Source organism: Chanodichthys erythropterus, chromosome 13 (genome assembly GCF_024489055.1).
Source record: "Chanodichthys erythropterus isolate Z2021 chromosome 13, ASM2448905v1, whole genome shotgun sequence".
NCBI classification, from domain to species: Eukaryota; Metazoa; Chordata; class Actinopteri; order Cypriniformes; family Xenocyprididae; genus Chanodichthys; species Chanodichthys erythropterus.
The window spans coordinates 26,874,101-27,162,458 of record NC_090233.1 but is presented as its reverse complement, the minus strand read 5'-3'; the positions used below and the strand labels follow the sequence as shown (position 1 = coordinate 27,162,458).

The 288,358-nt window shown below is 37.5% G+C and overlaps 3 protein-coding genes and 1 long non-coding RNA gene across 9 annotated transcripts in view; 1 reads left to right on the top strand and 3 right to left on the bottom strand.

Moving 5' to 3' along the window:
• The window catches only part of si:dkeyp-72a4.1 (uncharacterized protein LOC100148058 homolog), a 47,196-nt gene extending 25,221 nt beyond the window's left edge, over positions 1-21,975 (bottom strand). Inside the window, 2 exon segments of the mRNA XM_067408203.1 lie at positions 4,869-4,990; positions 21,891-21,975. Coding sequence (XP_067264304.1) covers positions 4,869-4,990; positions 21,891-21,975 — 207 coding nt within the window.
• A 9,328-nt stretch (positions 21,976-31,303) lies between these two features.
• On the bottom strand, positions 31,304-47,829 carry zgc:63972 (protein CutA homolog). Of its 3 annotated transcripts, XM_067408039.1 has the most exons (7): positions 47,581-47,829; positions 44,977-45,021; positions 44,451-44,599; positions 38,609-38,668; positions 38,314-38,359; positions 38,065-38,114; positions 31,304-31,677 (listed from the first exon to the last, which is right to left on the bottom strand). In XM_067408039.1, the coding sequence occupies exons 1-7, from the start codon at positions 47,674-47,676 to the stop codon at positions 31,575-31,577; spliced, it is 549 nt and encodes a 182-aa protein (XP_067264140.1). In that variant the 5' UTR covers positions 47,677-47,829; the 3' UTR covers positions 31,304-31,574. The 3 variants fall into 3 exon arrangements, with proteins under 3 accessions (XP_067264140.1, XP_067264142.1, XP_067264141.1); XM_067408041.1 differs by lacking the exon at positions 38,609-38,668; XM_067408040.1 differs by lacking the exon at positions 44,977-45,021.
• Positions 47,830-133,815: 85,986 nt separating this feature from the next.
• Positions 133,816-258,761, bottom strand: fibcd1b (fibrinogen C domain containing 1b). 3 transcript variants are annotated; one of them, XM_067408013.1, is made up of 8 exons: positions 258,661-258,732; positions 233,679-233,768; positions 222,484-222,963; positions 215,437-215,596; positions 212,488-212,624; positions 194,931-195,027; positions 144,844-145,023; positions 133,816-134,499 (listed from the first exon to the last, which is right to left on the bottom strand). In XM_067408013.1, the coding sequence occupies exons 1-8, from the start codon at positions 258,730-258,732 to the stop codon at positions 134,231-134,233; spliced, it is 1,485 nt and encodes a 494-aa protein (XP_067264114.1). In that variant the 3' UTR covers positions 133,816-134,230. The 3 variants fall into 3 exon arrangements, with proteins under 3 accessions (XP_067264114.1, XP_067264115.1, XP_067264116.1); XM_067408014.1 differs by having other exon boundaries at positions 233,685-233,768; XM_067408015.1 differs by lacking the exon at positions 233,679-233,768 and having other exon boundaries at positions 258,661-258,761.
• On the top strand, positions 185,481-187,335 carry LOC137034819 (uncharacterized). 2 transcript variants are annotated; one of them, XR_010896988.1, is made up of 3 exons: positions 185,481-185,595; positions 185,708-185,859; positions 186,189-187,335. It is a non-coding gene; the product is annotated as an uncharacterized lncRNA (long non-coding RNA). The 2 variants fall into 2 exon arrangements; XR_010896989.1 differs by having other exon boundaries at positions 185,482-185,573.
• Positions 258,762-288,358: the final 29,597 nt, after the last annotated feature.

The following is a 288,358-nucleotide window of genomic DNA, read 5'->3' as shown; positions in this document are numbered from 1 at the left end:
TGGCCCTTGGTAATATTTTATATATATATATATATATATATATATATAGATAGATATAGATATATATATATATATATATATATATATATATATATATATATATATATATATATATATATATATATATAAACATGGAATTAGTTTCCATTGTTATGCTGATGATAATCCAGCATTAGCGTCAGTTCTGGCAGGTCACGTCAGTCAAGCTTGCATCAGCAGACTCCCAGGTGACTCGCGTCAACCTATAGGAATACGACGCCTATCACATCCCCAGCTCCTACTCTCTTCAGTCAGGACTGGCCTTATGATTCCCCTAAATCAGACTCATTCTTAAAAAATATGTGTACATGTTAAATTATTGACATTAATGATATCTGCATATGTTGGTTCTGTTCTGTTTACCCTAGGGGAGTTATGGCTGCTCTCCCTGCTCTTATCCATGCTAGGCTACATGGATGTGCAGGGAGTTCTTGCCCAGAACAGAACCATACCACCAATACAAACTTTATGCATTATCAATCATATTTGACAATAGTGGTCCTGACAGAACTTGGTTATATACACTCACCGGCCACTTTACTAGGTACATTAACTGCTTGTTAATGCAACTATCTAATCAGCCAATCATATGACAGCAATGACAGCATGTCAAGACAATTTGCTGAAGTTCAAACTGCATATCAGAATGGTTAAGAAAGGTGATTTAATAACTTTGAACGTGACATGATTGCTGGTGCCAGATGGGCTGGTCTGAGTATTTAAGAAACTGCTGATCTACTGGGATTTTTACGCACAACCATCTCTAGGGTTTACAGAGAATAGTCTGAAAAAGAGAAAATATCCAGTGAGCGGCAGTTCTGTGGGCAAAAAATGCCTTGTCAGTTGTCAGAGGAGAATGCCCAGACTGGTTCAAGCAGATAGAAAGGCAATTTAAATAATCACTTGTTGCAACTGAGGTATGCAGATAAGCATCTCTGAATGCACAACACATCAAACCTTGAACCAGTTGGGCTACAGGAGCAGAAGGCCACACCGTGTGGCACTCATGTCAGCTAAGAACAAGAAACTAAGGCTACAATTTGCACAGGCTAAACAAAATTGGACAACAGAAGATTGGGAAAACATTGCCTGATCCACCCTGGCTTGTATCAATTGTTCAGGCTGGTGGTGGTGCTGTGATGGTGTGGGGCATATATCTTGGCACACTTTGGGCCCAAAGTACCAAAGTCTAGTGCTACAACCTACCTGATTATTGTTGCTGACCATGTCCATCCTTTTATGACCACAGTGTGCAGCTGAAAAATCTGCAGCAACTACATCATGCTATCATGTCAATATGGACCAAAATCTGTAATGCACTACTAGGTGGTTGTCCTGCATCCTCAATAAACAAGCTCCAGTTAGTCCAAAATGCAGCTGCTTCTTATCAGGTCAAGAAATATGATCATATAACCCCAATTTTATCATCTCTACACTGATTACCTATTATGTTCTGTATCGATTACAAAGTATTGCTGTCCCTAAATGGTTTAGCTCCTGTGTATTTAACCAATCTTCCATCACGCTCTTTAAGGTCACAAAACTCTGGACTTTTGGTAGTACCTAGGGGATTACAAAGTCCACTAAAGGAGGTAGTGCATTTTCACTTTAAAGGTGCCCTAGAATCAGAATTTGAATTTTCCTCGGCATAATTGAATAACAAGAGTTCAGTACATGGAAAAGACATACATTGAGTTTCAAACCCCATTGTTTCCTCCTTCTTATGTAAATCTCATTTGTTTAAAAGACTTCCAGAAAACACTCGGATCTCAACATAACACCGACTGTTACGTAACAGCCGGGATCATTAATATGTATGACCCCAATATTTGGATAATTCCAGCCCATTCGACGCATTAGACAAGGAAAGGCAGTATTAACGGCTGGATCTGTGCACAGACAAGGTAAGCAAGCAAGAACAACAGCGAAAAATGGCAGATGGAGCAATAATAACTGACATGATCCATGATAGCATGATATTTTTAGTGATATTTGTAAATTGTCTTTCTAAATGTTTCATTAGCATGTTGCTAATATACTGTTAAATGTGGTTAAAGTTACCATCGTTTCTTACTGTATTTACGTAGACAAGAGCTGTCGCTATTTTCATTTTTAAACACTTGCAGTCTGTAAAATGCATAAACACAACTTCATTCTTTATAAATCTCTCCAACAGTGTAGCATTAGCCGTTAGCCACAGAGCATAGCCTCAAACTAACACAGAATCAAACGTAACCATCTAAGTAAATACTTTACTCACATAATTCGAAGCATGCATGCAGCATGCATGACGAACATCTTGTAAAGATCCATTTGAGGGTTATATTAGCTGTGTGAACTGTGTTTATGTGATGTATATATAGTCAAGAGCTCGTGTGGCAGAGGAAGCGCATCTCTTAAAGGGGCCGTGCTGAAAAAAATCAGTGCATAGTTAATGATGCCCCAAAATAGGCAGTTAAAAAAATTTATTTAAAAAAATCTATGGGGTATTTTGAGCTGAAACTACACAGACACATTCAGGGGACACCTAGGACTTATATTACATCTTGTAAAAAAACAATCTAGGGCACCTTTAAGCTCCTATACTCTGGAATAGCCTTCCTGATAATATTTGGGGCTCAGACACTCTCTCCCAGTTTAAATCTAGATTAAAGACACATCTCTTTAGACAAGCATTCACATAATGCATCCCATTTGCTTTTCTGTTTCTACTTCAGGACGCCAACTAAAGATTGCGCCAGCTCCAGTTTGGATCAAGCCTCTTACAATGATTTCAGATGACCCAACACCTGTGAAGAGATGATGCCAACCCCTGCGAGGACTTCAGATGATGCCAACTCCATACAAAACTGCCAAATCATTATGATCACAAAATGTAATTGCTTTGACATGCTCATTGTTTTTGCTTAAATGAATTCGTGACGATAGCAATTTTCAAGTATTTGTGGAAAAAGACAACATTGTTTATTACTTTGATCAAACTTTATAATTTGTTAATGTTGCTTCACTTTATGTAAACTTTTTTTGTTTAATTTGATTATCATCTGTTTAAATATTGGGTAATATGTATAGTAATAAAAAATAATGAGAGCTCTAAGCAAGTGTATGGTAGCTGAGGGTCTCATAAAGCAAGTCCTCAGTAGTAACATCTAGGAATCTTTCCACAAAAATGCTGCTACTACTACTAAAAAACTGTAAACATAAAAAAATCTTACAAGTACAGCAAGTAAACAAATTGCTCAGAGCATTAAAGATCTGGCATTGCCAGAAGAAAATCTGTCTCTTGATCCTCCTTCAGCAGAGAATCATTCACCACTGCTCTGTCAGGCCACTAATAGATGACTGGAGATTTATTACAGTGCTGCCCTCTGGCTGATAACAGAGGCTTCGACATACAGCGTGAGCTATGGGGGAACGGAAAATTCTTTATCGACCACGGGGCACAGCATATATTCTTTGCAAGTGTGGGCCATATATTGATTGTCCCTGTGAAACGCTGCGTGTCTTGGCTGCCATGGCGAAAAGTGAGCTCAGGGAGCCTGCTGATGTACCGCACTCCTGCACGTGTCATGATGACAAACTACACACAGCTAAAACGCTATTCGCTCTCATGTGCTTGTACTCATTCAGTCTCACACAACCAGCAGGTAATACTTCCCCCTTCTGCTTCTTACTTTCTTTTTTTCTCACTCTGTATTTTGTTTTACTTTTAGTATTTTGCAAAAATGCAAAATAAAAGAATTTTGAGAATTTATGAATTTTAAGCATCCGTTACTCCATCTTCAGTGTCACATGATCCTTTAGAAAGCATTCTAATATGCTGTATTCTAATAGTCTTGTCAACATTTTGGAAATTGTTTTTGTGTTCATTGAGATATTGTTTAAAATGTTACTTTTCAAAGGGGGTGTACTCATTTACGCTGAGCCCTGTAGGTAGGTCTAAATTGGTGTTATATCAATGTTATATATATTGTCATATCGTCCAGCCCTAAAACTTGTATAGTTATAGTTTGACCCAGTTATGCAGAATATAAGATGGTAAATATTTAATTGATGAGTTGTCAGTGAAATCCATGTTTCTCTGCCTGGAGTCCATTTGATTCTGTGAATTGCAGCATTCTATTAGCTTCTTTTTTCTGTAGCTTTCAGCAGTCTGTAAAAATATACGTCAGATTTTGTATCAGAGCTATTTGTAGAGTCAATCGCAAAGCTCTTTCTCGTTTTGGATGTGTTTTTTGTGGCATTCACACTGAAAACCAGTGCTGCCGTCTTTTTACCACTCAATGGGCGTAACCACAGTCATAACGGCCGACGGTGACATCACACGCATACCCTCTATATACAGGTAGTGTATATATAAAGATATATTAATACAATAAATATATTTGTTATATATACAGATTTTTTTCAACTTTGCAGCAGTTATTGTAAGCATTTAATTCATAAAACTCACCCTTTCACTGGAAAAAATATATATAGTCATTCTTTTCTTCATTAAGTGCAGATAAGTACAAATCTATTTTAGTCAAGAAACTATATTAACTAAACTTTGAATGTGATTCACATGACCTGTGTCTATACAGGCATACCAAAGCTACTCTGTGAAGTTTTATTGCAAAATATTTAACAGATGCAAATGTGGTTTCAGTGATCCAATGGCAAAATGTTTTAAACCCTGTTTCCACCTGTATTTAGCACTGTCCACTTCATCAGATTACCTGTAATGTATGTAAATTCCATAATTCCAAGGAAATTCCATAATTCTAACAATTGTAAGGGCATATGTAAAAAATGAGAAAAAGCCCTCTCTGTGTTTGTGAGTATAATACCTCCTCCTTGTCCAGCAGCAGCATTTGATAGTCGGTGACCACACAGAATTTGGGGTTCCACACAGCATGTTCAGCACACGGGTGACCATATGACATCCAGTGGCCTGGAGGACCCCTCATATCTGACAGAAAGAAGGAAGACCAGAAAAACGGAATGATAAAGATAAAAAAGCACCTGGAAAATCAGAAGAGACATGTGTGGTGAAGGAATTTATGCGATTCCTTTTTTGATTCATGTATTTACAGATTGACCTGTGCCTTTTAGTTAACTCCTCTGCTATTTACAAAGGTCAAACTACATTCTGAAAGATCTGCAAAGCAAACAGCTCCTGAACCTGTAGCAGACACGTTTTCCAAATGCAACAAGAGCACCCAGAACACATTTATATGGTAATGAGCCCCCTGCTCGTCATCTCTTCTGAAAACAAGATAACCAAATATTTCACCAAGTGAGCAAGAAATATTGGCATGTTAATTTAAGTTTGATACAGAGAATGTAAGTAAAGTGAATTACCACACTGTCATAGTGTTTCTTTTTTGCATACATCTCATATGGAGACAATGACGTGCCGCATGGAACCTTAACAATCTCATCTTGTCTCAGAACATTGAACAAGCCTGCTGGACTCTGTTCTCATTCACATTCACAGTGAACCTCCATTTCTCAAGTTGAATGGAGGTAAAAGGCCTTTTACAGCCAAATAATTAATGAGTTGAAGTTTAGCTGTTACACTTGCTGTGCTTTACGATTGGAAACTAGCTGTTACACTTGCTGTGCTTTACGATTGGAAACTGTCCATGGGTGCTCTCACAGCTCAGTAGCTCTAAAACATTACAGATTAATGTATTGTTAAATACTATTTTAATCAGTGTGTGTAGCAGTGAATTAATATGAGATGTTTTATCTTTCATTTTCTGCTCCAATCTTGAAAAGGTCAAAACACACTATGTAGCCAATAACACCAACTTTTACACACAAACAAATGGACAAAAAATGACACATTAAACCCTCAAATGGCTCAATGGGAGCAGCTTCCATTCAGTGTTGAGCACAGGTTCAGGGCTCAGGAAGTAAAAGTAACATGACTTATGCGTGAGGTAATATCTCAGAGAATAGAGAAATCTTTAATATCTAACATTAATAAGACATACACTACCATTTAAAAGTTTGGGGTTGGTAAATTTTTTTTTTATTCTCACCAAAGCTGCATTTATTTAATCAAAAATTAAATTTTTTACAATTTAACTGGTTTCAATTTATATATTTTAAAACGTAATTTATTCGTGTGATGGCAATGCTGATTTTTCAGCATCATTACTCCTGTCTTTAGTGTATTGTTGTCAAAAGTACCGTCTTTGGAAGTACAAATACAAAAATGTAAAAAATGTGACGCTTTGAGCGCTGTTGTCACCAAGTGCTTACCCCTTTCAAAACGCTTTCAAATTCAAACATTTCCATGTCCTTTCAAACGCTCCCGTGCGTTGCTCATTGTAGCCAATCACAGACATGTTGAGCATGTGAACACAATGGCCAATCAGAGATGTTTTTGAATTCACTCAACAGTGCTCAAAGCGTCACATTTCTAAAATTTCAGTACCGACTTGGTATCAAAGTCTATACTTTTGACAACACTACTTTAGGGCCCTATTTTAATGATCTAAGTGCATGGTCTGAAATGCATGGTGCAGGTGCACTTGTCCAAATCCACTTTTGCTAGATTAACAATAGAAAAAAAATGGTCGGCGTCCAAAAGGGTTGTGTCTAGTCTCTTAATGAATCATTTAAAAGCCAGGTGCGCTTGCAGCATGGCGGATTGCTATTTACATGGCGGAATATACTGTAGACACTTTTATTGTATGTGCATTGTGCACCCGCCTATTGGTGCATATTTCTAACACACCCTTTAAATAAGAAAAAAAATAAAAATTACTGTGCCATTGACTTTATACCAGTGTTAATTTTGGTTGATGAATAATTTTCACTCAAAGAACCTATTCAACCTTATTCTGATGAAAATAGCCCCAATCTCTGTGTTCTTGATGTATGAAGATGCAGGTGGCCAGAAACACACAATTCATGGGGTTTGGAGAGCACAATAATCAATTTCCCCAACACTAAAGTGTAATTTTCTAGCATTTCTTTGTTAATTGCAATACTATTTGAAGGAAAAAGAAATGAGAACCCTGTCCAGAAAATTCAAAGATGCAGTAAGAAAGAGAGAGATTAGAGAACACAGAAATTGAATTCAGAAATCCATGTCTGTCAATGAAAGACATCACATGATCTTTTGACTTGATTTCATTATAGTTCAGTGGAAACATGCAACACAAAGATAAATCTCGCTTTAGATTAATTTGACGACATCCAACTCTTGCACATGCAATCATACAGAACAGTTCAAGTACAAGGCCAGGGCATCCTGTAATCTTATGACAAAAAAGAGAAGTCTTATCTTTTAATTCAATGTGATTGTGCAGATGCAATTAGCATTGCAGCTGCACTTTGAATGCCGGACACTGTGCACAATCAACGCTTGCTAGATAATGAGCATTACACTTAATAACCCCCTCAAAGGGACACACACACAAACACACACAGCTCAGAGATTTGAACATTTAAGACAACCATTACAAGTCTATCATGCACACAAACCCACACACAATGCTTTAGAAAAGGAGCATATGGCTAGTTACAAATTGCTAGAAGCAGTGACTTTTCTCCCAAGATAGATTTGAAGTGGCCAATCTGTTCTCCTCAAAGTACCTACAAGAAAAACAAACCACTATCTGGAAACAAGACTGCCATATTTTGTGCCAAAAGCACCTGACAACTACTTTCATATAACTTTACTTTATATAGACTACAAGAACCAAATTGGAACCTTATAAGTGACTGAATTTATGCGCTCTAGATAGGCAGCAGTGCAATGCATTCTTGGACTGCCAAAACTGTAGACAACTACAGACAAGCAAATACATTATTAAATTAAACTAAATATTATCTGGACATTTCTTTGTATTCAATTGACACATTTTTTTACCCACCATTAGAGTAATATCAGATGTACACCTTTTAAAAAAATGTATTCACTCATTCACTCACTCTATGTTTTATTGTCTCACTCACTCAGTTTTCTTTTATTGTCTAGCTAGCAATAAAAAAAGCACATTCTGCGCTTAGCCAAAAATAAAATAAATAAAATAAAATAATACTAAAGATGCATGGGAGTGTAAAAGTAAATTTGGAAAATTTATAATAAACTGTTAAATATATTTAACTTATATTTTAAATAAACTAACAACCAACTATTCCAAAAAAGCAAGCAAGCACCACCGGGATTCAATAATGAATAAATAAATAAATAACCTATATATATAACGTTGTCTATGTAGGCAGATGGAACATGGCTAATGTTTCCAAAGAAATAAGCAAAATCAGCAAAAAGTTATGTCTATAGATTAATAAAAAAGACAGCATTTCAGCTCCTGTAACCCCTCAGTATATCAGGTCCTTGATTTTTGACAGGATGTTGTTGCTCAAACTGAGCAGTGACCCGGTGCACAAGGTGTGCGAATAAACATGATATGCTGCTCCATTCCTTCTCCTGTCAAGAAATTAGTGCCTGGTCTTATTTTCAGTTACTTTAAAGTGTCATTTAATGGCTTACGGCTTCACACTATTATAGGGAAGGCAATTGGTCTCTTTATCTTAGCAGCCAGTTTTCTGCTTCTCTAAATAAGCACTTCAAAATGACCACTGCTGTGATTTTATCAAATCATTTATAGCGGCGCTGTTAGAAGCCATTAATAAATTTAGAATTATTGCCTTTTCCTTTTAATCTGCTAAATCCATTTGCGATGTGGTCACATCAAAAAGGAGATTACTTTATGCCACTGCCAAAGTGAAGCTCTTATCAGAGCAATAACATGCACACAAGGGAGGGGAGGAGAAAGGGAGCGAAACACACAAATGACACAAGAGACAGACAGAAAGAAAAAAAAATAATTATTTCAAGTCTCTCTTCCTCATTGGCTGTAACTTGCCAGTCTCTGTGGTCCAACAGTAAGGTTTTAATTCCCCTTCATCAAAACCAAATAAGAAATGTATTCCTTTTAACTCATATTATATATATGGATATCATTTAGAATTATTATTAATTTTATTAAAGGTGTCCATTACAATGATGCACTTTTAAATTAAAAACAATCTGTGGGAGAAAAACAGACTCACTAAGTAGATTCCTCTCCATTTAATAAGGCACCTGAGCTTATTTGCATTTGAATACTTCTGAGAACATACACAGAGAAAGTTTCCCTGAGAAAGATCTAACTGCTACTGAATTCATACAGTAAATTAAATCCATTTGGTACTTTTACCAAAGCACTATTTTTATAGAATCTCAACAAGCATAACCATCCACAAGACAATACATGTCTCATTCACACACTTACACACACAAAGTTTACACAAATATATATTTTTCATTTAATAAAAAAGATACTGAAGTTTATGTTTAACAAAGAAAACAAACATTTTTCCTGTACTACCCCCTTGGGAAATGCACCCAATAACTCTCACACACTACCAGTTCAGCACCATGCATCAGTTATCCTACTAATAAAATACTTATGCTACCGGGAAAAAAAAAAAAAAAAAAAAAAGATCATTAAGAAAAGTAGAAAAGTGCATTCAAAGAGACTAGCACTGGAACTTTTGTATTGCAGGCTGCACTTGGACAAACACAAGTAATTGCCAATTTACCTCAAAGAGAACAAGAAAAAAAAGGAAAAAAAAGAGTGAAAACCTGTAAAATCCAACAAGCCTGTCAAACATTGTTTCCTCAGAATCAAACCCAGAATTGCTTGTGCTCTGAAACATCAGGCAAATATACTGTAAGACTGTTTGAGCATGAAAAAGGTCTGCAAAGCCACAAAGCAAAAAGTCACTTCAAAGGGAGTCATTCAGATCAATAAGCAGTTTCTGTGCAACGGGTTTGATCACCAATAATGATAAGCCTAATACTCACAATAAAAATAGGTCATATAGATCATAACACAATCTCAGAGGTAAGAAGCAGATTATCCTTCACCTGAAATGTTTCTTTTTTCATCCTGAAATGCGAGGCAAATGTTGGATCACAATAATTAGAGGTTTCTACAAATCCCTTCACTCGATTGGGATGTTCTCTTTTATTCTGGACGGCAAGGGCAGTGACTGTAAGATCGAGCGTATTTTGTTGCATTAAATTTATACAGACTTCATCAGGCTCCGAAAATTTTTCAAAAATAACACAAAGAATGGCCTTCTCAGCTGCCATAGTTGCAATTCTTGCGTCATCAGAACAGGGTGTTCAATGCACCATTGTTTCCATTTAAAAAACATTTTGCAACGTTTTGTCGGGGCTGAACGCAGCCCTGGTTAAGTTGTGTCAGCAATCTCACAGTTATGGTAAGGGGCGTAACACTTCCGAAACACGCTGGAAGAAGTTGACTATTCATAACACACTGATCCAGATGACCAATCAGAGCAGACTTTTCAGAAGTAGGGGCTTCATAGAGAGTGAGACCGGCACTAAACAGAGCATCACTGACAGACTTGGAAGAGAGGTACTGCTACAATGTAAAATATGTGGAAAATAAGGTGTTTTTTGAACATCCAGCCATGAAAACCTATTTTAGTAGACCCCAAAAACAAAATTAAGACTTTGAAAAAGGGCATAATATGTCCCCTTTAAGACTGCTATGTTTTTCTTAATATGTCTTGATGTAATGCAGATTATATCAATTATGTGTCTGATTCAGTCTGAACTGTTATTCAGTCTTCAACAAACAAAAAATACACCAAATCAGAACAGAAACACTGTTGTTATGCCAACTCAGAGATTTAATGAGAATTCTATGAAGCAGCTGAAGAATTAGTGTTTGTGATTGTAGGAGAGCATAATTAGATCTGGTACAGACAATGTGAATAAATATGATCCTTCCTTCATTAGGTTAAGAATGAATAGAACAAACAAATCAAGTTTGTATTTGCCTGCAAATGTTCCTTAACCTAATAACAAAACCAAGTCTGATAACACAGTGTAGGGGATTGAACAACAACCCTAAGCTCTAAATCATGTGTTACTGCATGAAAGACAGGAAATCCTTAGAAAAAAAACACACACACACTGAATTAAAACACCATCCTTTTCTATACACAGACATACAGACAAACAGAGAGGCAAAGCACTGATTACTCAGAAACTAAAGGACAAAACGTGTCCTTTAGTTTCTATTCAAGAGAGATTATCACTAGAAATATTCTTAACACAAATGTTCATTTGATTTTTTTTTTTTTTAATCAAAATTATGAAAATGAACATCACTCACACCAAAACTGCATATCCAGTAAGTCCTACAGCAGCCTATATGGACTCTTTCCATTTTACTACAGTGCAAGTTAACCTTGTGCACAAGAGAGCCATAGATTAAACACTTCATTATATGACTGTATGTAACCAATTACTAAACAAAAGCTTGGAAAGAAATCTATGATGAAATTTTTCTAAGTAGGTCAGAGAGTAATACAGCAGCTGATCTGTTTTGTCTCTCACTCTCTCTTCCTCCAGCTGCTCAGGTCTGCATGTGTTCTGCTCTACTGTATTTCAGGCTCCAAAGATCAGGGATATTTGTCTACAGAACGTGCGTGGACCAAAATTTCATGTGTGCATACAGTCCCACTGTACAATGTCCATTATTACTGATATTCATAATGCATGTTTCCTTAAGAAGACATCAGCTCGCTGTCTCTCATTCATACTTTCAGATGCTTCACATGCATATATTTCCCAGTTATTATTTTTTTTAACATCATAGGTTTTTCTGCTGTCCAATCAATCAGTAGAGGAACTAATCTAATGTTTCTTGCTTATTCTATGTCAGCGCAAACACCACCACTTAAACTACATCCTGTTAAACTACAGTAAAAACCACCAAAATGAAATTCCCTATAAAATATGGTGATAATATTTTATGTATTACAAGATGGCATATTGGTGCTTGTATATTTTACAACATATACTGTATAATTCATATAATTTAAAATATGTAATATATCATAATATATAATAAAATGTACTGATAACAGCCATTATAAAAGGTGCTAAAATAACAAGCCAAATGATGAATCATTGAATCATGACGTTCATTGTTAGCGGCCAGTACAAAAACAGGGCCAATACTCATACAGACTGTGAAGAGGGCCATAAACACAAACACAAAACACATCAGGGTAACACACAAACTAAAATAATGCAATAAACATTCACTAAATAATAGAAAACGTAACACAAAACACCTGATGAACATTACTGACAAAAAAAGAATAAACGACAAAACTACTTTTGCAGGGACTTCAGGAAATGTCCTTTTACTGTTTTTCACCGTAAATTATATGATATTAGTTTTTACTTGCAAAAACAAAAACAAATTTGACAGAAGTTTACAGTAAAATTATATATGTAATCCCTTTACAGTTTTTCCATTGTAAACAATAGGGTAACTTACAGTTAACCAATTAACAGGTTTTTACTATACCATGTTTTTTTCTATAAAAATTAAACATTTTTACAGTGAATATTCAGCAGTCAGCATTATATATTTGAATACAACGATGAAAACACACACCTGTTGAAAATCTGCAGCCACAACATTGAGAAGAAACTGTGTCTTGCATCAATACAAAATTATTTTGTTGCATCAACAAAAATAAGCCTGTAAAGATAAGCCAGTTCCATGAAACAATAGTCCGCTACAGACAAGACGAGGTGAGCCAGCAAAGAAGGAGAAAAAAAGAGGAGAAAATCAGACTGAATGTGCGCTCAGAGGTGATTACCTGAGAGGAAATCGCCGAACGTGTTCTCTTGCCTGCTCATTGCCAGTTTCTGTAGTTAGTCCTTCAGAGCGTGAGCAGCATATGCAAAGAGTGTGTGAGAGAACATGCCGTTACCATGTGTACGAGAGCATGCGTGCGTTTGTGCTCTGTGCTTTCTGAAGACTATTTACAGTCAGCTGAGGCAGACTTTTGCTCACTGGTAATTTCAATTTCACAAATTCTCTTGGTCTCTCTGCCTTTTTGTTTTATAGAAAAGCAGTCAAGCACTGGTCAACACAAATTACGTTCATCACTTGTATATTTCGCATTACAGATCTCAGGTGGCAGCGAGCGTTGAAAGTAAAATTAATTGCATAGAGAAAATGGAGGATGTTTTTCCATAAATCCATCTATTCTTTACATGAATCTGTTAGAGGCTTGCTGTGTTTGAGAGTGTATCTGAACCTTTCAGTCCTTAAAAAAAAAAAAAAAAAAAGAGTGCAAAGCAACCTCACAGGACAAAAAGAAGAAGAGCAGGCACATTATGAAAGATACAGAGTGAATCTGTGAGAATCCTGGCCAAGCAATTGTGAGACATGGAAATATTAGCGCGTGTGTATTTGAAACTGCTAGCCCACGTTCATTAAATCTGTCCCTGAGATCCGTGCAAGCTATACAATCTCTGCCTCTAGAGAATCGCCATTGGTCTCCTCTTTTAGCCAATCAGTCGCACAGACATTTTTTCTGTGTGTGCGCTCATCTCAGCACTGATGCTCATTCTTCAGATATAAACTAACAAGCATGCACAGCCTCTCACAAACACACATCTATAGTCCAAGATTTAACATTCTGCTATACAAAACCAAATATGCGATTTTTCACAATTAAAAATCACAACATGCTTATGCCAAGACAGCTACAATGCCAACAATAAATTGCACCCATGGGATCCTGTGCTTCTTTTGGGTGTTGACCTTTTTCCCCAATTGCAGCTTACCCACGGTTAGCATGGCAAAATAAAAATTAAATAGTACTTTTGTTGTGTATTCCAGTTCTGCACACCAAATCAAGTTGTAATTTTTAATACAAATGAAGTCTAAGGTGCAATATCAAAAGAAATTGACGGGAAAAAAAATAATTTAAATTGATTAAAAAAAAAAAAAAAAAAAAAGGTAAAATTGTGCACAAACACATACTACCTTCATTGCAGTGTAATGATATTTCTGATATTTTACTTTAATTTAGTTTCTTTAATATTTCTTCAAAATAAAAAAATAAATAAAAAACTTTTTTGTCTTACCCTGTCTAACATTTCAGCTGTGCTGCCATTCTGGAATACAGAAGAATAGGATACAGGAGAAGGCAGTTCAACACTCTTATTTCTAAGTGTAATCTGCTAGAAGGCCAAAAGTTACATAGTGTAATGGTTGAAATTGTGGTCACCAATTAATTTGTTTTAAAGGATTAGTTCACTTTCAAATAAAATTTTAAAACCTACATAAAATAAAACATACAGCGTAAACTTTTTGAAGAGTACGAAAGTGCAGTTTTGGCAGAACCACTTTGTTTCATTTGTTTATATAAAGCATATACATCTACATTTTTTTCTAAAATGACCAATCATTTAGCTAGATTAGACCCTTATTCCTCATCTGGTATTGTTTAAAGCCCTTTGAAGCTGCACTGAAACTGTAATTTTGACCTTCAACTGTTTGGAGGCCACTGAAGTCCACTATAGGGAGAATAATCCTGGAATGTTTTCATCAAAAACCTTAATTTATTTTTGACTGAAGAAAGAAGGACATGAACATCTTGGATGACATGGGGGTGAGTAAATTATCAGGAAATTTTTATTTGAAAGTGAACTAATCCTTTAAGTTTTTCCCATCTGTATTGTTCTCTAAAAATATGCCTGTTTTTATTTTAGACTGCATTGACAATTTAGTGAAAGCCATTTACCTTAATTATACAAATTCTAACACAAAGCCTAAATAAAATCACAATTATAGCTTAACATTAAAATTGCTTTTGTTCTCTGATGTACTTGAATTGAGGCCAAAATTACACAATAGTTCTGGCTAACAATAATGACATGACAGGTGTGATGATGACTATATTTATCAACTATGGCAGTTAATACCATATAATTGTTCTTTTCAAAAAACCTCCCTAGCCTTTCTATTTATCAAGTCACAATAAAAACAAAACATCTGACTAAACCTACACAACCCAAACGGCAAACATCTGCATTATTCAAGCAGCGCGCAACAATGGTCAGTATTTGTGCAGCAGCTCTGAAGAAAAATTAAACATTCTATGTGGCTTCAATCTATTGGAAATGTCAGTTTATGTCTGCTAAAAGTGAAAGACATGCATGATATTTGAAAGAAATGTGCGTTCCTGCCTCACTCATTTCACAGTGAACTAACAACATGACAAGATCGATTCCTCATGACTTTCATGGCATCCTACTCCTCTCTCTATTTCTTTCTTTCTCATACCGCTCACTCTCTTGCCTGCTTTGATTATCCAAGATTTAAATTAAGATGCTGTCCCTTTAGTGTGACCATGATGTTTAAGACATACAGCAGCTGCTACGGTCTGTGTATAAATGAGCACAAGTGCGCTTGCCTCTACTTTGTCTTTGCAGAGTGTGTGACAACCGTGGCACACTGCATTGATCAAGACTTCTTCTCTGACAGCTCTGCGAAATAAGAAGGAGAATGTGTGTAGCTCCCCATCACCATAGGTTATATGTGAGGATCAAAGCAGACGGGATATTACTCTTCCATTGATAGCTGTGCTCAAGTGTTATAAACATCTCAGAGAGACACATCTCACTTTACTATAGTAACAAATAATAAATGGTGACATGAGAAATGGAAAGAATGATGCTCTATTCCCAGAGAGTGCATGAACTGATCAAATGTACACATTGAATACAATGTATGTTGCTTTGGATAAAAGCGTATGCCAAATGCAGCAATGGAAATATATATGTACATGAATACAAATGCTGTCACAATTTTTGGAGACGTTTCAAAGATTTGTTAAGATTTGGTGGCTTAAAGGTCTAAGTACAGGATTAGTTCTGAAGCCAGGTTACGCAATATGGCAAGTTCAAAGTGAAAGAGACGTGATGGTAAATAAAGCAAGAGGAGCAGTTCAACCAAATAAATGAAAAATACTATCATTTTCTAACCCCCTACATCAGTATAAGGTAAAGTGTAATAATTTGCTTGTGTATCAAACAAATTGGGTGTGCACCCTATGGCTCCATTTAGTAAAGTTGTGAAGAAACGGAAGGAAGGACAGATTTATTCCATCTTGTAATGCAGTGTGTCAAACAGATATAAAAAATGTGAAGTGCTGGGGGTAATCCAGGACCAGAGCACCACTGTATATCTGAGTATACTGAATTACAGAGTATATCCATCAAAATAAATAAATTCAATAAAAAGAAGAAAGAAAAGAAACAGGCGCCAAATTATTTTTAAAGTGCCACATATAGGAATAAACGTGATTATTTGTTTTATTTTTTTACATTTAAAGGTGCCCTAGAATTAAAAGTTGAATTTATCTTGGCATAGTCAAATAACAAGAGTTCAGTACATGGAAATGACATACAGTACAGTGAGTCTCAAACACCATTGTTTCCTCCTTATATAAATATCATTTGTTTAAAAGACCTCAGATGAACAGGCAATCTCAACATAACACCTACTGTTACGTAACAGTCGGGGTGTACGCCCCCAATATTTGCATATGCCAGCCCATGTTCAAGCATTAGACAAGGGCAGAACGTCTGGATCTGTGCACAGCTGAATCATCAGACTAGGTAAGCAAGCAAGAACAATAGCGAAAAAAGGCAGATGAAGCGATAATAACTGACATGATCCATGATATCATGGTATTTTTAGTGATATTTGTAAATTGTCTTTCTAAATGTTTCGTTAGCATGTTGCTAATGTACTGTTAAATGTGGTTAAAGTTACCATCGTTTCTTACTGTATTCACGGAGACAAGACTGTCGTTATTTTCATTTTTTAAACACTTGCAGTCTGTATAATTCATAAACACAACTTCATTCTTTATAAATCTCTCCAACAGTGTAGCATTAGCAGTTAGCCACGAAGCACAATCAAACTCATTCAGAATCAATGTAGACATCCAAATAAATACCATACTTACGCGATTAGACATGCTGCATGACGAACACTTTGTAAAGAACAATTTTGAGGGTTATATTAGCTGTGTGAACTTTGTTTATGCTGTTAAAGGCAAGCGTGAGCTCCGTGGGCAGGGAGCGTGAGCATTTAAAGGGGCCGCAGCCTAAAACGGCTCATATTTAAGGATGCCCCAAAATAGGCAGTTAAAAAAATGTATAAAAAAAAAAATCTATGGGGTATTTTGAGCTGAAACTTCACAGACACATTCAAGGGACACCTTTAACTTATATTACATCTTTTAAAAAGATGTTCTACGGCACCTTTAATTTCTGTCATCCTGCCATGTGTTTTCATCTATCTTGTGAATGTCCTGGGAACTGAGGTTCACTTAAAGTGGGAACTGAATGCCTTTTCCAACTTGAGAACTACATCCAGTCACAAAGAACTGTTCTTCACACAGAATCTGAACAGAGTCATGGTCACGGATCATAATTATATCAGCAACACTTGGGGTGTAGTTTGGCCTCCTCCAGCATCCTATAAATGTTGTCATATGTCTTGCACACATCCATTCTATTTTTCTTAATTAGTAATATCTGATAGTAATAAATTTGGTGAAAGGCATCTCTTCACATGCAAAATATAGGCAGTGTTGAATTTTTAACTCCTGTTTTATTTTTAACTCTTTCCATTGTTTCTCATCATGTAGACAACAGGTTAAGTATATTAAATACGTAATATAGTGCATATATTTAGCAAAATGTTCCTCTCTATAGTTATTTTTCTAGCTGATTAACAAGTTTATTGACATTGAATGGCTTTTCTGAGGTAAAAGTAGCATTACGTGATGCTCCTATGCAGTTGGCGCAGTGAACGCAGTGCAGCACTTCAATATTTACATCCGAATGCCGACTCTGTATTAGCTGACTCCTGCATCAGCATCACACTCATGCGATGTGCTGCTCATGATGTTGTTTTGTTTTTGCACACAAAAAGTATTCTCGTCGCTTCATAACATTAAGGTTGAACCACTGTAGTCACATGGACTATTTTAATGATGTTTTTACTACTTCTTTGGACCTTGAATGTGATCATTTTGTTGCTATCAATGGGAGATAAAATACCTTTCGGATTTCATCAAAAATATCTTAATTTGTGTTCTGAAGATGAACAAAGGTCTTGCGGGTTTAGAACGACATGCAATTAATGACAGAAATGTAATTTTTTGGTAAACTAACCCTGTAAAAACTGTGAAAACTGACTAAGGGCACGTTCACACAGAACACATTTTTGCTTTGAAAAACGCAAGGTCTCGAGACGCGCTTTTTAAAAGTTGAACTTATTTTAACTTGAGCTCTGTGTTTTTAGAATGCCGTGTCATGACGCGAATGCAATGGTCATACACATCCGTCTAGCACCTTTACATAGAAAAACTATGGAAAAGTAGCGCATTGGAATGAAAAAACGCATTCTGTGTGAACCTGCCCCTAGCCCCTTAGACTATTTTGCATATACAGTATAAAGGTGCAAGATCAGGTTGGAATTTGAGTGTGCTATCAAATTTGCATTACATTTTTCACATGCGTACTACATATTCTATATTGTATCTTATTAATTCAAAATCAACATACATGAATGAAGTCAATGCATCTAAGATGTTGCTGAGTGTCAAATAACCTGTAAGTTACAGCTGTTATGGATTGCAGCTTGAAGTCATTGCCCTTTACTGTGATGAAGGTATGCAATCATCAAGGTGTATGCACTTACATAGAGCTTTAATTCACATCCTGACAACTTAATGAGTAAATGTGCTGTAGTGTTTGCTGTAGTGTTGTCAGAACAGCAAATGTTTGCATGCATACGTGGGAATAGATGTCTGATAGAAGGAACGGTTATTTATTATGCAATTACGAGCGCACACACAAACACACACTTTTCCAGGACACAAGTTCAACAGCACGATTATGAATTATGGATCAATAATACTTCAGATACATGCACACCGAAGCAAGCAAACACACACACACGTCCTTGAACAACAAGACTCTAGTAATCAACTGGAGTAATAATCACCCATGTGTGTCTAATATCTCAGTTGCTACACATTTGATTGATGATCCTACGTTTAAACATCGATGTCCTCTTCCAAATGACATAAGTGAAAGTTACAAATTTGATTATAAATCATGGTTCAAAGTACACAGCTAATCTCTAATACTTAATTCAATTTACATGTTTGCAGCAAGTGGCCGGTAAAGCCTGACTGGCTGCGTGAGGGACATCTCCAATTCTTTCTTTCTTTTCTTTCTTTTTCTTTCTTTCTTTATTTATGTCCCCTAAAGGGAATTGATTTTACAGCAAGACCAGCACACAGAAAAGATTATTTAAAATACATAAAAAATTACAGTTAAAAAATTACAAAAAAAAAAAAAAAAAACAACAAGACAACAACAGGCCCAAACAACTACCTACTTCCACCTACTCCCCACATGGTTGAATTTAACAGACAAATAGATGTAGGAATAAATGAATGTTTGTACCTGTTTCTCCTAACAGAGGGAAATCTTAACTGAGATCCTGAGGGTAAAAACTGAAACTCAGAATAGGGAGTATGGGAAAATAGAGAGGATGGGAATATTTACACACCCAAAATCTTATTTTATCTGGTTATAGTAACCATGGTGATTTCGGTTAGGATCTAATTTTAAAACAAGTAACTTCTCAGATCTTAAAGCGATAGTTTAATTTACTGTACATAAAAGATATTTTTAAGAAATGTTTTATGTCCATACAATGGAAGTCAATGGTAATTTCACCAATATTCTTCAAATCTTTTGTTCTACAGAAGATAGAAAGAAAAGACACAAGGGTGAGCAAATGATGAAAGTATTTCCATTTTTTGGTGAACTATTCCTTTAACTTAAGACTTAAAAAATTGGATGTTTTGTAATATGGCCATACATAGACAATAATCCCTCATCTGCGGTCAGGTTTAATCTGAGCTTACAATATGAGCGCTCAGTAATAGTGAAGAATCTCTTCCTGTTGCAGAAAGAAAGGATGCCTGCTTTGGAATTACAACCCCTGTCTTTAATCTTTGGAGGCAGTGACATTTAACCAGAAGTGGAATTCATGAGCATGTTCACCTGAGCGAAGAACGGAATGATAGGATATTTATGATGGGTCATTTAGTTTAAAGAGAAGGGAAGGCTGCTTTAGGGAAGAACCTGAAGAGGCCCGGGGGGAGCATGAGAGCTCAATTCACACCCACTGACATTTTCCAGAGGACAAATCAATTAGCAGGGTATTAAAGAGAGGCCGTGTGTGACTGAGTCCCCAGGCTCTTAAACTGTAACTGAGACTGCACAAGCACGCACACACACACACACACACACACACACACACACCACAACAACAACAACAACACAAACAGACACTCTCTAGATAGAGCATACACAATCAAACACAAACACACACACATCACAACAACAACATGAACAGACACACTCTAGATGGAGCATGCACAAGAAAAACACAAATAAAACACATCCTGGCACAGCACACACATATGCTCACTTTCATGTGCTGCCGTTTGAAAAAACCAATGGGATCTAGTAAAGCAGGACTGGGTAATGAAGGATTACTAATGATTTGAAGTCTGAATAGTTGATGCATACGGAATAACATAAAAGAAAGAAAGAGCATGGAATTCTTCAAAATAATATTGTCTACCAGCCACATTCACAAAGAACTAGATTGGTATGGTCAAAATTAAAATAAATGTAAAATAAAACACTAAAGGCCAAAATTGATTAAAATCAGTTAAAATAGTTTTAAATGCTAAAAGTGGCATCACAACATTATAATGTACATTGCTGCACTTCGCTTGCTGTCGTGCATTACATCATTCAAAAAACATGGTGCTCAAGTTAACAGTTCATTTCAACGGCCTGCATCTTCTGCTTTTAAATGAAAAAATAGGTGTGACTATTTTAATACATGATGGCATCTACCACAAGAATTCGCCACAACAACAAAATCATGTTAATTACAGAATTTACTGTGCAAATATAATAATTTCTCATAAATGTCTATTTTCATGGTATCAATCAAACCTATAGAGTAGGGTCGCTAATTAAAACATAAATCTTCTGATAACTTTTTTTAAGCACAACGTGTAAATCATGAGCCGGTGTTACTACACAATCACATGACTTTTTTGTCATTGTGATCATTCACAGCAGATGACTGTGTGTCAGAGTGCCTGTCTGGATGGGAAATACCCACCAATTGTAAATAACATAGAGCTGAAAGAGGAAAGATCTCTCTGTGAATGGAGAAAAAAAAGGAATAGGTCCATGTATACTCACTGTACAAGATACAAAGAAAAAAAACACACAAACAACTCAGCTGCAACAACTATGAATATTTTTCTCCAACCCAACAGCCTCATTCTGAAGTGGAAGTATTTTGACATGGCTCAGTATTAATCAAAACAACTAGCAAGTTACTTTCCTACAAGGACTTACTGGGCAGATGTTTTCTCTGGCTTATATAAAAAAATTCCTCTGAGATAAATCTTCAGAATTCTTTGAACTACGATTCTTAGATGATCTTGATGGCAGATTTGCACAAAAAGCACATCAACAAGTAGAACCGTGCCTCAATTAATACGGCTGCTTAAAATACAATAAATGACTGTGTTACCATGGCAGAGTTTCATCCAGATCCAAGCTCATTTCTCTAATGTAGAAGACAGCTATTTTATCTGACTGAGGTTTGTCATGAAACACACACTCACCTAACTTGCCTGTTTCAGTGTAGATTCCCTTTGTGCATTTTTTAATCAAATCATTTTTTAATCAATCAACCCCCCCCCCCAAAAAAGTACAAGTATGTGATAAAATTGTGTACTGCTTAGCAAAAGTATTGCAGATTTTCTCCTCTTGTTCTCACTGTATGCACTGCCTCACCACCCCTCTTATGGGACAGTCCTACCTGAGACTTGAACCCATCCATGATGTTGGCTGTGAGATGAATAGAATAAAGGGCTCTCCATTGTGTTTCTTCTCCTTTGTGTCATTGTGGTTGGTAATCTGAACCAATAAGCGCGAGGATAATCTACTGAGAGAGGCGTGCATCCCTCTATCTGCTACTGTCCGACGCTCCAAGTCCTCTCAGCTGCAGCGTGTGTGTGCTTCAGAAAGAGAGAGAAAGAGGGAGGGAGAGAGAAGGTGGGGGGAAGAGTGGAAGAGAGAAAACAATTCATGCAGGCTGATCGGATTTGTAATTTCATCTGAGATCATGATGCACATCAATGTTAAATGACAAAACTTGTATCGTCTGAAGCAGCAGATTTTCATTTTTAGTCTGATCTAACATCCACAAAATGTTTTCAAGAAATAATGCTTTAGCTGTTCAGCAGAATCAATGGAACTGTGAATGTACATTTGACACAGTTGTTAAGAGTGACTAATACACACATGCACTTATATTTTGAGATGTTAGTCATATGGTATGTTGGTTACGTTATACGAACTATGTCATTTCCTATTTGTTTACCATTTTAATTAAAATATTAAGAATTAAATAGGGATGTTATGAGGGACACTATAATAATTTAAAATAAATGTAATTAATACATTGAACAACCGCAATTAGTACATGCAGATAACTTAAAATGTCTATGTTTTTTATTTTAATTGCTGATACATCGGGGTAGATTAACAACAATCATATTAATTTTAACCGTTTAGGTGTTGGCTACAGTGTACAAAGATATAAGTAATGCAACCAAAGATATAATTAATGCAACCATATATCAAAATATGAGACATAGCGTCGAAACGGTGAATTTAAAACGTGTTACTTCTAAATTACAACATTTAACAAAATTACCGTTTTTTTCTTGTTTATCCAGTGAGGTGTGTATGTGTGTTCCAGTGACTGTAGTTATTAGCGGAGTATTGAGAAAACTGAATAAACTTAATTCTAAGGACTTTATGAAAAAACGTGAGATATGCCACCGGCAGGAGCTTCACATTTTAATCGCAGGTAAGTGAGCAACTGTTTATATGTGGGCAGTTTGAAATGAACGAGAATTTTACCTGATTACAAGCATGTTACAAGGCACTGAAGGCAGGAACGTTTAAAGAAGCGCGTGGAGTTAGCTTCCTCTTTAGCTCCGCCCCAAACCACTGCGTGAAATGATTGATAGTCACCGCCTCCAATGACATCAAGGGGAATCGTTGCCGCATGAATCTCCCGGGACCCTGCAATTCTTTTTTTTTTCCCTCAGAAATTTGTTGTAGTGAATTTCTCTGAAACCACAGGTGTATGGAAGTAAATTAATGCCAAATGTTGTTGAAATAAAATGCTTGTTGAATTGCACTAATTGAAAAAAAATATGCATTACATTAGCTGTGCTTGCATTTAGACGCATTGTATTTGTAATATTGCTGCGTTCACACCGAACGCGTCTGGGGCGTCTGATTTACATGTTAAGTCAATCTAAACGCGCGTCTAGTTGTCCTGCGGCGCGAATCAAGCGTCTAGCGCAACGCGAATCGGCCGTTGACGTGTGAATGGCGTGGCGCGAATTGAGCGTTCACACTCCTGACGCGTCTGACGCGCGAATTGAGGGTCTGACGCCCGAGTTGAAAAATCTGAACTTTGGTGAAAATTCACGGCGCGTTAACCAATCAGGGACGTGATCAGCGGTGGAGACTAGAACAAAGATAATAGTCGCTGTTTGTGGCCACCCTGAGCTCTATGATGTGCCATCATATTTTTATCGAGAAAGGAATAAAAAGGACCTTGCCCTGAAGAGGATAAGCGAAGAAATCGGACGATCTGGTTAGTTGTAAAACGCTTTGCATGATTTAAGCCGTTGATACTAGCCCAGCTGCTAGCTAGCAAAAGCCGCCCGGCATAACCGAGTTAAATTGCCGCTTCTGGTTTCTGACAATGATGTTTATTCAGAGGATCTGTGCAGAAAGAGATGGAAGCCCCTCCACACTTTTTTTAGACGAGCGAATAGAGCGAATTTGATGTGCGTCTGAAGCGTCTGACTTCAAATTGTTCAAGCGTCCAACTAGACGCATCTGACACGAATTTGACACCCCAGATGCATTCGGTGTGAACGCAGCATTAGGCTTGCATTTTTATGGGCTGAAATTCAACATGGTCATATATTTAAGCTGTGAATATTTAAATTAAAAATATTTCACACACACTTTCACTTCCAAAATATTCATTCTATAAAGCCTATAAAATTCAACTAGCAATATTCAGTCCATTTTATTTTGCTTTACAAATTCGCTTCCACAAATTCAGTGGTTCAAATTCGGCAGAAAATTCAACATTTCACATCCGGGAACTGCAGGAAAAGCAGTAGAGTGCCGATGCATGATCTCCATCTGCTGTTAGTCTTCTTCACCAGTAGGTGCCGCTAGCGGCTGTTTAAGACCAGAGCAACGGCTAGTAAATCAACATTCATTCATAAAAACGGATTTACAGAAATAGAGTAAGCGGTAAGTGAATTGAGTAATGATTATTAGGGCCAGTATAAATGCAGAAAAGCTGATAAAGACACACAAGCTACATTTATGTATCTTTACGGTTAACTTACTTTCCCTGTGTAGGCTACAACTTTTTCTCCAATGAACGAGATTATAAGGTTATTGCCCGATGCTGGTGTACAGATCAAACGTTAAATCTGAGGTAGACATATATTTCTTTCTGTTGTTTAGTTTCCTTATCTTTATATCACAGTGCTGTGTCATAATACTAGGGTTTCCCTCATACATCATAGGATTCCCCTGCCGTCAGGACATATAAAACCCTTAACACAGCTTAATGGACTCGTACAGAGATATAAAAGACCAAACACGAACCTCATTTGTGAAGTAAGTTATACTATATAGGCTCCAAGAAAGCAGATACTGGTGTAAAGTTTGTTTTTGACTCTGAAAGTTTGATATTCACAAATTTAGGGACTGTCTCTAAAATTACGACATCCTGTATTCACGATTCTACCTTCAATAACATTTAAAGAGAATGACTTACAGTCACAAAACCAACTGTAAAGTGATCATCTAGGTGTCAGGTATGATGCAAACCTTTTAGATTTTTTGATGTTTATTAAAATGAAAGGTAACACTTCACATTAACTAGTTAATATGAACTAACAATGAAATGCACTTCTACAGCACTTATTAATCTTTTTTAATGTTAATTCCAGCATTTACTAATACATTATTAAAATCGAGAGTTGCATTAGTTAATGCACTGTGAACTAACATGAACAATGAACTGCTGTATTTTTATTAACATTAACAAAGATTACCAAATACAGAAACAAATGTAGTGCTCATTGATAATTCATGTTAGTTAATACATTATAAACCTTATTGTAAAGTGTTTCCAAATAAAGTGTCAAGTAATATGTAAATATTGCTATGTATTTCACGACTGTATGGGATCATACAAAAAAAAAAAGCCATAATTTAAATCTCAATAGCATGTGACGAGAATGATTTACAGTCACACAACCAACTCTAACGTGTTCATCTAGGTTTCAGGTCTAACAGTGATACACCCTACTCTCTCTCTCACACACACACACACACACACTTTCAAACACACACAACTCAAAGAACATACACATATACTTTTTTTTTTTTTTTTTTTTTTTTTACACATTCATCACACAATTAGTTCTACTTATTTTTTCTGCTCATATAAAAGCTTTGGCAACACAATGTAAAAATTGTATAAGCAGGATAATATATGATCAGGTAAAATAAAAAATGAACAAAGTAGAACGAAATGTGTGATGAACGTCAAAAAAAAGAAGAGAGAAATAGTATATATGCATGTACTTTGAGTGAGGTGTGTTTGATTATGTATATGTGCATGAGTGTCTACAAGAGTTTGGTAGAAGGTAGAAACGTGAATACCGAATGTCGTAACTTTAGAGACAATGCGAATATCCAATGTTCAACGTCAAAAACTAACTTTATGCCAGTATCTGCTTTTTTGGAGCCTATATAGTATAACGTACTTCACAAATGAGGTGCGAGTTTGATCTTTTATATCACTGTACGAGTCCATTAAGCTGTGTTAAAGGAACACTCCACTTTTTTTGAAAATAGGCTCATTTTCCAACTCCCCTAGAGTTGAACAGTTGAGTTTTACCGTTTTCGAATCCATTCAGCCGATCTCCGGTTCTGGCGGTAGCACTTTTAGCATAGCTTAGCATAGTTCATTGAATCTGATTAGACTGTTAGCATCGCGCTTAAAAATGACCAAAGAGTTTTGATATTTTTCCTATTTAAAACTTGACTCTTCTGTAGTTAAATCGTGTACTAAGACCGACAGAAAATAAAAAGTTGTGATTTTCTAGGCTGATATGGCTAGGAACTATACTCTCATTCAGGCGAAATAATCAAGGAACTTTGCTGCCGTTCCATGGCTGCAGCAGTGCAATGATATTAAGCAGCGCCTGTGAGCCCCTGCTTGCACAGGGAACGTGCCTTGCAACCATGGAGACGTTTGTGAGAGACGCTGCGTAATATCATTGCACTGCTGCAGCCATGGAACGGCAGCAAAGTTCCTTGATTATTACGCCTGAATGAGAGTATAGTTCCTAACCATATCAGCCTAGAAAATCGCAACTTTTCATTTTTTGTCGGTCTTAGTACACGATTTAACTACAGAAGAGTCAAGTTTTAAATAGGAAAAATATCAAAACTCTTTGGTCATTTTTAAGCGCGATGCTAACGGTCTAATCAGATTCAATGAACTATGCTAAGCTATGCTAAAAGTGGTACCGCCAGAACCGGAGATCGGCTGAATGGATTCGAAAACGGTAAAACTCAACTGTTTAACTCTAGGGGAGTTGGAAAATGAGCCTATTTTCAAAAAAAGTGGAGTGTTCCTTTAAGGGTTTTATATGTCCTGACGGCAGGGGAATCCTATGATGTATGAGGGAAACCCGAGTATTACAACACAGTGCACAATATAAAGTTAAGGAAACTAAACAACAGAAAGAAATATATGTCTATTTCAGATTTAACGTTTGATCTGTACACCAGCATCGGGCAATAACCTTATAATCTCGTTCACTGTAGAGAAAGTTGTAGCCTACACAGGGAAAGTAACCGTAAAGACACTGAATTAAACATAAATGCAGCTTGTGTGTCTTTATCAGCTTTTCTGCATTTATACTGGCCCTGATATTACACATTCACTTACTGCTTGCTCTATTTCTGTAAATCCGTTTTTATGAATGAATGACCCGTTTCTAATGGTCTTCGTAAACAGCCGCTAGCGGCACCTGCTGGTGAAGAAGACTAACAGCAGATGGAGATCATGCATCGGCACTCTACTGCTTTTCCTGCAGTTCCCTGATGTGAAATGTTGAATTTTCTGCCGAATTTGAACCACTGAATTTGTAAAGTGAAATAAAATGGACTGAAATTGCTAGTCGAATTTTATAGGTTGTATTTTTAAACAGAATGAATATTTTGGAAGTGAAATCTGAAAGGTGAATATACATTATTGAATTTTTAATAATGAAAATGTGTGTGAAATATTTTTAATTGAAATATCCACAGCTTAAATATACGACCATGTTGAATTTCAGCCCATAAAAATGCAAGCTTTAAAAATACAATGCATCTAAATGCAACATGCCAACAACAGGATCCAGATTGAATGATAATGTTGCTTTTGGCATTATGTCTTGCGTTTATCCTAAGTATGACAATATCAGTCAGTACTGAGATATTTTGCCACTATTTTTAGGATGTGAGTGCCACATGAAAATATATTTAGATATGTGATACAAAGTCCATTGTGAAAAACTGTCCGTTGTACACTCTAAAAAAATGCTGGGTCAAAAACAACCCACCCACATGGAAAAAACACTATAGTAATTTATATAGTAAATACTAGTGTTTTTGAACCATACTATAGTAAATTGTATGCTGTATATATTATATATATATATATATATATATATAGTATTTACAACACTTTGTTAATGAATGCTACAGCATACTGTAGTATTAACTATATTGAACTGATGAACTGTAAATACTGTAGTATACTTTAGTTTTTACTACAGTAAACTGTAGTGTAATGTAGTGTAATATACCCTTTGTAGAAAACTTAGTACAGTATTGGGTAAAGTAATTTGTTTATATTACTACAGTTGTTATATTACCACAGCAACTATAGAATTACCATAACACATTTATTCAAGTACTTTACTATAGTATGGTTCAATTACTATAGTATTATTTTATGTGGGCAAGTTGGGTTGAAAATAGACAATCCAAGCAGTTGAGTTTAAATGTTTGCCCAACCTTCTGGGTAGTTTTATTTAGCTCAACTATTGTTAAAAATAACTGTATTTCTCGCTTAAAATTAATCCAAAACATGTTGGAAATCATTTATTAGTATGTTTAATAAATGAACATGTATTAATAAGTTTAATGAATAAAAATTAAACAGCATGTTCAGTTGCTTATGTTCAGCTTTTGATTATTATTGTTGCCCGTGTCTGATTTTTAATTCCCAATCTATTTTGGGTTCATTTTAAGCCAGCCATATAGTAATTTTCAAACAATAGTTGGTTTAAATAAAACTGCTGGGTTAAAACATTTTCAACCCAACTTGGATTGTTTTTAACTCAGCATTTTTTAGTGTCCAAATAACTGTTCTTAATTTAATGGGTTATTATCCATGATCACAAAAGGTTTTCATGCTTCATTTTGCTGTTGCATGGAAATGAATGCATTGAACAAGAACTAATCACTGGCGCTGGATTACTGTCTACAGGCCTCGGTGGCGATGTTGACAGAGATGGTGATGGCAAGCACAGTGCCCGGCCTGGTCCTTTTCCATTCGTTCCCTGTTCATCAATACAACTGTTGGGAACATCCTGTCCAATTTTCCTTTGAGAAACCGGCCTCTAAACAAGCAGCTTGCCACTTGGATTGTCATTTGGAGTCATCAGTCATTATTAGTCTCTGCAGATTCTCCCTTCTGTTTTAACAATCTGCATATTCTTTTATGCGAAAGCTTCTTCTTGTTTCCACTTCCTAAACCTAAACCAACAGAGCCACAGGAACATTCATGTACATAAGGTATAGAATAATGTAAACACTTTTTAAAGAGTTTCAGTGTTTCTTAGACTTTCATTTGAGTTAAATCAGAAAATAGGTTTAAGGCTGATTAGTTTTACAGCAAGTGTTACACTGCTGAAGTAATAAATCAGTGTCTTCCACCTCAGAGCAAATATATTTATATCTGGCAGAGCTTTGTATTCAAAGTAGTGTTTTCATAGCCATCCTTTTTCCCTGCACAATCTGCTTCTTATTCACATGTTTATAGAACACCCTCAATGATTGAATCATTTTACTGCTTACACTGCTGGTAAATAATGAAGTTAAATTAGATTATCTACAAGATATTTATGCAATGCCCTTCTGCTGAGACATATAACTGAGCCTCACATTTCAGATGGATCAACATTAGCATCCGGGGGACTGTGTGTTTGGTAAGTACTAAAAGATGGTAATGTTGATTCTAAAGGCATGTACGTATAAAAAAGGAGTGGCCTTGTATACTGTAGGAACTCTCTGTCAGCATATGTTTGAGCATAGGTGCTGTAAATGATGTTGTCTTTGATAAATGGTTTGACAAATAATATATATAACAAGATAATAATATAAATAATATAATAATATAAAATTAACACGCCTTTGCAGGTTACTAGGTTGGTTAGATGAGTAGTCAGATTAGTGACTTCATTATGACTGGATCTCAGCAAATCCCAACACACAATAGCACTTCCTCACATCTGCACTTCTATTGTGTTGCCAACAGTGTGAACATAAACCCATTCAACAAAACAAAATTTCCTATTCAGCTACACACAGTGAAAATTTGACCACGTTCCCTTGTGAGGGAACAGAAAGACTCAGATCTGCTCTTGACTGCTAAACCAACTGGACAAAATATTATTTTGTGTAGATTAAAAAAAATGTCTCTGTTAAACAAAGACCAGACAATTAAATTGGGCCTTTTTAGAAGCTCTTTTAATATTTAACTGGTTAACTTAAGTCAGGTGCGTAGGGGAATATACTTAAACACTTAAACCTTACAGACATTCTTAATGTTGTGACTTTTGTGATTTTTGTTTAGTTGAGTGTGAAAAGCCTAAAAGCACCACTGGGAGCTAAACACAAGGACAAAACATTCTAACTTACCTTTTTAAATTGATTTTTAGCATGCTGTGATAAAGCGCAAAATGCATTTGGGAATCAATAATTACATTACTGTACATTGATGTACACATACTGCAAATCAATGAGCAACATGAACAAACTTAAAAGGTGCAATATGTAATATTTTTGCAGTAAAATATCCAAAAACCACTAGGCTAGTGTTATATATTTTGTTCACTTGTGTACTTACAATATCCTAACTGTTTCCAACTATTTGTAAATTGTGAGAAAATTGCAATTTTAACCAAGGCTCCGGGACATGTGAGGAGTCGCCTGTCAGTTGCGTCATACTCGCGTTACCCTCGGTTTCCGGTTTTATTTTGTAGAAACCATGGAATCACCAAAGACGCTTTAATATACACGTTTTAATAGACAAGGGAACAACTGTTTTGATATATTTATAGACAAAAAACTAATTGTTGTTATATAGCTCAACATGATTAGTCTTCTTTCTCCATAATACATTTTAAAATTAAATGCATGCCATTTATCAACACAAGCCATCCAGCATTTAATATATTCTAATATCGATCTAGCTTACTGCAGTGTGCAACAAGTGTCTCACAGCAGCCGCTGAGCGAATGCACGTTATAACATAATTTTCAACACACTCAAATGTATCTAATATGATAAACAGAGCTGTGTTACCTCATACTCAATACCGGAAAAGCGGAAGCGGTGCCGGCGACTGTGTCATAATAAAAGTTCCGCTGCTTGTGAGGCGTGTGTTGCGCAATCGCTCCAGCGGCCTCATTCAGCTCCCACAACACTCGATCCTGCTCTGCTTCATACTACAGTAACGTTAATAACCGCATCCATGAATATTTGTTCCCGAGTCCAAATTCCTATTCTTTTGCACCGTCCGTTGAAGTGGAGACCACATGTCCCAAGATTCCACTCTCAAACTTGGCGTCATCAAGCTATGCCTTTGTTTTGAATAGGCCTCTAGCGACCTCTAGCAGACAGAATTATTACATACTGCACCTTTAATGTGTCATTGGTTGTAGCATATTTAACAATGTTAATAAGGCATGTAGTCAAAGTCAAAGTTGAAAAGAACACATTAATTTATTTTGTCATTAAATAATAATAAAAAAAACTTAAATTCTGCCCCACCACATTCCATTAGAAAGTTGTATAAATGGCCATATTTTAACAAATTCATTCATATTAACATATAAGATATAAGTTATACTCTTTATAATAAAGTCATTTACATAAAAAAATGGTCAATAAATATATACACTTGTAAAGAGGCTCTTCAGTATTAGATAAATTTATATTATGCAGCAATGTCTCAGGTCTGTTATGCATGAAAACCTTTAAAATGTCAAAAATTGTTTTTTCAAAAGTTGTTCTTCATTGGATTGCAGACAGTGATGTATCAAATATCAGTGACTGCATCTTCCATCCACTTCATGTAGTGCTGGCTTCCATCATCAATAGGAAAACTGATGATTTCTGGAATGTCATATGGATGCACAGCTCTGGGGGAACACACATGAGTACCAATTGAAATAACAGGTTTGAAAATAACAAGGAAATAAAAAGCATTAACATTAAAACAAGGAAACAGCTATGCTTATCTGTAATGTACTACCATTCAAAAGTTTGGGGTCAGTAAGATTTTCTAATGAAATGACTTTCATACAGCAAGGATTAAATTGACCAAAAAAGAAAAGACATGTATAATGTTACAAAAGATTTAGCATCTTGAGCATCAAATCAGCATATTAGAATGATTTTTGAAGGATCTTGTGACACTAAAGACTAGAGTAATGACTGCTGAAAATTCAGCTTGCCATCACAGGGATAAGTTACATCTTTAAATAGACTAAATTAAAATAGACAACAGTCTGTGGCAAGCAGGACGAGGCCGATGGCCCTGAGAACTGGGTAATGCGTGGCGCGAGTGTTAATGAGTATCAGCTGAACACCGTTCTCGAATTTCTCAAGGAGGAGCTCCAGGAGCATAGAAGTAAGAGCGATGACAGTGAAGGACAAGAGAGGACAAGGCCTGGACTTTATGCTATGTTTTGCTTATGTGCTTTTATTTTTGTTTTGTGTTTGTTTATTTTATTATTATTAATGTGTGCTTAAAATTGACCGGTTCCCGCCTCCTTCTTCGCAGTCACAATATATACTTCCGGTAAGATGGTGGCATAAAAAGTCGTAAAGTTCTCGGCTCCGGGCATTTCCCTTGATTGAATTACTTCATTGGTGTCATTTTTGACTTTATTAGCACAACATGCCAAGAGCTAATGCTAAAAAGCCAGTCGACATCACCAAGGATGCCGGTGGTTCTATGCAAGGTGCGGACGGGGCCAGGGTTATGATATTAGGAGAACTCCTTGGAGGTATAAGATCTGAAGTAGCAGTGCTTAGAGCAGAGATTCTCGCAGAACTCAAGTCATCTATCTCAGCTGTGAAAACTTCATTGTTGGAACAAAAACAAAAGGATGTGGGAGAATCTCGTGGATGGTTGTGTTACTACACTTGAATCTATGTGCTTGACACCATTGTAAGACAATGAAAATCTGAGGGCCAAACTTGATGACCTGGAGAACCGCTCCAGGGGAAACAACATTAGAGTGATCGGCATACCTGAACATTCTGAGGGTACACGTTCCACAACATTTATTGAAGCTCTGTTGCTCAAAGTCTTCGGGAAGGAGAGTTTGACCCAAAGAGCCGGAGGTTGAGCGAACAAAGAGAGGCTGCAACTTTAAACTGAATATAACTGAATATAACTTACTATTTACCTCACATAAAGAAAAAAGGTTGTTAAAAACGCACATTTTATGAATTTGGGGACAAAGCCATAAATTTCTCATCAGTCAAATAACTTGAAAATGATCACTTGCATCAGAGCCCCCTCAAGCTCTCTGTTGTATTCTTTACATGATATTAACAATAGCCCTGATTAGATTTTTTCTTCTTCTTTATATACTTCAGAGTATCCTATTGATCCAGCAATTGTAGATTACTTTTTTACAAAAGTGAATTTACCAACTGTAAATGTCAACCTTAGCTCTGACCTCGGTAAACCCATAATGCAAGCATAAACCATAAATCTGCTTCTATAATTCAATTTATGTAAATTGTTAGGCTGCATAGATTAGGTCAGCAGGAACTGGGAACACTTCCCATAACACATGATGTACTCGCATAAGAAGACTAATATTAGCGTCTACGCTAATATTAGTCTCTCTGTTTATCCTGAGGTTTACTGCAGTTTGCCAGATCCAAGCCGTACCCAGATGAGATGAAGGACCTGCATCTAGACATGATGATAATGCAGCCCTGACGTTTCAACTAATCTATCCCCTGCAAAGGCCCATGTCCCTTTCCTTTTCCTATGTATAGATAAAACATTATCAAAATTATTCCAGTTCGCATAGATCCGCGTACACAACTAATTTTTCTGTATTATGCGGACTAGAAAAGTAATTTGGCAAATATCACTTTTTTAAAAAGACTAAGGTTCTGCGCACATACACACTCAAACACGCAAACCTATAGACTAAACACATAAATGAACAGCAAGAATGCATTAAAGGTATTCGGTTTTCAGTAGGAAAGGTGTCATTTAAGCGGCCCCTATAAAGTAATAATTAACAATTTTTACAACGGAAGTGATTCAATCAAAAAACAACTTTAGCTCAATAAGAATTATCCTATTGTCACTGAGAAGCTGCTTTGAAACAATATGAATTGTGAAAAGCGTTATATAAATGAAGATGACTTGACTTGACAAGCAGAAGTAACAGATGCCATTACAACAATGCAGAGCAGTAAAGCCCAAGAGCCAGACAGTTTCCCTATGGAATATTACAAGTTCTCAACTTTACTGGGTTAACTTCTTGTGACACTCACACAAGCTTCAATTTCACTTCAAACAAAAGATTAAAAAGGATCCTACCCTTTGTGAGTCTTACAGGGCAATTTCACTTTTGAATGTTTGCAGACTACTCTACTGTAGAGGAACTCATATATAATAACAACAGGTCTGCCAAGTCTAAAAACTCACTGCCTGGTGTTCTGACAACAATCTGAAACTCGACTCCTCAAAAACAAAAGAGTTGGTGAAAGATTTTAGGAGGGAGAGGGTGGAACCTGACCCTCTTTACATCGACAGAGTAGAGTAGAAATAACTCAACACTTTTTTTTTTCATTTTAAAGATTTATTTTTGGCGTTTTTGCCTTTATTATGATAGGACAATGATTAGACAGGAAGCAAAGTGGGTCGCCCAAAGCACATTGGCGCTACATGTTGGCGCGCTGCCCATGATGCCATCGCCGCCGACCTCTTTAACACTCTTAAACAATCTGGCTTTTCAGATGACTTCATTTCTTAGATTAGGTTGTTATATGCTTCCCCAGTAGCTTCCGTGTTCACAAATTATACATATTCTAAGAATTGTGCAACTGGATTCCTGACTTCCTGAGCAACAGACCACAAGCTGTCAAAGTCAGCACACAGACCTCTCAGCCCATCACCCTGAGCACTGGTACACCATAAAAAGCTGTGTACTGTTAAACACCAAAGCAACAGCACTGTGAAGTTTGCATACGACACCATAGTTGTGGGGCCAACTCATATAGCCTGGTGTTACTACAATAATCTCTCATTGAATGTCAAGGAGAATGTTCCCCGACCCGCCAAAAGACTGTGACCATAACCCCAATTATCACTTCATTTTTAATAGCGCACTACTCAACTAAGAGTTACAGTACCAACCATGATGTAACAATAACATAACTCTACTTCATCATTTACATTTAATCATTTAGCAGACGCTTTTATTCAAAGTGACTTACAAATGAGAACAATGGAAGCAATCAGACCAACAAGAGGGCAACAGTATACAAATGCTGTAAGTAACATTTTTCAGTTAGTCAGTTAGGGGAAAAAAGAAAAACAAATAGAATAGAATAGAATAGAACAGAATAGAATAGAATCAGAGCCCCCTCAAGCTCTCTGTTGTATTCTTTACATGATATTAACAATAGCCCTGATTCGTTTTTTTCTTCTTCTTTATATACTTCTTTATATAGCATCTTTAGACGCTTTTTGAAAACGGCTAAAGATTCAGGGCACAGTTGCATGAAAGCCCTTAAGTTAAGTACCCTTAAGGCTGTCACTAAGTATTTCCCTTAATTGCTTAAGTGTCCCCTTAAGTTCTGCTATGCATTGCAACAAAGTCCTTAGTAATCATTTAGCCCTAAAAAATTAAGGGATTAAAACAGGTCCCTGTGGGTGGCGTGGCAGGATTTTGAGTATCCTCCGGTGTTGTAGCTGCACTCATAGAAACAATGTGCTTGAATTTTAGTATGCTCTGTGTCAATTATTAAAGGCTCTTTGCCTTTAATAATCACCATAACAAATATTGTAGAACAGTTATTTAGTAAATGTTAAACTTGTTTAAAATCAGTGGTCTGTTATATTCTGTTTATTGTGGGAGATTTCGTAACTATAGCAACTGCTTCTCCATTGCAGTGTTTTGCCAGGAAATATCGTGAAATGCTTAGTATAAACACATAGGTAAGGGTGACAGTTAAGATGTTTGTTGCAACACTCTTAAAGAAATCCCTTGCCTCAGGGATTTTTCCCCCTCAGGGATACCCTTACTTAAGAGGTTTCATGCAACCGGGCCCAGCTACTCAAATTGAGATTGAGGCAGATCATTCCACCAGCTGTGCTGTAACAGTCATCAACTGTCTTGACTTCATATTATATTACATACCTATGTGCAATACTGTAACAATACTGTTTTTTGAGCCTTAAGGAGAGGCTTCTTTCGTGGACAGCACCCATGCATGCCATTCCACTGCAGTGTACGCCGTATTGTGTCAAGGGAAATAGTCACCCCAGTTTGGCTTTCTACTTCTTTAGATAACTGCAGTGAACTTGCATGCCGATTTTCTTCAACCCTTCTCATCAGAAGACACGCCTGTCGAGGTGTTAACTTCCATGGATGACCTGAGCTGGATTTCCCGAAACCTTCTTAATTCTACGTCGTTCTTAAATTATACCTTAAGCTGTACCTTAACGTTAATACGTGTTTCCTGAAACGTTCGGTAACACTTTACTTGAAGGGGTGTGCATAAGACTGACATGACACCTTCATAATCTTAACATGACACGTGTCATGAATATGAAGGAGGTTTTATGCATGTTTATGACAACTGTCATTAAGTGTCATTCGCTCAATTATGTCATTTTTAATGCAAAGATGACATTGTTTGAGATGTCTTTGTTACAACAACTTGACATAAACCAACACATCACAACCTGTCAGTGTCTTTGTCATGACAACTTGACATTAGCAAAACATCATAACCTGTCATAAACATGACATAGCAGATTAATTATCAAACTTAAAAAAAACTACTTAGCCTTATGGGTTAACATTAGCTACATTACATTATTTTGGTAACACTTCAGTATAGGGAACACATATATAAATGATTAACTATCACTTTTCCCTCAATAAACTCTTAATTTACTGCTTATTATAGTTAATTGTTAGGTTTAGGTATTGGGTAGGATTAAGAATGTAGAATATGGTCATGCAGAATAAGGCATTAATATGTGCTTATTAATTACTAATAAATAGCCAATATTTTAGCCATATGAATGCTAATAGTAATAAGCAACTAGTTAAAAAACCCTAAAATAAAGTGTTACCATTATTTTATAACAGTGTCATCTTTTTTACGAAATTTGAAATTGTCTATTATCTGACCTTCTGTTGGAGGAAACTTTAAAAAACAAAAAACAAAAAAAAAACATGAAATGAAAAATAGTCATGACGCTGTTATAAAATTATTTGTCAGAGTATTGTCACTTAATGACATTTTAATGACAAGTTCAATTTGTACCACTGTACTTGAGCTCAAGATACATATTCATGACACTATTATAATGGCCTCGTGACAGCCAATGTCAAAACCAGCCACATGACAGTTTAATGTAATGTTAACCCATAAAGCTAAATTATGTCAAGTTGTCATGACAAAGACACTGACAGGTTGTGATGTGTTGGTTTATGTCAAGTTGTCATAACTCGGACATCTCAAACAATGTCATCTTTGCATTAAAAATGACATAATTGAGCGAATGACTTCTTTTAAAAACTTTTGTACAATAGTGTACAATGATGGTGTTGCTGAAAGTTCAGTAAAACTGGTGAATGTCTGCATTTTTGGAAAAGGTATTCAGAAACAGCTTCCATTTGTCACATCCTCTAGGTATGTAATTTGAAGTTTCAGTTTCTATACCACAGTTGGAGGCTTTTTGATACTCTACAGTGTTCACATGCACCAGGGGGTTCTGGGCATTAAATCTTTTTAGGGTCTTTGAAAGCCCTGGGCAATTTTTATTTTTACATATTGAAATCCCCCCTCAGTTCTAACCTTTTTACCCTGTTAATTGATATGCCCAGACTAGTCCTCTTGATGACACAATTTCCACAAAATTAAAAGACTTCAACAAATGTCACTCAAAATATATGAGGTAAGTGGTACATGTCTTTTGGGCTGCTTACAGGTACCACAAAGGAAGCAGATGGTCCACTGACATGGAAATTGTTATACCAATCGAGAAAGCCTCACTTAACAGTCGCTCAAATTGTTTGATATAACAGCCAATTGGTGTCATCTGACCTGATAATGCTGATTTGATTTTGAACCCTGAATCAATGAAGCATCACTATATATTGTGATGTGAATAACAACACATGCTCTATAATGAACTGAAATATTCAAACATTTAAGCATTTGTGTCTGTTTAAATGTTTATCATGACTAATGTGCAAATCTCTTGGGTCAAAATTCAGAAGTTTGAGCAACGTTGACAAAAAAGTACTTACTTTATATAAGCCACAAGTTTCTGAACCACAGACGTTCTTGTCCTGACAAGCTGTTAAAGAAATTATTAATTTAGTATCGGTAACATTTTTAAAAATTCATAACCATTATGAGTTACAGCTGTACACAACACATGATACAGAACATTTGCATACACTATAACTTTACATAAAAACATTAACATATTTAAAAAAATACAAATATTTGATTTGAATGATAAATCTGAAGTTTGAATAAGTTTAGCGACACACCAGCAGTATTTCTGAGGCATCCCGAATCTCTCCTTTCCAGTAGTACCTAAAATTAATAAACAATTAATATTTTAGACGAATTACATTTTATAAATGCTTGCATTAATGGATTTAATCTCATTTAATCTTACAGGATTATTTAAAAAGTAATTATTAGAAACTAAAAGATTACAAGTTTATGTATAGTAATTGTCAATTTATAAACTTTGTATGTTGTGGCTAAAGTTGCACTTGAGTTGTGGTGTTTGGGGTTCAGAGCCCTCAGTGGGTAAAAGACTAAACTTGCTGGTCTTACATAGTGGTAGTGCGAGGAAATATATTCACGCATGCTGCCAGCCTTTTCTCCATGATACTCCTAACAGAAAGAAAAGAGAGTGAGAGAATTTAGCTTATCTGTATTTGCATATGATATCAAAAGTCAAAGGCACTCTGTGTTCCTTCAAATGTATTGGTACATGCACAGCTCATCTGAATGCAAGTGTAATACCATAGGGGTAAATTAAAATTCTGAATTCAAATGCAGTATGTTTATAAAAAATGTAAAGGCTAAAATTACAGACATGAAAGACAGCAATGCAGAAATAAATAATAACGATGGATGGATGGATGGATGGATGGATGGATGGATGGATGGATGGATGGATGGATGGAGCATCTATAAAATGGTTTGTTAACCCCCCGGAGCCGTGTGGAATTTGTTTATGACTTTCTTTAGCTCATACTCGTTGGTCCCACTCACTGCGATTATATAGCTCGGATGCCTCATTATATTTATTAATATTTCTCCGAATGTGTTCATCAGAAAGAAGAAAGTCATATACAGTGGGTACGGAAAGTATTCAGACCCCCTTAAATTTTTCACTCTTTGTTATATTGCAGCCATTTGCTAAAATCATTTAAGTTCATTTTTTCCTCATTAATGTACACACAGCACCCCATATTGACAGAAAAACACAGAATTGTTGACATTTTTGCAGATTTATTAAAAAAAGAAAAACTGAAATATCTAAATGAAAATTGTATAAACTTTTTTAGAGTAGTCAAAGTGCTGCTTGTATAGTAGTACAGATTTACTGTCCTCTAAAAATAACTCAACATATAGCCATTATTGTCTAAATAACTGGCAACAAAAGTGAGTACACCCTAAGTGAACATGTCAAAACTGTGACCAAAGTCTCTATATTTTGTGTGAGCACCACTGTTATCTAGCACTGCCTTAATCCTCCTGGGAATAGAATTCACCAAAGCTGCACAGGTTGTTGCTGGGATCCTCTTCCACTCCTCCATAATGACATCACGGAGCTGCTGGATGTTCAGCTCAAGGCAGTTGTCATCTTGGCGGTGTGTTTGGGGTCGTTATCATGTTGGAAAACTGCCGTTCGGCCCAGTTTCTGGAGGGATGGCATCATGTTCTGCTTCAGAATGTCACAGTATGTCAAATGTTGGAATCCATGTTCCCCTCAATGAAGTGTAGTTCCCCATTCCCAGCAGCACTCATGCAGCCCCAGACCATGATGCTACCACCACCATGCTTGACTGTAAGCAAGACACAATTTTCTTGGTACTCCTCACCAGGGTGCCGTCACACATGCTGGACACCATCTGAGTCAAACAGATTTATCTTAGTCTTATCAGACCACAGGACATGGTTCCAGTAATTCATGCTCTTGGACAGGTTTTCTTCAGCAAACTGTTTGCAGGTTTTTTTGTGAGCCAGCTACAGAAAAGCCGTCTTGGAAAACCTCTTTCTATGACCCTGGCCACTGTGCTGTAAGTCAGTTTCATGGTGTTACCGATCTTCTTATAGCCTAGGCCATCTTTGTGGAGAGCAACATGTTAAACATTCAGTGGTCAGTATGAGAGAATTGTACAAAAAACATGAACATGATGAATAGGACATGTGGCTTTGCATGGTTAAAAGATGTAGAGCTGTTATGACTGGGTGTACTCACTTTTGTTGCCAGCTATTTAGGCAATAATGGCTGTATGTTGTTATTTTCAGAGGACAGTAAATCTATACTGCTATACAAGCAGCACATTGACTACTCTAAAATATATACAAGTTTCATTTCTATAGTATTGTCCATTGAGAAGCTATACTAAAATAGTTACTGAAATGTGAGGGACTATGGTAGATTTGTGTTTGCCAGGTAATTGTTTGGCTTGTAGTGGTTTGGCTACATACCTTAGTTGTGCTGCCATCGCCTAACCAACTGAAATTGTACTGCCTTTCCCCTTTTCCTAATTCATCTGCCATTACCTTATACTACATCTCAGACATCTCCCTTTCCTTGATGTTTTCTTAATCAGTAGACCTACGCAGGATTTTTCTGACCTTGGCAAAATATCATTCCATACTCTAAATCTTGTGCACTTCCAAAAACATCTCATTTTTGTTTGCCCATGCTTTATTAAAGAAACTGGGTTGATTATTATACTCCTGGATCAGAAAAAAAGTAAATGTGCCCTCACACATTTGTGGTTCTGAACCATAAGAACTGCTTGGATGAGCTTACTAGTCTGGAGTGCACTGTAACGACTTAACCACTGTAAAGTGCTCTTTAACAAGAGTATAATGGGAAAATAAATCCTAATGCAGCTGAAAGGGAATATGGAAGCTCAGGTTGAGATAATCTATAATAAGAATCATGGTCAGGTTTTGCAAGTTCTCCAAAAAACAATTGTGGAGATCCTTGTGGTATGGAAGACAATGTAACAGATAGCTTTTTGTAATCATTTCTGTGTCCCTGTAAACAAGGCTGGACTGTATTTAATGAGCACATTTTTCAATCACCCGATTATACTTAATAAGCCAACAGTACATGTGGTCATGTAAATGCGTTAACCAGTTTTCCTATGGTCGATTTCGCCCAGCATGTAAACACATAAACCCAGTTCTGTCTGCTTGAAGTCTGCAAGTTTGATATGTAACAGGAAAGTATGGAAGCTTGTTTCAGCCACGAAATAAAAAACAAAAAAGGTAATTGCGACTTGCGAGATACAAATTCACAATTCTCTCATTTTTCTCAGAATTGTAAGATTTAAACTTTTTTTTTAATTCAAGTCTTTTAATTTTTTTAAATAAAGTCTTGTAGGCACAATTTACTTGAGTTGCTGGGACACCAATTCAAGCTGATTTTTGGGAGTTATCAGTGTATTAGTGTATGTAAACAAGCTCAGTATTTCATAATACTACTTTACCACTTTATTCCACTTTATATTACGTGGCCTTAACTATGTACTTACATGAAAAATTAAGATTTGATACAATGTACCAACTCTGTACCTACATATATTTGCATTGTATTTGCATTTAAAGTACCTACATGATCTATCTGTAGTTACAGTAGTGTACTAACATTTGTCAGTACAGGATTCACTAAGTTTGATTTTATTTTATTGTGCAACTCGCACACTGTAAAAGACAATGTGCAAATACCAAGCAGTTAACAAATTAAACCTTATTGTAAAGTGTTACCAGAAAGGGTCTGGAACATGTGTTGATACCGAGGAACTAATGTGTACTTACACTGAACATACACAAAAACTGACCACTTAAAGTGAGGAACCTGTGGTCGATAATGAGGAAATATTGTGTATTTACACTGAAAATACACAGAAACTGACCACTTAAAGTAAAGTGAGGAACCTGTGGTCGATACCCAGGAACTAATGTGTACTTACACTGAAAATACACAAAATTGTATTACACGAAGACTAAAATTATGGTAATCTTTTTTAAACTATCTAATAATGCAGGTCCATGCAAATAAAAACAACATGAGCAGTTAAGAATCTTTTTTTTTTTCTTTTCTTCAAAATTTCAGATGAACAGGAACAATCTATTTTTGAAAATTTGACTACACAACAAAATATGGCTACTTTAATTTTGAGAAATATTGCCTAAAAAAAAAAAAAGAAGAAAAAAAAAAAAAGAAGAGGAGTGTTCAGGTCACACAAGATTTAACTTTTCTTTGAACATTTTTTTAATATACATTTTAATAAAGGAAACCATTAAATAAAAAGGCATAAAACACTCCAAACAATCAAATTAAACCAGAAATAAACATTAGGCTTTGACGAAACAACACATGTTCCACACTTTATTTTAAGTGGTCAGTTTTCGTGTATTTTCAGTGTAAGTACACATTAGTTCCTAGGTATCAACACATGTTCCAGACCCTTTCTGGTAACACTTTACAATAAGGTTTCATTTGTTAACTGCTTGGTATTTGCACGTTGTCTTTTACAGTATGCGAGTTGAACAATAAAATAAAATCAAACTTAGTGAATCCTGGGGAGCCATAATGTGCTAAATGAGACGACTGAATATACATTGGTGTATTTTGCAAACATTTGTTCCATCTTTAGCTTGACTATGAAATAGATTGAATAATAAGTATACACCCTCATACTCATATTTAAGCACATTGCGGTAGGCATGACCAATAATGCTTTACACGTGTAAAAACATAAAACTGCCCCTGTTACTCCTGATTTCTCTTTAACATGGGGACAGAAGAGCTGTCTCCCAGTCAATAAATGGGATAACAAAGTAACTTGCGATATTTATTTGAAAAAGTAACTCAGCTATTTTGTTGTAAATTTAAAAGTAATACATTACTTTACTAGTTACTAGAAAAAGTAATCTGATTATGTAACTCGCGTTACTTGTGATGTTTTACCCCCAACACTGCCAGCGTTTACCTCTCTACGTGCCATTCCATAATTTGCATCTGATTACATTTGTCTTGTCATTACCGCAATGAATTTTCTGTTGACACAAACCACAATGCATCTAACAACAAACATACTATGTATGTGGAATTCAGTGGAAATATGTGTGCAGATAACACTGCATTTGCCCATACAAAGGAAGCTGTCAGAAGAGATTAGGCTGTAATTCAATTCTGGTAATATTTTGCTCACCAAACATGCTAAAACACACAACATATCATCGAATTGTTGGTTCTGACATATTTATAAGTAAACACAGTACTAGTCCACACACAGAACTGCAGTGGGTCCAGTCTTCTTTATGTCAATGTGGACAGAGCAAATTTTCTCTATGTATCTATATATTCTAAACATGATGATACACGGTGCAACTTTTTGAGCAATGTTGCCAAGTGATGTTTCTTGGGCACTTTCCCATTGAGAATGGGCAACACATTTCAATTCAAAGTATCCAGATGGAAATTTGTTGGCCATTCTCAATGTCAAAGTGCCCAAGCAACATCGCTCAGTAACATTCCCCGGCAACATTCCTCAAAAAGTTGCCCTGTGTATCATCACCTTAAGGTCGCATACGAATATACATACTTCCAAGTAGGTGAAAAAAAAATATGTGAAAAAGAGTAGTATATCCAAATTCATAGTAAAGAAAAAAGTGCCCAGACAAGTAACCTACTACTTTCAGCAATATTTTGAAGTGCACACCCAATAGACATTTTACTATCCCATGAGGCCACAGGAAAGGATTTGTGAATGGCAGTGGAGCAACATTCATACTATTTAGAACATATGTTTTAATGGTTGCAAGGCAAAAAAGAGAGTATGTGATTGCAGATGTAGCATTTAATAATTAAGTATTTATTATTATTATTATTTCTTGTTATTTTTAACTCTAGCTTTATCACAGAAAAAGTTAGAGGGACTTTTGTCCTTAGATTGGAACAAGCTTTGTCATCCAGGTATTCAATAAAAGAGATGTTTTTTTATCCGACCTTCCTTTGTAAAACTACTGTTGCGTTCATGCATAATTTATATATATTTTTTATAAAAAAAACCCAACATACAAGTGCATGTGATTATAAAATCATTTAAAGGACATCACTACACGGTGAGTGACAACCATAAAGTGCAGTAACAGCACTACTAAGCGTGTCATGGTGCTTCATGGTCTGTGGACTAATGACTTCTCACATTCAAAAACAGGAAAAAAATAAAATAAAATTAGGCCTATAGGTTACCATTCTTTTGCCAATTCAACTTCAAAATTAACTCTATTTACATGTAACAATACATTTATTGTACTGTATGTCACCGACTGTCACATGCAGGCTGTAAACAAAACACTATTATAATCTGATGGCTAAAGGCAAAGTAGGCCACTTAGCAGCTACTATGAAACTTACCTGCCAATATCTCTAGCCGTTTGTTCAGTAGGACAGTTGACAAGCAGCACAGAATGATATCCAGCCACATAGCTTCCTGTGATAGCAGAATGAATCTGAACACCCAGTGTCTTCAGCACAGGGTACAGGGCGAGGGTCAGGACTAGAAACTATGCATACATACGCACACAAAGAAGAGGACCAAAGAGAGAACAAAGAGCATTAACACAGTTAAGCATGATGTATAGTACTAAAATCATCTAATATCATACATTTCCATTGATTTTCTAGAATGTGTGTAAATAATGTATTTTATCGTGTAATTTTCCAAGTAAAGATGAATAAAATGCTAAACTAAAATGTTTAAGTTAAAGTTAAACATTTTACTGACATGAATATATATGTAATCAGTGTAATTGGAAAAACTGGAGATGATTTTGACATTATTATACTGCTTTTTAGTCATTTTGGATAGTAAATTAAACAACTCAGTTCTCATTCATACATGTATAGTAATATTTATTAGAATTTTGAGTCATTCAAATACCTTATTCAAGACTATCCACTCTAACTGAATTTTATTCATCTTTATCTGTGCATGAGGAAACACATGTTGAAACAGGTAATTCTGGGTTATACTGGATACAAATGAAAAGTCAAGCTATTAAAGAAGCACGTTTTTAGAGTGAGGAAGAAACTTAAACTTTTTTAAACAAACATTATATGAATAGTTCACCCAATAATAAAAAAATCCTGTCATCATTTTACTCATTTTAATGTTAATTCAGCCCTGTAAGACTTTCTTCTGCGGAACAAAAGAGATGATATTTGGAAGAATTCAACATTGGGCCCCATACATTTTTTATTGTATGGGACAGTAAAAATAAATAAATAAATACAAATCTCTATTTGTGTTCTGCAGAAAAAAGAAAGTCATTCATGTCTGAAATGACATGGTGAGTAAATGATGGCAGAAATTCAGAAATATTGGGGTTAGGGTTTTAAAGGGTTAGTTCACCCAAAAATGAAAATTCTGTCATTAATTACTCACCCTCATGTCATTTCACACCCGTAAGACCTTTGTTCATCTTCAGAACACAAATGAAGATATTTTTGATAAAATCCGATGGCTCAGTGAGGCCTCCATTGCCAGCAAGACAATTAACACTTTCAGATGCCCAGAAATAACATATTGAAAACAGTTCATGTGACTACATGGTTCAACCTTAATGTTATGAAGCGACAAGAATACTTTTTTGTGCCAAAGAAAACCCAAAATAACGGCTTTATTCAACAATATCTAGTGATGGGCGATTTCAAAACACTGCTTCATGAAGCTTCCAAGCTTTACGATTATTTTATTTTGAATCAGTGGTTCAGAGCATTTATCAAACTGCCAAAGTCACGCCCCCCAGTGGTGAACCATTGAAATTTCGAAACACTTATCACGTAATCATGTGTCTTTGGCAGTTTGATATACACTCTCAACCACTGATTCGAAACAAAAGATTCGTAAAGCTTGGAAGCTTCATGAAGCAGTGTTTTGAAGCAGTGTTACCTTTGTTAATCTTCGGAACGCAAGTTGAAATCCAATGGCTCCGTGAGGCCTCCATAGGGAGCAATGACATTTCCTCTCTCAAGATTCATAAAGGTACTAAAAACATATTTAAATCGGTTCATGTGAGTACAGTGGTTCAGTATTAATATTATAAAGTGACGAGAATATTTTTGGTGTGCCAAAAAAACAAAATAACGACTTATTTAGTGATGGCCGATTTCAAAACACTGCTTCAGGAAGCATCGGATCATAAATTAATCAGTGTATCGAATTATGATTCAGAAATCACGTGACTTTGGTGCTCCGAACAGCAGATTCGACACACTGATTCATTTGTGCTCCGATGCTTCCTGATTCCTGAAGCATTGTTTTGAAATCGGCCATCACTATATAAGTCATTATTTTGTTTTTTTTGGCGCACCAAAAATATTCTCGTCACTTTATAATATTAATATTGAACCACTGTACTCACATGAACTGATTTAAATATGTTTTTAGTACCTTTATGGATCTTGAGAGAGGAAATGTCATTGCTCCCCATGGAGGCCTCACGGAGCCATCGGATTTCAACTAAAATATCTTAATTTGTGTTCCGAAGATGAACAAAGGTCTTGGAACGACATGAGGGCGAGTCATTAATGACATAATTTTCATTTTTGGGTGAACTAACCCTTAAAAAAAAAAGTTTTCATGAACATGAATGATAAATAATGTATACATTCAATTACTAATATTACAATATTACTAAAATACAGCATAATAACTGGCAAGATTTATTATCTCCAGTACTTCCAAAAGAAAACAAAAGTTAAATAAAGTTCATTTCTTTGTTTATTCCTGTTATATGTATATTCAGAAGCTGTGGATCATGTAAATAAATAGCTTTTTCATAAAAAGACTCGGACCTTAATAAGAAAAAGACAACAGTATAAACGTGGTAACTTTACACAACCAGACACAATACACAACTGTGCAAGCGAGCGAACAATCCTCAACTTCAGCCATTAATATGAGGATCGCAAGGAAGGCACTCAGCAGCTGATCTGGAAGAATTACTGCTGAATGCACAACCGCATCTTTCAAAGCCACGGAGGGCCTTAAACATGCATTATTGTGTTCGATGTGAAAAGAACAGTGAGGGATTATCCTGCGATGACCTGATAACAGATTATATTTGCCACAAGAATGCAGCATTGCTCAGCTCTTTGAAAAACAAGGCTTGCTATTTAGTTCAGAAGTTGGTTTTAGCTACATTTAAATAGTACATTTCACGAACAAAGCTAACTTATTAACACACTTCTCACAAAAAAAAAATAGAAGCAAATGATGGAGATACTAGAGCAGAAACACTACATACAGCACAGTTGTCAGCAGGCTCTTTTCACGTGAGCTCCTGATATTTAATAGTTTTAACCAATTATTAACTCACATTGTTCAAAAACTGTTCAACAAGTTTTCGCCGTTTGAAAGGAAAAGTACAGGCAATTAAGTTTAAGCATGTCAACAGTCTGCTGTGTTCAACTTGCCAAGCACGTTCTGCTCAAGTCTCTCAATATAAATGTCACGTATCAAGAGAGATAAAACTGGATTTACCACGCAAAAGACCACAAATCCCGTTCGAGGGACAGCCGAAGACATTATGTCCTTGGGATTCCGCTGGTACAAGCAATCCGGTTTGTTCTCTTGCATATTTATTTAACAACAGTAGAAGTTACATCGCCCGTGAAGTGTAGGTTTCTGTGCGTAAATCAGTTAGTCAGGTGTCCAGCAGGTTCATCCCAATAACGCATAAAAGTCCGTCGGACAGTTTGGACAGTCTCTGCATTTCCCAAAGCGGCTGCGTGTTGCGCTTGATGCTGATTGAGTGACGCTCATATCCGGATACCGGGGCTTCCAATCAAGAGCGGTGCACGGGTCTCATCATAAGAGGATTGAAAACCTAATAAACTTAAGTGCTGCTTCTGACTGTTTGTGGTTTGATTTGTACTACAGACATATACAGTTAATGTCACTATGGCTTTTTCGGTTGTTTAAATTAATATTCTTGTGTTAAAATAGACAATAGCATCGGGTTCACAACACATCTCAATACATCCTACATGTAGGCCAGTGGGGTATTCCAGAAGTCAAGTTATGTGACATACCTGGCCTGTATGTTTAGAAGTATGCGGATAACCTCACTATATCACTCTGGGTTGGCTGAACTTACTCCATACTTAACCAGCATAGCTCGAGTAAGCATGGGTTAATAACCGACTGGCTTTACCAATAAAAATAAAACAACACTTTTTTTAGAAATATCATTTTAAAAAGATAAATGATTATCTATTTAATCTACAGATATTTCATTAATTTTAGTGTTCATTTTTTTTTTTTTTTTTTTTTTTTCCTGACGTTGAGGACAGACACCGCAAACTTTCTCTGCATTTAAGCGTTAACGATTTTAGGCCTAACGTTACTTGTTTTGTATTCAAAAAGGTTAGTCAACCATAACGGTGGGTGATTACAAGAAAGTGATACAGATAAAGTTGGAGGGGAAATATAATTCTAGTGGTCTGAGTGAAAATCCAGCTGCCCGTGAACCTCCTTCAGCAACCTCTAGATGTCGCAATTTCTTCTGTTTAATCAGAATCAGCATAATTTAGCAGATAAATCTATTGCACTCTATAAAATACTAATACAATACTAATATTTGTGTTTATAATATTTATGATTTTATAGCTTTGTAAGAGAAGATGCTTTTTTGCTAAACCTGAAAAGTATTAAAAAGTAGCATTTAGAAGTTATATTAACTAATATAATTTTCTACCATATACAATTGAATGCACCTAGCTAACAACTTGCTTTCACCTCACTCCAGTCTAAACTAACTGATTTTATAGGTAGGCCTAATTTACTACACATTGTCATTTAAATAACCTGAAAATACTGTGGATTATTAAGGCTAATTTTACTAACCACTCTTGCTAAATTTCAGAGTTGTTCGAGTAAATGATTCATTATAGACCGTGTGGACCGATCAGTTGTTGTCATGATTCATTAAAATGAATCTGTTCAAATGAGTCATTAGGGCGCGAATCGGACATTAGCGGACGTTGATGCGTTGCGTGCGAATCGCGACTGTTATTAGACCATCGCAAAAGGTTTGTCAACACAGAAAACACTTCACCACTGGATAGGATATTCTTTTTGTTTACTAAAGGTGTGGTTTATGTCAGCTGCACGTGCAGGGCACCTGTCAGAGAAGATGAGGTGATGTTCTTTGAGCACTATTCACACCTATGATTCACACCCAGCGGTTATTCAGGAAAAACCTATGGGAAAAACATTGTCCGAATGCGCCTCGTGAAACATGGATTCGGTCTTACGAACTTTTAGCATTGTGTCAGTTGATTTAGATTATTATGTGTGAGGTAGAGAGAGTGCAAAGACGCTGCTTACTTACTAAAGAGCTCGCGCGCACGACAACGATTCCAGGTTCAAAGGTCAATACGGAATGGATTAATCTGCGTTATTTTATTTAATGCGTTATTTTTTCTCAAATTAATTAATCGAAATTAACGCGTTATTTTGACAGCCCTATATATATTTATATATATACATATATATATATATATATATATATATATATATAGTACAGTCCAAAAGTTTGGAACCACTAAGATTTTTAATGTTTTTAAAAGATTTTTAATGTTTTAAATGTTTCGTCTGCTCACCAAGGCTACATTTATTGAATTAAAAATACAGTAAAAAGCAGTAATATTGTGAAATATTATTAAAATTTTAAAAAAACTGTGTTCTATTTAAGTATATTTGACAAAGTAATTTATTCCTGTGATGCAAAGCTGAACTCCAGTCTTCAGTGTCACATGATCCTTCAAAAATCATTCTAATATGCTGTTTTGCTGCTCAATAAACATTTATGATTATTTTCAATGTTGAAAACAGTTGTGTACTTTTTTTTCCAGGATTCCTTGATGAATAGAAAGTTCAAAGAACAGCATTTATCTGAAATACAAAGCTTGTGTAGCATTATACACTACTGTTCAAAAGTTTGGGGTCAGTAAGAATTTTTATTTTTATTTTTTGAAAAGAAATTAAAGAAATTAATACTTTTATTCAGCAAGGATGCATTAAATTGATCAAAAGTGGCAGTAAAGACATTTATAATGTTACAAAAGATTAGATTTCAGATAAACACTGTTCTTTTGAACTTTGTATTCATCAAATAATCCTGAAAAAAATATTGTACACAAATATTTTGTACATCTGTACACATTAAATGTTTCTTGAGCAGCAGATTAGCATATTAGAATGATTTCTGAAGGATCATGTGACACTGAAGACTGGAGTAATGATGCTGAAAATTCAGCCTCGCCATCACCGGAATAAATAACTTTTGTGAAATATATTCAAATAGAAAACAGTTATTTTAAATTGTAATAATATTTCACAATATTACTGTTTGTACTGTATTTTTAATTAAATAAATGTAGCCTTGGTGAGCAGACGAAACTTCTTTTAAAAACATTAAAAATCTTAGTGGTTCCAAACTTGTGGACTGTACTGTATATATATATATATATATATATATATATATATATATATATATATATATATATATATATATATATATATATATATATATACAGTACAGTCCACAAATTTATATACAACAGTATATATATATATATATATATATGTACAAGTATATATATATATATATATATATATAAAACATATATACTGTTGTATATAAATATATATTTATATACAACAGAAGTGTATATAAATGTTTTTTTTTTTCTCCTTTCAGTTGATAATTTTTTAAATCAGCAATCACTGTTTTTTGTGCATCAGACAGAAACATGGAAAATATTTGTCATCTGTGTATCTATGACTGGACTTAGCCCACAGATGTATGTATGCCATTCAAACCACTGACCCAATTTCACCCTCAGACTCCCTCCATCTTCAAACCAACCAACTCATATTTATATATTAAAGGTGCTCTAAGTTATGTCACGCGTTTTTAGGCCAAAACATTTTTGTCACATACAGCAAACATCTGCCTGTCCCCTGAACACACTGTAAAAAAAATCACGGTCTCTGGAGTCTCCACAAGCTCCAAAAACGGCAACAAAAACTACCTGGTGGTGCAGCCTGGACCACGAAACATAATAAACATGCTCCAGCCAATAACCGAGTAACCAATAAGAATGATTTTTAATGCGCGTTCATGACATAACTGAAGTTACTCCACCCAGGATCGCTTAGAGCACCTTTAAAACACACTGGGGTAAAAGTTTTGCCCTCTGACTGTTATTCTTTTCGCAACATCTTATTGTACAACATAATAAACTAGGGCAAAAGGGAAAAAAGAAACAACTTTATGCTGACTATACTGTAGCTGTGCTATCAGAAAGTTTTTACTGGTCTGCAACTTTCAAGTACAATCAGAAATTTATGATGGTTCTTTATTAGCCCTATGGCAGAAAATAAAAGCAAAATCTGGTGGGTGTTGAGGACAATTGAATAGTTATTAAAAAAAAAAGAAGCATTGTTTTCAATATAAACAATGACATATTTTCCCCATATTATACAGCGATATTCTGTAAATTGCTCTGAAATATTTAATGAGTTTTATAAAGTAAATGTAAGATGAACATTTACTGGATTGAAGCAAAGCAACTTGGGTTTACTCGTACATCTTTTTTTCTTCTTCTTTTTTTTTCAGTGTTTTTTGTACATTTTTGTACAACAATTATTATTGCATTTAGCGGCCAAAAAAACCTGATACAAGTTGTCATGTTGTTGTTTTTTTGTTTGTTTGTTTTGTTTTTTTGAGTACCATATTTCACACACACACACACACACACACACACACACACACACACACACACACACACACACACACACACACACACACACACACACATATATATATATATATACATATACATATACATATATGTGTGTGTGTGTGTGTGTGTGTGTGTGTGTGTGTGTGTGTGTGTGTGTGTGTGTGTGTGTGTGTGTGTGTGTCAAATATGGTCCCACTTTATATTAAGTGGCCTTAACTACTATGTGCTTACATCACAAAATAAGTACAATGTACTTATTGGGTTCATATTGAATTGCAAAACACTTTTGCTGCTACTGAGGTGGGATACGGGTAAGGTTAGGGAAAGCTTTGGTGGTATGGGTAGGTTTAAGGGTAGGGGTAAGGTGTAAGGGATGGGTCAAATGTAATTATAAATGTAATTACAGAAATTAATTACAGATGTAATTACATGCAGGTGTTTTTAAAATATAAGTACAATGTAAAAACATGTATGAACACAGTAAGTGCATTGTAACAAATGATTAATTTAAATGTAAGTACATAGTAGTTAAGGCCACTTAATATAAAGTGGGTCCATATATATATATATATATATATATATATATATATATATATATATATATATATATATATATATATATATATATATATATATATATGCAATTTAAAAATAGCTACAATTAAACTACCAAACAGCCTCAACGTAATTAAGAATAGTTACAGTTATCTATGCAGAGATCAGTGGGCGGAAATCACATTGACAGTTACACACTCCTTACCCTCAAACACCAAACATTCAGATGTGGCCAACATGAAGCTTTCTATCGCTGCACTTGGTAAGTGATTTCTCCTCAAATTTCATGTTAAAATAAATAAATAAATTAGGACTGTACATTATTTATACCCTTAATTTTTAATAATTACAATTTTAAATTTGAATACTTTTTTTGGAGTAACCCATCATTTCTGTTTGGATTTAGTTGCACTGAGTTGCGTCTATTGGGAGGTCTCTGGAAAGCTGGTGGAGGTGGTGGTCAGGCTTGGAGATAGTGCAACCCTACACTGTGACTGCGAGTTTATCACGGCACAGGAAATTCGATGGATCAAGATCTGGTCTCCACAAATCCAACAACCTCTGATCATCTCTGCATACAGTAGCCTATTAGAACCCATTCCTCGATTCTCTATGTCCTGGAACAATACTTCAAAATCCTATGACTTAGTGATCGAGAACATCACTGAAGCAGACCTTGGTCTCTACTATTGCTCAAGGGTTGAGAAGACGACAATGGAAGAGGAGGGAAAAATCTCAGAGAAAGATTGGTATCACACTGGGGATACTGTCATAAATCTCACATACGGATCACCTGGTAAGCTTGTTTCACACTGCAAACATTGTTAAACAAAACAACACTCAAAAAAATAACTTGTTGGTCTAACTTAATTCAATTATGACACCTATTTCCACACAGTTGAACTGATTTATTTGAACTTAAGCTAGGTTAATTGTACTGATGAGTAAAATTCATCCTAATTGAATGAGATCACACCAGTTTCATTTGACATATTCTGTGAATGTTTCCTGAACATAATTCACTCTTGTTGGTCCAACCAGTGCTATTGCAATTCAGACTGGTGCCCTTGTGCAGTGTTGCTCAAGTTTTCTGCGCTTTTAAGGAAATGGAAAGACCTGTTAGTATTTAAGTGTTTAATGTTTAGTTATTTTGAACATTTAAAAGAGTTTGTAGCGTATATTATTTATTTTATTTTTTTTACCATCGTGGTGAAGATGTGCGCTTGTGCTTAGGTTGTGTGAGTAGCTGTTGTACACAGACATACATGTGTCATGACCGTTGAGAGGGGTAAAGCTGATGACCATATGTAGACTGTGTAAATTATGTGCTGGCCCTCAAACTAATTTATTTATATTTCTATAAAAACTAAACTAAACTAAACTAAAATAATACTTTTTCATATGCGAAAGAACTTCTCATCACTGGCTTTAGCACAGTTAAAGCTTGTTGAGAACAACATAAATTTATTTTACGTAGCCAACTAGAGCCTAACTACAAGGTCTACATTTCAGCATAATGGTAACCTCAAAAAAATCGACATAACATAAATTCTTTTAAATGTCAAATATAACTGAACATCAAACTTTAAAAGGTATTTCCCTTTACTAAAAAACACATGAAACTGCACTTAAGTTCAACATTTACTGTCCTGATCTTTCCCTATGCAAAGCATGCTGGGAACTAGAAATCCACTGCCCAGTTTCAATCAATGCAACATAAATGATTTGTGTAGTCCCAACACAAATGGTTTAGGTTAACCTAACATTTTGCAAATTTAATTTCATTTAACATAATACAAATGAGTGCAAATGCCAGTTAAGTAAAAAACTAAAGATTTGTGTTGGTTCAGCTTATTTTATTTAAATAAACTGAACAAGCAGCTAGAATCATTTTTTTGAGTGAATAAAAAGGACCACTGAATAATACTACTAAAGCAAATAATGAACATAGCCTACTGAAAGAAGAAGTTTGGTCCTAAAAAGTGAAAATGTGAAATGTTTAAAATGCTTAAATAAATGTGTTTACTTTATAATTACTTTTTAGCCAGCAAAGAGGGTTATCATTTCCATCTCTTGCATTTCTGAGATCTGTATAGCTCAGCATTCCTCTACCTCAAATAGTAGAGCATGGCGCTAGCATCATTAAGGTCATGGGTTCGATTTCCAGAGAATGCATGAAAGGTAAAATGTGTACCTTAAATGCAATTTAAGTCACTTTGGATAAAACTGCCTGCCAAACGCATGAACGATATACACCTTACATTTAATTTGACTCCATTTGTTCACACTTTATATTAAGTCTTTTACTGCTATGGACGTACATCAAAAAAATTATATAAAATATTAATAATTGTTAGGTATAATGTATTTGTAGAATGTATAATTGTGTTCATGTTGCATTTTCTCTAAGTAGGATGTTAATGTAAATGTGAGGGACAGGTTTGGTGGTACGGTTTGGGTTAAGGTGTAACGGATTGGTCAACAGTGTAATTATAGATGTAATTACAGAAATTAATTACAGCTGTAATTAGGCTACAAGCAGGTATTTTTTAAAATATAAGTACAAAGTAAAAACATGTTGGCTATGTAGACAATAAGTGCTTAGCATCAGATGATTAATTTAAATGTTAGTACATAAAGACATTTAATGGGTTTTTTTTTTTTCAATGTTCCACATACATTAAAAAAAATGTTTTATTCAAGCAGCATTTAAGTCAAACTACCTTTAAAATAATTTAAAATAAAATATACATGCATGCTTACATGTACAACAACAGAATAAAATGGAATATAATTAATTATTTATATATAATGTGATTATCTACAGTGGATATAAAAAGTATACACAACCCTGTTAAAACAGCTGTTTTTTTTTTTTTGTTTTTTTTTTTGTGATATAAATAAATGAGGAAAAAAAAAAAAAAGATAAATCATCTCAGAACTTTTATACAAAATTATACAAATATTTTTTTTCCAAGCAGGTGTAGGTACACCTACAAAAACCCACTTAGTGTATGTTCTCTTAAGTTATCTGAGTTGGTCAAAGAATTATTCATTAGAATGGGGGAGCAATTTAAATATATTGTTTTCCAATAAATGTAGGTCATATCCTGTTTTGACAGGAAACAAAGTGCTGTTCTGAAATGAAATATTAAAAAAAAGATACAGCAAGTGGAGGTTTGAGACTACCTGACTGCAACCCCTCTGCACTGAGTGTATATACACTATTTTTAACTTTAGCTGTATAGTGTAAAGATCAGGCTCACAAAGAAGATGAAGGAAAGTGTGACGGATCAGATAGCAGCAGTACTTTAATAAACAAATCAGAAGGAGATTTTCAGTCAGAGATAAATGTTACGAAACTAACACTAGACAAAGAGTAAACTGAACAGAAGGCAATATTGAGAGAACCAATGATCTAAATAAAGAACAGTTGTGTGAAATCAATCAAGCCATAACTATGACAACCAATGAAATCATGCTTACCAAACATGACAACCAGGGAATCAATTGCTGCATCCCAATTTGCATATCCATCCTAAATAGTATTTCGAGAATAGAATTAGTATGTCCCAAATCGTAGTATGTTGAAATGAGTATTCCAAAGATACACAGATGGTCTACTTTTTCCAGTTAGAATACGAAGTGCAGATCCGTGCACACTCTTAACAGCTAATATTGCCCACAACCCATTGCGCTGTGGACGAGGATTTGATTAAAACTACAAACATGAATATTAAGTGTTAAAAAAACTACAAACATGATGGATTTGTGAGACTGACAGTTAAAGGGTTAGTTCACCCAAAAATGAAAATTCTGTTCGTTATTCTGTTTGTATACTCAGATACAAATGTATAGCATAATGCAATGTAAGTCGCTTTGGATAAAAGCGTCTGCCAAATGCATAAATGTAAATGTAATGTAAATGTTCTACACCTGTAAGACCTTCGTTCATCTTCAGAACAGAAATTAAGATATTTTTGATCAAATCTGATGGCTCAATGAGGCCTCTATTGCCAGCATGATAATTAACACTTTCAGATGCCCAGAAAGTTACTAAAAACATATTTGAAACAGTTCATGCGACTACAGTGGTTTAACCTTAATGTTATAAAGCGACAAGAATACTTTATGTGTGCCAAAAAACAAAAAAACAAAAACAAAATAACTTTTCAACAATATCTAGTGATGGGTGATTTCAAAACACAGCTTCGAAGTAGGCATGTGACTACCGTCAAATTGTCATGTTGCGATTAATTAATGAAGCTTTTATCACGGTATACGGTATTATCACGATATTAAAATAAGTTGCAAAACTATTTTTGTCATAGTTTAACAGGTTTAAGAACTCTTTTTGTAATAAAACAAAAACAACTCTGACTGAAATTTTCAAACAGATTAAAATGCAATGGAATTAGGCTAGAAAGAACAACAGATAACACTTTACTCTATTTAATGCATTAACTAAGATTGAGCAATAGCTACATTTGTTACAGAAAGTGTTATTTTTTGTTAATGTTAGTTTAGAAACACAACTGATAATTGTTAGTTTTATCTCAGGTCCATTTAATAAGTCATTTTGATTTTAGTAATGTTTTTAAATAGTAACTAAGAAATTAACATTAATTAATAATAATTAATACTTTATAAGTATTTTTATTGTCAGTTTAGTGATAATGAATTAACATGTTAACTAATGAAGCTGTATGTTTTCAAAGTTTTACTGAACAATAACAAATAATCAGAACATTTCTAATCATTAGGGCATGTTGTAGTCCAGATTAAAATATAAAAATGTTTAGGTTTGAAAATAAATATCCTTTTAAGTCTTTTTTAAGTATTCAGTATTTGGTGCTGTGATGAACAACACTGAGATTACAAAAAAATGAATGGCATTTTAAAACTTCACTAGAGCAGTTACTTTGTTTGCACGGTTTCCGTGGTAACCGCTGCACGCTGCTGTTCCATCAGCGCCCTCTGCTGTCAGAGAGTGAACGCGCACTTTCATTCAGCTCGTCTCCTTCACTGGTTCCGCCATGTGTTTACATTGTTTACATCTGAGCGCATTTCCTTTTGACACAGAATACAGCGGTGTTGTGCATTTTATACGATTGATGGGTAAAGTATTCTTAATTGCCTTATAAAAAATTAATAATTGGTAATAAATTATTATTTACGGTATTCTGAAGTGCAGACGATTACAATATCGTGCATATTCATTATCGCGATTTATCGCATTACCGATTATCGGCACAAGTCTACTTCGAAGCTTTACGAATCTCTTGTTTTGATTCAGTGGTTCGGAGCACCAAAGTCGTGTGATTTCAGTAAACGAGGCTTCCTTACATCATAAGTGTTTTTGAAATTTCAATAGTTCACGTGACTTTGGCAGCTTAAAGCGCAATCCGAACCACTGATTCGAAACAAGATTTGTAAAGCTTCATTAAGCAGTGTTTTGAAATTCCTTCACTAGATATTGTTGAGTCTTTTATTATCATTAGTATTATTTATTTATTTGTTTTTTTGTGCACAAAAAGTATTCTCGTCACTTCATACCATTAAGATTGAACTACTGTATTCACATGGACTGTTTTAAATATGTCTTTAGTAGCTTTCTGAGAGGCCTCACTGATTTTATCAAAAATATCTTCATTTGTGTTCTGAAGATGAATGAAGGTCTTACGCATAAACATATATATGTAGACACCTCATGACGTGCTGATCCAGCTTCGCCGCCATATTGGTTGGGTCTCTCCACTCAACGCTAGCACCAGAGTCAATCGGAGTCAACGGAGAGCGAGCAATTATGCCCGCATTTTGTGCAGCTTACGGTTGCAATAACCGACGCAGTATTGATACCAGATCGCATGGGATTGCATTTCACAAGTAAGATTGAACAATGATTTAGGTTATTTTACCATTTATAAAATTATAAATGAGTGAGTGTGAGTGAAATAAATTCAAATGAACAATCAAACTTGTTTCTTTATTAAAATATAAAATTCATTCATTTATACATTTATCAATATGCCATTGTGTGTGTGTGTGTGTGTGTGTGTGTGTGTGTGTGTGTGTGTGTGTGTGTGTGTGTGTGTGTGTGTGTGTGTGTGAGATAAATAAATTCAAATGAACAATCAAACTTGTTTCTTTATTAAAATATATAATTCATTCATTTATACACTTATCAATATGCCATAGCCTACCATATGTCTTTGTTAAAGAGCGTAATACAAAGTCTTTCAACATGAAAGCAGAATTTTTCAATGTGTGACAGCGTCCTGTATCATAACTAAGTCTCTGCCGTTTGTAACAAACCAAACCGTGTGAAAATCCGGTAAAAACTCGGAGAGTTATGATTATTGTAGTTGAGGATACATCTTCCTCAGTAGAAATAAATGCGGGGGGCGGCGCATTGGGAACCCATCCAAGATGGCGCCGCACTGATACGTCCGCTCCAATAGGCAGCGTCAGTCTATGAGGCGTCTACGTATATTATGTCTACGGTCTTACGGGTGTAGAACGACATCAGGGTGAGTAATAAAAAATGACAGAATTTTCATTTTGGGGTGAACTAACCCTTTAAGCTGAGCAGTTAAGATAAAGGGGTTTGAGTGATTAATAATCAATATCTAACCTGACGAAAAAATATTTAATGTTATCCACATCATATTACATCTGCAACAGCCATTGTGAACTTTTATAATGATGCGTTTGGTCATTAACTTTTAAGAGCATCATTATGCCAACATGAGGAGAGTTCTCCGCATGAAAGACCCATGACTGGCAGATCAACGTGCGGCTACATTTCTCTCCGAAATGGTAGGAAATTAAATTTAATTGAATGTGGAGGATTTAACTGTGACAAGATGATTGACAGGGCAGTTTAAGCGGTTACAGGGAGCACATAACGAAGTGACAGAGCGTCTGTTCAAGACGCAGTTATGACAAAGTATATTTCCCTGCATATTTTTCTGCTGCCACACTCAAAAATATGTCCTTTTTCTTCACAAAAACAGTACATACTGTTAGGGCATATAAGTAGGTGAATTAGCACAATTGAGAAACAAACTAAAAGTCCAAAAGTTAACTGTAACACAGTTCGTAAATGTATGAAGAAGGAGGCGGGAACTGGCAAACGTTCAACAAAACTTTAATTCAAAATAAACAAAGAACAAAACGAAAGTAATGCCGGCAGACCCTCGCGGACGTCTGCCGGCCACACAAACATAATAAAATATAAACTAAAGTCCTCTCTCGTCCTTCACGGTCGTTGCTCCTCCTTTTATGCTCCCGGAGCTCCTCCGTGAGAGACTCAAGGCCGGTGCTCCTCCCAGGTCATGCTCGTTATCACTTGCGTCACCGGCCTCACGCCGTTCCCTCACAGCTCTCGCCCGCCCTGGTCGCCACATTAACCTAAAAGGTAATGGCCATTAATTAATTCATCAGTCTTCTTCATTCATCAATTCATCAGTTATTCTCATCAATCTTCTCAGAAAGCCCCCCTGAGCTTGTGTGTGACTCAGAAAGCCCTCCTGTCTATGACTGCTGGCAGTGCTGGCTGATACTTCAAACAGTGTGTCCCTTGTCTTCTCTTCTGTCTGCCATTTTGGCTTTTGTTTGTGGCTACAGCTGCTGCCACAAGACAGGTGAGATCAGGACAGTATTTTATGTTTCAACCATCAATATTAGAGTTAATGTTTAGAGTTATAAAGTCATATATGTAAGAGATAAGACCTCTGACTGTGCTATTCACAGTGCTGAAGGACTCGGAAGGTCAACAAAGCAGCTCTGAGATGCAAAGACAGTTGAGCCAAGAAGAGGTAAGCTCATTTTTAAGTATAAAACAGCTGACCATATGCAGAAAAGTGCTAAGATATGAGTCCGAAACCTGTTTACAATAGTTGAATATTGAATTTTAATTATTTTATCAAAACCACAAAAGAAAAACAAAAATAATGAATTAGCACAATATATTAGTCTCCTTCTTCTGTTAAAGTTTTAAAAGAGAAAAAAAAAAAAGAATCAAACTAAAAAGAATAAATAACATTCATATGATAATTTTGGTGTATTTTATGGCAAATCAAAATTGTGGCATGCATCAAATTTCTTTCTTTCTTTCTTTCTTTCTTTCTTTCTTTCTTTCTTTCTTTCTTTCTTTCTTTCTTTCTTTCTTTCTTTCTTTCTTTTCTAATAATACTAATTAAACATTATCCTGAACCAATAAGACAAAATTATTATACTACTAAAAATATACCACTAAAAAACAATAAAATGTTTCCACAGGATGTCCATAAAGAAGTTTGTTATGCATCACTGAACATCCCCAAACGAGGAAACCAACGGACAAAGAGCAACCGATTACCAAATTCTGACTTCAGTGTGTACAACAGTGTAAAAATGCATACTTAGGTGAAGGATAATTTACAGTCAGGTGTAAATATGATTAAACAGGGCTTTGAAATTAAATCTTCATTGTTGATCCTTTTGATATTTCATTCAAAAAATTCACTAAATTCTAACCTATCATTGAAATAAAACAATGGAAAGTGGAGGGAAAATCTCATTATAAAATAAATATTTTTCTCTAGTTCACAACTTTTGGCACCCAATTATTACAACGTCCTTTTCCCAAGATAACAGCTCTGAGTCTTCATTTATAATGCCTGATGAGTTTGGAGAACATCTGACAAGAGATCAGAGACCATTCCTTCATACCAAATTGATGGGGAATTTTACAGTTAAAGACCCAAAATAACAGATATGATGAATGAAGACCAATGAAGGAGTCAGAGCTGCCAACAAGCTTTTTTTTTTTTAAGTTTCATCTGACCATAGAAGCCAATCCAGTTTGAATTCCAGTCTTGTCTGACAACGGAATATGCTGGATTTTTGGATGAGCGAGGAGGTTTTTTTTTTCTTGAAACCCTCCTGAACAACTTGTGGAGATGTAGGTGCTGTCTGATCAGTTTTTTTTTAGGTTTTCTGACCCAGAGACTCAACTAATCTGTGCAGTTCTCCAGCTGAGATTCTTTGGCCACTCAAACTCTCCTCCTCACCGTGCATTAGGACAATATAGACACACGTCCTCTTCCAGGCAGATTTGTAGCATCTTTAGTTGATTGGAACTTCTTAATTATTGTCTTGATGGTGGAGATGGGGATTTTCGATGCTTTAGCTATTTTCTTACAGCCACTGTTGTGGAAATTTTAATTGTTCATATGCTTTTTACCTGTATTCTTGTGAAATATGATGCTTATGGAACATGATATGATGTTGGCTTAAGTGGTAATGTTTAGCATAGTGTTAACATAGATGTTAGAAATAGAAAGAGCAAGATATGGTATGGGAAAATGCAAGATGTATGTTAAAAACATGTCTGTGCTAACAATGTGTGGAAAGTTACAGCCACTAAGAGATGTTCCAAAATATGGTAAAAGGATAGAGGCTTCGGCCTTGGAGGTTAGAGATATAAAAGTGAGGGGCAGCTTTCGTTCTTGGTCTTACACTCTGCAGCTACTTGTGTTTCTGTATGACCTGTCTGACCTTTCTTGCAAGAAATAAAAGCTTTAAAGGCAATTGGACGTGTTTGTCTCTTATGCAGAGAGTCGGAGTTGATTTTTTTGCCACAACATCACTTTCTATTTTGTGAAGCTAAATTTAGTGAAGTTTTGCTGCACATCAGAACTATATACTTTGGTTTTACTCATTGTGATGAATGATTAAGGGAATTTGGCCTTTGTGTTTCCTCATGTTTATACAGGAAGTCATGGCTGGACAATTTCATGCTCCTAGTCATCCTGGTGTCCTAAAACAATGTAAATATGAATGGCAAAATACTACAGAGAATTTCTAGGGGTGCCAATAATTGTGGCAAACATGCAAAAACATTTATTTCATATTGTGAGTTTCCTCCATTCTCAACTGTTTTACTTCAATGATAGGTTTTTGTGATTTTTATTTTTTTTTTTGAATGAAAGATCAAAATGATAAACAATGCATATTTATTTTCACAGCCGCCTTTTCTCATATTTACCAAGGGTGCCAATAATTCTGGAGTTGACTGTATAGCTAAATAAACCCAAAATATTAGTCCAAAAAAACAAAACAAACAAACAAAAAAAATATATAATTTATCCTTTCTTTCATGGTTACCTAACAAATAAATAAATGAGTAGACAGGAAATATTGGTTTTGTTAAAATATTGACATTGATGATATTATTTTGTTATATATGAGAAATAAACCATGGAGCGATAGGAGAGATAACAAACCTGGGTGAAATGAAAAGACAACCATATAGGCAGCAGTAGCGTTTGTTAAGCAAGCAAAAGTTCACTAGCCACATTTCCATCAAACCTGCACTAATCAGCAAAAAACAAAACAAAAGGGCTGTGACATCAGTTTTTGCAAGTAGTCAAACTTCAGATGCATGCAACTTGCAGACCCAATTTCACTGACCCCATTTCAGCTGTTTATCTCCTAATCAGATTTACAGCTTCAAATGTTTCCATCACAATGCTTTGGGGGTCAACGAATGTGAACGAAATCATGTGACACAACTGATATTCTTTACAAGGAGATGTTTGTATAAAGCACATCCACCTAACATTAAAAAACAAACAAACAAAATAATATATTTTTTACTGGTAAGAGTTCATTTTAGAGTTCTTCATATCTTGAAGATAATTATATTCAATGTTAATTACATGAAGTATCATCTGAAAGAATTGCCACATAATCAACAAAACTGACAAAAACAACTTTAAAAAAAAAAATCATGAGGAATCAATGTAAAAGTCAATTATAGAAAGATTTATTGTCTGTAATGATTTAAAAGGAGGAAATAGGATTGACTCCACATCCTATAACAGCACCAAACATTCAGAACATGAAGTCTGGATCATTTCATGGATAATTTCACACAGTAAATATAAAGACCCATTCATGTCAATTTCTTGTTACTGTTACTAGTTTATATTAATCAATTTAGTAAGATGATAAATGTAAATATAAATATAGTGACCAGATAAAGATCCGTTGTATGAGCTGAATCTCAAACGTGAAATAAACCAGAATTGTTTTCCACAGATCTTTTGTTGTCCTTGTTGAACTGTCGTCATTCTGATGGATCTAATAATGTTAATGGCGAAATAATGTTTATGGATGATTGCTAATGAGAGACAGATATCAGTGCCACACGCGAGTCCCATGGGGATATAAAGGAATGAGGACATTGCTTCTACCGAACTACTCGCAAAGCTAAAATACTACAAGCTAGATCAACATTAGAATATCATACTGATGATATTCTAACATTTCATCGTGCTGAGCTATATAACATTGATTAGTCTTATGTAGAATACATTACCTTGTTTAATGTCGTGCAAGAGCGGCGTCAAGTTAAAGCAAAGTCCCTTTAAGACAAGTCATTTCACTCAGCGGCCATCTTTGAAACGCCTCTCGGGCATCTTGGGCATCATGCCCTATCTCTTTGAATGGGGAAACATCAAATTCTCCAAAAATGTTCGCCAACCTTACGATTACATTTCATATTTGAAATCTCCAATGAAATCTGACAACAGCTGCTTTATACATGTTTTATCCAAATGCTCGAATCATGACAAAAAACTGTATTTTTTAGGCTGGATCAAGCTAATGCGCATGCGCAGACCTAAATGCGCGTCTCTTCTGCCATGTTTCAGAGGCGCGCGTCTGACTGTTTCTATAGAAACCGGTCCCTGTAACGGCTGCTGCAGTGACGCGATGACTTTACCAGTCGGCGATTGGCTCTTATTTAGAAGGCGGGACTTATGCCGCCATATTGCGCTTTACACTTTCTCTCATTCAAAACAATACGAGTGACACGTCTTGTGTCTTTGGTTAAAGTGATCACAAAGCTCTCACCATCTCGAAAACACCACGCCGATATTGATCCTCGTTTTATTTCTCCTTTTGCCCCAAAGTTTGCTTGCCATGGTCCATAATGTTTGAACGATAAAACAACAGAGTTTCGCAAGACGTTATGCAGCTGTCCGTGTCTGTTGCCATGGTTACTATGCAGTACGAAGAAACCAGGGATAACGCAGATATTACGTCATTGACAGGTGACAAGGGAGGGACGGGCACTATTTCAAATTGTGAATTTCTCTAAATTTACAGATTCTTGGAAACAATTATGATAATGTAAATACACAGCTGAATGAAATATATAACACTGCAAGTGGTTTTTGGATATTTTAATATAAAAATCGTACATATTGTGCCTTTAATTCTGACAGGACAGACACACACAAAAAAAAAACATTATACATGATCAAAAACAACTCTCTCTGTGTGTGTTCCCTTTCTAAACATTACTTTTGTCACTACATAATAATATTTGTGTAAACCTAATAATAGGGGTGAGCAGGGCACAACCTAGCTTGGGTGGCTAACTTAGCTTGGGTGGCTAACTTAGTGGTACACTATAAACAGAAAAAAATGTGCCAAACTTCAAAAATCTTTGGAAGATATCACTGAACATTTATTTAACCAAAACTAAATTTCTTACAGAAGTTCATTTTTATCTCATTTTTTAGTGTTTAATAGTGTTTAGTGTTTAATATAAGCTATAATATAATTCACATTAACAACACATTACCCACGAGAAAAGGTAAAGACTGAGAGTCAATGTTCAGAAATGATTAATTATGTTTTGAACTATGAGCTGTGTTTTGCTGTATTAAAAATGCCATTATTTTATATATATAAAAAAAGTTATAGCTTGTCATATGCTCCTGAGACCCAGAAAGAAAGTTTTTTTTTTTTTTTTTCTTCACATCATTATATTGTTTAGAGCATAAGAAACTAATTAAAAAATAACATTTTTGAAAAATTATATTTTATTCATATGTTATGCTATGTGCTCTGTAGTGGACACCAGGACTAAGTTGTTTTAAAAATAACATGGCATGAAATGACATGTATAGGCAAAAACAATGGAATTTGTTTTTTTTTAATCACCAATTAATTTTTAGGCTTCATGATTGTTTTTTAACCAAACTTTGTATAAAGATGATTCTCAACTATGTTATGAAAGATATAATGGAATTAATTGAGTTATAAAGTTCTATTTTGATTAGAAACCCCATAACATTTTCCTGAGATTTTGATTTATAACAAACAATTTTAAAATTAATATGATTTAAATGATAATTGCAAAATACTATCATATTTCCATAAGAGTGCTAATTTTCAGTCATATTTAAAGACCAAGAAGTTGTTGTTGTTGTCATGGTGAAACCTCTAAAAATTGGTATCTCTGCAAAGCCCTGAATGTGCTCTTTACAGGACATCCAGACTTAAAACTGACATGTATGATGTCAGAGAAAATCACTAAAATATAATGTCCACTACAGAAGACAAAAGTCTCTCTCTCTCTTTAACTGCCTATCATTATAAATGCACCGATTCAGGGTATGCGGCCCCTTTAAATCTCGTGCTCCACGCCCCAAGAGCTTGTGCTTGCCTTAAACACCATAAACAAGCTAATATAACCCTCAAAATGGATTTTTACAAAGTGTTCATCATGCAACATGTCTAATTGTGTAAGTACAGTGTCTATTTGGATGTTTACATTTGATTCTGAATGAGTTTGAGGCTATGCTCCGTGGCTAAAGCTAACATTACACACTGTTGGAGAGATTTATAAAGAATGAAGTTGTGTTTATGAATTATACAGACTGCAAGTGTTTAATAATGAAAATAACGACAGTCTTGTCTCTGTGAATACAGTAAGAAACGATGGTAACTTTAACCACATTTAACAGTACATTAGCAACATGCTAACGAAACATTTAGAAAGACAATTTACAAATATCACAAAAAATATCATGTAATCATGGATCATGTCAGTTATTATTGCTCCATCTGCCATTTTTCGCTATTGTTCTTGCTTGCTCACCTAGTCTGATGATTCAGCTGTGCACAGATCCAGACGTTACTGGCTGCCCTTGTCTAATGCCTTGAACATGGGCTGGCATATGCAAATATTGGGGTCGTACATATTAATGATCCTGACTGTTACGTAACAGTCGATGTTATGTTGAGATTTGCCTGTTCCTCGGAGGTCGTTTAAACAAATGAGATTTATATAAGAAGGAGGAAACAATGGAGTTTGAGACTCACTGTATGTCATTTCCATGTACTGAACTCTTGTTATTCAACTATGCCAAGATAAATTACATTTTTGAATCTCGGGCACCCCTAAGCTATCATATGGTCATGTTACAATGTAACCCTCACATGTTACAATATGCCCCACCTATGGGGCATATTGTCACATTTCACTTCCATTCTTACACAAACTGAGAAAGACACAAAGTGTTAGGTTGTGCCCTGCTCTCCCCTACTAATGAATATATATATATTTTTGCAAAGTTAGATTTTTTCAGTATTAAAAATATCAAAATAATTAAAAGTTATGTTCAAATAATAGATAATTAATTTATTATAGTCCTGCAGGTTAGTTCCATCCCTCAAACACTAGATGGCACCATGTGTCCACAAAAAAAGTGACATCTTCCTTAAGCAACTCTTACTCAGGAAAATAAGCTTGATGCCAGTAAATGGAATAACACCAAATTGAAAAAGGCGAAATCACAGAACAAAGGGTTAATTTAATTACACAAACATTAATTACACAAACGCCTTGTCTAAATTTTAATGGTTTTGCATATTTCTAATAATTAGTCCACTCAAGAAACTGCTGAAAGGAGCACTGCATATCAGGGGTGGAGGGATGAGGCATGCTTGGGTTCACAAAACAAACCAATCCATCATCTTTTTTTGTTGTTTACACCTCCCCTCCCTCCGCACACCCCTCTTCGAATCTTTCTCTCATGAAAGCAGTTGACCAAAATAGGAAAGGATTGACAGAGAGGGATGGGAAAAAAATAAATAAATAAAAGAGAGAACTGGAATAAGTGGAAAAGAAATGAGTTTGGAAAAAAGAAATGGATAAAAGGAGGGAATGAGAGAGAGATAGAGCGCGCACGCAGAGAGAAGGGTTTTTGATCTGTCTTGTCTCTCAGCAGGAGGGTGAGATGCTAAGAGACTTAAGCGGACTCGGCGGCCACTCCTGCGGCGTGTTTGCGGGGTGGAAGAATAAGAAAAATGGTATGACTTTCAGTTTTAGTCATTCTTTTTTAAACGTGTCCAATCGAGCCTTTAAACTTCACCAAGAGCCTTGTAATAAGATCGCAGGTCTAAAATAATACAAATAAAGAAAAGAAATGAGAGGCAAAGTGTGCTGATGCTACTCAAGAGGAAGAGGAGCTTGAGGAGCGTGTTTATCCGCACCTTCAGAAGCATCCACAGAATGTTCCTGCCTCCACTGTGCGTCAGAGGAAAAAATACAGGTCGTAATTACCGAGAGCATATGGGAATGCTGTTTTGGATGGGAGGGAGAGAGATGAATGAGTAGGTGTATTATGGAGCTTGAAACACATGAAGGCTTCCTCCAGTGGTGCGAGTGCCACATCCATCATCTCCAACCCCAGTTGAGCGCACTGTTCCCTGGACACATACAGTGGCAGACAGCCCTGTGGTTCAGTGGGAATCCATACTGGAAATGCCGGAACATTGCAGTTCAAAATGCTCACATAGTATGTGGGCATTTTGAACTTCAGCACATAGCTTTACAGATTTACAGGATAGTTGATTACAGGAAGACAGGCCAGAGAGAGGCGGGAAATATACTACAGCCAAGTTGAGCCACCTGAATGTAAAGACCTCACTAAAACATGTAAACACAGTCGATCATTAATTGCTTCACTAAAATCGACTGCATTGGTCATTTTCATGGCATTAATTACAGATTTCTTTTTCAAATGCTGCATAACCTCTGCAGGAACATGACACACAGTGTGGGCTGCATCTGTGATATAAAGAAAGAAGAGACAGAAGCTCCAGTTCAGAGCAGATCTTCTCATTTCTGTCTTTTTCAGACCTAAGCAAACCCAGCTCACTCCTGAGCTTTCAAGTATAGCCTACAATCCACCTGGCAGCCAACAGCGTTACACATTACACAGAGCAGTGACTCTGGGTTCTTCTTGTTGATTCCACTCACAAACACAAACCTGTGCATCTAGCCAAATGAGCTTATTCAATAGAAACGAGTGGGGCTGGACATCATTACTTTTTCTGTCTTGCTGTGGCGTGATCCACTTAATTTTATCATGATTTTGACATAAGCTATTTTTTCTTGAAATCTCTAATTATTTTGAACTTTTTAAAGAAATAACGAAAAGAAAAGATGTATTTACTTTTGCATTTAAATATATCTATTTAAAATGTCAGCCTTGCATGCAAAATGCCTTTTATCCAGCCAACTGTGTGCTTAGTTGCAGTGCTTAATGCATATTAAAGGGTTAGTTCATTAATTACTCACCCTCGTGTCGTTCCAAACCTGTAAGGCCCCATTTGCACTAGTGCATTTTCGTTTTAAAACAACGTTTTAAAATGAAAATGATCCTTGTCTACACTGGCATTTCCACAGTGTTTCAGAAACGATCTCCGTCTACACTACACGACCGAAAAAGCATGTCACATGACCTTTCATGCACACTGGGCATGCGTACAAGTGTAAAAGTTGCCTCTTGCACATGTAGGTGCAGTACTAAAAAAAAAATGCAGAGTTTAACTGCACAATGGCTGCTGAAAACGACAAAAAAGCCAGCAAAGATTGCAGGTCAGTCTCCATGTTATTGTCGTCAAGGATACGCAAAGAGAACGTGGGCAGTCACGCCATCATTTTCAAAATTCTCAGTTTTGGTGAAATGCAACTGAAATGCAACCCCGGCATTTTCAAACTAAAACGGGGTCTGCAGCATTTTCAAAAGTCTCCATTTTCGATGTTCGAAAACGCCGGCATAGTGTAAACGACAGACGTAAAGTTAACCCGCAGCAAAACGTATGCGTTTTAAAACAAAAACGCACTAGTGTAAACAGCCTAAGACTTTCGTTCATCTTCGGAACACAAATGAAGATCTTCTTGAAGAAATCCCTCCATAGACAGTCTATGCAATTTCAACTTTGGCCCCATTTACGCTAATACGTTTTCGTTTTAAAACGCATAACTTTTGCTACGGTTTACACTACGCCAGCATTTTCGAACTTTGAAAACGGAGACTTTCGAAATGATGGCGTGGCTGCCCAAGTTTGCTCTGCGTATCCTTGACGACTGTGTAAACAATAACATGGAGACTGAACTGCAGTCTTTGCTGGCTTTGTTGTATTTTTCAGCAGCCTCTGCACTTTTTTTTTTTATTCTGCAGCTACTTACATGTGCAATGATGCAACTGTTTACACTTGTACATGCATGCCCAGTGTGCATGAACGGTTATGTGACGTGTTTTCAACCGTGTAGTGTAGAGATTGCTTCTGAAACGCTGTGGAAACGCTAGTGTAGACAAGGCTTTTTATTTTCAAATGCCATTTTAAAATGAAAACGCACTGTAAACAGGGCCTTTAATGCCTCAAAGAATTCACAAAGAGATCGGAAATCTAATATATATGAATGAAGGGGTTTGGTCCAAATTCACATATAAACATTGAAACATCTTCCAGAAGCTCAAACATGCTACGTAACACACAAGAATGAACCTTGTTACGCAGCATTTTTGAACTTCCAGAAGAGGTTTGAACTTGTGGTTTATTCAGGTTCGTTGAGTTTCCGTTTATGTTTGCTGATCAATATGTAAAAGCCTAAATTAAATCTATTCATCATTTAAAGTGATTAAGTCTCTTCAGAAAATTTTGACTAAATTATTCAATTTATATGGATTAGTCTTCTGATCATATTTCATCAAAAAGATCTTCATTTCTGTTCCGAAGATGAATGAAAGTTGGATGTGGAATGACACGAGGGTGATTAATTAATGACAAAACTTTCAGTTTTGGGAAAACTAACCCTTTAAGTCATGATCATAACAAAACAAGAAAAAAAAAATAAGAAGAAGCACAGCCGCTTATTATAAATTTTGGCTCTAAGAGCCCAAAATATACAGATAACAAATAGAAAACTGTGGAAAAGGATGAAGTCTGTTTTACCTTTTCCTCCAAACATAACTGATCGATACAATCACAACCATCTGCTTACTCCAAACTACAAGTAGATAGGTGCATTATGGGAGTTACCCAGAATGCACTGTGGACAGAATAGGAGATGTGCTTACAGAGAAGAACAGAGAGAAAGAGAAATGAGGGTGCTGGAGCAGAGAGGAGGATAGCATGATGGAGATGTAGTAGGAATATAATCAAGACTGATGCAATCATTACTGTTGGCATTGTTGCAAATCACAGAGCACAAATACTCCAGTAAACATACTGAAAAAGGCGGCATGATTCACATGGACGGTGAGTTCCGGGGAATGTAGGTGTCTGTGCTCAAAGCAGACTCAGGGCTAACAAACAAACTAAATCCTCTGCTCAAGTGCCAGCCTTCTCTTCTTCGCCCAGTTCTGGCCTCGTCAATCCCTCCCTCTTTTTCTTTCTGCATGCTAAACAGCCTCAGGTTTAATTGTCCCTAGAGTGGGTTTTCAGCTGTTCATTTATAATGCAGAAAGGCTTTGCCAGGAACTGATAACCTTTACATCAGTACAGAGAGAGGGAAGAAAGAGAGAGAGAAAGAGCTAGAGCAGGAGGAGGAATAAACGAATACAGAGGGAGAAGAAAACAACAGAAGAGGCAAATCCAAAAATGAGGAAGCCAAAAGAATTGTGTGAGGGTTAAAATGAACAAAGAGACAGTATTAGTATGTGGAAAGTGTGTGGATCTCAACATGAACAAGGGCCAGACTGAGTCTAGATGATTAAACGAAGCTGGCTCTGTATGTGTGTGTGGTTCAGGTGGTTCAACCCTATGTTACAAAGATGGCAATATCCGAAATTCCTGTCCTTGTGGGGGCATGTTTTGGTCCCATGAGGAAAACGGGTTATAAATCATGAAACAGTGATGTTTTTTGAAGATGTAAAAATGCAGAATGTTTTCTGTGATGGGTATGTTGGGGTTGGGGGATAGAAAACGTCTCAGGTTACTTGTGTAACCCTGGTTCCCTGAATAAGGGAACGAAACGCTACGTCATATGACGTAGCGTCGACAGTTCCCATGAAAGGGAACAGTTTGTATAGCACAAAAATCATTATGTCTATGGAAAGTCCCTATAATAATACATGAAAGGTAAGGGCCAAAAGTCCTCACTTATATAGTGAAGTATTCTAACAACTGACTAGTGAAGACATTTTACTGGACATTTACCTAGATAAAACCGCTTATACATAAGCCAATTTTTTTATTTTTTATTTAAATAGTGTTTTGCACATGTTTCTGTGATGGATAGGTTTACGTGTAGGGGTTAAGTGAGTTATAGGTGATAGAAAATATCATTGACCTGATGTAAAATCAATGGAAGTCTAGCAATGTCCTCACTAATATAGTGAAACATGAGTGTGTGTGTTTGATCCAACGCATGTGTGAGTGAGGAAATTAAAGTTAAATGATGCCCAGGTTTGCATCAAGGAGATAAATGACAAATGAGAGTGTGTTTGTGAGAAAGAGATGGATGAGCGCTGTTGTGAACCGGACCTCGCTCCTTCCGTGTTTGGGAGGAAAATCAATGTTAATGAGGGAGACTAGCATGGCAGTGGAAGCTGATAACAAGAGAGCGGTTAACGGTTAATAGAATAATGGCAAAGTAATGACAAGCCCAGGTAACCACACTCCTGAAGAGGAGTTTGATGAAAAAGGGGGTGCAAAGGAACATTGGAAAATTGGATTCAAGAACATCAATAATGAGAGAGTGAAGTCTTGCATGGCTTCCAGAATTATTTCATGAATGCACCCCATACACAAACATGCCATCACAGGCATTCTGGAAATTCAAGGGTTAGTTCACCCCAAAAATTAAAATGTTGTAATCATTTACTCACCCTCGAGTTGTTCCAAACATGTATGAAATTCTTTCTTTTGTTAAACACAAAAAAAGATATTTTGAAGAATGTTGGTAATCAGACAGTTGACTTTATTTTTTTCCTACTATGGAAGTCAATGGCTAAAATAATGACTTACCAAAATCTTCACTGTAAAAAATTACCGTGATTTTAACAGTAAAAGACTGTAAAAATGCTGCGGTGAAAAACTGTTAATTGGTTTACAGAAAGTTTCCATACTATACACGGTGAATAACTGTAATAGATCTAACGGTACATTTAATGTAATTTTACGGTAAAATACCGTTAAATTCACAGTTTTTGAAAGTGAAAAATAACAATTCATTGTAAAATTTACAGTGAAAAAACGTAAATTGACATTCCCACAATTCCCTGCGTGACACTTCACATTTGATATATTTTTGTTGAAATAACTCTGTTTCTTCTTAGTTTTTCTCATTTTTTTCTAATCAGTTATGTACATTAGGGTTTTATGTTACATCTAATGTTGTTAAATTAATGTTTATTGCATTTTTAAAATTTCATGCATGTTACCATGATGGTGTTTAGTGTGTGTGTGAATGACTCTGTGTGCACCCTCTATATATTAGTATTGTCCTCCTCAGCTTGTGGAAAAGCTGCTTGTGATGAACTTTGATTCATCATGTGACTCTCATCACCACTGTGTTTGGTGACTGTCAGTGTATTATAAAGATACAAAACAGATATTAGTACTTCATTAGGTTGGTAAATTAACATTATATCAGTTAATGAAATATGTTATTTTACTGTAAATTTTACTGGGATTTTTTTTTTACAGTGTACTGAAATCCAATGTTAAATATACATATTTAAAATGTAAAATTCACATGTAACTCCGTAAGTATGTTTACGGTTTGATGTAATTTTTACAGTATTGTTCTGGTAACCACAGCTGCCGGTATTTTTCAGTAGAAACAACAGGATTTTTTTACAGTGTTTATTTGACTACTATTTTATGAATACTGCTTAACTGGACAGAAAAAATACATTTTGTGTTGCTATAAAAATTGGGTTGTTGTGCCACTGTGTTCAGACAAATTACTTATTTGACATAGTGTTGTTGTTGTTGTTTGCATACTATTAGTAGACTTATAAATAGGGGACTTATACTGACATCTAGTGGCAGCATCAAGTTTTTATTTACCAAATGCCATTGTAGAAACATGCTGTTTGCAGTGAATCATGTTTATTTCATGTTACATAGTGCCTTCTATAAGTTATAAAATAGCTTTTAAAAAAACAATTAAAATGATGTAAGTCAGACAAAAAAATAAAATAAAATAAAATAAATCATTGAGCATTCAATTAAAGTTATTTCTTAAAATAAATTGAGAAAAAGTAGTTTAACATTGAAAAAAAAAAAACATGTTTCATAGACTGAAAGAATGTCTGTTTAGACACTGTTAGCACTCCATGTCTGGTGCCTGGTCTCAAAGGATGTCTGAGATTGTCTGTTTGCTCATGTTAATATCTGTGTGCAATTCCATCTACCCGTCTTATATCTAGAACGTTCCCTCGCTCGTTTCCTTCAGTCTTACTTTGAGTTTCCTCTCTCACTTCTGTAAAAAAGACAAACAGAATGAAACAAAAAGAAGACAGGGAAATAAAAGGAGAGGAGCAGATCAAACGAGTGTGTGCTCACTGCTGCTGTATTGCAGGTTTCTTTTCCCTTCAGAGACTCTGCAGCCCGACACCCCTCTGTCCTTCCTTTTCATTGCTCTATGTCTCTTTCACGCATTCTTACTCACTTTTCCTCTTTCCCCCACCATGTTAAATATTTATCCAGTACTAAAATCTCCAACACATACACACAATCATCCAGAGAGAGGTGATGAGTTCAGTGTGCATTAGGAAAATTAATAGTTTTCATGACATCTAAGGTTGCTATTTTCATATTTTCATGGGCAATACATGTTTGAAATATGCATGTGTTTATATCAAATGCTCATCTGTATGTAATTTTGAATATATGTATGGTTGTACACCAATGTATGCGCTATACTATAAACCATTTAGTTTACCAGCAGACCGGGACATGTTCACATAATGTGTGCATATTATTTCTTAAATGGCATCACATATATACACTCCTCTTTTTAGTTCTCTATTAAAACAATCCTGCAAACTCTCTCAGACACAAATGCACCTTCTACATCAAAGCCTTCATTTCCCACATTTTCTCTCAGGAGGATGTCTTTGCTTTGCTGATGGGCAAAATGGGGGCATTGGAGTTGTGTGTCTCTAGTGTGTTTCTCCCATGATGGACTTCTAGAACAATCTTTTTGTGGGGTTAAAATGCCTCAGGGACAAATTCCATTACACCAAGGCAGACGTTAGCCTCTGGGCTCAAAATGAAAAGGAAATACAACAAAATTATCAAATAAAAAAAGAAAAAAAAGATGAAGACAGTATTAAATTCCCTTGTTCAAACAAACTACAAACAGCAATAACAGGTAGCACTAGAGGCTACTTTTGGAGTTGGTAGATCTTAAACCTTGACAAACAATATGCTTTCACACAAAAGGGCCTTTCACACTTGAAATGGTTAACCCTGGGTCATTGTAAACCCTTGGTAAATGGAATCCTGGGTTATCTTGCTTCAGGTTTCACACTGCTCATAATTTACCCAGGGTTAACAATTAATCCTGGGTATTCATAAGCTGACTTTTCACATTGAACATTCCTAAACACTGGGTTAACGTTCTTATTTGCATATTTGCGGTGTCAGTGACATTGATTGGATACAGCACGTGACCTGTTTACATAGCTACAGCATTATCAGCGCAATTGCACATCCTCATATTGCCGACTTTACTATCGAGTTTGTGCTGAATGGACATTTCTGACTATAAAGGTAAGAATGAAACGGCCTCATCTTCACTCAAATATGAGTGAAGTGAATATGAGGCACACTATTGGTTATCCGTTGCTAAGCATCTAGTCATAACATTCTAGCACCGCATCGTTTCACACTGTACAAGTCTGGCACCACAATGCCGGTAACACTGCAAAAGTGGTGCCAACCCTGCTCCGGAGCAGGCTTTCATAACCCCGGGTAAAAGGCGGTGCTAACCCCGCTTCTAAATTACAAGTGTGAAACGTTCCTTTACCTGGTGTTAAAACCGGTGTTTAGATCTACGATAACCTGGGGATAAGCACAGTGTGAAAAGCCCTAAAGGAAAAGCCTTTTCCAATAATTTAAGTAAATTAACATTTATTGTATTGTTTTGTACTGTTGCTAACTGTGCTAAAAGATTCACAGTTTGAGCACGTACAAGGTCAGGATGTTTTGACGCAAGAGGTCCTCTGTCAGAGAGATTGAGTCAATCAAGTTCTGAAGAGCTGCAGCAATTACTCCATGCCGTTTAGTTGTAAGCCTGTGACGCAGCAGTCGAAAATCCTGATTTTCTGCATTGTGGAAAGAAATGTTTTCAAATTGGACAGACATTAAAATTGAAAGAGCTTCTCTGTATGCGAGAGAGAGGAAAGGCATGTTGCATGTGTGAACAGTAGATATACACACTGTCACTTTATATAAATCACTGGGGAAGGTAATCTGGCCATTTTGATGTAATTTAACAGCTTTCATGTGTGAAAGTGGATTATGCATTCAGGTTCCAAATACATATACATTTTAATAATATAAATATCAGAGATGCAATGCATACCAGCATTCTTGGAACGCCACCCAGCCAATCAAATTCAAGAACTGTAAATAACTGTTGTGTAAGATGCAACTAGAATAAATGAGAATAAATCTACAGTAATTCCTTTTATGTGGGGCCAGACCATGCATTCTGTGTATCACATTCAAACTCCATTAGTACAATGAAAAATGTTGTAGATTGCAAATATGATAATGTAACAGCATGTGTGGCATCACTCTGAGAGGACCATCAGGTCCTGGTGATGTGATCAACTAAAGAGCAGAGGGAAGTTTTTGTTTTACATGTTTGCTATACATAGATATGCCTCTGCATGAGTCTAGTGAACAGTAGGGAGTAAATATGTGTAGGTGATGGTGTATAGTGTGTGTTCCAGCAAAAGTTCAGCACATGATTGCTGTTCGCTCGATAAACGCCTGCTTTACCTTTTCCACCCGAGCATAACTGACAGAGACAATCGTAACCATCTGCTTGCTCCAAACTACTAGAAGCAGCTGCCCTCTCATAGATGCATTGTGGGAGTTACCCAGAATACACTCTTAACACAGCAGGAGAGGGCACGAATGCTTATTGTCTCATCATCCGGCTGTATGGCACTAACCACCTCCCCTGCTTGCTTGTTATTTACTATGTAGAGATTGAATACATTTCTTGGTATTTAAGAACAAAAACATGAGTCAGGTTCAGCCATTAACTAACACAGGTTCAGCCATTAACAACATTAGCACAGTGAATTGTGCATGCAAATTGTTGTTCAAAGAGTAATTTCTGACTGAGAAGGAATATTTTGTTTATTTACATGTGTAACAGAGGTTGCGTTAGACTTTGTCACATTGTCCATCATTTTGATAATCTAAGATTACCCGTCACATTTTAAATGATAATAAGACATTTAATAGCTTTTGTTTTCATTCACATTTTTAATTTTAACCATGATCTTACAGGACAAGCATATAAGCTAGATTTTGCATTTATTTATGAACAAGAACAGAGATGGCGCGTCACTTTTCATGTTCAACACCACAGGAAGCAGGTAAATGTTTGTCCAATTTCAAACTCTGTCCATTTTATTATGAAATTCAAACAATAAATACCATTTTAGCACTCTTTAATGTGGCATGACAGATCACTATTGCCGTATTAGATCAAGCGAAGTGGCTGCACGCTTTTTTTTTTTTTGTTATTTATAAAAGTATATAAATGTGATGGTAGACATTATGAATTATGTTACATTGATGGATCTATTGCCATCTTCTTTGATCATTTCAAGTTCAAGTAAAAATTACAGTGGTGACAAATCAGATGGATTGTGCTAAATACAAAGTTCTGGCATGAAACTCTAATGGGCAGGCTAATAGGTCCTGTAACACAACCTGCTAATTATCACATCATTATCTATAGGTCACAGATGATTGGTTCCTGCTGTATTAGTAGCCAATGAGCTTGCGTGCTTAATCTTTAAATACATGAGTTAGCATTGCTTAGCAGCGCAGTGTGCTTCAGAAACCCTCCACCTTCCCCAGCTCCACCTGTATAGATCTGCTACGGTTATTCATGTACGCTATATTGTACAGCAGCAGCATGTCTTACTTGCTCACAGCAGCTTGTCGTGTATGTATTGGCAGTAGCAAGTCCCGTACTTGCTCTTGTACTAGCAATAATTATTGTACTAGCAATAATCAACAGCAGCAGCAGCATAGCAGATCTATTCCACCAAGACCAAATATATCTACATTGTATTCATTACCAAACACTCTGAGAGTTGTCATGACAGAACTGAGTTTTAATGAAGAATTGAAGAGAGCTGGTATGTGAACACAGCACATGTAGGTTAAGTGTGATTTATGTGGCCACTGATTGAGCATGTCCTCTTGGTTCACTTTCATTTAGACCTCCTAACCAGCAGATGCAAGACTGGAGAAACTGAACAAAAGCATTTTACAGTTTAACAGTCTTTCTTAAACTCTCACTGATCTACAAATCAAGTAGAAACTTAGTGTTTAAATATATCAGGTATCATTACCTATATATGAATAGTCTTCCTGGACTTTGTAAAAAAGTAATCATTATAAATGTAGACCCCAGCAACAAAAATGGCAGGGTCTATTTACAGTTTACACACTGCAAATATCAAGGCTCGTTGTAAAAGCTATTTTAATTTTTTCACTCCACCCATGTTGCACATATTCTACCTTGAGTACTACAAACAGCATTACTTCCATTTACACTTTGTATGAATAGTAACTATCCCTATTTTCATATAATTAGTGTAAACAAGGGGCTCTATATAGCATTATATTAACATATAACTCAGTCAAAAGGACAACAAACTGTAAGACATTGAACACTAAAGCAGTTATTGTTATTGAATACATTTAACAGTGCAACTCTATTGTATATTAGGCTTTGTAAAATTAGCAAATATTGTCACGTATGCTAAATACTATAGCTATATACACTTAAAAAAATAGAAGTAAACTAGTTTACCAATGTCCTCTCACTTGGAGATCTCTAGCCTAAATATAACAAAAGAAACTGAATGCAACTGGAGACTTGGGTATTTGCCCATATTATAGTCATATATTATGCTACAGCCTGACACAACTTGAAATAAATGATTTCATGTTATCTTATAATAATTGTATTGTCCCTAATATGCATGTTTAGCATTTTACAAATTCTCAGAAAAAAAGTACCATGTCTGACTGAATTATCCAAGTAGCAAGGTTTTTATATATTTAATTCAAGAATTTCACTTGAAAACATAAAGTTTTCATCATTCCTTTTACATATTAATGCAACAAGGCATTAAATGCACTACTCAACCTAAACACAAACAATTATTATTTATTAATGTTTTAGTCTTGTAGAACAGAACACGAACATACACAAACACACTCTTTTCTCTCAAGTTATATTCTGTCTTGTATAAAATTGCTATGTGATCTATGTTCTGTGAATTTTGGATTGCACTACTACAGCCGAGTAATGAGGAGCTATTTCTAAAAACAGGATAAGCATGTGAGTACTCTGTTCACGTCCCAGACTATTACAGCTTATCGACATAGAGATTTCTCACTTTTATATGTGACTAATTTGATTTATCGATATATCATGTAATTCATACGACAGCCCTAATAAAATTACAAAGAGATTAAAAAATCCAATTTAAATAAAATGTAGTTTTTTTTTCATTGTGCATATTTTAGCAGTGAATATTCATTAAAAAAACTTTTCCTCCATTGATGTGTATTCCAACCTTCTTTTTTGCACAGCACATTTAAATCTTGAATTTCATAAAATTTCAATATATTATAGATACAGTGGGTACGGAAAGTATTCAGACCCCCTTACATTTTTTCACTCTTTGTTATATTGCAGCCATTTGCTAAAAACATTTAAGTTCATTTTTTCCCCTCATTAATGTACACACAACACCCCATACTGACAGAAAAACACAGAATTGTTGACATTTTTGCAGATTTATTAAAAAAGAAATTGAAACATCCATGGACCATGAATACTTAGGACCATGATCACATGGTCCTAAGTATTCAGACCCTTTGCTGTGACACTCATATATTTAACTCAGGTGCTGTCCATTTCTTCTGATCATCCTTGAGATGATTCTACACCTTCATTTGAGTCCAGATGTGTTTGATTATACTGATTGGACTTGATTAGGAAAGCCACACACCTGTCTATATACAGTAAGACCTTGCAGCTCACAGTGCATGTCAGAGCAAATGAGAATCATGGGGTCAAAGGAACTGCCTGAAGAGCTCAGAGACAGAATTGTGGCAAGGCACAGATCTGGCCAAGGTTACAAAAAAAATTCTGCTGCACTTAAGGTTCCTAAGAGCACAGTGGCCTCTATAATCCTTAAATGGAAGACGTTTGGGACGACCAGAACCCTTCCTAGAGCTGGCCGTCTGGCCAAACTGAGCTATCAGGGGAGAAGAGCCTTGGTGAGAGAGGTAAAGAAGAACCCAAAGATCACTGTGGCTGAGCTCCAGAGATGCAGTCGGGAGATGGGAGAAAGTTGTAGAAAGTCAACCATCACTGCAGCCCTCAACCAGTCTGGGCTTTATGGCAGAGTGGCCCGACGGAAGTCATTAATGAGGAAAAAAAATAAATGATTTTAGCAAATGGCTGCAATATAACAAAGAGTGAAAAATTTAAGGGGGTCTGATTTATTTTAATGAACACAGGCGAGGAGAAACCAACATACACAGCAACTAACAGTTCAAGACGGACCAGGAGTGAAGGGGGTGAGTGCAATATAAAGGGAGTGCTAACAATAGAGTCCAGGTGCAGGTGATGAGTGATGATGAGGAACTGACGAGGGAAGTGAGTGCAGGTGTGGAGAACAGGAGGATTCTGGGAAATGGAGTCCAGGGAAACAAGGGATCTGTAACAGTACCTCCCCCTCCCGGGGAGGGCGCCCTGGAGACCTCAAACCGGAGCAGGGGGAGGAGTAGACTGGAGTGGAGGTCTCCAGGGCAGGTCCAAAAACCATGGCGGGTCAGGAGCCGTGGGCAGCCATGGTGGATCAGGAGCCGAAGGCGGCCATGGAGGGTCAGGGGCCGAAGGCGGCCATGACGGTTCAGGGGCCGAAGGTGACCATGGCGGGTCAGGTGCAGCGGGCAGCCATGGCGGGTCAGGTGCAGCGGGCAGACATGCAGCGGGCAGACATGGCGGGTCAGGTGCAGCGGGCAGACATGGCGGGTCAGGTGCAGCGGGCAGACATGGCGGGTCAGGTGCAGCGGGCCGCCATGGCGGGTCAGGAGCTGACGCCCTCACGCCGTCAAGCCCAGTCGGCGCAGAAGGACCGGCGGGAGATGGCGGAATCCATGGCTCAGCCGACCGAAGCGCAGCCGGGGCTCCAGAAGGCCGCAGTTGAACACAGACGACAGACAACAAAGTGAACACTAGGGGGAGTGAGGAGGCCAACTGGAAGCGAGGGACGGAGCGGAGACGGAGGAGTGCAGTCCAGAGGGGAAGGCAGGCTGACGAGGGACCAAGGTGTGAACGGGGGCAGGATGGAGACTTGTGAGGCTGGAGGACTGATGGGCAACGGTGGAGCAGAGGGAGGTTGGAGCCAGGGTGTAGGTAATCGCCCAGAGGTCCGAGGTGGAGATCTGGGCGAGGGGGCTTGAGGAGGAGGTGCAGTGCATACATAAATGGATGGAGGTGGGAGAGGGAGGCAGGGAGGGAAAACAGTCTTTGGGCTGGGAGGTACAAAAACACAGTTCATAATAGGGGTAGCTGGCTCGGCGTCGGCTGGAGCGGCTGACTCGGCGTCGGCGGAGACTGTAGCGGCTTGCTCGGCGGAGACTGTAGCGGCTTGCTCGGCGGAGACTGTAGCGGCTTGCTCGGCGGAGACTGTAGCGGCTTGCTCGGCGGAGACTGTAGCGGCTTGCTCGGCGGAGACTGTAGCGGCTTGCTCGGCGGAGACTGTAGCGGCTTGCTCGGCGGAGACTGTAGCGGCTTGCTCGGCGGAGACTGGAGCGGAGCGGCTTGCTCGGCGGAGACTGGAGCGGCGCGGCTTGCTCGGCGGAGACTGGAGCGGCGCGGCTTGCTCGGCGGAGACTGGAGCGGCTTGGCTTGCTCGGCGGAGACTGGAGCGGCTTGGCTTGCTCGGCGGAGACTGGAGCGGCTTGGCTTGCTCGGCGGAGACTGGAGCGGCTTGGCTTGCTCGGCGGAGACTGGAGCGGCTTGGCTTGCTCGGCGGAGACTGGAGCGGCTTGGCTTGCTCGGCGGAGACTGGAGCGGCTTGCTCGGCGGAGATTGGAGCGGCTTGCTCGGCGGAGATTGGAGCGGCTTGCTCGGCGGAGATTGGAGCGGCTTGCTCGGAGGAGACTGGAGAACTTGGCTCGGAGGAGACTGGAGAACTTGGCTCGGAGGAGACTGGAGAACTTGGCTCGGAGGAGACTGGAGAACTTGGCTCGGAGGAGACTGGAGAACTTGGCTCGGAGGAGACTGGAGAAATTGGCTCGGAGGAGACTGGAGAACTTGGCTCGGAGGAGACTGGGGTTGAGGGCCATTTCATCCCCTCAAATACAATTAAAATCCCCACAGGCACTGGAGCTGGCTCTGTGGGGACTGGAGCGGGCTCTGGAGATACTGAAGTGGGCTCTGGAGATACTGGAGCGGGCTCTGGAGATACTGGAGCGGGCTCTGGAGACACTGGAGCGGGCTCTGGAGACACTGGAGCGGGCTCTGGAGACACTGGAGCGGGCTCTGGAGACACTGGAGCGGGCTCTGGAGATACTGGAGCGGACTCTGGAGATACTGGAGCGGCTTTCTTCCTCCTCCTCCGCTTACTGGGCCCAGTAGAGGAATGTGGGTCCAGCATGGGGCAGGCAGGGAGTTTGCTGGAGGGGTATGCGGAGGAAGACGGAGGTTGACTGACTGGCCCGGCCAACCGTGTTTCTGGATGGACTGGACGACAACACTGATCCTGAACCTCATCTACAAAGAATTTGGAGCCATTTAACCACAAAATTAAATTGATAGTTTCGCTTAAGGAGAAACAAAAAACAGGTTCATCAAAACGGATAGTGTCGTCATCCAATCCATCCAAAAACAGGGAGATCAACTGAGCGTCGGGCCAGTTAGTCAAGTAAGCAAGCTCAACAAACTCCTCCACATACCTCTCCAGCAAACGTCCTACCTGCAAGAGCCCGATAAGACGATCGCTGGCTGTCAGGGTGAGAGGCGATGGAGGAGCTGGATCCAGGGAGCTGGGGAAAGTCTCCATTTTTTTTTTTCTGTGGAAATCCACCATTTTTGGGTCCGTCTTTCTGTTATGGTATGGTGGTGTAGAGATGAGGCAGATACGGATTTCCACAATAATGGTGTATTTTAATGAACGCAGGCGAGGAGAAACCAACATACACAGCAACTAACATTCAAGACGGACCAGGAGTGAAGGGAGTGAGTGCAATATAAAGGGAGTGCTAACAATAGAGTCCAGGTGCAGGTGATGAGTGATGATGAGGAACTGACGAGGGAAGTGAGTGCAGGTGTGGAGAACAGGAGGATTCTGGGAAATGGAGTCCAGGGAAACAAGGGATCTGTAACACTATTCTGTTTCTAGAGCAATAATATTTTTGAAACCGCAAATTCAGTAGAAAAAATCCATACAATATGCCACTAGAAACAACTCTAAATCGTCAGAAACGGTCCTGCCATTTTAAATCAAGTTCAACTAACATTACAGGAGATCGATTGCTGTAATTAGAGTAGGCTATCATTAGTTTTGTCCTGCTAATTATTATTTTATACCCATAAAAATAATAAGTAACTGCCAGATAACGATCACCTGCTTTTTCCCGACATGGTTAACATTAGGTGTGTTATCTTAACTAATAACATTTATTAATTGGCTTATGAAGCCCACATTTAATGTTACAGAAAAAAGTTCAGTGATTCGTCAGATCCTGTAGGTCGGTTAGGACAGTTTACTGCTGAACAGCTCATTTTGTTGGTGTTAAATAACAAAGAAATCGAAAATTAATAGTTAGTTATACATCTTCAATATCCCCTTGAAGCTCTGACAGTCCTCAGACAAGCTGTCAATCAACTGTGAATCATGACGACACGCTCCGTTTTCATAGCATCAAATTGCTAGCTAAAATCTAAATAATCACAAAAACGAACAATTGAATATATATCAGCGTGATAACAACTACCTTAAATGACCAAAACCATCTTTCAGAAAGTTTTATTTGAAGCAGAATTGCTTGACTGTACGACAGTCAAGGCGTGTTAAAAACTGACACGTGCTTGAAAACTTGTCTTGAGTTTTACATCATCAACCCACTTTAATGTACCTTAGCCTTACGTCATTTATTAGCTCAATTTAATTGTTAAAGGGAATAAGAATTGAATCAACTGTAAATGATTCACTGTAAATGATTCAGAATTAATATTAAACGCGAAAATTGAGGTTAGAGTATTTTACCAATTCTGGATAAAATATTATTCTGTGGTCAACAGTAACAATATTTTATTATGATTATTGTTATTATAATTATTATATTATTATAAGCAAGAGGTAACTTGATCTTAAGTTTAAGGCAGTAATTTGACACACAATACAAGAAACTCGTGAAAATCAAAACAAGATTTATTGACTACTTCTAATGATTACAGGAAACTAAGGCTATACACACACACATACCTACACACATACATATGAAAGTCTCAAGTTCAGTGCTAACTTAACTTATAACCGGAAGAAAATCACAAAAGCAGAGCTTTGGCTTGATTCTTTAGGTTTAAAGGAGTTTCACCAGTTTCCAGCAAGAGAGAGAGAAGTTTGCTTGTACCTGCGTTTGCTCTGACAGCTGAGGTAGTCGGGTTGTTCCGTGACTCGTGTACAGCGGAGTCCCGCGTTCTGGATTGGCTGTCTTTCAGGTGACGTCTTCTCGGGAAAGCCCTGTGGGTTGCGCGGAAGCTTTGAAGGATGTTGCTGTCTGGTGAAGCTGTTCTGATCTGAGCGTCTGGCTTGAGCGGCTCTCTTCTTGGGAGACTTTGGTCAGATATTTCTCAGAGGGTTTTGGAATCTGGATGTGACGGCTGTTGATCAGCGGCGTGGCTCGTAGTTCAAGTCGACGACTGTTAGATTGAAAATCAGCCCCGGTCAATCAGTTCTCAATGACCCATGCGACTTTTCCGCCGTGGTCAAAGTAGCGGTGCTTCGGCTACTTCTGACCGATTTCTGACTTCCAGCTTCTGACTCTGACCTTATTTCATATTTCTCAACTGACTTTAGCTTGTTCGGACAGCATAGTTTTAAAGGAGCAATTCTGGCTCCATCCTTCAGATGCGATCCTCCAATGAGACGTTGCTACGGAGATTAGACTCGCCTCGTTTATTGTCTATTGATCACATCGCGTGATATCTGCAGAACATTTTCCTGTTTTATTAACAACTTTATAAAGTTTCTTAATATTTTCCTGATACTGAATTTCAATGTTTCATTCACACAGAATTACAGAGAATTATAAATTCTGCATTTAGAGCTCAAACACAACACACTTCTTACACACATATTACTAGACTGACCTAATTAAAACAATGATTATAAGAGAAAGAAGATGCATACAGGACTACAAACATATAAAGCATTGACTCCAACATATTAGTAATCACATCATAGCAAATGTTATTCTGGATATAGTTAATACTTTAAGTAATCGACAATTGTCCCTTTTGAGATTCAAGATTGAGTCCTTAAGCATAGTTTAAACTCTGACCGGAGTCATGGATGACCGGGTCACGATGGACGGTCACAAAAGGGAGGTATTGATAGGACAGATTTGTCTTTAAATCCGTTGATGGGTGTTTTCCTGTTCTGTCCGATAATACAAGAGGGTTTTGTGGGAGAATCAATAGATTTAATGTGATCAGACCCACGTGATGGGTTCTGATTAGTTTATTGCTCATGAGCAAAGAAGTCCTTTAGACAGAGTCCTTTGTTAAAAGAAGTCACATCATCACTTCTGTAAAAGCTAGGTTTTTCCTGTCAGGAAATGGATCTTTTGGACCAAATGAAGCTTTGTTCAATCATGCCTCTGGCTGATAAAGCCATTTGGTAACGTCTGTCGAACGGGTCCCTACACCACACACATTCGATGACAGTGAGCTGCATTACACACGGGACTGAAATGGTGGCTAACAAAGAATATCTAGCATTAATTTTGATCACGGCTTATCTTGAAAAACGAAGACAATTTGACGTTTGTCGTAGGAGAAGTCTTCTGTCACTGGCAGAATTTCGTCGGAGGACATATTTGATCGCAAAGGTCATTAATTGACTGTTGGTGAACATGTCGAACTAGCAATCAAAGACTACAGATTTTTGCCTAGGATAATAGGAATCTTTTAGGATTCTCAAAATTTGTCTCAGACGACCAAATCGTGGCCAAAATCACACAGTGTGCACCCGCCTTTAGTATATTAACGTCGGTGGACTTGAACTTGAAAAATGGTGCGTATTGACTTTCCATGGTTGAAACAACATACCTTCTGATGTTCATTCATGTTTATTTCATGCTATTAGGAAGAGATTATCAGTTCATGTGCCGCTTGAAATGAGGCGCTACAGCAATCTGTCACGACACATTAAAGAGCTACAATACTGTATTTATTGTTTGAATTTTGTAAAAAAATGACACAATTTGAAAGCTGAGACTGAGAAAGTAACCAAAAAGTACCAAAAGTAACCTGCTCTTTCTTTTCTGTCAGTGCATTGTCAGTGTCCTCTTTGCTCCAAGATGTATTTTTCACTGCTTGAGAAAATGATGTGTGGCATGAGAGCGCCATGGTTTGTTGGACGTAGCAACAGCCTTTGACATCACTCACACTCAGGATAGTTGCTAGTGAAGGGTTTGTGACTGTGCACCTGTCAGCCAATCAGTGTTGTGATGACGTCACATTTACAGCGAGCAGCTAAAGGATAGCTGTTTTCAGATATTATAGATCTGCTTAATACAAAAGAATGGAGGCCACCACTAGGTGGAGCCGGAAACAGGTAGGTAGAGAAATAAATAACATGATAAATACGATCAAAGTACTACAAAGACCACATAAAAGCTAAAGTAGCTGTACTTCTAAGTAATGCACCTTCCCTGTGCTGTAATGTCTGAAACTCTTTGCTCTTTTTCATCTCTTTGATCATCTCAGCTGTTTGACTGATTAGAGGACTCTCTGTGTCCATCCATCATTCCACCTCACAGTAATCTCAATATCAGCCATGTTTACATGCAGGAATTAGTTGTATAATGGTGGTGAAACAAGCACACAATGGCCTTAGAACAATACATGATAAAAAAAAGATGATCAGTATGCATAATATTTATTTTCATTTATTAGCCTCACGTATGTGGGGGCATTGTAGGTAATGTCAACGTCAATGTCAATTAAAGGAGAATATCCATGAGTCACTTTTTGTTGTTTGTGTGAAAGCAGCAGTTTTGTTAGTCTTTTTTTCTGACTGACCTGAGGGAACAGCTTGAAAAAGTTGATGGTCAGTGTGGGGGAGGACAGGTGGGCTTTGGACCTGCTTACACTCTTCCTTGCCCTGAGGTTGTTGAGAGAAGGCAGGTGAATCTCATAATGTGCTCTACAGATTTAATAATGTGCTGTGGCTTGTCCTTGGTGTGGGCAGACGTGGCCCCAAACCAGACAGTGATTGATTAGGTGAGAATGGTCTCAATGATAGCAGTGTAAAATTCGATCAGTCATTTGATCCGTCTGTCATATCCAGCTATCTTTTAAAAATGGGGTTTTCAACTTGGGCTAACATACCTCCTGGTTAGATAAAGGTTATCATCTAATAAATGTACTGTCAAGATCAGCTTAACACTGAGAGGAGCCCAGCAATGTAAAAAATTCAGCCTCCCTGGAGTGCAGATGTGTGATGGACTAATTTAGACTAATAGGGCTTTATTTAGGCTCCATCTGTAGCACTGCTTTCATGCTATCAAACACTCTTTTTCTCTTTTTTCTATCTCTCACACACATTCACGTCTCCGCTTTTAGCTTACAAGAAGGTGAGAGAAAGCAAGGTAGATTCACAATTAGCCTCTGTAAGCCTTGTATTATTTTTTATTTTGCTTAAAAACTGTATGTCACCCAACATTCTCTGAATGTGAGTGTTTGTGCAAAATGCTTTATTATGCTATTTTCAAGGTCTCTACATCTGCACCGAGCAATTACATGACTTCACACATCTGTCAAACTGTTCTAAACACATATGCTCACACATATTCACACATCTCTAAAAATGACAATAGTCCTACTGTGTGACTAAAATGATTAGGCTGCATTTCTATAGCATGTTTTACAAATAATAGTCAGTAAACAAACCCTTTCTGACCACAAAACAAGAAATCTGGACCCAGAAAAACAGTTTAGAGAGTGTTGTGTACCATTCACAACTTAGTGACTGAAAACGGATGAAACAACTTGCATGGGTTTATCTTCTGTACAGACTGAAAATGTAATAAAGAAGTTAATGTAATTGAGTGCAATATGATGCAAGAATACAGATTATTTCTGACTGAAGTGTAATGACTTTTTGTCTGAAAATGTGTTATTTCATCACATTGATGAAAAATGCATCATCCCGGTCATTAGCCAAAGCATCTCGCATATAATATTCATATCAAAGAAAATCTGCAGAGATCTCTGAAAATCAGAGAAACACATTTGAAAGTAATTTACACATTCAAGTGTGAATTTTACTATCACTGCCCGATTTTTGTCTCATTAAAGATGGAGCAGCTGTGAATGGGACTGTGCATGTGATATACTTGCGTGACTGGATTCTTGGAGAATCTGTCCTTAAATGCGACACAATCGTCACCATGTTGTTCTGCAATAGTCGAAGCTTAATTTGAATAGGCTCTACTTAAATTCCTATGTGAGATAAAAGAATACTATCAGAATTAGTGATCAAGTGGAAATTGAAAATGGCAAATTTAGCTGCTTTTCAGGGTGTATTAAGAGCCCCAAGATATAATTTCATACCAAAGGTTATATATAATTCTTGTCATTCATTATTGCCTACAAAAGCCTGATAAAGGTGTACCTTTCATTGCAACAGGATTAGTCGTGAAATCTGACAAAATCCTCTCTTGGATTAGTTGGTGACCTAAATATGCCCATGTTTGCCAACTAGTGGATTTTTCCTAGGATTTTCTATGTGAAAAGCCAAGTTTAATCAATGTTTCAGATAAAAGAAATGTGACTTTCGTTTATAAAGCAAAGGGGAATGTGCAAACTGCAAAGGGGTGTAACTGCTTCAAAGTCTTTTTATTTCAGCTCTGCATTCATTAGACACTGGAGATAGATAATAAACACCTTTTGTGTTGGTACATAAAAATGTCTAGCATCTACATCATGACCTCAGAAGTCTTGTATTGCCAATTAGTGAGTCATAAAGCTTGCTTTTCCATGTCCTTAATCACTAGCAAAAAAAGGTTAATTGGAATGACAGACAGATTGGTGACTGAGGTCTATATTTAGCATAGCTCTAATCAAAGTTGGCAGTTTTCAGTCAGATGGCTTTAATTGTCCTTTCAATGAGGTTGTTTCAACCAGGGGATTAAAACTTTTACCTGAGCTTTAGACTAATACCTGTGAGAATGGATAACCTCAGTGTTTCTCAATACACACAAGTCTCCTTAATGTCATAAAAGATTGTTGACAGATCAATAAACAGCTAGAATAGTAAATATGCAGCTGAATAGGTTTTCACAATCCTGTACCTTACATGACTTGTGCTCATTTGCTGCCTTTTCTTGTCAAATGGTCTTGTTTGTGTTTAGTCCACACATTATTCAAGAAATCTTCAGAATTGTCAGAATAGCTGAAGAATCAAATTGATGTTTTTAATTATAAGACTGAATATTATTTCAGAAATGAAGAACTGGATGATAGCTCAAAATTTAACATTGCAGTTCACCTTACTAAACAATACAGTCTGTACAAAAACAGATATGCTCTTAAGAACAAATGTTGCTCATATACAACGTTGAGTAAAACTGATAATGGTGATAATGGAAACTTCAACAGCTGAATCAGTGGTAAGTAAAGGTGGGCTGCAGAGTCAATTTTCTGTTTATAACATCTCATTAGAAGTAATATCAAATGTGTTAACACCACAGATGTGTGTGCCTTTTAATCGACTCTTTGTGCTGCATTAAGGAGCCTACACACATTAAAGTGTGGGCAAGATGGAAGAGAAGGTAATGTAACTGAGTGATTTCACTGATCTCTTTGATGTGCGTCTGCCTACATACAGCAAACGTGTCAGAAATGGACTGTATTCGGGATGAGTTTGATTCAAGCTTTTGTTATTGCTTATGTTGTTTGTGATATGATGTTTTATGCACTACTGCAACATATACAACTGCTTTCCCCTGCAGAATCTTAGTTTTTAGTGGCAAGAAAAATGAATCATTGTCAAAATAGAGCAATATATTATACATTTATACAAAGAGGCAAGCCATCTCATTTGTGATCAGATTCTCTAAAGCTATGGCAAGTTCTGCAGCCTACTGTGCAAATGACGTTAGGTCATTAAGCAACACAAACGCCTACTAATGACCAACAGCACTGTGACCTGGTGATCTAGTGATAAAATTGCTGTCAGTGTAAACACACTGAGGTATGTTCATCTGCAGAGCCATGTATCTGCAGTTTCCGACCAGTAGTGCCTGGATTCTGTTCCCTCCATGTTCTGGTTCTGATTTTTTAGCAAACTGGATAAGATCCATCCCCATATAGGATAGAATGATTGTTCCATGAATGCTGTTCACGTGAGCAGCACGACGTATGAGTGTGACGCTGACTCAGGAGCCGGCCAATAATGAGTCTGCATTCTGACATAGAACCTGGAAGCGCTGAATGTAAACAGCGTAAGAGAATGACACAGAAGAGAAGATATTGTTGAATAAAGTCGTTATTTTTGTTTTGTTTTTGCGCACAAAAAGTATTCTCGTCGCTTCATAACATTAAAGGTGCAATATATAATATCTAAAAACCACTAGGCCAGTGTTATATATTTTGTTCAGTTGAGTACTTCCAATATCCCAAATGTTTCCATCTATTTGTAAATCGTGAGAAAATTGCAAATTTAACCAAGGCTCGGGGACGTGTGAGGAGTCGTCTGTCAATTGCGTCATACCCGCGTTATATTTTATTTTGTAGAAACATGGAAACACCAAAGACGCTTTTTAATATACACGTTTTAATAGACAAGGGAACAACTGTTTTGATATATTTACAGACAGAAAACTAATTGTTGTTATATAGCTCAACACGTTTAGTCTTATTGTTTAAATCTAGTTTTCTTGATTTTACCATGCTTTACCATGCCTCAGAGAAAAACACTCTTTTGTCAAGTAGCTAACATAGCATAATCAGACGCAGCTTTATTTTCAGTAACAGTAATACAGAATTTTCTCCATCATACAGTATGTTTTAAAATTAATTGCATGGCATTTATCAACACAAGCCATCCAGCATTTAATATGATATTCTAAAATCGATCTAGTTCACTGCAGTGTGTCTCAAACAAGTGTCTCACAGCAGCCGCAGAGCGAACGCACAGAGTAACGTTATAACATAATTTTCAACACACTCAAATGTATCTAATATGATAAACAGTGCTGTGTTACCTCATACTCATGACCGGAAAAGCGGAAGCGGCGCCGGCGACTGTGTCATAATAAAAGTTCCGCTGCTCGTGAGGCGTGTGTTGCGCAATCGCTCCAGCTGCCTCATTCAGCTCCCACAACACTCGATCCTGCTCTGCTTCATACTACAGTAACATTAATAATCATATCCATGCACATGATTTCTTCCAGAGTCCAATCCCTATTCTTTTCTACCGGCTGTGAGGTGAAGACCACTCAAATTTGGCATCATCGAGCTAAGCCTTTGTTTTGAATAGACCTCTACCGACCTCTAGCGGACAGAAAATCCTTTAGTCTTTAGTACCTTTCTGGAGCTTGAAAGTTGTGGTTAAATTGCTGTTTATGGGGGAGACAGATATCTCTCGAATTTCATCAAAATTATCTTCATTTGTGTTCCATAGATGAACAAAGGTCTTACAGGTGTGGAACGACATGAGGGTGAGTAATTAATGACAGATTTTTTTGGGGGGTGAACTAAGCCCATAAAGCCTACACTTTTACTTTCACTAGGGGTGTAAGGTCTGAGATCTAAACGATTTGAAAACCACCAAGGGATGATGGCGAAATGCTGGTAAAACTGTTCTTTTTTTTATTACCAGTGCCACAGCATTAATGCCATACTGTTTTTATAAGCCTACTATTGATTTGTTTTTAGTGTTATTGTAACACTATTAAAAAACAAACAAAATTATGCATGCTTTCATCTCCCAAACTTTTTGTTTTTTTGTCTTACATTTCTTAATAAACTCGGAGAAGCTCAGTGCCAACTTGTGAAATGGGAATGTTCAAAGCATTGTAGGTGATGGAAGAGGATGCATATGATACACTTGATGATTACTTGGAGATTTTTTTTTAATTATTATTTTGGTTTGTTTGATTTGGTTTGCAGTTAGGCCTACCTGTAAAAACATGCTGAGGATAGAGATGTCAGAAAACATAATTAGACAATAATGTTTTGTGAGTGTTCATTAATGAAAGTAATACAGACACAATCATGCACTGTGACTTTGTCTAACTCCTCTACAATAATGAAGTGACACTTGAGAGAGAGGAAAGTTCTGCACACAAACCTTCATGGTATACATTAACATTAACACTAACAACAATGGTTTTATGTTAGCAAAAAAGAAATACTTGTAGTGCAAACCCAGTTAGAATCACTTGCTAAAGAGTCCCTTACAGTCCTCAAATATAAAAAAATAACCAATCCTTTAAACAACCACTCAGTAGACTCGTGTGAGTCTCATAAACCTACAACCTGATACAAATAAACCTAAGAGTAATTTTTTTGTGTGTGAATTGAACATGGCTTGTGGCATTTTCGTTGTTCCACTCTAGCGAGTGTTTGCCAGATAACGAGATATCAGACACATCCGCATACGGACACACTAAAAGCTCTTCCTTTTTTAATATATTATTTTTGTCACATATTTATGTTGCATATTTTGGTTGTCTGGAACCCTGCTGGTCTTTGTGATGTGCAGAAATAAGAAGGCATCTGTGGGCCGATTAGCCTGGTATGTCCTCCTCAGAGCTTTTCTCCAGAGATCCTCTGTGTTCTAAAAACACACAGATGTTGCTGAGCTAATGAGGGAGAGAAAGCAAGAGTGAATCATTATTTATGATACATAAACGTTGAGAACTAAAGGAAGCTTATCAAAGAACAAAAACAAGCAAATCAACCAATATTTAAAAATATTCATCACGTTAATTAGACCAGATACTTTTTATAGCTATTATTTTCTTCTTTTGTGGGCACACAGAGTATAGCCACACTAGAACTACTGTAAACTGGAGTAAAACACACCTGTCAGGTCACATTCTCAGTGGAAGCAATGCAAGCAACATTTTTACCATGCAGTGATAAATGTAAATTTCTCTAAGAAAACAACCTTATTTCTGCTACTCAGATGCACACACTTCTGAACACACACACACACACACACACACACACACACACACAAACAGGCGCACCTATCTTAGTGGGGTCTCTCCATAGGCTTAATGGTTTTTATACTGTACAAACCATACTTCCTATCCCCCTACCCTACCCCTATCCCTAAACCTAACCATCACAGGAAACATTCTGCATTTTTACATTTTCAAAAAAACATCTTTTAGTATGTTTATTAATCCATTTCCCTCGTGGGGACCGCTGGCTGGACCCCACAACGTAGGTGATCTCAGGTTTTTATTACATTGTGGGGCCATTTGGTCCCCACAATGTAATATATGTCAGAACACACACACACACACACACACACACACACACACACACTAAAACAGCAACAGTATACTCTTGTTTCTCTAGACCCAGATCTCCACAGAGGGGGAACAGTGAGTAATGGATCAGCTTCACTGTGACCATATAAGCTGTTTTATGACATCAACAAAAGGAAGGATAGGATCTGATGTATGAGTCATAAACCTGATATAGTGACACACAAAGACACAGAAACACACATACACATGCATACACTCATGCTGTCACTGGAGAACAACCCCTCAGGCACAGGTCATAAATCAACGCACACACATCCACATCCTGCTGCTTTCTTTAATTACTGCCTCTATTAACTGTTGTAATTAATCTATCATTTCACTCACACACAAGAACTGCAACCTGCTCACCTCTGTAGATGGACTCTAACCATCTACCCATTTACTAAGCTCATATCATTGCATAGAAATGGATTTTGAATAAATGTAGTGCCTCTACACAATTCAGAGAGTTCATATGTTTGTGCATGTGTGTCTGTCTGCTAAAAAAATGATGTTTTTCAATACATTCAGCTTACCAATGTCCAAGTATTTAAAAATGTCTCTATAGAAAATTGTTGGGATATAGAGATATGTGAGAGAGTGAAAGGCAATGGAAAAATAGATCGGAAGGATTCAGGACCTTCTTTTGCTAGTTCAGAAGATGTTTTAGAGAAGTTAGATGTATGATTCTGTCAATGCTTATATAGAATAATTGAATAATCAAGAAGTTAATACTGACTAACTTACATTTTAGACACAGTATTGCCAGTTACATTGTGTGTTTCAGTTACGTTTCATTCCTAAACGATTCTGTATTTTTTGAATGAATGATTCAGTGACTCATAGGGTGACTCACTCATAGCATGCTCCTCAATTACAATGCTGCATCTTGAGGCTGTTCTTCCTAGTCCAGTCCTTCTGACTCTTGAAGACTCTAGTCCTCCTCAGCATTAAATGCTAGAATGAGATGGTCTAGTAAATGCATATGACTAAATCATAAATGTTTCCATCCTAGTGGTCACAGGATGAAAATACAATTAAAATGAATGCAGGTTAAACGTAACAAACTTCTGTATTCTGTAAAACAGGTCACATATGCAGACTGACATTTAGAAGGTTTTTTATAACTAATAAATGTGTGAGCAAATGACCGATTTCAGCCACAGTTTCAGCGTCTATTTATAGTGTAGGAGGGGGCGGGACTTCAGATTCTAAAGAGCATTTGATTGGACAGAAGATTTGACGGGAACCTGAAGTGCGATGTGATGTCATGAAAATCCATGATCCATTTTAGCGGAAGTGAGAGACTAAGTTTTGAATGCTTATATCTCCTAAATGCAAATTGTATCGTTTTGAAGCACACCAGCTTATTCATAACCAGTTTTCCTGTCTGTTCATGTGATGTTCTGCATAAAGCCTATTGTGGAAAAATACTGCCAAAGATCTTTATATTAACTGACTTATTTATTGCTTTTTATTTATTTTCCAAAACATTGCAAATTAGTTGGGCTGACACTGTTAATCTAAGCTGTGCCCAACCGTAGTAAATAAGTTGAATCAACCTTAATAAATTAAGTTCACCCAATGAATGCAAAAGAGTGAATGACAATTTCCTGTGGTCTCCCAGTGGTTTACATTATGGACAGTCATCATTATTTTGTCTTGCATTACATGAATGAAATTGGATGAGCTCGCATTTTATTCATTCTTCAAAATCAGCCAAATAAAAACAAAGGAAAATATAACATATAACAAAAAGACTGACTTCAAATTGAGACGGCCTTCGACGGATGTAGCAGCTTAGATATGCAGCACTAGGACACAGCCATTGAATTGAGAAGACAGCGTGGTTCCTTTTTGAAGAAATCAGCGTTTTTGAACAAATCAGTTGAATAAATGATTCACTGAATCACTAACGAAAACACAGCACTTGCTGGCTGCCACTGCTTTAAATGGGTAACTCTGCAAAAAGAGTCACCAAGAAGTGTAAAATGCTATTAGAATTATATATTATTTTCTTATAGGGTTAATTCAGGATAATTGGGACATTTTCCCTGTCATCTCAATAGCAAAAAGTATCCCAATTTACCTAAATTCAGCCCTAACTCTTTCACTGTATAAATAGATGTTAATAGCAGTGACTCAATACCTATTAATGGTCACCTACTGACTCTCTTCACTGCTTTTTAGAACATCCAGCAGGCTAGAATTTATTAGTGGCAGTCGGTGGTCCATTCTTTCACACCCTTTTAGCAGTGACCAGTGAGCTCTTTCTCACCTCTGATTTACGCTGAAGAACTGACAAGCCATTTTTCTTCTGCAAACTCAAAGGACCAAAAACACAGCAGCAACACACAGATTGTGATGCATGGTGATTGTAAAACCAAGTGTTTGCCTAAACTTAATGACTAATAAAATAAGAAAGCAACAGTGAGTTTACAGAAAGAACATCTTTCTCACAGAAGCTGACAAGTACTTATACAGAACTTTTTCGATGGCAAACCCTGAAGGGACAAACACACGTTCACAGGGCAAAGGCACTCCACAAACTGTGTTCTAATTCAGTCTATGACAAGTGTTTTTGTTTACGCCATTCTCCTGCTCTTATTTCAGCGAGCTTCAAGTTGATTTGCTGCCAGAATCGGGTGGTGCAATACTTGACAGGGAAATTTCAGAGGCAGTTGTTTAATTTGTCACCCTTCCTCAATGCTTAATCGGTGAGTGTGACAGACCCACAGATAGAGGAGGGCAAGATTTCAGCTGGTGTGACATTCTCTAACGTTATCGAGTCAGTGTGAAAATGTCACAATATAATCTTAGTCACATTCTTGAATTCAATGGAGACTCAATAAGATGTTTGCATTTAAACATACTCTCAAATCTAAATTATTTAATCAAAATACATGATAATTATCTTATATTATTCTGTCATATATCAAACATAATTCACATACCAAAAAAAGAAAAGAAAAAAAAAGTCCAAAACAATCTCTGTAAGTTAAGGAGCTTCTTTCACCAAGACTGTTTATCAAAAGCAAATTGATCAATAACAGACACCGAGCTAAAACAGCTGTTTGTTTGTGAAAGGGGTCGAAAGCAAACACACGTCAGCTGGTAAAGCTCAGCGCTGGACAAATTGGCTCATGACCACAACCGTTTCTGCTGAGGAAGGGTCATATTGATTTTCTCTTCCCCATTTTCTGCTACTTTATTTTTAGTTTAATTTGTTTTAGTGCTTCTGTTTCCTTCTCAACACAACATTCATTTTCTTTTAACTGCTGGTCATAGATTTTATATCTTTATTAACATTCCTGAATCTTTATTCAGTGCTTTCGTGGAATGTTACTTTTAAATTTAATGTGCTACATAGTTGTGTTAATAGCAATGGAAAAACAACCTAAAAATCCTAAAAAAAAATCCTTAAAAAAAATCAGTATGGTCTTAGACCTCTGAACTCCACAATATACCACACTCAAAAAAAATAACTCTTTGAACGAACATAAAAAAATCATGGAAAGGATTTCCACATGATTAAGTTGCTTTATTTCAGCATTATGCAATTCTGTTATTCCAATTTTAATGTACTTGGGTTGGGTCACCTTAATTTATTAAGGTTGATTCAACTTATTTACTATGGTTAGGCACAGCTTAATTTAACAGTGTCAGCCCAACTAATTTGCAATGTTTTGGAAAATAAATAAAAAGCAATAAATAAAAAATAAATTGTTTTCATATACATTGATTTTTACAATTAATTCTTCTTGTTTAATTTTGTGATTTATATAACCTTTGTGATGTTCTGTGTTAGAAATCTAGATGTGATACTGGATTCATTCTAAATTGCCTTAACCAAAAACATTGTAAAGCCTAAATTGATCGTAAGTCCATTGGTGGCAATACCACAGTGATTACTTTCTTATTAAAGTAATTTGAAAGTTTGTTAGCAGGTCCTCAACCCAAGCACAAGTGCAACAATTCACCACAATGGTAACCCTAAAACTATTAAAGGTGCCCTAGAACTTTTTTTTTAAAGATGTAATATAAGTCTAAGGTGTCCCCTGAATGTGTTTGTGAAGTTTCAGCTCAAAAACCCCATAGATTTTTTTTTAAATTCATTTTTTTTTTTAACCCTCTGGAGTCTGAGGCTGATTTGGGGCCTGGAGAAGTTTTGACATGCCCTGACATTTGTGCTTTTTTCATTTGTTCATAAACATATTAATGACAAAGGTGTCATTACACTGTATTCAGCACAAACTAGGTTACCATAATATGTGAGGAACATGTATGTACATATTTGTGTTTTTGAAGGAATAACGTTTATGTGTGTTTATTGAAAAAACAAAAAAAATAAGTCACTGAAATAAGGCCAAAAATATATATTAAATCTGTGTTTACAAGACTTCTGAGTATTGGGGGTTGTAGGCTAGAGTTTTTGCTTCAAAATTATGTAAAAATTGTAATGTCTACTTGTTCATATAAAACAATATATTGTAAGACACTTTTTTTTGTCAAGAAACACAGTATGCGTGGAGGCGTGAATCATCATGAATAATGGTTCATTTACACCTGAGAAGACAAAAGAATCGCATAAAGAACCTCTAATGGTGCTGCATATTAATGAGGCCTTTCAGTCAGGTAGGCTGTGAAAAAAACCTCTGTAATCATGACTCAGCTCAATTTAAAATAATGGTATTCTATTATATTCTTTAAAATATAATGTATTTCTGTGATGCAAAGAGTCTGAATATAGGTTTTTAGTTTAAAAGCATTCACATTTGGAGAAATATTGATGGATTCTCATATGTTTATCAATTTTCTATACAGAGGAGTTATATTTATTCAATATTTATTATCATCACTATGAGCGCTGGTGTTTTCAATTCATACTTGCAGCCGGAGGGCGCTCTCTGTGCACATTTAGTCCACAAATTATTCTAAAGAAGAAGAGGACATATCAGGAACTAACGGCATGTCTTCCAGAGCTCGAGAACCATGGCTTTTACATACAGATAAACACTTTTCAAGACAATAAACGCACGATTGAGATGATGAATGCATGTATTGACTCATAATTTGCGTCTGAATAGCGCTGGCTCCGTGGGCGTGGCCGCATTAGCGGATAATGAGCTGAAACATGGACTTCTGACATGTATCTCTTTTCATACAGATTACATTATCACAGAATTTTTGTTTTCGATTTGACTTACACAATTAAAAACCTGACATTTCAACGTTTTTTTAGACATAAGTCTAATTTTTTTGTGATTAGTATTCACTAAGTTATAGTTCATTTTCTGAGAACTATCAGATTAAACTTTGTTCAGAGGGAGAGGACAGATCATGCATCATTTTAGTTTTCTTTATTTTGCAAAAAGCACAACATTTAGTTTTTACTCTGAGTGTATACAAATAAAAGAAGATATTCTATAGTTTCAATTGATATATTACTTATGTCTCTATGACAAAAAATGACGGACTATTTTAAGTCTGTTTTGCTACAATGTGAAAAAAAACCCTGAAAACACGCCAGCGCGTTTTCAGACCTCAGGGAGTTAACTGCCTATTTTGGGGCATCATTAGAAATGAGCCGATTCAGGGTGTGTGGCCCTTTAATTCTGGTGCTCCACGCCCCAAGAGCTCGCGCTTGCCTTAAACAACATAAAAAAAGTTCAAACAGCTAATATAACCTGTCATGAATCCTGTCAAGTTCCAGACTACAGTTCCCATCATCCTCTTTGCCAGTCATCATCAGTCACATGCACACACTCCTGTCCAATCACCAGTTGCCACATACACCTGCAGCACATTACAGGACTATAAAGGACTCACACCACCAGTTTGCGAAGTCTTGATTCCTTGTGACAATTCTGAGCGTTTCCTTGTATCCTGTCTGCCTGTGATTGATCTTGCCTGTTCCCATTTATTGACCCGTTGCTGCCTGTCCTGACTCTTGCCTTGTATACTGTTCTGTGTATGATATCCGCCTGCCTCGACCATTGCCTGCACCCTGATTACGATCCTGCCTGTCCCTTGCTGTTCTCGTCTACTCCTGATTGACCCTGCCTGTACGACATTCTTAATAAAGCTTGCATTTGGATCTTACCATGACTCCCGCTTTGTTACATAACCCTCAAAATGGATCTTTACAAAGTGTTTGTCATGCAGCATGTCTACGTGTAAGTACAGTGTTTATTTTGATGTTTACATTTGATTCTGAATGAATTTTAGACTGTGCTCCGTGGCTAACGTCTAATGCTATACTGTTGAAGAGATTTATAAAGAATGAAGTTGTGTTTATGAATTATACAGACTGCAAGTGTTTAAAAATGAAAATAACGACGGCTCTTGTCTCCGTGAATACAGTAAGAAACGATGGTAACTTTAACCACATTTAACAGTACATTAGCAACATGCTAACGAAACATTTAGAAAGACAATTTACAAATATCACTAAAAATATCATATTATGTTGCTATTGTCCTTGCTTGCTTACCTAGTCTGATGATTCAGCTCTGCACAGATCCAGATGTTCTGCCCTTGTCTAATGCCTTTCATAATGTTGGGAACCTGGGCTGGCATATGCAAATATTGGGGGGCGTACACCCCGACTGTTACGTAACAGTCTGTGTTATGTTGAGATTCGCCTGTTCTTCGGAGGTCTTTTTAACAAATGAGATTTATATAAGAAGGAGGAAACAATGGAGTTTGAGACTCACTGTAAGTCATTTCCATGTACTGAACTCTTGTTATTTAACTATGCCGAGGTAAATTCAATTTTTGAATCTAGGGCACCTTTAATTAACAGAAACTTTTAAATACCAACATAATAGAACAGTAAACATTAAAACATCTTTCCATTTTCTCATCTTCCTAAAAACTGATTAAAATAACACTTTATTTCAATATTTACACTCCTAGTTCATCCCCTTTGCAAAGCATGATGGGAAGTGAAAATCCTGTTTGATTGAGTCCTGGTTGGGTTTTCTTGATTGAAACATGTTACTCCAATATGAAAACATCAAGTTAAGTCAAAGAGTAATCGTTTCAAGACAATTTAACATGAATCAATAACATTTAAACCAGAAACCTGATACAATGGTATTGAATCAAAATAAATTGTTTAAATAAACTGAACAGCATCAAAAAAATCTTTTTTTCTGAGTGCATGAAGAAATGCCTTTTTAAAGATATTTAATATTGTTCAGAGGCATGAACATATTGACTCTATAATCCCAATTTTGCAACTGAAATGTCAGATTTACTTGTAAATCATTTCCCAACTGAAGGCCACTTTTAAATAGGCTTGTGTATTTAGAATAATGTAGCTAATGCAACATGAAAGCTGAGGACGAACAGGATAAGGACTTGACATAAGCCAGCCTTTAAAATAAGTATACTTCAAGTTAATTTTATGAAGTATACTTAAATTCGAGTATGTTTGTAGGGTCTAAATTGGCCCACTTTTAGTGTATAAAAGTATACTTTAAGTATAACAGTAAACTTTGAGTACACAACTAAGTTTTTCATGTACTGCAACTATACTACAAGTGAACTTTATTGCATTATGATAGTTTACTAGTTAAATACTTGTAGCACATTTATTAGTTATATACTCTCAGTAAACTACTAGTTTAGTAGTTTTATACTGCAAGTATACTTGTAAGTTTTCGTTGAACTTAACATCATACTTATAGTTATTTTTATGTTATTTCTGAACTTAATAAGTAGACTACCATGATCAGTCTAACTAGTTGCTTAGCGTGCATATTACTAGAATATTGGCTATTTATTTGTACTTTTTAAGTCCATATTAATGCCTTATTCTGCATGACGTTATTCTACATTCTTAATCCTACCCAATACCTAAACTTAACAACTACCTTACCATCTATTAATAAGCAGTAAATTAAGAGTTTATTGATGAAAAAGTCGTAGTTAATAGTCTATATGTGTTCCCTATACTAAAGTGTTATTTAATATGTTGTTTAATGTTTGATGATCATGTTAGATTACATGTGCATAAGCACTGCTTCTTTCGCTTGTTTCTGCTGCTTCTTCCCCTGTGTTTTGATGTGAAGATTTTGTACTCTTTTTAGAAGATGCGTAATAGCGCCCCCTACCGTATAACAGTGAAAACATGGATTGCCTAAAAAGTTCCATCAATAGCAGGAAAGCGTTGTGTCATAAATGACGAAAACATTCCATCAATGGCGGGAGAAGGTAGATTTGAAGTAAATTCCTATGTACACTACCCATGGACTACACAAAAATTCACATACTCGGAATTAGGAACATATCGGTTTTCTTTATAAATCAAATAAATCAAACAATGTAGGTTTATAAGACAGTATGTAAAACTATGCGGAAAGTATTTAATAGGCTACTCAATCAAAAGAGTAAACACAACTAAATGACAGCCAAGTATACTTAGAATACTTAATTATACTTAGTATATCTCGATCAAAAGATTGAGTACCAGTATAGGCCAAATAGACTTTTCTGTCAGTATAAGTCAGGTATACTTAAGTACAATTTTAAATATATTTCTGAGAAGTACATAAAAAGTAGACTGAAAGTACACATTCTTATTATTTAATTTAAAATAAGCATACTAATAGCACCCTTCTTTTTTGTAAGGGAGACTTAAACAAAAGCTCTAACACGTCATGAGCACATGCTCCATCCACCCCTTGTTCCTGTCAGTCTCTGTCCACTGTCTCAGTAAGTGTCCACTGTTCTCCTCTCCCTCTGAATACTCCAGTCCAGTTTCAGTGGAAGTTCAGTCTCCTTGCATAATTGCATAATTAGTTCAATTAGCTGTGTCTCCATACATCTCAGCTGCTCCTGCTCGAATACAGTTCTGAAGCTGAAAAGTAATTATGAGATGTGGGACTCAATCAAATCTCCGACTGGTATATTTAATTACTGTGGTAATGATTGTTAATGACTTTGCTGATGGATTCATTGAGAGACGTGGGAGGTTTAAAGCACAGTGTTCAGGCGCACTAAACACATACTTTTGTCCGCTTATCTCCCTCCTATTTTATTTTTGCATATTTCATTTTTAGAAGGCTGTTGTTTTTCTTGCTTTGTACAGCTCAGTGCAATATTTCATTTCCTATGTCTCATTGTGTGTAAATAAAAATGAAAACCTGTATATCTGTGTTTACATAATCTCACTGGATGCCAGTTTTATCCTCCAAAATGCAGCTTGGGGACTACAAACAACAGAAACGGCAAATGCTCCCCACTCTTACTGAAGAGAAGTGTGCGTGTGCATCAGACTGCTGAAAATCCGAAATCCCATTTTCTTAATTCCAGTGGCGTATTGCCGACTGACAAGCTTTATTAAAAACCCTCAGCTAAGTCACACGATCACCACACATTCTCCTCTCGAACCAAAGTGAACCTTCTGTTATACACAAGAACACTGTGCGCGTGTGTTTGCATGTGAAAAAGGCGTAATGTTTTCATTTCTTAGCGATGTGTGGTGTGTTTGCTTTGTCTTGTTGGTCGCTGCAGGGGTCAAATAACGAAAAAAGGTAGATGATGCTAATGATGATAAAGATAAACAACATGTACCCGTGTGTGAATATGTGTTTGCGTGAGCAGCATCTTTAACTAGAGCACACACATTGTGGGGAGAATCAATTAGCAACCAGTGCAGCATTGAAATGAAGGTGAGCGGTTGGTTTGTCCTCTTATCTCGACTCACATGGGCCAGAATGATGCAGCAGGACTTCACTGAACACTGCAGTACATGTGCCTAACAGTGACCTTTGTGTTCAGAGAAATTATTCAAAAATGTTTCAAGTTTGATTTGTGCAATTTCCTCTACAGCACACTCACATGGCTGAAGGGCGAGTCCTTGATATGGTATTGCATTTAACAGTGTGCGAACCCAATTGAGAGTCCTAGACATTATTTTGGATGTAATATATTCAAGTCTAATTAGGATCACACATTTATGACCTTAAACATTAACAGTTTTATGCCTTTAAATTAATATGCATTTGCTTGAGAAGTGAAAAATCTGAAGTTTGTATAAACAATTTAGTCAAAAGTACAAAAGCAGTACTCAAATTAGTACAGGATTTAAGTTAGATAAATATATAATGTTATGAAACTTAACTTGCCCTTTGGCAAATCGATTTGTTTTGGAAAAAGTGATGGATTAATAAGACCGATATTGCTCATTTGATATACCCAAAACAAATTCTATCTCATGTTTAACCACTATCTACATAAGAGCCCGTGGCAAATTCCCAAAGGACTGGCCGAGATAAAGCTGTTCTCTGTGGGTACAAGAGTGCAGAATGGCTGCTGACGGCCTTGAGCTCACAACACCGAAAATGTCTAAATAACTACATTTTTGCCTAAACATTCTTAAAACTACATTCCATGACAAAATAACAGTAGTATTTGTAAAATTATTACACTTGAAGCTCACTGTGAGAAGTGCTGCAAGTATAGATCCGTATACAGCGCTAGGTAGTAACTGATTACATGTAATCTGGATTACGTAATCAGATTTCAAATATGAAATACTTGTAATTAGATCATATTATATTCTAAAATACTCATAATCAGACTACAGTATTTGGTAATACTTTAGTATAGGGAACACATATTCACTATTAACTACGACTTTTCCCTCAATAAACTCTTAATTTACTGCTTATTAATAGTTAATAAGGTAGTTGTTAAATTTAGGTATTGGGTAGGATTAAGAATGTAAAATAAGGTCATGCAGAATAAGGAATTAATATATGCTTAACCCTTAAATGCATGACTGTTTCGCCAATCATTATTACATATTCGGGTCTTGATCAATATCTAACACGGAAGGATCTCAACCTGTCGCTATAATATAAAACTCCTCTTCATTTTCAACATCTTAAAAATCAATATTTCGATCGCTAACAGCTTCACCAGATCCATCCAGTGACAGTTACAGTCTAATTTGATTGCGTTCAGTACTTGCTCTGCAGTAAATCGCTGAGCCATTTCATGTTTCTTATGATTTCGTTTTTCTGTCTGAATGAGTCGTCACTTCAGCATTGTGTATCAGACATTGCCACCTTGTGGTGAATTGCACTTATTCCGTAACCTAAGATTCAGTTATTGTTGTGCAGAAAAAATATACATACACTTATACACACCTCGGGTCGTTAGCGACCCTATACAATTTTTTACAAAAAATGAATACAAAAATAGGCATTATTTTATAATTTTATGATTGTTTTCTTGTTATATTCTTTATAATCAATTGATTCAGGAATACTAAGAAGGTTGATGTCTAACTTTAAAAAATGAACGAGGAGGAGGGTAGTGAATGACGTCCCGGGTCACTAAAGACACGAGGTATGCATTTAAGAGTTAATAAGTACTAGCCAATATTCTATTAATATGCGCTCTAATAAGCATCTAGTTAAAAGACCCTAAAAAAAAGTGTTACCCAGTATTTTGTATTGATGTTATTCTCACAATATCAGTAAATTAATTCATTGATTCTCCCTACTACTTCTTTTTAAATTATCCTTTCTAAAAAAAAGGGCTACTGCTTCTATATGTTCAGAAGGTCTTGTGGAATTGCACACACAGACCAGCCACTAGATACAATTTATTGATATTTTTCTTAATTGTAAATCAGTTACATTATTAGTAGTTTAAAGATACAATATATAAGATTTTTGCAGTAAAATATCCAAAAACCACTAGGCCAGTGTTATATATTTTGTTCAGTTGAGTACTTCCAATATCCCACATGTCCCAACTATTTGTAAACCGTGAGGAAATCGCGATTTTAACCGAGGATACGGGACGCTTACAGGACTCGGCTGTCAATGGCGTCATATCTGCATTACCCTTGGTTTATTCCAATTTTTTTTTATTTTGTAGAAACCATGGAAACCCTAAAGATGCTTTAATATATTACATGTTTTATTAGACAAGGAAATAACTGTCTGGTTACATTTATAGACAGAAAACGAATTATCGTTATATAGCTCAACACGTTTAGTCTTATTGTTTAAATCTAGTATTATTGAGTACCATGTTTTTACCATGCCTCAGAGAAAAACACTATTTTGTCAAGTAGCTTAGTAATACAGCATTTTCTAAATCATACAATACATTTTAAAATCAATTGCATGCCATTTATCAACACAAGCCACCCAGCAATTATACATATGATATTCTAAAATTGATCTAGCTTACTGCAGTGTGCAACAAGTGTCTCACAACAGCCGCTGAGCAAACGCACAGAGTAACGTTATAACATAATTTTCTCTAATATGATAAACAGTATGCGTACCCTATTGAGAGTCTTAGGCATTCTAAGGTGTTACCTCATACGCTTGACCGGAAGAAGCGACGCCGGCGACTGCGGCATAATAAAAGTTCCACTGCTCGCGAGGCGTTTCGCGTTCATCTCTCATTAGCAATCTCTCCAGCGGTCTCGTTCAACTCCAACATCACTCTGCCCTGTGCTGCGTCCTACTACAGTAACATTAATAATCTATCATGAACATGATTTCTGCTCAAGTGCCGTCCACATTCTTTTTCATTGACTGTGAGGTGAAGACGACATCTCTCAAGATTCCGTGCTCAAACGCGGCATCATCAAGCAACACCTTTGTTTTGAATAGGCGACCTCTAGCGGCGAAAGATGTACATATTGTAGCTTTAACATTATTTTTCATAGATGCATTTCCCATGCACGGCATGTACTGTATAACTTTTGCACCTTTATTATTCTTATGTATTGTGGATTGATGACTCATTTCTGACATATAATATTAAAACATTTTGTTCATTGTTATCAAAGTTTTCCTGTTAAAAATAGTGGTAAACTGTCAGAACCTTGTGGGCAGTGCTCTGACATATGGTGTGCCTCAGACAACCTGAGTTTGAGTCCTGGCTCAAGGTCCTTTTATGATCCTGTTCCCTGCTTTCTGTCTGTATCATACTGTCCTGCCAAAATAAAAGTATAAAGGCCCAAAAATATACCTTAAAAATTCCTGGTGAGTCAGGAAAGCAGAACTTCTTCCAAAATATTGCAGGAAAAGCTTTGAATAAATGTGTTTGTGCTGGTTTGGACTACAGTTGAGCCAAAAATAAACATCCTCAGTGTCTCAAACAATTAACTAGTTTAGACCCTATGTTTGAGATTGGCCCTATGGCCAATATAATACAAGCTCTCTCAACTCAATAGATACACATTTTCTAGAAATCAATTCCATTGCAGTGTCATTACCACAATATCTAAAATGATGGTTTTAAACTGGCAACAATTCATATCTTTATAACAGATTTTCATAGTTAAAGATTGTAAGTCTAGGTGGACAATGCTAAAATAATACAATCTACACATAAAATACATGGAACGTAGCAGGGGAAAAAAATGACCTTCATATAACAAAAAAGAATACTGTTTAAATATGTTGTAATAAAAATAAACCCCTGGGACATAAAAGTGCATGAAGTTGAATAAATAGTTTGATTCTACCGAAAATGTTCCATGATGTTTGTCATGTTTTTCCATCCGGTGACATTCAGAACGGTCTATTTGGGGAATACAATGTGTGTGCTGTGATTATTAATTGTGAAAATAGCCTAACTTCACAGACCACCAATCACCCTCTAAAAAGCACTGAACAATTCGGTGTTAGCACTCACAGACACACACTTTACTTGGTGTTACTTCTAATATCACAATAATGGGTATTAGTATCAACCCTATCTAAAAACCTTTATATCACATGTCCTCTTTGACCCTGATTCTGATTCTGCTTAGGACTGGCTGGTGGTTAAACATGATTAGCTGCACTACATAAAATCTGTATGTGACAGCATTAAATCCAGTCTCAGACGTGGCCCTCTAGCCTTCCATTTGATTATAATAGTCCATATTTGGTCACAATATTATTGAAGGTGCCGCATAATCACATTAGCTTGGTATTTAGAATGTCAAGAAGAAGGATTTTCTGGTTGTACTTATGCTAGCCTAATGTGATTTATAAATATCAGCTATTCTCAAGGATACATATTTAGCAAATAAATAATATACTGTCTTATACGCACAAAGGTAATTAGCAAAGAACATCCATCAGCTTTGTGGAAGTGTTTAAGGCAGAAATTGATTGACAAAAAAGAAGTGTTAAAACATAATTTACTCTGATTAATGAAGACAAATGGTTCACTAATACAATAACAAATGGAGCTTTCAATGGTATGATTATGGAACTAAATTAATGAAATTATAGAGAGTTTAGCAGAAATACAGCAGATGATCACACTCAGACACAACCAAAACAATCAATCACTGTGTAATTGTAGCACAAAATGAGTTAGTTTTTCAAAGCTTATACACTTCTGAATTGAGTCTGAGATGTTGTTCTGGTTGAAATTCACTCATACTTGGCTCCAGTTTATTAAACCCCTGTAACCCCCTCTTTTTAAAATATTTTTTTCTCTCTAACCCTGTTTGTCGTGCCTGCTTATTTCAAACCCAATCAGTTTCTATACACTTCAGCCGTAACGCTGCAAATTTAACCTTCTGCAAAGGTGACATTGGGTAAAAGGGTAATGCAGAAAGAAAGCAAAAAACTGTACAAGGCACATTTATAAAGGAGACGGGCAGGCAGGTGTGCTCGATTGTGTATTTTTGTCACATATTTGCTACAAGAGAATTGGGTGAGGGTTAGGCTCTTGAAGGAAGAATCATGTCTTGATGAAATGTTTTTGTGCGTGAAGAGCTGTCTATTGCCAGTATTTTTTTTTTCCTGTCGGCTCTGCAGAACCACTTTCAAAAAATAAAAATGAAGAAATGAATAAAAATAAAATAATAATCTGCAACACTTTCACAGTGATAAGCTGAAGCCTTCCAATAGTGTGTACTTTCAATCCACTGCCTAAAAGATCAAAACAAACAACAGCTGCAAAATCTTTTGCCAGGGTTCCTCCACACCCAGATACAAAAGAATATATTTGTATATAATCACTGATCTTTTCTGTTATTCCTCACATTGGCATAGGACACTTTAAATTGATAATTAGTGACTGTAATGACATTTATAATGTTACAAACGATTTCTTTACAAGTAAATGCTGTTCTTTTGCACTTTATATTCATCAAAGAATCCTGAAAATACTGTATCACGGTTACCTTGAAAATAAGCAGCACAACTGTTTTCAACATTGATGATAATAAGACATGTTTCTTGAGCATCAAATCAGCATATTAGAATGATTTCTGAAGGATCATGTGACACTGAAGATTGGAGTAATGATGCTAAAACTCACAGGATAATTAACATTTAAAAAATATTAAAATATTAAACAGTTTTAAGGAAGTGTCCACATAAAACATTACATTGTAATACCCGTCATTATACACATTTGTGTTCTCATAAACCATGTATACAAGAACACACACACACACAAACTGGTTTGTTTTTGTGAATTGTGGGGACATTCCATAGGCATAATGGTTTTTATACTTTACAAACCGTATTTTTTCTATCACCCTACACTACCCCTACACCTAAGCCTACCCATCACAGGAAACTGTGCACATTTTTACTTTCTCAAAAAAAATCATTCTGTGTGATTTATAAGCCTTTTGAAAAATGGGACATGGGGTAATGTCCTCATAAGTCCCCTTTCCTTGTAATATCTATGTCATACCCATGTCATTATACAAATTTGTGTCCTCCTCATGTCACAAAAACATGCACACACACACACACACACACACACACACACACACACACACACACACACACACACACTCGTACATATATTTTACAAGGCTAAAGGGTTACGCTTTTGTTGTCTTTTCTTTCAAAGGCCAGTGTGATTTTGCTGCCAGTAAATCGAGCTCCATAACAACACACAGCAGTCATGATTTCCAGAACTAGCTGGCACAGCATGAATAAAGAGCTTCTTGAAAATGTGTCCATAATTACCCTGTTTCTCTCCAGGTGTCCTTCTCTGTTCATCTGCGTTTTTTCATGTTTATTTCTTCCTGTAGTGTATGAAATGGCTTTATTTCCATGTAAATGTAAAAGTGCTGAAAATTTACAGTGGGGTCCAAAAGTCTGAGACCACTAATGCAAATGCCTCATGTCTTTGCATCTTTCTAATGTAATACATTTTTTCCTCTTACAAATTACATCATCAGCATAATTTTTTACACATTTTTTTAGAATGTGTTAGCATTTGGTTGTTCTTCAGCTTTAACGGCAGCAGCACATGAGCTTCGTGAACTTCACAAATTTGTGTAAAAACCTGATGATCATGTTCTCCCGCATAATAATTTGAGAACATTTGTTTTTATTTCAGAGTGATCTTCATCTCAGTAATTTGCAACTCAGTGTATAATTTTCGAGCCAAAGGCAGTGTGACATACTCTGAACAGTTTGGTTTAGTGTCACTCGTTTCAGTGAATGACACTAACACATACTATCACATTTGGGTTGTTTGTCTTTTAGGCTCTGGTGAAGACAAGCGTACATTATTGTGAGAAATATGGAAATGAGCAAATACAAGTTGTGAAGAAATGAGAGAGAGAGAGAGAGAGAGAGAGAGAGCTGTCTGCCAAAACACCATAAGAGAAAGAGAGGGAGGGAGAGAATAAATAGCTGACTCTGGTATACCAAAGGCAAAATGAGGTTACGGACATCCAGTAAACTTTGCAACAAAGTTAGAGTCGCGTATAACATCACATTATGTGTGTGTAGGGCTGAATTGTACTATATAACCCTTAGTTCTAGTCTTCTAATTTGATTGGCTGAACAGCATTCCAAGAGGAGTGCAACAGCACACAGACTTTTCACCGTTTGCATCACTTCTCTTGTCTGTGTTACATAGTTACACCAGTAGGTGGCAACAAATGAGTCTTTATAAGTGGGTATTTGAATAATTTACTAAAACAAAACGGATCAATTCAGGAATGAAACACTGCTACTGTGTTATTCAGATGCACGGCAGTTAATTGTGTTTTTAATTTGTTTGGAATATATTTCATTGAGGGAGCAAAAATAGTCAGAATAACCTGAGGCAAAATGTAAGTAAATAAATGGCTGAATTGCCTTGAGGTATTCGAAACAACAGCAGTGTTGCACGTGTGATATTGCTTAAATATATGTGTTTATGTGTGTAAATCATTCAGACAAAGTTGTAACTGCTAATGAAAACACCAAAATGGTATTATTCTCGAAATTGGCTGTTGTTTTGGTCTGCTTTAAATTAATTTACTACAAAACTGTTGAAATAGTGTAGCACTGAATGCATCTGGTTATAAATGCACAACTGTTGCTTTCATTTCTGGTAGTCTTGGACATGTAGATAAATTATGCATACATGGTTTGCAAATTGCTGGGTTGGGAAAGAGCAAGCTAAACTTGTGAAGGTCTGCTCTGTGACAGCCATTTTAGGTGGTTTATACATATGGAGAAGATGCAGTTATTTCTGTCCATAGTGATCCATGTGAACTGTCACTCAGTCTGTTCATCTGCACAATGTGACCAGATGTTTATACTTTATGATGTATTCGATTAAACTGATTTAATTTGTGAATCCAAAAAATGTAAATTCTAGAATTACCTACAATTTGAGCTCATAAATTGTACATGCACTTAGTGTTTGTAGATGTTAATGAGAGTGTGTTTCTCCATGGGGGATGTTTGTAAGTGTGCGTGTTAGGATGAGAAGTTTAAAAGGAGTGTGTATAAAAAACATTCTTTTTTTTTTCTGTAGCATTTTATAAAAACCCACACAGTGTATTTCTTATGTACTGGTTAATAGCTAATTCATCATTATAGCATTAGCCCTAAATTATTAATGCATTTTGTAATAAAATGCAGAATTCATAGGCATGGATTCGAGAATGAATGGCATAAACATATTTGTCCAAAGGGGATGATATTATCATTAGCTGTATGTAAAATGGTGATTTCCTTGTCTGCCAATAAGACAGTGGTTTTGAACTTGATCCAAGCAGGGATGGAAGCCAGTGTAGGGAGTGGAGCACAGGTGCTGCCTGTATTTAGGAAGGTTGAATATTGTCCAGTTAGCTGGTGTCTGGATCAGCTGGAGAGGTTTGATTGCATATGCTGAGAGTCTGAGCAAGAGTGAGTAACAGCAAAATCCCTTTAAAGCAAGTCAGTTAATTTCGGCGGCCATCTTGAATGGAGAATCTTTCTTTCCTTGAACTAAGAAAGAATGACTTTCCAAAACTACAACCTGAATTCCGGAAAAGTTGGGACCTTTTTTAAAAAGACTTTCAAATCACATGAGCCAATATTCTATTCACAATAGAACATAGATGACATAACAAATATTTAAACTGAGACATTTTACAATTTTATGCACAAAATGAGCTCATTTCAAATTTGATGCCTGCTACAGGTCTCAAAATAGTTGGGACAGGGGCATGTTTACAATGGTGTAGCATCCCTCTTCTTTTCAAAACAGTTTGAAGATGTCTGTGCATCAAGGTTATGAGTTTCTGGAGTTTTGGTGTTGGAATTTGGTCCCATTCTTGCCTGATATAGGTTTCCAGCTGCTAAAGAGTTAGTGGTTGTCTTTGATGTATTTTTCGTTTAATGTTGCTCTAAATCCTTTATATACTTTTCAGCATTCATAGTGCCTTCTAAAACATGCAAGCTGCCCATACCGTATGCACTTATGCACCCCCATACCATCAGAGATGCTGGCTTTTGAACAGAACACTGAAATCACGCCTGAAGGTCTCCCTCCTCTTTAGCCCAGAGGACATGGCGTCCATGATTTTCGACAAGAATGCCAAATTTGGACTTGTCTGACCATAGAACACTTTTCCACTTTGAAACAGTTCATTTTAAATGAGCCTTGGCCCATAGGACACAACGGCGCTTCTGGACCATGTTCCTTTTTGAATGATAGGTCTTTAGTTGGCATCTGCAGATGGTACGGTGGATTGTGTTTACCGATAGTGGTTTCTGGAAGTATTCCTGGGTCCATTTAGTAATGTCATTGACACAATCATGCCGATAAGTGATGCAATGTCGTATGAGGGCCTGAAGACCACGGGCATCCAATAAAGGTTTTCGGCCTTGTCCTTTACTCACAGAGGTTTCTCCAGATTCTCTGAATCTTTTGATGATGTTATGCACTGTAGATGATGAGATTTGCCAGGCCTTTGCAATTTGATGTTAAGGAACATTGTTTTTAAAGTATTCCACAATCTTTTTACGCACTCTTTCACAGATTGGAGAGCCACTGCCCATCTTTACTTTTGAAAGACTCTGCCTTTCTAAGACGTCCCTCTTATAGCTAATCATGTTACAGACCTGATATCAATTAACTTAATTAGTTGCTAGATGTTCTCCCAGCTAAATCTTTCCAAAATTTCTTGCTTTTTCAGCCATTTGTTGCCCCTGTGCCAACTTTTTGAGACCTGTAGCAGGCATCAAATTAAAATGAGCTCATTTTGTGCATAAAATTGAAAAATTTCTCAGTTTAGACATTTATGTTATCTATGTTCTGTTGTAAATAAAATATTGGCTCATGTGATTTGAAAGTCTTTTAGTTTTTATTTTATTCAAATTTTTAAAACATCCCAACTTTTCCGGAATTCGGGTTGTATTTGGTTGTTTAAATAACATATTTCAAATCAGCAATAAATCTGCAGTCTTAAAATTAGCTGTAGCTACTGTAGCTATGTATTTTAGTTGATAAAGTGTTGAGCCTGTATGCATTAAATTGATCAAAAGTGACAGTGAAGAATTCTGTTACAAAAGATTGCAATTTCAAATAAATGCAGTTCTTTTGAACTTTCTATCCATCACAGAATCATAAGCATAGGAAGCATAAGAGACTTATTTTAAAAACGTTTCAAAATCTTACCAATTCAAATTGTTAAATGTTATTTATATATACTGACATAATTTGATATTTTGAAGTGAAAACTAACCTGTGCAACCTGTATAGATTTTATAAACTGCAACCATTTTTTTCCAGCTTTACTGAGTCAACATCTTGAAATTTACAAACACACAAACTCCACACACTGTCTCTATTCAAGGAATTGTGTTGATTTAACACAGCACCTCAATAAACCAAAATCCCATGTGTTTTTGAGGGCATAAAGCTCTGCAAACACCATTAACACTAAGCAAACCTATAAGAAAAATATCATCCTCTGTAACACACACTTCAGTCAATAGCTCTGGGTCCACGGAGACCAGGAACTCATTTTTCCTCAAAGTGACTCAGGTTTACATCAATAGTGATTTTCTTAATAAATAATGAAATGATTGTTGATATAGAGACTGTTTTTGAAGACCTGTAATCTCAAACATCTGGACTCTTTCTCTTGGTCTTTCTGACGCACACAAGCACCTTTGTTGATATGGGAACTGAAGCCTGTGCCAACGGATGCTGTTGGTTTAAAATGTGTTGATGGGATACCATTAGTCCCTGTGGTGCTGAATTTATTATCTCAGTCTACTTCTTCCAACTATCCTTGTACATTTCCTCTTTCTCTCTCTTGTCCACTATGTATGTAAGGTCAGCCATTTTAAATGAATCATCTCCTTTCAATTAAGAAGGATGATGGGACACAAAAGCAGATATTTTGTTTCAGTGCTTTCTGTCCGTACAATGAAAGTCAATGGGGTCCAAAAGAACAATAACACAGGAACATTTTTCAAAATATCTTCTTTTGTGCTTCTCAGTCATACAGGTTTGTAACGGGGGAACTATCCCTTTAACATTTTAAGTGCTCACAAGCACCCTCTATGCAGGAGACAGACATGACTGAATGATAGTATCATAATGATACGATCAAAACCTGACAGCAATCAATCACGCAGTAAAGCAGCCATGCCGGCATTACACATCACAAGCTCAGGAAGATAGATGAACAGGTGCACTAACCTTTCCCCTTTGTTTTCATTCACTTTCCATTTGTAGCTGCGCTGTTCAGACTCGCTTCACTCTTCAGTTCCTCCTCTACCAGCCGTGAAAAGCGTACTGTGTTCCAGCATTTTGGCTCATGTCCTTCAGGACCTTAGTAACTGACACATATATACACACACACAACGCGTAAAAGAATGGATGAGATTTAGAGCATTCAAGAGTGTAATACAGAGGGATGGAAGGCACCCAACAGAGCAGAAAGAATGAATGAGTATTTAGCCCACTATTTAGTCATTTACATTATGCTTTTAACCAAAGCAACACTTATAAACAGTGGCATCTCCAGCTTTTTATTTCTAGTTGGGTACAATCAATCAGTTGACTAAATCTTCAAATTATTCATATTAAGAAAAATTTTTAATTTCGATTAAGTATTGACATTATTCACATTGTCCTAAAGTGGTTAATGTTATCTCATAACTCATGAACAAAATTGTTATTTTTCCATACTATGGAAATGGAAGTCAATGGGGCCCATCAACTGTCTGGTTACCCATATACTTCAAAATATCTTACTTATGGCAGAATTTTCATTTTTAGGTGAACTATACTTTTAAATGCATTTGAATGAAATGAGAGTGACTCACCAGTGAAGTTCACTTGAATGGAAATTGCAGTTGATTGTTAATTTGTGCAAACTTAGCAGGGATTATCCTATTGAGATCTAGCAGTTCATGCATGAATTTATTTTCATTTGAAATCTTAGCGGGGGCTTTAACCTCTCTTTGCCTATAGTATTTTATTTAATTTGTATTCCCTTTCTTTGATATGAAGCACTATTTCCCATGTTTACATGCACAAGACTCATTTAAATCTCATTTAAAATGTTTACTGGCCGACATTTCCCAATTCATCCTTCATTCTCTTCTGCTATTGGTAAAGACCTGAATGAGAATAAGAAAGAAGAAAGTATCAGCAAATCAGCATATAAGAATGATTTCTGAAGAATCATGTGACACTGAAGACTGAAGTAATGGCTGCTGAAAATTCAGTTTTGCCATCACATGAATAAATTGCAGTTTAAACTATATTAAATTAGAAAACAGTTATCAACAGTTAGAAAACAGAAATTTAGCGCAAGCGTTTGTTCAGGCAGGCCACGTAGGCATAGCTCAGCATCAGCTATCAGCTGTTCAATCTCTCCAATCACAATGATTCTCCTATCAAGGTACGTGTATATATACGTGCCACTATTACGCACTTTCAGCTTAGCCAGCTCGCAACCAACCTTCCCTCCCACCCTCTTTGACATCAGTAGGCTATATTCCATATAGCTGTATGTTCTGCCTTTTGCTGTTTGTTGTTTTTCTTCTCTCTCTGTTTCAGATCACTGCATCAAGATAAGCCTTCCAAACAGTCGAACATCATCTCATTCACCATCTCCATTCATATCTCTCAAGGCATTATTTGTACAATAATTGTTTCAATGTTATGCTGATAGTTCCAGGGGGTTATTACAGGCCCAGCTAATCTTTATTATTGTAAAGCTGAACCCCCATACCGCCAAACCAAATGTTGTATATTAATAACAATAAATATATGTTTTATTGCCAAAGTGGTCCTGACTGAACTCTGTTACTATCAAACTAAGCTATCTGCAAACTCTCAGTCTACTGTGACACTCACCAGTGTTTCTCTCCTGTTTCCTCTCTGGTATCTGCAAAATAAAGAACAGTACTTTGCTGCTTACCTTGTTTGTCTCCTTCTGTTCTGTGACAACATGCTGTATATATAGTTTGCAGATATCATTAGTTCAAATGAACTGATAACCATATGCATTTTTAACTATCACCGTCTAGAGATGCCACTACTTATTACATGTTCAGTCTTTCTGAATTAATTTTGGGTTAAGTGCCCTGTTCTTAGCCCCTTGATGGGTTTGAACCTACAACCTTTCAATTACCAGCCCAGTTCACTAGGCTAGCCCAATAATACTAATAATTGTGTGAGCTGTTATCAACAATATGCAGTTCAGATGCATGTAATCCTACATTTAGTCTGTAAGTCACGCATCTGATTATTAATAGGTCTGCATTTTCACATGCAACCACATAGTGAATGTTCAGCTGATGACAAGAAAAACGCATCAGCGGGGTGATAAAACGAAAGGAGGGGAAAGGATTGAAATAAGTTGTGATGGACACATTCCTCTCGTTAAAGGAAAACGAAGTGAGTGCAAGCAAGAGAGGGAGATGGGATTGTGACAGGGGAGATGAAGGGGGGATGTCACCCTAGGAACATCAAACCCGGCCATGACAGCAGGAGACGGATGCTCAAATAGCAGTCGTGTCACACGCACACACACAAATGTATATACGCTTCTCTTTTCCTCTAAAAAGTGCATGGAAGGTGAAGTCTCAGACATCTTTATGTGCACTGTTTTCCTCAGACAGTCATACCTGGTGCAGCAGATGATCATGTGACAGCATTTGATGCCACGTGCAGATATATCTGTACTGATTTCAAATCATTTTCATTCATTAGTTTTTTTGTTTTAGTCATAGTTATGATGAAAATCTTTCTATTTAAATTTAGTAAATATTATGTCAATCAAAAAAATTTGTAAATTTGACCTTAAAATGACTTCTGCTTTGAAAATAAAGTGCAAAATTAAAACAAATATTGAGATTATTATTCATTTAAATGCTCAACTGAACTACAATGTTAAAACGCAGTAACTATGCACTGTTTTTGTGCTAAATCTGAGAATATTTAAAGGGTTAGCTCACCCAAAAATGAAAATTCTGTCATTATTTACTCACCCTCATGCCGTTCCAAACCTGTATGGCTTTCTTTCTTCTGTTGAACATGTAAGAGGATATTTTGAAAAATGTTGGTTACCAAGCACTTTCAGTTAATAGTCAATAGAAATCAATACTGTTGTCACAGAACAAATTATAGATTTGATTTTGGTAACAAATTAAATTTTGAGTAATTGTGTAATTGTAGTTTTTGCCTTTTTACATCAGTTTAGTCACACAGTTATTATAAAGCAAGTCATTTAGCAATAGCAGACACTTTTATCCAAAGTGACTTACAGTTCACTTATTACTGGGACAGTCCCCTTGGAAGCAACCTGAGGTTAAGCACCTTGCTCAAGGGCACATTGGTGATAGCTCATGGACTAGTCACTGTGGATCAAATCAGCAGCCTTCTTGTTACCATTCCTTTAACCATTATACAACACAACACCATGCATTCTGTTTTGTCATTCATAGAAACAAACATATACCATAAAAAACACATTACTCCCTCCCCGCAGGACTGTTGTTGTAATGGTTCTGGTCCGCTGAGGCATAAAAGGGTTAAAGATGGACTAGACTGCTCACTGGAGTGGTAATGACAGCTTTGCTTCTCTGCACCAGCATCAGAGCTGCCAGTGGGTGGCAACGCTCTAAATAGCATAAAACACATGCAATCGCTGACGCTGAGAATAAACAGTCTCACAACTACAGCGAGCAAGTCTAAGAGTCAAAAAGTTACTGTGCTTGTCTGCACATATACAGTAGATACACCGATCAGGCATAACTGTCACGGTTCGTGGGTCTGTGGATTCTTCCTTGTCTTTGTGTGTGTGTGTGTGTGTGTGTGTGTGTGTGTGTGTGTGTGTGTGTGATCCCAGGCGTTGCTGGGCAACTCATTGCTGATTAGCAACTGGCCTCAGCTGGTGCTGATCAGCTATGCTTTATATTGAGTGTGTGTTTGTTCATTCACTGTCGGATCTGTTGTTGTTATTCACTCTTGTTCCTTGTCTAGTGTCTCCTGTTCTCCTATGTGCTGTGCTCCGCTCCAGTATTCCTGCTGTGTTTTGGACTACCTGTCGTTGTGGATGTTACTGCCCGTCGTTTGTGGATTTCCCTGCTGTTGTGGATTATACTGCCTGTCGTTTGTGGATCACATAGTCACTGGACTTCTCTCTCGGATTTCATTCATCCGCACATTGTAGTCCCTGCACTACCGAGGACACCATCAGCACCCACGATCTGCCTTGTTTCACTGCTGTTGTTCACGTTATCTTCCTTAATAAATATTTGTACACTTGCAATTGAATCTTGAGTCATTTATCCTGACATAACGATCCAACCAAGATGGATTCAGCAAGTGGATTTGAATGGAGAGAATTCCTAACCAGCAACAACGCTCGTATGGATCAACAAGAGGAACTGATAATGGCAACGGGTCGTGCGGTGCAAGCCTTGGTGGCGGAGATTACTGCCCAACTCCGACAGCTTAGGACAGAGACAGCCAGAGCACCCAATGTGCCAGCCCCACCGTCTGTTCCCCTTCCATCTGAGCAAATGGATCGCCATGTCGAGCCTCGTCTACCACCACCAGCTCCTTATTCCGGTGAGCCACAGTTATGTCGTGCTTTTGTAACAAAATGTTCTTTGTTTTTCACACTTCAACCCACGTCGTACTGAGCGATCTAAGGTGGCGTTAATGATAACACTGTTATCTAGATGTGCTGCTCTATGGGGGACAGCGGTGTGGGAGAATCAACATCATTGCTGCTCCTCATTCCAGGCTTTTACGGAAGAATTAAAGAGAGTGTTTGATCGCGCGGTCTCGGGACACAAGGCGGCCCGGGAGTTGGCGGATTTACAGCAAGGTAACCGTTCAGTTACTGACTACTCTATCGATTTTCGCACTCTGGCAGCGGAGAGTAAATGGAACGAGGAGGCACAGTGGGATAAATTCCTGCATGGGTTGGCTGACCATATCCAAAGGGAGATTTTTGCCTTGGATTTACCCACTAATCTGGATGGTTTGATCGAGCTGGCGATTCGTGTGGATATTCGTCTGCAACGCCGTGATCGGCGCACACGTCAGTTTTCATTTCCTGAGGAGGACTTATCCAACGTTATGGTCAGCCCCGCCCTCGATCTGGAGCCCATGCAGGTGGGCAGAACACGACTGACCAGGAAGGGGAAAAATCATCGTATAAGCAATGGACTGTGTCTGTATTGTGGAACGGCTGGACATTTTGTTAGTAATTGGCCAGTAAAAGCTCAAGCCCGTCAATAGAACAGAGGTTATTGACGGGTGGTGTATCTCTAGAAAAATCCTCTTCAGCTACTCTCCTCCTGGTCAGACTACAATGGGCCAACATTTTTCACACCTGTCAGGACTTATTGGACTCTGGAGCGGAGGTAAATTTCATCGACACCTCTTTTGCTTTACAGCTCAACATCCCTGTGGTCAAGCTTCCTCATCCCATTTCTCTTCATGTACTCAGCGGTCAAGTTTTGCCATCAGTCACCCGTAGTACTGGTCTCATCAAGCTCATCACATCTGGTAATCACACTGAGGAAATTTCTCTTCTCTTAATTGATTCACCTCTTGTTCCTGTGGTCCTTGGACATCCTTGGCTTTCCCGTCATAACCCTCACATTACCTGGCAACAGAACACTGTTTGCTCTTGGAGCAAGTTTTGTCATGCGTCTTGTTTGTTGTCTGCTTGACTATCGAGGGCTGAATAACATCACGGCGAAGAATACGTATCCTTGCCATTGATGTCTTCAGCTTTCGAGCGGTTGCAGGAGGCGTCTTTTTTCACAAAGTTGGATCTTCGCAACGCATATCATTTGGTCCGCATTAGGGAGGGGGATGAGTGGAAGACCGCCTTTAATACCCCCAGGGGGCACTTTGAATATCTGGTCATGCCGTTTAAGCTGTCCAATGCTCCCGCGGTCTTCCAGGCACTCGTCAATGACGTGCTGAGAGACATGGGCGATCAATTCATATTGTGACGAGCAGGGCGGGCGAGAGGCCGGTGACGCGAGTGATAATGAGCGTCACCTGCGAGGCGTGCCGGCCTCGAGTCTCTCACGGAGGAGCTCCGGAGACATAAAAGGAGGAGTGACGTCAGTGAAGGACGAGAGAGGACCAGGCCTGGACTTTATTTTATGTTTTGTTATGTTTGTGTGGCCGGCAGACGTCCGCGAGGGTCTGCCGGCATTACTTTCGTTTTGTTCTTTGTTTATTTTGGAATTAAACTTTGTTGGAACGTTTGCCGGTTCCCGCCTCCTTCTTCCCATATTTACGAACTTCGTTACATATATATGTTTACCTGGATGACATATTGATTTTTTCTTCGTCTCTCCAGGAACATATTCAGCACGTCAGACGAGTGCTTCAGAGGCTGCTTGAGCATGGTCTTTTTGTCAAGGCGGAGAAATGCATTTTTCATGCACAGTCTGTCCCTTTTTTTGGGGTATATCGTCTCGTCCAAGGGGGTGTGCATGGATCCCGACAAGATTCAGGCTGAATCTGAATCAGGCCCCTCTGACTTCCTTGACCTCCACCAAGGTGACGTTCAGGTGGTCTAGTGCAGCTGAAGTTGCATTTTCCAACCTAAGAAGTCGCTTTGTTTCAGCTCCTATTCTTGTGACACCTGATTCACGTCAGTTTGTGGTGGTGCTCTCCCAGGGGGTAACGCCCCCGTCCGATTGCCCACCGAGTTGTTTATTTGTGCCTGAGGGGTTGCGGTCCGACGTCATCCGCTGGGTCACTGTTCCAAGGTCGCTTGTCATCCAGGAGTGAATCGTACTATTTTTCTGGTTAAGCAGTGATTCTGGTGGCAATCTATAGCTTGTGACGTCCGTAGTTTTGTGTTGGCCTGTTCAGTTTGCGTGGTTGGTAAGACTTCCAGTCAACCCCTGGCGGGCCTCCTTCAACCTCTGTCTGTCCCTTTGAGACCCTGGTCCCATATTGCGCTAGATTTCGTTACAGCCCTCCCACTCTCTCAGGGCAACACAGTAGTTTTAACCGTGGTGGACCGGTTCTCGAAGGCGGCTCATTTCATTCCTCTGCCCAAACTTCCTTCTGCCAGGAAGACAGCGGTTACTGTCATTGACCATGTTTTTCGCATTCATGGCCTCCCGATGGACGTGGTCTCTGACAGGGGACCCAAATTTGTTTCCAAATCCTGGAAAGAATTTTGTCGGTTGCTATGGGCGAATGTTAGCCTTTCTTCTGGGTTTCATCCCCAGAGCAACGGTCAAACTGAGAGGGCCAACCAAGAATTAGAACGGGTGTTGCGATGTTTGGTCTCTCAGAATCCGTCCTCCTGGAGCCAACAGCTCTCATGGGTTGAGTATGCGCATAACTCGTTACCAGTATCGTCCACGGGCCTCTCTCCATTTGAAGGTAGTCTAGGTTAACAACCACCAATTTTTTTTAGAATCTGGAGTCCGAGGTCACGGTCCCCTCCGCTCACGCTTTTGTCCAGAGGTGTCATCACACCTGGAGGAAGGCCAGATTGGCTCTCCTCTGGGTGCGAGAGCGCACAAAGGCTCAGGCTGATCGCCACCGGTCTAAGCCTCCCGAATATATTGTTGGTCAAAAAGTGTGGCTTTCTACTCAGAACATTCCTCTCCGCACCGTTTGTAATAAGCTTGCTCCCAAATTTATTGGCCCATTCACTGTCACTAAGATCATTAGTCCCGTGGCAGTCCGCCTCAAACTCCCTCCGGTATACAGGAGAATTCATCTGGTGTTCCATGTATCCAAATTAAAACCTGTGTTTCGCTCACCCATTAAGTGTTCCTGCTTTTGGACTACCTGCCATAGTGGATGTTACTGCCTGTCGTTTGTGGATTTCCCCGCTGTTGTGGATTATACTGCCCGGCTGTTTTTTGGCGATCACATAGTCACTGGACTTCTGTCTCGGATTTTATTCATACGCCCATTGTAGTCCCTGCGCTACCAAGGACACCATCAGCACCCACGATATGCCTTGTTTCACTGCTGTTGTTCACATTATCTTCCTTAATAAATATTTGTACACTTGCAACTGAATCTCAAGTCATTTATTCTGACAATAACATTATGACCACTGACAGGTGAAGTGAATAACACTGATTATCTCTTCATCACAGCACCTGTTAATGAGTGGGATATATTAGGCAGCAAGTGAACATTTTATCTTCAAAGTTGATGTGTTAGAAGCAGAAAAAAATGGGCAAGTGTAAGGATTCCCATAGGAAAAATGTATTGCTCAGTGGTTGCTTTCTTATGCTCATGAGATTTAGTTGTGGTTCTCATATATCCCTCATTTTAATAGAGGGATATATGAGAGGGATATATACAATAGAGTTTCAGATGTTTCTCCTAAAATTCCTTAGGAGAAATAAGAGTAGACAGAAATGAGACATGAGAAATATCTGAGAGAAAAAGAGTCAAAACTGAGAAAGTGGTGGAAGAAACTTAGAGCATCTCTTTATTGTCTTTCTGTAGTTTCTATCAAGACTCAAGACATTATAGGAATATTTAATTGCTCAGAGGTTGCTCTTTCTAAGCTCATGAGACTTAGTTGTGATTCTCAAATATCTCTAATTTTAGTATCAACACTGTCTCAGATGTTTCTCCTAAAATGCCTTAAGAGAAATAAAAGTAGACACAACTGAGACATGATAAAGTTCTGAGAGAAAGAAGTCCAAAATGAGAAACAAGAAATCTCTTTATTGTAAAAATATTTTCAGAAGCTGTTTTTTTTTTTTTGTTTGTTTGTTTTTGTTCTTACCTATTATGGACAGGACAATAGGATGAGAGACAGGAAATTATGGGAGATGTGAGAAGGGAACAGGAGCAGGAAAGTACCTTTAGCTGGGATTCAAACTCGTTCTGTCTGAGGTGCTGCTGTGTCTCAATGTTGATGTGCTGTTCACAAGGCTATGGTTCTGACAGAGCATTCTCTGAGCTCAGGATACTAAGAGCTGTTTATTCTCATAATTATGTCTCATTTAGGTATCAGCTTTGTCTTTTGGTGCCAGCTGCATAGTTGCATATTAACTTAAGAACTAGTTTGACAAAGTAGCAGTTAACCAAAGGGCAGTCAGTCTTACTTTCCTGATTCAAATTAAATAGATAAACCTTTTTTTATACAACTGACTTGTTATGAAATGTTATTAACAGGCTTGAAGTAAACAACCAAACAACAACAACAACAAAAAACTAATTAGATGACTAACTTTTAAGACTACTCTAAGAAGTTTTTGCAACCAGCCCCTGATGTCTTCAATTTTATTTTAGGAGAATCATGTTAAATTTTATTTATTTTTACTAATATTGTAAATACTGAAACTATTATTTAAATAGCATTATACATTTCAGAATATCAGTATATGACTCATTTAAATTTATCTTCAATGCCCAGCATTGTATATGCAGTGCATATATCAAACAAGGGATTAGTGTAAGATGTTTAGGCTAAGATAAATACTTTCTTTTTAACAAATTTAATAGTGTACCAGTGCCTCATGGTTGTTGCATAATCTTTTCTTCATTTAACATTGTAAAGTTTGTCTTGTACAACCCATTTGCATGCATGGTCATGTTTTCCCCTTAGATGCATACCTGGGGTCTTTAGTGACCCGGGACGTCATTCACTACCCCCCTCCTCATTCATTTTTTAAAGTCAGACATCAACCTTCTTGGTATTCCTCAATCAATTTATTAATAAGAATATAACAAGAAAAAAAAATCGTAAAATTATAAAAGAATGCCTATTTTTGTATTAATTTTTTGTAAAAATTGTATAGGGTCGCAAACGACCCGAGGTGTGTATGAGTGTACGTATATTTTTTCTGCACAACAATAATTGAATCTTAGATGACAGAATAAGTGCAATTCACCTTTATTCCACAAGGTGGTAATGTCTGATACACAATGCTGAAGTGACGACTCATTTAGACAGAAAACAAAATAATAAGAGAAACATGAAATGGCTCAGCGATTTACTGCAGAGCAAGTACTGAACGCAATCAAATATGACCGTAACTGACACTGGATGGATCTGGTGAAGCTGTTAGCGATCGAAATATTGATTTTGAAGATGCTGAAAATTATATAGTTCTGAGAATATGTTTGAGATCGCGAATGGGCTCATATTCGTGACCTCAAACATAAAACTAGCCCATTATTTGTTGAATTTACTGGGAAATGAGCTCTGACGAGGATGGTGATGATGGCATAAAACATCTGCTCAAACTGAGCCCTTTCAAGCTCCAAAAGGTAACAAAATACGATTTATTTTATTCTTCTGTAATTGTTACTCTAATATCAGAGTTTTATATTATCACGACAGGTAGAGATCCTTCTGTGTTAGATATAGATCCGGGTCGATAAAGACTTGAATATGTAAGAATGATTGGCGATACAGTCATGCATTTAAGGGTTGAGTAATTGTGCAACAAAACTCTGTCTACACTAAACTTCAAATATGAGAATGTGTGTATTGTGCTTGATTGAATGGTGTGCATGAATGAGATAGAAGCTACCCAAAGGGGAGAAAAAAACGTTAACATCTCAAATGTTTCTGCTAGACATAAAATGAGGTTAAATTAACATCAAATGGAGACTTTTGCTTGAGTCTCCTGCTTCTCACACTTGTCTCCAGAGACAAATTCTCAACACTCTCACAATGGTCTCCTTTAAAGAGATCTCAACAACACCACACATTGTGCTCAGACCTTTCTCCTTACCTAGAGACTCATATGTGTCTCTTTTTACAGTTTTAGAAGAGATCTCAGTAACATCACACACTGTGCTCAGACTTTTCTCCTCAGCTAGAGACTCGGGAGCTCTCACTCTTGTCTTCTCTGAAGTTTCAGAAGAGATCTCAGCAACATCACACAGTGTTCTAAGATTTTTCTCCTAAACTAAAAGCCCCAATGGTCTAACACTTGTCTTCTCTGAAGTTTTAGAAGAGACCTCAACAACATCACACACTGTGCTCAGACTTTTCTCCTCAGCTAGTGACTGAAGCTCTCACATTTGTCACCTCTAAAGATTCATGCGAGATCTCAACATCACACACTGTGCTTAGATTTTCCTCCTAAAGACTCCAACAGTCTAACACTTGTCTAGTTTTAGAAGAGACCTCAGTAACATCGCACACTGTGCTCAGATTTTTCTCCTTAGCTAAAGACACTGCACATCTCACATTTGTCTTCTCTTAAAGTTTAGATGAGATCTCAACAACTTTACAAATTGTGAACAAATAAAGTAAAAAAAAAAAAAAAAGTCAATAATTTTAGTGTTTAAGCCTATATTAAGAGTGAAATTATACAGAAATAAGGTTAACATTACTCTTATTTGTAGATACAATAAGAAAGCAGTACAGTTTATGTGCATAGGGCAAATAATTTGTTGTTCAAAATAGTAAGGTACCAGATGCCGTTATCAGGAAAATTACTACAGGATAGGTATCCATGCACTTTCTTTGCTGAAAGGCAAATTAAATGGCTTATGACCCAATCCTTGACTAATATAATTATTATTAATACATAGTATATGATAAAAATGTTTGAGTTCACATTAAGGCATTTGACTTGATATACACATTGCAAAGTCTCTGTGTAAGAAAACAAATCTGAGCACAGTATGTGATGTTACTGAGATCTCTTTTAAACTTTAGAGAAGACAAATGTGAGAACACCAAAGTCTCTATCTAAGAAGATAAATATGAGCACAGTGTGTGATGCTGTTGAGATCTCCTCTGAATCTTTAGAGGAGACAAATGTGAGGGATCCAAAGTCTCTAGCCAAGGAGATCTCTTCTAAAACTTTAAAGGAGACCATTGTGAGAGTATTAGAGTTTTTGTCTCAGGAGACAAGTGTGAGAAGCAGGAGACTCAAGCAAAAGTCTCCATTTGATGTTAAAGTAACCTTATATATGTCTAGGAGAAACATTTGAGATGTTTAAGAGATCTCACTTTTGATTTTTCTTTCCTATGGGTTCGAGCGAGTTTGACAAGGTCCATGCTAACCCCTGTCCACCACCGAAAGCGCCAACAGTGGGCACGTGAGCATCAGAACTGGACCACAGAGCAATGGAAGAAGATGGCCTGGTCTGATGAATCACGTTTTATTTTACATCATGTGGTGAAGGCAGTGTGAAGCTTTGGGCAATGTTCTGCTGGGAAACCTTGGGTGCCATACATGTGGATGTTACTTTGACACGTACCACCTTCCTAAGCATTGTTGCAGACCATGTACACCCTTTCATGGAAATGGTATTACCTGCTCTTTCAGCAGGATAATGCGCCCTGCCACAAAGCAAAAATGGGTTACGAATGGTTTGAGGAGCACAACAATGAGTTTGAGGTGTTGACTTGGCCTCCAAATTCCCCAGATCTCAATTTAATTGAGCATCTGTGGGATGTGCTGAACAAACAAGTCCTATCCATGGAGGCCCCACCTCGCAACTTACAGGATTAAAGGATCTGCTGCTAACATCTTGGTGTCAGATACCACAGCACACATTCAGGGGTCTAGTGGAGTCCATGCCTCGACAGGTCAGGGCTGTTTTGGCAGCAAAATGTGGACCAATAGAATATTAGGAAGGTGGTCATAATGTTATGCCTGTTTGGTTCACACATGTACACATACAGGAACTAAGGACATTTAGTTATTAAAACCACTTTAATCATTTTCAATCAATGTTAGTTTTTTTTATTATTCTCCATGAAGTGACAAACAACAGCACAAATTCCTAAAGCTCATTGCACCTCATCTGTATTCTCTGTTCATGCCCAAAGAGTCCTCCAGGAATGTTACAACACAGCCGGGCCGGCACTAAGATGTCAGTCTCGCACAGCCAGGCATTTGATTAAACAGCAAAAGGTCTGAACACACTTCCACTTGGTCGGTTCCATTCTTACCGACCACAAGTATTTCACAGACATCAGAACCATGATTTTTCAGGATACTTGATGAATAAAGCTCAAAAGAACAACATTTATTTGAAATAGAACTATAACAAGAACATAACATGTTTTTACTGCCATTTTCAATCAATTTAATGCATCCTGATTCCTTGCTGAATTAAAGTGTTTATCCTTAACTCTGGAAGCTGTTTAAACCTAGCCCAGCAATACTTTTTATATTTATTATATTTACATGCGTCACCGATGTAATGTATTATTCAGTCTGATTGTCATCATTTGAATGTCTGAATAAATGTTTATTAATAACTCCATTTAACTGTTGTAAATATTTGAAATTGCTCAAATAAATTGGATTTATTATTGGCTGCACAATGGTCTTAATCAAACTAATAACTATGAAATACCTTTTTTTTCTTAGAAACATAACTATGCATTTATCATGCTAATTCCCATTAAATGAATGCAATTAATGAATACAACTAAATACATTCATGTATATTAAGCATTGTTTTTGAGCTTTCTTCTGAGGGTTCTCAAGATTGTGGCAAATGCATCTTACGCTTGCAAATGTGACTGTTTAAAAGGTCTTTAGATTTACTAATGCTTAAATACTAATCTTTGTTTCCTTTTGTCTGGAAATGAGAATCTGTCAAAGTGAGAGAAAAGTGAGTATGAGAGGTAGAGGAAGAGGTCAATACATGAAATGTACACAAACACAAGTCCTTTTCGATTGTGTTCGCAGTGATTGACTTCATTTACCTCAACCACAGAGACAGCCGCAGGTAAATTTGGAGCGGATGAAACTAACACTCAATCTAAAATAATAATAATAATAATAATAATAAATCTGTCTCTTTCTCACTCCCTCTACATGGTGGTATTGTTTGTTATGCTAATGTAGGTTCCCTCATGCACATGTCTGCAAGACATAAAAGGAGCTGCCATGGCAATAAATTGGCTTCAATTTTCCTCTGACATTTCCCTTCCTCTCATCATCCCAATGGCAAAATCACAGATTCACATGCCAGAGCAAGGCAGCAATCAGAGAGAAGCCTTCACACCCGCAGCCTACTAAACTGGAGTCAATCTACAATAAAACTGGATTCAGTGTGAACATGAAAAGGTCATGATAGTGAAACGAGAACACACTGGAAAATTATTTGTTGTATTTCCTACTGTACATAGAGCTAATTAACATAGCTTTGATTTGTAATCTTTAGATTATATGGGCATTGAAATTCATGAGTGTGTGTGGTCGTAACAAATTCAATTTTGAGTAGCCTAATTGTGTAAATGTGGTTTTTGCCTTTGTACAGAAGTTTATTCACATGGTTATTATAAAGCAAGGCATTTAGCAATAGCAGACACTTTTATCCAAAGTGTCTTAGAGTTCACTTATTACTGGGACAGTCCCCTTGAAAGTAACCTGAGGTTAAGCACCTTGCTCAAGGGCACAATAGTGATAGCTCATGGACTAGTCACTGTGGATCAAAACAGCAGCCTTCTTGTTACCATTGAAGTGCATGCGTGTGTGCTCGCTCGTTGCATACGTTCAAGATTTAAAGTATTTTCATGTTTGAATGATGCATCTGCTCCTTTATGAATGCTGGATCACAACAAACTCTGTGGTCTGTCAGGGAGAAAGCATGAATATCTCAAAAGAACAAAGAACACTGTAGTCTTTTTATGTGTTTTTGACGTGCAGCTCGTGCAGTTAACACAGCCCATCTCATCTAAATCACTGTCATACCACATACATTTAACTCACTACTTCATTGCAGACACATTCTCACTCTCTCTCTAGTTAAAAAAGTTTGTTTTGTGATGGTTGTTCATGAATCGCTTGTCTGTCCTGAACAGTTAAACTGCACAACATTCTTCAGAAAAATCCTCCAGGTCCTGCAAATTCTGTTTTTCCATCATCTCTTTTGTATATTTGAACCCTTTCCAGCAGTGACTATGATTTTTACAAAAAGTTCAAACATTCATTGATGCTCCAGAAGGAAACATGATACAATGGGCGACTTCAAAACACTGATTCATGAAGCTTCGAAGCTTAACGAATCAAAATCACATGATTTCAGTAAACGAGGCTTCGTTATGTCATAAGTGTTTTGAAACTTCAATAGTTCACTTACTTTGGCAGTTTGATATGTGCTCCGAACCACTGATTCGAAACAAAAGATTTGTAAAGCTTTGAAGCTTCATGAAGCAGTGTTTTGAAATCGCCCTTCATTGAATAAAGTCATTATTTTGTTATTTCTGGTGCACAAAAAGTATTCTCGTCACTTCACAACATTAAGGTTGAACCACGGTAGTTACATGAACTGTTTTACATATGTGTTTTGAAAAAGGGAGTGTTATTTCTGCCGAAGCAGGCCTCACTGAGCCATCGAATTTTATCAAAAATATCTTAATTTGTGTTCCAAAGATGAACTAAGGTCTTTCGGGTGTAGAACAACATGAGGATGAGTAATAAATGACAATTTTCATTTTTGAGTGAACTAACCCATTAATGCATCATGTTTCCTTCTGGAGCATCAGTGAATGTTTGAACCTTTTTTAATAGTTGTGTTTGAGTCCCTCAGTTGTCATCAGTGTGAAAAGATGGATCTCAATATCATAAACATATTTTAAGTAAAATATCTTATTCAGGACAGTACTAAATAAAAAGGTAACACTTTATTTCACAGTTACTACATGTACTTACTATAGTAATAACAGTAAATTATGCATAATTACAAGTAACTAACCCTAAACCAAACCCTAACCCTAACTGTAACTCTATAATAAGTACATGTAGTTAATTAATAGTAATCAGTAAAATAAAGTGTAACTAATAAAAAATGACATGCATTTTGTATAATCCCTCTTATTTTGTTAAAATAATTACCATTTGCAGATTCTGCAAGGGGTTCACAAACTTTCAAGCAGCACTATAATGCATGCTGGGATACAATTATGTTCCAGAAACAGGGCTGATTTAACATTACAAGCCTTGTGCTCAAGGTCACAAAGGTGCTTCTTAGAAAGAGAATTAAATGCTGATATTTCAACACATATCCATTTTCGATTATCAACTGTTCACTGTAAAATACAACAAAAACGTTTTAACATTTAAAGTCACCATTAAATCAAAGTCTGCAATTCTTATTTTCTATGAAATATTGCAATAATTATTATAAATGATTTATCTGTGCACACTATTATTATTATTATTTTAAGTTCATGTGCCCTTGTAATCTTTGATCAAAATAACTTCTCCCTCTTAAAATGATGTCTTCTCTTCTCTGATGACATGTTTAATCATGTTGTGTGAGGGCGGGACAACACGCCACTCGCATGAGATCACAGCAATAGCAAACCTCTATGATACAATTAAAGGTGCTAAAGAGGATGTTTTGTTTTATACATTTTTGCAATATTACTTGAAACTGTCTTTACTAACTGATAAAAGACTATTTATTAGGTGCACTGAAAGGAATAATATTAATGTACATCATCTGTGCACGAGGTAGGGCCTTAAAAACATCAGCCAATCTGGTTGGCCCTCTGGCTTGTCAATCACTGCCGTGACGTTCCTTGTGAGAGACGAGCGTGGCTGCGCTCTCCAGTAACTTTCCACACTCCACAGGCACTGCATGCAATGTTTTTGTCAGGAGTAACAACTGCAGATTATGAGTTACCTGCGGTGAGTCCGACATAATGAATCCAAAAAACACGACACAGCTATTGCCGGTGGTAAACACTCGTGTTCCAATACTCGTGCACGAGTTTTGGGAGGCGTTCCTTTGAAATGAGCTGTGAAGGAGGGGGCTGTTCTTACGCATGCGCTCATTTCAAAAACTCAGTAACAGTCTTTGGATTCTCAGCCGACGAAAAAATCCTCTCGATCACCTTTAAATCCCACATGGCTGAAATCAAGCTCCGTCCCATTTATTTTATTTATTTTTTCTTGTTCGAGAAGCCGTTTCACTCAGATATTTCACAATAGGGAAGAAAAGACCATTGCAACTTCTGTTTCATGCTGACTTTAAAGATAATCCTTTATACTTAAATATAACATAAGATAAAGTGATAAAAAGGAGCGCTGTTGAGGAAAGATGGCCATTAGGCGGTTGCAGTTTTATTGCTCATCTCTTGTGTTGCTGTCTTCCCTAGGGAGTTGCCATTATTGCAGCAAAAATGGGACCAACACATTCAGCAGTGAACTCACACGCAATACCATGTGCTACTCTCCATCATTCCCATTTGCACATGCCATGCAGTCAACTTTCTCCATCTCTCACTGTAGCTCACTCAAAACGCAAACACACACAGACCCAGCAACGCACTCACAGAAACACACATTCTTTTAAAACTGGGAAATGGGAACAGGATGTTCTTTGGCAGTTGCCAATAGCTTTAAACCACACATAAAGATTGTACTTATTTATAGAGCAAAGGTTTGAGGAAATGTGTCCATAGGGAGCAATCAAACCCAGAGTCTGTGTGAAAAGTATAATGTGTCTATCTTAAAATCCATGCATTGTCATTGCAGAAATCTTTTTATTTGTTATTTGTTTGTTTTTTTTAATATGCACACAATATGAAGAGCCATTGTCATACACAGAAGTAACAATTCACTTTTCTTCTTTATAAGTATATTTTCTGTTTCATTCAGTCACGCACACACACATTTCCACACACTCATTCTCACAGAGACCCTTAATTACAAATGATTTTAAATTTTAATCTGTCCCGTTATAATTTTGCACTCTTTTTGTCCTTTCTTGACTCGGTTTCATGACTTTGTTACATCATTTAACATCTATTTCCTTCATTCTTTGTTCAGTCTGTTAGCCTTTGTTCAGGGGATCATTACCATGGCAACGCACTGGAGAAATGTTATTGACAGCTGAACAGGCAGCATGGTTAACTTTGAAGCAAATGATGACATAGAGAAAAGAGGCTGATTGCAATGTAATTCCACAGAATGAGAGGAGGGGGAAATCAGAGTCGAGAGAACATAGAAAATACACAACGAAGACATAAACCGACAGAGGTAACTTTGTAGTTAAAGTGGAGCAAACTTAAGAGGAGACTCCAGAGACAAAGACGAGCACTCACTTATGTCCATTTAAGAGTCTTGACAACATCCTATAATGTTGTTTTTGCAGTCATCTTCCCACATATTTTCTCGAGTGATGTGCTCATTATTTTTGATGGTGTAGATTTAATGGATTTTAACTGCACTTCTGTCAGACCAGAATTTAAAACAAGAGTCCATTCAAGAGACTTCAGTTCAGTCATTCGATCCCAGTCACATTATCAGGACATTTTAAGGACCTTTTCTATTGTACATTGTTTCATTTGTGTGCTTTTGTCAATTTCCCGTAAGAAAACATTTCACATGCGCTAAAAGTCTCTAAAACATACACATTGTACATGAAATCTACACATATCTTAAAGCTCTTGGTACATTTATAAAGTAAAAATCGCAAAATTCAAGATGAATGAATCAGTGTTCATACTTGCACAAGTTCATTCACAAATCAGCCTGAAAACTTCTTTTGTTTTTATACATAAAAAACAACAAACAGGGGAGAGAACAAAAGTTTTGTTAGTGCGTTAATCATGTTAAATATGTAAATCTTTCTTTTTTTAATTTAAAATTACACAATATAAACAAAGTACAAATAAATTGCCATCATCATGATAATGGAGATTTTAAAACATAATTAGGTTGAGAGAGGGATGAATTACGAAACCGAGGCGGCAAGAACAGAAGCGAGAGAAAAGGAAAAAGTCAGAAAAGAGCAAAGAAGAGAGAACAATGAGCAGAGTAATTGTACTAAATGACATGTTGACCTTTTCCACTTCCACAGGGGACCAAAGAAAACAAACTGAAGGAGCGAGGGAAGAGCAGAGAAAGAACAAATGAGAAGAAGACCGGGAGGGGAAAAAAGAAAGGGCGAGAGATGAAGGGAGGTGCTTGAGGGACACGAGGGGATAGGAGCACAATATTCACATTCAAGATGTCTGACCTTTGGAAAGTGAGTTGAAGAGAGAGACGGCAGTGAATGTGCTGATATACACGTCAGCGTTTGTACATAAAAGATGGCAGGGTGGCTCTTTTAAATTAGTATTTTGACAGGGGTCCGAAGGCATGCGTGAACAAATGACGTGTAGGAGTGCTAAGTAAACACACTCGAGCGAGCTCGTCGGGCCGATAAAGAGATTCCCCGAGAACACTCAAACTTGCGCTGAGTCAAAAAAACACGCTCGGAAAGCAGACGAGACAATATCACGTTTCCTTTTCATCTCATTCACACGCACATAAACAGCCTCCATCTGCGTACATGTGCGTGATAAAGAGCCTTGCTGATGATCACTTGGCAATGGCGATCAGACAAAGTGGCCAATATGCTCGCTAATGGCCTGTCAGACAGATGAGAGACAAACTCCCACAGAAATCTTTGCACTCCTCTCCTCCCAGACTGCCTCTTTCTCTCATTTCCCTCCCATCTTCCACACTTTCTTCTTTTATCCTAACCTCTTTCTTCAAGAATGAAGAATTAGAGGAGATTTGGTCTTGGCGTGTGTTTGCCGTAGTTGTGCGTTAAACAATACGGGGGAGAATGGAAACGGGAACCATTCCAACATTTCATTGTTGTACTTAGTCCTCTATTAACTATTTCTCTAACCAGTGGCAACATAATTGTACACTTGATTCAGTGTCATTTTTATCAGAACTGAAGTATGACACTGAAGAGCAGTTGAGTCAGAGTTGAGATCTGACAGCTGGGGTGTGAAGAAACTTCAAGGCCTGATGATGAAGAGATTGTCACATGGAGGGCAGGACTTACAGCACAGCCACACGACAGTGTGACTTTTTAGCCAAATTAATAAACAGGACAACAGAAAGCTCTCTTTCAGATCAGCAACAACAAATGTCCTTGTTGTTTTCCACATCGACCGTCCCATATTTAAGTCTTTTAAACATCTATTTTTATTTTTTTCACTTCCTCACATTTAAATATTACTTTTTGCACGTTTACTTGCTCTCTCGCTCTTCGCGTGTTGGTCGAATCTTCATTTCTGTGAATTTTAGCGAATACTGCCACCCGGTCCAGGACGACCACTCGATTCCGTCGGCGTAAGAGGTGTGCTGTCCGCGCAGGTATTGGCCATTCAGGTTGGAGGTGTGGCAGTTGCGGTACCACCAGGCGCCGTGGTAGAACGAAGCGCAGTTGTTCTCCGAATGATCGTTGTCTCTGTCTTTCGTCGTGAACTTCATTCCGTTATGCTTTAGCAACGAATCTCCTGATTATAGACCCATGTAAAAAAGAAGGGGAAAGAGGAGAAAGACAATTACACTACTGTTTAAAAGTAAGACAGTAAGAAGTCAAAAGTGACCCGTATAATTTTAAAAATATTTCTATTTCAAATAAATGTTGTTCTTTTGAACTTTCTGTTTGTCAAAGAATCTTGGGAAAAAATTATCATTTAGGCAGCACAACAGTTTTTTAACAGTTTTCAACAGTATCTACCTTTACATGGACTCTTATAATCCGATTGTAATCAGACTTATCGTCAGAATAAAAAAATAACCACGTCAATCGGAAGGAATTTGCCAAATATAATTAAAAGATAATTTGGATTATAAGGGGTGGTTTAAACCTTTTCTAATCCAATCGAGAGGACATGTGAACACTTCTCTGCGCATCTGCAATGATGTAGAAATGGCATAATGACGCATGGAACGAGTTGTTGTTGTTGAATAAAGTGTCATAAATGACTGTCGTGTCATTCTAAAATTCTGTGAAGTGGAGTAAGACAATGTCCCATTAGCCCTTGTTTTGCACTCTAATCCATAGACGCCTTGTTTTGGGTGTGGGAAGGGGCATTTTTACTGCTTGATAAACATCCCACAAGCAGCACATCACAAAGCTTCATGTGCTCGTTGTTTCCTAAATTAGAACTTGAAATAGATAAATATCAAATCTGCACTTTAACACAAAGAAAAAGAAGCAATGTAGGAGAATAGCATCTGCAAACAGCAGGAAATTATGTATCTTCGTGCAGTATGTGCATGTCAAAAAATCAATTTCGACTTGAAGCTTGTTACGTAAACACGTACATCAACCCAGGTCTGGCATCAGGAGGGGCTTGGGAGGCTATGATGATCTCTACTTTTATTATTAAATTAATATTACAATTAATTTGCACTGCAATCATTTCATTGCCCATCACCACATAACCGCATAACCGAAGCGCTGCAGTGATAATAAAATATGTTAAAACATGTTGAAGTAGATTCAGCTCTCACCGGTCCGTTTTTGCTTTCACTTTCTGTAGAAATAATTGACTGGGGTTTGAGACTTCTTCACTGTCATAACACTAACACAGAATTTACACATTGCCCTTAGTGATAGCCACTGGCTTGCCTTCATGTTTGAAAATAGAAACGTGACATTTTCCTTTATCAACAATTGCTAGAAAAATGGACAATGATTAACATTTCAAGTGTGTCATGTCCCATGATAATAAAATCGAGTAAATTATTGAATAAATGAGCAAATAAACAAGTAGACTAAATTATCCAATGAGGGGAGCCTCTGACTTGTGGTTCACGCAATTTTAACAAGACCCCCTGAGAATTATAAAACCCCCCCAACAGACACAAAGTCATGTATCAACCATCATCACTTTATTATTTATTTATATTTAATGAATTTATTCCGATTTAAACAAAAAGTCTCCATAAAAACAAAGCTATTGATAATAATCAAAAATATTGTACACTTAAGTCGCAACAGAGCTGACAGTAACACTTTATACAGTGCCGTAGATACACGTTTCTACATGTACTTATTATAATAATAATTCTGTCAGGACCACTATCGTCATATATGATAGATAATGCATAGAGTTTGTATTGGTGGTATGGTTCTGTTCTGGGCAAGAACTCCCTGCGCATCCATGCAGCCTAGCATGGATAAGAGCAGGGAGAGCAGCAATAACCCCCCCTAGGGTAAACAGAACAGAACCAACATATGCAGATATCATTAAATGTCATAATTTAACGTACACATATTCGAGAATTAGTCTGATTCAGGGGAAATAATAAGGCCAATTCTGACTGAAGAGAGGAGGAGCTGGGGATGGAGGTGGTTAATTTGCTCCTGAGAATACAATAGCTGCTGATAATACTGAGGAGCTTATATATAGATGCTGTGATAGGCATCGTATTCCTATAGGTAGACGTAAGCAAAGACTATAGAATAACACAAGACGTGTCATTCGTATTGTTTGAATGGGAGAAAGTGTAACGTGCAATATGGCGGAATAAGTCCCGCCTTCTAAAGCCAAGAGCCAATCGCCGAATGGTAAAGTCATCGCGTCACTTCAGCGGCCGTTAGAATCACCGATTTCTATAGAAACAGTCAGACGTGCGCCTCCGAAGAGACGCGCATTTAGGTCTGCGCATGCGCTTTAGCTTGATCCAGTTTTTTTTGTCATGATTCGAGCGTTTAGAAACTAAATTTATGAGTCGGTTGTTGTTAGATTTCACTGGTGATTTCAAATATCAAATTTAATCGTAAGATTGACGAACAGTTTTGGAGAATCTGACGTTTCCCCATTCAAAGAGATAGGAGCTGCATGATGCCCAGGATGCCTGAGAGGCGTTTCAAAGATGGCTGCCGAGTGAAATGACTTGTCTTAAAGGGACTTTGACGTAAGTCACCTGGGAGTCAGCTGATGCAAGCTTTACTGACATGACCTGCCAGAACTGACGCTAACGCTAGATCAGAAAATTATGCATAATTAAGTAAATACATGTAGTTATTTAATAGTACTCATAATTTATTTGAGTAATTACAACGTAACTACGGCACTGTAAAATAAAATGTAACAGAGCTGACTTTTGTTATTCTAGAAATAATGCTGTAAAACTCATCACAGAAAGCTTTTTCACACAAACGACTCCAGACGCCTAGGAACATGAGATGAGTTAGCATACACAAGCAACCTCTCATCTCTGTGGCCCAGATGAAAGCATTTACAGCATTTTATCTCATTTTGATGTGATTTATGCATATAGAGCTTTAGTCTCTCTCATTTTTTTTTCTTTCTTTCTCCCTCACACTGCCATCCTCATCCTTTAAGACATCTTTTTGCATCACTTAAAAAAGTAGCAATGACTCACTCTTTGTTGAATCATTTTATTAGTCTCATCAGTGACTTTTTGATAATCCTCTTTCAAGAACTCATGCATAAACACATGGGTACATGTGGTACTCTATAATTACATAAATGTGTTATGCTGTTTTTCTAAAGGTAGTCTCAAATAAGGGGTTGTTCGTTGATTGGTCAAACACATTTCAAACACCGGCACCCTTCATTTTTAAAAAGCAGTGTAAACATATTTACTTCATGAACATAGAAAACAGCTATAACAGAATTGACCTGTTGTCTGCAGGGTTGTGTTCTTTTCTCTGCCTCGATGATATGTAATTCTGAAAGTTGTCATAGGAGATTTCTTTTCTCTTAACACCACTTTGTGCTCTTTCAGTCACATAAATTATGAGTTTACATTCCATTTCCGTTATCAAAAACCCATGACACACAACAAACACAGCTCCGATCACAGCATCCTCCATCCACCGGTTTTTAGTGTTTGTAAATGCCACGCTTAGAGATGTCACTGTCGGGCACTTCAGAGGTCCTATTTCCGGTGCGAATGCAACCAGGAACATGGCCTGGGGGAGAAATTGGTTCTATCCTAGTAGCTAGTTCCTATAAATGAGTTCAGTGCAAAAGTCCCTATTGTCTGATGGAATGACATACCCTTTTCTGTAATATAAAGGCAACTACTATAGATTTTACACAAAAAAGTCTGCTTGAAACTGTAAAGGATTTTTTTTTTAATGCAATAATTCATTTTATAATTTCTTTAAAAATGAAATAACTAATGAAATAAAAAAAAAAAAAAAACATTTAAACCTGATAAACCTGAAAATAAACAGTTTTAGTTCAATTTTCAAGTATAGTGCTTTTAAAATCTTAGGGAGAAAGCTGAAGGCAACAATGGTAAGGAAAATCTCCCTAAAAAGATACAACACAACTATTAATGAAAATAGGTATGTTGCAAGGAAAGAGAAACAAAACAGAAATAAAATGTTTTTTCCTCCACAAAACTATATGTGTTACAGTACAGAAGGGATGGAGACAACAGGAAACAGGTAAGTGATGTTTATTAAACAACCAGGAGAACTAGGAGCACGCTGGTGACGAGACAGTAAGTATACTGGAGGTAAGCATAGAAGACGTTCTATGTGCAAATGAGACCGGACGCTGACTGAAGTGTGTGAGTCTTTTATGTCGTGGCTGATTGGGGTGCTTATTGGTGACAGGTGCATGTGCTCAGAACTCTGGTGAGGGAGTGTGCTGTGATTGGGTGATGGTGGAGCCTGGTGTGTCTGTGACAATATGAACATTTTAAATAGGGATGCACTGATACCATTTTTTAAGGACCGAGCAAAGCCACTGGAAGGCAAGCCTGCAACGTTTAGCCAAAAAAGCGTAGCGGCTAAAACTAAGGCCCAATCCCAATTCTACCCCTTCCCCTTTCCCCTTCCCCTTTGTTTTGCGCGTTCACGTGAAGGGGTAGGGGTGTATTTTCTTACGGTAAACAGTATTTTAGTAATCAATAATCACTCGTTTTATGTTGCCTTTAATCTTGTGTTCATGTATACGGTTATGTTCTCCGAAAAAAGATTAGTAAAAATCGCTATGAAAACAGTTCGCTAATGTTTTTTACTTTATGATAGTTCCACAACATATTTTTTTATATTTTATTGAAACCCGCGTTGATTTGACAACATAAATTCAAATCCAGTGGCAGCTAACGTCTTTTTGCCGCATGCCTGATTAATGTATTGTTCTGTTGTGGTTACGTCCATAAATACGTTACGTTACATGATATAAACAAAACGTGCATTCAGTTTGCGTGCTTATTCATCAGTATTGTATATTCTGTATCAACCAGGGACTCCTGAGGAAACACGCAGGTTCGTCTCCTTTGTCTTATGCGAAGAACTGAAGACAAATGCAAAAAAAAATAGCTGTCGCCCAAGCAACAGAGATCACTACAGCTATCGATGGCATCTTAAAAGGCCAATTCACACCGCACCAACAAACAATTTTTTTAGCGCGACCCTTTTTATTAATGAGACCCATAAGCATATACAACCATGTAGCTAAACAAGCCAAAACTAATTATTAAAAACGAAACTGAATGTAAACCTGCATTGCTCTCATAGTGGTTAACGTTACCTCTCTCTTTTGGTGAAGTGGAGCAGCTGCTCTTGCTGAATGGCACGGATTGCACTATGGACTATTGTACCTTTTGAAATATATATATATTTTTTAACAGTATTTTATTTTTTATAATGAACAAGCTGCGATGTCACGTTTCCACTGCTTTGTTGTGTGTGTGTGAGGCGCGGGCGCGATCAAACAGCTGTCTTTGCAGGGGACTTGCCTCATCGTCATGGCAACAGTTCGTGGACAGGTCAGATTACGTGAGTTTGTTGCCGTCTGTTGGAAAACTGTTCACACCGCGCAGACATTCCACGACCCGACAAACGCCGATTAAACATGTTCAGTCGGGTGAAAACCGACTCCAACAGACGCCAACAGGGGTATCACACCGATGCAACAAACTCCAACAGACGAGTTTGTTGGCTGTTGTCGGTGCGGTGTGAATTGGCCTTTAGAAGTGTGTGATAAACATCGGCACACCTATGACGTAGGAGCTAGCGACGACTTATGATGATGTGAAACGGTCTAGTAGTGGTGTCCCATTTCTTAGGGGAATTTTTTCAGCCCTACCCCTTGACACTCTGTTTCAAGGGGCAAGGGGAAGGGGTAGGCGTAGGGGTAAGGGGAAGGGGAAGGGGTATAAAATAGAATTGGGATTGGGCCTAACGCTCCCCTCCTCCAGGGAAGGAGACCAGAGGCTGTTTTTTGAATGGAAGTCGATGGATGAGAGGCTTCACTATGCTGATTAAACAGCTTTTGTGGGGAAATAGCTAATTATTTAATTAATCGACAGCATGTTTGATAATCTTCAGAATGTTTTACACTAAACAATACTTTCGTTGGGAACTATATGTAGATTTTAGCTTGATAAAAATGTATTTTTTCAAGAGAAGGCAGACTAGGGAATGTTGCGACTGATGTCACTGCCATTATACGATAGGCTCCAATGGTAAGAGATACAAACCCTCTTATCTCCCCATTATATACAATCTCTGGACCGAGTACGAGTGCCAATACTTTTTTTCTGATACTCGACGATACCAATACCGATGCCTACACTGTAAACGATTTCCGTTGTTTTCACAGTATTATACTGTGTTCTCAACAGTTCCCTACTGTAGAATCTGAGTACAGCATATTACTGTAGATTTTCACAGCTTGTTACTGTATTCTTAACAGTTTCCAACTGTATAAGCTGTGTACAGTATGTTACTGTAGATTTTCAATGCATTCTGGGAAAATATTAGCCTACTGTATATCTAAATACAGTAGGTTACTAAATGACCATGAAAAACAACCGCACACCTCCTCACGCATGACAGACTCATCATGATGAAAGCCCACAGCATATGGTAGGTTAACTTTTCTCTTTTTTCACTTTGTTGTATTCTGATGTTAGATATAAAGCTACGTTTTAGTTAATACATTTCCATAAAAATACATGAGTAAGCGTTCATTTTCTGGCATTTTCCTCCTGCAGCGTGGTGAAGATTAAAGTCAGAGGACGGAGTAGCCTACGTGAAATTGGTAGGTGGGTATACTTTAAAACACATGTAATTGCCTTATCTGATTTATACAAATGTTATTTGCAAAGTATAAATACGTTTAAGTTATTAAATATATGTATAAACATCGGACCGGGTGAGCATTTCCCATTAAAGCGGAATTTTCCTCCCGCAGCGGCGCTGGCAGACCGGCTGGACCATCGCGAGACAGGCGGGAAGAGCCGTTGTAAAGACAAAAATCCTACTACCTGAAATTGGTAGGTAGGTCACTTTTAAAACGCATGTAATCGCCTTTTTTTGTTTTGTACCAATATTGTTTGCAAGGTATAAATATGTTTTTGTTTATAAATATCCGTAAGAACATCGAAGCGGGTGCTCATTTCCCTGTCAAGCCGCACTAAGTAGCTCTTTCCTCCCGCAGCGGCGCTGGCAGAGACCGGCTGAACTAACGTGAGACAGGCGGGAAAAGTCGTTGTGAAGACGAAAAGCATTCGTGAAAATGGTAGGTCAACTTTAAAACGCATGTAATCACTTTTTTTGTTTTGTACCAATGTTGTTTGCAACTTCAAGGTATAAATACTTTTGGTGCTGGTGCTCATTTCCCAGTAAGCCGTGCTGACAGCATTTTTTCCTGCAGCGGCACTGGCAGACGTGCTGAACCATCGTGAGACGGGGGGAAGAGTCGTTGCAATAAAGAAGACCCTTTCTTTATGGCATATGGTTTTAAGATGTAAGATGATATGTATTCACTGGTTATTGTTGTATACTGCTACTAATTAAGTACTTTAAGTACTTTAACTTTAACTTTATTTTTATATTTTATAACATTTATTTTCCACTGGCACAATGTGTTAATGTGATTTCAGTGGTATGAATTTAATTGTATTTTGTTAATTGATGAAATTAATATGCTGGTAAATTTCTGTATTGAAGTTCAGAAATGTAAAAGATGAAACTCAAATAAAGTTGATCTGAAGCAATTATTTGTGTTATTGAATATATAACAGTTAACTTAAAATAAATAAAAATGTAAAAATTAAAATAAAGTACAGCATAATGATGTACTTTATTTTACAGTATGATTAAAACTACTGTAGTTATTTTTGCGGTAATTTTGCTGTTGTATTAAATACAGCAACTACTGGATAATTGTTGCCAGAAAGTTATTTCGCTGATTGCTCCAGTACTTATATGTTTTATTTTTTGTTATTTTTATGCTATTTCTTTTACAGAAAATATCCACTTCATAGCACCTCTTTATGACCCTCTGGGGGTCCCCACACCCCAGTTTTAAAACCTTGGTCTAAAACACACTGGCATAAGCACACAGTGGCATTATGTATTAATGTCTTTCCCACCTATTTCCAAAATATTCCACCTATTTTCACTGCCTATTCTGTACACAGAGAGTGAACACATGACATTAAATGGTTGCAGCCTCACCCATCATTTCTATTTTAGTAAATGGGATTGACTGACCTACAGTACATTCAACAGTTATCTCTGAATGAGAATATCATGGATGTGCTGTAGATTAATGTTATTTTAAGAAGTAAAGAATATTTGCATGTAGCTTCTCTTTGTTTCCGCCACTCTGTCAGGCAAGTATCTCGAGATCTAAAAACCTTTCAGATTTATAAATCTAAAGAATCAGTGTGGCAAGAGCATTAAAAGGTCAGCATGTTGGTCAATGACAAGTCGTCTTCTATGTTGTCTTCCCTCAAGAAGTGTATTGTAGTGTCAGTCATCTGATGCAAAAGGCATGTGGTGTTATTGGCCAACAGAAACAAACCTTCCCTATTTCCGTGGCTAAAAAGGGAATTTGGAAAGCCATCCTGCCTACTGTCCACTTCACAGATTTTTTTGGCAGGAGGGCAGGGTGGTGATGTGTCTGTTGCCCTATAAACTGTTTCTGTCAGCTCAACACAGAGAATACATTCCAAACAAGAGCTGGAACAGTGTTCCATGGAGATGGAGAGAGACGGGCAGAAAAAGAAAGCGTACCAGGATGAGTACAATAGTGGTAAATGTCAGGTGGTATTTCTAAACCTCACTGGGATTCGTTCAGAACCAGTTTGTGTTTAACCTTTCATCCAGCCTAAAATACAGAGGACGATCCACAGAAGAGGATAATGTTTCCAGAATGAAAGCGCTAAACCTTAATTCCTCTTTTCTAACAGCCCATGACCTTGAAGATCTTCAATCTTCTGATCCACAGTCCGTTTTACTCAATAGCCTCAAAGACAATACACCGAGAAACTGATCCCAGACCGGGTCTCAATTTCCCCCTGGAAACACGCGTCATTCAAGCTTGACAGATTTTGTCTGCAGCTATGGGAATAAGCCATTAGTCACACTAGGGTCGCACAAGCCCACAGAAAATACTTGTATAGCTGCCGATGACATTTCTGCATTAAGAGTGTTATACCCAGACATGTCCTTGCAAACGCTCCGATTCGGTCACCTCCTCTTGGGAATCACTTTTGATTTGTCATGGGGATATTATCATGTCAGAAAGCCTTCAGGTGATGTGGTAATACCATGTGTGCCTCTCTAAAAAGGCTCTGTATAAACCTGCAGCCTGCATAAAACATGCTGCAGATGTGCAAACTTAAACTTTTGCTCACATGCCAGCATGAATAAGGGGTCACCTTGACACTGTCTGTATTTTGAGATGTATTTAGGGACCACCAGGCCGGTCCAGAGCACAACTGCCTGTCAAAATTCAATGCAAATGATCACAATAATACTCTCAGCGCTGTGATTAGGGAGACCTGTCAGGCAGCAAACAGGAAACCCAGCAGCTCAAGGGCATGAAGATGCTGCCCAGCAGAGACCACCTGCTCACCTGACACCAGCACTACACACACGATCCAATTCGAGCCCGGATATACCTGCTGTCCAGACAGGAGTTCTCTCATCTCTCTTTCATGCTCTCTCTTCTTGGTGTATTTTCCTCAGTTCCTGCTCTTGAGTTCAAACTCAGAATGCTCTTTCTATTTCTGTTTATCCTGCTGCTCACTTGTTTCTTACAAGACTCTGAGAAGCTTTCCAATTCAGTTTGTGTCTACGTTCTTGACGTTTGACTAAGTCAATGATAACTGAATGAAAGGCATTTAGTCGTCAGGGTGTGTGTGTGTGTCTGTGTTTGTGAGGGCTGGGTAATAATATAAATTTTTCCAATTAATATTGATAATGATTGTTAAAATCATTAAATTGTTAAATTGTTACAACATTCAGTAACCAGTGTGCACAAACAAATAGGTTTTTTGAATGAATAAACAACATACAGTGTGACCAGTATAGTCTGAATCACGAACAGATGACTCTTGTGAGCCAGTTCAGTCAAAAAGGTACATTTTGACAAATATAGTCCAGTTCATGAAGAAATTACTCCATTGAGTCGGTTCAAATAGATGAGTTTTTCGAATGGAATTAATTCTGAATAAAGTTGAGAGCTTGAGTCAGAATCAAATTGAATTAGGAAATCTGTATTAATACCCAGTCTTAGTGGTTGTTTGTGTGTGGCGATTTGCAGAGTAAGCGTGATATATGTTTTGTTTGCAGCTGCGAAGTGTCTGAAGAGTATGTTAAGTGCCATGATTATTCTGTCTGTGCCATCAAGCACTGAAATGGACCAATTATCTGAATGAATAAGCACTTATTACTGTTGACTGAGATTTAATCTTGCTAACTTATTTGCATACAGGGTCCTTCAAAGTTACTTGAATATTAAGTATGTGATTTAAACAAGGCATACTAATTGCACAATATTGAATATATTGACCCACTGTCTGTAGCTTTATGTATTTAATATGTAAATATGTATGTGTACCTGCAGTGCCGGTGTAATCAGCAATGGTGAGGGGGTAGCCATCATCCTCAGGATCAACAGAGAACAGCCCGACTCCAAATACACCGTATTGCGCAAAAGCTGTGCTGTTCTCAAAGTCTTCAAGATCTATGCGCAATTCGTAGTTTCCTTGGATGGAGAGAGCATGGATCTGTTTCAATCCTGATGAGAGAAGGAGAGAAAGACCAATTCATTTTATGATCATTTTTATTCATAGAAAGTATCATTGGATTATTAATTAGTGCAGTGAATAAAGTAAAATATTTTAACTAATTAATTACACAGGTTTCTGTTTCCTCATGAAAATATTTACACATCAAATCATTTATTTTAATACATATTTTTAAACATAATTGTAATAACAGTATATTTTGTAGTATATTCAAAATAGTATCATTGATATCAAGTACTAAGAGGGCTATATTACCAGTACCATTCTTAAACCGATCTTTTATTTCAGGATTTGAGGATAAAATGACTAATAACGATATGTTTTAATACTTTTAACATTTAGTAGCAAACTGCAAATCATCCGACTGCTGTTTTGATTATTCTTCACAACAATTACAGAATCAATCTAATTTAAATAAACTTACAAGAATCATTGCATAAATCCATTATAATAAAAGTATTATTTAGCTTTGCATTTATGAGAAAAAAACTCCAGATGATGTTTCTGTCAGTCACTCTTTCTTTTAAAATGAGATTTCAGTTAATTTTTTTTTTACTTCAAATCTTTTCTACTTATTCATAAAATTACTAGTGAAAACATTTAGTATTTATGTTTTGATATGGATTCTCGATCCTCTGTTTTAATAGCACAGGTATCGATACTTCTATCCGTACCTACGCCTGTGTGGCTTAATTTCAATTCATTTTGATCTATCAAGTATAGCCAAATGTAGACTGCAATGCACAAACAACATTGCAGAAGAAACAAAGGGAAGAAAAAAAACATTACCATAATCTCTGACAGCGGAATAACGAAGGCTGCATAAATTATGTTAATTATTTTTAACGTTACACAGCTGATATTAACGTTACACTCCCCCACCCCCCATCCCATCCCATCCCCAGTATGAACGTGTAGTTTGTTCTCACTCACTGTGGCTTCCATATAAAACAATGTTATAAAACACTGAAATGCTCAAACATCTATTAATATGCAGAGCAAATGCATACTTTAAAAATTCATACACGACTACTATGCATTAAAGCTGCATGGAAAACAACCAGGTCTTAGGGGAGATTCACTCTTTTTATATTTTGTTGTTTTTGCATCACATTTCCAGCATTAGACCCACAAGCACCTGATAGGAAAAGTCTTGCAGCACCGTCGTCACATATCAACACTGAGCTGAATTATCAAAATTCATTTGACATGCATGGCACAGTGTGACTACAAACATATGAGTATACACACAGAAATAGGCAAAAGTGATAAAGAAAAACAGAATGATTGATAAATGAGGGAAACAGTAGCTTTGAGGCTGGAGAGCATACGAAATTGAGCCTTTTCTGTCTTATGCAAAAAATAAATAAATAAAATGATTTATTTTTGAAAAGAGGAAAAGAAACCTGCTACTTTCACATGCAATTTACATAACTTTAATTCAGGCTTAATTAAAACCCTTGAGATTCTCCCTGAGGCTCGTTTGGAATAATTAAACATTGGGAGTATTTTATGCCCTTCTTGCTTTCTACCAAAAAAGGGGGCCAAACAGGCGAGTATGTGCGCATAAAACTCAGGTGTGCCTGAATTTTCAATTAAACATTATTGTGAAGACATTTCAAACGTAAGAACTAAGCTGCATTTTGTCTTGAATTATCATACTGATTGCTCAATTTAATAGCGAGAGTGAATGTGAGTCAGAATGTGCTGCTGGATGGCTTTATCGGGTAAATGTTTCTTCTTTGATTATTACGAACTAAAGCAGAGCAGGGAATCATTCCTGTTCTTTACTTAGTACATGTGATGCTCATGTTTTGAATAGGGCTGGAAAGACGCATTGATGTAATCGATTATGTTAATTGCATGAATTATTCAATTTGCATAGAATGCATTGATTTGTTGAGCTGTTTATGGTCAATCCCAGTGATGGTGGCTCAGACTCTTAGGCATGCTGAAAATAAGCCGTTATTACAAAATATTGAGCCCGATCTAAAGTGTAGATGTGAAAAGAGAACATCTCAGGGCTCTCCTACCTCAAAACGACAATAATCATTTTATTATTCGATTAATCAAACAAATAATCAACAGATTAGTTGATTGAAAAATAATCGTTAGTTCATGCTAGTATGCAATTTTACCATACAAAATCATCAAAAATGAAAAGCATAATAGTAAAAATTATGTCTGGCTGTTACTGGTCAATATAACCTCTAAGAAAGCCAACACAGGCTCATTGGAAAAACGTACGTGTCAACATTTTTGCTAAACACAAAATAGGTACCAATACGTACATATCACTGCAGTTTCTAACAGAAATGAACACTAAAAGCAGTAAAACAGCAAGCACTCTTAATCGTTTTCACACACAATTATGATTACGGGGCAGATTATGGATTAGTAAAGACTTGTTTTCATGCAGCTCCTTGCACAACTATGTTATGACCTTAAACACTTTTTACCATAGTGCATACTTTGTAAAAGAATATATTTTGGAGTTTTCATCACTTAACCAGCTCCAGATGTTCAGTTTTACTGATGTAACAAGCTTGCTCGGTAGCTCATTTGGTACAGAATTGTACTTGCAATGCGAAGAGTTCGGGTACGAATTCAATGAATGACGAGTAGAAGAGCTCAGAGACCAGAGATCAAAAACAAGCTAAAATGCCATAGTTACAACTATGCTTTTATGTCACATTTGCTTTTGTTGACACTATTGGGTAGGTTTAGGGTTTAGTGTAGTTTTAGTTTATTAAATGTGATGGAGCATTAAGCTTTTAGCGCCACTCACTCATGTGTAACCTGAGACGTTCCCTTTCGAAAGGGAACTCGTTTTGTGTCCAAAGCGCTAGGGGAACGATATACCAACGCTGCCATGCTGAGGGGAGTGCATGCCACAAATGGCAGTGGCAACTGTCAGAATCCGGCAAATTTAAATGAAATGCCAGACCCACTCACACTACAGGGCACAAATGAGCTGACAGCACTCCCAGTGGTCAAAGCCTCAGCTACAAGCCTCAAAGCGGCCTCCATATCTTACACATGAAGTCCTGCCAAGGCCGCACAAAGGCCTGGAACCAACCACTTCAAAGGAAAGGGGTCCCTTTAAGGGAGTGTGGCTAGGGGGCCAGAGGAACCCCAGCCAGTCACTTCTCAGGGGAACACAATCAACCCCAAATGCCACCAGGGAGGCTGACCTGGCTTCTAGCTGAACTAGTAGCCTAGTCTTCCAACAACCTGTCTGTTACTCTGAGTTACTCTGCTCGATCCCAGGAACTACAAAGCACCTATGTTTCAAGGCGCTAAGGAGGCCGTGCACTCTAAAAAGGAAACCTCGCGAAGGGAATGTTCACAGCCTAAGAGCTGATCTAACTGGAAGGCTTCAAGGGAAGCCTTCAACCACTGACCAGACTTAGGAAGCTAAGTACTCAAGCCCACTCTCAGAGTGAAGAAAATACCAGCTCGACCTATCAGGTGAAAAAGGTTAGCCAAGCCAGCAACACGCAGAAGCGTGTGGTCTCAGGGAGGCCAGAAGGCCAACCACCTGATTACAAGACCCTGCTGACCGATACCCAGCTGCTGGGAACTTGCATCAGGGAGGCCTACTGTGTCCAACCACCTGGTACCGAGTCTAGACTGGCAGAGAATTAACCATACTGTGGGAAATTCACCTCGAAAGGGGCCTACTAAGGCCACACATCTCAATGGCAAACGTTCACTGGCTGACTGTGGCCATTGCTAGCTGCCATACACATACTTATTAGTGGCTGGCTCTCAGAGAGGCCTGTTAAGGCCTGTTGCCTGAAAATAGTTGCTAAGGCCAACATCCTGATAGCAAATAGCTAGTTAGCTGTCCAAAGCCTACACCTTGGGCTCACCCACAGGGAGGCCTGCTGTCTTCCAGAGCAGCCTGCTAAGTCCAACAAGCTGAAAACAAGCAACAGCCGGATGCCAGATGCCCACACTGCTGGGGACTCAACCTCAAAGAGGCCTGCTAAGGCCTGCCATCTGAAGCAAGTCCACTTCTAAGTGGCTAAAATGTTCTAAAAATACCCACACAAAAGGGAGCTCGCTCACAGAGAAGCCTCTTAAGGCCTACCCATTCAAAATCAAAGCATTGCTAGCTGAGCTTTCACATACCAATGTGTTGGGGACTTGTTCACAGGGAGGCCTATTAAGGCCCAGCTAAGTCTTGTTGCTACAACATCGACACTAATGGGGCTGACCACAGAGAAGCCTGCTAAGGCTTCCTATCTGACGGCATAAGAAATAGCTACATGACCATGTGCTGGCTGCTAGGAACTCACTGTGAGAGGAGGCCTGTTAGGGCCTACTACCCTATAGCGAGTCTTGTAGCAGAGATAGTTTACTATTCAAACAACGCCTGGGACCTACCACATTGCCAACGAGTGGTGTACTCAGTAAAAGCACTTTTCACCCTTAAAGCAAGGGGAGTACAAACAAACGCCAACATGCCCTGGAGGAGTCCCACCTGGATGGACATGTGACAATGCAGCTCTTGACAATGCTGAGCTACAAGGGAGCATACTAAATGACCAGCCCACAGTGAAAGTCAAATACCGCTTGACCTGAGCCACAATGGTGCAGGGCAGATAACAACAGAGCTATAAGCAAAGCACTCAGAAAACACCTTGTTTACAAGGGAGTACTATCCGCCTAACCCTGAGGAAAAAACTACAGGGTGGAGGCCAACCACAAAGAATCCATCATGACAGAAATAATATCTGTACTCAGCCCCAGGGAAATAGGGGCTTTTCATAGAAAAACCACCCACACTCAACCCAATGCTTGAATAATAGTTCAGTGGGCTTAAGAGGAGCCTAGCGAGGGCCTACCTGAGCTCAACTTCCAAAATGCAAGCCGCAGCGAGCATTACTAATTACAATAGAAAAGGGAACCATCTATTCTGCCTCTATACCAATCTGCTCCATGCAGAGGGGGTCGGGCCTTGGCCAAACAACTCTCAAATGAGAGGAGGCCAGCACTAGGGATAAAAAAGGGAACCTACACTCACTAATGAGGGGTCAGAGGCAGGAATGTACAACAGACCGCCTTCACTATCCCTAGTACTAGCCTAGGCCAGCTATCAGGGAGGCCCGGGTGAGGACCAGCCCATAGCACACAGCTCTACCTGGTGCTCCTCAGAGCAGCGGCCACTATAGAGCAACTCTCACTCAAAATGACAGCGCTAAAGGTGGCTAAAGAATACCAAAAAGTCTTAGCTCTCCTAAATTATTTTTAGGATGAGTGACGCTAACCAGGTAACAATGTCAGGTGGCCCCGTGGGCCAACCCTAGACACTTAATCTATCTGAAGTCAAAGTGCTCGTCTCTTTGCAAAGCATACCTCCAAACCGATAGGAAAGGAGACAAACTACTCTACCCTAAGGTGGCTATCAAGGCAGACACCGGTTCATGTGAAGGCTTTCCCCTAGCACTTTGGATGCAGCACGAGTTCCCTTTCGAAAGGGAACTGATTTTAACAGTACTTAAGTATTTTACTCATGCTGAATGTAGCACTAGTCCTGAGAGACATGCCAGTGAAAATAAGAAACAATTGATTTGTAAGATGAGAAATCAAGTTTATTTTATAAAATAAAAAAAATAAAAAATAAAAAAACACCTCAATATTGCAATAAATCAAGGTCGACACAACAGCCTCTTAAACATCTACAAACTCTCAAGTCTCAGTTAAGCTCAAGTGCACAAACCTACTTCAACTCAGGAAGTCAGGAAAAAAAATGGCCGCGGCAAACAGGTGCGGCAGGTATGGTGTGTTGGTGGCCTATCTACTTTATGCGTGTATATTGACGCTATTTGACCCAAATTTTGGGGATTGCGCATGGCATTTGAAAGTAAATGAATATATTGGCCCGGTGGAATCAAGTGTTGCCCCTTATAACAATTTTAGGGGAAAGCATTTTGGTTATGGGAAGAGCATTGTGGCGGCTACCTTTGTAATTCCCAGTCTGACGAACTTAAGAAAAAGATGTAACTAGCCAATCAAGAGTCGATCGGACGGCGAAGCCCTGATAATTATATTGTGTTTATTATTATTGGGTGATGTTCATCAATGCCCTGGCCCACTTCCACATTGTGGCAGTGTCAATAAGGAAGCCGATGGCAATGTGGTCCGCATTCACCACATGGGAGTTAGTGCCGCGAGGGCCTCAGGTGGATTATGCCTGGATTTAGCTATACGCACTGAGGAATCCCTTGCTGGATTGTGTGGCATTGGTGCACATACCAAGGAAAGCGCCATTCAAGTGGATACATGGAACAAGGAAGGAGAGGGGGCGGTGAGCGGACTGCCTGGCTCCGAGTTTGTACAGCTGGGAAGTAGCCACCAAGTCACCGGGTGGAATGAGAGCGGGGGTGTACGGAGAATTCAGCGGAGTAGGGGTGCATCAGAGCGGATTAAATCGCGACTGAAACCGGGTACAGTACTGCACACAATATCACGACAACGGAGGTATGACATGACTTTTTTTCAGACACTTAACCATGCTAAAGTCATTTGGGACTCAAGATCTAAATCAAAAGGCTTGCTGGGGGGACATTTAAATATTAGGAGTATTGCATCAAAAATTGACCAAGTGGATAAACTCCTCACCGTTTCAAATCTGGACTTTATTTGTCTATCATAAACATGGTTAACAAAGACATCCACACAGGCAACTTTTAATATTCCAGGCTACAACATATTCAGAAGGGACAGGAAGACTAGAAAAGGTGGCGTATTACTTTTTTATATTAAGGACAATTTACAATGTAAACAGATATATGTACAGGAAAAATTGGACATGGAAATTGAATGTATTGCATTAACTGTAATTAACTATAACTATAATATATTTCACCTCAAATGTCCTTTGTTTTAGTTGGTATTTATAGGCCACCCTCCGCAGATATAAATTTTTACATTTGTTTTAAGGATATTTTAAGAGAACTAAATAACCTTGGTAAAGAAGTGATTGTAATGGGAGATTTTAACGTGAACTGGACAGATAAAAACTGTAAAAAACGATTAAAAGAAATAACAGGTCTATATAGTTTCACACAGCTAATAAATGGGCCCACTAGAATAACCAAGTCCTCTAAAACACAAATTGACCTTGTATTTTCAAATAAACCAGATAGAATAATTCAATCTTTCAATTTTATTACAGGCATTTCAGATCACAATTTAGTTCTTATTGCTCAAAAGCTAAATAAGAATAGATTTATATTTAGAAAAGGTAAGAAGGACATTTTCTATACAAAACCAAAAAAAGGATCTGGTCCATTTTGACTTAGAAATGCAAAAGGTAAATTGGAATGATCTATCTCATAATGATGCCATTAACCAATTTTGCACACAGTTTATAGATACGATTAATAATATAAAGGATACATTTGTTAAAAAGATGTGTAACAAAAACAAAAAGACACATTTACCCTGGTTGACTGATGAGATTTGGAATTTGATGAAGAGAAGAGATTATTTGCTCAAGAAAGCCCTAAAAACTGGCATTGATACTGATATGCGGCTATTTAAAGACTGTCGGAATAAAGTAGTTAGGCAAGTCAGGAATGCTAAAGCAAACTTCTTTGTTGAAGTGATTACACAAGCTAAAGGAAACAATCAGTTAGTTTGGAAACATATAAAAGAGATTACCCGCAAAGAAAAATTTAACAAAAAATATGAAATCAATATTAATCATGTATTAACCCATGAAGAAAACAAAGTTGCAAACACTTTTAATATGTATTTCAGAGATTCTGTACATGAGCTTGCAGTGGTTTTTGAAAACAGAATAACTGAAATCAATCCTGTAGACGTGAACCAATCTGTTTTACATTTAAGTGAGGTCTCAGAGCAAGAGGTCCTGAAAATTTTACAAGGACTTAAAAATTCTAAATCACAAGATGCTTATGGGTTAGACTCCTGCATGATTAAAAGGAATGATTTCACCTTATGTGGGCCAATCACACAGTTAATAAACAGATCCTTTAAAGAAGCTGTCTGCCCTGACTGTCTAAAAGTGGCAATTATTACACCTTTGCATAAAGGAGGAGACCAGGCTGAAATTGCGAACTATAGACCAGTTAACATCCTACCTGTAATATCCAAGGTTAGGGGTGTAACGATACGCTCAGGTCACGATACGGTAAGTATCTCGATACGGAGTACACGATACGATACGTATCACGATATTTTGAACAAAATGAAACCGAAATTCAAACAAGATTTATTAAAAAAACATTAACAAATTTCAATAATTTTCCTTGTTGTACATACAAGATCACATTTCAAGGTTTAATAAAAACCTTCTGTATTCAAATTAACAGTTGAATAGGGCTGTCTGTCACTGAAAAAAAAAAGTTAAATTTAACATGAACTGTAGGGAAAACACCCTAGGAAGTAAAATTAGCTCAAATGAAATATTTATAGGGAATTATAAAGAGTTGTTTAGATTACGACCGAGCAACTGATTCGTCCAGCGTTCATTTGCTCGAGCCGTAATAAGCTCTTGTAACGGATATAAATATCCAACAATCGTGAAAACACTGATTAGAGCACGGTAACTTGATCACAGTTTAAGACATTAAATCATAAAGCACATAATACAAGACACTTTCCTTTTAAAATCTACAAGAGATTTTATTTATTCTAACACAAACTAATCTAACACAAAGGCTCGCACATACACACACACACACACACACACATTCATACGCGTTGCAGTAAGAAGGAAATGAGAGAGAAAGAGTTTTGAAAGAGAGAGAGAGAGAGAGAGAGATCTGATTAACCGAATTCCTATCAATGCATTTCAAAGACCAGAACGAACCATGAATCATTCATTTAAATGCACCAGTTCAGTTTTCATCTGGAGGTACTTGCTTGCTTTGACTAAGGTGAATTTCCCTCGTCGTGCAGAGAGGGGTTTCCCAAGTCGATGATTGGTCCAGATCAGGTCCGTGTGGAACAATGAAGGAAGTCTCTTTGTCGCTGGAGTTGAAGCGGCAAAAGTCGTTGGTTGAACTTTGCGGCGAAACTTAGGACACAAGACTTTCCGCGGTAAAGGAGAATTAAGTAAAGAAAAGAAAAGTGAGTGAAGGTTGGATGGCTTGAATGAGCGGCTGGTCTGTTCTTCTTGTCACTCCATTGTTCTTGGTACTTGTCTTGGCTTCTTTTCTCCTTTCTCGTTTACTAACCAACTTCTCTCTTTCACTATCTTGCAATATGATCCTTTAAACTTAGTTGTTTGTCACACCTCTGAGGAGTCCTGGCCAATCAGACATTGTCCTGTTTCAAGAGGGCCTTCCTCTGCCCCCAATAAAACATAAGTATTACATCCTGTTTCTGCTTCAGCAGAGAGTGCCAATTTTAACATAATTTCTATTAAATGGGATACAATACATTTTAAACAGATTTCATTCAAGTCAGGATATAGGAAAGGGGGAAAGAATCAAATTAAGTCCAAATAAGGCATACTTTCAGTCATTCAGTCCAGAGTTAACACATTTACATGAATTGTGAATGTTTCTAAAGCCTAACTGTTTACAGGTAGTACTTGTGGACACATAATGCAAAATGTATGTAGTTAAAAGATGTTTGATAAGTCCGTTAAAATTGTTGGAACCATTTTGAAGCAGATTTATTTGTTCAACAGTCTCCTTGGCTTTCCTGTGAAGTAAGGAAACAAAAGGGTCTGGATTGTCTCTCTGTCTTCTTGGGTGACCCTTTGGTATGTTGTTTCTGCTATCAGGAAGCATGTGTCGTAAAAGTAATCAGCCTGGCTTTATCTGCAGACGGCCTGGAGCCGGAACCTCAATTCTGAATTAGAACTATGTTTTGAAAGAATCATCTGAATGATTGATTGGTCTGGTTCGTCCACAGTTCCTACATGAACTTAGAATTATGAATAGGGGCCGTTCACATATCGCGTCTAAAAACGCGTGGAAGGCGCAGCCGCACCGCTTCTCCTTCTTTCCAAAGCGCTTGCGCTCCCGTGGCGTCGGTCGTTGCTATGCAACCATGAACTGAGCTCTCCAAGAGGATCAGGATGTTTCTGCAAAGGATAAATGATTTCTAGCCCTTGCATTAGTTTTACTATGAGATATATTGATGGAGATAAGATATAAAAACCACCCTGTACAGCTATGATCAGCTGTTCGGCTGAGCTTTTGATGTTTTGTTACGGAAAGGCCATAGCTGATGGGTTGATTCTTGTCACACGACCTGCGGTGCGCTTGCGGCATTCTGAGAAGTTGAGAATTGCATGCGTGTCGATCCCATTATGAGCGCGCCTGCCGCGCGGCTACATTTGAAAATAATAACTGACTTGCACGCGGAAAAGACGCAATATGTGAACAGCCCCACAGAACTTCTTAAATCAAAGCATCGCAAGCGTCTTTTGCTTTTCTGTGAGCACAGCTGTTGCGGTGAAATAAAGCCACGACTTTTCTCACACGACCATGCAAGAGACTGACATGAGAAATGTTTAAACCTGCTTGCAAGATTCAATGTGTGCCCGAAACACTTACTGAACTAGAGAGCTGATTGAGACACACCATCTACGATAAATCGTTACACCCCTAATACTTATAGTAATTTAAAAATGTGGTAGCATTGGATCTGGACAGGAAGGATAACTCTGGGAGTTGGAAGGGGTGTGTTGCGATTCTGTCTTCTCACATCGCGATACAGGTTCGTGGACCTGCGTATCGCGATTTCGGTTTCATATCGCATATCGTTACAGCCCTATCCAAGGTAGTAGAAAAAGTAGTAGCCAAGCAATTAATGGATCATTTAAATTATGGATGTCACCCCCTTGAATCCAATGCAGTTTGGATTTCGAAGTAATCATTCAACAGAAACAGCTCTTTGTTATTTTATTTAACAGCTAAAATGTAGTTTGGATAAGGGGGGGGGGGCAGTAGGAGCCATATTTTTAGATCTTAAAAAGGCATTTGACACAGTAAATTTGAACATTCTTTTATCAAAATTATCAGTTCATAACATCTCAGAAAAAACACTACAATGGTTTGATTCATATTTAAAGAATAGAAAACACTGTACACGTATAAAGAGCACAATATCCTCTTTTTTAGACAGCTCGATGGGGGTGCCTCAAGGGTCCATTTTGGGCCCCCTCTTATTCAGTGTTTATATTAATGATCTCCCTGACATATGCCCTGAGGTTAACATCCAATTGTATGCAGATGATGCCGTTATTTATGTACATGCAAAATCAAAACAGAGAGTTGCCACTGTACTCAAAGGTGCTATGGAAAAAATTGCAGATTGGATGGAGCACTCATGCTTGACTCTAAACTTTAAAAAAACTGTCAGCATGTTTTTCTCCATAAGAAACAACTTTCATACTTTCATAATGGAGAAAAGTTGCAAGAAGTAGATTCTGTTAAATATTTAGGTGTTGTTCTGGATAGTACACTGTCATTTAAAAAGCACATTTCAAAAATTGTTAAAACTGTTAAATTTAGTCTAGCTCAGTTTAGATTTATTCGTCATCAAATGAGTACGGATGCAGCCAAGCTTTTTATGCATTCTATGATCTTTTCCCATTTTACTTACTGTATAACAATTTGGGCTCAATCAAACAGCACGGCTTTACAACCACTTCAAAGTTTGTACAAGCAGGCACTCAAAATATTAGATCAGAAACCGGTATCCTATCATTATTGTAACATTGTTAAGAAATATAAATTGTTAACACTTGATCATTTTATTCTCCTGGCTAATGTCAGTTTAGTGTATAAGATTCTACATGACCTGGCACCAGCACCTCTTAAAGTGTTTGTGAAATCATGTGATGAGGGCTTTCGGTCCACCAGAGCCTCCACCAGAGGAGACTGTTATGTCAATTTTAGATCAACCAAATTTGGACAGAGCTGCTTCTCGGTCAAAGCTACAGGAATGTGGAACTCTTTACCTTTAACTGTCAGAGAGTGCAATACTTTGAATAATTTTAAATTTAACGTAAAGAAATGGTTGAAGGAAACCTGGTGTGTTGTCATTAATGCAGACTTGTTGAAGAATCTCTAATGTATCAAATGTAATGTATTTGGACTGTGTGGATTTGATCTGGGGATGGGGCTTTGTTAATGTTGGATGTGTTGGTTGTCTGTTTTTTTTTATTTTTTTTAATTTTGTATATAGGTGATTATGTGATAGGCTGTTTAAATGCACTGTTAACCTGCTGTTACTTTGCTTGCCCAGGGACAACAGATGAAAATTAGCTTGTAGCTATCTCTGGTCTGTACAATATATGTATTGTGCAATGTCCCTGTTAAATAGATAAATAAATAAATAATGAAAATAATAAAATAACAAAAAGGCCATAAGTAGACCAATATCCTTCAGTATGGTCTTGTCAATATAGCTGATAAATAAAACAATGTTAAGTAAAATTAAATAGTCAAAGTCTACTGTATGTGCTTGTTTTAGCCTCATCACAAGCTGCAGTCATTTCCTCATCTAATAAATCAAACACATGTGATCAGAATCTACCTGCTAATGCACTCACATTCATGTAAATTAGCCTTGTTGACAAGTTTTGTGGGAGGAAAGGCAAAATGCACAAGATGTAGTACCTTTAATGCCATTAGATGGTGATATCAGAAACAAACTGCTGCAGAAAAAGTTAGCTGCCATGAAAAATGTAATTTGTAATTGCATTACTCATCACAAATGTAGTGGAGTAAAAAGTACATTTACTTGCTCAACAATGTAGTCAAGTAGAGAGTAAAAGTTGCCAATGTATAATGGGTCTGTGTGTCAGGTCTTAAAGTTACAACAGCCCTAATATAGCCTACCACCTGCCAAATTATGGAGATATTGGAATCATGAGATAACATTAAAAATATCAATATGGCAGATTTTCCCCATGGTATCAATGTCAAAATTGTGGCCAGTGAAAATGCTGGGTGGCTAGTAACTTTGGAAAACCACTAGCCACAGTGGTTCACAATGACAAGCCCTGAATACAATGTATAAACTACATTTAAAGTTATGCATTTAGTAGATGCTTTTATACAAGATAACTTGTATTGCAATTGAAGCATACATTTTTTTAATATATAATGCATAAAATACAATATATAATAATAAATTAGACAAACCCTAACCTTAAAATACATATTTTTAGTTTAAAAAGATTGTCTCTCCCCTCCCCAAATGATGGCACCCCAAAATGTCCCTAAAAGGAGATTTTGTCATATTTATCTGACATCTGGGGACACATTAGTCCTCAAGCTACAGCTAAGCAAACCCACATACACACACATTTAGAAAGAGAGGGAAAGTAAGCATAAAAGATCACATACACTCTCTCTCTTTTACAGTGCAAGTCCTGTGCCTTCTGCCAGATGCCCTGCTATTGTGATATGGGCAGTCAACACCAGTAAAGCCTGGGCACTTCCTATTTGCCAGTAAACATAAATAGACACTGATATATTGAGGCAGAAAGCGGATTGTATGTTGAGCACAAATTTAAGAGAGCAGCACAGTAAAAAGCCTACGGGCACCAGCACTCACACAGCACACCTGTGATAAATACCACTCTAAAAATGACATATTCCAGCAATTATGCAGGGAAAAATTAGGTCAGAGCAACCCATAATGTTTCAAGGCTCCTCTGGGTTACTATAAACACACAAACACACACATACACACACTCAACGAATACAGATATCATACTAAAACAGGAAAGATAAAACATCTCTTATAGATGTTCATAATAAACAAGCTAAATTGTTACTCGTTTAAATAATGGTAAATACTAAATTCCATTTTCTGCCAGCTAAAGAGACAAAAGATCTGATTAATGTGTTAATGTCTTCAATTTGCACCTAATTTGAGTGATACAATTGTCTGGCTCATTAACAATTCAGACACAGACATGCACAGCTATATCTTTTTTTTTTGCCATGGTAAAAGGTTCAAATATTAATCATTTATTTGCTTAGATTTGAAAAGTATGTTGCGAGGGATATGTATCGAGTGGTTATAAATATCCCCCAAGCCATTTTTCCACATCCACATGGTTTTACTCCAGGAAATAGAAACAGCACTTGAATCATTACACTTTATCTTTTTCTCTTTCTGTCCTCTTTCAGTGACATTTCTGCGAGTTAAAATATTCATAATGCTTTTTCTCTCTGTGTGACTCTGTGCAAAAGAAAAGGAAAGAAAGAAGAGGGGAAGGGAAAAGAGAACTCACAGGAAGAAATGTGAAGTGTGTGTTTGTTGAAGAAGAATGAACAGAGAGATGGAGGGCAGCGCACAGGGCAGAAAGTGGAGGGGTGTCTTTGAACACTTGTCTATTTTCTCTCTCTCCCATTAAGACCAGAGAAGAGCGGAAAGGATCTCCTGCAGACTTCAAAGGGAGAAGCTCCTGTGGGCGGGGTGGGGGGTGGGGGGGGGGGGTACCTTCCTAGTGTGTATGTGTGAAGATACACATATACACATAAAAACCACAAACGTGCTGACGAGATTCAAAGGTCTATAATCCACATGTGCACACACATTTTTTTTTTTCTGGTGACCACTGTGAAGAACTTTGAAAGTGCGGGATAAATGTTAAAGGTGCCCTAGAATCAAAAATGTAATTTACCTTGGCATAGTTGAATAACAAGAGTTCAGTACATGGGAAAGACATACATTGAGTTTCAAACTCCATTGTTTCCTCCTTCTTGTGTAAATCTTATTTGTTTAAAAAACCTCAGAAAAACAGGTGAATCTCAACATAACACCGACTGTTACGTAACAGTCGGGATCATTAATATGTACGCCCCCAATATTTGCATATGCCAGCCCATGTTCAAGGCATTAGACAAGGGCAGCCCGTATTAACGTCTGGATCTGTGCACAGCTGAATCATCAGACTAGGTAAGCAAGCAAGAACAATAGCGAAAAATGGCAGATAGAGCGATAATAACTGACATGATCCATGATTACATGATATTTTTAGTGATATTTGTAAATTGTCTTTCTAAATGTTTCGTTAGCATGGTTTCGTTAGCATAGTTAATGATGCCCCAAAATAGGCAGTTAAAAAAATTAATAAAAAAAATCTATGGGGTATTTTGAGCTGAAACTTCACAGACACATTCAGGGGACACCTTAGACTTATATTACATCTTGTAAAAACTGGTTCTAGGGCACCTTTAGCCCGCTCTTATGTTTTCTGGGACTCTTCTGCTCCTTTTAACCTGATTTCCATAACCAGATTACCCATAACCTCCAATTTTCTAAAATATATCTAACATATAATAAAACAGTGTGCAAATGCCTGTATTAATTTTGGATAATGTAAAAACCATATTCAAAATATTGACCATTCACTGAAAATTCAGAATCTGTTTAAATCAGTGCCGTAACCACCATATGCATTGAGGAGGACAAGTCCCTCCAAATAGCTCAAAATTCCCCATAAATTACATTTTTGAGGGTGAGCAAAAACGCTCTGTTTTGGTGTGTGTCCCTTTAAAATGCAAATGAGCTGCTGCTCTTAAGAAGAGGGCGGAGTTTCAAGAGCTTGTGTCAGAAGTGCCGATTACCTCAGACTCACTGAAAATGTCAGAGACTGCAGAAGAAATGACATGTAGAATGCAACTGGAGATTTCTGAATGGTTAGTTTATTAATTTATTTAGCTGATGTGGGATATCTTAAAGTCATTCATTAGCATATTCTGTCATGATAATCTATAAATCCCTCATGTGGGAACTGTTGTAAAATGCTTACAGAGTCAGAGAATATATGCTGCACGAAGATAGAACAGTAGTTTAGTTTAATTACGGTTATAACTTATGTGGTCATCTTGCTTTTATGACATGCTATTGCATTTGTCTTACGTACCGTATTGCAATAACATGGCCTCACCCCTTTGTTGCGTGTTCTCGGGGGCAGGGTTTATGTAAATTTTAGGGTTAGTGATGTCACTAATCCAGGAAGAAGCTCATTATATTCTCTAATAGCCATTTGTTGTAGTCCTTAAACAGAGAATTCTTTAAAAGAAAATATCTCCCTTTGCATTGAACTTTGAGTGTTGTAGATTGCAGATGTTGTTTATGCTCTAACAGCAACATTACACACTAACTAAAGTTTAAAAAGTAAAATCATAATCAACCTTTAAGTCTGGTCTGCCTCAGCAGTCTAACAGTGCTCTTCAATGTCAAAATGATGACTAATCAGACTGAAGAAGGCGGGGCTTAATGTTCACTAAAGACGCCTTTCGTTTTTACAGTGAAATTTTGAGTGCATGGTAAGTATTTGACAACTGTTTTACCATGGATATGTTTAACGACCCATAGTAGCATACAGTGATGCAAACTTCAACTTTTTTAATGTAATTTTGAAAATATGCTATCATTTAAATGATGTAATTTATAACTGATGCATTTACTTGTACCTGAACTTTAAATGGGAATCAATCCTCTTTTTAGTTGTCATATAGTGTCACAAATAGGTGTGTTAGGAAGCCAAACAATTAGAACATAATAATAATAATTATTATTCCTCCTATGACAGTAATAGCCATACAATGTACAACAAATGCACTGTAAAATAAATTAATGTTTCATAAGCATCTTATTTAATGCTACAGTAGGGAAAATACAATAGTTTTGTCCTAATTTCTACACTTGGAAGAGATAAACCCTTGAGCTTTTATTCAGACGGTAAACTTTATTTAGACGGTAAACTAACATTTCTGTGAAAGGTCTACAAACACCTCTTACTACAAATCTAGTAATATGAAATGCTGTAATTTCACACAAAAATGTTGGAAACTATGCAAATGTAAAAATAATGTGCAACTACTGCCCACTACATCCCCACAGCACATGCAGAGATAGATGGAGCTTATTGCATTCATTCACTGTGACCCAAGACTACAGCTGATCATGAGAGTAAAGTGAGCAGGTGTCTGTCTGTCTCACAACCTACATTGTGCAATTAATAATGCTGTTGTGTGTTATTGTTATGAACATGATTGAGAATTAATGAGCTGATTAAATTAATGTCCAAATGTACTCAAATTCAGCATAAAAAATGACATGAGCATCTCTAGTACTTCAAGAGAATAGTAGGACAAAAACATGGCATGTTTTAGAGTTCTCAAGACATGCTGATTATATTACACATAATACATGCTAAGACAATTAATGATGAATCATTCTTAGGTTGTTTGCAATAAGTAGTTTTGATGCTTATTAAAAAGACAATCTCAATAAATGAATGAATGAATGAATGAATGAATGAATGAATGAATGAATGAATGAATGAATGAATGAATGACTATACAATAACATTTCAATAGCTGTGGTGGATGTAAGCATTTTCAGATTAAAGCCATAACTAGAATATGGATCTTGACTGAAAAATAAAGTGCAAGTAAAAATGGTCATTGAAAATGAATGATTTTGTATGGTTAACAATCAAACCTAAAATAAACCAAAAAAGAACTGCACACTGCCATTGCTGCTCTCAGAATTTAATAAAAAGACAACGTTTCGACCAAAGAGGTCTTCGTCAGGTCAGGCAAACAGTAGATAGTGACAAAATGGCAATTACTTTGCATTTTCTCAACATAGTCAATGACACCAGATACAATTCATTTCATCAACATGATCAATCACACCTGTTTCAAATCATCATATTCATCACCCAATGATTAAATCAACACTAATAACAAACATTATACCCAAATTCACAAAAAAGGTTTCAAATCAAAATCCAAATTTAAACCTTTTGGAGAAAGAGTATTCAATGTATAAATATAAAAAGCTTCCCTCTGTAGTAAGATTTTATCAATATCACCACCCCTTCTAGGTACTTTAATTTGTTCAATGCCTAAGTAACGAAGAGTCGATAAATTATGTTTAAAAGAATCAAAATGAACAGCAATGGGATTTTTTGGTCCTTCAATCGTATATTACTTCTGTGTTCAGCTATACGTGTTTTTAAGCACCGTTTTGTTTTGCCTATATAGGCCATACCACAGGGACATTTGATCATATAAATTACATTTTTAGTATTGCACGAAATTATTCCCTTAATCTTCAACTGTTTACCTGAGTGTGGATGACTAAAAGTGTGACATTTCGTAGTAAAATTGCATTGTGCACATTGTCCACATCTATAATTGCCATCAGGGACTGAAAAGGGATTCGTAGATCGTTCCGATCCTTGGTCAGCTCTGACCAACATTTGCCGTATATTAGGGGGCTCGTTTATAGACAATTCGTGGAGGATCTTTATAAAACTGACTCAATGCAGGGTCTGAGCTTAAAATATGCCAGTGTTTGCGTACGATGTTTGCAAACTCATTGCTTAGAGCGGAATATTGGATAATACAAGACAATCTATTATTGGTCGGTTTAGACACTGTTCGAGCAAGGCACTCTTGCTGATCAGTATTTTCGAAACATGCCACAGCCTCTTTAATCCAAGTATTTTTATAACCTCTCTCGCAAAACCTCTGACATAAATCTTTACATTGTATCTCATACCTTTCATTATACGTACAAATCCTACGAATCCTCTTAAACTGACTAATTGGAAGACTCTTCTTTAAATTGGTAGGATGAAAACTCTGACCATGTAGAATCGTATTTTTATCTGTGGGTTTTCTATACAGATCTGTCACCAATTTATCATCATCTTTTATTATAAGTAGGTCAAGAAAGCTAACCTGAGAGGCATTATAGTAAATGGTAAATTTGAGATGTTCACTACTGCGATTTAAGAAATGTAGAAAGTCAAGTAATTCATTTTCTGAGCCACACCATATGAGAAAAATATCATCAATATATCGACGCCACAAAAAAATATTAGGTAAAAAAGAATTAACCCTGGGATTAAATACACATTCATGTTCAAAGTGACCAACATATAAATTTGCATAATTGGGAGCCATAGTGCTACCCATTGCAGTTCCTTTAAGTTGTAAAAAGTAGTCATCTTTATACATAAAAAAGTTTTTAGTCAACACCAATGTAGTCAATGTCTTAATACATTCAATACTAGGACTCTTGTTACTGAAAAAATCACCCAGAAAAAATTCAATAGCCTGTATGCCACCATCATGTGGAATATTGGTGTATAAAGATTCCACGTCTAAAGTAACAAGAAACATTTCATTATTAGGCAATGTAATGGACTGTAATATTTTAATCATGTCCATAGAATCCTGTACAAAAGAAGGAAGACTTTGAACATGAGATTTTAAAAAAGAGTCAATAAACACCGATATTTTTTCTGTTAATGAGCCCATACCAGCAATGATGGGTCTACCTGGTGGATTAACAAGATCTTTATGAATTTTGGGTAAAATGTAGATTACAGGTGTAATTGGATATTCAACTTTTAGAAAATCAAATTCATTTTTTGTTATATCACCTCTTTTAAGAAAAACTTGTAATGTCTCATGTATTTCATTTTTAAAAATAGAAGTAGGATCACCTTTTAATTTAGTATAAAAAGACGGATTATCAAGTTGTCGATAAATTTCTTGATCATAATACTGGGCATCCATAATAACAATCGAACCACCCTTGTCAGCTGGCTTAACCACTACAGATTTTTCCATTTTTAACTCTTGTAGAGCATTCCTCTGGATTTTAGGTAAATTATTAAAAGAAACATATTCACGTTTCTTATTGAGAACTTGTCCTACATCTCTTTCAACCAATCGACAATATGTTTCCAATGAGTGATTGGAAACATATTGTCAGTTTAAGAGGATTCGTAGGATTTGTACGTATAATGAAAGGTATGAGATACAATGTAAAGATTTATGTCAGAGGTTTTGCGAGAGAGGTTATAAAAATACTTGGATTAAAGAGGCTGTGGCATGTTTCGAAAATACTGATCAGCAAGAGTGCCTTGCTCGAACAGTGTCTAAACCGACCAATAATAGATTGTCTTGTATTATCCAATATTCCGCTCTAAGCAATGAGTTTGCAAACATCGTACGCAAACACTGGCATATTTTAAGCTCAGACCCTGCATTGAGTCAGTTTTATAAAGATCCTCCACGAATTGTCTATAAACGAGCCCCTAATATACGGCAAATGTTGGTCAGAGCTGACCAAGGATCGGAACGATCTACGAATCCCTTTTCAGTCCCTGATGGCAATTATAGATGTGGACAATGTGCACAATGCAATTTTACTACGAAATGTCACACTTTTAGTCATCCACACTCAGGTAAACAGTTGAAGATTAAGGGAATAATTTCGTGCAATACTAAAAATGTAATTTATATGATCAAATGTCCCTGTGGTATGGCCTATATAGGCAAAACAAAACGGTGCTTAAAAACACGTATAGCTGAACACAGAAGTAATATACGATTGAAGGACCAAAAAAATCCCATTGCTGTTCATTTTGATTCTTTTAAACATAATTTATCGACTCTTCGTTACTTAGGCATTGAACAAATTAAAGTACCTAGAAGGGGTGGTGATATTGATAAAATCTTACTACAGAGGGAAGCTTTTTATATTTATACATTGAATACTCTTTCTCCAAAAGGTTTAAATTTGGATTTTGATTTGAAACCTTTTTTGTGAATTTGGGTATAATGTTTGTTATTAGTGTTGATTTAATCATTGGGTGATGAATATGATGATTTGAAACAGGTGTGATTGATCATGTTGATGAAATGAATTGTATCTGGTGTCATTGACTATGTTGAGAAAATGCAAAGTAATTGCCATTTTGTCACTATCTACTGTTTGCCTGACCTGACGAAGACCTCTTTGGTCGAAACGTTGTCTTTTTATTAAATTCTGAGAGCAGCAATGGCAGTGTGCAGTTCTTTTTTGGTTTATTTTGGAGTTACTTTATGATCGAGCACCTGCCCTGAGTTTAGTTGGGATGTGCGCATTTTTTCTTTTTCTAACAATCAAACCTAAACATAACATGAATTTTTCTGTAATATAGTTATAGTATTGTTGTTGGTCTACATCAATAGTGTAGCTTCTGCTGTATCCTTAGGAGCAAAGATAAAGACATTGAAATGGATGCCCTGAGGTACACCAGTGAGCTGTGGATCAGTGTGGATAATGTTTCATCACCTATTTTCACTGTGTTCTAGAATCCAGTTACAGAAGGAAAACCTAAGTTTGAAGATCAGCTCAGAGAAAGTGACACCTGAGGGGAAAAAGCAGCTATATAGTCTCTAACTCACTTCCTGACACATAGTACGTTTCACACATGTGCAGATGTTCAAAAGCAAAGAGCAGAGCAAGAGAAAGGACTCACCAGCCGAGCTATATGCAAAACTAAGTATATCTAGGCAGAGTCAGAGACCGCAAATCTGATTTGTGACATAATCTGTCTTTCCAAACATTCCCAATGTACCAAAACAACCAAGGAAATTATTATTTTTTTCTGACAAGCAATGAAAATCCCCTGAAAGAAATAAGATATACTCTTATATGACGTTTATTTTTCCTGAAAACATTGTTTAAAGATTTGACCATGATATAAAATTGAGAAGTCAAAAAAGCTTAGAAAACAGATAATACATTATATTATAGTGTAGTCTACAGTTTTGAGTTCCAGATCAAATAAAAAAATAAAATAAAACTGTCAGTATGTGCTCTCCAGCCCTCATGAACAGAATGAGTAAACAAAAAGATGAAAGGTCATGCTGATAGTGTCATATTTGCTAAATCAAATGTTGTGTTAGTTAGTTAAAGGGTTAGATCACCCAAAAATGAAAATTCTGTCATTCATTACTCACCCTCATGTGAGGCCTGCATTGACAGTTAATTTAGACTTTCAAATGCCCAGAAAGGTACTACAAACATATTTAAAACAGTTCATGTGACTACAGTGGTTCAACACTTAATGTTATGAAGTGACAAGAATAGATTTGTGCGCTAAAAAACAAAAATATACACAAAACAAAATAACGACTTTATTAAACAATATCTAGTCAAGCTTTCTTTTGTTTCGAATCAGTGGTTTGGACTTGGAGCATTGCCAGAGTCACGTAAACCATTGAAATTTCGACAAAGCCTCGTTTACTGAAATCACGTGACTTTGGCAGTTTGAGATTGTTTGATACGTGCTCTGAATCACTGATTCAAAACAAAAGGTTTGTAAAGTTTCGAAGCTTCATGAAGCAGTGTTTTGAAATTGCCCATCACTAGATATTGTTGAATAAAGTCTTTATTTAGTTTTTTTGGTGCACAAAAAGTATTCTCGTGACTTCATAACATTATGGTTGAACCACTGTAGTCACATGAACTGTCTTTGTGTGTCTTCGCAGGCCCGCTGTCAGGCGAAACTGGGTTTGCCCAAAAAAAATAATAATCGAAAAAAAAAAAAATAATATATGGCAATACTCGCAGAGTGTAAGTGTAAAGTGATGTTTATTTACAGTGCTTGAGAGGTGAAACAGTCCCAAAACAAAACAAAAAAACTGCACAAAATAACAAACAAAGAAAAAAATAATATATATATATATATATATATGTTACGTGTGCTAGCGTATGGATGAGGCAATACACGGATATCCACAATCACGAGTCTTTAATATACACGTAGGAGAAATAATACGTACACACATCTAAGATTAACATTCAGGACAGACAAGGAGTGCAGGGAGTGAGTGCATTATAAAGGGTGTGCTAATGAGAGAGTCCAGGTGCAGGTGATCCGTGAAGATGGGGAGATGACGAGGAAGTGGGTGCAGGTGTGGAGAACAGGAGGATATTGGGAAATGGAGTCCAGGGGAACAAGGGATCTGTAATAATAATAATATATATATATATATATATATATATATATATATATATATATATATATATATATATATATATATATATATATATACCACACTTGCTCGCTTGCTCACCAGGTTAACTGACAACATTTTCTTATTTGGGCTCCTCTTTTTAGTCCAAGCCCCGCCCATTTTGTTAAAACCATGAGTGGGTAAGTATTCAGGTGAGTACACATTTTCACAACACCACATAAATATATATACACACATAAAGTAACTAAATATATATAAACGAAAAAAATAAAGTCAAAATAACAAATACAAATGTAGACATAAATAATAATAAACATATAATAATAGTGCAACTTTCCATTACCCCCCCCCAATATTAACAAGACAATGGACGAGCCGACTTCCGGTTGCTTCGCGCCGACGCGTCCACGCACAGCGTTCCCGGCACTAGTTATCCTGGTCGCTGGGTGACGCTCGGGTTCAGCCAACTGATGGTGGAGAAGCAACGCGAAAGACTGGCAACACAGACGCTGACAAACACGGAACACGGGTATGTATTAACACGATAACATGACAAAACATAGAAACAGAAACAGGTCACTCTGTCACAGTCTTAAACGTATATTTAGTAGCTTTCTTGGTGTTTGAAAGTGTAAATTAACTTGCTGTCAATGCAGGCCTCACTGAGCCATCGGATTTTATCAAAAATATCTTAATTTGTGTTCCGAAGATGAACAAAGGTCTTACGGGTGTGGAACGACATGAGGGTGAGTAATTAATTACAGAATTTTCATTTTTGGGTGAACTAACCCTTTAACAGTAACTATAATGAAAGCTCAGCACATTTACAGTTCCCTTTCAAGGGAACTCGCGTTGCGTTGAGAAATTGACGCTGTGGGAACGCAACGCGTTATGTCGTCATGAAGCACGTGTGAAATCCGTCCAATGGAGTGACGAGACGTCACAGGCGGGTGACGTCACGACCAGGAAACTATAAAGCACGCTCAAACAAAGCAACGCTAGCTTCTGTGTCTTCAGTAGCGCTTTGTGTGACTTGTCTGTCTTATTTGGTGTTGTTTGTGACTTCTATATCTATATATTCACTATTATGGCGGAAAAGCAATTTAGATCGTGTGTGCATCCCTGCCCTCGCTACATCCCGAGTGGGGACACACACAATCTTTGTGTTGCTTGTTTGGGAGCGGAGCATGCACGGTCAGCACTCGAGGGTGCTGGCTGTGAGCATTGTGAGATGCTTCCTTTACGGACGCTCCGCTCCCGCCTGGCGCTCTTTGATGAGGGCGCTCAGGCTCGCGTTCCCCAGGGCTCTGGTCCCGCCGCTGCCGAGGCACAGCGGCGTTCTCTATCCTGGGGTTCGCAAATGGATCTATCAGTGGATGTTGAGACGGGCTCTGCCTTATCTCAGCCTCCTTCTGATAGATCCAGTGCTTTTTCTCAGTGTCTGGAAGCACACTCTGCGGTTCCTTCCACACTGGGTCAAGCACCGATGCTCAATATGTCCAGTTCCGAGGAGCTGGATGTGGAGAGCATCGATACTGTTGAGAGTGAGGACTCGCCATCCCACTCGCCTGCTTTTGAGGAGTTGGTGGAGGTTGTGTCTCGCGCTGTTGCCAGATTAAACATCGACTGGCCAGCAGAGAAGCAGGACGTTCGTCCTAAAAGCAAATTGGATGAACGTTTTCTGCCCTCTAGAGCGCAACCTCCGCGTCGGGGTCTCCCGTTTTTTCCAGATCTCCACACCGAGGTGGCGAAATCTTGGAAGAAACCAGCCTCATATCGGGTGCATAGTGCTCAGACCACGCACTATGCATCGATCGTGGGGCTTAAAGAGCACGGTTATGGGGCGATGCCAAAAGTGGAGGAGACGCTCGCGAGCTATCTCTCTCCACAGTCGGCGTCGTCCCTAAAGACCCCGACGCTGCCCACTAAGCCAGTAAGAGTCACCTCTGGTTTAGTGGGCAAAGCTTATTCGGCTTCTGGTCAGGCGGCAGCATGCCTTCACACTATGGGTGTGCTGCAGGCCTATCAGGCTGAGTTATTAGGTGATATTGATGAGGGCGGGGGAATCACTCCCGACGTAGTCGATGAGCTACGTCGGGCTTCAGACCTTTCTCTCCGTGCCACCAAGGAGACGGCCAGATCCGTGGGTCGTGCTATGGCAGCACTGGTGGCTACGGAGAGGCACTTGTGGTTGAATTTGAGTTCTATTAAGGACAAAGATAAGAACTTCCTTATGGACGCCCCGCTTGCGCCCCCTGGCCTCTTCGGCGATGCTGTTAACACGGTCGTCGAGAGGTTTCAGGAAGCCAATAAGCAGGCGGCGGCGTTCCAGAAACTCCTCCCCCGTCGCTCTTTCACCCCTGGGGCTGTTCCACAACACCAGCAGCCCCAGTCATCAAAAGCCAGCTCCTCACAGCAACACCGTGCCAATCAAAAGCAGAGCGTTTCTACCCGTACCCCTCCTCAGAGATTCGGGGGGTCGGGAGGGCGCTCACAGCCGCAGCCTTCAAGGGGTAAGACGGATCTGAGGAACGTCATTATCGCCAAGAAGGCTGCAGCAAAGAAGTCCTGACGCTGCGAGTGTCAGGGCTCAAATGAGGGCAGCCCCCGCTGGAGAGAAGTGGCGCACACCTCAGTATACGGTGCCCAGTTCTCTTCAGTGCCCTCAGGGGGCCGTTCTGCCAACCCTGCCACCTCGTGTGCTTCAGGGCGCGGTGGTCCCCAGCGAGCAAACACCCAGGTGTCCGCCCGGAAACGTAGCGGCCCTGGGGCGCTCGCCCCCTCTAAGGAGGGTCTCCGAACAGTCAGCTCGGTTGCCCCCTGCTGGTGCGCCGCTTCAGGGCACCGTTTTGGCTGTTCAAATTACACCAGAGGCCAGTCTCGAGAGACTGGTTCCCTTAGTAGAATATCTGACAGCATGGAGGCTACTGCCAAATATTTCTCAATGGGTCCTGCGTACAGTCGAAAAGGGGTATACTATTCAGTTCGGGTCTCGCCCACCCAGGTTCGCGGGGGTCCTGCCCACTGTGGTGGGCCCCGAGCAGGCTCTGGTTATGGAACAGGAGGTAAAAACTCTGTTGGAGAAGGAAGCCATAGAGCATGTACTTCCTCTCGACAGAGAAAACGGTTTTTACAGCCGTTATTTTATCGTTCCGAAGAAGGATGGGGGGTTGCGTCCCATTTTGGATCTGCGTCTGCTGAACCAGTCAGTTATGAAGCTCAAATTCAAAATGTTAACGTTGAGACAAATCGTGTCACAAATCAGGTCCGAGGACTGGTTTGTCACGATCGATCTCAAGGACGCGTATTTCCACATCTCCATCCTTCCGCATCACAGGAAGTTCCTGAGGTTCGCTTTTGGGGGCAAAGTTTACCAGTATCGGGTTCTTCCGTTCGGCCTAGCGTTATCACCCCGCACTTTCACCAAATGCATGGATGCAGCCTTGGCGCCACTGCGTTTACAGGGCATTCGCATTCTCAATTACATCGACGATTGGCTAATATTAGCTCAATTGCAACAACTTGCGGTTCGGCATCGAGATGTCGTTCTCGCCCACATGAGAAGGTTGGGGTTAAGGTTGAATGCCAAGAAGAGTGTTCTTTCTCCAGCTCAGAGAACCACTTTTCTGGGCGTGGTTTGGGACTCTGTTGTGATGCAGGCGCGTCTTTCACCTGCTCGCATAGATTCAATCCTTTCTACCGTAAACCGGATAAGGCTAGGCCAGTCACTCACTGTGAAACAATTTCAGAGACTGTTGGGTTTAATGGCAGCAGCGTCCAACGTGATTCCCTTTGGCCTGCTGTACATGAGACCCCTGCAGTGGTGGCTCAGGACCAGGGGGTTTTCTCCAAGGGGAAATCCATTTCGCATGATCAAGGTCACGCGGCGATGCCTACGTGCCCTCGACATGTGGAAGAAACCTTGGTTTTTATCCCAAGGCCCGGTATTGGGAGCTCCTTGTCGTCGCAAGATGCTAACGACAGATGCCTCCCTCACGGGTTGGGGGGCGATCCTAGACGGACGCCCAACTCAGGGTCTGTGGAGCGAACATCATCTCTCCTGGCACATCAACTGCCTGGAGATGATGGCTGTGTTCTTGGCTCTCAGAGTCTTTCTCCCAGATCTCAGGGGCCACCATGTTCTTGTCCGGTCAGACAACACATCGGTGGTTGCCTATATAAATCACCAGGGAGGTTTGCGTTCGCGTCCGCTTTACAAACTGGCGCACCAAATCCTCCTGTGGTCCCAGGGGAAGTTGCTGTCGCTTCGTGCAGCATACATCCCCGGGGTTCAAAACATAGGAGCAGACGTCCTGTCAAGGCAGGGGCTGAGGCCCGGGGAATGGAGGCTCCACCCCGAGGTGGTGGAGCAAATATGGGGGATGTTTGGCCGGGCTCAGGTGGATCTGTTTGCGTCTCGAGAGACGTCTCACTGTCCACTCTGGTTCTCCCTCACCCATCCAGCTCCTCTCGGACTGGATGCTATGGTGCAGACATGGCCGAGGCTTCGTCTGTACGCTTTTCCTCCGATTGCTCTGCTCCCGGGAGTCTTAGAGAGAATTCGCCGGGACCAAGTCCGGCTCGTCTTGATAGCCCCGCGGTGGCCGGACAGAGTTTGGTTTTCGGACCTAGTATCTCTCCTAGACGGCTCTCCCTGGGAGATTCCAGTCAGGAGGGATCTTCTGTCTCAGGCGGAGGGCTCAATATTTCACCCTCGCCCGGAACTTTGGAACCTGTGGGCTTGGCCTCTGAGGGGACCCAGCTCATAGACTCTGGTCTCTCAGCCGAGGTTGTGGGTACCATCCTTCACTCTAGGGCTCCCTCCACAAGGAAGCTGTATGCTTTTAAATGGAAGCTGTTTTCTACTTGGTGCAGTGTTCGTCAGTTGGATCCTTTAAACTGTTCGGTTGGGGCAGTGTTGGAATTTCTGCAGGAGAGGTTCACTGCAGGGTTATCTCCGTCCACCTTAAAAGTCTATGTGACGGCTATTGCGGCTTACCACACACCTTTGGCTGGTGGCTCTCTGGGGAGAGACCCTCTTGTCACTCGCTTCCTTCGTGGCACACTGAGGCTGAGGCCTGCGGTACGCACGAGGGTACCGGCTTGGGATTTGGCTGTGGTGCTCCAGGGCCTTTCCTTAGCTCCCTTTGAACCCATTGAGGAGGTTCCTGTTAAGTTCTTGACCTTCAAGACTCTGTTCCTTCTTGCTATCTCCTCTCTTAAAAGAATAGGAGATTTGCAAGCTCTTTCGGTTGCCCCATCGTGCTTGGAATTTGCACCCGGTATGGTGAAGGCTTTCCTTCATCCCAGACCTGGGTATGTTCCTAAGGTCCCCACCAATGTGGTGAGGCCCATAGTACTGCAAGCCTTCTGTCCTCCTCCCTTCAGGGATTCAGACCAGGAACGCCTTAATCTGCTTTGCCCAGTTCGGGCGTTGGATGCTTATGTCCACAGAGCTGCCCTGTGGCGTAAGTCGGAACAGTTGTTCATTTGTTTCGGGTCCCCTAAAAAAGGGGCCCCGGTATCTAAGCAGAGGATGAGTAAGTGGATAGTTGAGGCTATCTCACTTGCTTACGAGTCGGCCGGACTGCCATCTCCTTTGGCAGTTCGAGCCCACTCCACTAGGAGTATGGCGGCCTCTAAAGCTCTGCTCTTCGGAGCATCTTTGCAAGATGTTTGTGATGCGGCAGGCTGGTCCTCACCGCATACATTCATGAGGTTCTATGACCTTGATCTGAGCTCCACTCCTGGGGCCAGGGTTCTGTCTGGTGTTGACGAGTCACACTAGACAGGCATTGGTCATTATGGCGGCGTGGGTATTAACGTTCCCACAGCGTCAATTTCTCGACGCAACGCGAGTTCCCTTGAAAGGGAACGTCTCGGTTACGACTGTAACCTTAGTTCCCTGAAGAGGGAACGAGACGTTGCGTCGTCCTGCCATACTTCCTGCATGCTTGTCAAGCGACTACTTCAGACACTTGAAGCTAGCATTGCTTTGTTTGAGCGTGCTTTATAGTTTCCTGGTCATGACGTCACCCGCCTGTGACGTCTCGTCACTCCATTGGACGGATTTCACACGTGCTTCATGACGACATAACGCGTTGCGTTCCCACAGCGTCAATTTCTCGACGCAACGTCTCGTTCCCTCTTCAGGGAACTAAGGTTACAGTCGTAACCGAGACGTTCTTCCTTACAACTGCATTTTGAATACATCACTGCTGAAAAACCCACAGCCTTAAAGTGATACACCCCCAAATAACAATGATGACAGAATTTATTCACCCTTATGTCATTCCAAACCCATTTGATTTTCTTTCTTCTGTGGAAGTTTCTCAAAATATTTTCTTTTGTGTTCCACAGATAAGAGAAAGCCTTACAGGTTAGGAACAACATGGGTTGAGGGCGAGTAAATGAAGCTGGTGTAAAATGGTCTCCTGGTGTGGCAGAGCTGGTCTTTAGTTAGTCTGACAAGTGCCCAAAACAGCTCTAAAACCAGCCAAAAGAACAAGGCCAAGCAAACTAGCTTGCACGGGCTGGTTTCAGATGGGGTTGTTGTTGTTTTTTAGCATTGCTGTTGTTTAAATACAATTCAGACTAATTTAATAATGCTTTCAGCTATCGATAGATTGTAGAACTCTAAGCTCCATTTAACATATTTAAATATTTTCTGCAGAACTGTGCTGATTTTCTCCCACAAAAAGTGCTGAAAATATGACAAAAATGTGCAGATTTCCACCGAGAGTGTTCCAAGAGCAAAACAAGATAATTATCTGAGATGATTAGTACACTAATGGAGGCTATTAAAGAAAGAGAGAGAGGCACAATGAGAAGGGGTTGGGGATTTGAGGGGAAAAAGCCTTTCAAATGGACAGAAATGACACAAGTAAATACAAATGCAATGTCATCTGTTCATAGAGCTTAGGTCGACTGGATTATGATTCATCTTTTCATAACTCTGAGATCTCAATGAGGTACTTACAAACACACACTCACACAACACATCTGTGTTTGAGCTCACTTTCACCTCTATGACACTGGACTGGTATTAATGCGCTCACTCACTTAAGACATCTTTCATCTCAACATCCTCCTTCTCTTTCCTTCATTCTCCACTTACTTTTTATGTGTATCATATTTCTTTGCAATACTAAACTCCAATGACACCCATAGTTAGCATGAGTTGGTGCATTATGGCAAGCGCACTAGTTGTCATGCTCGAGTTTGTGTGTGTCTGTGTGAGAAAAAATTATGGAGGGGCACTCATGACTCACACAGAAAATGGATGCTCTTTGTTAGGGAGCCATAATTCATAGTGCTATAATTGATCAGGGAGTTTGAGGATTTACAACCAGAATGAAGGAAAGAAATAAAAGAGAGAGTGCTAAGAGAGACAGAAAGAGAACACAGAGTGAAATAGAAAAAAAGAAGTGAATGTGTCTTAATAAGGCATGATAATCATCTCTCATCTCTTGTCATATCTTCTTTGTGAAGAGTGAATGAGCTCCCCAGTAATGATAGATTCAGTTAACAATGTTTTTTTTTTTCTTCTCCTGATTAAACCCAATTTGGAGTAAATAAGACAATGTCCCTGGATATTATCAATGACAGAGCTCACCTTAAATGTGCAAAAAGCAGTGTAGCAGCTAAAAAGGGTCTATTTGTCAGCACCACTTGCTCTCGACAAATAAAGAGAATCATACATTTATTCAGCAAGAACACATTAAACTGATCAAAAAGAGAATTATAATTATTTTTTATTATTATTATTTATCAAATAATCCTAAACATTATATCACAGTTTCCACAAAAATATTAAGCAGCACAACTGCTCTCAACATTGATAATCAGAAATGTTTCTTGAGGACCAAATCACCATAATTGAATGATTTCTGAAGGATAATGTGACACTGAAGACTGGAGTGATGATGCTGAAAATTCAGCTTTGTCATGACAGGAATAAATTACATTTACAAATATAATAAAATATAAAAGTTATTTTAAATAATATTATTTCATAATATTATTTTTTTTTTTTACTGTATTTTGATAACATAAATGCAGCCTTAGGGCCGGTTCACAGAGAATGTGTTTTTGATTCGATTTTAACTTGAGTGAAGTGTTTTTAGAAAGCGATCACAATGGTCAAACGGGTCCGTCTAGTGTGTGTTTACATAGAAAAATAAAAGTAGTGCAGTAGAATGGAAAAACGTGTTCGGTGTGAACGGCCCCTTAGTGTGTCTTTCAAAAACATGAAAAATACTTTTGCTGACCCCAAACTCAACTTTTCTGCTGAACAGAGGTTTTGGGTAAACTATCCCTTTAAGTATCCCTCTTTCCCTCCTCGCAGTGGGTATTGTTGGCTAGTTCCCACAATTTAGACAAGCCTGACACACACACACACACACACACACACACACACACACACACACACACACACACACACACACACACACACACACACACAAAAAACACACAAAAACACACAAAGCTGCTGGAGCTGCAACAGTTTAGTGGAGATTACCACAGCTTGCCATCACTGGCCCAGGCCAATGAGTTTTTATAAACCATTTGACATTCAGGCTCCAGCCCTGCTTCAAGAGTGCTCAGCCTAGTTTTAAATCACAGCGAAAGAAGCTAAATCTCTAACTTCACTTGAATTGTTTTGGTCCAAAAGCTCTGAATTTAAATAGCGTTTTGACAGATTAAATAACCGAAAAAACACACCTGGCTTACTGAGGCAGGAAAAACTTTAATAGAAACAACTTTGCACCAGCTCACCTGCATGATTCATTTGCATATTAGATAGTGCTTGTGGTAAATGTTGTAAGAATGTTATATTTTGCCACTCCAGAAATAAATCAAACAATATAAATAAAAATCTTCAATTTACTGATATTTCAGAAGGAAACCCGATGCATTAAGTACCAGGGGTGAAAACTTTTGAATTTTAAGATCATTGTAAATTGTACTTAATTTGTCTTCCGGGAAACCTGCAAGTATCTTCTATTTTTTCGAAGGGCAGTACTAAATGAAAAAAAAAGAAAGATATTTCAACAAAATAAGAAAAATTTGGTTTTTACCCCCTGGCTCTTAATGCATCATGTTCCCTTCTGGAGCAGCAGTGAATGTTGGAACCTTTTTTAATAATTGTGTTCGAGTCCCTCAATTGTCCTGCTATTTTTTATTTTTTTATTTTTTTTGTCTTATGGACTATATGTAAACATCTTTTGTGTAAAATATCTTATTCAGGACAGTACTATATAAAAAATAACATGAATTTTATATGATCTCTCTTATTTTGTTAAAATTATTCACATTTTAACTTTTGGGATGTAGTGGAAAGGGAGATACGCATCATGGATGTGCAGCTGACAAATCTGCAGTAACTGCGTGATGCTATCATGTAAATATATACCAAAATCTCTGAAGAACCAGTACCTTGTTGAATCTATGCTGTGACAAATTAAGGCACTTCTGCATGCAAAAGCGGATCTAACCTGTTAAAGGGATAGTTCACCCAAAAATGAAAAAAAAATATCATCATTTACGCGCCTTTAAGTTGTTCCAAACCTGTATAAATTTCTTTCTTCTGCCGAACACAAAAGAAGATATTTTGAAGAATATAGGTAACCAAACAGGTGATGGACACCACTGACTTCTATAGTATGGAAAAAAAAAAATACTATGGAAGTCAATGTTACCCACATTCTTCAAAATATCTTCTTTTGTGTTCAGCAGATGAAAGAAATTATCGCATAGCCAAACCTTCAGACTGACAGCAGAAGGTCTGGACTCCATAGCAGCTTTCATTGGCCAAGGACCACACAGAGGCCATCTGACTGACATGTAAAGGGGAGTGAAAATGTAACCTCAAAGTCCCTACAATAAGAACTGTTGTGTAAAACTCTTGGATGCATTTTTAAAGAGTCTATGCCACAAACTTTACATACTTCACATACTTTTGAAAATCCAGGTTGTTCCAATTTTGTGTGCCATATGCATCAAAAGTTCAGCCAAGACTGAGACTGAGGTGTACCTAATAAAGAGGTTGGTGAGTAAACACTTTTTTCCTGTAATAATTAACAGATTACAGCTAGAGAGAAAATGCAGAGGGGAGAATCCTTCTCGATTTATAGAACGCACACTTCAAACTAAACTTTTAAAAATGTTGGGTTATTTTTTTTTAATCCAAACGCTGAGTTGTTTTTAACCAAGGATTTTTTTTAGAGTGTAGGATAGGATCTTTATTTGATGACCTTCCCACTGTATGGCCATTATAAATATGTCTCTTGATTACACATACATTTTATATGTACGAAAATGCCATTCATAGTTGCATGTATACATTGCAGCATGGTGTCAGTTAATACTTTTTCTTAATGTGCGCTTCCTTCTATTCTATGTTCCCTCTCTCTGACTCACTGGGTCCATTAAAAAGAAAAATAAAGAAAATATTTTTCTTTTATTTGACACATGACTTCTTTCATGTCATCTTCCTCTCTCACATTGCTATTGACCATATCAGATGAACTACAAAAATGAAAGAGACTGAATGACTTCATAATCCTCGTCCTTGTCCTTTGGTGAACGATGCTGCCCGGCTTTGTGTTTATTGCTTGAAAATCTTTAACTGGCAGGTCAAAAAATTTTCCAACTTTTAAAGTAAATCTAATTAATAATCGCCCAATAACATCATGTAGTAAGAGGTCTATGACACCTGCTTCTTTTCAGACAGAGCTGTAAACTTGAATGGTAGCACTTGTATTCAGCGGCAATCAACTAAAGCTTTATAAAATTCTCCTTTACATAAGTAAGCAAAAATTTCCACCATTCAACACTATTTACATTTGAGTCAAGATTGTTTAAACAACAAGCAATAATTTCAGAAATGGATCCAAAATAGCAAACATGCTAATTTTTGGTTTGACCTCTGTTTGGTTCCTCTTGACTGGGAGCCAAAGGCAAACTCATTCTGAAATTCATTCTGATATCAAAATGTAACTAATATAAAATTGACATCAAAATAAATTGTTTCAGGTTACGCATGTAACCATGGTTCTCTGAGAACAGGGAACAAGACACTGTGTCTAGCGCTATGGGGAACGCCTCCGCGGGAACTTTTGTCAGAAACGCTATCAAATCATGACAATCGTATTAGCCACTGAGGCTAATCTGACTGACGCCATTGCGGAGGCACTTTCAAAACAACAAATTTCTCTTGAAACTACACTTCGGAATGCAATACGGATGGCTATGAAGGATGTTAAATCCTCTCTGATCAAGCTCTGCCAAGAAGTACAATCTCAAAGGAATACGGTACAAGACTTGGTATCAAAGGTAGATAAGATTCAGGGTGAGACGTGACAGATGAAGAAAGGTTTAAATATGTGTACAACAGAGCAGCAAAGCCTCACCTTGAAAATCGCGGAGTTAGAGGACAGGTCTCGCTGTAATAATGTGTGTTTGGTGGGACTGCTGCAAGGCTGAGAAGGGGATGACCCAATAGGCTTCCTTCAAAAAATGCTCCCCGTCTGGATACGCGTGCTGAAGAATAAGGGGTCGATCGAGACTGACCAAGCGCACAGAATTTACAGCTCTGGTAAATCCCGAACGCTCTGGTAAATCCCGCACTCTAAGCAGGCGATTCTTCAGGGAGCCAGGGAAGTGATGAAAACTGAACCAATTCGTGACCAGGAGCATCTGCTGTGCTAGCGGGTTCACCTCCCATAGACAAAAGCCTGAGTACCTACAGCCTAAAATACTGATCTACCAGGGAGGTGTTACGAGAGACCTTCAACCTTCCGAACAGAACTCAGAAGCACTGTACTCTAAGGAACAGCCCTCAATGTGAGGGGAGTACCAACTAGACTCAACAGAGATGAATATTGACCAAGCTCAACACAAGTACCAGGGAGGCTCCTGAAGAGCCTACATTCTGATATAACTCTAGGGAGTCAGGATACTAACTTAGCTGGAAGTGCTAAGGACCTACCTGATCCAGACGATCAACTTCAAGGTGGCCCACTCAAGGGCCAACTACTTGCTAGCAGATCTACAATTTCAACTCTAGGGAACTAGGACACTCAGGAACCTAGCTCAACCTGGAGGATCGCTCTCAAGGAGACCAAAGGAGGGGCAACTACTTGGTAGCAAATCTAACTCCAACAGAAACAGCCACTAGAGGTATTGCAGGCTTGGAATACGCTCAACCGCAACAGAGCTCTGGGAGCAAAGTGAGCCAAACCCAAGAAAAGGGTGAAAGCCTGAGCAAAAACTCTTGCTCCAAGACAAGAATGACTGTCTGAACCGTCTACACCACCTGGCTATCTGTCTGTGCCTAACACCACTGAACTGAAGCTCAGCATATCGCTTTTACTCTAATATCAAGAGGAGTCTAAGCTCAACCTAGGCAAATAAAGGAGGCTGTAAAGCCTGCTACTCGCATTAATAGCCTAATGCAGAAGGCGGGCCCCGGCCGGGGACGACTCTCACAATGAGAGGATGCGTACTAGGATCACTAGCTGCCAGTCCTAAGCTGGAGAGGCTCTCCTAGGATTAACCTACTCTGAGCTACGGCATGCTAGGAGGCGGAAAAGCTGCAGCATTACCACCTCTGTCTAAAAGACACTCCTAAAGTACTAGCCTAGGCCGGAAATAGGGGCGGCCCAAAAAGAAGGTCCGACACACTCATGAACTTCCAGGAGCTCAATGGAGTGGAGACTTTAACCTAAAAACTCTAAAAAAAAGGAGGCCGGCTCTCAACACACAGGTGAACTCACCACCTGGAGCTCAGTGAAGTGGTAGCTTCGAACAGCGACTCTCACGAGAGGAAGCCAGTTCACTCACCACATGGTAATGACAAAGCGGCCCAGAGAGGGCCGACACCTACAGTCATGATCTTTTTGGAGCTCGAGGGAGCGGAGGCTTCTGCATATCGCCCTTTACTCTCTCAGCGAGAGGAAACCACTTCACTCAACCTAGGGAAGGTATCAAGGGGGCCTAACAAAGGCCATACACCCCAAATTGTGGTATTACCTGGAGCTCAGCAGAGCGGTGGCTTCAGCAAAATGACTCTCTTAAACCAGAAGGATTATCAGGGTGGCCCCAAAGGCCTGGGCACCTGACATATCAACTATCTGGAGCTCAGATGAGCGGTGGCCTAGAAAACCAACTCTCAGATCGAGAGGAGGCAATGCCATTCACTACCGGTGATATTACTTTCTAAATGTTGCCCACTATATAAAAGCCTCACAAAGAGAGGAGGCACATAGTAAGGGTGTCACAATAACCTTCCCTAATCGCTGGAGCTCCAGGGCCCCAGTTAAATGCCCCACTACATAAGTATATATATATATATATATATATATATATATAGTGGTCAACATTTGAAGAGGATCAAAAAATGTAGAAGGTTTTAGGACAACTTTGATGAAAGGTTTTAATCCACTTCAAATGGTGACTACTGTATATATATATATATATATATATATATATATATATATATATATATATATATATATATATATATATATATATATATATATATATATATTGTAATCTATACACATAATATAGAATAAACACCCCCTTTATTTCTACAGGGAGCTGAGGTCACTGAATTTTTAATGGCTCTCACAAAAGGAGAGGTAACCTAAAAGCTCAACCTGAGACCTTAAAGAGCAGAGGCCTAAATGTAAAAGTGGCCTGCCATACTCTGCAGTCTGAAAGGATGCGCTCACTAACAAGCTCTGTGCAGGACCACAGAAGCGTTCCAAATGATGGAAAAAACACATCATCGGTCCAGCCTCAGGCCTGATGTAAAAGCGCCTGAGATGAATAAATGCCCCTTTTATTCCTTTCTATAGGGAGCTGAGGTTGCTAAAATTGTAACGGTTCTCACCAAAGTGAGGCGACCTACAAAACTGCAAAGACAACGCATCCTCAAACAGCACTCTCGTCAGCCGCTGAAGCATACGAAATAAACACCTACAGACACTTCAGTCGAACTTCTTCTGTGCACATCGAGCACAAAAGATTGTCCCTCTTCCCACAGAAAGAGAGACAAATGAGAGTGAAGCTTCCTCAGCAGGAAAAGCTCTCACAAAAACAAGAACAAGAACAAGAACTCTAAAGCACTGAACATGCATACTTTAACAAAGGACGCACAAGTCATGAGTGTCATCAAAAGCATCAAATATCTATGACACGGATGTACACACCGCTTGAAACGTCTTACCCTGAACAGCGTTTGAACAGTGTTTAGACAAAACAGTCCCTGAAGAAGAAAAGAGGATGACTTGTTCTCTAGGCACCCATTATGTGTGTTCGGGTCGCACTAGTACTGACGTCATAGGCTGCCGCCAGCCAATAAGTGATTTGATAGCGTTTCAGACACCGGTTCCCCATAGCGCTAGACACAGTGTGAAAGGGAAGGGAAATATAAATATATAAACAAACAAACAAACAAACCAAACTTTACATAAATTTTAATTTGATGTGAAAATTGGCTTTTGTGGGTTTTAGTCCATGCTTTGAGGCAATCAATTTATGCCTAAAATTTGACAGGAATTTTTAAAAAGTTTTATGGTCTTTAAAGGTGAAGAATATCGATTCTGTGACACTAGTGGTCCCTAGAAGAATTACAACAATACAGCATTTTTTGTAAATGCCCTTTTCACACATCTTACATACTTTACCTTTTAAAAAAATCTTTTTCCAATAGTAAATACTTCAACACAGGCAGGAAAACTGTGCTTGTCAAGCCATTCTCATGCAATCAATCAATCAATCAATCAAAGTCAGCTTCTAAAATATTAGTAGACCTGTACTTTTGAGTGCAAGCAGTTTTCTACTTCGGCACAGATTGCAGCACTAGACTGAAATGGGAGGGAAAGTTCTATTCTTCAAAATTCAACCACTGTATATCATAAAACTAGCCCTGTTTCACCCAACAAGGGCAGCCTCTGCCATCACCTTAACTCCCAAGAGCATTCAGTGGAAGTGTTTGATGACACAGAGGGTCAAGGGTAAGGAAGAAAAATTGAGCCATGAGGGAATTTGACTGGTTAAAATGAACATGATGTAAGCTTTATCTAAATCTCAAGGGTAAACAATGTCCATGTGTGTGAGAAACGGACAGAGAAGCTTTACACACACACTATAGACACTATAATATGGCCTGCTACTTCTGTCCCTCTCTCAGCCTGTGGGGAATTAGCAGAACAGGACACAATAGAAAGTGCAATGACTGCCATCCTCCTGCAATGCAGCAAACAAAGTGTGTGCGGAGAACCAAAGTCTGTAAGTTCACACTTGACTAAACCAAACTGTACATCTCTTTGATGTTAATCTACTTAACAGGGGAAAGACAGTGAGAATCTATTTCCATGTATAAGTATGCCCTGGAGCGCAAGTGTCTCACTTGGCCACACCAGTAGAGGAGGGGTGGCAACATTAGAAACAACTGTATCTTCATCCACGTTCCCATGGGCCTGACTGATGCCACATCTATCTGTCAGCCTGCATCCATTGTACCAATTTATTAACCTCAGACAGTATGTGTGTGTGTGTGTTTGACTTTTTATGTCCTTTAAATTCCCTATACATCCTCTCTCTCACTCTCTCTGTGTGTGTGCGTATCTTAGCAGAGAACAAAATGCTAGTCCCCACTGCTCATCTCATTACGCAAACAGAGGAACAAAAACACTCATGCAAACCAACACACACAATAATGATTCTAGTTTAAACCTCTCTGCAGGTTAAGAGCTTGATTATAGCGCTTTGGCTGTCAAAAGCCATTTTGGCTTCCAAAAAATGGTAAACATGGCAATCTGAGCTTTCTTGTTGATTTGATTCCTGCTTGCTACATGGAGTGGAAGAAAAGCATAGGGAAAAGGTAGCTGCTGTTCATCCTGTGATCATGTGGAGATAGATGTTTAGCACTCTAATCCAGTACGTTTCACTTTCTAGGTTGGAAAGTAAATGCATTAAAGGGACAAAGCACTATCAACTGGGCATTATAACCCTGACATGTTAGGCTCCTGTTATGTTATTGTTGACTGTGTGACTCACTGCAGGCTTGATTGGTCTGTAGGGTATACAAATTAATTCCTGAATTTGAGGTAGCAAACATGTGGAATTGCAGTTTGAATTCTAATGTAAGAAGTAGAAATAAAATGAATTGAAATGAAATGAAATTATATTCATTTAATTTTTAAACTAAAAAGGAAAGTTTGTCAAAACAACAATGTTGGCTTGACAAAGCATTGATTAGACAGACAGATAGACAGACAGATACAGTGTTGGGGCTAGTTACTCAAAAAAGTAATATATTACATATTACTCTCAAAAATAGTAATGCCTTACACTCTTAGAAGAGGTCGAACCTTTGGAGTTCAATAAAGAACTTTATAGTGCAAATATGAACTTCTAACTATCAAAAAGGTTCAAAGTTGAACTTACAGGTAAACTGGTTATTTGGAAGTTCTTTTTAGAACCTTTGTTGTGGTAACAGGGTTCATATTAGAACCTGTGTGTAGTTAAGGTTCATTTATGTACCTTTTCTAATATGATTGGATTCTATGGAGTGTACAGTCGATACAGTGTTTCATCTGTACCCCCCGACCTCCCCGCACATTTCTATAAATTGCATCTTAACATTGCTTAGACAAACGTATAAATATTCCCCAATTGAAAAGGACACTATGCAGTTTTGGAGCAAAAATCACGAGTAAGGTGTGATGCACAGGCAATTTATTTTGTGTTTTATCTCTCCTTCTGTTCCAACTTTATCTACTTTGTTATTAGCTCATGTTTTAGAAAACATTTCATAATTGTATTGTGTAAGGTTTCATCAGGAAGATTATTTTATCTTTATTTAGTTTATTATTATTATCATTAGGCTACTAGCCTACTACTACTACTACTACTACTACTATTGCTTTTACTACAACTGTTGTTAATCATTTATGTGCTGAGATTGCTTGTGCCTAAACGTTTTTACAAAATAAGAATACTGACAAATAACTAGCAATTCAAAAGTACATTATTTTCACTAAAAGTAAACGAGATTATTAATATTGTTTCGTTTTTAAGCATGAATGAGCAAATCCTTCAAAATGCTTTAAATGTTTTCATCTGGGCTTTAGTACGCAAAGCAATGCACTGAATCTCCACAAGTCTCTCTCGCGCAATGATGTCAGTGGTCACGTGGAAAAAACCGTTACAAATTTTGAAGCGGCAGCAGCGGGAGTGGGAATGAGCGGAACGACACAAAAATCTGAGGTAAGACAACATAACGTCTCAAATAAACTATTAACTTTTTGAAAAAGCTATGAAACACCTATTTAATGTCATAATAACTTTAAGGTGTGTGATAATGAATAAATGACGATGGGCCTAAGCAGACACGTCGTGTTAATGCGGCCACAATATTGTCAATTTAACGGCCTGGAGAAATAATTCCGGGTGTAACTTACCACTTACTACACCTTTTCCACATGTACTATTTCAAGATATTTTCCCGTTTTTTTATCCTTACTGTGTGTGCGCGTGTTTGCTCGCGCGCCCGAGAGAGAGAGAGAGAGAATTTAGTAAAAATGAAAAGTTTGTTTTTATTCATATTTTATAACGCATTGTTTTCTAAATTGCAACATTTCTCTGCATATAGAGGCAAGAATGAGCTCAGAGCTGATTCACTGGAAAATCCATGTGGCTGACTGGTTGATGGCAACAGTTTCCAGGTGATCATCCCTACATTTCAAGGTTTATCTCACAAAAATGCACACTCTGTTTAACTTCCCCATTGCAGCAAAACAGACATTTTCACAATTAAGCAGATATGACATTCTCCTATTGAATCCTGTTGTTTTAACAGACAATGGAATTGATGCGGACACTTGAATGAACCTAACTGAAAACTATGATACCTAAAATATTCCTTAAATTGAAGGATCAAGTAAAATTCATAAGATTAGAAGAAAACCTAAAGACTGAGATGCCTACCAAGACCACACACACCATTCATGTGTAAGTTTATTACATATACTCTTAAAGTTTAAAAAAGTTTGTGGACACCTCTATTAATTATTATTAACATTTTTTAATTACTTAATAGGTTGTACTGAAGAATTCAGTGACTAGCATTTTCTCACATGTATGTATTTAGTTGACACTGTTATCCAAAACAACTTGCATTGCTTTAAACTTATATTGCATTCCCGTTTTGGAATGGGATGCCCATCAACTTGTATAGGTGTGATGGTTAGGTTTCCACATACTTTTAGCTAAACTATATTGCTATCGTTACAAATTACTGAGCTGTTAGTAGTACCATTATAACATGCACCTCTCTGCAGTTTTTTGTTTCTGTAGGACTTGAGTTGGTATTTCACATGGATCAATCTCAACACAATGTACTGCTCAAACAGGGTGACCAGAAATTTATCAGCTACCCCACTAGCAATACAAAAAAACTTGAGGAGAGTGGAGATTTTTTTTCTTTATAAAATGTATTTATTACTCTCTTTTTTTTATCACAAAGCAAATGGAGTTAAAAAATAATCTGTTTGATCAGATGTGCACATATATATGTTAATTCCCACAGTGAAGTACAGGTAAGTGCATAATTTTAAAGAAAGATGGAGGGTAAAATTGCCTTTCTTTAATTTCAGGTAAAGCAAGCAAACAATACAACAAGGTTAGTTTAGCCCTGGTTACCAAAAACCAGTCTTAAGTGACAAGACTGGAAGAGTGTATGTAAGAACGTGTCAAAGAGCCCTGCAGTTTCATAAAGCCTTTGACAGTATTTTAAATAATATTATTTTTAAAGGAGTCATGGTGTCATGGACAGAAGGAGACAACAGAGGTAATACAGTTCACAAAGGTTTATTATTGCAGGTGGCAGAGATGGGGAGAATAAACAGGTTAGTAGATTGAATAATGACAGGTTGAATGAACTTAGCTGGATGATAACAGTCTCTTTGTATTTGTAGATGATGGTGAGCAGATTGGTCTGGACTGAAGACAAAGGACGATGAAGGTGAGGGATCTCAATTATGAGACGAACAGGTAAGGAGCCAGGTAAGTGACACATGGCATGAGATGCTTAAAAACTAATTCAAGAAAGATCACATTTGACTGGTATTGAAAAACTAAATGAAATTCGTAGCAGGTTTAGCAAAGTAAGGAAATGGGTTATTTTACCAAGGGTCCAAGGACTTGTGACACTAAAAATATGGCAAGTATTGTAGATGTAAGTTTGTCAAATGAAATAACACCTTTTCACTTACATAGCTAATACTGAAGGGCTTTTTGACATGTTCTTACATACACTCTTCCAGTCTTGTCTCTTAAGAACTGTGCCCGGTTGCATAAAGCACCTTAAAGGGTTAGTTCAGCCAAAAATGAAAATGTCATTTATTACTTACCCTCATGCCGTTCTACACCTGTAAGACCTTCATTAATCTTCGAAATGCAAATTAAGATATTTTTGTTGAAATCCGATGGCTCAGTGAGGCCTTCATAGCCAGCAATGACATTTCCTCTCTCAAGATCCATTAATGTACTAAAAACATATTTAAATCAGTTCATGTGAGTACAGTGGTTCAATATTAATATTATAAAGCAACAAGAATATTTTTGGTGTGCCAAAAAAACCGAAATAACAACTTATTTAGTGATGGCCGAATTCAAAACACTTACTACAAGCCTGTGTAGTATTTTTGGCACAGAAATACAGTACTCCGTTGTAGGGAAAACACCCTAGGAAGTAAAATTAGCTCAAATGAAATATTTATAGGGAATTATAAAGAGTTGTTTAGATTACGACCGAGCAACTGATTCGTCCAGCGTTCATTTGCTCGAGCCGTAATAAGCTCTTGTAACGGATATAAATATCCAACAATCGTGAAAACACTGATTAGAGCACGGTAACTTGATCACAGTTTAAGACATTAAATCATAAAGCACATAATACAAGACACTTTCCTTTTAAAATCTACAAGAGATTTTATTTATTCTAACACAAACTAATCTAACACAAAGGCACGCACATACACACACACACATTCATACGCGTTGCAGTAAGAAGGAAATGAGAGAGAAAGAGTTTTGAAAGAGAGAGAGAGAGAGAGTGATCTGATTAACCGAATTCCTATCAATGCATTTCAAGGAACAGAACGAACCATGAATCATTCATTTATGCACCAGCTCAGTTTTGGTCTGGAGGTACTTGCTTGCGTTGACTTAAAGGTGAATTTCCCTCGTCGTGCAGAGAGGGGTTTCCCAAGTCGATGATTGGTCCAGATCAGGTCCGTGTGGAACAATGAAGGAAGTCTCTTTGTCGCTGGAGTTGAAGCGGCAAAAGTCGTTGGTTGAACTTTGCGGCGAAACGTAGGACACAAGACTTTCAGCGGTAAAGGAAAATTAAGTAAAGAAAAGAAAAGTGAGTGAAGGTTGGATGGCTTTAATGAGCGGCTGGTCTGTTCTTGTTACTCCATTGTTCTTGGTACTCTGGTCATGGTTTCTCTTACCAGAACTAACCAACTCCAGTTCGTTTACTAACCAACTTCTCTCCATTCACTATCTTGCAATATGATCATTTAAACTGAGTTGTTTGTCACACCTCTGAGGAGTCTTGGCCAATCAGACATTGTCCTGTTTCAAGAGGGCCTTCCTCTGCCCCCAATAAAACATAAGTGTCACATCCCGGTCTGTCTCTGCTTTAGCAGAGTGCCAATTTAACATAATTGCTATTAAATGGAATACAATACATTTTAAACAGATTTCATTCAAGTCAGAATATAGGAAAGGGAGAAAGAATCAAATTAAGTCCAAATAAGGCATACTTCCAGTCATTCAGTCAAGAGTTAATGCATTTACACGAATTGTGAGTGTTCTTAAAGCCTAACTGTTTACAGGTAGTACTTGTGGACACATAATGCAAAATGTATGTAGTTAAAAGATGTTTGATAAGTCCGTTAAAATTGTTGGAACAATTTTGAAGCAGATTTATTTGTTCAACAGTCTCTTTGGCTCTCCTGTGAAGTAAGGAAACAAAAGGGTCTGGATTGTCTCTCTGTCTTCTCGGGTGACCCTTTGGTATGTCGCTTCTGCTATCAGGAAGCATGTGTCGTAAAAGTAATCAGCCTGGCTTTATCTGCAGACGGTCCGGAGCCGGAACCTCAATTCTGAATTAGAATTATGCTTTGAAAGAATCATCTAAATGATTCATTTGTCTGGTTCGTCCACAGTTCTTACAGCGTCATTCGTCCAACTCGTGTTTTGAAACTTTGGCCACGTTTAGCATGAGAATCCAATTCTTTAACAGTGTGAATAAGTCAGAATATAGCATTATACCCGTGTCGAATCATGATTCGGATTGCGTGTCAAACCACTAAACTGCTGAAATCATGTGACTTTGGCGCTCCGAACCGCTGATTCGACACACTCATCACTATTTACAGGGTATCCGATGGTCCTTAAAAAGTCTTAAATACATTTTTCCTAATAAAAGGCCTTAAAAAGTCTTAAAATGTCTTAAATTCAGATTCGATAGGTCTTAAATATTTTTCGTTGCATTACCGCAAAAATGTTTTGTTTTCTAATACGGTCCAGCGCCGCGCGGCGCCATCTGCAGGACAAAGGTCAGCAAAGATGTAGGAATATCTGATCAGAGCTGTACACGGATACACATTTTTAAATAAATCTGCTGTGGCAAAGCTACTGCAAGTGATTTTCGGTGCTGGAAATCCATATATCCTTTGCGGAAACAAACTCGTCATGGAAAGCGCAGCTCATGGTTGCTTAGTAACGGCAGACGCCACCGCAGCGTCCGAGCGCTTTGGAAAGGAGAAAGCGGCGCCGACGCGTTTTCCATGCATTTTTAGATGCGACATATGAACGGTCCCTAAAAGAGTTCAAATGGTTCAACGCCCCAAATGCGAGTAGAATCAGCGCTGAAACGTGTTCGGTAACTTTTTATGAATGGTGGTGAGAATTTAATATATAATTTGCAACGGCTGTGATGTAGCCTAGTTATATAAATAATAGTCTGATGCGCTGCATGCTTGCTGTAGCAGTAGTGTTTTCATTTTCGATTAACTGTAAATGCTACTTTGTGACGTTTAAATTTGGATTTGGGAACGCATTATTAGTCATTAGAATCGTTTATAATTTTGTTGTTTACAAAGAGAAGTTTCAGTGTCACATGATTATTCAGAAATGCTGATTTTTATATTATATAATACTATACTATATTATATTATTTATATTATCAATGTTAAAACGCAGTTTTTGCTGCTTAATTTTTGTGGAAATCCAATTTAAACATTTGTGGTAAGATTTAAAAAATAGAAAAATTAATACTTTAATTCATCATACTTTAAAGTGATAAAGTGAGTGAAGAGTGAAGACAATTAAAATGTTACAGAATATTTCTATTTAATACTTTATAAATAATATATTTGATAAATACATGTAATATAATTTCAAATAAATGTTGTTCATTGAACTTCCTTTTTTTCAAAGAAAACTAACAAATATCACAATTTCCACAAAAATATGAAGCAGCACAACTCTTTTCAACATTGATAATAATCAGAAATGTTTCTTGAGCATCAAATCAAATTGTAATGATTTCTGAAGGATCATGATGTGACACTGAAGACTGGAGTAATGTTGCTGAAAATGATCACAGGAATAAATTACATTTTATAAAATATAGAAAACTTTTTTTTATTTGTAAGAATATTTCACAATGTTGCTGTTTTTACTGTATTTTACTGATCAAATAAATGCAGCCCTGGTGAGCAGAAGGAACTTATTTTAAAATCAATAATTGTTTCCCAACATTTTGCAGGTACTTTAATATTAACAATTCTATTAATACATTTAGTATATTATATTATATTATATTAATTATTGTCGTAATTATTAAATGCTCCTTTTTATTTTTACAGAACAATAGTATGTATTATTACAATATATGACATAGCTTTTAATGTGATAAAATATATATTTTTTAAAAAAAGGTGCCGGGACGTGGTTCGGGTGCGTGGTCAGAGTTTCCTGGTTTTTTATCTGTAGCTAATCACATGCCTGATATGTATGTATGTATGTATATGTGTGTGTGTGTGTGTGTGTGTGTATATAAAGTCCTTATTTTGTTTTTCTGGCACACCAAAAATATTTTTGTCACTTTATAATATTAATATTGAACCACTGTACTCACATGAACTGATTTAAATATGTTTTTAGTACATTAATGGATCTTGAGAGTGGAAATGTCATTGCTGGCTATGCAGGCCTCACTGAGCCATCGGATTTCAACAAAAATATCTTAAATTAGTCCACTTTCAAATAAAATTTTCCTGATAATTTACTCACCCCCATGTCATCCAAGATGTTCATGTCTTTCTTTCAGTTGAAAAGCTGTATGCTGTATGTCCTACGCCTTCCCTATTCTACTTACGGAAAAAAACGGAACTGGCGCTGCATTGGTTCCATAAGTTGAATAGGGAAGGCGAAGGACGTACAGGGTATGCTGTTTGAAGAATTCGGAAGTGGCGGAACCACTTGAAGGAGATCATTTGTTTATATAAAAGCATATACATTTTAAAAAACAAATTAGAAAATGACCGATCGTTTAGCTAGATAAGACCCTTATTCCTCATCTGGTATCATTTAAAGCTCTTTGAACCTGCTCACTCCTTGTAACACTTAAGGTGAAGTTTTCCAAACCTTATGTTATACTTAGGGAAATGACAGTTAAGGGGCTTTTATGCAACACATCGTTTTTAAAAGGATTACTTAAGGGAAATTCTTAGGGTTTATGATGTTCTCACCTAAAGAAACCCTTAAGTAACACTTAAGGGTGTTGCAGAAAATAACCGTTAAGTTTAAGGGAAACATAAGGGCGATCTTATGGGAAAATTACACTTAAGGTGCTTTATGCAACCGGGCACTGGTATTTTGTAACAATGGCTGAATACACCTTGTTGAATTGTTCGCTTGTTAGAGACCTGGTAATATAGAGAACTGTTTTTACTCTCCAGCATTCTCTAAAATTATACGCACTTGCTTAATAATATATTTCTTTTGTTTTTGTAGATGGACAATCTGTCTTACCAAGATGTGTATCAAAAGAGGTCAAGGGCAGTTGGGGTAAGTGTCCCAGACAGAATCAACTTAAGTTTTTTAAGAATAGCAGACATGTTTTTGTGGGTAGATTTATTCAGGAGAAGATCATTAACGCATTGGGATCCACTTGGATAAAATGAAAACCAAATGCTTGGAGATCACCAAATCCTTTTAGAGGACTAAATGACACGGACAAAGAGTGAGAGGACAGACTATATGAAACATCACTCCACAAAGGAAATATTATCATGATATCCAGCCCTTAATGTCCCCTCAGTTGTGAGTAAAATTGTATTTCAAATTATGACTTAAAAGCAAATAATAATGGAAATTATGTATCATTTAATACGTTTATATTGAATACATACATATTATATTGAATATAACATTATTCTCTTCTTGTTTAGGAACCACGTACACACAACCCTGTGCTGCATATACTGTAAATGGATGTGTCTTGGATGCAGTCTGTTTTAGAAATAATGATGCAAGGGGAGAAGGTCTGTGAAGTAGACGATATGACCAGGTCACCACAATGTACTTCATCTTCAACCTTGAATATGCTTCAAAGCCGAGAAACACTCTAACATTCTTTGAAAAATAAAAATGTCCTGTGTAATGTCCTGTTTAAACATTATCTTAAAAAGTATATATAAATTAAATGATTAAAAATAATATAAAAATTATAGATATTCAGCTACATTCTGTTAAAGGTTGATGGAAATTTATAGATAAATGAATGAAATGATTTATTTGATTATTTATTTATTTCAATGATAAAAAACAATATTCCTTTTTTCTGTCCATTGGTGCCTGTGCTCATTATATTTATGTATTAAACATTTTATAGACAATCATTGTGTTCTGTATTCAATGTTTTGAAATGGGATTAAGATATAGTTATATAAGTTATATATAAGACATATAGTTAATGTATAATTTATATTATATTTTAATAATTATTATGAATATATGTTATTGCTATCTAAAAGGAAAAGGTTCAAAATGGAACCTTAATGAGGCTTTAATGCACCTTTAAGTCAAGGTTCCAATTAGAACCTTTTTAAAAAGGTTCAAAAATGAACCTTTAAGGTTCCCCCACAGTTGCAATCGCCAGGAACCTTAAAAGGTTCATTTTTGAACCTTTTCTTCTTAGAGTGTACTTTACTAGTTACTGGAGAAAGTAACTAGTTATATTACTAGTTATATTACTAGTTACATTTTTTTTCTTAATTACTCTATAATTGCCTGAGATGCATCAGATGGAGGGAGAACATACAAAGGAGGAGTGTTCTTTAGGGTCTTTATTACGCCAACAACAGACTGGCACTGTCTAGCACAAATAACTACAAACAACTGTACTTGTGCAATCAAGTACAAACAAGTATTAACTTCCTCAATGTTTAACAAACACCGTCTGGTGCAAACAATCAATTTGATTGTCAATTTATAACAAGTACAAGAACATATTAACTTCCTCAATGTTTAACAAAAACCATCTAGTGCAAAAAATCAATTTGATTGTCGATTAACAAGTACAAACAAAAAAAAAAAATATATCAACTTCCTCAAAAAAATATATCCATAAATAAAAAAGACTGGCCTTACCAGCACTGTGTAGAGGAGAGGTAAATTGTTAAAAAGCAAAACAGTGCAGAGGAGAGGTAGGTTGTTGAAATGAGTTAAAGCAAATACAGAAGTATCAAAGTAAATAAAAGGAAAAATACAGTTGGCATTCAGGTATCGTTCATGTCACTCTGTCGCTTCGCAACGAGCTTGATGTGTCCGTGCTGTCGCTGCAGGTGCTTCTTCAAGTTGGAGGTAGAGTTACAAGCGGTGGAGAGCAGCTTTCTCCCCGGGCAGAGTGTGCACTTCACCGTCAAGTTATTTTCCTTCCGTTGAACATATTCAAAATAATGACTGAATCTCCACCCGTCGAAACTAGCTTTCTGTTGCTGGGAACCTTCCTCTGAAAAAGAGCTTGCCGTTGTTGACGCTTCCATTTTTCCCCATCTGTCTTTGAGGGTGCCGCTCTGCTGCTGGCTGCCGGGTGTCGACCAATCGGTGATGGTAAATGATACCTCGTGCCAAACCCAGACCAATCACTGTTCCATTCACGCCCTCCTCCCCTTCCCTTCTGTTCTCTGTGTTGTGTGCCTTGTGTGTGATGAAGGTGCTACTGGTAAATGTAACGCAAGTAACTAGCTCGGGAAAACTGTAATAATATTACCATTTTCAGACGAGTAATGCCTTACACTACCAGTTACTGAAAAAAGTAATATTATTACTTTGTAACGCGTTACACCCAACGCTGGACAGATAGATCTGTTTTAACAGTGTAAACCATTTGATCAGGATTCATTGTTGAACAGACCCCAAACCTTTCTATCAATCAAATAATATTGTTACATTTGCTTTCATCGTTTGTGTGTGCATTTGCTAAAGACATCATCTGTAGTGGGCCATATCTGTGGAGATGCATTTTGCAGTAGCACTGTGCCATCTGGCAACTCGGTGTTGGTATATCCTTTATTTTTTTTTACCATTTTGAGGGAGTAAAAAATATATACATGGCTTAAACAACCAAATGCATTTGCACTTGTCCAGATGCAATTGGAATGCATCTCAAACCACCTCTGAAGTGATTTGAGTGTTCAGATTGAAAACTGCTTCGAATGCATTTCAGGGGGCATTTATCCCTATCCGATCAGTGAAATAGACAAGTATAAAAAGGCCCAAAGATAAATAGATAAATGAAAGACAGATGGACAGACAGTCAGTACCTTGTAGTAAATTAAACTGCACTGTATGTGGAGGTGTGAAAACACCTAGAAAATGGTGTAATTTCTGTGGTTGAGAGGGTGTGCAGGTGTTGGCAGCTTTTTACACTGATCATTTTAAAACTCACAGTTTATGCTCACAGGCTTTCTCTCTGTCACATATACAAACACATAACTTACCAAGCCAGTACTCTCCAGTGATTTTTCCAAATCCTTCTCTGTAGGAGTCCCACTCCCTGAAGAAGTTCACAGACCCATCCTCCCTGCGCTGGATCACCTGACACACACACACACACACAAAGCAGTAACAGAATGATGCATAACCAATTAAAATAGAAAAAGTGTGGTCAAAACCTTTTTAATGGGTTGTATGGTAGATATAAAGTTTTTGTAAATGATTAACATGTGTAACATGATTTCACACAAAGGAAAATGTTTTTGAATTAAGTAAGCCTAACTATATGATTTCAAGGCTCTTCCTCAGAGTAAGTGTGAATGATTAAATCAAACTCTCTCAGCAGAGACTGATATGACACCTGAACAAACGAGATGATGGAACAGCTCAGCATCATAATCTTAAGGAAAATATTATTTAGTGAGGTATGATATCTTGATCCAGTCAAAAGTGACAAAAAGAGTAGGACTAAAAGTGCTTGTAATTCCTTTGCGTATAGACACTTTCATATACTGTACTGTGCTATGCAAAAGTCACTGAAACTCCATAAACGTTCTTTTTTTTCTCATGCAGTACTCGCGCTTTTAATGCAGGTATTCGTTAAATGTCTTACACAGACAAGCCGTGCATACACAGGCTCTCCTGGTGCTTTCTATGTCCCACCTCTCCCGCTATTAATGCACTATACATATAAGAATAAACCATCTAAAACACTTTGAATAATCATACTACTAAAACTAAACATGATATGGTGATTTAAACCATATTCGCGCTTTCACTTTGAGGAGTGTGCTTCAGATGATCACTGCCATCAATCACAGTTCTAATCACAAGAAAGTGTGTCAAAATGACTATTCCCAAACTGTAAATGGTTAGTTCATTAAAAAATTTTAATTGTGCATTTACTCAATCTCATGATGTTTTTGAGCATCACACAAGCATTTGAACATCTATGTTTACTACAGTATGCGCGTCGTTGTAAACCTGTTCATCATACAATGTCATTGTGTCTCTTCAGAAGACTTGGATTAGATCACTCAATTGATTTTTTTTCTGTTTTTTATGATGCCTTTATGAAATTTTTTGAATCTTTTAAGTTTTAGATGAATTTAACAGACTTTAAAGGGAGGGACAGAAATCTCTCAGAAACCTCATAAATACAGTAACTGAGTCTCTATATCTCTAGACCGCGAATCATATCGTTTACATCACGATACATATAGTCACAGTCAGTGGCGTAGCAAGTTAGCCCCAGGCCCATATGCAAAAAATATTTTACGGGCCCCCCTTGGCTTTGCGGACTTTAATATGAATATATATCATCACTAACATGCAAACAAAAATGTAAAAAAAAAAAAAAAAACACATTTCTAAAACAACAGCACTACAATAGGCCTACTATGCGCTCCTCCATCATTTTGACTTTGCGGATCTATTTCAAAAATGTAAAAAAAACGTCTTTTCAACACAGTCTATGCTTGAATTCGACCGATTCGACTTCGGAATTTCACAATAATCATAGCAACATGTCAGATGCGATGAGTCCCAAGATTATTCCAGTTATGAATTAATTATTCTGTCACAGACTTTTTTAATGCATGTTTTATTCCTAATAAATTTACTAGAAATTTCTTCTCTAAATTTGTTTCCATCACGTTTTATGTGCATTTTATTTAGTGGATAGGCCTATGAAGTAGGCCTATCCACCCCAGCAAGAGTACAAGTTACAGTTATTCACGTCTTGTGCAGTATCTTAAAATGTGCAGACATATTCGTTTTTTTTCAGAAAACCAATGAGACTCATTTAAAATTCTGTACTACTGACATTACTGCATGCGTAAGTTCAGAAACCCACTTTAAAAATGACAGAAATGCGAATACCATTCGCATCCATTTATTTATGATTTTCAGTACATTTAACATAGATAGGCTATAGCAAGTTATCCACAACATTATTTCTATTATACTTCATTTTTCTGAACATATGTACACAGGTTCTGTCTCGCGCACAGACGTGAAAGTATTTGGCTGCAGAAAGACGCGTTCGGCGTTTTCAGTACACACACTGTCTGTGCCATCACAAAAATTGGGCTACACGCGGACGGGGAGTGCGGACGTCTGCGAAACCTCCTGATGACGAAAATGTTGCGATGCGAACGGTGCGCGGACGCCTGAAGTATACTTTGGGGTTAAGCCTGTAATAGCGGGCCCCTAATCCGCCCGGGCCCATATGCACTTGCATACCTTGCATGCCCAGACGCTACACCACTGGTCACAGTTTTAGATTGCAATATCTTGATATAACGATGTATCATTAAACTCCAACCTGTTACCAACCAATTTGCAGCAACACTGCATTAATTACTGTAATTGTAAATTAATTACTGTATAACTGGAAACCGAAAACACATTCTGGATGTACACAGTAACCAATCACTAAATATACAGAAAACACACTGCGGCTGACACAATTTATTCCTCCTATCATAGTATAGATGAGGTGAATACTGGTCAGGTGAATACATAAGCAGGTGGACCTTGTTTTTTTTGTTTTTTTTAATTCAGTAGAGAAGTGAGATGGGGGGGAAACAGGGTTGATCCAGTACTGGATGACAGCTGTCAGTCATCTTAAAGGTTTCGCTCTCTCCCACATCACTCACCTCCCTGTAGCTGCCCTGGAGGCTCCTGGGAGATCAACCCTGCCTGCACAGAACTGAGGCAGACTTTGCTGTCAAGGTTGAAATTACACATGCATCCAGACACACATACAATCATGCTTGGGTGTTATCTTGCCTTTTTTCCACAGATTTAAGGCAGGCAAGTACTGAAGGTCAAAGGGGCATTGACCATCACTGTCTAACAATAGTGCCAGAGAAGGCAGAGAGAGCGAGAGAGAGAGAGACAGGCAGTATTAAAGGTGAAATCAGAATCGGCCGACCCCAATCTCGCTGTCCCTGTCACCAAAAAGCTTTCAGGAATGAAGCAATCTCTCTCCAACACATACACATAAAAGAGCAATGGCTTTAATTTGTAATGTAGAAGTTTTCCCAAAAATGTCTATGGTTAGTTTGTATTGATTCTCAAATGAGAACAGATTGCAAATTATTAAAGAAATGAAAATTCTGTCATCATTTACTCACCCTTATGGTGTTGAAAATATTGAATGTGGAACTGTTTCAGCTGTTTTTGTCCATACGATGAAAGTCACTAGCAATCTAAACTTTCAAGTTCCTAAAAGGACATAGTTAAAATTGCTTTTCTTAAAGCTTGACTGGTATATTAAAATCTTTGAAAGTTACACAATCGCTTTAATTATGAACAGATAAAAATTTGAGCCTTTATTTACTCTCAATTAAAAAAAAGATGAATGCACATACACAGACTATGTCAAATATAGCTACATAAACCTCAAATGTCACTACATGTCATGTGAACAAATGAGGTTTGAAGTTAGTTTACTGTTTGTGTTTCCATATTTTATGTAAATATTTGTAAATTTGTTCATCATGCAAAGTGATTGTGTTGCTTCAGAAGACTTTAGTTGGATCAAATGAATTTACTTTTTTTAGAGCTTGAACGTTTTGAATTAATAATATGGACAAGACATTTATTTGAAACTTTTTTTATTATTATTATAGATGGGTGAATCCTGTAAATGTGGGACCATAAAAATTAATATAATTTCACACAGTGCTATTAATATATACAAAATAATTTACACATGAGGAAAAAGTTTGTGGTTAGTTTGCGGTCTCTATCTATTATTGCAGGCAGGGAAAAAAAAAAAAAGAAAAATCACCAAAAGGTTTAATGAGTTTAATGTCAAAGCAGCTGATTTATAAATTTAGGTAGGGCAGATTCTGGGTCTAAGTGCTGGTTTATGATAGACATTTTAAGCTTTATATTCTAATCGCTGAACACATGCAGAACACTTTTGGCAGATGTTGTGTTATTCAGCCTGAGGGAGGTGCTCTAACGTTGATTGACAGACTTTAAGTACACATGAAACACGCATAGAATGCTACCTTAGAATGTAGCATGTACCTGCCTCAATGTAGCATTTATTGATTCCGAATGATGTTTTTGAATATTACAAGTTGTGGAGGAATTCCGGCGAGGAACAAAAAGTGATGTTTATTCTCAGAACAAACATAAAACAAACACAACAGAACTATATAAAGGCTATTCACATGACTATGTTTAATCTAAAGGATTTATACTTTCAGAATTTTGATATGGCACTCCATATAGGAAGACCAGACATTCCAACTAGCTACTGACCTGATGCAGTCTACATAGCAGAAGCTGATTGATATCTGGAGCAAGGTTTAGTAAGGTAACGTGAAAATAAGCGGGGCAGTCTGAAATCTGCCCCAATGGCTCTAAATTAGAGTGCACTGCAGTTCCATTTTTCACCACATATTTACATTGGGAAAATTGTGGGGCGCTGTAGAGCTGGGCAGGGATCTGGCACCTGCTGCCCTGTTTAGCATCATTATACATGCTTGCCGAAGCCATACGTTAAATTTTAAAATATAATACTGCTATATATAATAATACTTTAATATATAATAATACTGCTTACTTTATGCCTTAAAACAGTTTAGAAAAATATTTGTTGCAGAATGCTGAATACATTTACAATTTATTATTGATTCAGTATATGTAGAGGTCTATGTTTTGGATGAATATTTGATGAGCTTCAGCTGACTCACACAATCAAAAGACTTGATGTCACCTCATATAATATTAGCCTCTTCACACCCTGGTGTTTACAGTAATTGATCCGAAACCCTTACAGTGCAGTGATCTGTGAATCTCACCCTGTGGTCTTTGTGTCATGACTGTGCCATTTCCCCACAAATGACAAACTACATCCAAAATGTCAGTCGCTGCAGACTCGACTAATTAAAGATTCTCTTTTAATTAAAGTCACCACCGGAGGATTATGGCAGCTGGGGGTATCGCTGTGGTTCTTCAGTACAGAACCTTTGTGAAATTGATACCTTTTTCCATCATATAATCAAAATAGTGAAAATCACTGGTCCTCGCTCAATTTGGGCTCTGTTGTGTTTGCTAATTGCAGGTCAATTCCTAAGTACTATTTGACATTTGATGAGTCACTTGGGTTATGCCTTTTACATTCCTCAGGGAAGAAGATGAAATATTAAGCCTGCATTATTAAAGTTTTGAGTTTATTCAATTCATTAAACATTTAGAAGACCCGAGTCATGACTTCACGGTTAAAATTCTTCATTTGTGTAAGGTGAATTATTATTTAATTTTAATTAATAGCTGTGTCCAATGAAACTGAACTTTAGAGAATTTTCATGGCCTTACATTTAGCCTAGGGATTCACCTGTCCTTAATAAAAATAACTGAAATATGAGCTCTATTGATATTGGGCTGTTAGTATGGGAGAGGAAAATGAAGTCACCGTTCATCAGTTTGAACCATTTGTCTTCACAAATGTCTATGTTCCTCATCTTTATAGTTATTGTAGATTATTAATCAGTCTCACTTGAACTGCAAGAATCCAACAGGTTAAAGTAGATTTGAAAAAATATATGTAGCTTACATACTGCATTTTACATTACATGGGGATACTTTTATATACAATATTCATGTTCAACTTGTACATTCATTGTATTCCTAATACAAGGCAACATTCTTTATTGGAAAGACTGGAGTTATTACGATGGTTCTGACTCAAATTAATCCCTTGATTTAAATAACAGTGTTTTTTTCACAATTTCACACTGCTACAAAGAGACTAATTTTCGTTAGTCATTGTAGAGGCTCTGGATCAGGGGCGGTTTCTTCATTAGGGCAATTGGGCGAAGCACCACCAAAAGTGAGAAAGGGACGGATTTTTTCAATCACATTCAACCACAGAGTTACGCTAGCTGTCACTGTTAGGCTGTTTGTTCTGCCCGTTCTGCCTCTGGATGTACTCCAATCAGCGTCGAGTCACGCTCTGTGGAGTACCGCCTCTTTTTGGGCATTTCAGTCTGGCGGAGATTTGCCCCGAGTGCTCCCATAGACTTCCATTCAAAGAACTTTTTTTTCGAACTGCAGGCACTGCAATGCAATCTCTATAGGTTCCAGGAGGGCTCGCACTAACGTGCTTTCGTCATCATACGTAACCTTAACTTGTGCAGCGATTGGTGGAAACGAACATACCTCTATTAATATTTTTTTTTAAGCTGAAGTGACATCCAATAATTTCCTCAGTGCATAACTTACATTTCACAGACATATTCTCCATCTGTACATATTAGAAAGTCGAGAAAATATTTCCATTTTGCAGTCAGGCGTGGACGAGCTTCAGCAAGCATAAACTTCCGTGAACGAGCGCCGCCGCACGCATGCGCGCCAAACATACGGAGTTCAATCTGAGTAAAATACATTTTGTTAAAAATATTTATTGTTGATTTTTTTTGTTTTTTTTTTTGTTTGTTTTTTTGGCGAACATAATAATTATGCCATATGTAGAATTTCGAACCTACAACTAAGTGTATTTGTACGATAGCAGTAACTGTGTGAAGTGACTGTTGTAGAGTAATCAAAATAGCCTAATAATTAGTCTGTTCTTTTGTGTTTTTATTTTATTTACTTTTAAGTTTAGTGTATTTAACTTCTGCTTTAAAAAACATTTAAAATTTTAGAATATAGCCTAGGCCTAATGTGATTTGACCCCTTTTTTGCACATAATAGTACAAGGTTACATTCATGTTTGTTTTTATAGCCTTCAATATGAACATTGTTTCAAGGACAATATTGGGCAGGATGTGAAATAACAGTTTTTTTTAATTAAATACAGATTTTTTTAGATCCCAGCCCTATGGCATGCTTTAAATACTGAATTTTCCCTGCTTTAGATAAGCAGTAATAATACATTATTATATCACTTGTTAAATGGTTATTCAACAATTAGCCTATTCATTCCTGCATTTCTAAATTTTTTTTTTTTTTTTTGCGCCCCCCCAATAATTTTTTATTATTTATAATTTATTATGCACAAATTTCTCATGTGTATTTTATTTTTTTATTAAAGGCAGTACAATTGTAAAGCCAACTCAACATTAAAATTTTATCAACATGACTTTGGCTCTGTTTATAATTAAATCTTTGATTTAAACTGTTGTCCCATCATTTCAGGAGATTTCTGTGTAAAACTTTACTCTTGAGCTCACTTGTGTGCACTCTTAAATTAACATTAGTAATGCATATTGAGAATAATTTTTTTTTGAATGGAAAAGTTTTGAATTCCCTATGCAACTGAATAAACACATTTGGTGAAGCAAAGAACCACCATAAAGCAGAATTGTGGGATGGGGGCATATTTTAAAGACAAAAATAATGCATCAATCCATAAAATCCGACCAAAGCTAGTTATTTGAATTTATAAAGTTTTAAATATGGATCTTTTTCTTACAAAATGAATCACTTTGCTTCAGAAGGCCTTTATTAACCCAATGGAGTCATATTGATTACTTTTTTTTAATGGATGGATGCATTATTTTTGACTTCGAAACAACCATTACAACCGTTATAACCATTATAAGCCTTGGAGGACTAAGGATATTTTTAAATATATCTCTGATTGTGTTCATCTGAAAGAAGACAGTCATATACACCTAGGATGGCTTGAGGGTGAGTAAATCATGAGATTTTTCTAAAAAAATAAAATAAAATAATAATAATTCTAGCATAATTTGCTTGCAGATGCCACTTTTGTTGGTTTTCAATCTAATGCAGTGACATTCAGACATTCAGATGTTTACATAAATGTCCAGATATTTTCGGTGGCCACCGAATGTAACGGTGATGTAAAGACGAAAAAAAAAAAAAAAAAAAGGTTGTAAGGAATCTTGAAAATTTGTGTGTGGATTTTAACTGCAAGTTCAAGAGTGAATGACTAATCAAAAGACTGCATAAGACATTCTGATTTATTGATGTCTCTAAAACTGAATTACAAACAGATTTCTACAGACTGTGGCTTTCATCAGTCTACCACCAGCAAGAATTCAGTTAAAAGATATTCAGCACTGCTTCTTCTCTCCCTAGGAGCTGAAGTCTTACAAAGCTTCACTGCAGAGCACTTACACAAGCGACAAAGAGCCCTTGGGTGACAGCGGATGAATACAAGACAACTCTACTGCTGTTCATAGGACAAACACTAGCACAATGAACAAGAGGGTTGTTAGTGGGGGAGGTGTAACGGTGTAGGTGGTGTTCCTGTCTCGGGTCTTGGATGACTAGCGGCCATTAAGTGATCAATGTGTCTATCAATCAATGAAACAGTCAATGCGTCTGTCTCAAAGCTTGCGTGCATTGCCAGGAGAGTGTCAGCTGAAGGAAGTCAACTAACAGTTGCATTTGATTTAATCCTACACTGACTACAGCAGAAGCGGCCATGGACCTGACCTGCTTTGCCCCCAAAAAGTGTTTGGACACTTAAGTTAAGCCACACTAACAATGCTTTAGAAACAAAATGGCATCTGGAAAAAATGATGCCAAAAATTATTTCAGAAGAAGAAATATTTTCTTCACTTCATCATATTAACTATAGACATGTTCCATTAAATGTTTGACAAATGTACAAATGTGTTTTTTGAAATTTCATAAAAATGTTCCTTTTCACTATTTCAAAACTGAAAATGCATGGTGATCTGTCACATACAGATCCCCACACATGAAAAGATAGATATTGTGGCACAATTTTTTTTTTTTTCATTTTTCCTTCATTTTGCTAATTTGTGGTGACAATTTACCTGAAATGAGGGGCTTAATAAATAAGTTTTGGGAACTCATTTTTAAATTGTGGCCACATTTATCTATTTTTCCCCCTCATGCCATGTGCAGGTTGTCAAAAATATCAATATGTATTGATACTGAAATATCTGAAACGGTTCCAATACTCCTTTTGTGCAGTATCGATACAACGATACCAGCTGCACGTAAATTTGCTTTCTGCTCTGCGTTCCTCCTCTGATGACGTCAGTTTGATGGGTGGCGCTGAATATCCTTAACCACTCCCCTCCAACCGTCATTCTGCTTTGAGTGAGGGTTGGAGAGGAGGTGCTCTAAAAAAAAAAAAACCTGCCATCTATTCAACATTCCATTTCACTTGGAAATACATCACAACACTGAAGTAATGTCGGTTGCAATTTCCGGTTCACAGGGACTTTAAAGTGACAGCAGTCTAATATGCCTGATAGGTATATTATTATATAGTGTACCTATCATGTAAACAGACAGATGCCACCAAATGAGCCAGGACTAAAAATCAAAAAATGATCCCTCTGATTCCTATGTTGGGGTTTATTTTTAAGATGATGACACCTGACTGTACATTGTCTCTGTAACTGTTTGGAGACCTCTACAGACAAAAACATATGTGACCTTCTTGCGATCTGATCGATAAGCTTAAACCAGCTTTTCGGTTTTTCACACCTCATCATGATCAGACGATCAGTGTTTAATCTGGATGGCAGTGAGGCTGATTGCATGACTGGGGCAGGATCCCTTGTCTCAAAACAAATGTCTGGTTTTAATCAGTATGGCAATAGTCAACGACTCATGCTATGAAGACAAGAGAGAAAGGGAAATCTAGACGGATACAAAAGGAGAATAAATGAATGCAGCAAGGAAATGATAGCTGTTGAGATACAGCCTAATGTTTCTCTGACAGGATCACATTCTCAGGGAAGTGTGAGAACGCAGCCGGCAGGGACGGGAACATATGCTCTTTCAGTACGCTTATGAAGCTGGGTTTTAAAAGCCACTCTTTTGTTCTTGGCGCGCACACCCTTCTTTCCTTGTTCCTATTCTCCTCCTTTCTTTGAGTGTTCCTCTTTTCAATAATGTTCTCTGTCATCGATTCTTACCATTTATCTCTATCCCTCAGTTCTACTCCACCATCCTTCTTTTCCTGCTCCGGTCAGGGGAATTACTGGATTAGTATGGAGTGATCAATTGGGAGAGATAGAATCATGTTTGATGTTTAATCTGAAGATTTAGAGACTGTCATTGGCCATCATTACTGCAGATATCTCACAGCAAGAAAGAGAATGTGTGTGTGAGAGAAAGAGAGAGAGGTAGTGTACCAGTGTAACCTCATTCAGTAGCACTCTACCATAAGGTAGTATACATAAACATTAGTTAAAGGGTTAGTTCACCCAAAAATGAAAATTCATGTCGTTCCACAACCGTAAGATCTTTTTTTATGATCTTCAGAACAAGATATTAAGATATTTTTGATGAAATCTGAGAGCTGTCTGACTTCTCCATAGACAGCAATTTAACCACCTCTTTCAAGGTTCAGAAAGGTACTAAAGACATTGTTAAAATAGTCGACGTGACTAGAGTGGTTCAACCTTAATTTTATGAAGCAGCGAGAATACTTTTTTGTGCACAAAAACAAAACAAAAATAACAACTTTATTCAACAATCTCTTCTCTTCTATGTCATTCTCATACGCAGTTTATGTCCAGCGCTTCCAGGTTCTATGTCAGACGGGCACGTGGACTATTTTAACGATGTCTATAGTATCTTACTGTACCTTAAAAGTGGTGGTTAAACTGCTGTCTATGGAGGAGTCAGAGAGCTCTCCGATTTCATAAAAATATTTTAATTTGTGTTCCGAAGATGAACAAAGGTCTTACGGGTGTGGTACAACATGAGGGTGAGGAATTAACAACAGAATTTTCATTTTTGGGTGAAATAACCCTTTAATGCAATAGTTTATGTGATCTTAGTTTAGTTCTACATACACAAACAAACGGAAAATGGAACAATACACAAAAATGGAATATGTTAACCTTAATTCACTGTAAAACAGTAGGATATATTTAAATTTATAATACGAGAATTAAGAATTATTACTTTAAGTGTTCACAGTTAAAGAACTAACAAGTTTTACAACATTAATGAATCTTAATTCCAACATATACTACGATTAATAAATGCTGTAAATTAATAATAGAGTTGACACAACAAACACACAATTCATAATTAAAAATAAAAGGCTATAAAAAATAAGGTTAAACAAGATTTATTATGTAAATGAATAAACCACTTTAAAAGATAAAAAAGTAAATATATAATAAGACCTATTGTATATGACGCCTAATACATTAACTAATGTTCGCACACAGAACCTTATTGTAAACTGTTATACTTGATTAAATTTCTTAAAGGGGTGTATTTATGTGTGTGCCCAAACAGGAAAACAATTATTTATTTTAACAGCTTACACCACACATACACACTTAGCCACCATTAAAGATGGTCATTTCCAAAAGGTCATGCCTGTGCGATCTTTTCCAGTTCAAAATAATATAATCAATCAATGTTCTGACATTTCTCCCCTGCTATGCTTTATTTTCCATGTCTATATGTCTCAATTTCTCTACGTCTAGAACTCTAACCCCTCATTTCATAAATGACATAAATCCTACACCATGTAGTTTGTTATGAAAATAGAGGCTTACTCTGTCCAATCACAGATACAGACCTGTGGAACTGCCTTCGCCCTGCGCAATTATTTAAAAACACGCATTTGGAAATATACAACTGGGCTATGAAATATGAATGAGTAATAAGAAACAGCGAGACATTGAAAACCATTTTCTAGAAAGGGAAGAAAAACAAGTTGCATTCCAAGTGATGCCCTCCTCCCCCCAATAGTGTGTCCACAAACTGAATTTCAATCTAAAACTTTTACATTTCAGGTCTTAGTGCTTTTTTAATATTTCAGAGAGGAGTTGTGGGTACTTTTGATAAAAGCACCATTTGATAATGCCAGATCACGTAGCACTCTAATAGATCTGCTCCCATAAATGATTTATATAGTGCTCATTTTTAGTCCTCTCCTTTTAGCAGATAAAATAATAATAGTGGAATACATTATCTCGGGGCAGAGCGCAGGTCACGAATGGAATACAGAATATCGCCACCAAAGGTGATAATGTGCGTGAGCGTGTGTAGTTTTTGTGCATGCAAGAATGCATAAATGAGAGCTTGCATGTGTGTGTGAGAGAAAAAGTGACACGGGGAGAAAGAAAGAGACACACAGAATGAGCCTGTAATGCATGATCAAGTCCAAAGAGAAGATAAGAAACATCTTTCTTGACTGACACCTCCATACTTTCATCTGTCAAAGCCTTAGGTGTCTGTGTGCATATAATGTTATGCTTGGTTTTACCTGAAGAAATATCAGTGTAGGAGAAACTGATTTTTTCACCTGTGTGCCTCCCTGCATCACCTCTCTGTTTCTCTCTTCCTATTTAGCATTAATGCTGAAGAAAAAAGTGTCATTCCTATTTATAGGAGCTCCCGGTGTCTGGCAGAAAGAAGTGTTCTCTCTTTCCTCTGTCATGCTCCCTGCCGAAATGAAATCAAGAAGCAACAAAAGGACAAGGGCAGGAAATGCGTAGTAAAGAACGAGAGGATTCAAAGGTCTCGTTTTGATATTAAAGCAAAGCTGTTGGTCACAGCACAGGCTCAGTGGCTCAATCTATAAATTCTTCCATTACCATTTCCATTTGTTGTAGCAGTGGCACACTTCACTGTAAGCTTACGTCATCGGGACAGTGCATGACTTTGCGAACACATGCAATCAATTATTAGATGTAAATAAAAAGATGGATCTGAGTGGGTGGAATTCATCCTAAACTCACAGTGTACTGAATGTGGACATACAGTCTGTAATGGGAAGGCAGTCTGTGTTTTAAAAGGCTGTTTAAGCTCAAAGCGGTAAAAAATGATGACCCATTTTTGTACTGAAAATCACGAATGATAGTGCTGGAACAAGAGCAGCAAATCAAGCCAGCAATTACGGCTCATATCCACATAAACATGGTTAACTAGACAAAAGATTTATTCAGAGTTTCTGTAAACGAAAGCCGGGAACAGAAATAAAGGTCGGTATAATAGACCATGACAGATAAATGGATCTATTTTCAATTTCTAAAGTTTTTTACGAGAGTGCATTAAGAGAACATGTCAATTGTTACATTATCACATAGGCATGTTGTTGACAGTTTAAAGAATTTTAACATCATTTGTGCTGATCACATTATGAAATAAATGTTTTTCTCCAAAACACGTTGGCCATAATTATTGGCAAATAATTAAAATATCTCTTAAGTACACTATATCGCCAAAAGTACACCCCTCCAAATCATTGAATCAAGATGTTCCAATCACTTCCATGGCCACAGGTGTATAAAATCAAGCTCCTAGGCATGCAGACTGCTTCTACAAACATTTGTGAAAGAATGGGTCACTCTCAGGAGCTCAAGCGTGGTAATGTGATAGGTTGCCACCTGTGCAATAAGTCCATTCATGAAATTTTCTCACTACTAAATATTCCACAGTCAACTGTTAGCGGTATCATAACAAAGTGGAAGCAATTGGGGAACAACAGCAACTCAGCCACGTAAAATCACAGAGCAGGGTCAGCGCATGCTGAGGCCCACAGTGCACAGAAGTTGCCAACTTTCTGCAGAGTCAATAACTACAGACCTCCAAACTTTGTGTGGCCTTCAGATTAGCTCAAGAACAATGTATAGAGAGCTTCATGGAATGGGTTTCCATGGCCGAGCAGCTGCATCCAAGCCTTATATCACAAAGTGCAATGCAAAGCATTGGATGCAGTTGTGTAAAGCACGCCACCACTGGACTCTAGAGCAGTGGAGACGTGTTCTCTGGAGTGACCAATCGCGCTTCTCTGTCTGGAAATCTGATGGATGAGTCTGGGTTTGGTGGTTGCCAGGAGAATAGTACTTGCCTGACTGCATTGTGCCAAGTGTAAAGTTTGGTGGAGTTATGGTGTGGAGATGTTTTTCATAGGTTGGGCTTGGCCCCTTAGTTCCAGTGAAAGGAACTCTTAATGCTTCAGCATACCAAGACATTTTGGACAATTTCATGCTACCAACATTGTGGGAACAGTTTGGGGATGGCCCTTTCCTGTTCCAGCATGACTACGCACCAGTGCACAAAGCAAGGTCCATAAAGACATGGATGAGTGAGTTTGGTGTGGAGGAACTTGACTGGCCTGCACAGAGTCCTGACCTCAACCCGATAGAACACCTTTGGGATGAATTAGAGCAGAAACTGTGAGCCAGGCCTTCTCGCCAACATCACTGCCTGACCTCACAAATGTGCTTCTAGAAGAATGGTCAAAAATTCCCATAAACACACTCCTAAACCTTGTGGAAAGCCTTCCCAGAAGAGTTGATGTTGTTATAGCTGCAAAGGGTGGGCCAACTCCATATTAAACCCAACGGATTAAGAATGGGATGTCATTAAAGTTCATGTGCACGTAAAGGCAGGCGTCCCAACACTTTTGGCAATATAGTGTATAGTCCCATTCATTTTACATTTTTTTTAACACATCAGGGTGACTAGGGACATGAAATTGACCAGTCATGACTTCTTGTTCCACAGGAGTATAAATATGACACATCTTTATCACAAGGAGTACAACCAAAGAATATAGTTTATTGAAAACATTTATTTCATAAAGAGATTTTCCCCACATTTTCAATTCCTTTACTTCAATTAAAGTTTTTTTTGTGTGTGTGTGTGTGTGTGTGTGTGTGTGTGTGTGTGTGTGTGTGTGTGTGTGTGTGTGTGTGTGTGTGTGTGTGTGTGTGTGTGTGTGTGTGTGTGTGTGTGTGTGTGTGTGTGTGTGTGTGTGTGTAAATAAAAGATCAAAAGGATTAACAATGCACATTTATTTTTACAGGCTTCTTTGTTCATATTTACCAAGGGTGCCAATAATTCTGACCACAAACTGTATGGCACCCAAAGGTCTGATACCATAAGTGAAAATACTGTTATTCTGCATTAACTAAATATACTACCATTCAAAATTTTTGACTTTTTTTATTATTTATTTTATTTTGAAATAAGTGTCTTATGCTCACCAAGGCTGCATTTTAAAACAAACAAAAAAACAAAAAAAACAGTATTTACTGTGAAAAATTATTACAAATTAATATAACCGTTTTATATTTTAAAATACTTGAAAATTGTAATTTATTTATATGACGGCAAAGCTGAATTTTCAGAAATCCTTCAGAAATCATTTTCTAATGTGCTAATTTATAGTTAAAGTAACATATTATTATTATTATTATTTTTTTTAATAAATGTTGAAAACAGTTGTGTTGCTTAATATTTTTTGTGGTTCTTTGACAAAAGAAAGTACAAAAGAACAGCTTTTATTTGAAATACTTAACATTTGTAACATTTTAAATGTCTTTACTGTATTTATTCTTGATAAATATAATGTGTACTTGCTGAATAAAAGTATCAGCTTCTTTAAAAAAAAAGTTTTCTGTAATCTTACTGAACACAAATTTTTGAACGGTGGTGAATTTAAAACTCTCCAATCTCTCTCGTTGTTCTTCGCCTCTTTGGCTCATTTCACTTTTACATTTCATTAGTCTCCCTTCAATATACACACACCAGCACTGAAAGCACCCGCTCCCCCAATGCACATATATACTGTGACTGTGGGTGTCTTCTTTCCCAGTTGCAACAGTCTCTTGAGCAAAAAAAAAGTGGGACGGTTATGAAGAACTAATAGCCTGACAGACTGCATACACCATCTCTCGCCTCAAGCCATTTCCTCTCAACATCTTTCTCTTTCTATCTCTCTCTTCGATCAACAGCCTCTACGATGAGACTGATTTTACTTTCTTCTATATAAAGCAAACTGATATGTGCACATGCATATGTACTCTATGTATGTACATTTGACTATGTCACCAAGATTAGAACCGTGTTTTGCATAGTATTAACATTTATGCACTGATCCACCTGTGATGGGGCAAAGAGAAACCATCTGTGCTACTGAAGATTTCAAGAAATGTCTTTCCTATTGTTCCTCTCTCACATTTTCACCCTCAAACTTACAAGAAAAACATATATAGTAATGTGATAGATTATGCAGTCCTGTGCGCCATGCATGTTCACATATACACAGATGACTTTAGAATGTGCTATACTGTATGCAGATAGAGAGATGTGCATGGAGATGTTATTGATCCCTGAGGGATAGTTCAGGAAAGAACAGCCTCCGTAGTTAGTATGATTCAATACTATGCTGTGAGATCCAGTAGATACACAATCTCAAAACCCTGAATAATCAGAATAACCATCATCATTATCACAATCATATCAATCTCACTAAGTGCTTTTACAATATATTTCATCTTTTTAAGCAGTCAAATATGACAGCAACTTTGAGCCTCATTCTGTTAAGAACCTCAATAAAGATAAAGCAATATATCTACAAGTTATTACTGAACCAGACGGAGGATTAGTGCTGCATTACATGGTTGTTTAGAGAGATTAGATGCATATGATATCAAAAGTAAATTTGACTTTTCTTTCTTTGCTATTTTTATTATTATTTTATTTTATTTTATTTTTGTGTTGCTTTTAGCCTACTTCAGTCTGGGTTTTAAAAGATTTAAAATGGAGAGAAAAGCACAGCAGACAGCTTTAAATATGATGAATTAAATTAATAATGATATTTTTTGAATTTTCATTTGTGTTGCCACAAGATTGAAAGTATATACAAGGCAAAGACTTTGAATTTGTGCTTCCAAGTATTTATGCCATCCCTGCAAAACACTGAATAGCCAATCCAGGACAATGACCACCAGAGCCCTAACCCAGAGTTCTGCATGGGTCACCCGCAGTACTTAACAGAACACACGACCCATTATCCGACAGAATTTTTTTTTTATTTCAGTACCCGACCCAACCTGTTTGAAATGAAGACTGACCCTAACTGCACCCGAATTAAAATGCAGTTGTCTCTCCTGAAACTCTGCAGTATATATGTGGCCGTTGGTCCTCTTAGCACCATGAAAAAGAAAACTTTTTAAAAAAATGTGAATAGACTACATTAAGAAAGCGATTAGACAGTGTATATAATCCTACAGTATATAATCACTGAAGCTGTCAATCACTTCAATTCACTGTGATTGACTATAATGCTCAATGCTGCAAAATGCTGTAAAACTCGTGAACACAAATATGCACAAGACACTTCGAAAGTGGCTGCCCATCAAGATGTACCAAACTGAGTCTAAATAGTTTTGGCTATTTGACCTGCAGTCCACCCATGCATTTTGAATCCCCACGCAAATAACAATGTAAATTTCATCTCACCCGTCACACCAAATATTAGCGGTTCACCAGTTGGGTATCCACCCACATGCAGGACTTTGCCCTAATCACCCAAAATATTTCAAATGTTTCAAACAATATTCAAATTAGTTCAGTCCACATGGCAATCCACACATCTCTCTTTTGTGGTGGCTATTCTTCCCTATGTGTGTAAATCCATATGAAGTGCATAATACATTTTTTCCAAGAACCACACCACTTTTCTCTCTTTTTCCACCATTTCATACACATTAAAATTCAAATAAAAGCCTCACTTTGGTGTGATACCACTGAATTACTCTTCAGGTGGTGCATGTTACAATAAACTCTCAAGAACAAATATGCACATGTGTAAATGTGACTCACCGTCCAGCCACCTCCATCCGTGGTCATATCACAGTAGACCTGAAAGCCGGCGGGGTAATGAGTGGGAAAAACAGAGTAGATGCCATCTTCCCTCTGACCGCTAGCATATATATCACTACAGTCCCGTGGACGAGAGCCTTGAAAAAGACAGACAGAAAGAGAGAGAGCATCAAACACAAAACCCACCAAGACTAGATCCCTGGATGGTTACAGGATAGCAAATAACTGAACTAGGCCAAAGCTAATTTAATGACCAAAGGAATATTACTATAGGTTAGCCAACATGATTTTGTGCCAGTCCTTCCAAGGCAGCTGGTGCTTCTCAATTTACTGGTCTCTGTTCCCAAAAGAGCGATCCTTTTCCCTGATTATAGAAAACACACTCCCCTTCACTGGCACACACTTGCACAAAAATGTCTGCTCCATACTGGGTTCATTACAAGCCACACCTGTGGCTCCAGCAGACACATCAGGGCCTTAAAAGTAAAGTGGTAAAATGCTTTTAGACACATTAGGCCTCCCGAGAGCACAATTTAAGCACAGACACTTTCATTCGGCTTCCAGCAACTCATCTAATGAGAATTCAGATCAGCAGGGCACAAAAAGAAGACAACAGTTATGTGTGCTTTTTAAACACAGTTTTCAGTGAAATCATCTGATGTTGGATCGAGAATCAGTGAGTCAACAGAGGAAGGAGGAACAGAGCTCTCTGTTCGGGGACCAAAGTGCATGTGATTCTGAGTTGATGATGTCAGAGTATACGATTTGAATCTAAATATTTGCTAATGGGACCACTGAACTTTTTAAGCCAATCATTTACATTTATTAATTTGGCAGACGCTTTCTACCAAAGCGACTTACAAGTGAGGAATACAACAAGCGAGTCGTCATGACGAGGCAAACAGACAAGAAGTGCTCACAATACAAGTTATAGGCAGTGCTCAGTTTTTTTTTTTTGTTTTTTTTTTTTTTAAAGATGAGGTTAAGTGCTCACGAAAGAGATGAGTTTTCAACTGTCTTTTGAATATTGCCAGGGATTTTTGCATTCCGGATGGAGGCAGGAAGATCGTTCCACCAGCAAGGAACAGTGAACGAGAATGTCCTGGATAGTGATTTTGTTTCTCTCTGTGATGGTACCACAAGCCTTCATTCCTTTAATGAGTGTAGGCTTCTGGTAGGAGTGTAGACTCGTAAGAGTGAGTGGAAGTAGCAGGGTGCTGAGCCTGTGGTAGATCTGTAAGCAAGTGTCAACGCCTTGAATTTGATGCGAGTAGCTTTGGAGCCACAGGAAATAGTAAGAGCATTGTGCTACTATGCTATTCTGAATTCTCTTCACTAATTCCCTTCACTAGTGACATCCTATGGCACGTTTGCCAACACTGGCACGCGGAGTAGTAATCTCTGGCGTGTGAGCAAAAGTACCTTGTACATGCATACATATCTACATTTTGAGGAAATCATTCCTCATAGTAAGTTATAAAGTTAGGAGTTATAAACACTATTAAAGTGTGAGAATCAAACTGTGCAAGTCAATGAAAGCATTCAGCTCTGACAAACCATTAGTGCGACCACAGAGCATCACATGCACACAAGTTACTGACTTACAGCTTGTTCTGCTATACATAGGCAATGGCTATACATTTCAGAGATATTCAACCAAGTATATTGAGTCCTATTAAACATTCCACACACATCAAAATGACTATGACGCATGTGGAATCTCTGTTCATGCGTACCTGGTCACTTCACTTGTGTTTTCTCTGATTGGATAGCGTGAAAAGTCCAAGATCATTTTTTCGTATTCCAGATGAAACTGCACAAAATGCATCTGTAAATGTAAATTTTCCTCCTCTTAAAATGGTAAAAACTAAATATGCGAGAGCGTGTTATAATGACTCCCATTACCCATATATGACAGCACTACTGCAGCACGCTTCGCCGCAGGGCAGCAGATGAGCATCTCTTTAGCAAGCTGATGTGCAAACTGCCGCAAATGAAACTGAAAGTTCAGCGTCACATCCATAAGCTCAACACACAGTTGTCTTCATTAAAATTAGTGAGACTAAATTATCTTACCATTGCTGATGCTGCTCTCTCTCCAATTGCAGTCACTGATCTTGAAATTGGCTGATGTAAAATGAAGCTCATTTCTTGCTGTCTTTGACGTAAACACCGTTAAATTTGCATAGTTTGGAAATTGAAGATTAGATTTCAATTCATTTTGCCGAGATACATTTATGATTTATGTTTCCAAGTGTAAATGGAACAGTTTTAACAAAACGAATAGCTATCCGATTAGTTAAAACGTATGAATGACCAGGTGTATATATGCCCATTGAAAATCTGTTCTTCAAAGTCTAATTTTAACCTGAAAACATGACTTTGAAAATATAAAACAATTTTATTTGTGAAAAATTGCTTCAGAAATACTTACGGTTCTGCACTATTTCTATGTTAGCCATTATGAATATTTAAAATGTGTTTATGTGTATTTATACATGGGGGGATATCAAAAGTGACAGTAAAGCTGTAAAATTTGTTTTTTCAAATAAATGCTGTCCTTTTGAACTTTCTATTCATCAAATAACTTTGAACAAAATGTCCCACTGTTTCCACCTTAAAAAAATTAGTAGCACAATTGTTTTTAAAGGAACAATATGTAAGATTTTTGGATTAAAATATCCAAAAACCACCAGTACAATGTTATATATTTTGTTAACTTGTGTACTTACATTATCCCAAATGTTTCCAAGTATGATTAAATCCAGAGAGATAAGCAATTTTAACCAGGACACATGGACCTCATTTTTTTTTTTTTTTTTTTTTTTATCAAATAAATGCTGCCTTGGTGCTTGGTAGTGTACAGTGGAGCACATAGACAATGGACACTAGGGTAAAACCCCAAACATGTTAAACAAAGGAGATGGGCAGGTAAACTGGATCCCCTACCATTAGCACAGCCTTTAAGGCGAACTCCTCTGACTGGTGCCCTCTGCAGGTCAGCCTTCACCCTGGCCTTCAGACCGCCTGTTTCCTTCTGCATGGCACTCAGAGCATCGCTCACAGAGTTGACAACCTTCACCATGTTAATCTGGCTCTCAGACAGCAGCTGCAACACATACACAAACAAAACCTATTACACAGAAAGCATGAGCTGACAAGGAAACTGTCCAGAATATTATGCAGATTGATGTGATTGATTAGCAGCTTATTATTATACAGTATATTTGAATATTTAAAAGGATATAAAAATTGTCATAATTTACTTACCCTCATTATTCAACACATAATTTTTTCCCCTTCTACTGAACACAAAATGAACAATGTATGGACAAAAACTTTTCATTTAACCCTATTGAATTTCATTAAATTCCAAAGTATTTTCTTTGGTGTTCCACAGAAGAAAGTCACATAGGTCTGTAATGACAGTGCTCACAACACATTTTGGACCCATTCACTGATATTTAGTGTTTAGTATCCCAAAATAAGTTGATGTAAGGTCCCATTGCCCAAAAATATATCAGCCATTGTGGATAACATGCTGTCTCTTGACATTCACTTTAGTGGCTTGGAAAGCAAAATGCTCAATTATAGCTCTGCAGCACAACAGAAAACAATTCTTGTGCCAAGTGCCGATCTGTTTGATGGCTTTAACTTATGGGAACACACTATAGGCTTATTTCTTGGCTGGACATATAGAAAGCTTTGAACCATTGAAGCGAACTGTTCCTTGTCCAGTGAAAATGAAAATCCCTTGTAGCCCATGAGAAGGCAAAATCTTTCTGGGAGACAGGTTCCATAAGACCAACTGTCATTTAGCTCAAATACTTGACATGCAATAGAGCTGTAAAGGTCTTTGTGCCAGATTTACAGTGTTATTTTCAGCTTGAGGCAGTTGAACCTGCTATAGCTTGTCTACCTAGAAATAAGACCATTGTGTGCCTTTCCTCCATAAACTTGAGATCTGACCCATTTTAGATGGAAAACCTTCAGTGTTCTTGTGAGCATGAGTGTGTGGTCATGTCATTGTTTGTGAGGCACATTCAACATAATAAATGAGTGTCCTGTTCTCGCCTACAGCTCAACAATGTGTCCTATACAGTGATCTTTAAAGGACACCTACACATTTGAGCAGGGCACACACTGTCTACAGTATCAGTCAAAGGTATGGACTCAACGTGGTCTCTGAATCATCAGAAGCATTTTGTAAGGTAAGGTATGTTTAAATTATAGTGTATGTTTGAGAGATAAATGATTTGACATATTGGAAAAGACAAAATCTTGTAGTATTTTTCCCCAAACCTAAATTCAGAATAATCCAATATTAAATATTAATATTAACAAAAAAACAAAACAAAACATGGTGATTAAAGAAAATACTGGAAAACTTCCCCCAGAAAACTATGACCAACAAATAAATTAGTGTGCAAAAGTTTTGGTAATATTTTTTAATGTTTTTGAAATGAGTCACCATAAGCTCACCAATGTTGCATTTATTCGATCAAAAATACAGCAAAATACAATTGTTTTCTTACAATTTAAAATAAACTGTTTCTATGTTAATATATTTTGAAATGTAATTTATACCTGTGATGGCAAAACTGAATTTTCAACATCATTACTTCAGTCCTCAATGTCACATGATCCTTCAGAAATCAATATGCGGATTTGGTGCCCAATAAAAATTTCTTATTATTATCAATGTTGAAAACAGTTGTGTTGCTTATATTTTTGAGTAAATTAACTTTTTTTAGCAATAGAAAGATCAAAAGAACAGCATTTATTTGAAATATGATCTTTTTTTATATATTATAAATGTCTTTACTGTCACTTTCGATCAATTTAATGCTTTCTTTCTGAAAAAAACAACAACAAAGAAAAACTTTCTGATCACAAACTTTTTCATAGTAATATATGTAAATTACATTGTTGATGTTCACATACAAGGCTTATGAATACATGGAATATCAAATAATTATTTTGAAGAAAAATATTCCAAAAATCATATACCATTAGGGTGATTTAACCCCCTTAAAGAATTCAAAAATTAACCAAACACACGCTTTTGAATATAATGAGTCCAATTCCTCTTATGGGACAGAGAAGCAGACAAGACCATTACTAAAGTAATACACTGTACCACACTGAATTATGTTTTCTAGGACCCTTGACCTTAACCCTACAGATCATGGTTGGTTTGACACCTAAAACACTTGTGCTTGACGCAAACACACATACTAGCGCACTGACAGTTTAATGCCCATAGGAAGTAACCTTTAGCTTCAGGGCTTTTCCGGGTTATTTCAGCAAAATGTAACACTGAGATGATTGGCAGTGCAGAATTACTTCCTTTAATTGCAGGGTGTAAACAGAATAGTCACTGAAGCTAAAATGCCAGTAGAGCTAAAAGAGATTCACACAGAGCTCATTGCTTTCATTACTCACCAGTATTTCTCACTTTTATAGGTGATGCTATTTACTCTCTAAGGTTTTAGGAGGAGGGGGAGGCCTATAATGTTTGTGTGCACATATCCTGCTGCTTTATGGAGCATATGTGCTAAAATGCTATCATGTGTAACCGGAAATCCTACCTCAGTGAACTATCAGAGCTGGTTTCACCACAAATTAACAATTAAACTGGCATTTCAATTTAATATAGAATGGGGTTTATCTGTGACAAGGGAACTGTCTGTGTTTCATTTTTCATGTGAAGGGAGATAATTACAGGTATAAGTGCCCTTAATTAATGAGGTTTGATAAATTTGAGGATGACACATTTTTACGCTGTTTCTACGGTAACCGCACACCCGCCCCTGTCTCTTTTTCTTTACTCTTCAGTTGCACTCATTCTGTGCTGAGTGTTGCTTTCTGTGCTCCTTTACAGATTTTACAAATCCAACTATGCATTCAAACTGTATCAAAGCTCAAAAATAAAAAAAAATAAAAATAAAAAGAGTATAAAAACAGAAAGACCTTTCACATTAACACACACACACACACACACTTACACAAACACAGGTCAGCTCTGCTGTCTAGAAGTCATCAGAAAACGGAGGATTATTTTCTATTCAGGGGGGGATTTTGCTAACGCTTTTCACTGTCACACAGGTGTTTGGTAGCGATAAACAACTCTCTTTCACTCCTGCCCGCTGTGTGTGTTTGTCCACGTGTGTGTGTGTGTGTGCGTGTGTGTGTTTGACAGATTTGGTGTGTAGGAGCTTGTCAGTAACTCGTGGTAAGTGAGAGATGGTGTTAATCCTAAACCTTAAGTCTTCGTAATTCAGATTAAAGTCAGGCTTTAACTTGGTGGTAATTCACTTAACACAGAAAAACAGGTGGCATCTGCTGTTCCCCAGCCCTGAAACTGAAGTCTATAGAACACAGCCATTGCCATCTTGTGTATCAATGTCCTCATATCAGCTTTCTCGGTCCTCAGCTGGCAATAACACAATGTATGTGACTATAACACTAGCATAATGCAGTCGGAGTACAATATCTTACAGGATGCCAGAGTGAAAGTCAACACACTTATAAAGTACCCTGGAATAGCAGAAAATCCTATCCTATACCCTGCAGGACAAAGAAATTACAATATATTGAAAATAAACAATCAGTGGCATTCTGATACATGCTGGACCTTGAAACCAAATAAAGGTGTCTTACACAGCAGTGTAAATACTGCTCTGAGTAAATTCTGCGATGACACAATGCCGCATAACAGCCTAAAATACATTATGCAGCTCAGCCCCTAGTATCAAATGTTGCTTTGCTTCTGTGTATTGAAATGCAGCATCAGAGCAGCCTTAAACCGTGCATTGTCATAATGCGGTATTTATTTGATCATATTTTTATGTAAACTTTTGTTTTTTAATTATCATTTCATGTTTCTATGTTCATAATTGTATTGCATTAGACTGCTAATATAAATTAAATGTTATATACATATTTCACGCATTCCTCATAAATATTGTATGTGAGGCTTTAGCAATGCACTAGCATTCAAAAGTTAAGGGTCAGCCAGATTTTGTAAAAAAAAAAAACGAATACATTAAATTGATCAAAATTGACAATGGGCCCTATTTTAATGATTTAAGCGCATGGTCTAAAGCACACGGCCCAAGTGCAGTTAGGGCGTGTCCGAGTCCACTTTTGCTAGTGTAACGATGGGAAAAATGGTCAGCGCGCCCTCGAAAAGGGTTGTCCCTATTCTCTTAATAAGTAATGGCTGTGTTTTGGGCGTAACGTGAAATAAACCAATCAGAGTCTAATCTCCCATTCCCTTTAAAAGACAGTTACGCTCATGCCATGGTGGAATTGTTATTTACATGGCGGAATTTGCAAGGAGAAAAATCTACAGACCATCTGACAAAACAAATTGTATCTATATTATCTATAACATGTTTATCGATTTTACTTTGTAATCCTTTTCTTTTTAATATTTGGCATGTTTGGTATATAACAAATGGGTGCAAACGCATTTGCTATTTAAACAACGTGGTGCAGGACGTGAAAATGACAACTGTGTCGGGCTGAAACTAGCACTTGCATCGCGCCTGGTGTCGCATTGCGCCGGGTTTATGATAGGACCCAATATCTTTTGTTTCAAATAAATGCTGTTCTTTCTATTCAAAGAATCCTTTAAAAAATATAATGTTTCAACAAAAATGCTAAAGTATTTGAGGAAGTATTTAGGTTTTCAACAGTAATAATGATAAGAGATGTTTCTTAACACCAAATCAGCATATTAGAAAGATTTCTGAAGATCATGTGACACTGAAGACTGTTTTTACTGTATATTTGTTCACATAAATGGGTGAGCAAAAACATTAAAACATTTGACACCAAACATTTGAATGGTAGTGTACATATGATAAAAATCATAAATAAATTAAAATCAATAATGATAAACAAACCAACCAAACAAATAATCTTCATACAGACAACTGATTGTTTTAAATGTACTTATGATTCTGAGTAGTCCTTCTGGTGGCTCTATATTCATTATTTCATATTTAAAATTATTAATTTGAAAACATTATTGCTGCTGTACATGTCACCTCTGTACAGAATTAAATGTAAATGCACTGTTCCATCATGGATTACATGACTCTTCATATGCAGCTTATTTGCCACCTACAGTATGCACTGTAAAGATGGCATACGAGATACACCGATGGATGGGCAGACTAAATGTTCAGTTTCTGATATGCAAGGACAGTTTCAGTGAACATTTATCTTCATTACTAACTTTTAGATTTCAAACTGGCTGGTGAGGTGGTAAACAGCTTCCAATGGGTCTCACATTGATGAGAAAAGCATTTTGCAAATGAGCCACGGTTTGAAACAGCATAAAGTGTGAGAACAAACCAGCGGGGTGGCAATTGAACTGAGGTTCAGACTCCGGGAAACACACCAAGTGTTAACTCGGCATTATTCTCCCTGAAACGTCATTTATTATGGATCCTGTCCATTTCCCAGAAGTTCAATGGTTTGACAAAAGATACTGCTGAGCTGGAGACACACCTGAATCAGTGCAGTTCTGCTCACGTGGACTGTTTTGTAACCGTGATTTCAGATGTCTTATGGTGCACCAATTTTCTCAGTTATTGCACCTATAACACCATTTCTTTTGACATACAAAGTAAATGGGTAGTCACTTTTGTAAAGAGCTGCTATACTATAATTAAAGCTACTTTTCACATATTAATTGATTTGACAACCTAATTACACTTTCAAATAGGGTTGCATGATATTGAAGAAAAAAAATGTGATATGCAATAACTCAAGTTTCATTTTAACATCAGTGTTTATTTAACAACAGAAATGTTAAAACGCTGCTTCATCTTCACTGTATGAATTAAAAATACACTGATTCTTATTAAAGCTACAAAAGTTATTGAGTCAAGAGGCAGTGAGTGATTTTCTCTTTTGTTGTTAGATTAATATTAAGAACACAGACGGAAGCAGGTTTATTAGACTGCTGTAGCAGGCATGTGAAGGTATAAAATTTTCATGTTGCGATAATTGCTGAAGCTTTTATCACGGTATATGGTATCACAATCTATTGAAATAAATTTCAAAAAAAGGGCTTTCATTGTCAGTTTGGTAATAATGAATTAACATGTTAACTAATGAAGACATGTCGCTAAGTGTTACTGAACAAAAACAAATAATCAGAACATTTTAAATCATTATAGGGCATGCTGTAGTCCAGAGTAAAATATATATAAAAAAATTAAGTTTGAAAATAAATAGCCTATTAAGTCTTTAAGTATTAAGTATTTGGTGCTGTGATGAACAACATTGCGAATACAAAAAATTATTCATGGTATTCTGAAGTGCACACGATAAATTATATTCATTATCGTGATATATCGTATTACAGAATATCAGCACATATCTAGGCTGCTGTCACTTTAAGAGCTGCACAGATCTAATATATTGTTACACACACTCTTTCTCCACTGTTTACTCCACTTAAAGGCCCCCTGAAATCAAAAGTTTTCTAGCTTTTAGTATGAATATGTTAGCCTTCATGTTATGAATAAGCTGGTGTGTTCCAAAACAATGACAAAATTCGCATTAAGGAGATATAAGCAGAGGTAATTCTTACTGACCCCAAACTTATGCTATGCTATGTATTTCAGATAAATGCTGAATGTTTTCAACATTGAAAATAATCATAAATGTTTATTGAGCAGCAGATCAGCATATTAGAATGATTTCTGAAGGATCATGTGACACTGAAGACTGGAGTAATGATGCTGAAAATTCAGCTTTGCATCACAGGGATAAATTACTTTGTGAAATATATTCAAATAGAAAACAGTTATTTTAAATTGTAATAATATTTCACAATATTGCTGTTTTTACTGTATTTTTAATTAAATAAATGTAGGTGAGAAGACGAAACTTATTTTAAAAACATTAAAAATCTTAGTGGTTCCAAACTTTTGGACTGTACTGTAACATATATGTGTATCTGCATGCCATTACCTGTATAAGTCTGCTCTGTTCAGTCTGCAGTGTGTTCAGATCCTGTCCCAGGTTGCCTTGTCCTCGTCTGAGAGACTCATAGTCCATCTTCAGCTGGCCCGCATGGGCTGACAGCTTAGCAACTTCCTCTGCCAAGTTGACCAATAGCGCTCGATCCTGACCTTTGACAGACTTGAGATCCGTATCGTGGTCGGTGAGCGAGTGCAGCAAAGATGTCTGCACGCCTTCCAGCCGCAAGAAGTTACTGTTATAATCAGGGCAGTTGGGGTCGATGAAGATATTAATGCGTGATCCATCACCTCTCTCGACTGTCACCAATGCATTGGCTTCGTCCTGATTTGTGCTAATATGTGGCGGACCATCCGACATGGGGGGAGCCTGGTAGTGGTTCATAAGAAGAATGGTTCCCGTCACTGTGACTGCGAGCAGAACGGCCACGAAGAGCAGTATGGTACATAGCAGATAGCTACAACTCATCCTCTGCAGACAGGAACAGAAAAAAAAAAGACAGAGAGACAAAGAGTTAAAGCATCATAACATAATAATCATCATTATCATTTCGGCAGAACAGAAAGTGCTTTTTAAAGCCCGCCAGGGATAATACTGCAGTCTGAAACAACTGCAGGAAAGACAAAGGAGGAGAGATAAAGGTGTTCCCTACATTTATCTTCAATTTACCATGAGAATCATCTGTTTACTCTAATAAAACTCATTTCTTAGTTATATTGTTCCTCCTTTCTTGCAAACACAACAAGCAACCCACTCTTCCTTAGCTCTTCTCTGTTTATATGAATCATATTGCTGAGAAAAGGGCTATATAAACATAAGGATGCATTATTTGTATGAATAACAATCATACATAAGCATAAGAATGAGCTTTATCATGTTTTCTTCATCTGAGAAATGCATTTCACAAATTTAAATCTTACAACCACACAGACGTAGACACAATGTTGTCATGTTTTTGAGTGTGTGGTGTCACTGTGGATTATCAATTAATTCCATAGTGCTCCCGTAACAGGAAAAAAAAAATTTAAACCAGTTTGATTTTACCATCCAAATAAATGTGTACACATATGTTCTTTTTTTTCCCTTCCTGATCATAAATATGCAAAACAGCCATGCTGGCATTGGCCCATGCTGATGGGTGGTTAATGGCTTGCTTTATGATTTAGCTTTTACGATCAGCTCTGGGAAAATAAAAAGGATTTCGGGGAAGCACTTCAGTGAACAGTTTACTCAGAGACCAGAGATCCTCTCTCCTCCATCTCTGAAAGCTAGCGGAACATGTTGAGGCACTACATGTGATAAGCTCCTAGTATGAATTAAATAAGATCAAACCACGCTGAACTTGTTCAATACATTTTGTTATATACCTCAGCCTATCCTTCAAAGAATTAGGGGTCGACCGATATGTGTTTTTCAGGGTCGATGTCGATACCGATTATTACAGATGAAATAGACAGATAACCGATATTTTGAACCGATATACATGTCTGGTGTAAAAATGAAAATAACATCAAAATTAAGAATAACAAGGGCTCTGACAAAATAAATCTTTTCTAAATGCTTTTAAACATATCTTTAATTCTGAGAACTGTTAATAATAACTGCGGCGAGGGGGGCGTGGTTCAGCGAGGTCTGCAGCGGGAGAGAGAGTCGGGAGACATTTCAGCCGTGAATAAATTATAAGTGTTAGCTAGATTATGTTCATTACCTGTCTAGCGATGTATGTGTATGCTGAAATATAATAAAATAACGGTTTGTATTTTTAAAAACACCTATCGCGTATCGTTGTGTGTAGTGAGTTGGCTCACGTGATTCAAGTTTCGCGTTTCAGAACTTCCGTTAAGGGAGCATAGTGAGCATCGATGCTCCCTAGTTTTCATGGTGCATTGTGGGACTTTTCAGGGAGCGAACGTTTCAGTGCCCTGAAAGGATTCTGCGATTGAGACAGCCCTTAAAATGGCCGACTCCCTGGTCAGTGCCCTGACTACTGAACTAGGGAGCTGATTGAGACACAGGGTAAAACTCCAGGAGAAACAGGAGTGTGCAAGAGAGAGAAGGACTGCTGACTGGTGGATATTACTGAGCCCGGAAGTCTCTGCTGGAATTTATTTTTATATGGAAGTTATTTTGTGACTGTGTTTATGTTTTGTGCCTGTCTGCACAACGTTCTGTTTTGTGAGTGAATTTATTCCAATAAAAAGCCACCGTCAGCAGTCAAGCCGATCCTGTCCTCTTCCTTCCCTTACAATAACCTTATTACACTGGTGCTGAAACCCGGGAAGGAAGAAGGTGAGCAGCCCCCATGCAAGCATCGTCCTCAATGCCATTTGCGGACGTCATCGTGTCCCTCGCAGTCCTGCACCAAGAGCAACTTTAGGCCCTGCTGTATTAACAAAACGACCAGGAGACATTCTGCAAACCCAGCAGGAAGACCGTGAGAGGTTCCAGCGCTGGATCCACTGGGAGGTTCGTATGGAGACCACCGGGCAGCCTTTTGTGCCAAGCCACCTGCCACTGAATAAAATGGGGCCCCAGGATGATCTGGAGGCATTTATTGATCTCTTCGAGAAATCCACTGAAGCGTGCGGATGGCCGCGGGACCAATGGCCCATGAGACTGATCCCACTGCTCTCTGGTGAGTCACAGGGGTGGCACAGCAGCTGCCAGTACAGAACCTCCTGGTCTTCGATGACCTCAAGAGGGCCATCATCCAGCGGGTCAGCCAGAGGCTGGAACAACATCGCCAGCGTTTCCGCTCTGTGGAATTGGGTGAATCCGGCCTGCCCTTCGTAATGGCCCAACAGCAACGGGACTCCTGCTGCAAATGGCTACTGGCTGAGGGAAGCAAAGTGGACCAAATCATCGATTGCGTGGTGCTGGAGCAGTTCATCACTCGTCTCTGAAAAAGACGGCCAAGTGAGTCCAGTGCCAACGCCCCACGTCGCTGGACTCAGCCATCCACCTTGTGGAGGACCACATGGTGGTGTGCGAAGGGGTCGGCGAACCTCTGCCATCTGCTTCTCTCTCTCCCTCTCTCCCACCTCCTTCTCTCTCTCGACCTATCCCTCTACCTAGGTCCAGTTTGTGAGTCCGAGAGCTGACCGCTGCCGGGCCGGACCCCGCTCCTGTTTCTCTGCTCTCTCCATGCCAATTGTTTACCCCACTCTCTGCCACTAGAGCGGTGGGAAGGTCTGGGCCGGCCTGTTGGTGTTGCGGGGACCCGGAACATTTTGTGGATAGGTGTCCTGTAATGGAGGTCGGGACAATGGTCCGGGCCCCGGATGTCCCACAGGCTGCCCCCGGTCAAGCTGGCTAGTACCAAATACCTGTGAGTATCAAGGGGGGTACCTATCAGGCCTTGGTGGATTCAGGATATAACCAAACTTCAATCCATCAAAGCCTGATTCAATCTGGGCCATGGGATACAAACCACGTGGTTAAGGTGCGGTGTTTGCATGGGGATGCTGCAGTGCCTGTCATTATCCAATTCTGGGCTCAAAAGCATAGTGTTGAGGTGGCAGATAATCTGCACCTCCGGCATCTGTTAATTTTGGGAACGAATTGGCCAGCGTTTACTGAATTATTGGTTTTTTTATGCACAGATACCTCTTGGGGGAAAAATGCACCAGAAGGGGATGCGCGAGTGCAGACGGGAGAGACTGATCGGGGACCACTGAGTACGGCTTCAGGGGAACAGAGCGAAATTGAGAGACTTATTCTCTCGGAGTGCGATGACTTTCCCCTGGAGCAGTCTCAGGATGAGACGCTGAAACATGCATTTGAACAGGTCCGTACCATCGATGGTCAGCCTCTCCAACCTGGACGGCCCCCATGCTGCATATGCTGCTGCCTACTTGGATGATATTATCATATTTAGTAATGACTGGCAGCGGCATATGCAGCATTTGAGGGCTTTCTTGAGGTCGCTGAGGGGGGCCGGACTCACTGCGATTGGGCGTGTGGAAGTAAGGTATCTGGGCTTCCACTTGGGGCATGGGCAGGTGCATCCCCAAATTCATAAGACGGCAGCAGTTGCGACCTGTCCGTGCCCCAAGACCAAAAAGGAGGTAAGACAGTTCCTGGGGCTGGCGGGATATTACAGAAGGTTTGTGCCTAATTATTCGGACCTCACCAGCCCCTTGACTGATCTTACTAAAAAGGAGGCACCAGATACGGTCCAGTGGACGGAGCCGTGCCAGCAGGTGTTTACCCAGTTTGTTCTGCAGGCCGGACGGCTCACCGGCCTGAGTCAGGCGGTGGGGGTATGTGGAAAGGGGGGCATGGTTCAGCGAGGTCTGCAGTGGGAGAGAGAGTCGGGAGACGCACGGTGAGTGAGTGGGTTAAACGCAAATAATGAACACCTGTCTCTTGTTTCAGTAATTGGGTTGGAGAGAGTATAAAACACCAGTAGAAACAGGAGTGTGCGAGAGAGAGAAGGACTGCTGACTGGTGGATATTACTGAGCCCTGAAGTCTCTGCTGGAGTGAAAGATATTTTGTGACTGTGTTTATGTTTTGTGTCTGCACAACGTTCTGTTTTGAGAGTGAATTTATTCCAATAAAAAGCCACCGTCAGCAGTCAAGCCGACCCTGTCCTCTTCCTTCCCTTACAAGAACCTCGTTACAATAACATTAATAAGGAGAATAAGAATAATAATCCAATATAAAATAACTCTACATAGCCTTAACTGTATAAATGAAATACAGATTAATGCTTATTAAAGATTTTTTGTTATTTGATTGTGACAGGCAATAGTAGACAGTAGCAGGTTTAAAGGCTGCTGTCTCTTTAAGATGTATAGCAATATAGAACTGTTACACATGCTGTTTACATTCACTAAAGACAACCAACTGTGCTTACGTGTATACTTGTCAGGACGGGCATTTTAACATAACTGTGTGTGTAACTGAATGTTTATGTGTAACAAGTCGCAAAAAATAACTCAATCTGACACTTGTTGCATGCAGTTTGAGAGGCGGCTGTGTCCTGTGTGTGCATGCATTGGTTGAGAGCGCGCTGACTGAAGACGCAAGTACTTTATGCTTTAAAATAGCTTGTATTTTTCAATTGGTATGAGTTAAAATGATGTGCAAGTGCGATTTCCATCAAGTTAACTGTCTGAAACGTGTGTTAAAGTCTTGTATTACAGCGTACATCTTGCTTGCAGCGCAAACTCAATGTGGATACTATGGATGTGAAGCCATTTGCGCATTTTGAGTGAGAGGGAGACTCGGTACCGCTGTATCACTCAAACTGTTTGTGAAACTACGTCTCACAGAAAGTTTTAATATAACTGATATTCTCTAGCCTGGGTGCCAGCCCGAACCCCGCCCACAACATTTTTTGGACGGGAAGTTCGGTCTGGACTCGATCCATTGTGGAGTAATTATGCTCGGCTTCCAGAAGGCCGAGCCAATGAAATTGCCAGGGCGGGCTTTAATCGATGATGGACAGGCTATCTGCGGTTACGTTACCACCCACGTCATCAAAGAGTGCTTGGGGAGTTTGATTGACAAGCGATCTAACCAATCAGGACGCCACATCCGCCATTTTGTCCAACAAAGCAGTCAGGAGTTAGAAGATTAACATCGGTGGAGTTAAACTTGAAAAATTGTGCATATTGACGTCTTTCCGCGTTTGAAACAACATTCATTCTCATGTTCATTCATGTTTATTTGATGCTATAAATGGACTAGTAGGAAGAGATGATCGGTTCACAAGGCTCTTGAGCTGAGGCGCTACAGCAATCTGTCACGATCATGGTCACAACACATTAAAGAGCCACAAAACGTTTTTTATTGTTTGAATTTTTTTAATAACTACACAGTTTGAAAGCTGGGACTTTGTTTAATATCATAAGAAACCTGCTCTGTCTCGTCTGTCAATGTGTTGTCAGTTTCTTCTTTGCTCCGCGATGTATTTTCCACTCTGTGTGGCGTGACAGCGCCACGGCTTGTCAGACAAAGCAACAGTAACTAAGGGGGACGAGTCTTTGCAAAAGGTCAATTAGTTTACCACAATGATGGCTGTTGAAGAACTGAGATGTGTAGATTCCGCCATCGCGTCCGTTATAGAAGATATCGACAGCGCATTAATTTTAAAAGAGGAACAGAGGACCGCGATCAAGGCATTTGTCGATGGGAAAGATGTCTTTGCCGTCCTTCCTACGGGATTCGGCAAAAGTTTGATTTATCAGCTGGCCCCGATGGTCGCTAAGAAGAGTTCTGTTGACAACTATGCGTCGCTCAACATACGTCACGTACTCTGTAGCTCTGATTGGTTGTAGGTCTATCCAATTGAGGTCTTTCCTGGATCGGTTGAAATACGCCCCCATAATCAAAGCCCAATGGAGCAGTATCAGACTCATATTTTGACTAGAATTGAGTATGACCACGTCAGGCTAGATATTCTCTGGTAATGTGCTTGGATTCAATCTTCATGCTATAGTGCATAAATGTTTTCGGGAATTTTCTGTTTAATAATCGCGAAATACCCGCAATCCCACGCCGTATTCAGGTCCTGATTAAATTGAGGTGTAGTGGATTGTGATTTAACTTAAGCAACATCTGCTGCTGCCTTACAATTGAGAGACAACTGATGCTTGTTCACTTAAGCAGCTCCAGTTAGCTAGTGCTCACCTTTCGGTGTGAGAGTGCAAAATGTTGCCTTCAGCCTTCCGTGCCGATTGGCCGGACTCACGACTCCCAACAAATCAGATTGGCAGTGGGCGGAGCTTGCTCTAGGCCACAAAGTGTTGCGTTCGGACAGAGGTGGCTGCATCAGAGCAAAATAGCGCATTTCAAAATTAAATTTTATCGGCAAATCGGTTTTGAAAATAACCGATACAGATACTCATAAAAATGCTTAATATCGGCGCCGATAATTGGCCAAGCCGATAATCGGTCGACCCCTACAAAGAATTACATTGGAGACAGGTATATGGCTCTCTCTCCCTCACTCTCTCACACACACAGGTTTGTTTTGCTATCTTAGTGAGAACATTCCATAGACGTAATGGTTTTTATACTGTACAAACTGTACATTCTATCCCCCTACACTACCCATCACAGAAAACATTTAGCATTTTTACATTTTAATAAAACATTGATTAGTATGTTTTAAAGCTATTTTAAATATGAGGACTCATGAACTGTCCTCATATTTCATGTTTATGTCATAATACCAGTGTAATACCCATGTCATTATACAAATTTGTGTCCTCATAAATCACAAAAAAAAAAAATACACACACACTTTGGGTTTCCATGTTTTATGTGAGATTTCTATAGACATAATGGTTTATATACTGTATAAACTGTATATTCTATCATTTACATGCATAAAAAAAAAATACAATAAGGTTTCATTTGTTAACATTAGTTAATTACTTTAGTTAACATAAACTAAGAATTAACAATACTTATACAGCATTTATTAATCTTAGTTTTGATATTTACAAATACATTATTAACATCAAGGGCCAGATTTACTAAACAGGGAAAATTAGCGTGAGAGTGCAATACCAAAAAAGTGCCGATTTCTTCATGTAATATACTGACGATGTGCAAATTAAAGAACACAGATGCAGCCGGATCATTTCAATAAGAACAATGCATTTTACCAAGAGCAGCGCAAACTTTCCAACAAATGTTTAAAATAAGAAATTAAAATGCCAGCATGAATTACAAGATATCAAACACTAGACATTACTTAATGTAGTTTTCCAGGTCCATCATAATTCTTTCATGTCTAATGCTTCATATTTATTCATGCCAACTGTTCATACTAAAGGACAAACATTTATTTTTTTTTTTTTTTCAGCGTTAATTAAGGACAAACATTATTTTATTTAACAGGTGTGACTGATACGCTTAAATTCTACATGTAATCCAACTGAACTCAATCCAGTGACCCCTGGACACTTTCCTATTGTGCACTGTTTCATCTAAAAACTGCTAAAACTGATTTATACGGCAAACTCAAAAGACTGAAGGCAATATTGTTGGTTGTACTATAGAGTATGAGCCATTTTCTCTGCAAATCAACCATCATTGTGACTGTTTTCTTTTCCATGTTATATCACTGATTCTCTCCAGCTGAGCCTCAGCAGATTGGTAGCTATTTTTGCTTGTAGTATTTTATTGAGTGAATATTACAACAACTTCAGAACTGAGTATCTCTCAGGGTCTCCCTCTCTTTGTCCTTTTTCCAGAACTCTCTCACACACAGAGACACATACATGCGTTGTTCTAAACACAAACACCATACATAGGCATGTGAGGTCTGTTTTCTCCCACACACTGGTGCATTCACTTGAATTTTAATTTTAACACCCAGATAGATGAAGGGTGTTTCTGCAAAAAAAAAAAAAAAAAGTGCTTTGCATAAAATATTCAAAATGCAACGACACTTCAGTGGATATGAGACAGATGAATCCATAAGAGGACTGACACACAGGGAAGAATATGATGGAATGTAGAATATAAGCCAAATGCGTGTGTGTGCATGCAAGTCTTATATTGACTGATTGCTTATCAGTACAATCACAAACATGCAATTCTAAAAGACAGACGTGAAAGGATTACATATCAAATGCTAGGTGTAATATAGTAAAATCCTTTAATTAAGCCCATCAATTTTCCAAAGGCAAGATTCAATCCTCAATTTTATATTCATTCCTCACTACTGTAAGTGCACAACTGTCACAGTCACCGTCTCTCACCTTCCCCGGACTCCACTTCCCAGCATCCCTCTGGTTCCTCACCTGCACTCCATCTGCAATCACTGATCACTACCAGCTGTCACTCATCATCTGCACCACTATAAAGACTCTCACTCCCTGCACCATGGTGTCTGGTCTCATCTACGGATAACACAAAGTCATACGAACCTTGAACTACTTACCTAAGCCATCCAGTTCTTCCTTAATCTGTCTTCCATCGTCTGTTCTTTTTCCTGCGTTGATCCATTCCTGCAAAGAAAAAATTTCCCCTTTACTACTTCAGCTAAGGGACTGTTTAATGTGCTTGTGTCCATTCTCACCTGAATCATCCATCTTCCAGTTTCCGTGCCTCTGTTTTCAATAAACATCCTGTTAAACACTTACCTGCTTGTCTCCATCTGTGTGCCTGACAGAAGACTAGACCCTAGGCAGAGCACAACGGATTCTGGCTGGGAATTTGCTGGGCAGATCGCGGCGGCAGCTCAATCCAGCCGCGATCTGTTCACTTTTACTGAAAGATTCTGCCGTCTCATCCAGACCAGCTCCCTAGACGATGAAAGGATGAAGAATTTGTATAGGATCGGGGTGAACTTCATTGATCCCAGAGAGCTCCCCTATTTCACTGGTTTGGACTGCGAGGAGGCCATTTACCAGTGTCTGGAAAGCTTTATACCATCATCGGCCTTCCTACCAGTCCAAGCATCCCTTCCCAAGATGGCCGCCACTCCCGAGCCTAGTTGCAAGACGGCCGCCACTCCCGAGCCTTGTCGCAAGATGGCCGCCACGCCTGAGCCCTCAGTCAAGATGGCCGCCGCCACACCTGATGCTATCCATCCCCGACCTTGGTGGCTGAGCCTGGGGTCTGGGCCAAGGCCACAGAGCCTGAGGGGCCTAACCTGCCATGGCGTCTCGAGGAACCTGCTCCGCCATGGCATCCCAAAGAGCCTAACCCGCCATGGCGTCCCGAGGAGCCTGACCCGCCATGGCCTCCTAAAGGGCCAGCACCTCCATGCCCTCCCGACTGGCCAGCACCGTCAAGGTCTCCCGAAGGGCCTGCACCTCCATGGCCTCCCAAACTGGCCAGCACCGCCATCACTTCCCAAGCTTCCCCGGTCAGTCAGTACTGTCCTGGATCACCCGTCACGTCTCCAGGACACCCTCCCTCCTGGTAGGCGCGTCCTCGCGCCGTGGATAGGAAGCCAGGAGGGGGAGTACTGTCACAGTCACCGTCTCTCTCATTCCCCGGACTCCAATTCCCAGTATACCTCTGAGTATGGAAAAGGGGAAAAGAGACATTTCCCCTTTATTGCTTCAGCTAAGTGACTGTTTAATGTGCCTGTGTCCATTCTCACCTGCATCATCCATTTGCCAGTTTCCATGCCAGTTTTCAATAAACAACCTGTTAAAAACTTACCTGCCTGCCTCTGTCTGTGTGCCTGAAAATGGCAAAGAGGGACATCCAAAAAACTTCAATGACAAAACACAGGAGATGCAGGAAAAATACAACACAACCAGGAAATTTAGCTATGACATGGAACAAAGAAGTGAGGAAACTAGATCTTGCATACACAGGGGCTGAATCCAAAATTGCCCCCTATACCATCATTCACTATTCCCTACATTAGTTCACTAATACAGTTCACTGGAAGGAGTGACTGAAAACAAGTAAGTGAATGTCATGGAAATTATGTATAAACCTTAGATAAACTATTTAATAATCAATTAAAAATGAATTTATACCTGTATTATATTACGCTGTATGCCACAGACAAGCAGTTTGTAAAATGAATGAATAGATGGTTGATTCAGCTGCGGGCGGCATTTTCTGGCGGGATGCTGGAATTCATTCGCCGCACGACTCTCACCATGCATTATAGGTATTCTCCATTGAGCGCCGAAAATTGCGGTGCATTGTGGGATTGAGTGCACTCAATAAATTCCACTAAGGTTTCGGACACCACTGAAAATGGCTGCCATATTTAAGGGTATAAGGGGTAATTTCGGACACAGGGAGGGAGTAATAATGAGGTAACTTAAGGAACAATAGGTGAATGTAATTAGTAACTATAGAAACAAACAAGGCTCAAGAACACAGGCAAAGGGGCATGGGGAGAACCACACTAAAACGCACTGAAACTAAACTGAGCCAAAGCATACACCTGACAACTACAATTTTCCATTGACACTGAATTGTGAACAAGCCTATTCATCATTTAAACTGATCTATACAAGATACAGTGGGGTCAAAAAGTCTAAAAACAAGAGTGAAAATGCAGTTTTGTTTTTCTGCATTACAAACTATAGTTTTAGTTATTAGTATCATAATGTTTCTTTGTTTAATTATTTATTTATTGTATATTTCAAATTTATTTTAAAATGTAGACGTTTGGACCCCACTTTATATGCTCCAAAAGTTCCAGGAACTAATAATCTATCAAGCTTTAATAGTGTGAGAGATTGAAGCCCTTACCTTGGGCGGTGTTTGTCTGACTGTGTCTGAGTCTGACCAGCGGTGTTTGAGCTGAGAGGAGTTGGGCACACACTCACAGAATGTCTGCATCAAACAAACAAACATAAAACTAAAAGTGATGTTTCTCTTTGGCATTTGGTATGTGTGTGTACTGGTTTGGCTAAACTTGTGAGGACCAGGTGTATAAACTAATATAGGGAACTATCATGACAACTGACTTCTATAAGGGCTTCTATAAGGAAGTCTATGAGATGTACTCACTATAGTCAAACAAACCTATGTGTGTCTGGCATGAGAATCATCCATTTGCTCTAATAATGCCCTTTTAGTAATATAGCTCCTCTTATCTTACAAACACATAAGGTCACATATACACTTTCATAAGCATCTCATCAGATTTCTTTTTTATGTCCCAGGAAATAACTGCGGACAATATTGCATTAGCTTTTCGCTATATGGTAACAAAATCAGATCACTGAGACATTAAGGCGGCCTGTCAGTGCTCTCTGTAACGCCGCTTTCAGAAGCTCCAGATGGTCCTGTTTTGCAATCACTCGTACAAATTTAATGTGTTGAACCAAACAACTCAATGGTGCATGTTATTCCAAAGAAAAAATGGTGTGACTCTTAAAAACTTTTTTAAAAGACTTTTTTTTAGACTTATTATTTTTCAACCCCTCCCATCCAGCCATCTATAGAGAAAAGATTCTTTGGTTAAAGCAATTCACAATTAATAAAATTCCTCTCCCCCCCTCATTGAATCTATTTTTGTCACTGAAATAGATCACATTATATATGTAATATGGGTTGTGAATGTGGTTTTACCTCGACTTTACACCCAAAAAATTCAATTCATCCATTAAATATTGTTTACAGAAAAGCACTGCACTAGAATAAATGTTAAAATACACAATTTCAAAACTACAGCCACCAGACATTACACTAGTGTCATAAAATCACTTACTAACCTTGTCTGAGTAGTTATCCAATCTTTCTGCTCCTCTCATGATCATGTACATTAAACACCCTGTAACCCTCACATGATACACAAATGGATACCGTCGGTTATGAAGAGAGACATAGAGAGCGAGAGAGAGCAAGATTGTTCCAGGTCTGCATGTAAGGTGTGCATAAGCTGACTACTTGTTAAGCTAATTTAGAGGTAGAAGCTTTACACACATTCCATCCTCGGTTTAAGACACATAATAAGCCTTGAATTACGCCAGTCACCTGGGAGAGGAAGAAAGAAAGAGATAGAGGAAGCGATGAAACTGAGAGCCTGAAGATATCAGACAACCCATACTGACTTCAGAGCATTCTGACAGCCACAAATTTGTTTCAGTAGATACAAACAATAAAAGAGACCAAAAAAAAAAAAAAAAAAAAAAAGACAGAGAGAGAGAGACAAAAAATAAGAGTGATTTTTTTGTTGTTGTAGTTGTTGTATTTTTGCAGTTTTCACCCAGTGTTAAAAATCACTATCAATAAGCAGGAATTTTTCAGTGGCAGGTTCTTTGTCCTATACAGGACGAGATTATAGGGATTAATTGTGTAAGAACTGTCTAGGAACAATATCATCTGTTGACAGAACATGCAAGTTTATCTGGCAGGAACAGGTGGCCAAATCTTTGGTTTTAATTTATGAATACTACATCAAGTACACAGGGTTAAAGTATTACAGTTTTTAAAGTAAATGATTTCATAGCAACAACCAAACTGCAGAAATAAGATTTGTGTTTGTCACTGTACCACCAAAAACAGCCTTGTGATCGGCTTTTCAGAGATTTCCTATTAGCCTATTCATTTTCCATACAGACTCACGTTAAATTCCACTTGATAAACCAAATAAATCTAATTTTACCATAGTGATATAAAATGATATATCTACTATTCATTAAGGATTAAGGATTTGCAAAATAAAAGTCTGTGTTTACGTAATATATGTGTGTGTTCTGTGTATAATAATTATGTATATATAAATACAGACACATACATGTATATATTTAAGAAAAATGTTAGATTTATATATAAAATATTTATATTTATATGTAATATAAAATATATATACATATATATTTATTTAAACATGCATATATTTCTTAAATTTATACATGTATGTGTGTGTATTTATATATACATAATTATTATACACAGAACACACACATATATTACGTAAACACAGACTTTTATTTTGCAAACGATTAATCCTTGCACTTCCCTATTAAGGATACACAAATTGATGGAAAATGTATCAAAAAGTTTTTTATTTCAAATAAATGATACTCATTTGAACTTTCTATTCATCAAGTATGCTAAAAAATATTTTCACAAAAATATTAAGCAGCACAACTGTTCAATAAAATAATAAAATAAATATATTCTTAACCACTGAATCTGAATATTAGAATGACATTGAAGGTTATTTTAAATAGAAATAATATTTAGCAATATTACTGTTTTAATGTACTTTTGATCAAATACATTGCTTTGGTGAACATAAGAGACTTCTTTCAAAAAACAGAATGCATTTTAGAGTTTGCAAGATTAAGTAAGTTTGTTGCAAAAATATATATTGGACTAATAAAATTTAATTGACTAATAACTCTAAAGTAATTACTCTTTATTACTCTGCCATTCCAATTCAACTGAAATCTACTTCACCCAAAAATGAAAATTCTATCATAATTTACTCACAAGTCCATTCTATGTTTTGTCAATGGGGCCCATCAACTGTTTGGTTACCCATATTCTTCAAATATCTTTTTTTCAGCAGAAGAAAGAAATTCATACAGGTTTGGAACAACTTGAGGGTGAGTAAATGATGACAGAATTTTCATTTTCGGATGAACTATCCCTTTAAATGCCCTGCCCTGCTGTGTTCACACAATCTTAAAAAATGTAGCACAACATGTTTATTAAAACGCATTTGGGTCATACAAATAAAACTGCCAACATTCCTTCTCCTTTCATACTGCCCGTCAAATCTCAGCTAGAGCTCCAGACAACAAACCACATCTCCCTACCTTTCCAATATCCATCTTTTGCATATGTCACACACACATAAAAAACTCAAAACTCAATATTGCTGTACATCTCAGGTTTCCAACAATCTCAACTAAGGGCCATGACAAAGAGAAAAAAAAAAATTGCACATTGCACAGATATCCCACAGTGAGGAAGACGAATGGATTTTTCAACCTTGTGTATATATCTCCACTCATACATAGGAGAGTTTCCTGTGAATAATGCATGTAATAACATAAGAATCAATACCATCTGACCACAAAGATGAACTCTCTATCACTCGCTTTCTCTTTCTATCTCTCTTCTCAATTTCATTTGCTCCGGCTTACCCTTCCTTCCTCCACTCTCTCTCTGCACTCTCACCTGCATAGTCCAAGTTAAAAACTGGAGCGGTTTTGCCTACATGGACCCCAACGGAATAGTAAAACCTGAAAGCACCTACAGTGTACGGTCCACATGAGGAAAACAGCTTATTAAACATACTAAATAATGTTTTAATTAAACTCTAAACATGCACATCAGTTTGTGTGAGGGTTATATTTAAGGTTAGGGGATAGAAAATATCATTAGCTTAGTATAACAACAGAAGTCAATGGAAAGTCTCCAACATGATAGAAATGTGTATGTGTGCGGATGTGTGCTCCTTCAACTCTAATCCACCCCAAATGCTATCGGGTGTGAAGTGATGCCCATTACAAATATGAGATAGAAGGGCGAGCCAAGGACGGCATACACAAACACACACACAAAGATCCACCACTGAGACACTGGGGGGCAATCGAGGCCACAGGCATGTGTGAACTGATGCTATCTGAGGGGAAGAAATGGGGGCGTCTTGAAGCATAAATGGGTAAACTGAATTGTCCTGGTTTTCTCTTGCACTCAATAGGATTTATTTACTTCAAAACCAAAAGAGAAACTTCACTCCATTATAGGGACATACTCAAAAACCAAAAGAGAAACTTCACTCCATTACAGGGACATACTCAAAGGGACTCTATTCAAAAGCCTGTGGATTTTGGATCAATGAAGGGCATAGTTCTATTCATACAAGACGCTGTTATTGAAAATATGTAAGAAACTATTGACAAACTGTAAACACCATGAACACAGCAGGAGAAAAAGGAATTACAGTTGTGTGTGAGATGCATTTTCTGTCTAAAGTTATGGTTCAAATAATGATTGCTTGATGTGGTTTCAAAATTGCGGTTAGCTTTGCGATCTTTAAACCACTATAGGCCGATTTCTGCTGCAATCATTGAATGACAGGTGGCCTCAAGCTGAACTGAGAGACCTAGACACCTGCATTCCAGTCCACTGAGATACCAATGAGTTCATGCTAGGTAAATGAGGTCATGATAAGTAAACTGATTTGGATTGCAGACACAGCTGAATATTGACTCGAGGTTTCCCTTTATAGTCATATAGTTAAACAGATGGTTAAAATTGCAGTAGAAATTGCAGAAACAGCAAGGACACAGTTTTTAATAAATAACAATAATATCATTATAATAGTAATAATAGTACAGCTTTATATTTTGTGGTTTTAAAGGGACAGAAAATGTGGCTAAATAAATAAAAACCTCACAAGCTGCATCCAAAATCACATACTGTCTGAGGAGGTATTACATTTGAATAAGAAATGACCTCTCGACCATAAAAAGTATGTTCTATATAGTACACTGTAATCCCAAACAGTATAACTAACTTATAATGGAAAGTACATTTTACTTAAAATGTGCCAAAAAGTTTAATTATGATTTTTGAGTTCCTTCAACATCTATCAGAGATTTAAGTTAACACTAAATATTTTTTTGTGTTTTTACAACTCCGCTAAAGTTTAGAGTTCAGGGAACTTGAAAAAATAGATTCAACCGTAATCACATATTTTAATGTCAAACATATGCCCTCTGGTGGCATTTTTTTTTTAAACCAAAACGTGACGTCATCGCTGAACGTGCACTCAAGATGCTTTCCCTCCACACAGATACCCAAACGTTCACAGGGCAGTTGGATTCGCCAGCAGGTCAATTCAAGTCCAAATACATGCATTTTTATTTCAATAGCTACAAAAATATGCAAGTATTCAGCTGTTTATAATAATGTTGCAGACTGGACTAATTATAGTTGGTATCGGCTAAACTCTCATCATCCACCTACAGGTTAGGTTATCCACACTGTAAACCCTAACGCTCAAAATAATTAATTTGTTGTAGGACGAACTTAAATTAAACAAATTAGTTCAGTCAAATTACCTTTTATGAGTATTTAGAACTTTCTTTTTCTTTCAAGTTCATAGAACTGATATATTTTATGTAAACTGAACTGTTTAATTGTTTTGAGTTTTATGAATGTATTTCTTTTAATTTAGACTAACTTAAGTTAAACTGAAACTTGGCTGGGATTTCTATTTCCCAGCATGCTTTACCCATGGCACTCGAAAGGGAGAGTAAATGCTAAAAATTAAGCATCAGCGTTAGTTCAGGCAGGCCTTGTAGTCAAGCTCCGCTATCAGCTGATTCTCAAATTCCAACCCCACCCATATTAGCTGATCCAATTTCTATGGACTCCATTGGCAACTCTAAAATAAGGCGCATTACTTAAACGCAGCTTCCGTCTCTCTGCCTGCTTGGCTGCTTCCACTGCATGCTGCTTGCAACCCACCTCCTCCCCAGCTCCTCCTTAAACTTGTGTATAACTTAATCAGTGTCATTCTGTTGTCATTGATGCATGCTCTGTTCTCAATAGGGGGATTTTCTGCTGCTCTCCCAGTTAAAAAATGGGAGGTTGTCCCCAGAAGCTGCTGGTGTTCCCGGTCTTGGCTTTCATGGAGCTCTTGAAAGGACGGGGTATTTAGAAATACTGCCAAATTGTAACTTTAGCAAATATGCCAATAAAAATTTTTTTGTCTCTTGTTGTTTTTGACTTAAGTGGTCCTGACTGAATTAAGTGTTATATAATGTTTTTTGTGCAAGATTAATATTAAGTGGGAGAATTAGTAGTGATTAGTGTTTTGTTATGCTAATTTAGAAGAGTTTCTGTTAATGTGGACTTTTGGAGAGTTATCATCATGGTGAAAAGCGGTGCATATGGCTTGGGTTGAGAGCAAGCATGTTAATTTTTTTATATTGCTGTACTCATTCAACAAATTAGCAAGTTAGCATTTTTTGATTTAGCATGTTATTTTTACACTAATAAATATGTTTACATTGGGGTTACAAGATCATTTTAAGTTAAATGTACAAGTGTATTCAAACATTTCAAGTTAAGAACAATTAAAATCTATGAGTTGTACAAAATAAAAATCTGCCAGTTTTGCTTTCTTAAACTTTGATTTTCTTAACTTAAAAATTTTGAGGCAATCATTTTTTTTTTAGTTTTGCCAACTTATTCGGGTTTACAGTGCACTTAAAACTTTGAGTTGCATTAAATTAAGATGAACAAAACGCTAAACATATAAAATATAGGTTGATTTAAATGAATGTCTATTTGTAATTTACAGTTATTAAAATAAAAAAATAAAATAAAAAAAGCTATGCTTACTGATGATATTTAAGTTTGCAAACTTAAGAAAATAGAGGCAATCAGTTGTTTTTTGAGTTAGTAGAACTTATCCAGGTTTACAGTGCATGTAGTATGAATGAAATCTGGTTATATTTTTTTGTTGAATTCATGTTTTTTGTTGTTGTCGTTGTTTTTAAAGACAGAATGTGATGTCATATCACAACTGTTGAAGTGTCTGTAGAAATTTTGTGTGCTCAAAGTCTAGTGTAATGGCAGTGGCTTAAGTGATGAAAATGTCCATTTTTGGGCGAACTAACCCTTTAATTCTGAGACTGGGATGACAAAATTACACATAAAATTTTGGTTAGAACTTATTTTTGCCAAAAATGTCTAAAGCAAATGTCTGGACAAACAATGTCTTTCAATGCCTGGTAAGACATTTGTTTTGCGGTTCAAACAGGGTTTCATTTGTTGTAGACAGCACCTGGTAAGATTATGTGCTTTGACGTACTTGTGTGCATGTCACCCGTGTTCAAGTCTGACCCTGCCCTATTAAATACAATACCCCCACCCCCACCCATATTACAGATTAAATAGGTTTCAGGTTTTATGAAAAATATGACACACAGAGGTTTTAAAGCATCTATTGGATATTTAGTGTCATAACGATTAATTTAAAAAAATTCAAACGTCTACAGAGTTCAAAAGTCTTTTTGTAACCCACACACAACACTTACCATGAAATTACAGTAATAAGCCCAGAAAGCCCTAAAATGCTTCCAACGAGACAATTACACGAGTAAAATGGCTCAAAACCCTTGACACCAAATACATAATCCCCAACTTCCAGCACAAAAGCACAGTCTTTTGGTATAGAAAATACAGTTAAGGGAAAACACACAAAGCCATGCTCTCTTAATACGAAAGGCATGAGAAAAGAGGCTTTCACACTTTCAAGTGAGCAACAAAGCTTAATTGTCACAACTTAAATATTGTACCTTTCACGTATGTTCTTTTCTCGCCCATCTGTCATACTTCCCTCTGTCTCTTTCACTCACCCATCCATCCCAGCTTACTTTCTCTCTCCAACACTGAGCATCAGAGAGGACGCCTACCTAACAGTGGGTGGATTAGAGAACTCTCAGAGCCTGTGTGTGTGTGTTTTAGAGTAGCTACTAACCTCCAAAGCTGTGCATTGATTCACATGCCATCAGAAACTCTTTTCAGGGCAATGCGGGTGACTAGGCCTCTCCAGAGCCAATTGTAAGGCAGAGATTTTGGAGTATATTATAGTTTCATATCACTAAAAATAAAATAACCTCATTGCGTCATCCATTAAATGTAGGTCTCTTGAAGAAAAATAGCTGGACCAAGACAACAGACCTTAATGGTCTCATAGTTTTTTCAGTAGCTACAAGGTAGTGATTATGGAGATTGTGGTGAAAGCTTCTAAATAATCTAAATATTCTCTCTATTTCTCTCTCTCTCAAGAGGGTGTCATGTTTGGGCAATGGTGAGTAATTCAGCCTCTCAGTTGTTCAACAACGCAACTGACAATTTGTGGCATAACAAAATCTGTAATTCAATGCATGCTTACAGACTTTGTTTTCAAACATCCCTACAATAGACTCTTATCCCTATGACACACATCAGTTTTTTACCAATTCAATATGCCACATACTGAAAAGAAATAATGATATTTCCTCTTTGAAACAAGCAAAACCTTTCTCAAAGATGAATTGAGCTCACCATTGCAGTAACTATAATTCCAGTGAGAGTGAGATAATTTTGCTGAAAATGAACAGTTGTAGTCTACAGTGGTAATTGTGTCTGTGAAAATATGATTATTTAACCAGAGCACCTCTTGCTTTTATGTGTCATTGCTGTTGTGACAGGTGACACTCTGTTGCACAATGCTGTAACTAGATGAGTGTTTTAATAGGTTTAGAAAAGACAAGTAATATCCGCATCACACAACATACAGTTAATAACAGCTTATGAAGTTTGAGTTTTATTTAAGCGTAATTGGGATCTTTTCTGTAGTTTCTACCTCTATCACCTCCCAGGCCATTTCACAGCAAAACACAGGTGGTTAACATTCAACTTCTTTCACAATGGTGAAAGGGAAAAGCTCAGGATTTTGTAATCACATTTGTTATCTCTGTTAGTGAATACAGACAGGTTTTATCATTTAAAGGCTCTTCTGTTTGCCTTCATGCAAGAAGTGGTTTGCTACACAATCCTTTAATTTGATAATTTGATTAGCAAATCCTGCATTCATCAACCTTGTATTCTGAAAATCTGTGACTTCCATAGAACAGGGTTGTGTATAATTCAGAACTGAATTGAGATTGTCTTTTAAATTCCTGTATTTGAACTGAAGCTGATTTGAGGTAGCAAAGAGGATACAAAATGTGAGGAAGCATGACTAAAATAAATTGAGTAGAATGAAATATATTAATATTAAACGAGGAAAGCAACACATGTCAAGATAAACACTGAATGTTGTCAAAAGAGCATGGGATGTGGTACTAAATTTGGTATATTATCTTTAAAAAAATGTTTTGCAAGTTTTGAAAAAAATTTGAAAGCCATGAAGGATGAAAGATTATAGACATGACAGACAGATAGAAAGACAGACTGACAGTCAACCAGCCAGATGGATGGATGGATGGACGGACGGATAGACAGTTAATCAGATAGCTATATAGACAGAGAGACACACAGACAGATAGACAATTATGAAGAATTAGGATACATTTGCTAAACTAACTTCTAAGTATACTTCACCTAGATGTCTTTATGTCTATAGTGACTCAAACCTTTTTGCATCTTCAATCCACAATTACCCAAAGGTTCAGTGTGAACATGACCCACTTAGTGAGTCAAGTGAAGAGATAAAGCCCTACATTGTGCTAAGGGACTAGACAAAAAGATACAAATTTGTTCAAAAATTATTTGCATCTAGTAAAACAAATGTGTCTGCCATTTAATAAATGTCCAACACAAAGATACTGTTGGTAATTAATACTCAATGTGGTTCTGGGATGTGACCCAGTTTGTATTCGTTCAGACAACATGACTTGAATGAAATTGCTGTTGGCACTTAAACAAACCCTGTAGACTCTTAGGCTAAAGCTAAAGTTAAGCCCACAAATATGGTATGACTAGGGCAAATGACATTCCTCTCTCATACTTTCAAGTGATGCGCTTGCCATATTAAACTTGGGCCGGATTCATAAAAATCTTCTTAGGAAAGAAGTTTCGTAAAGAAATTTCGCAAGATAAATTCCTAAGAATGTTCCAGGGTCATGTTGCCTGATCAGTGCTGACAAGCCACCTATGCAATTCACCTGTTACCATTGAAACAGTTAACCATACTTTGACCTATGGCAAAATAAGTGAACTGATATTGCTGCTGATATCAAAACATGTAATATTATTACTAACTGCATTTATTAATGCATAAAAACAGTAACTTTATGATTAAATTAACTTTATGATGAATGTTCCACCAGTGCTACCAAATCAGGCGCTGGAATGAAAACTTTGACCGAATTTATAATTGCAAATGAGATTTGACACTTTTTTCACATGTGTCACAGAAGTAATAAAGTTTGAAAGGTTTGAAATGACATGAGGGTTAGTAAATAAAAACAGTTTTCTTTTTTGGGTGAACTATTGAACTCTACACTCTTGGCCTGAGAATACATTCGTTCATAATGCAATGATAACGATGAGCTATGAATCTTATAAAAACACAAAAGCATTTTCAGTTGCCTTTATTGCATAGTTTGTTTAAGTAATGAACTTAAACTTCCTCCTTTGCAAAATCAAACAAATGCTAAATGTCTTACATATCTAACAATGATCATCTACAATTTATGCAAACCTCATTTTGAGCCCTGTTTAAAGTGAGTTAGCCTAAAACTCATTATTAGCTTGTGGCAATTATCACCATCTATTCAGAATGTTTCAAAAATTAAACTTTAACAAGAGCTGTGCTAATTTAGTGAATTACTCAGAAGAGCTAATGATAAAATTGCCATTTGGCTTTCCTTGCCTTTAATTGGGCTCATTTAAAAGCCTGACAGTATCTCCACAGTAGCTTGGAGCACCTTTAAAGCACACTTCATTTACTGCTATTGCTGAGCCCTTATGCAATTGAATTTGCCTTACACATCCATTATTGCAGCACCTGTTTTAAATCACCTTTAGAACACAAAACTTCATTATGTAATACTAATGCAGTAAGTATTTAAAATAATTATTTTGAAGGCAGTATTTGACAGGTAGGCTACAATCCAAATCAGCTTCTCGTTTTCGTGAAAGGTTTTCATCATCTGTTTGTTTGTCTCTATATGTTTTAGCTTGAGTTTTGAGTGGCAGATCTCCAATCCTATCAATCACAGTAGCAGTCAGTCATATCTGAGACACACACATATAAAGTAAGAGACTCATTATAAAGTACACCTGTGGCCCAAAGTCACTCAGATGGAGAAAGTCATTATGTTTTTCAAATACTGCTTCAGGTCTGCACCAAACTTTTGCTCAGTCAGCGCAAGAATACTGCAGACGAATGGATTTGTGCTCACTGTTTAAAATATGATTCCTGTTGAATTATGTGACATTGGTTTTATTATGCATAGTGAAAGCATGAAGAGGAACAGTGATTCTTCCTGAACACACCGAAAAAAGTTATTTTGTGCTATAAGAAATATGTCTCATAGAAGCCATTAAATCTTTTTGTTTTCAAAGAACTGAGTTGCTCAGCTACATACTAACTGCAATGGTGCATTTTTAGGGATGCATCAATTTTAAAATTCTGATTGATATTAATAAACAGATAATTATTTTCATGTTATGGTCGATAGCTAATAAACATTAAAAACTATATACCAAAAAAAATAAAAAATAAAATAAAATAAAAATAAAACACCAATTGGATATAATTTAAAAACCAATATGGTTGTGATATATGTCTGCTAATAAAAACTGCAAAATTAAATGGCTTTCAGAAAATAGATTGCAAGAGAAAAAAATAGGGATGCACCGATACCACTTTTTTCCAAACGAGGCCGATACTGATGCTTTCATTTTTGGTACTCGCTGATACCAGTACTGATACCTGTATTTCACTGCATTTGTAATTTGTAAATATATTAGGTAGAAAACCAAAGGAATATGAATCATATTCATTGATTTTATTTGTTAAACAAATATATATTTCTTTCAGGTATTTTCATACTTGATTATGCCTGTTAAAATGTACAAGCTCCTGTTACTTTCACTGTTCATTCTATTGAATTATAATATTTTATCTTTAGGGATTTTTAAGGATCCCTAAAGATAAAATTAAGGATAAACTAAGGATTTTTTTTTCTACTGGCCTGGTTGAGTCCAAGACCACGTTTACATATACACTTTTTTGTCATTCCGATTAAAATCATTCCGATTGAAAGATTCGGTGGACTGTTTACATGAGACATTATCAAATCCAATATGACGTTTACATATGCTGGCGTTTTCAATCGGAATGACTTTGTGACATGCGCACATTGCTGCCTCCTGTCAACGTGGAGTTCCATTATTTCGTATCCGTGCTATTTTTGCGTTAAGTGTTGCTCTTAATCAAGCAACAGTGTGAATTTTAGCATATTACTGCTTGAAGGTAAGAGGAAAAGACAGGCGCAGGAAGCTGACCTTTTTCGTGGTTGTGCATTTCTAAGCAGCATCTCAATACTACCCCTCCCTCCAAAGAAAAGCAGAAGCCTGTGAATAAAGGTCTGTATAATGTAGTAAGTTTCTTCAGTGTATTTAATAAATGTGTTGTTTCAGTTTTACTCCAGTTTGATTTTGCTGCCGCCATTGTGCAATCTGATGACCCCTGACCTCTTGACGTGATGACGTAGACGCAAAATAATCGGTTTAACTCATTTACATGGCAGAGTTTTTATTTTGTTCGGTTTATAGAAAGGTTTATCCCAACCCTCTCAAACTGATTACAATTTCATTCAGTTTGGGCATTTTTATTCCTATTGAGGTGTTTATATGGAGCATTTTAATTTGGATTGGACTTTTAAACCGATTACAATGCTCCATGTAAACGCACCTAGTATTTCAAATTTTAGATACCAGTAAAATATCACAATTCTCTATTACAATTTTGATACTACAGCAAAAGCTACATTATTAAAACATTATTAAAGACCAGCAAACAGTCAGTATCCAATTACAAATAGCACAAATAAATACAAAAGAACAAAAATACAAATGAAATAAAATTTCAGGTTTACTAACAGTAGTTTTCAGGTACAGTAATCAAATATAAAATAACACTGCATAGTCTTCATGGTATAAATTAAATATAGATTAATCTTTACAAAAGTCATTCAGTCAAGAGCAGAGAGTGATTTCTTTGTCAATTGTTGTTTGATTAACATTAAATACACAGCAGCAGGTTTATTAAGCTGCTGTCCCTTTAAGACCAAATGCACAAATCCATTATAGGCATACTGATACACATGCATTTTATTTCTCAACTGCTTACGTTTACTTTACATTACCCACTATATTTCCTAGGATACTCGGAAAGACGGCCATTTTAAAATAATTTAGCAAGAAGACATGAAAGGGATTTCTGAGATGCAGCTTTCTAGGTGCGCACTTTGGATGTTTGTGTCATGTAAAAGTCCTGTAATAATGTAGGGAACCACTCGTTATACATAAATCATGTAACAGCATATAGGATTTAGTGTGCATGTGTGCTGAGTGAGCGATCAGCAATCAAGAGCATGCAACAGAAGTAGGGCTGTGCGATATGACGATATATATCGTTACCACAAAATAAAATGTCTATCGTTAGAAAATTTGCTATATCGTATGTATCGTAGTATGTAAATATACTGCACTATTGACACTTCAGAGTGATGAAATGCATAAATGAGAATATAAAGAGTGTATTTTTGTCTTAAGTGAAGGTACAGTTGAGAAAGACAAGGCTCGAGTTAACGGATTGGTGCAGTCAGTCTTAAAGGGACAGCATCCAAATTTACCTTCTGTCATTATTAATGCTAATCAAACAACAAAAAAGAGAGAAAATCTCTCACTGCTTGCTTTTGTAACTTTAATAAGAATAAATGTATATTTAATTTACACAGAAGACTATGCATTGTTTTTATACCGTTGATAACTTTATACATTTTCTAGTGCTTGAAGTTTTTTCATGTAGGTCCATTTTGTCTTTGTTCTGTTGTAGTTTGTTTTCTTTGCTCTTTCTTTATCACAGTATATTTGTCTTTAGTAAGCTTGAGAGTTTTTTTAGGTTAGTATTAATTTTTTTAATTATATTGAAATTGATGATAATTATTATAAATTTTAATGATATGGAAAATTTTGATATCATAAAAATCAAAAGATTTTGGTCATATCGCCCAGCCTTAAACAGAAGTGCACTCTCTCTCTCTCTTTTTACCATGAGATAACGTTGGTAATGTGCCTCAATTTACCTTCTTTCCTATTGACATATCCGAGTGAACTACAAACTTTCCAGCAATGTCTGTGAAAAAGGGATGTGCGCTCGACAAGCTTGTGTGTCTGTGCCGCTGCACGCTCAATCTACTCCGTGTTTTGTTTTTGTTACTTTCTAAAAAAAAAGTATCGGTTTAAACTGCTAACAGTTAGGCCACGTTCACACAGCAGCAGAATACGGTTGTCAGTGCTGTATCTGAGTCCTTAATACGGTTACGTTCACACACAGTACTGTTATTTACGGGTGTGACAACTGCATTCTATAACCAAACTCACACCCGTAAATTTTCAGGACTCGCAACCGGATTCTCGGAATTTTCGCGCTGTGTGAACGGAACCGCACTGGACAACTAGTTGTCTGTCACGTCATACAGTGCGAGAGAGCCGGTGTTTTGTGTATGGTTTCACTTTTGGTAACTTACAGCGACAGAGATATGCTGTGCGTCATCTTAGGGTGTTAGATCCAGTCACTGTTCTTCACCAGAGCGGCTCCCGTCAGTTTTGTGTTTCTTTTCCAAATTCAAATGCCGTGTCATGCGCGAGACGTCGCAAAGGACGCGACACGCGAGTGCAGTGGTTAAACACTCCAGCTCTCGTGTGTTTAGATGCTGCTGTTGGTTAATGAAGTTTGAATGGATACACTCGCGGTTCCGTTGGTCTCTTGTCATGTCAAATGTGATGAGACTCTTCAGTTTAATGGATGTCGCCATCTTTAATATTACATTGGTCACTGTCGTTATGGTTACTAGTAAGAGAATACGGGCTTGACTCTCGCTGCACATTCATACAGACAGTGTTCCAGACGCTAAGTTGCTATGTGAATGGGACATTTCGAGACTCACACCTGTAAGTAAATGCGGTTGTCAATCCCAAAAACTGACAGTGTGAACTTGGCCTTAGAGCACTAATAAAAAAACTAAAAATTAAAACATGATTAAACTGTCATGAGGAAAGCTAAGAAGACTAGAGGTTGTCTGACAGATAATGCCTATACACAAACGGGAATGAATTTAAATGTAAATGGACCTGCAGCACACTTACAGCAGCTACACTTAAACTGATCTCACTTGCCCTCAGTAGTTTCAACACCACTAATGTTGGTCCTGCTTTCATTGATTTATACATGCTGGAAAACAAGAGGGAGTGTATATAAAAATGGCCTTTTAAACAGTAGATTGTTTTTCAGGGATTTGTTCTAGGGTTTCACGAGGCAAAAAACACATAGTACTTCATGGTTTCTGGTGGAGTCACCTTCTTATACTGGATTTTTAGCAAATAAGTGGTCACTGGTCATAAATTCACATGTTTTATTTATTTAATCCTCTGGCCTCTTTCCCAGTGCCTCTTATCCGGTTCTCTCACCTCACTTCAACCCCTCTGCACTGCCTTAAAATGAGGCAATCTTGCAGCTATCCATTCTCAGCTCTTCAAATTGATTTGACATGTAAATAATTTAGCATTTGAATAACTTCTTAAATTCATTTATTAATCTGCCCCCTCTCGCTCTCCCTCCCTCCTTGCATCCATCCCTTCTTTTTCCTCCCCCATATGTTGTGCAGAGGAATTGATCTGTGTTCGCTAGATTGAGTTTAGACGCAGTGTAAATAATTCATGTGCTGGATTACTGTTACTGTGGGCTTGGATCTTTAGTGTGAAACCTGCAATGTGAGTCTCTTTCTCGCCCCTTCGCTTTTCAAATCTTTCACGCAATCTGTTAGTTTATTGGTCTTTCAAAAAACGCTATGTGAAACTACTGCCATTAGCAAACCTAATAGCTGCCGCCCCCATACAGTCATCATCTGACAAACTGTTTGTTGCTGAAGTCCTCAAGATATGAGATGTGGTTACAGACCGCTAAATCTTGAAAAGGTGAACTGTCTCTTGCTCTCTCTTGCTCTCTTTTTCCCCTCCTTTAATCTCTATCTCTTGGCTGTAATTAGCTCAGTGATTAACCTTGACATTCCTGATCACATCATTCCGCCTTAATGATGCTATTACCACTCTGTGTTAAATCAACTCACACATCCACATTCCTATATACCACACACATAAGCATAAACATATACAAACACAGAGCAGACGAGCAAAATAATGCTAAATGATATAATTTATCAACAACCTAATGCATGTGGATAACAGTCAATTTAGTGTATGACTTCAGAAATCTACCAAAGCCTAGGAATGTCGAACACTTGCCTTATTGCTGCCTGACGTTATTTGCCTTTTTCACGAAAATTAAACTTTTATATGCAAGAATAATTAAGTGATTTTTTTCAAGTTCTCTGCTCTTTTGAACATTCACTTGATTCCAGGTGTCTGACTTCAAAACACAATAAATCAACAAGTCCAGGTTCATTAAGAAATCAGGCTTAAGTGCAAAGAAGCCAAAATGAACACTATACATACACTATTTACAATAGCACAAAACTATAGAATACTTGAGCTGGCAGCCAACAACTGCTGTATTCATATAAAACAGCTTCAAATAGTTTGATTTATTCAATATTAAACTTTAATATCTAAATTGACAACTGCAACTGCAACCACACAGTTCATGTTTTGACTCATGATTTTATTTTTTAAGTTTCACCTTTCTAGCAAGGCTGCAGTTCTCTACAGCTACTATGTATTTCATAAGACGACACTTCTCAAAACAGCAAAAGAAAAAAAAAAAAAAAAAAAAAAAATCAAGGTAACATGATGAAATGAGATGCTTGAGTTCTCTCAACAACTTAAGATGAATTGTCCTCAGTAACACCAGCCAATTTGAATTTGTTCATTCCCTAAATGCAAAATGTATCATTCAGCCAAAAAATCTTTGTCATGGCCAGGCAATTAAATATTTCTTTCTTTCTTTTTAAATTAAGTTAACTCTGCAAACATTTTGCAAAGCAAGAGACATCATGTTCAAAAGGTTTACAAAGATGTACATAGACATAAAAACACACAAATCTCAATAACAGAGCCAATCTACATCAATAAATAATAATATAAATGCATTACATTGTCAAACAAAAAAATAACAGTGATGACAAACACAACAACAACAACAACAACAATGACATAAAATCAACAAACAGCACAACAATAATAGTGTTACACTATTGTATAATTTATTCATGGTACAAAACTGATTATCCAGTCTTTGTTTGGATAGTAAGTACAACGTTTCAGGAATAATTGTTGGTCTAACATGTGTACTACTATTGTATTCTACTAATGATTTACATGATTTCATATTTCTTACAATCTGTGACTCAAAAAGTCCTACAAACTATAAAAATCCTTCTAAGTGAATTGTTTTGTCTTAATGTCTTAATGAATTTGAAATTCATTAAATAATGCAGTATGAGATCCCAATATCTAAAAACAGCCTGAAAATAGAACTGAAAAGTAATTTTCACAATGCACTAGGTAACTCTGAAAAAAGCACAAAGGCATATCATTTTTAAGAAGAATGGGCCATCTTTTATCTCTGGGTTATGAAACTGTGCTCCAGAGAAGAGCACACTGAATTGTGAAGGTAAAATGTGATAGCCAGCTGTTTAGCAACAATCAACCAATCATTATTTATTATCATCATGCATTATGTACAGTCAGGGAAACTGTCTAGAAGCATCACTGTGTTTAGTTTCAGCATCTACAAGAAAAAATAAAATGTCAATAGTGACAGAGACCAAGTTAACCAGATACTGTATTGTTTGTTTTTACATTTTTAGGTGGCTTAAAAGGCAGAGCAGTCTTCTGTGGCCAAAAATTCACAAGCAAATAGACAGTTATTAAAACAGGATGTGTATGTGCTGTATTGAATGTTACTAAACTCATAAATAGGCAAATAAAACATTAACATTAAGGTTTGCAAGTGTACAGTTTAAAATCTTACATCCTAACTATCCAGGATTCAGGATAAAATGTGAACAAAGTAAACAATTTAACATTGTTTAATCAATATTTAGAATGGCTTTTGTTTTCATGAAAGCCCCAATAGATTATATTTTGGTAGTATTTAAGCCACTAACAGTACAAAGTAAATAGTTATTTATCAGAGGGGCAAAAGTGACTCGCAGTACAATTATTACAAGGACAGACCACCTGAAGCAACCTGAGGTTAAATGTCTTGCACAATGTTGACTGCTCATGGCTCTGGTGACCAGCCCTGAACTTTAACCACTATACCATATCAACACAGTAGGGGCTGTACAATCCCTACCCCCAATCCTTTCTTTCTCTTCATCTCCCTCTTTATAAGCAGATTAACACGTTTGTTGTTCATAAATGATTCAGTTACTTTGCTGTATTACTTAGCTTCCTATCATTACTGTTCAGGAGAACTTCTTAGCCACCAATCAAACTGTACTAGACTATAGACAAATTACCATCAGTGGAGCATTGATAAGGATTCTCTCTGCATTAGCAAGAACAGCCCTTTGATGAGTTTAATTTATAACCAGAGTATGGAAACACAGAAGCATATCTATCAAAGTATGTATTCCAATTTTTTTTGGATTCAATTTGGCTTAACTGTCTTCTTCTTTTTTTTTTTTTTTTTTTTTCATATTATTGAGGCAGCATACCTTTATAGCTGTACTGACTGATTGCCAATTAAAGTTAGCACACAACTGTCAAATCTAAACACAGTTTAGATTTAAAGATTTAAAATAGCTCTAGTAGTGTTTACCATTAATTACCTAGAGTAACGGCCCATCATAGTCTAATCTGTGCTGCCACAGTTTCATAATGAACCAAAAATATTTAAAAACTTCTCATAATAACATAAAGGTTCTCTGATGTTGTTTTGCGCCATTGCGTTGCCAAAGTATCTGTCAAGCGAACTAAAATCAAACGCGCAATATGGCTTTTTGCCCTTAAAAAAATTGCAAGAGGCTGCAATTTAATTAAATATGTTTGTGCTGCGTGTTTCAAAGCGAAGTACACTTTGCTCACACGGTCAGATCGTGATCCGGTGTTTTCCACATCTTAGAACGGCTCAGTTTACAGTGAATGAATAAAGTGAACTCCATCTCTGCATGTGCTGTAGACTGAGACACTATATCACAACTAAAAAGAGAGGTTTGAGTCCCCTTTAAATGTTTTTTTTTTTTTTTTTTTTGCACACTGAACATGTGTTAGAGCTCTTAATTTTAAACTCTCAAAGTGCAGCAGCTTGTGCATTGATTGCATTGTCCCTTGTTAAAGGAGCAATATGTAACATTTTTGCAGTAAAATATCAAAAACCACTAGGCCAGTGTTATATATTTTGTTCACTTGAGTACTTACAATATCCCAAATGTTTCCAACTATTTGTAAATCGTGAGAAAATTGCAATTTTAACCAAGGCTCCAGAATGTGTGAGGAGTCGCCTGAAAAAATGGCTTCATACCCACGTTAACCCTCGGTTTCCGGTTTTATTTTGTAGAAACCATGGAAATATTTTACATGTTTAATAGACGAGGGAACAACTGCTTTGATATATTTATAGACAGAAAACTAATTGTTGTTATACTGCAACACATTTAGTCTTATAGTTTAAAATCGAATTTTCTTGATTTTTTAGTGAGTACCACACTGTAAACCCTAATGCTCAAAATACTTAATTCGTTTGAGTAGGACAAACTTAAATTAAACAAATTAGTTCAGTTAAATTAACAGTTATGAGTATTTAAAACTTTCTTTTACTTTTGAGTTCACAGCACTGACATATTTCAAGTAAACTAAACTGTTTTAGTTGCAGCAGATTTCTAATTCCCAGCATGCTTTGCATCAGACTGTCTAAATGTTGAAATAAAGTGTTATTTTGTGTGTTTTTGCATAAGATTAACATAGGGAGACATAAGTTAGTGTTTAATGTTGTGTTATGTTGGGATTGACAGGGGTTCTGTTATGTTAGTTTTGTAGGGTTACCATTCTGGTGAAGAGTAGACCGTGTGGTTAGGTTGAGGATGGGCTGCAAAACTTTTAAGACCACATATACTGTATGTTGTTTTTATTATGTACATGCAAGTATATATTGACAGTCTTTTTGATAATTATAATAGCATGTGTTTTTTGCTAACTAACATTTAACCAAGATTTGAATGTGATGTTTATGTAAATTAACTATATGTACTTGAGTAGGGCGAGGCTGAGAACTGTGGGAGCGAAGGAATGCCAGTGATGTGATTGTTAATGAGAGACACCTGTGCACCACACTAGCATTGCTCCACTTCCATGGCTCTCGGCCCCGCCCCACTTGTCACAAAAAAATTAAGTTCTACTAACTTAAAAAAAATAAGTTAGTTAACTTAAATGTTTTGAGGTAATAAGTTTCCTCAAATGTTTTGAGTATTCTGAACTTATTGAGTTTTACAGTGCATGCTTTACCATGCCTCAGAGAAAAACACTATTTTGTCAAGTAGCTAACATAGCATAATCAGATGCAGCTTTATTTTTAGTAAAAGCAATGCAGAATTTTCTCCACCATACAATACGTTTTAAAAAATTTTCCATTCCTTTTATCAACACAAGACATCCAGCATTTAATATGATATTCTAAAATTGATCTATCTTACTGCAGTGTGTAACAAGTGTCTCATAGCAGCTGCTGAACAAACGCACAGAGTAACGTTATATTAACATAATTTTCAACACACTCAAATGTATCTAATATGATAAACAGAGCTGTGTTACCTCATACTCATGACCGGAAAAGCGGAAGCGGTGCCGGCGACTGTGTCATAATAAAAGTTCCGCTGCTCGTGAGGCGTGTGTTGCGCAATCGCTCCAGCGGCCTCATTCAGCTCCCACAACACTCTGCTTCATACTACAATAATGTTAATAATCGCATCCATGAACATGATTTCTTCCAGAGTCCTATCCCGATTCTTTTGCACCGTCCATTGAGGTGGAGACCATATGTCCCAAGATTCCGCTCTTAAACTTGGCATCATCAAGTTACACCTTTGTTTTGAATATAGGCTTCTAGCAACCTCTAGTGGACATAATTCTTACATCCTGCACCTTTAATGCAAATGATGAAGAATTGATAGATAATGTTGAAAACCCAACTTGGGTTGTTTTCAAACTTTGGAAGGTCACTGTACATGGTGAGGTAAAAAGTAAGTAAATACAAAGATTCTAAACTTGATCTACAATAGAAAAGGTAATCCTGAATGCAATGAGGCATTTTGAAATCCATCTAACAATGAGTGTAACCACCCCCACCACACACACACAAAAATAACAGCAAAAAATACATGCCACTTACATAGTTTCTCATCTGCGCAGTAAGTGCACTTCAACATGCTTAACCCATAACCACAATTTATGACTCAGCCTAAATCTATGAAAATTTCACTACATATGTATATGAAAACTATAAGTGCAGCATAAAGTTTCCATTTCATACATTTTTCAGCAATGGCTAATGACTTGAGGCTGTTGTCACATGTGATGCTGAATGCGTAGCATGAAATGGATTGTAAGGAAGAGAGAATACAGGTACTAACACAGCACACAGCTGCAGGGTGGAGAGTTCCATCAGCATGTGAGGGCATAATACTCTGCACAACATGGCCAAGGCAAATCTCGATTCATCATTGTAGTGCTCTTCAGTGATGATGTGTGTATGTGTCTGCGTGCATAGCTCATGTTCCTTTTAGTGTGCATATACAGTATGTCAGAGAATGCAATAACACAGAGAGGGATAGATGGGAAAGTCAGAGGAGGTTCAAGGGAAAGGCAGAACATGGAAAACAAAAGAAAGAAAACAATCATGCCCCCCTAGGCCTCTATTGACGAAACCGTCAGTGTTTGACCTGATGGAGGGAAAAAAAGTTAGAGGTTGACTGACAGGGTGAGGCAAGGTAAGAGACAGATGGTGAGAGAGAGGGAGGAAAAGAGCAGAGAAAAAGATATACAAGAGGAGAATAAGAAAATGAGAAAGGCATTGGAAGAAAAACAAACAAAGATATTCACAAGGACACATATAGAGAAAGCACTCTGCCACACACAGTTAAAGCATGTTAGGCAAATTCAAGAGATGGTAGCATTTCAATTCATGCATAAACAAAGCACTTGTTTCAACAGGGAATCATGCTGTATAATGCTAATTTAAGGTACGTAAACATATATGTATGTGTTTGCCTTGCAGCGTATCCTAAAGCAAACAGGAATCCCCAGAACTCCCTTCCAGTCCTACCTGACATCACTCAAACTTGTCTCTTCATGTCTCTGTCTCCTCCCTTCTTTCCATAGAGGGAGAAAGCATTAGTCATTCATAGCTCAATCTGTGAATGAGCGGTGTGATTTGTCACTGCTCTTCATTTTTTAGCTTTATATTTAGCATACCATTGTAAACTGCCCTCTTCATTACAGCTGTACAGAATGTCCTACATTGTTTGTTTATGGCCACTGTATTATTCATTTGAGGTTTATTGCTCATGGTGCAGTTGTATTGCACATTTGCTGATCATTATATATTACATATATATATATATATATATATATATATATATATATATATATATATATATATGATCCTGGCATTTCACATTTAGAGACATCCAAACTGTGCAGTGCATGAATGGTTTGAAAATCCTTGCTTTACTTCATTCCTTCATTTTTTTTTTTTTTTAAATCTTGTGAGACCGTAAGGTATTTTAAGACATTCATGACAGAGACCAAGCAATCTAACTGCCTAACAATCAGGATTATCCTGATATGAACTGTTGCCAAGTAAACATTTCAATTCACACTTTCTCCTAAAGGGGGAGACTAGGGCAAGTTGTCACAGGGTCCTATAATTTAGTACCTATAAGTCCAAAGTCTAACTGCATAAATCTTTGTTTTTATTAGCAGTAGTTGTCTTGTGGTTATGTTGGTTGTAAACAATTAGTTCATAAAGTTAGTACTCCACAGGTTCTGTCCATGGTTGATTGTGACACATAGCGTGTGGTTGTTGCTGTCCATGGTCCTGATTTTTTAACAAACAGGCATTTGGATACAGTAGGTGTAAGTTTGAGTATACTGTTAAAGATTTAACTTAATTTTTATTTTAAAATCTTTACACTGACAAAAAAGTGCACCGTCTTAACCAATTTAGGACAACATGAATGTGCAATGGATAAATATGGGATATTATGGGATCATAATGTTTCTGTAACATTGTTCTCATAACTAACTTCCTCAGCTAAAACACATCACAAAAATACTGACCAATTTCCAAAGGAACAGTCACTTACAGTCAATAATTTAAAATGCATATATGGAGCCCAGCATGGACTGTTGTCAGCAAAAAATGGTCTCAATCAATTCCAGTCCACCAGTGCAGATGTGTGTGTGTGTGTGTGTGTGTGTGTGTGTGTGTGTGTGTGTGTGCTTTTGTTTATATTACATTGTGGGGACCAAATGTCCCCATGATGTAATATAAACCTGAGTTCACCTACATCGTGGGGACCAGCCAGCGGTCCCCACAATGTAAATGGGTTTATAAATCATATAGAATGAGTTTTTGTGAAAAAGTAAAAGTTTGCACAGTTTCCTGTGAGGGTTAGGTTTAGGGGTAGGGGCAGGGTAGGGGGATAGAATGTACAGTTTGTTCAGTGTAAAATGCATTGAAGTCTATGGAAAGTCCCCACAATTCACAAAAACAAACATGTGTGTGTGTGTGTGTGTGTGTGTGTGTGTGTGTGTGTGTGTGTGTGTGTGTGTGCTGAGAAAATCCTGGGAACTTCTACATTGATTAAAAACTGACTTGTAAATCACATATCAAAAGCCTAAAAACAGATCCCAATTTTGTTACCATATACATTCTAAATGTATTCTGTTACTTCTGCACAACATCTAAGCCTAGCTCACCAACAGGATAAAAAGACAATTGGCAACCAAAATGACATGAACTGACATTTATCAGCTGCTAATGCAGGCACCTTTACATTGAAACAAACAAAAAAGTGTGTGATGTTAATTTCATTAGCAGACACAACTTAAATCCAAAGACCTCAGACAAGAGCAGATCAGGATACCTTCAGTCATTGTAGAAGAACAATTTCTCTAATACAAATACAAAGAAACACAGAACAGACTGTGGTACAGTGGCTTAAAATTCTTGGTTTAACCTTTAAAAAAGCCTTAAAGTATGAATAAACATCGAGATGAATGAAGACTGAGATGAGGGGGAAAAAACAAGTTGAATACTAATTGCACTGTCTACTCTCCCTCTACAGTCTGTGTAGTTGATTGTGTAATGGTGTGGGTGTGTACTTAAGCCTTGAGTATTTATTGAGCTATGTGTTGGTTTTGATATTGCTTTTGATAGCTATGTGTTTTGTTTTTCATTATGTTTGAATGAATGAATGTGTGTGTGCGCGCGCACGCTTTAAGGGTTCTATTTCCAGATATGTCTCTTGTTCCACCAGTAATGCCACTAACAAATACATAGACTTGGTCAATACTGAAACCAGATTATAAATCACTACTGTCCATTAAAACAGGAATTCACCATAAGCCACTTAACAAAATAAGTGTCTCTGTAGCTTATCCTTTACCCAATCATGTATGTTTTAATCAATCCCAACACATCAACATCAATGCCACAAACAAAAAATGTATCTGATTTTTCCTTCATTAATCAAAAATTAAAAGTTCCCCCTTCCCCACTATATCACCACAGTACTTATTGCCAAATCAACAGAGCAGCTGCATTCCGCACGACTGGCGCCCTTTTCCTCAGCTACCCGCATAAACGGAAAACAAAATAGCCACTTTCTGCCGCACGCATGATCTACGGGCGCGCTTATGCGGAGTGACAGGCACAAGCCGCACTCAACTCATTGTGCTATTCACTGTTCTCTGTCTGTACCAACACACACAGACAGATGAGTAGCTATTGTGTCTCATTCTAAAACTACATTTAGTATATTATGCGAAGTGGGGGACACACCTGGTTTTTGCCCCGCTGTCCGTCTTCGAGTTCCGGTGAGCTGTTCATGGTTCCCCATCGATCATTGAGCATTCTCCAGAGAAGAGCCAAACCTAAACCGCCTGTCAGTTACAGGCGGTGGAAAAACAAGACACCTTGTCGTTCAGTCGTTTTCCTTATCAGTTATTCCATGGGTATAGACAAATAACCTTTGGGGGAAATAGGAAAAGGATAGTGAGGAGAGTGCGCGAGATCGAGAAGACACTGATCTAGCCTCTACTCCAGGACCACACTGACTAATTCTGGTCTAAAAGGGGCGGCGAAGACTCCACCACCACACACATCGTAATATCATACGTACTTGATAAGGAAAATAATAATAAATAAATAAAACTTCTCAAATTTCCATAAAGTTGTTTTTCGAGCTTTTTTTCTTTCCTCCCGGAGCGTTGAATAAAGTCCTCAGATATTCCACACTAAGTAACAAGGAGAAAAAACGGCGCGAAATTAAGTCGCGCGCGTGTATATCCAAGCCAGTGCCACCAAATGGCAAAAAAATCCAGATGTTTCTGTCAAAAAATGAATAATCTGTTCAGTCGATTAAAAGTGATACAACTTTATATTCCCGAGCCATTAGCGGGATGGATAGAATGTGGCGGTTAAAGATGTTTCTTCAAACGCAGCGCGCGCTGGTGTTTCGAAAGGGAACAAGTTGGCTGTAAGGGAATTCAATCCGTTTCCTCGGCTGTCCTAGTTTACCGGACAGACGGCGACGGTGTGTCTCGTTTTGACAAGACTAGCCCAGATTAACGGGGTTCCTGCTCGTGAGCTAAGCTCTCTCTCCTCGAGCGTCAGAAGCTGTCCGTTAAGCGCGCTCCCGGAGCGCGCTCAGTTTATTTATTTATTTTTTCGCTCCCATGCACCTACACTGATATGACTTCTCAAACCCCTCGTCTAGTTCAAGAAACTCCCACTTTGCTCTGATCAACTCAACGTGCAAGAAAAGGACACGTCACTAAAGACTGTGTGAGAGACTGAAGTCAAACTGAATTCCAGCTAGACGCAACACAATAGCTAAAGTTGTTTTTAAATGGGTATAGTTCGTTTAATGGTATAAGCCTAGTCAAAATGATGGACAATGGACTCACAGATGTTTTTGTCATGTTATTCATTAGATAGTCTACCCTTGACAATTTCCGGTAATTATATCTGACAGCACAGAGATTAATAAGGCGATCATCTCGGTTTAGCAACAGTTAGCGTACATCTTCCCCACAATTACTGAACATGCACAGTTATTACAAAAAAAAAAAAAAAAAAAAAACAAAAAAAAAACCTGTTTCATTAACAACTTTACTGAAGGCCTCAACAACATATAACAAAAACTGATGATGAGCAGCACTGCATTTAGTGATTGATGGTCCTGGCTGGATGCTGCCATGGATCCCCCTTGGTTTCGGCATTGACCTTGCAATTAAACAAATAATGCAGGAGATATTAATCATACAAGAAGATTCATGGAAATGTATTATGATACTGGGTTAGTCAGGCTACTGTACTGAGCTAAAAAAAAATTCAAGAACTCTTTTCCCCATTCGTTCTCCACAACATGCAAAATGCTATGTATTTTCAGCACATTTTTCTAATGCTAACACACTGCATTCAAAATGATTAAAAACACATTCAAAACAGAATGATGGCAAATTCCAAGCATTTATACGGTAATTATTTTAAAATATTCTCAATTTTATAGCCAATAATAATAATAATAAAAAAAAAAATCATTACAAGCTAATGTAATTTTAGCTGAAATTCCACCCACTCCAATGCAAGAGAGAGAGCAGACTAGAACCATCACTGTAATTTACTATAATGAACAACTACACATGTTGTTACAGTAATGTGTAGAATGTATTTTTTTATTTTTTATTTTTTTTTTTTTTTATCATTGCAGCCCTGGAGTTTTTTCCCTCTTTTTTCACCTTTTGGTTATAATTTTCAAGTACTATATTCATATTAAAAAAAAAAAAATGAAATTTTGATTAATTTCTGATTCATTCGTGTTACAAATGCTTTCAATAAAGTGAAATTGTGTTACAGTATTCTATATGAAGAACTGATTTATGTGGAAAATCATTGAAACAAAAAGAAAAGTTCATCAATTATGCAATGCTTCCTGTTAGTGTTTTGTTTTTGTTTTGTAAATGAAATGTGTGTTTTCTGAATGAGAATTGTTGCCAGTGTTATGTTGGTCTGAGTGAGTTTTGTAGGTGAGATTAACTGTTTGGCCAACATTCATGCTGCTAATGCAGACTGTGTGAAGTGTTTTGAAAATGTGGTTTCGATATTGAACAATGCTTGTTAGCAACTGAAAAAAAAAACTAATTTTTTACTCTCATCTCATAGGATGGCACACAGCAAGCTACATATAAGTGTGGACAAGAGTGTGCAAACTTTGATGTAACAGGATTGAAGATGAGTCTAAACCCTCTACAAGGCCCCAGGAAACAACCGCCCCACGCTGAGACTACTTGATAGTCCACAGAGAAGAACTTTTGGTGTGTGTGTGTGTGTGTGTGGGGGTGCGTGCGTGTGTGTGTGTGTGTGTGTGTGTGTGTGTGTGTGTGTGTGTGTGTGTGTGTGTGTGTGTGTGTGTGTGTGTGTGTGTGTGTGTGTGTGTGTGTGTGTGTGTGTGTGTGTGTGTGTGTGTGTGTGATTTACGAGGACACAAATTTGTATAATGACATGGGCATTACACTGGTATTACGATGTAAACATGAAATATGAGGACATTTCATGAGTCCTCATATTTAAAATAGCTTTAAAAACATACTAAACAATGTTTTATGAAAAATGTAAAAATGCAGAAAGTTTTCTGTCATGGGTAGATTTAGGGGTAGGGGTAGTGTAGGGGGATAGAATGTACAGTATAAAAACCATTACACCTATGGAATGTCCTCACTTTGATAGCAAAACAAACTGTGTGTGTGTGTGTGTGTGTGTGTGTGTGTGTGTGTGTGTGTGTGTGTGTGTGTGTGTGTGTGTGTGTGTGTGTGTGTGTGTGTGCTTTTGTTTATATTACATTGTGGGGACCAAATGTCCCCATGATGTAATATAAACCTGAGTTCACCTACATCGTGGGGACCAGCCAGCGGTCCCCACAATGTAAATGGGTTTATAAATCATATAGAATGAGTTTTTGTGAAAAAGTAAAAGTTTGCACAGTTTCCTGTGAGGGTTAGGTTTAGGGGTAGGGGCAGGGTAGGGGGATAGAATGTACAGTTTGTTCAGTGTAAAATGCATTGAAGTCTATGGAAAGTCCCCACAATTCACAAAAACAAACATGTGTGTGTGTGTGTGTGTGTTAGTTGGAGCATCCAGTAAGACCTGCATCTCAGCCAGAAGCCTTAGGCAAGGGACTTTTGGAAAGACTTAAACTGAAAAGGAGGAGGGCAAACCTTGCCATGATAAATGTGGACACCAGCTTTTAGAGTGTATTTACAGCTTATTCTTTGTTTGTTTGTCTGAGTTGTCTTGGCTCTATATGTTCTGTTTTAACATTAAACATGTTGCTCTATCTATGTGTGTGCTTACAGAAGTGTGTGTTTTCACGGATGGTGGAGCTTGAGGAGAGAAGCAGAGATCTGTGAAGAGGCAGTGGCCTGCATGCTCTTTTTCAAATGCCAGAGTCAAAGTTTGTAAAACATTTAAGAAGTGAGGGAGAAGGAGAGGGACAGTTGTTTTGAAATAATAATAATAATAATAATAATAATAATAATAATAATAATAATTAAAAAAAAAGCATAAGCCCCAAAAACAGGTGTGTCAAGTTTGTTGTCTTTGTATTTGTGTTGGTTTTGAAACTTACATACCATTTTGAAGAAAGTTTTAAAGTTAATGATTCTAAAAATGTCATGTGGTGTAACCAAGTAAATTATTATTTGACGTTTTTAAATATTTACAATATTTTTTTAACATTTTTTTTAATAGTTACAATATTTATTTATTTTTTACAAAACAATTTTTTTTTTTTTTTTTTAAATATCATGAAAAATTAATTCATAAATATAATTAATATTTGACCTTTTTAATATACTAAAGGTTTTGGGGAATCACACCACATGATATTTTATAACTTGAACCATGTCTTTGTCTTTGCACCACGTAACTTAATGATTTAGCAGAAGTTTTTCCAAATATCAAACAGTAAAGCAGTTTTGTGTAAATTACAGTATGAGGCTAATCTATCTTCATTTCTACTTTTTTTTTTTTCTTTTTAAAGAGGCAATTAAAAGGCTTATGTTAATTAATCTAAATTAAAACCATGCCATCATAGAAGAGGTGTTATGAATGTCATTGACCTATTATTGAAACAAATGTCTGAAACTGAGGAATAAAATGAAGTCAAGAACTGAAACAGGTCCTAACTCACTGGTAATTAAAAAAAAAAAAAAAAGGCTATTATCATGGTTCGGTACATACCACGGTTTTGGGCTCATGGTTCGGTATGATTTCAGTACAATAGGAAAAATTTTGTTTAGAGTCCAATTCTCATTATTAAACAACTATTTACTATGACTTTTGCCTCAACAAACCCCTAATTACTGCTTATTAATGGTTAGGAAGGTAGTTGTTAAGTTTAGGTATTGGGTAGGATTATGAGATGTAGAATATTGTCATACAGAATAAGGCATTAATATCTGCTTTATAAGTACTAATAAACAGCCAATATCATATAGTAATATGAATGCTAATAAGCATCACATGTTACAAAAGTACAAAATACTTAGAATAATGAAAAATAAAAACTTGTGCATTAGGAGTGAAACAATTTGCTCTACTTAAACTATATTTAAACATTCAAAGCTTAAGCCCAACCATCTGATACCTCCGATACTTTTCCGCATTTCGCTGTGTTACACGCGCAGTTGAGTGTATGAGCCTTTCAAAGTATTCTCCTTTGTCCATGAGTGCAGAAAGATCCATTCGATGCATGTGAAGTATCTAGTGGACTTGGTTTTCAAACTCTCAGGTCATTTGCGTATGCACTGTTCTTCTTCCGCTCTTTTTCCTGTTGTGGCGGTTAGCAAACAGCATTGCATTACCACGCATGCCCCCTTCTGGATTGGAGTATGGATCGCCCGTGACTGACTGTATTCGTCATCTGATTGCATGCACCAAACTGTGATGTCCATACTGTACAGTATACATAATATCATCTCAGTGTACACTGACTGACAACACCACATATCATCTCCCCTTATAGCTGATGTGATTGGCATTCTGATGCACTGTAGTTGCCGTCATATCATCCAGGTGGATGACACAATGCTGGTACAGGAGAAACTCCCACTCTCTCTTTGTAAAGTGTGAGAAAAGAAACTAATTACAATTATTATTCTCCTCACACAATTCATCCAATTCAGAAAGAGACAGTTAACCAAAGTTTCAAATTATAGTATATGTTTTCTACTATTAGACATGAAATAAGTCATCCACACACACAAAGAGATAAATGTAAAGAAACTGAAAATGTAATTAAACACAAATGTGCCACACTCGCCTTCAAACAGTGTAGTCCAAAAATCAATAAAAGGTCCAGGTGGACAAAGAAAGCAGTCTTATTAATAAATAATGATAGTGTGAGAGAGAAACTGAGGGAGGGGAAAAAAAGGTGAGAAGAGTGTAGGATGAACTTTGTATATTGTAACCCTTAATGACCACAAGATATTGTGGAATTGAAGAGAGTGTAGCAAAGAAAGACGAGCAGTGATTTTCCCAGACTGCTTCCCAGGATTGGTTGGGAATGAAGCTATATCTGCAGCAGTAAAGAGAGAATGAGCAAAGTGGAGAGAGAAGGAAAGAATCCTTTTATTGATTTGCTCTCACATCACATGCTCTCCCCTTCTCTGCAACTCAGCATCTCTCTCACGTCACACGCACACACACACACACACACACACACACACACACACACACACACACACACACACACACACACACACACACACACACACACACACACACACACACACACACAGAGGCAGGGGAGCTTGGCACATAAAAGGTGACATTCACTGATGGAGTAATTAGTGGCTAGCGAATCACATGCGGTCAGTGATGTTGATGATGTAGTGATGATGATGTACATGGTAATGATGATGTGAAAATAGTTGAACCGTTATTAATTCCATGATTATTCTTACAAATAACTGAATGGATTAATTGGTCCACTGAACATCAAATAAGGATTTGCTTTTAAAAGTCATACATTTCTGCCTCTCCAAGTTATGAATAAAAGCGGATATATGGATAATTGTTGTTAATTAATGAACAGCGTCAATATATGCTTACATTCACTCAAAAGTTTGGGGTAAGTACTTTTTTTTTGTGAAGCATTTTGTTGCTCGTCAGCTGTGATAAACAGACATCCACTCGCATTGTGTGTGTAACAGTGGCCAGGATAGTGAGACTTTTGCAGTTAAACTACTGCACACTGGCGACTGCTAGAGAATTTGGTGATTAGCGCCATTGTTAGTTCATTCGCCTCGCATGCCAGCGATCGGGCTGGGGTTCGAGACCAACTCAGAGCAGGGTGGTTAGGATTGGAGTGTGAGTTTTGGAGGCGGAACAATGAAGAGAGGGGTGGGTTGGTTTGGGTTGATTTCAAATATCAACAATGTCCAACAGCATTGTTCAAAATCTACTTACCGCACCTTTAAGTTGATCAAAAGATTCAGTAAATGTATACCCATTATCGGGACACATGTCCACAAAGATGGCAATATCCAAAATCCTTGTCCTTATGGGGACATTTTTGGTCCCCATGAGGAAAACAGCAATCATAATAAGTGATGTTTTTTGTAAATGTAAAAATGCAGAAAGTTTTCTGTGATGGGTAGGTTTAGGGTTAGGTTAGGGGATCGAATATACAGTTTGTACAGTATAAAAATCATTATGTCTATGGAAAGTGCCCATAAAACAAGGGAAACCAAAATGTGTGTGTGTGTGTGTGTGTGTGTGTGTGTGTGTGTGTGTGTGTGTGTGTGTGTGTGTGTGTGTGTGTGTGTGTGTGTGTGTGTGTGTGTGTGTGTGTGTGTGTGTGTGTTTTTCTTTATATTACATTGTGGGGATGTATATTACATGTAATATAAACCTGAGCTCACTTACATCGTGGGGACCAGTACAATGTAAATTAATTAATAAAAATACTAAATGATGTTTTTGTGAGAAAATAAAGGTGTGCACAGTTTCCTGTGATGGTTAGGTTTAGGGTTAGGGGTAGTGTAGGGGGATAAAAAAAAATATGGTTTGTACAGTATAAAATGCATTGCGGCCTATGGAAAGTCCCCACAATTCACAAAAACAAACGTGTGTGTGTGTGTGTGTGTGTGTGTTCCCTAGAAGAAAGTCATACAAATAGGCTTGGAACAATAAGAGGAATGATGACAGTTTTCATGTTGGGTGAACTATCCCTTTAAGTTAAGTCTTGAGCTTTTATTATATACTATAGAATTGTCAAAAATATGAAATGACATAAGTTGTTCTTTGAGTAAAGATGTAAGTTTGACCTGAAACACTTCATTTTCTGTGTCTAAAGTTGCTCTGTTAGAAATTAAAAAACAGGTCTTTAAAAATGAAACGTGATCAGCAGGATAGATTGAACTGTTAAATAAGCTTATGTCAGACTGATTCAGTTCTACATCATTCCAGCTACTCACAAGTCTCTCAGCTCAATGGTTTCTGCCTCTGTGATTATGTGATGTCTGTCAGTGCAGGACATCAGTGAGAGGTTTGTAATTATCTGTGACACTCCCTTGAGCTCTGCTCTGGAACTTCCTGGTGTTCGGTTCTGTTCTCCATGTCTGGCATTCACAAAAGGCCAGAGGGAACAGGGGAATAGAACCACACTGGAAGCCACTGTAAATAACAGACATCGGTGTCCCCACAGCCTGAATCAGGATATGTTACCCAGCTTCAAACCATAAGGGAGCGAGAATGACCTTCTGCTAGTATCTAAAGTGGCATTGTCTCTATTTTCAAACTTATCTGTCATTAATCTTCATTCTACTTTTTTTCCTACTCCATTTTTCTTCTCATGAATTTAGCTCACTCCCTCAGTGCTTCACAAGGATGTACAGTTCACATAGCCAAGATATCAGTTTGGAGGGACACGTTTGGCCATAATGAATCATAACATTTGAATTCTCACAACAGCCATTCACCCCCTCAGCCCATGTTTCATCATTCAACTCAGTTGTCTCTGGTCATAACTCAAACGTATAACAAGCTGACCTTTTGAAAGCATAACAACTATATTTTAAATTCATGGCATTTCTCTCATTCCACAACCCCCTTGTTTAAAAGCTGTAGAGGAAAAGGCTTTATTTCCATTGCTGCAGGGGAAAATGATTGAGGATGGAAAAAAGAGGAGATATATACAAATGTATTCTTTCTTTCTTTTTTTTTCTTTTTTTTTCACATTTCATTAATCCCATCCCTAACTCCTGTGGAAAAAAAATCTGCAGAGGCTAATTCACTTTGCTCAGTTTCTTTCTTTCAGTCAACTTATATTTGACAGGAGACCTCGTTCTCCTCTACACAGATCATCACAGGAGCAGAACTGACTGCTGTTCTCAAAAACCATCTTGTTTAAATGGCACATACCAGGAAAGGATGTTGAAAAGCACTATTTGATATTTAAAGAGCAGATGCAGTCCGGACAAGTTCAGATCATCACTTCCACAGCGTGAATGAAGACAACTGAATCTCCAACACATCTGAGAGCAGGATAATGATATAGGATTTGATCAACTACTTCATCAGTCTCAGTTGGCTGGAAGGTCATGTGCCCTGAAACACAAAGCTAAAATGTCTCAAACATCTTGTCCTCAACTGACTCTCAAAAGAACAAGCTATTACTCGTACTGAGACTTTAATCACAAAATATCTCAACAGTTCTTCTGCTAGTTCAGTTTTGATCTTAAAAAGAAAAGTGTGGGAAAAGGTAATTCTGATCCCAGACCTTGAGAACTACTGCCAGGATAATTCTCGAAAGACGCGGTCAAGATTCTTGTCTTATACTAGTCCTCTTCAATGTTCTTTATACAAATGTCAATTTAATTTTGGGCTTCAGAAGTTCTGGGGCTGGCTGCGTCTACTGTCAAAAGTGTGGCAATGTATGAAGCACAGCTCACACAGAAGTCACTTTCAAACCAAACAGATGCTGTTGGTCAACAACGAATTTGCATGACCAGCTGAACCCGATGCAAAATCTGCTTTGAGAAAATCTTGTGGATTGCTATTAAAAAGCACTAGATTTAATCTGCATAAAATCATCAAACAATGGTAAATGTGACCATACCTTAAGTTATAATTTAGAAACTGCTAAATGCTTGACTTGGACCATTACACTTATTTAAAACCATTAAACTCTCAATTCAAAGTAATGGAAAGGGACATGGAATAATGTCTGAAATAAAACACCTCAGTGAGCTCATGTTCTACCAGACAGACTTCAGTCATTTTTAGACACATGATGACATTTACATTATTTTAGCGATTTTTAGCTAACATTATTGGATATAATAAAGATAAACATTATATTTTGTGACTACATATTATTTTATGGGAAGCTTTATGGCAAGTCTTGCCTTGGTGCAAAAACAACAACCAATAGTACAACCATATTAAGCACAGACAAACTGACTAGCACATCAATCTGTGATTTACATCACATTTCAAGTCAGACCATACAAACGGCTGATCCAAACCTATTCCAATTTGGAACACAATCCCTTTATATAGATGGGCACCTTATATAAAGAAAAATAAAACCAAACCAAACCCAGACTAGTACAATAAAACAAGACAAAGCACTTTAAAATGTCATTCAAAGAATAGTAAATGCCAGCTGAAGTCCTATTCATCTCTGTTCTTTTAACTGGGGCTCAATATCGGAGAAGGTGTATGTTTATTGATGTTCTCCACCTATTTCAATCTTTTTTCCTATAATTTGAAATGAAGCCTGACTGTCTCTAAACCTACAGATTATGAATAACTTGCTTTAAACAAAACCTAAAGCTTATCTATGAAACCTCTCACCATTCAACAGGTGAATTCACACACAATAAGAGGACTTGATGGTCATGAAAGAATAATCTTTAGAAAAATTTCTATTACCATTTAAAAAAGAAAGAAAGAAAGAAAGAAAGAGTAGTCAATTAGTATCTTAAATGTCTTAAATGATTTCATATACTGTGTGTGTGTGTGTGTGTGTGTGTGTGTGTGTGTGTGTGTGTGTGTGTGTGTGTGTGTGTGTGTGTGTGTGTGTGTGTGTGTGTGTGTGTGTGTGTGTGTGTGTGTGTGTGCGCGTGTACTTGTTTTTTGTGAAATATCAGGACACAAATGTGTATAATGACATGGGTATGACATAGGTATTACAAAAAGAGGTGAAATATGAGGACATTCAGCATGTCCCCACTTTTCAAAAGGCTTATAAATCACACAGAATGAGTTTTTGTGAGAAAGTAAAAGTGTGCACAGTTTCCTGTGAGGGTTAGGTTTAGGGGTAGGGGTAGTGTAGGGGGATAGAAAATACGGTTTGTACAGTATAAAAACCATTATGTCTATGGAATGTCCCCACATTTCACAAAAACAAGTATGTGTGTGTGTGTGTGTGTGCGTGCGTGCGTGCGTGTGTGTGTGTGTGTGTGCATATTGTCACAGTTATTCTTAGATTCATGTGTTCTGGTTTGGTTTTCAAGGACTTTTAGTAAGTTTCTCTTTGCTTCCTGTTTCCTCCTATGTTCTCTTTTTTTATCAGTTTCCATGTTTTTTTTGTTTTTTTTTATTATATGATTAATTAGCACAGACCTGTCTGTATTTTAGTTTGTTATCTTGTGTATATGCCTTCTGTTCATTCAGTTCTTTGTCTGGTGTTGTTTGTGTTAACGTGCACACTGCTGCGTTGCCGTTCTAACTGGAATACTACCTTTTTTGTTGTTTTATTAAAGTATTCCTACTTATTTGCAAAATATCTTCCTCATTGTCTTCCTTTCAATCTCAATCTCAGAACACCAGACTGCCATGGATATAGCCCGAGTAAGAAGCTGCAAGGGACTAAGAGGGGGAATTTTTTTATTTTCCAGGGCGGCAGAAGTTTAGAGGACGATGTGGAGGAGTTTGTTAACGTCTGCCACCATGGGGGAACCCCATTCCCCAGCTCCACCTCAGTACGCTGGCACCCTGGCTCCACCTCGAACACTGGCTCCACCTCGGACACTGTTGCTCAGCCTCGGCCTCCAGGACCATCAGTGTTGTTCAGTCCCATCTGCTCTCCGTCTTCACTTTGGTCTTCACTACCATCGGCTACAACTCTCAGTCATCCCCCTGGTGTCGTCAGCCAAAATTTCACCATGGCCTGGCTGCTACTTCTATCCTCGCCTCCCTTCATCCACCTCCAGAGCCTCCACCCTCTCTTCCACATGTATTCTGGGGGGAGGGGGTTACCATGGTTTTTCTTTTTATGATTAATTATCGCACACCTGTCTGTATTTTAGTTAATTATCTTGCATATATGCCTTCAGTTTATTCAGTTCTTTGTCTGGTGTTGGGTGTGTTGCATTGCCGTTATCATTGGAATACTACCAATATGTGTTGTTATATTAAAGTATACCCACTTATTTACAAGCTATCTTCCCCATCGTCTTCCTTTTCATCTCAATCCGTAACACATATACTGTACATACAAAATACTGTATATTACATTTAATATCAACACATAAGTGTAAACTATTAGTACAATGTACCAAACCACTACAATCACCAAATCAATTACTGCAATAAGCTATGGAATGAGATTCATCATGCACCACATGTGTTTATTTGACAGTAAATACAGCTATCATTAATATAGCGCTTTTTGTATTTCACATAAGCATCTCTTTGGCTTGAGCAATTGTTTCCACTGCTGTTTCCTCATTTCGTTCTGATTTGATGATCCATGGCACTTTACCATCAAATTAAATATAGCAGAAAAACAAGTTACTGTTTGAAAGAGCTTTGTTTGGAAACACTTTGTTGCTAAGAAACAGCGGGGGATGTTTCTGTATGAATGCGAGATTTTTTGTGGAAGGGACTGACCTGAAAGAGTGTTTGGAATCTTTACTGAACTTTAGGGAAAAATTTTAAAAATGGCTCACAGCTAAACTAATGATACTTATCAAGCGTATAGCGTTAGTTCTGGCAGGTCACGTTAGTCAAGCTCGCATCAGTTGAGACACAGCTGATTCACGTTGACCTATAGGAATATGACGCCTATCACTGCATTTGTATATATATGGTCCATCCAGTATTATCAGCAGCTTTATCGTATGCTCAGGAGCTAATTACCCTCCTCCGTCCCCAGCTCCTCCTTCATTCAGTCAGGAGTTGAGTTCAGTTCAATTGACCTTCTGATATTTCTTTTGATCAAACTCATTTCTTCAATTATGTTACATTAATTTTTGTCATTAAAAAAATGAATAATATTGCAATACTTGGTTCTGTTCTGTTTACCCTAAGAAGGGTTATCGCTGCTCTCCCTGCTCTTATCCATGCTAGGCTGCATGGATGGGCAGGGAGTTTTTTTTTTTTTGCCCAGAACAGAACCATACCACCAATCCAAACTGTATGCTAACTACCAGTCATCTTTGACGATAGTGATCCTGACAGAAATAATATTATGTTTATACCGTCTGCATGTAGAATACCATGGAAATGATTGTCCTGTCTGGATGGGCTATAGTTCTCTATACGTATTTATTCTATTTATAGTTCTATGTATGTATGTATTGATGTCCAATGTTCCTTAATCAAGAAGTTTCTGCTGCACCTCCAAGCGAATCTTACTCCACTATTCTGAAAGTAAATTGAGAAACTTTTACATTTTCAGAATCTCCAGAGGGGTTTCTATGCCTAACAATGTGTACCTAAATGTGGAAAAAAAAGGAATTCAGCTATAGCAGGAGGGTAAAGAACCCAAATGAAGGTATGTGCATACAAGTCCATTCCACTGAATTAATATAGAACTCTCATTTCAAGCTATTCTAACACATTGATGGAGGTGAAGAATGGTTAATTGGGGAAAGGGGGTGAGATGCATGGCAGGGAGCAAAAGAGAACAGAAAGAAATATCAAAGGCAAAAAAAGGAGCAGGCTTTGAAAAGTGTTGAGGGGAAATGATTTTGTCTATTGATTTTTAAAACTTTTGTTTTCTGTTCATTTGCCTTCTGTCAGCGTTTCTCAAAGGGTGGGACATGAAAAATTCATAGCATTATTTTTAAAGATATTCAAATGTCACCGTGTAGGATAAATTTGTTTTTAGATACTTTGAAAAGAAGGAAAAACTTTCAAACAAGAATTTAAAAACTATAACTATAAAGGGAGCAGATTGACAAGACATTAGCCAAACAAACAAAAACACAAAACAACCAATAACTACACTGACTCATGGATCTAAACTGCAAACAATAACTTGAAGAGACAGTCTAGCCAAACATTTGTTAATGAAGCTTTGAACTGTTTCTGCTTCATTCCCTACTGAGAATTTGGATGTGAAGACACATCCAATCCTTTTAATTTGAGAGCCTCTGTTGGCAAAATCATCTGGTCTTTATTAGAGAAAACACAATACTGTACTGTGCTGTGCTGTTCTTTCTTGTCTGCTTGGCTTGCGAGTTTCTTCCTTTCTGGACATATGAATTAAGATGAATAAAGGTTTCTTTCTTTTTCTATCCAGCTAACAAACACCAAGGTGACTGGAGCCACAAAGCAGGCCCCTGGTGTTGAAACACTGCAACAAGTGTGTGTCAATGAGTGATGGGTGCTCCCTTGCTCTCTTTCTCAGTAGCTCCAGCAGTTTGAACTTTTTAAATCACAACTGACATTGTTTGTAGAGATTAATAGTTAAAAGTCAAAGTCTATATGAGTGATTATTGTTGAAATCGAGCAGCCAACGTTTCAAACCAGCAGAGAATTACTATCACAATTTGATGTGTGTCATCTATACAAATATACAATGATGATAGCCCATAAATTACATTCTAGCAGGAACGCATGAAGTCTGAAGTCAAGAAGAATCTAAAAGATATTAAAAACATGACTATGAAGTTGTGAAGTTGATGTGTGGTTGTGTGATATGAAAGGGTTTTCAGATGGCTGTCTATTGTGCTAAGGTCCTTGGCAGCATTTTGTAAACAGAAAATGAATGTTTCTTGATTATAACCAGAGCAATACATCTAATATCCATTTAAATACAATTACTAAGTTGTCCTTTCCATGCTCCAAAGAAAACTCTCCTGCAAATCCTCTTTTTAAGAAGCCTGTTTATCATATAATGGCTTGTTTACACCGAGCGGTACGATGTAAGTACAGTTCAGTACAGTACACAATTTTTGCTGTTTCCATTGTCAGAAGTTGTGAATGGTGCCCTAATTCTGAACCGTACCATATCGCTTTTTTGGGACCCTTCCGTTGGGGTACCAAGCGCAATAGTACCAATAGTACGTGTACCAAAAGGGTGGAGCTACACTCATTTGCAGCCTTCAGCCTTTGCTCAAACAAAGCTACTGTATGTCCTCCATTGTTGTTTACTCTCACTTTCTTCTTCACACAAGAATGACGTTGATCGCTACTTTCCAGCATACATGATGCCTTTCAAGTAAGGGTACTGTTGGCGGTGAAAACACAAGCCGAATCAGGGTTTGCTGTCCCGAATTGTACTGTACTGTACTGAACTGAACTGTACTGCTCGGTGGAAATGAGCCATAACTGAATGAAAGAACAGATTTAAAGAATTCCCTAAAAAACTGCTTACACACAAAATCTCCTTGAGCTTATCAAAACGGTTGTGTTGCTAAATTTGTGTTTGTGCTGTACCTCTGAAATCTCACAATTCCTGGTAAACAATCCTTTCTTTATCTTCTTGTCATGTTTTTATGTTGTTCCTGTGAGTGTTCATGGACACTATAGGGTGAATTCTTGACTTATGTAACGTAATGTTCGCCCTGATTTGGTGAGAGGCTGATACTGGTAAGTTAGACTTTATACTATGATGAAGGTGTGACTCGTGAATATTAATAATGTGTCTGGATACTCCAAGAACATTATGAAGCAAAGTCAGCATGACCTAATAAATTTTATTTAAAATTTAATGAGCTAGGGGCGCCAGCGAGTACCGCATGGAGTAGATGTATTTTTTCTGTGTGCTTCATTTCCCTCGATTATTCTTTATTTTTACCAATATTTCTACTGTTAATTTTTGCTCATTGTCATCCTTAACGATCGCAGACGTTATGACTAAGTCAAAATCAAAGAAAGGAGATAAATCAGCTGAGGATTTGGGTGAACAAGGCATCTGTCAGTCAGGCAAAGCACAGGCAATTGCTAGCCCCACGGAACCCGTTAACCTTGCTGATATTATGGAGGCTATCAAATCAATGAATGGCTCCATGAATGAAAAATTCGATTCTTTGGAATCTACGCTGTCTCAGGCTTTGGCCACGCTCATTCACTTCCCCTTCCAAAATTAAGTGAAGCTGATCAGGAAATGCTGAATGCCGACATTACTATTCAAGAGATACTGGATGCTTTTCATGCCTTCTCTAACGGGAAGGCTCCTGGCCCTGACGGCTTTTGTATCGAATTTTATAAGAGGTATGCTGGTAGAATTGCACCCCTTATGTTACGGATATTCAATCATTCCTTTTGTAAGCAGAAATTTCCTCCTTCTCTTTACTTTGCCAATATTTCTTTACTTCTTAAGAAAGGCAAGGATGAGACCAACGTGTCTTCTTTTCATCCAATTGCTCTTCTCAATACTGATTTAAAAGTGCTCACCAAACTAGACTAAATAATCTGCCAACTAGATTAAATTTTGACTATCATTCACGCTGACCAAGTCGGCTTTGTCCATAATAGATTTTCTTTTTTCAATGTCAAATGTTTTTTAAATATAATCTACTCTAAGCAAGAATCTCACTCTAAATGGGCTATTATTGCATTAGATGCTGAGAAAGCTTTTAAACAAGTTCCACCTAAGCATAGGCCAGGTAGATCATGTTATATCATGTTATGGTGTTCTTTTTTACCTTTCAGATCCTGAGCGCTCTGTTCCCCTTCCCCTTCCTATTGGATTTATTAAATTCATTTGGCACCTTTTTAGGTTATTCTGTTAATTGACAAAAAAAGCGAGTTCATGCTCATCAGCAATAATATAGATCCAGTTTTCATGCAGAGTCTGCCTTTGAAACTGGCTTTGGACATGATAAAATACCTCAGTGTGGTCGTCCCCAAGAATCCAAAGGATTTAGTTAAATTTAATTTTTTTGTGCTACTAGATAACTTGAAACAGGACATAGAAAGATGGAGATCACTCCTATATCAATGATTGGCCGCATCAATGCAATTAAAACGGTGAGCCTTCCGAGATTTTTATATCTTTTTCAAAATGTGCCCGTTTTCCTACCCAAATCTTTCTTTAAAACTCTTGACTCCATTATTACACCTTTCATCTGGGGTTTCGAAAGTGCTCTAAGACTCATGTGTATGAACCTAAACACTTGGGGGGTCTCGGTCTGCCTAACTTTCGTCATTATTATTGGGCAGTGAATTGCAGAATTTTAATGTATTGGAATGGCAAAGCAAAGGATTTTTCAGTGTTAAAGATGTATACTTTAATAAGGCTTTTGCCTCCTTTTCTCAGCTCAGTGAGAGATTCAGTCTCCCTTCTTCTCATTTCTTCAGATATCTTCAGGTCAGGAACTATGCTCGAATTAATATTTCAAATTTTGATGTTTTGTCTTCAGACTGTAAAATGTTTGACTTATTCTCAAATTCTCCTAATTCTAGAGGCCTACTATCCTTATTCGTTAATGCTTTTAAAGATGAAACAGACTTTTCCTCCCTTCAATTGAAAGCTGCTTGGGAAAAAGACCTGGGGATTCAGATTTCCGAGAGTGACTGGGATAAATGCCATTTGTCTGTTTATTCATGCTCTATGAATTCAAGACATCAACATATTCAATATAAGGTATTACACAGACTTCACTATTGTAAAACAAAGCTTAGCAAATTCTATCCTTCCGTCTCCCCCATATGTGATAATTGTAAAGCAGCTGAGGTTACCCTGGCACATCTTTTCTGGTACTGTGTACAAATTCAGAGTTTTGGGCTAAAAATTTTCCAGTTTCTTGCCAAGGTTTATAACTGTGTTTCACTCCCTGATCCACTGATAACAATTTTTGGCTGGTCAGATTTGCTGGAGTCTCTCAGTTTGAAGGTACGGTTACCTTTTTTATATGGAATGATTGTAGCAAAGAAAGTTATTCTGCTGTTGTGCAAGAAAAATGTCAGGCCTCTCTTTTCTGACTGGCTTACTGCATTCACTTCCACCTTACACCTGGAAAGAATGAGATATACCATCTCTGGGAACTCTGCAAAATTTGACAAAATGTGGAAACCATTTTTTTTTTATTTTCTGAAGAGCCACAAGGACTAAAAGACTTACTTAGTTGTCTTAAAAGACACAGTTCAGATCTGTAACAGTATTTTTCTATAAATATGGTAATTACACTCTGTAGGAAATATTTTTGTATATCGTCATTCCACTTTTTTGTGTGCTTTATTTTACACATTGCGCAGATTGTTATTATACGAAGGGTCTGTTTATCTGTTGTTGTTTGTTTTTTCTGTATGTTTGTAAAAATCATAATAAAAATATATTTAAAAAAAATAAATAAATAATGAGCTAAACCTTTACCACCGTAAGACTCGTAATTTCGCCCCCTGCAAACCAATTAAGTACTAGTGTAGAAAAGCTGGTATTGTTACATTATTTCATTTTTGTTATTGAGCTGGTACCAAAGTGTCTGTACTTTTAAACTTCATATTTCTCTCTCAGTGTTTGTCGTGCAGCAAAAGGAAATGAAGGATAGTGAATGTCATTAAGCAACAGAAAATTGCTTGCACATCTCAAATACACTTATGATTGATGTTATGCCTCCAATATACTGCTGTTGGCCAACTGCTTTCCAGCTGCACAACATTAAATACAAGGACACACTTGGTTAGAGGATATACTTGGAAGCCACAAAACAATTAGTACTTCTCAAAAATTGAAGCTATTCCACTTTATTTATCTTCCACCAAATATTTTAAGAGTTCAGAAGTTTCCATCGTAAGCCTAATTATTGTAAGTCTCACAGAACTACTGACTTTGTGTACTCTATAGTATGTTATCTTTAAAAACCTTAATAAAATGGCAATCTGTCAGCATCTAAAAGGCACATTTAAAGGATTAGTTCACTTTCAAATTAAAATGTCCTGATAATTTACTCACCCCCATGTCATTCAAGATGTTCATGTCTTTCTTTCTTCAGTCGAAAAGAAAAGTTCAAAGTCAAAGTTTAAACTAAATTGTCATATACAATATGCTAGTGGAAGTATATAACAATTAGTTCAAACTTTGACCTGTGGAGGACAGTATTACACTTAGCAGCGTCTACACTGCTGGAATTCAAATAGAGAAGAAGAAAAAGAGAGCTAGTTCAAGATGAGCATTTATGGTTAAAATGCATACAATTTTAATTGTTTTTTTAGAAAATGAGCAATGGTTTCTTTAGTTAAGACCCTTATTCCTCATCTGGTATCGTTTAAAGCCCTTTGAAACTGCAATGAAACTGCAATTTTGACCTTAAATCGTTTGGTGGCCAGTGAAGTCCACTATATGGAGATCATCAAAAACCATAATTTCTTTTCGACCGAAGAAAGAAAGACATGAATCTTGTATGACATGGGGGTGAGTAAATTATCAGGAAATTTTAATTTGAAAGTAAACTAATTCTTTAAGCCTAGTGAAAACTCCACAGAATCATCAACCAATCTGTCCCACTGTCCCAAGCATCCTTCTAAAGTAGGCCATGTTTAGAAATCTCCTGTGAGGTGAATCTGCAAATCCTCCTGTAAAAAATGTTGCTGCTTAATACTCAGTCATTGTTGAACAAGTCCCTGCTGCATGGCTTGGTATTGTGATTGCGATTACGCTATTCTTAACAGAACAGCTCCCCTAGGACAGCACTTTGAAAAGATGCCCTGCTAAAGTGTAGCCTGCAAATATACTGTATGGTGTTTTTCAGGGACACTGTCAATCCATGCTTGTTTCCTATCCGTTCTACCTTGTTATGCCGTGCCCTGCAATTACATTGGCCATCACGTCTACTGCTTATCTATTGACCACAAAAATCAAGCACTGGATCAGAGCTTTCAGCTTAACTTATTTCCAGCACTTGATGACTCTGACTATCTTAAATTTTCTCTTTTAAAAAAAAAATATTATAGATGAACTAATATAAAAATTCTGTCTGGTATTGATAAGATTGATAAAAATGTTATAGTATCACGCATAAATGGCCACTATTAAAATTCCGTACTATTTTGTCTATATGAATTAAATTAAAACACTAAATGCTATAAGTGAATTTGGGCATCACAATATTATGAAGTTCAGTATGAAAAACTTATTTATTTTGAGAGTGCTATTGTTTTTAGACAAGTCCTACAATCCTTTTATTAGTATCTCTCTCTCTCTCTTCCATGATAAAAAGTCTAAGTCAAAAGAACAATGTGAAAAAGACTGCTAGGACAAGGGGATGTATTTGATTTCATAACGAAATCATGTATAAAACTAAAAAAATCAAATAAAAACACTCACATCTGCAGTAATCATCTATAATACCTTTACATGTAATTTTAATAACTTCAGTAGCTTCAAATACAAGATATTTAAAAAGAAAGCTTAATAATGGATGCACTGTTTTTTGCCATTCTATTGCCATGGCATTCTAATTGTACGAATAAGTGCGAGGATTTCTTGGCTCATTTTGATTCCTGAAGGCCATGTTCTTGGAATCGTGTTCAGAATTGCAGAAATCACATTCTTAGAAGAAAGAAAAGATTTTCACTCAAATAAAAATCAATCTGTGACATGCACTTGACTCTGAGTAATGTGCGAGATGGCCTGGCAAGATAAACTGTATAATGTGAGAGACTATAGTACAGGTCTTCGGCTGTTTAGAGAGGTCTGAGCAAATAACACAGTGCTTCACAGCCCTATGAAGGAGTGCACTGGTGGCATGTGCAGCACTGCATAACATCGTGCAGAAAAATGGGCTTCCTGTCCCACTTAACCCTGACCCCAACTGAAATTATAACCCTGACTGTGGCCTTCATAAAATGCTGAAAAATACCATTGCAGTTCAGCAGTGTTTTGCTGTCAAATGTAAAGGACACAGTAAGCTTATATGCTGCAGGGTGTAATTTAAAAAAAGCTCGGTCAGTGTGATGTCAGACAATATTGTAGTTTGTTGTTGTATGCTCAGTTATCGTAGTCTATATAATATATGCTTTTTCTAATATAACCCTTCATCCAGGGAGTAATATATGGAGCTAGAAATATGACATAATAATCTGAATTTGAATTGTGTAAATTTGAATTATTGACAAGTGTCATTTAACAGAATTAAATATTAAGTGCCATTTTATTTGAATTGAATTTCTTTATAGCATAATTTTCTACATATGTAGGCTATTTTCAAACAGCATATTTTTTGTTCTGAATTCTTAGACAAAAAAATATTCACTTCTTAAAAATATAGCTTCAAGTTTTCAACATGAATAACAAATTCAACCAAAACCAAATTCAATATTCTAAAATTCAAAATGCAAAAAATCAGATTGTATTCAAAGTAGGTCAGAGGTCCAACTTCAGGGTTCCACAGGGAAGAGTAGAGGATCTCGGAAAAGTCGAACGTTGCATTTTGGCCACTTACAGAGCAGCAATAATTTTCCGCATGCCAGACTTTTATCTCTGGGGGTCTCTGCTATGCCTATTTGTTTTAGTATAAAGTCTTTTTAGTATGGAAGTGATTAGCATGCATAACAGTCAAACGTAACTCTGCAATTACTATATTTCTGCTGCATTCTGTTATAGAAGTTGGATGTTAGGCTATTTCACTCGCTGGCGTTTTCAGCTCAAGAACGGCACAAATGATCATTCAGATATGTGTAACGTAGCATGCGTGATTACATGATTTATTTACGCTCAATATCATGCAAATTGTAGGCTTATTAAGGCATTTAAAGGCTAATTCACACTCCAATGAGTAACGTTTTTCTAGCATATTTACTTGAACTTCTCTAATAGGCTATATGATTTAACCCATTTCAGATGTGGCAAAAAGTCATGAGGGCCATAGGCACGAGGCCGCATTAAAACTACAGTTCGCGGTACAAGTGGTACAAAAATTATGGTAGATTTGCTAGGCTGCCATGACAGTCACTTCAAGCGGAGTGATACACACAGTGAAAAGGTAGGAGTGCTGTTATTACTAGAATATCGCACGGCTATCAGCTTTGAGAACCAAACAGAACTGTTGTATAAATATAAATAGCCTATATAATGTGAGTAAATATAATAAATAGGTTATAAAAATTTATATAGGCTAAAATTGTAAAATAAAGCGGCATTCATTATAAGCAACATATAGCCTAAATGCAAAACCAAAATGTCATGTCATGTCTTGTCTTGTTTTGGTATTGTTTCATGTTCACAGTTTATGGATTGTTTTCATTGTTATGCTTTGTTTGTTTTTCCATGTGTTTTGTGTCATGTGATTTCCATTGCCCTCATGTGTTCATGTCATGTGCTTCCCCTGTCTCATGTGTCATGTTCTGATTCATTGTGATTTCAGTTCTGTCTTGCCATTGGTCCTCTGTCTTTATTGTTCACAGGTCTTCATTGTTTTGTCATTAGTCTCCCTGTATAAATAGCCCTCATGTTCCATTGTTCTCTTGTCTAGCTTTGTTTTATGTAACACATTGTTGGTGAGTGTCAGGATTTCAAGTCAAGTCAAGTCAAGTCAAGTCAAGTCAAGTCAAGTCAAGTCAAGTCCGTATTTTGGATTTAAGTCATTAAAACTGCAGTTCTACCTACGCTTGCCTCCAGTGGACTCCTCTATGTTACACAAAATTAATTTATTTAAAAGTGAAACAAACGGCATTGGGCTTTCTCTCATTCAGCACTAATCCAAATGTTTTCATATTATTTGAGATGTAGGCTAACATTTGGTTGCTAAACTTTTACTTAGCAAGTTTTTGTACTTCACTCTTGTTCAGTGTCCTTGTAAAATAGCATTCTTCACATGAGCAAAAATGTGCTTGGTATAACAACACAGTGAGGCAGTGGTCACGCTGAACTAGAGCAGTGTAATTTTTATAGGCTATATTTGGTCGACAGCATTTCATTTTGATGAACAGGCTGTGATGTCAATTCGACAATCCAACTGATAGCCTGTTGTGTGTACTGTAGGCGTGAGGCGCTGGCGCGATTACAGATTCTTTCCTTAAACAGCAGTAGGCTATAATACTCCATCATTTATGGTCATACAGATAACACATCATCATTGAAAACTTTAAAGCATGCTTTTATGTTTATTTGTTAACACTTACAAATAAAAACAAAACACTGTGCTTTTGTAAAATAAAGAAGACAAACAGGATGTGCTTTCTATCATTTCCATGAACAGGTTTGTGGAGCGCAATAACTAACCAAAATTCAGCACAGCCTCTAATACACAGTTTTTTTTCTTTTGTTAATCTGTTAATTAATTGGAGTAACATAGCCTATGTTTCGTTTAGACCTATTCCTTTTACAGGCGGTAATTTAGTCTCTATTCACAGAAGCGCAGCTGGTGCGATGTGACCATGACCAGGCTACCATGGTATTTTTATAGATCACAGACACATCCCTTCAGATTTAATTTAATAAACACTTCCATAATAAATATACTTTATACTAAAACAAATATGCATAGCAGAGACCCCCAGAGATAAATGTGGGGCATGCTGAGAATTATTGCTGCTCTGTAAGTGGCCAAAATGCAGTGTTCGACTTTTCTGAGATCCTCTAATCTTCCCCATGGAACCCAGAAGTTTGACCTCTGACCTACTTTCAGTACGATCTGAATTTCTGCATTTTGAATTTTAGAATATTGAATTTGGTGTTTTGAATTTGTTATTCATGTTGAAAACTTGAAGCTGTATTTTTATTTGCAGTCTAAGAATTCAGAACAAAAAATACACTGTTTGGAAATACATTTGTAGAAAATTATGCCATACAAAAAAATCAATTTCAAATGTCCAGGATTCAAGTTTAAAAATTCAAATCTATATAAAATGACACTTTTAATAAAATTATTCAAATAATGCGGAGGTCGCATTTGTTTGCTGCATACGCCATCGAGGTTGTCTCATTTAAGAAAAGTAACTTAGATTGCGAAGTAAGAAAGAAATTACAGTTTTTTACACCTCATGAGGAATAAAAGTCAATTTTATAATGTTACTTTTCTTAAATAAGTCATCCTTGATATGACGTATACAGCCAACAAATGCGACCTCTGAAGGACGCAGCCTCCGAAATGAGACACGGCTAATGTCTTCATTGGCTACCCGTGAATAACATCTATTCTGACCTGCTCTCAAATACTGAAGTTGTAGCTGAGACATGGAAGAGTTTAGTTTGTGTTAACTCGACGTGTCAAGAAGAAGCTGTTTTTAGCACTGCAAATCCATTTTGCATGCACTTTAAAAAGATGAGAACTGGATTTAATATGTAGGGGGAAAAAAAACAATGCCATCATCACTGTTGGTATCACTGTGTATACAAGCGCAGAGGAAGCCTCCGGAGCTGAAATTCAGATGTGGTAATAGCCTTTTTGTTTCCGACACGCGCTTTAAGCGGTAGACCAATCACAACAGACTGGGCCATCTGACCAATCAGAGCAGAGTAGGCTCTCGGAAAGGAGGAGTTTAGAGAGACTAAGGGTGAATCTCAATCAGCTAATGGCATAATGGGGGCACTTTATTATTTTTTAGTACTGGTAATATGTATGATTTAGTATCAATATCAAAATGCATATGGAAATGATGCATATTAGGACATGCATAATAAAAAAAGCCTTGCACGCCTTATTTATAGTAATTTTGAGTTCTTTCTTTCTTGTTAAAGGGATAGTTCACCATTTCATCATTTATTCACCCTCATGTCATTTGAAACACAAAGTTATTTTGAAGAGCACTGGTGTCCAAACAACAATGGACAACCCACTGACTTTTACTGATGGGAAAAAAAAAAAAAAATGCTTCATAGATAAAGTATGGAATGTTGTAAGGGTGAGTATAAAAGTTTTTTTTTTTTTTTTTTAAACTTTCCCTTTAAGGTTTTGAGAGCTAAAACAAACCACTAGAGCCATTTTTATGCTGCAGTAAAACATGAAAAGCCTGATAATACCTGCAGTGTGCTTCAAAATGTAATAGACAAAAAATATCACACAACAGTTAGTACTGATCATTATCTGAGTTCTTTATTATTTGGTATTAACTTCTTGTTTATAGAACTGTTGTATAATATCATATGCATAATCATGCATATGGTCCGACAAGCAGCATATAAGAAGTTTGTCACAACGTCCAACACAAAAGAGGAAAGGTTTATGCTGCATCCAAATAATTCACTTTGTGTGATATTAGGATCTGGGTCTTTTTTCTCTGAATTCTCTTACCATGTGATGCAACATTGTGTACGCAGACCAGATACCTTGAATATTCCTCCTCCTTGAACATGGTCTTGTATATATTGTATATAGACCATTCTATTCTGTACAATATTACTCATATTTGCAGGTGCCGACGCACATCTACTCACATATGGCCAAGAAGCACACACAGTTATACCGAGGGGCCGCTCACTTTAGGTGTTATGGTCATCATCTCATTGACCTGGTCCTGTGGTACATTATGAACATGAGGATTTCAAGTGTTCTCATCTTCTCTTCTGGTAAGATGCTGGCAGTACAACAGAGCGCTGGCAGCACTCAGCTACTTAATGAGCAGAACTCTGACAGCACCATCACACACTCAGTCGCCAAGTGATGATCAGTGGGTGCATTAGTGAGCGGAGGGTTACATGGCTCTGCTGTTATCAGAAGCAAGCAGCTGATGTCTTAGCCTCCTTCCTTCTGCAATCCCAGCTAATCGATTCTCTTCATCCTTCTCTCCACACATTCACCAACTCTATTTTTTCCTTCACTTCATCTTTGCCAGTTATAGGATTATTTAATCACTCATTTCTCACTTATGTATGTGTCCTCTGTGACTCAGAAGATGGGGATAGTGGTGTGGGAGGATTTTTTCCCCCTTCAGTTTCTTTCTGACAAAGTCATCGCTAAAAATCAATATGTCTAATTTAACTTATTTCATTGATACTTTTCTTACACAAAGCACAAAACTCTGTGGGGCTTTTTGCATTTATTATGATAGGACAGTGTGTAGACATGCATGCAAAATGGGAGAAAGAGAGGGGAATGGGATCGGGAAAGGACTGTAAGCAAGGACTCGAACTCGGGTCGCCCGAAGTGCAACAGCGCTACATATTGGCGCTGCCCACGAGGCTATCGGCACCAACAGTAATTTGGATTTTTAATCAAATGTTTCTTTTAAAACTGATTATTTAGACTGCAAGTTACATCCGTATAACTTTGCTTTAGTTCATATCAGTTATGTGTACTTTTGCTAGCATGTCCACAAATGCTTGTCAAAATCAGATTTCATGTGTTTTTCCTATTCAGACTAGTATTGTTAAAGTTAATTCAAGCAGCATGAAACAGAAGTCTTTTCTTTTATATTACCTAAAAAAGAAGATTTTCCAATTTTGACTTGATGGTGACTTTAATAGCTCATTTAAAAAAAAAAAAAAACTGCAATTTTCACCATGGTCTATTCAAAGGAATGAAGAATAATGGATTCTAGGTCTTGCATTATCATTTCATTTGGATCTCATCAAGACACTGATGGGTTCATCCACTTCATAATAACAACAGAACAAAGTAGCAAACTTCATCTGTAAAATTATCCAGATGTAATTTAAAAATGTTCACAGACTCATTTGAAGACCCAGTGATGTTTTTTTCTATTTTCTTAATAGTCATTTCCATTTTCAGAGTGCACAAACTTTGTTGGCATACTTGTTATACCCTTCTCCTTCTCTCACCAATCACCCCCTACCCATACCAGACAACAGATTGAAGGAACTCACCAGGTTTCTCTCTTCCTGCATCTTCTATATTTGCATGTTCTATTTTTGTTAGCAGCCTCAGGCCACTATTAGTTTCATATAAAGAGCCAAGCCTAGCTCTGCTCACAAGCACTGTTTATTGTAATGTTGATGTCGTGTTTGCTTCTCTCTCGTTTGTCGAGGGGTAAAAGGGTATTAGAGGGCAGGACATGTTTGCATCATCTTGGAAGTGAGAAGTAAACTTCATTTGTTTGTTTAGTCCTTATTTAGGCTTGACCAGCTGATCTTGATGTACCAGAATGGATAGGGTTGCTGGATGTTGGCAAAGACCCATGAACTGATGACATGAGAACAGTTTGCCCGTTTTCACTGCTTCCAGAGTGGATCTGAGATCAGCATTTTTCTATCGCCCTCTCCCTGACTTGTCATATTCTTTTGACTTTGTTGGGTCTGCCAAACATCTGGATGTCTGTAAACACCATCTGCATCCTCATGTTGTCATATAGACGTAAAAAATAAATAAATAAATAAAAGTGTAACAAAGTTAAAGGCTCAGGGAGTCGGCGTCCAGCAGCGAGGCCCCGTTCCAGCTACACCTGCTCCTCCCTATTACGGCAGCGACAAATGCCGACACCTCCTCCGACCCTCCTAATTGGAGTCTATCCATCCCCCGGCAAGCTTTTCTAGCACCACAAACCTCATGTGTCCAAAGTGGCAGACTCTGCTCAATCCATATAGATTTTTCCCACAGTGGCGTGCCGTCCCACTCTTTGACAGCACGTTCCTCCTTCCTCCTGGGTTTCAGCACCAATGTAACAAATTTAAAGGCTCCTCTATTCCTTCCGGAGCTCCTCAGTGGGACTCGCTCATTGATGCTGATGCCACCCACCTTGCTCCATTCCCACGGCTCTCGGCCCCGTATTGCTCATCACAACAGGTTATTTCCATTAAAAGCTAATGGATCTTCTAATCCATTAGATGATGAACAGGTACAAGATATGTAATCGCCCCTCAGTGGAATACACAGGGGGAAGGATAAATGCTAATTAACAGAATATCTTTCTGTATTAGTCATGGATAGTGATTCACTAGCTGTCACTGAGTGAGGAAGGCTAGAAATGTATGTAACCTTAACTATGTTTGAAGATAAATACGGGACAAATGTGTAAAATGTTATTGGTATGATTTCTGAAGGATCATGTGACACCAAAGACTGGAGAAATGATGCTGAAAATTCTGCATTGCCATTAGAGGAATAAATTATGCTATAATTACTAAATATATTATGTAAATAGAAATTTATTTTAAAATATTTTTTATTTGAACGGCAGTGTATCTGTTCATATTCTGTGGTAAACATTTTTTGCAATAATTCTTAAAATTGTTGATTTATAAAGTCATTTTATAATTTAATGAATGTAAATATTTGGCTTCTGTATGTTGTGTGTAACTCAAAGAAAGAAAGACCGAGTAATAAAAGGACAGTATTTATCTGCTAAAAAGCACAAAATTACCACCAGTCATGTTATTATGCACATTCACATGGTGGTCCATTCACATTCTCAGAATATCAATATTTTTTTTTTCTTCTTCCCTTTCAGACCGAGAAAATTAGAAAATCTTTCATCCATTAGTGTTTGTGGTTGAATTCTAGACTTCTTCACCCTTTCTTTAAAATGACTACTTTTTAAATCAATGTAAAACAGATATTTCTGCCCTCGATGTGACCTGTGTGCCCATATTCCATCAGTTCAACTACTCGTAATGTTTTCCTCTCCTGACGGATAAATGCTGTCTATGTGATGAAATAAGTTCCATCAGTGAGGTCAACATAATGAATATGATGAAAATGAAATATAAATCTTACTGGATGTATTGGACCATGCTGTACCATTGATCAAACATGCAAGTCTTTACTCTGTCCCTTAAAAAGACAGAGTTCATTGTATGGACAAAAACCTAAACAAAAATAAGCACATGGGGAATGTATTGTGAACCTTCTGGATTTTTCACAAAAAAAAAAAAAAAATCACAAAACTGTAGTGAACACAAATTTTAGACCAAATCCCGCCCTAAAGTGACAGTACTCTCAGTGTAAAATGGGTTTCTTGCAATGTAATATGAATACGATCACTTGGGCAAAGATCATCTACTGTACAACTATTTTACCATCCATTGTGAAGTGAACAACTAATACTTCTTACATTCATTACCCTTTTACACGGATGAAAGGGTCTACTTATTCTCTATCCTTAAATCCCTACTTTACCCCTCCCATCAAATGGTTCTCCATGTGTGCGGACACATGGGGGATGAGTCTCGCGGTCGCCTGAGTAGATAAGACTAAACCTTTCAGATGAATATAAATGTCCCTCTGACTTACTTACTCCACTTAAGCCTGACCAAGGAGAAAGAAAGAGCATTTAAATGACTAAATTGTCTCATTGTTTAACCACCATTATCCTGAACTGGAACTGTGAGTGGCTGTAATTTTTTCATCAATGCTGTTTATTTTCTATGGGTCACCGCATGAAAGCATGTTTCAAATATGGCAAAGCAGTCATACCCACTTTATTTTAAGGTGATGTATAAGTATTGAGGGTAACACTTTATTTTACAGTGTCCTTGTTACATGTACTTACTCTAGTTATACAGTTAGGGTTAGGTTTTGGTTTAGGGTTAGTTACTATGTTACTACTACTACTACTACTACTACTACTTAAAGCTAAGTCATTCTCTAATATGCAAATAATAAAGCAATAAACTGCATCTGTGCTAAAGTCAGCAAGGACATCAACCATTACTTTTACTTGCTGAATGGTAACATACAGCAACATACTTGCAGTGAGTGATCTAGCAGGTACAGTTCAACAGACAGTAAGAGCTGCTCAATGGGTATTCAGCACTGAGCATGCACTTCGTTGGGAAGTGAAGAGGACAAAATACTTGTACTGAGGCCACACATGTTTGAGTGATCCCTTTGACTTAAGACAGCTCTCCCAACATTTCATCTGTATGGGAAAGGACACGGTTTTGTGTCGTGCTACCTGTAATGTATAAAACCAGGTGTCGATAAACCTTTTTGTCATGTATTGGCATATTTAATATTTTTTGTTAATCACTGTACCCCAGTTTCTATATAATTTGAACATTATTATAAAAAATAGTGTGCTAGGAGTCAACCGATTAAAGTTTGGGGTCAGTAAGAAATATTTGTATTTTTTTTTTTTTTTTTTTTTAAGAAATTAAAGAAATTAATACTTTTATTCAGCAAGGATGCATTACATCGATCAAAAGGGACAGTTAAGACATTTATGATGTTACAAAATATTATATTTCAAATAAACGCTGTTCTTTTGAACTTTCTATTCATCGAAGAATCCTGAAAAAAAATATTGTACACAAATATTTTTTACAATTGTACACAATAAATGTTTCTTGAGCAGCAAATCAGCATATTAGAATGATTTCTGAAGGATCATGTGACACTGAAGACTGGAGTAATGATGCTGAAAATTCAGCTTTGACAACACTCATTTTTGCATCACCCTA

Bases quoted from the DNA above. Each gene is read 5' to 3' on its own strand.
- zgc:63972 (XM_067408039.1), bottom strand. From the start codon at position 47,676: ATGCAAGAGAACAAACCGGATTGCTTGTACCAGCGGAATCCCAAGGAC. The intron at 38,115-38,313 runs GTGTGTCGCTAA...TTTCTTTAACAG, and splicing joins ATGCCTCAGAAATACTGCTG to CTTGTCAGGACAAGAACGTC. The intron at 31,678-38,064 runs GTAAGTACTTTT...GTGTTCCCCCAG, and splicing joins AAACTTGTGGCTTATATAAA to AGCTGTGCATCCATATGACA.
- fibcd1b (XM_067408013.1), bottom strand. From the start codon at position 258,732: ATGCTCAATGATCGATGGGGAACCATGAACAGCTCACCGGAACTCGAA. The intron at 215,597-222,483 runs GTAATGGCATGC...TATGTGTTGCAG, and splicing joins AACAGAGCAGACTTATACAG to CTGCTGTCTGAGAGCCAGAT. The intron at 145,024-194,930 runs GTAAGTTATGTG...TTCTCTCATCAG, and splicing joins CACTGGAGAGTACTGGCTTG to GATTGAAACAGATCCATGCT.